We start from the raw sequence: 288,358 nt of genomic DNA on the forward strand, positions 1-288,358 counted from the left end.
AGTCCTTTGTGGAGCCATTGTCGCTGTCAACTCCATTAACCCTGGAGCCTGCTGAGCGTCCCTCGTGGCAGCACTCTCAGCAACAAATAGTTTTTCCTCAGTTTGTGACCATCTAAACATTCTTTCAGCTTCTGAAGATCAACTTCCTGCCCTTGAAGTGCAGACATTAATAGCCAACACAAATAGATACAATGACTACCTGTTTTTCTCATACTGTTCTTCTCTTATCTTAGAAGACGTCTTCCACAGTGATACTATATTGGACCTATCAGATCTTCATCCCAAGGAAGAGGACTATGGATTTCTACAGCCAATTCTTTCTATGGTCTGAACCAGCTGGGTACCATAAAGATATTTTGTGAGTCAGGGGCATCCACCTCCTTCCTGTCCCCACCATCCTTGTGGTCAAGCACAAGAAGTCTTTAAAGCCACACAACCCCTTTTTTTTGCTAAACTACTGATCCAGAAACAGCTACAAATTTCAAAACACCCTTGTATAATTAATCCAAGAAGTTCTAATCACATAGACACTCACACACACACACACAGAGGTAGGTGTGTATTTATCAGTTGTTGTTATTGGGGTCATTTTACAAAGGTTGGGCTATGCAGACAGACCACACAAAAGAAATCTATTCTGAATTAGGGATGGCATTTGAAAAGTAACATAAAAAATCAATGAGACCTCTTATAGAAGGAAAGGTAATTTATTTTATTTTTTTTTTTAAATCTCTAAGATAATTTTAGCCCTTCATGCTCTCACACCCCATACGGAAAGCGTCAAGATATATGTGTGAAAGTGTTCTGGCCAGGATCAAAACAGAGGATGCTGTGTGCAGTCTCGTTTGTATGAAAAACAAGATGAGGCAAGCTACCTGTTAAGACCTCATTAGATATCTGGAGTTCATCTTCATTGGTGACAACAAACTGATTTTCAACTTCCTCTTCAATCTTGCTTGAGTGGATGCTGCTTAGGATCACTTGCATTGTTGTTTTGTTTCACTGTTTCTAGGTTTCAAGCAAATTTCCCGAGCTTCACAATTCTTAATTCCCTTATAGAATTATAGAATCACAGAATGGTTTGGATCAGAAGGGACCTTTAAAGACCATCTAGTCCAGCTCCCGTGCTGTGGCTGATTCTGGCTTTTTTGCCACTTCCATCCCATTCTTCATCACCTTGATACCTCATTTTTATGTCAGTTTGCTCCTCCTCTTCATTTGAATGAAATCACGGATATGATGCTAATATATACTTTCTGGTTTTTCTTTCCTTGTTTCTTCTGGTGCTTCAGTTTACACATGCACAATTCTACATCAACTTGATAATTCATAGCAATCAATATTTGTTTTACAAATCTCTACAGTGGGATATTCTGGGAGACTTCAGCCAGCACTGGGCACCTAAAGGTTTAGGCAGCTAAATCACAGAATCACAGAATGATTGAGGTTGGAAGGGACCTTTGGAGCACTTGCGGTCCAACCCTCCTGCTCAACCAAGGCCACCTAGACGATTACACAGGAGAAAGTCTGCATAGCTTTTGAATATCTCCAAGGAGGGAGACTCTACAACCTCTCTCGGCAGCCTGTGCCAGGGCTCTGGCACCCTCACTTCAAAAAAAGATGTTTGCAGATGTTCAGAGGGAACTAGCCACGTTTCAGTTTGGGCCATTTGCCTCTTGTCCCGTCACTGGGCACCACTGAAAAGAGCCTCTCCCTGTTCTCCACACCCTCCCTCCAGGTATTTCTACACATTGAAAAGATCCCCCTGAGGCTTCTTTTCTTCAAGCTGAACAGTCCCAGCTTTCTCAGCCTTTCCTCATAGGAGAGAAGTTCCAGTCCCTTATCAAGCCTTTGCTATCCACAAAGCATGAAGCATTTGGAAAACAGGAAATAAAGCATTTAAACTGGAAGACTAAAAGGTTAGGAATTCATGTTGCTACATGGAATTCTTAAATAATTTGTTCTATCTAATTTATTAATATATAGTAATAGTGTAATTTGGTCACAGCTTCTTAACAAGAATATGTTAAATAGTTTTCTCAGTCTACCACACAACAAGTTAATTAAAACCATTGGCTAGAATTAAAGTCATTTGCCAAAAATTTAGCTATATATTAGAACAGATCATGAAGAATTCTCCGTCGCTTGACTAATATTTACTGAATGTTACATAAATGACAATTTTATTTTTGTTTTTAAGTATATACCCTAGTTAAAGCACAGCTCTTGAGTGTGGAGCATGATGTACTATAAAGACATACTATAGTAATTACACATTCTGATCATAAAATCCAAAGGGACACATTCAAGGGGTGAAACCATTAATGTTTACATGATATGGCCCTATGTCTCAATGGGAGCAAAGAACTGAAACTGATATCTTTGAAGTATTTGTAGGAATCAGCTCCCCTCTTTTCTTGCTTGCACCGGACCCAAATGCCTCGTCCCTCATACTAACCCAGTTCCATTCCTTGTTCTGTTTAGTCTTTATAATATCCTTTTTTAGCTGTTTTGAGACTCCTTATTTGCTCCTTGTCTGCCATCCATGCCTTATCTTGGAGAGGAATCAGGAGCCCTTGACTTAAAAAAAAGCAAAGATATATTTGGCTTTTCTTCTTAAAGCAACATTCCCATTTCTGTAGTTCCAGTGGAATTTAATTAAAACTGTTGCATTTCTCTGAATCTTTCAACTCAACCAGTACAAACAACCTGATAAAGGAAAAATGCCCTCTAGAAGAGAGCTCTCACCAGAAGATAATAGTTAGCATGTTGGGGCAAGGTTTTATTTCTCACAGAAGAACTCAGGAAGGTACTACATCTTCTATAACACTCTATGATATTCAGGATGTGCTATCTGATTCCAGCTCTTGATTTGCAGTAGCAGTAGCAGCAGCAGCAGAGGTAAAGGGCATTATGTTATGAAGTTTTTCCATACCCTCAACATAGTGGCATGAAATTCAGCAAAGATGCACAGAAGGTCTGTTGCAAATGAAAACAGAAAAATCTGGCTAGATGATATGGTTCCAAAAATGTCTCAGCAGAGATTCACTGAGCTGCAACAAAAAATGCCCTGAGGCTCTGTCTCATTGAACATAATCTATTCCAGGACTACAAGAACCCTTTTTGTATTAATCATTGAGAAATGAAGGGTCTCTGCAAGACCCAGGACATTAATATAGAAACGAAGACTGGGAGTGAGAGACAAAAAGGGGCACTATATATTTAATTTAGAAGAACAGAGCTAGAAAAAAGGGTCAGATCTGGGAAAGGTAATAGGAATGAAAAGCCACAGAAAAGAAGTGGAGAATGAGGTCCTTGAGATACTGCAGAGAAATCTGAGAGGTAACTTTCTGGTTGGATATCCTCTGTATCAACACTGGGAGAATTTTTGCTCATCTAACATCAGGACTAGCGTTCTTTTGCATTTTTTATTTTTTTTAAGATTAGCTTTGCATTCTTTTTTGATGTCATCAAGTTATATTCTTTTTCCATTATGTCTGCATAGAATGGACATTATGTCAAGCGTTATAAATACTAAGATCTTCAGCTCTGTGAATTGTTTACATTTTTGTACTTCTTGATGTTTTACCTTTGCTGTATTTATACCACTTCACATAATCAGATTTAATGAATTTGATCTTGTTAGTGGGATCCTAAATAATTTCACAAAGAACTTGTTTCCCAAATTCATCTTAAATTGAGCCAATATTCTTCTTTAGAACCATTTTAAGCTAAGCTCTATAACTTGTTGTTACTTGTTGTTGTAATTAAGCTTTTATCCATAGCTATTCTGAAGTCTTATTTCAAGAGCTGCTACATGGATTTCATCAGGCCAAGACAGTAGCTAGCAATTTGTTTTAACTGTGCAAATACCAGCCTTAAACATACCTTTCACTTTCACTTTTGACATTTCTCACCTGTCTGTTTTAAAGCTTTTTGAGACACCAGCAATAACCTGTAAAACCAATTTCTTACTTCAAAGCTACTTGAACTTTCTGGTTTGTACTTCATGGCTACACATGGCACACCTGGCACTTAGAGAAAACAGCAAAAATAGGAACTCTAGGGATGAGATACCTCATGAAAACCCCTAAAACCCAACACTGCCAAAAAAACCCTACAACTGTACTCTGTCCTGGCTATGATTTTTCATTTTGCACTGAGAAACTCTGTTTTCCTGTTTACTAGGGTGACTGGTGGACTTTAAAAGTATTCTGGTTTTGAGAGTATTAACACCAGAAAGACTTTTCTGTTCATGAATGCTGTCATATATGTAAAGTACAAAATGTTTACCTGCTTTACACAGAGTAGAAAAAGTTTACAAATGGTTGAGTTCTGGAGGTTTTAGGTAGCTGTTTGTGTGAGGGCTTTTTGGTCTAGCTCTAGATTTCTAAAGAGATCTAACTCTTTGAAAAATACATTGATTTCTTTTTTAATAGTAGTTATCATAAGTTTTTCTCTGCATAATTTTATATCCTTTTCCCATAACGAGGGTATGTCCATACAAAAAAAAAAAAAAATTCCTTGTATATAGAGAACCACATGCTTATTGAAATTGGTTTTACATTTTTAGCACCTGAAAAGTTTTTTTGAAGAATGGAACAGTTAAACTGGAGGAGGAATGAGCTGAGATCTTAAAGATAAAATCTGAATATGCATCATGGAATTATGCAATACTAAGCAGACATAATAACAGAGAAGAGCAAAGCAAAAGCAAACACCAATAAAATAAACAAGCAGTGTCCCAGTTGTGCCACTATTACCCTTTGCTATTGAAAACCTGTGAGACTATGGGAGCAGTGTGAATAAAAATAGTTTCTACTACTAGAATGCCTAACAAATGATGATATCTTGTTAGAAAATCTGTCCTGATACATGATGAATGATACATGAGTAAGATACCAGTAACTAGCTTTAACAGGTATAATCTACTCACTAAGGATACATCTTGTCAGAGAAGTGGAATTTAAAATAGAACTAAAGAGTGTTGAAGATATCACATATTCCAGTAAAAAGATTATATAGTCAAATTTGTATTCCTACAAGTCAAACTGTAAAAGAACACAAAGTATTATAACATGGGTTTCTTTGACAGGAAGTGAAAATTTTGTGACAAAAATTACTATACAGTTAGAACTTTTCTCTGAGCAGGGACCAGATCAAACTGCAAAAAAATTAAGTTTATAAAGAAAAAGATTAAAAGGGACTTGAGCAGTTCTACTTATACTGTCTTAAATAAAGAATACCCAATATATTTCAGAAGGCAGCACACTTTAAAATGGGGAAAGGACATACTTTTTGCCTCTTCCAAAAATATTTTGTAGAACTCTGATTCTCTTAAATGTCATTCAGGCAGTAACTTGGCATAAATCAAAAAGGAATCAGACCTCCATCAACTTTCCAGACGTGAGGGATCAGATAGCCATCAGCTTTCTGGACACAAGGGTTTATCTCTTGGGAAGGAGGAGGAAGTTGGAGAGGGTTGTTTTGCTTCCTTTGCGTGTGTGTGTCAGGGGTGGGGTAGGGTTGGTGTGTGTTATTGGATTGTTTTTTTTTTCACAGAAGACACCTAAACTTTATAATTTAGGAGAGTTAAGAAATGCCTATACCATCCTTTAGAGCATTATTGCAAGAACAGACAAGTTACATCTATCCTCTTGCAACCATATATTTTACTGCAGCACAATTCATAGTTTGGATCCCAAAAGATGCGTAGGTTGAGCTCAAAACCTTGTTTATGGGCAAAGAAGCACACCTTGTATCTATGTAAAACCAAGAATTTATTATTACTATAATTGAAATAGTATAATTCAAGAATCATTATTAGTCCGTATCCAACTGTTATACAAAAAAAAAAAATAAAAAACAGTTAAAATTGTTATACACACACTTAGTTTCTACTCTTTTCCTGGTGTTATGTTCTAACTTTTTGTGCTTCTTTGGGTCCTAAGGCTGTTAGTTTCATTCAGCCGTTGGTGGTGGGTGTTGCAGTGAAAGTACTCCCAAAATACCAGGCAGGACGGAAAATGAGACAGAAGTACTGATTACTGAATCCCCTTTACAGTGCAACACTGCGGGGGTGGGTAAAGCTTACAAAACTCAGGACATATCTTGTAATAGTGAATGGGAGGTTTACATGTAACTGCTACTATCAGGACTTCATCTGTTAATACCACTCTGTGCACAACTCCAAGCAGACATACTAAAGACAATACGTCTCAAAATTGAATAAGCACAAAGAAGAGTTACTGCAACCAATGGCAAATGAAGAAGCTTTCACAGGAGAAATTATATCTTATGAACTAGGCTTATACAGACAGGCTAATAGAGAGACAATAGGCTTCCATGGCAGAATATTTTGGTTTGCCACATGACCAGAATAAAACTTTCCTGTTCGAGATAACTGTGTCAGAGAATTACTAACAATTTGATTTTTTTGGTTCGCTTTGGTTTTGGGGTTTTTTTTGGGGCAGGTTGTGGTTTTGGTTTTTTTTTTCTGTCCCAGATAAAGTCATGCCCCTTGTTGCCATGATGCAAACAATATTCTGCCTTTCAAACAAAATGATAGGTCTTGGCAGTCTGTTGATCATAAGAAAATGATGCCATGCCTTTGAGAGTTATGAAAGGGATTTTCAGCTAGCTACTGCACACCAGCATTGTTGCAGGATCTTTGTGATTCCTAACTGCACTGTCCCCTCAAAGTCTCATTAACATAACTAAAAGTAGAATTTATTCAGTTCTCAAGTTGTTTCAAAGGGGCTTATTATGTGCTTTTCCCCTTGGAGCACTAATTCACCCATTCAGTTCATCAGAACTGCAACACTGAGAGGGAGCACAATTGCATACCACCACAAATTGCTTAAGTATTTCTAGAAAAGAGGATGCCCTTTCGATTTCTTTAAAATAACATGGATTGATTAGTGTCTCAGATAAGTTTTTAAATATTTATGACTCTTTCTGTTTTGTTATATTATCAAAATGTAAATAATGAGTTTATTAAGAGCTACTATGGTTTAGTTGCAGGCATGTGGGTAGCAAACAGCTGAAGTGTCTTGCTTTACTGCTGTTCATTTTTTGGTTTATAACTGCATGAAGTAAGTTGAAGCAACCTGTTGTGCACTCATAATTAAAAAGCCTTATGCCAATTGCTTCCGTTAAATAATAACTTTCTTCTTAGAAAAGTGCTTTCTCATCATTAAGGACTCTGTTGCCCTTTTGGCTAATACAAGTAATTTTCCTTGATATTGGTAGGATTTTATCCACAGGGATCAATTCATTCACCTATATGAAGGATTGTCCTTTACTTATGTGCTCAAAGCTGTCCTCAGGTGCCCCTCAAGCGATGCCCAGACCTTTAACTAGCAGTACAGTAGGAAGGTGTGTGCTGCTAAATATATGAGGACCAAACTCAAATCTTGGGTGCCAAGCTGACCATATTGTTCAGTTGTTGGGGCACTCCTCAGCTTTGCTGTGAAACTTGGTTTCTCCAAAACAAGTCTGATATTGGAAGTACAAGCTTAATACAGTGTCACCATGAATTCACTAGTGCCACTTGGCCTCAGAGCTCGGCATCTTTTAGGCCTTTTATTTAGCAATGTGAATATGCATAGTGGGGCTTGTAGGTGTACTTGTGTCCCAATACACAGACTAAACATTTGCTGGTTGGTTGATGCAGAAGCTGCGCTTCTGTTTTTGATGTGTCTATGGACAACATGGTTATGGTATTTACATGCACTGAATGCCATATGTATTAGTAAGTTTCAGGGTTGTTTTTTCCCCTCTTAGGATACACAATCCACTGAAATATTGTTAAAAATTAATTATAAGTAATTCATAATTATTAATTAATAAGTAATTATAAGTAATAGGAAAAAATATGTAGAATCTGAAAGAGAAAATAAGAGAGAGAGAGGAAAGGAAGGGAGGGAGGGAGGGAGGGAGGGAGGGAGGGAGGGAGGGAGGAAGGAAGGAAGGAAGGAAGGAAGGAAGGAAGGAAGGGAAATATTTTCTTAGGTGTGTTTAACCTGTGATGCCATTCGGAGCAGAGAAAGTGATCGAAACTTCTGACAATGAATAGATTCTGAAGTATATCCTCTTTAGATTTGCAAAACAATACATGACACTTTGCTTTGTCTTATGGCTTTTGATACAGTGAGAAAGTGGTGTTTCTTTAAGCCAGTTGGCTAGCTATCAGCCATCATTTTTCCACAGCAAATAATTCAAATGTGAGACAGATCTATGGACTGCCTGAAAGAGCAGTTTTATATGGCTTATTTATGCTTTTTCCATGTTTCTGTTTAAAGCAGACGGGGATAAGGTAAGGAAAATATATTGTATAATTCTTTCTTCCAAACTCAGAGGAAGGACTATACTCTTTTGTTACAATGCTTCTCAGAGTTTCATTTTTCACTAACATATTTATTCCCATCTTCATTTAGTAACAAATGTGTTAGGTTATTTACTGTAGGTCCGGAGTGCTTTGCCTTTTTATGATAGAGGTTTGTTAAATTGCAAGTCCATTTAAAAATCTTTCCAAAGAAAGATATTTTTTTTGCCTTTTTTTTTCTCCCCTAGTTCTTCTGTTTATATCTAGACTTGTTACAAATCTTTTACACAGCTTAATCTTTAATTTATTTTCTGATGGTTCTTGCCAAATACTTTGTATTGTAGCCTAAAATTAATCTAATTGTTTCAAAAACTTATGGTTAAACTGTGTCAAAAGTTTGATTGCAATTCTCAAATATTTTTTGCATTATTTTAAATGCTTATGTTTTTCTTTAATTTCTTTCCTTTTTAGTGTCTTTAGTATTTCCCTTTTTTACAGGGTGACTTGCGATAGATTTTGTTGTTTGGTTTTTTTCAAAGTTTCACAAAAATATTAGGGACAAGGGATGTAACACCAGGTAAATACCACAACCACCTCCAGACTCCTGGTCTCTACATATTCTTTACCTCCTGGTTTCTGGGTATGCATGTTGTGTATGCATCTAAGAAGATTACAAAGTGCCTGTGAACCAAGAACTGAATCTCAGCAATCAGTACAACACAGACTGTAGGACATAACGTAGCATGTTTTCAATTTAGATCAGTTTATGCATGCCTTTTAAAGGAATTTTCAGTTGGATTTGATTACTGAAGACCATCATCTAATGTTCTGCTTCTCAAAAGCAGGAAGGTTCATCAAGTTGTTATTAAGAAAATAACTTCTTTCTGCATACTATTTAATGATCAGAAGCATACAAAGCCCTCAAGCTACACTCATCTCAGAAATATATTAGGAATTTCATAATGAAAGCACTAGAATTTGCTGCCGTTGTTCCTTCCTCCTGTATGCCCCCCTTTTAGTCATAAGCAGTAGTTTGGTTATAATACCTTTATTTTCACTTTAAAATAGATATTTCATTGGAAAAACAGATAGATCTGATATTTATAACAATTTTATTGTATATTTTTACTCGTTCTCTAGACATAAAAATGATGTCTTAAAAAAAAGAAAACAGATTTCAGTGGGAGATTGAGAAACAACTTTTCTATTGCACTGGCGTGTCAAGTAATAATTGCATTTTGCACAATTAATTGTAGCTCAGAAACAGAGTTCAGCACTTAATAGTGTCTTCACTTACAGTCTGGTACAGCTGGAAATCAAAAAAACTAATGATAATCATTTAAGGTTTTGTTTTTCTTTTCTTTTTGTTTTTCTTTTTTTTCTCAGATGAGTTCTGTTTAATGTCTTCCTGAATAAGCCTGACTGACATGGTTTTACTAACAGTTCTAAAATTACACTGGACTAAAGTGGACAAGAAGTGTAAGTGCTTAGAATAAATAATGCACATCTTACACAATATATTGCTGCAAGCAAACAATTTAGGTGGTAACATAACTCAGCTTCTAGCTCAAGACTTGTTTTTCTCTGTTGTCAGGAAATCTTAATGAAAGAAGAGTAGAAAAAAAACCTGTGCATGTGAATTTGGAGTGCAGACAAGACAATGCATACAATCCCCCTCCATTTGAACAGAGTCATTTATTACTATGGTGCCAAGAAATACTAAAGAAATCAGACTGGCTGGGGTTGCTTTCCATTATTTCTTCTTCCTATCAGACATCTTCTATTAGATTACATAGAATCTTCCCCAACAACCAATTTACAATCCAGAGAATGGTGTTACAATTTAGTAAGTGTTGCTTTTCCTCTGTTAACTCATTTTGAACCCTTCTTTGTCCATTATTTTAAAGGTCTTAATCACACTTGCATGAAGCCTAGAAGAGTGAATAAATGAAAAAGAATTTTTTCCTTTATTCCTATCATCGACTGAAGCCAACCCACTAGCAAGTTAGACCTCTGTGCAAAAACTACCACTTAGCGCTGGTGTGGCTTTTTATTAAGTCATAGATTAACATTGCACTGTTTTTTCCAGCTGGCTTCTACACCACCATACAGAACCTCCAATTTTGTCACTACACACAATGTCAAAATGTCCCCATGAAAAGAATCACCCACTCTGCCACAGGTGTTCATGACAAAATGAGGTTGACTATTTCAGGACCTGCATATGGCTCTTGTTTCTCTCAGTATCCCTCTAGGGGGAACCAGGCTGTCAGAAGGATCTTTAAAATTATTTTTCTACATGTCTCTTACTCAAAAAGAAGTATTCAAATAGCAGGGGGAAATTAATGTAAATAAGCACTGGCAATATTAATTTACCTACCCCAAGGGAGGGTTGTCATACATTGTCTTTAGCAGTTTCACTAGTGTTAAGCATGATGATGCTCCTTTCAGCCCCTTGGGGGATTCAGTGGGTCTAAGAGGAGGTAAAGATGGTAAAGAATGAAGTACTGTCCGTGCCAATTTGCAAGCCAGAATTCATTTAATCCTACTTTCTTTACTCTGTGAAGGCAGGGCAGAAAGCTGGCACTAAGAAGGTAGGGTCCTGATGGCAACTCCCACTGGTGTACCTGGAAAATGCTGATCACGTGTTCTAGTATGTGCCAATGTCCGAAGTATAAAATTGGACTGAAAATGCAGGAAAAAAGGAATTTCCTCCATCCTCTTTATTTACTTGTCATTTAATTTTATTTCTTTAATTTGTTTAACAGGATTAATGAAGTATTTGGTTACAGGAGTTCATGATCTGGCAGTAGAGCTGGAAGGGATAAATAATTAGATTTGAGAAACAGGTAATTCTAAATGCAAAAGCAAGATGCCCATGTAACTTCGTCATTATTTGGCACTCATGACTCCTGGCAAAGAACTTGTTAACTTGCCAGCAGGCTTCAAGCCCTCCCTTTTGTCGTTCATAAGTGTGAAGAGACAAGAGAATGTATCTGGACCGGAAATAATTTCAGAAAGTTCCATTATATACATTGTCCTCTGTGCTCTGGTGGTCTGCCCAAAGAATCTGTGGACCAGCTAATCCAGCTCAGAGCTGGATTAATTCTAACACTGAACATAATACTCCTCTGTCACTAAAAGGCTCATTTTTGATCCAACACAGTCAAGGAAAATGCTCCATGGCAATGGAGATGCTCATTATAGGGAAGTATTCCTCACTTGTTGGTTTGATGAAATGGAAACTGAACCTCATACAAACAGACCATATTCTTGTTAAATTATTCCTTTTGATAGCACAAGTTTGGTCTCCTAATTTCTTATTGCCTTTTTTTTTCGTATTGGTAAATACACCTACATTAGCACTAACTGCAGCACTATAATTTTTACAGTCAAGTTTTTTGTTTTCATAGGTCCTCTACGTAGTCTATCTGCAGAAGGAGAGGATGAATATATCTTCAAGTAGATGAGCAGCTGTGATGCAATTCCACTTGGTTTCAGTAACAGTTTAAAAAGCAGTGTAATAGCACCTGTCAGTATAATTAGATTCTGTCAAGTACTATCATACATTTCAAGCCTAATACATTGATAGGTGATTTTTAGTGTGTGTATTTTATTTATCAAGAATTATTAAATGTTACCTTTAAAGTAGTAGGGAACCAGTGAAGGTGTCATATAAATATGCATATCAAAGCTGCCATATAAATATATATATATATAGAATGAGAAATCTTTTTTTTTTTTTTTTAACTGCTAAAGATGCTAATAAAAATAAAGCAGAACTCCCAATGATGTGGTTTTACAGTCATTATAAAACATGATCCGGGAAATGAGAATGTAGCAGCATTCTGAGGATGTTTGTCTGGAGCTGAGGCATCTAGAAACATTAAGTAGTGCTTTTCGTTTCAGCAAAGGGCAAGGACTAATTTGCATTCTTCTATGGTTCTTCCTACGAGCAGATCAACAAAGCAGTGTTGGCTTCAGTCCTGACAATTCTGGCTGATAGCCTCACTTCCCTGGCTGCATGGTGTGTGACTCATGCTTTTACAAAGTGTATGAGGGATAAAGGGATTCATCCTGCACCCATTGACTTCAGTGGGACAGTATCAAACACAAAGACTCATTGAAACTCAATGGGACTTAGAATCCTAAGCAGAGCTGTACAAGAAACTGATTATTTAGTTGTGGTACTGATTTTTTTAATTAGGTTTAAAAGATAAAAAAGAGGGATGATTAGAAAAATATCTGTGTTAATTTATACAGAACTATCAAAGGTCAAACAAAGCATTACATTTGCCCTAGATAAAACTCTCCTTGTATAGGGGGAAAGGAAAACATTTTTTTTTATTATTTTAAAAAGTTTCAAAACTTAGCAAATGTTGATATGAAATTTTCAATTTAAATAAAATCTTTGTTGACTGAATCTGTTCACAAATAGTTTCAGTCTCTCAAGATTTTTTCTTTTTAAAATAAGTAATTTACTGAAGAGTATATTACTCAAACTTGTCATACTAGATTACTTTATCAAGTTGAGATGTACAGGTTTGTTTCCTTAGTGAAGATGACTTGCTTTGAGGAAGGGGTTTGTCCTTCCTCCAGTATAGTCCCTTCCCTCAGAGTCTCCTCTCCTTACCACATAGCTGACTTCTGAAGACATTACCTAATCATCATCCTGCCTTTTTAAAAAGAAACATGCACATTAATACATTGTGTAGGAAAAAATCAGGGCTTGCAACTCTTCATCAGAGTGGAAGGGTTAATTTATGAGAGTAAAGCTTTTTTATGACTTAAAGTCTCCTCTGCCACTTTTTGCTTGGTAGCTGCACTCATATATTACTCCTTTGAAAGATGAAAGAACAGAGAGCTTGTATCTGGATGCCTGGGACCTTACCACAATCTCCTTGTAAAATTAAAATCAGTCAACTACGAAGTAAAAACTCTAAAAGAAGAAGACAAAACACTGTCTGTAATTTGTTATACAGACTTAGGTTAGACATTTGACAAGTCTTTTCCCAGGGGATATAAAAAAAGATACTGCCTAGTTTATGAATTGACTTGGAACATGCTTATAGAGATTTTCCCTTTTCAAGCTAAGACTCTGATAGATAGCTATGATTTCAGAGTGATGAAGACATAAAATGTTAAGGGACCTCTGGTGTATTACTAGTTTTACCCAAAGCTTTGATGAAAACAAGTGCAAATATACATAATTTAACTCCTTTATTTCAAACTCACTTCAAAACAGTGTAAGAACAATTAGTAAAAAAAAATAAAAATGTTTAATTCTTTCATACTGTAATCTTCATATGAAATTTTTAAAGGTTAAAGACCGCTTACTATGTATGAATTTCTATGTAATGGCAAATTAACTACTCAGATAATTAAGCAATCTGCTCGAAGTTCTCACTCTGATTTTTGAAGTGCTAATAAGACTAAATTGCTCAAATCCAGGAAAGGAATTAAGATATGTGAAATGTTAATTAGATGAAGAAACAGAACTAAAAAGAGAAGCAATGTGAAATAGGGATTAAACAAGAATAAATAAATATTTCAGCTGGGAATTAAAATAAAAGAGAAATGAAATAGAGACAAAATAACAATATATAAATTGATGGCCCCCATGATACAGTAGAGTATAAGATCTCATTTTAAGGTATGTTGCTGAGATAGCACTATGGCTTCCTACTTACTATGTATGTTGGAAATACTTGGGATGTTCTGAGCTGCTTGAGTGTGGCTCCACATCGTCATGGATATCACAGATGAGACTCAGAGCCAGGCTGTTGGAACCTGAATTTACAGGTAAAATGGCTCTGTAAAGTGTCGTTATAATCAAAGGTCTAGGCAATACTATAAGGCTAAATACGGAAGGCTAAACAACTACTCAGCTGACTAGTAAGCTTCTACTTTAGGATGAATATGGTAGTTCTGTAAATTCAGCTGACTATGGACTAGACAATAGAGTAGACACACAATCTAAAGTGTACTGTAGACCCCTATATACTACATTTAAGCATCTGAATCTGAAGGAGAATTTGTCTCCCGTTTACCAATTCTTCTCAATAGATGTGTGCAGAAGAACATGCAATACTGTTAACAGTAACCTTGACTTAACAGATCACAGAAATACATGATTAGATTCTATTTGCGGAACATTCCTGCTTAATGCCTGTTGACGCATAATATACCTCTGTGTCCTTGAGGCTGGCGTACATAAGACAAGAAATATTGGAAACCTTCACACTTCCAGAATGGAGAATACCCAACATGGTTGAAAAATACACTGGCTTTTTGCTGAAACTTTGTTTAGTGGGAGATAAGGAGGCATGGCTGTTTGCTGTCCCCAGAGGAGCACATAACTCATCTTTCTAGGGCTCTTCACTGGGATCCGGAAGGAACATGTTCTGCTGTGATTTGGCCATTTTCCCTATGTGTGACTCCTAGCTGTCCCTTCCATACAAAACCAGTCCAGCTAACGCTGTTTCCATTTTCTCCTCCAAACCATGGTAAAATCCATTTTTCTTCCCTCATATAGGCTTTTTTTACATTTTGTCCCTGTTCCAACTGTAGGTGCATGACCTGCAATAATCACAAAGCAAAATGGAAGCTTAAACTGTTTTCTGCATGAAAAACTTAAAATATAATTTAAAGGGGAACATGGTTTTGGGAATAGGAAGATAAAGGAGAAGAAATCAGTGTAAGACAAGTACAAGGAAAATTTTGACAGGAAAATGTCTGTTTTCAAATAGTTTCGGTTTGGCAAAAATACATTCAAAAAGTCAAAGCTCCATTCCAGAGCTCCATTCCCTGAATTTATAAAAAAAAGTGCTTTAAAACAGCTTGTTATCATCCTTACCTACAGTACATCCGAATGCTCATATCATCCATACAGAGCAGTTTTCTGCTCGTTGTTCAGAATTTTTACTGAAGACGCAGGTTTTCCCTGTGCTCTGCTCTCAAGGTTAATAGTCATGTTGCTATTGACTCTCTGGTGATGACTTCATCTTACTACCTGTCTTCTGGAGGATAAAGAATGTTGCACAGAAATTAATGTTCCTGCAAGCATGACTAGCCAAATGTAGCAGGAACAGTTTGCTGGAGTGGAAACAGGTTGGAAAGATTGCCAGTCCTTTCCTTGTGTTGCTCATCCAATGCCTGATCACCTTTACATTATGAAAAAATAGCAAGTATGAATATGAAAAAATAGGAGACCTGGTTTGGGGCACATTTTAGGGGTACATGACAGATTGATCCCTAACATACATGACAGTTTGAAACATAAAAATAAGAAAAATGAATGTCAAGTAAATACAATTTAAAACTAATACTTCATTAGGAGAAGTTGCATGTTTTCAACATGCAGCTGATATCCAAGCAATTTTATTCTTACACAAAGACTAGGAACAAGAACAGTACATAGCATGATTAAATATTAAACAAAAAACAAACTGCTGTGTCAGGAAAATTGCTATGAAAGTATATATTTAATAGGACAAAAAAAAATGCAAGCAACTAAAAAAATACAATGTTGGGGTGTTATAAAACTATGCTACATAGCACTGAATCAATGCTGTATGAGCAGTTAATATTTTTGGGTTCTGTTGAACAAAAATGCATCAAAATACTTTCGATTTACACAGGAATAGTAATAAAGCCCCATTGAATGCTGTTTCTGAAGCAGAAATACTGTAAGTTACAAGATGCTGTCTTCTATTTGGAAGATCTTTCTTTTTTAATAAGAAATATATTATGTTAATAGTTTCTACATGTTGATTCAAAAATAGAAAAAAATCAATCAAACAAACAAAAAAATAAATCCTATACTTTGAAACAGTTGCTTTCTATTTTTTATCTTTCCATCCCAACAATTGGAAAAATATCGGTCAGTTCAGAATGAGATGAGGGGGAAGATGAGGGGAATGAGTTTATCTATTTCATTCAGGACATTTGAAAAATTTTAATTATAACAAACTCAGTCCCAAAGATAACTTTTCATAGAAAGAAATAGGTTGAGTGATTTGTATCGTTACTCAGGAGAAGATATCTACTTTATTTGTTTCAGTGAAGTTTCTTCTGATTTCTTTACCCCAAGCAGCAGTAGTGGAGTTTATATTATATAATGCTAGTACCTTGCAATATAAAGTGGCACAATTCAGCAGCAGAAACCCAGGACAGTTTTGGATTGCTTTTTCAGAAGCATATTAAACACTTTAACACAGACACCTACAGAGAGGTATTCATCACTGAATAAGGACAAATTATGAGAAACTGCAGTGACAAGTAAAATGATGAAATGTAATTTTGTGCATTATATGATGGAGAAAGACATCCTATTGATAAGATCTATTGTTAATCTTTGAATTCCCAAGGGAAGTGACTAAAGTCCCATTGATCAAGACATGATGTTCAATTTGACAACATGCTAGTAAATAATCTATGAGAAATAATGTAGGATGGATTCCTTAGAGGATCTAATCAGATGACTTTTGTTTTTGTTTTCCCTTGAATAGTTTGATGTTTTGCATATGGGACACTCGTTATAAATTGTTTGACTAGCAGAATAATGGGAGAGCATTTCCTCCTTACAATCTGTGGAAGTTCCTCTCCTTTTAAAAGGGCTCTTCCTCACTCAAAGGACAGAAGCAGAAATGACAAGTTTGGCAGTGTCATTGAGGATTTTCCTTATCTTTGTGTTGCTTTTGCCTATCAAATCTTTAAAACATATAAAATCAGAGGGAGAAACAACTAGAATATTTTGACTTTCTGCAAAAGCTGAAACATTGGGATTGCTTACTTCTTTTCATTTCACTTGAAGACTACAATAAACAGGAAGAGAGGAAAATCCTTCTAATTGCTCAATTTACATTTGATTTTTTAATAGTATCTTGTATGGCTGTATAGTCCATGGATCTGTGAATGTATATTATAATTCTGGGGCCATCACTAGCTAGTTTCACGGGAGCAAGGTTCATGTCCAGACTATTTAAATTCAAAGCCTCAATTCAGATTATATAGAATAACTTGTATTACTGCAAAACAAAGATAGTTTGCATTTTCAAATTATGAAAGCTGTTTGCTTTAACCTCTGACATTGTTTCAGAGAACAACAAATATCAAGAAAAAAATAAGGATATCTGAGATAAATGCTTAGATGAGTTTATAATACCTGTAAAATTCATCAAATGTTTCAGTTACAGACCTGTAACATCAATATACTTCCAAAATTGTTACTTGATTTTTACATATTTTAGGTTTTCAGCAGTACTGACAAGTGAGATTACTTCAGAGATCTGATTGAGACTAATCAGGCATTATTTTTGTCGAGGTAAACCAACATCACTTGTAGACATGGATATCTGATATAAAAAGTTTAACTTAAAATCTTTAGAGAAAGCTAAGTTGATGAGGGACATGGTGGTGCAGAAGAAAAAGAAAATAGCAGTTTCCAAAATGACTGGTTTTCATCTATGGGTAAATGATGACATTAAGGTTTTGAAGATATTTTTGTCTTGTTCAAATATAATGAATGATGAGTCACAAGATTAATAGCATTAGTCGGTTGAAGGCAAGAAGCTGTTATTGCTGTTCTTACTATTACCATCACAACTGATCTGCCAAGCTGTTATTGTCAGCGTATTGCATCAATTTAGCAAATTTCATTAATGCAACATTGCATGTGAGGCCAGAAGTATGTAGATGATGGTAGTGTTAATTTGAATTATTTTGGGGAAAAAAAAATTAAAATAATCAAGTATATACAGTAATCCTTTTATTTGCCTCTTTCCCAATTATTATAACTTAATTTTTGTCCTTTAACAATGGGGTTTTTTTCTGGGATTACAAAAATATACACTTTAATATCATGATGGTCATGTTACATTGCATGGCTTTGCTTGTTTCTTAAGTCAAGTCTTTGCTTCATTCATAAGATCCTTAAGCTACAAATTTTAATGGTCCAAGAAAACTCCATTCCTTACTAGTAATTAGAGCTAATAGATCTCTGACTTGTAGTAGACTCTAGTAGTAACATAAAAATAAGTCACAGAAAATTCTTAAGTAAAAGAGCAAGAGAAAATTTGGGAACTATGGGTTAAGGCATTGCTTTCCCAAATTCAATCTGCCAATGAAGCTGACCTTAGTGAAAACTAGCAGCAGTGTAACATAGCACAGACTTTATTTATTCAGGTTCTTGAAAGCTCTTTGAGCGAAAGGTCGGTCATCAGCTTTGTTCAGAAACTGCAAAACAAGCTCTGGAGAGGAAAGGGATAGAACTTTTATATGTAATGGACTGAATCCAGAAAAATTCCGTAGTGGATGACTGAGAATGGTGATGGATCAAGGAAATCAAATCAAGGAGGATACCATGAAATTCATGTTCTTCCTTACATTCTTTTTTCAATCTTTTTGTTATTCTTTTCGCTCATGCATAGGGTAGTATCTGTGTTAAAGTACAGTGTAGAAACACAGTTATTTAGCAGTAAGGAAGTAAAGTAGGTTGGTCTTTTTTCTTCTGGAGAATACGAAGTAAAAATCTGGGTGAAGAAAACCAAAAGGGTTTGTATAGAAACAATTTTTTCTACCTGCTGTTCATTCATACACTTTTTCTGGATTCAGCTACAAAGTATTAAGAGCCCAAAGGCAAGTCGGGCAGTATTCTCTCTCCTTTCAAAAGCATCCAGGAGAGGTGATATTTTCAAAACACCTGGTAGGTCCCATATGGAAATTTTTCTGTTTGGCCTCTAAAGAAAAACTTCTTGGTAGAGACGGGAAAGGGGAAACATTTCCACGAAGCTTTGGGTTTTATAAAAAAATGAAAGTTCCAGGTTAAACAAGTCAAATTACCCTCAACCATTCTGTGATCCTGTGATTCTGTGAAGTCCACGGCAACAGTCTGTAGCAAAGAGTAGAATATACTCTTACCTAAAAAGTGGAGTAGGAGGATTTTATTAGGGAACAGTTTTCTGCTTTGAGCATTGTCAGTAAGAGCAGGTTCAAGACCTGAATCATAGATGTGGAGAAGGACTAGAGAACAAGCAGAGCAATTACTTCCATCCAGATACAAATATTTCATCTCCTTCCAAATTCAAACCAGGTTGCTCGAAGAATGGATGTGTATTAGCGATGTTTTCTGCATTTTTTCTATAGGTTGATATGGCAGAAATCATGATCATTTGTTTGTTTCCTGCTGTGATTTTATATTGCTGAGATATTATATTTGCTGGCAACATAATTCGAAGGCAAACACCAAGAAAATTGAAGGGTTCAGGGAAGAGATGATGTGTTTCACTCCTGCCAGAATCTGAATTTAAAGAGTGAAAAATCACTGAAAACTTGCTGAAATAGCACTAAGATCACAGAATGTAAAATAGACCCCTTAAGAAAAACAAACAAACAAGCAAAAAAACGAAACAAAACCCAGACAACAACCAAACAAACAAAACCCCTCACAGAAAAATACTGTACCTTACATGTGTCAATGACAGTATAGAGGAATAGCCATGTCATGGTGAAAAGGTTAATAAAAGCAGAGAAAAAAAATAATACCAGTGCTGCTGCCAAATTGAAGAGAAAAATATGTGGCAAACATAGCCCTTATGTGTCTGGTCAGGCTGACTTTGTACCACCAAAAAAAAAAGCAAGAAAAAAAAATTCTTGTTGAAAACTATGCAAGTTTTCAATTGAGTTTCATGTTACTTTTATAGATTAATATGCATCAGTAAACTATACATTTCTTGGAAAGCAGCCTAGCTAAAATTCTCCCTATCCTAAGTTATCTTCAGATTAAGACAAATATGGGGGCAGTGATGACACAGGGGCAAAAACTGATCTGAGAACTGCAGTACTATGGGAACTAACATTTTCAATTGTTTGTTTATACTTCTTTCAAAGCACAGAGTAGAGTACAAGAAATTCTAGCATCTTCATTAGCAGTAAGTAGATAACAACAGCAACAAAAGATATCTGTAGGAAAAATATACAAGGAAGACTTGCTGTGACAAACCTTCGTCTGCTATAAGTAGATAAAGGTCCACTCAATTCAATAGAGTGATTTATTTTATTTCAATATTATTAATAGGAAAACTACTGTTGCTCTTGCTTGCACAAACTGGTTTTACTTTGCTCCTTTTATTCTGCTTCTATATTAAGTGCTATTGTGGCATAAATGTCTATATCAAATCAAACCCACGTTTCAACATTGTCTGTGAAATAAGAAGCATAAAGTGAAAATGTACTCTAATGAGGTCTAGACATGTCACCTGTGTCACATAGGAAACACTCAAATTCTTGTTTCATTGACAATTATTTGTTTATTGCAGGTGTAAATAATAATAAAAAATCTCACCTTGCTCACTTTGAAGCAAACATACAATTCAGATTAATATCATGTCATATGTGATTTTTCTTCTTTTGTCCATTTTGAAGCTTAAATTGATTTATTTTCAACTACAGTTTGATGAGATATGCCAACTACTGCATGTCTCTTTCCCTTTATACTTCTGTGAGTTGTACTGAAGTTTTTAAGAATGCGCTTGCGTGTAAGTCATGGCACGATGTAGGTTTGTTAATATCGTGTTATGAGTGTGATTGTGTTTCTTTGGTACAACATTTCACTCTTTTATTTATGTCACTTAATTCTTTGGGACAAATGAGCGTGATTTACTGATTGTGTATAATACACAGGGTAAATTGAGTAAATTGCTCGTTCATTTATCTTGGCCTTCTTTATGCCTTATGCTGTTTAAAAATAGAAAACTGATTTTACAAAATATAAAAAATCAAAGTCACTCTGATTTCATATTTTTCAAAGATAACCAAGTTTTATTATTTCTGAAAAAATATACTGAAAATTTCAATATGAATACAGTTCAATTAAAAATTTCTAGTGTAATAAAAAATCAATCATTTTATCATTCCCCCTTCCCTCATATTTTTAAATAGAATAAGAATAGGAAATTCTTACAGATAACTATATGTAATTTATATGTGAACTGAATCTAAATGTTGAAATGTACGCACTGACAGAAGCAGGCATAAAGTGGCATTTAATTTGTATTTTGTCTAATATTGTGATTTTTGTTATTTCCCTCATATGAGTCACTCCATTTTACTATGAATTAGAAAAAAGTTAGAATTATGAATATGTATCCAACTAAGAGACTTCCTATATAAATAGGAAATCTTTCCTATATATATATATATATAGGAAATATTTGATGAATTAACCAAAACAATAAGTTTTCCTAACACTGGAATAAATTGTTCTTTGATGTCAGTGAAGTAATCTGAACAGCTCTTTGAGAAATAAATCTTTTCCTGGGGCTCCATTTTCTTCTCTGAATGTGGTATTTCGATAGTACTTTATGCAGCAATGTGCTCATAAAAGCATGTGTTGTTTTATGATAATCAATAATGTTCCCAATCTTCAATGACAAATTATGACTCAAACTATTACATGACGTAAAATTGGAGACTTAGTATGTGAGTACCAGTTCTAGTGGTATTTTTAATAAAAGCTTGATTGACGAATGTTTTCTAGACAGATGCAACTAAATCCCGTAAATACATGATAAATACTGTCTTAACTGTAACTTCCTTGCTATAGATAAGCTAAAAAATTCCAATGTTTTATGAATATGGCACCAGCGGTTATTTTTTCAGCTTCTAACAGAGAGGAAAAACACACTGAAAAGTCCTCAGTTTACAAATGACAAAGAAACTGCCACGCATATATCTGATTTTTAAGAGAGCATGGGTATTGTTCTTGGTTCAGCAGTGTTGAATTCAGTGGAAATGTTGCTAATGGTTATAGAGGGAAGAGATTTAGACAAATATGCACATGTGTGATTAAAGAACTAGTGGAATTAAAGCTTTGCATAAGAATGCACAGTGCTTTCCAGAGTCACGAATGGGGCCCTAACACTTGCAGTCTTTATGTCTAAACGTTATTTGCTCATTTAACCTTGTAGGAGAAAACCAGTTATGATAGCTGAGTAAACAAAGGGAAATGCTTTCCACAACATTTAATTGTCTTCAAGAGTGAGTTTTGATGTGAATTCTTGAAGTCTTTTCATGTTAATAAACTCTAATTCTGAAGTAAATATTTAAATGTAAAGTAAAAAAAAAGGGGGGGGGGGAGTAAGGTACTTAGAAAAACAGTCCAATTTCAGGAATTATGGCTTTCAACCTCTTAGGGAGCTAGGGGGGAATTTTCTCAACTACAGATAGTGTCCAAGAAAACCCTTGACAGATCACCACAAGGTTATTGGTATGTCTTCATAGCATGAGGTACCTCTTCATACTTGAGGTTGTTATTCTTCATTCAGTCCATTCTCACTGGTACAGTGTTTCACTATTCTACCATCTGTTAGAACTTCTACTGCTTGAGAATGCTTGTTCAGGTGACTGGAATAAGAGCTGTGATTGCAGGTGTACAAGTCAATGAATTCTTCTCCCAGAAATGGTAAAGACAGGAAGTGCTTGCTGGTCATGGCCTGGCACTGGGACAAGTAACACCTGAAGACCCATCTAGTAGGTCCCTTGAGGCAGTGGTTGGAAGACAGTGAGCAAGCCAGGACAAACCAAGTCACATACATTATGTCCAAACTGCCTTTAGATGTATTACTAAATCTACATTCCTGCTCTATCTGTCTCCCTCCAGGCTCAGGCTAAAATGTGTACCTCCATGTGTGTGCAAGGAGGAGGAATAAGACGGGCAGGACAGTTGAATAATAGTTACATAGTCTTAGCATAGCCTAGTGGGTGAAGCACTTCACGAGTCCTCATAAGTGTTCTCAGAAGAGTGACAAAATGAAATACAGTACAGGGAGCAGGAACTCAGTATTTCCTCTTCCACTTAAACATTCCACATTTAAGTATTAGAAAGGAAAAAAAATATATATATATTTGAAATGGGAATGTTGATTTTATTATTCACAAAGTGTGTGCTGGAATAGCTGTCTTTCAGTTGTGAATAATGTAGAAGATATTATAATGTTCTACAGCATTCAATGTATTCTTCTGTATGCTTAGAAGAAAAAATCTGGACAGAAAATTGTACCTTGTTTTCTAGAATGAACAAAAATTACTTTTTCATGTGGTTGCAGTCACTCACCTTTTTCATGGAAAACTCACCAACCTTACCTATATGCCACTACAGCCCACGTTACCAGAAGAGATAAGAAGAAAGAATCAAAACAGCCTGAATACTCTAGAAAATGCCAGAACTGACATGACTATATAATTTATAATGTGAGAATTAATGCACGTTGCACAATATTTTTACATTTGCACCTTCTCATAATATCTACATTTCACCATCATTTGCTGCCCATTACTGCTGTAGCTATTATGTACACACTACACAGATTTATAACAGACATTACACACTCCTACATAATATTTCTCCGACAGATACCTAAACGTAAGAGAAAGAATGCAAGAACCTTGTTCAGCCCCATAGTTTATCTGTGGCCATTTTATTTATTTCTAGTCTTCTGTTCTTATTTTAATTGTGTATAGTATTTTCTAATAGTTATCTTCTTCATGATATCACTCATTCACTGTATTTCATTCTTCTGCTTTGTTATGCATGGTCTTTATGGCACCCATGTAAATATAAACCCTGTTTTCACCTGTTCTGAGTTTTTATGTCATAGCTCTTTTGTATCTTTACCTCTTGTCACAACAGCAGTTTCTTTGTCATGAAATCTCAGTGCAAATATTGAGCTCACAGAATGCTGTTTCAGAGATATTCAATACAGGCAGTCCATGATTGTAGCTTCCATTTTCAATTCCTCTTCCAAAAATCCTTGTGGTCATTTCAATTACTCTTGGTGGAACCGGCCGCTAGAAAACTGATTCACTGAGTATGAAAATCTTAGAGAAAGGCTTCTGGCCTGCCTAGTGTGCTCTGCTGAAGACCATGCACAGTCAGATTTTTCTGCTAGATGAAGTCTGTGCATTGCTGTATCACTCTTTTTCTTGATGCCAGGGAGAACCACTACACCTGTTACGCCATTAAATGATCCAGATGTTGGTGTGGTTCTTGTCCCATTCTGCATAAACTTATGTCTTAAACCCTCCAGGCTTCAATGATGCAACTTACTGTTGCAATCAGGGCTGGGCATAAATATGATTTTTTTTTTTTTAACCTTCTGCAAGTACACATATATTTGTGCTTACAGTAGTCTGAAAAAAATATTAAACATCTACATTACCAATTCAGTTTTAATTATTGAAAATTAATTCTTTACCTGAACACCAAGTCAGTCTTTCCCTCTCACTTTCTCCATCAGTTTTATCTCTGGCTCTACAAACTTGAGACCATAGCCCTTCATCTTTTCTGCTCCAGCATCTCTTTCTCCAAGCACAGTGCCATATCTATTCTGCTCCTACCTCCTCTGTAGGTGCCGCTTCTCCCTGGGTTTAAGTCCTTTTATGTCTTTCTGTTGTTCCTTTTCTTCTTGATAGCTGAATGACTGCAGAGTGACAGAACTACAGTGACACTCTCCATTCTCTATCCTATTACCCTTTATTTTTAGGTTAGGTATTAGTAGGGTGCATAGAGCAGAAATTGGAAAACTGTTTCTTCATTCACAGGTGTGGATAGCTTGAAGGGTGGTTGCAACAGGATGGAGCAGTCCCGAGCTGCTGAATGCTTTCTAGTCTTCCTCCTTATTCCCAGCCTAAGCAGCTGAACGGGAAGAAGGAGCTCCACTTGCCTGGTACAATAATCTTTTTTATATATAAACAAGGAAGCAGTCAGTAAGAGGCGATTTCCTAAATCACTAAGGCTATCATACTCGTATCTCTATTTCCTAAATCTGCAAATCACTGTGCTCTGAAGTATTTAAGTATCGTCTATTTGAGTGTGCAGATCATCCGATATGTTGATATTAAATGTCATGAAAAAAAGCTATTAATAAAGAGAGAGAATTAAAGAATATCTGTGTTTTCCAAATGCTTCAACAGCAATAAAAGCATTTTCTTTTGGGGGAATGGGGAAATACATTTCTGAACATTTGTTGAGAATGCTTTTTCATTTCATGTTTACAAACTCCAGTTTCAGTTTACAAGTTCTTTTTTCATGGCCTCCTTTAAAACAATGTTATTATCTGCTTCCCCTTCATAATGATTGAAAGATAAGGAGCTTTGATCCTTACAGATTATTTTATTGTGATAAGGCATCAGGTTATGAAAAGCAGATTTAACAACCATGTTGACATCTAGATACAGAAGTTCTGATTTTCTTGGAATGTCTTATAATAACTAAATAGGTTTGCTTTTTTTCTAATTAAGTAAATATTACTGTTTTATTAGAGGGGTTTTTTTTTATACATATAGATGCAATATAAATATTTTTGTTTCTTATTCTACTTTGGCTAAAGTGTTTGCAGGGGTTACAAATAAGATAGCTTACAAATGTTTAAAGAACCTCCGAAAATGAAAGATCTCCACAGCAGAACTTTGCCTTTTGAGGCTCAAATCTTCTTTGCCAATATATAATACTTTCAATAATTTACAATAAGTTTTCATGCCACACTTTTATGTGAGGCATTACAATACTTCACACTTTTCACATACACCCAGGATTAAAACCATCAAGTATTTCTTACTTTTACTAACCACATTGCTCAGTTCTTATTTTGCTGCCTTTTTTGATTACCATTTCCAATTATTTTATTCAATATACCTCAAAATCAGTTTAGAGAAAATTAGTCTGATTAAGACCTTGCAATAAACAATTTTATGCATACATGTGAGATTCAGATATTCAGAACAAAATAATTATCAAGTTGACATGATTCAACTGTTCAATAAGGAAAAGAAAATATTTTCCTCAGGTTTGAGGACATCCCTGTTTAATTTTGTTTCTCTATTTGAAATTACTTTATGCAAATTTCACTTTTAGCCCCTCTAATCCTAAAATTTTGCATATAGATATGTTATGCATATATATGTTCTATTTTGCAATAGAACATTTTATTTAAGATCATTGGATGTTCTGTCTCTCTCATTCACAAATGCATTAAAAACTCAATGCAGCTATATCACTTTAGGTTAAAATTCCCTTTTCTACTAAATGTCAATAGATTTTTTGTGTTGTTTTTTTTTTTTTAATTCATGCAATGTCACCAAGAGTATAAAACATGATAACTTTATGTAAATACATGTTTTACTTTGATTCTTTAGTTCTAGTGGGTGATTTTATATAAATTCTTTCTTCTAAAAATTTCACATTTACAGGAAGTCTTAAGAGCCTTTAAAACTTTAAGCTAATGATTATTCAGTAAATAAAAAGGAAGAAAAGAGAAATTAAATGAGATTTAAAGTACCATCTTTAAAAACTTTTAGTTTAAACAAACTTAATCTCTATCTTACTCATCGTGGAGAGTGTATTGTAAAAATGGTTTTATTAATTTGTACTTCTGAAGACCATAGAAGACCTGTCTTTAGACTAGTAGCTACCACAAGTGATGTGGATCAGATTCAGTATTGGATGCAAGTTTTATTTTCTCCAAGGGTAGGATACCTTCTGTAGTTTTGTCTTTCATAAATATGTAAATATTTTGTGTTGGGTTTTTGTTTTGTTTTGTTTTGATTTGGTTTGTTTTGGTTTTGCAAAAAGAGGCTGTTTCAAGTTAACTTGTGGATCGAAAGAGGTATGTTCCTACATGCCTTCAAACTGAGAAAATCTCAAAGTTTAAGCTTTGAAGTACATGATGAGATATCCTAGAAGTTCTCTTATTTGATCCGATATCAGAATTTTCCTGGAAGTATGGAAAGCATGTGCTGTTGTGCGTCCCTTTCTTAGTTAACACAGGGGCTTGTAACTGGAATAGCCAAGACTAAAATGGTAAGAAGCCCAGCTTCGGCATGTAAAGCTTTGCTATATCTGATACAGAAAAGAAACCAGAAAACATACTTATCTGTTTATTTTGCAAAGTGGAGTGACAAATCTGTTGTTCATGGCTGTAATATTTACTTAGAAGATGCAAGCAGGGAAGAACTGTGCAACCTAACACTGAAATTTATAATTCATTCCCCCCAGATCTTGTAATGAAAATAATTACCAAAGTAAGTAAAATAATGCCTATAAAAAAAATAAAAATATGCTAGGCATTGCCTAGATTTGATAATGCAAAATGGTTAAACTAAAAGGAGTTCTTCAAAAATAAAAAAGCTTTAAAGTTGTGAAGCTTTTTTTTTTTTTTTTTAAATTTTGTTGTATATGTCCACTCCCAACATCCACAGGTGCCTGGCATTTTAGGTCAGCGTTAGGAACGTATAGCATAGTACAAAGGGTGCATATTTTTCCCACTAAAATATATAACAAAAGATTTCAGGCTCTGAAGTGGACAACAAGTAAATTGCAGTGGACTGCTGAATTGTTAAACCACCAGGAGCAGAATTAGATTTACTATTAAATGTGTGCCTGCTTTATTTGAAAGAAAAGAGAAAAAAAAATATCCTTTTGTCACTATAATCTGCTTTGCAAAGTCAATGGTGGGATGTGCCCTTTCCCTTTTTAACAGTGTTGAGCAGAATTTAAAAATGAGTAAGTGTTTTGTAAATTGTTTTAGGACTTGGCAGTGTAGGATGCATTTTGGGACTGAAATCAAAGGCACTGCACCATGAACTGAACTTAGACAGCAGGATGAATTAGCCTTGATGCGGTGGGAAAACTCTATCATTTTATATTTACAGGCCGTATTGCTAAATTGCTAGCCTGTTAAAAACAAGAGGGACAAGGACTAGTGCCAGGACTGTGGGGAAGTGTCAGAGAATGGCTTGCATCCACAGATCTCAGTGGTTTGCTTGGAGGCATGGGGTGCACTCCTAGATCGTATCTTTCAGTATATACCTTCATGCAAAAGGAATCCAGCTCATCTGTTCCAAGACTGCTTGTAATGCTCACGAAAGTTTAGTTTGTGAGGAAAGTTTGATAAATGGGGATTGTGAGATTTTTCTTTAACAGTATATTCCTCATCCAAACAAAAATACTAATGCAAACACACCTTGGCAGTCCAGTATTACTTCCTTGTCCTGTGCACTATTTTCTGAACTTTTATTCTCAGTATTAGGTGCTTTCTGGTTCTTTTCTCTTCCTGGTTTCTGGTTTATACCTTTCTTCTTCTCAGTTCCCTCTGAGTTCAGTCAATCCAGACTCAGATCACTTCCCAGCTCCTCCTCATCTGTCCTTGGTTTACAGCCACGTTTCCTCTGTAGCTCCTGCCATCCTCCTGACTTGGCTTTGTCCATTCTGCATCACTTCCTTTTACCCACATTTCCATAACCTCATTTTTCACAGATCAATGGGATTCATTCTTTTTCTCCGAGGAAAAACTGGGGACTAGGTTCTGCAACAGAACTGCTGCAGCTGAAGAGTTAGTTTTACCAAGTAAATGAAAATAGACAAGATAAGTTATCTTCTCACCTTTCCTTCAGTTACATTTTTGTGTGCATCTTCTGAGCAAAAGCTGGAAAAAAATAAGTGTTTAAAAGGACCAGTTCCAAAATACCTGTGAAATGCATTGGTATTTTTCATACTGTGACTCGTAAATAATTGAAAATAGCTGAAACCTGGCAGCGAGGAAGCAGATAATAACTGTATATATATATGTCATAATTATATCTGCACATATAGGTAGGTGTAGAAATACATCCCAGATACCTAAATATGTAGCCTTCTAGATCCAAAAAGCCTCGGTTACCAGGAGTTCCTACAAAGGTTCTTTATTTGCACATAAATTGTCATATTGCCTATCAAAATATTTGAAGTGGTATATCTACCAAAAACTTTCTTTGCCCAAATTAAATATCCCATAAAATTATATTGTTTCAATGTTTTCACAACATTTCAAATCTTGCAATGCCGAAACTGGTCTGAAATCAATTGTTAAAGTTGTGGGAGCATATAATAATCCCAGAACTCAAAGCAATACAGTTTGGCTTTTTTTGTTCATAAAAAAAAAAAAAGATAAACGTTCTCATTTACCTCTTTGAATCAGTTTGCGTTTGTTTTATAAGTTTCTTATTTCTTCCTGAAGAAAAAATTAGCCTTAAGAAATGCTAACTTAGATGAGACTCCACCCCATCAAGAAGGAAAAGAATCCTATTATACCTTAATTTTGTTTTCTTAACAGCTGAAAAAGAAAACAATAGAGAAAGTAATAATTAGTCATCTGCTTCATCCCAAAAGCAACCGTTCCTGTGAAATTAAAAGGGACAGTACCATTTTATCTAGTCATAAAGGTATCATCAGGACAACGTGAAAGAAGACTAACAATGATAAGATCAGTAAGAATTTGACAGTTGTAAAAAGCTGTATGCTCAAGCATGTTGTCTCTTAAAACATCTTTACTGTCTCCTTCAGGCAATCACTGAGATGGCTAAAATGTGTTAATTTTCATGGGTTAATTACTCTATTTTTAAGGAAAGCAGAGATGATAGTGAAACCCTACAAGTTCAGAATGTGTAAACCCCACCAACTATGCAAAAAAGCATAAATCCAAATAATTCCAGGTGACAAATAAAGATGAGGTCAGATCTTGAGTTCAAAATAGAGAATTATGATCAGTTTAGAATAATAGAATCATTTTGTTTGAAAGAGACCTTTAAGATCATCAAGCCCAAACATTAACCTAGCACTGCCAAGTTACCACTAAACCATGTCCCTAAGCACCAAATCTACACATCTTTTAAATACCTTCAGAGTTGGTGACTCAACCACGGCCCTGGGTAGCCTGTTCCAATACTTGATAACCCTCTCAGTGAAGAAATTTTTCAGAATATCCAATCTAAACCTCCCCTGGCGCAATTTGAGGCCATTTCCTCATGTCCTATCGCTTGCTACTTGGGAAAAGAGACCTACCCCACCTCGCTATAACCTCCTCTCAGGTAGTTGTAAAGAGCGACAAGGTCTCCCCTCAGCCTCCTTTTCTCCACGCTAAACAACCCCAGTTTCCTCAGCCACTCCTCATAAGACTTGTGCTCTAGACACTTCACCAGATTCATTGCCTTTCTTTGGATTCGCTCCAGAATCCCAATGTCCCTCCAGTAGTGAGGGGCCCAAAACTGGACACAGTATTCGAGGTGCAGCCTCACCAGTGCCAAGTACAGGGGGACAATCACTTCCCTGGTCCTCCTGGACACATTATTTCTAATACAAGCCAGGATGCTATTGGCCTTCTTGGCCACCTGGGCACACTGCTGGCTCATATACAGTCAGCTGTCAACCAACACCCCCAGGTCCTTTTTTGCCAGGCAGCTTTCCAGCCACTCTTCCCCAAGCCTATAACGCTGCATGGGGTTGTTGTGACCCAAGTGCAGGACCTGACTCTTGGCCTTGTTGAAGCTCATGCCATTGGCCTTGGTCTGTTCAGATCACTCTACAGAGCCTTCTTACCCTCAGGCAGACCAACACTCTCACCCAACTTGGTGTCATCTGCAAATTTACTGAGGGTGCACACTCGATCCCCTCGTCCGAACAGAACTGGCCTCAGTACTAAACCCTGGGGAACACCACTTGTGACCAGCCGCCAACTGGATTTAACTCCATTCACCAGAACTCTTTGGGCCCAGCCATCCAGCCAGTTTTTAATCCACTGAAGCATACGCCCATCCAAGTCATGAGCAGCCAGTTTCTCCAGGAGAATCCTGTGGAAACGGTGTCAAAAGCTATAGTAAAGTCTAGGTAGACAGCATCCACAGCCTTTCCCTACTACAAATGTGTACATTAATACAAATGCACACATCTGTGCTTTTTGGTGTATACCTATTCCTCCAGGATTACCTGCAGTCTCCAGATTTTTAAGTGTTATTTGCCAGATTCATAAGAATTTTTGGAAATTGCTGAAGTGTTTCTGAACCACAGTGATCATATTAATAGAAATTATTAGCATTTCTGTTTTGTGGTTGGCATTCTCTCTCACATGGTATTTACTGAATAGGTTTTTCCATTTCTTATTGTTCATCTATTAGTAAAGTCCTGAGTACCAACGAAGCTTGTCAACCTGCTCTGCAGAGGTCAGTGCAGTCACTGAGATATTATCACTACCCTGAGGAGATATTGTTTTCAGTTCATGTTAGCCCCTAGTTGCATGGCAGCCTTCTGGAGGATGAAACAGTTCTCCAGAGGAAAATTCTTTACACGTAAGGTCTGGATGGTGTGTTCATAGCAGGAGCTGAAGACCAGGTTCCTAATATAGGTCCCAGCTGTCCAAAGTTCCCGCAGGTCTGAGAGCTGTTGGCAGTTGTTCCACGTGTCCTTGACATATGTTATTTCACATCACACAGACTCAGCAAGAAAAGGTAAGTAACTTCATACTTACTATTTACTGAAGCAGCAATTTACAGAGCTGTTGCAAATAAAACACCGTATCCTAGCTATGTGCATATAAACCTAATGATTTACCTTATGCCTCCATCAAAAATCTTTTGTTGTAAGTGATTGTTTTGGGAATATGATGACACATCTGCAATTAGATCACAAGATTCAGGCAACACTGAGTATTACTTTTCTTACATATGCTGGAGCTTTAATTTTTGGTAGTGAAAATTTTATTTGATTAACTTTTAATCACATTCTTACTCTTACTGGCTTTCTGCTAAATTAATGGTGCAGAATCTACAGTCTGGGGAGCAGCATAAAAATTTTTCAATAAGCTCATTACAATGAGGGAGAGAGTAGCATTAACCAATGCTCCTTGAGTGCTGTCATTTACTTTTTTGCAGCTGATAGCCCTACAGGAAACTGAGTAAAGAGCTTGGCTGGTCCTCCCTGAGTACTGGGAAAAGCTGGCAGCACATTGCTCTTTTTGTCCTTCACTGAGAAAAGAAAAAAAATTTATCAACCACCAAACAGTTCCTATTCCTTGTTTCTTGGTCCCACCTCCAGCTTAGAGGGACCTCTAACATATACCAGTTGTCAGTGATTTCTGAGGGCTCAAAGGCCAGGGGTTATTGGGGAACTTCCCTCCCCATGTCCCCCTACCCTGCAACAGGAAAGTGAGGAAAAAGCAGATTTGGAGAATAATCCCTCTGTTGGCCTCTACGTGCAAGGTGCTTCTTCAGGCAGGACCTGTGGCTGATTTGTACTGTCATTATTCCCTATTTATTGAGTCTGGCACTTTGTCTTTCTTGGAATAAAATTATTAGAGTGTTTCTTTTGTTATTCCCTGACAGAAGCGCACACTTTACTTTCCTGTATTATCTACCATGGCAGCGCTATTATCTGGCTAAAGTAGGGCATCTTGGGATCTAATTTTATAGTTCTCAATACCCAGATGAACACTGTAGATTACGTTCAACATATCTAAATCCATATGGTATAGCATTATGACACAAAGTTTCTGTTCGAAGTCCCATTATAATCTCATTATCTGTACTGATTTCATTTGACTAGTCGCTGTAAAAATGTATCCTTTGAGATACCTTTTTCTGTTGGCCTTTCACACAGAAGAAATCCATCACATTATTTTAAGGTTGTATCATATCACAATCGTATCATATTTCTTCCTGTCAAATTAATTTAGAAACAATTTGCATTTGATGCCTATTTATTTTAAACCCTTCTTCCTGCAGTTTCTTTGCTGTTGCTTATAGGCATTCTTGAAAGCACAAATCCCATTAAAACTACTTTTGCAATATCATCTTCATTTCCTGAGATCCACAAACTCCACTCTAGGTTCTGAAGTGATATACCTAGTGACTGAAGTGTACTAAGCAATCATGCAGCTGCTCTCTATTAATCTGCACATCGTTGCCTTTAAAAAATAACCACCAGTGCAGGATACTGGAACATGATCCTCAGTATCTGCAGGTTCTATGAATTTTACCTTGGGTCTTGTTTACATGATGTAGTGAAATTTTAATGCATGAAAATGGTAATTGTATTTATTTCCCCAGACATGTGAAACAAGTCCCCACCAAGTGAAAAGCAGTATACCATGAATTCTTGTCATACAAGGCTAACTATGCCAGCACCCTATTAGTGTGTTCTGATAGGAGAATCAGGAAATATGAATGGCTTAGAAAGGTTTTTGTGTTTTGGTGATACAGTGTCTTTAACTGTATCTAAACAAGAATTAAGAACAATGACCTTTTAGGGTTTGAGAAATCTTTCTGTGGGATACCATGACAGACTAATTTAATTTATCTTTGATTAAAGATCAATATAGAGAAGAAATGAATGCCAACACTGAATAATAACAATATTATAAACTGCAGAGTAACAGAAGAGCCTGGCTCCAAGCTGACACTTCCCTCTAAGGCAAACACTATGCCAAACCAAAGCTGTTGGTCTGGCACGAAGTGCAGACAGCCATAGAGATTGATGTATGTCAAGGATGATGAATATTGTTATGTAAATACTTCTTCAGTGGAACTTTTTTAACACTAAAAGCAGCAAGGAAAATAACAGATGAAAAATGCTTTCTCACAGTCATACAGCATAGGATGGAACAAATCTAGGACTAAACTTAACTGTTGTGACAGCAATAAAACCCACGTGGTAATATATTAGTACCTCTCAAGGAAGTATTTGATGAAATAGTGACAAAAAATATGAGATTACATGAAATGAGTGAGGGTTGTGAGTTAGGTACAGCAAAAAACATGACATCAGACACCAAAAGCTGAGAAAAGAGGAAGTGGTCTCTGGAGATGCAATACTTTTAAAACAAAACAGAGATAAAGTTCACTATATTTTTGTGCCATATCTTTGAATGTTGGAGAGAAACATAACTCTGCTGTCTAATCTAAGTCAAAGTCAGTATATGCCAGTTCTGTGTCTGGCTCTTCATTTAAACCTGGACTCTTGGGAATAGGACTACACTGAAGCATCCTGGTAACCCATAATCCCTGATAAAAGGCAGTAGAGGAAGAACTTTTTATGCTTTCAGCACTTGAGGGTCTTCATGGAGGAGGGAAAATAGAAGGATGTCAACTATTTCATTTCTCATCTACATAAGTGGATATTCCAGAAATTACTAGAACTTCCTGGAAAAGTTTTGCTATTCTTTGTGGGAAAGGGGTGGAAAATGAAGTTGGGAAAATGTAGGTATTGCAAAAATTTGTCACATTTCCATTGAAAAAAATGGAATGTACCTAATTTATTACATGCTTATTTTACGTTTGATTAGTTGGAATATTAATGCATATTCTCCTTAATAACCACTGTGTCTCAGAGGAGCTGCAGTTCACTTGTTTTATGACAACATTCTTTCTCTGGTCTGGACTTTGTGACTGGATTGTCATCTGTGAGTTATCTGTGTTTCTTTACCACAGTAAAATTTGAATGAAGTAGACTGGGTGGGCTACAAAAAACTGAGAAAGCATAACTTCCTTAAAACATAACTTTTAGAAGACACAGTGAGGAAGGACCTTGGTGGCCACAGTGGAACACCAAACAAAATAGTTTGAATCAAAACTTCATCCCAAAGTGAAATGTTATTTATTATGCTACAGCTCAAACAAGATGTTTAGACATTTCCAAACCCCTTCCTTATTTTTCATTTGCATTAATAAAAGGTTGCTTTTCAGTCTAATTTGAGGTGCTGAGAAGCATTTTAACATATTATGATATTAAATACATAATATCATAATTTCTAGTGGGATGGAAATCCCAGATTTTACCAGCTGCTAATGGTCTCTGGAGGGATTCAGGCTGATGAGGTTTGTGATGTCAAACAGCTGTAGATGAAAATACGAGAAACAGTTGACAATAATTAAATAATACAAATGTAAAACTACAAATCTGAGACAAGCACATAATCGTGATGGTATTATTTCATATGATTCTTACGTGATATTAAATACCATTAAGTTGTCATACTCTTAGCAAAGTCAAAATAGAAACATTCTAATCTGCAGATTTATATTTCAGACAGTTAAGAAATAAAACAACACAATATTTAGTTAGCATGAACAAACTTCTGAAGCTTTTCTTTTTTTTTTTTTAATGTGAAATTGATTAACTGAAAAAAGGTGATTTATTGAGTTCACCCAGCAATTTAAGGTGAATGATTCACAGAAATGACACAATTGTAACCCCTTTTCTTGTGTATGAATTATCTCAGAGCAAGCCGTGGAATTTCAAAGTGTACCTGTAATTAAACATATTTGCTGAACAATTCTAAATCTGCAGTTTATTTGCAAAAGCTTTATATACAAATTTCATATTCAAAATTCAAGCTGCTTGATTAGGTCAGTAGGCACATAATGTTTCTATCTCAGAAGCTTGATTCTTCATATCAAAAATCCGATATGAATCATTCAGAATTTGCTTTTTGCAAATACTCTTCAATAATATGCTCAAAATTCATCAAACATTATTGTTAGTACCTCTATTCAGCAGAATAGTTACAGAAAGCAAACAATACCCATCCCAAATTGCTAAAATGTCTATGTACCTTTCCAGTGAAAGGAAACCTTGCTGATAAATGGAATTTAACAGTGTAAAAGAACAAACTGTATTTACTTACTCGGCTTTTGAAGGAAGAATGATATTAATGTACCTGCAATATATGTAAATCCCTTAAATATATATGAGTAACTTATATTGCTACTCCTACATATTTTTTTCTAACAAAACTCATTGTTTATCTAAATTTTAAGTATAAAATAAAAGTATTTTTACTTCTGGAGCCTGGATTTATTAGGTTTATCTGAATTATTTTGATCCCTAATTTGGAAGATACATTTTTCAGCTGCTAAGCCACACACTAATATGGGAAGCTGCTTTCTTAAGCTTTTTTTCAGTGCTACAGAAAATACTAACAGAACAATTAAACCATTGCTTCAATGGGAGTTGCAGTGCTTACAGGTAAAAAATATATGGAACTTATTCTCTTATATCTTCATTGTCTTGAGTTTCTTTCCTTTTACTGGCAGGCTTATAGAACTACAAAAGCCATGAAAATTCAATGCTAACTTAAAAGTGCAACCTCTGTTATTTTAATATTTTTGTACTGTGTATCAAGGCATTGTTTACATTAGATAATGAAATGGAGATGGGGCAGAAAACACACCTCTGAAAGACTTTCTACACAAAAGGATGAACACGTAGTTCTTTGCACAAAGCATTAGAAAATACTGTGATATTTTATTATTAAAAATGCTGCTGAAAAGTTTATACATATGTGTCCAGCCATATATATCTTCTATCATTACTTAAGGCAAAAAACAAAAAATTGCAAAACAATAACAGAAGAAACCATTAAACCCTGCGTGCCTCTTAAGGTCAAGAATATAAGCCTGGGAAAGTAACTTTTGTTTTTCTTTTACAGTTTGCAAAGTATATTTTGATATCATTATATAGAATTCTATGAAGACCCTATAAATCTGTTCCCTCTATAAATCATACATCAGTCCAGATGTATCAAATTATTAAATCAACTTGATTGTAATTACTTTTAAAAGCTAAAATCATTCACTTACAGGAACTTTTTTTTTTTTACCCAAATGTCACAAGCCTGACACAGTACTGTACATATTGCTAGCAGAAGACAATTGGAAGTACTAAACAAATACTTTAATTCACATTACAAACATACCCAACTGATTATGATGCCAAGCATCATTACCTTTTTTTATTTTTTTCTTTTTTTTCTTTTTTTTTCTTTTTTTTTTAACCTTTTTTTAAAGAGTTATGAACTGCTGCATCTCAGCTGAGGCATTACATAGGTGGTGGAAATGGCCTGGTATAGAGTCAGCGTTACTCAACATTATGTGATGGATCAGTGAAAAAAAAAATCAACAGTTTTCCGTTTGCTACTAGTTGTACTTTGGGGTTCTTTCTTCATCACATTCCAACCTGAGCATCCAGGTCAGGTTTATAGCACATTTATTACAGGTAAAGGATTATATCAGCCACATGTTGCATTTTTATCATGTCATTAACTTTCTTTTTATTTCTTTCCTTCAGAATCTGTTTTACTGCCTGCTACAACAAGGAATTGTGCAGATGAATAGACCTCAGTGAATCACCTTGTCTTTGATTTTATTTGTAGGGGTGACTATTCCAAGACATTTTATTAGAAAACAAAAAGCATAGAAAATAAGAAGAGGTACAAGGCATCTTGTGTTAGATACTTATGGGACGTATGATATTGATGCAGCTTAGTCGTGAGTTAATAATAGAAAATACATCTGGGATAATCATGTTCAAGTGCAGACCAATTTGTTCAAATATCTTTGGTTACTATCTCTCGATGATGGAGTAACTTTCAAAGACAAAATATAAAGCAATCTTCATCTGCGAGAACTTATTTCTAGCTTTTCACATTCAAATCAGTTGTTTGAATCAAACCGCTAAGTTGCTTTGTTTGGTAGCTCTGCTTGGCACCTTGTTTTCTAGTTAAGGAAAGGCAGAAGGGAATAATCAGCTACGAATTTTGCCCTTCCCGAGAGTGATGCTCTCTGGGATTTTCCCTTTTATTCAGACGCAGAACAGCTGATGACATCTCTGCTTCTCTCTCCCCAGTGTTAACTGACTATGGGACTGCTGCGTAATAAATCAGCAAAAAAAGTATTTTCTGACAGGTACGCTCTCACAAAACAGGATACTGGGCAGAGAAGTTCTTTACACACTGATCATTTTGAACATTTTAAAAAACAGCCAGCCAACCAACCCACCATTTCCCCACTTTCAGATTGTGGGTTTATTTCATTTAGCAAAGCTAAGAAGGTGCTTTCTCAACTGAGATTCCGCTGCAACGCTGGTGAATATAGAGCTAGGTTTCCTCAGAAAAGGCTGACCAAAACACAGGCTTTCTTTGCTTTTCTCAGGGCACAAAACTCTTCCTAATGTATCACAATAACCAAGAACTACAAACTGGACTTTGAATATATATTATCGGATGTTTCTTGGTTCAGTTCAACAAGCTTAAAATAGTAATTATTTTCTTTTGAGGTTTTTTTTCCTCCATTTTCCAATCCATTGCTGAAAGGCTAACACAAAATTAAATTATAGAAAAAAAAGTTTCAGAAAAGAACAACAATCTCCTATGAATACTTTAACATGCACTAGTGTAACCTGTAAGAGAAAATATGCAGGTCACACAGACAACTGTATCCTCTGCATGACACCATGGCCTCATATAAATGAAATATGTTAGAAAAAACTCATGTTTTTTGTTTACCACTAGTAATTAAGAAGAAATTCCTCCTTTGGGCTTGGAGGAAACAGAGGTGATATGACTAATGTATATACACATAGGTCACAACAGAATGCACAATCTTTCTAAAAGCTCTTTTCAAACTGAAAACATCAATAAAAGCTTCTTTTTTTTGTTTGTTTTTAAACTCACAGCTATGTACATTTTTACAAAGTATCTTTAAATATAGTTCAGGCTGGCAAGTCATCTCTTTGCACAGAACTATACGTATTTTACTGCATAGTCAGTCCTCCTCTTTTTTTTTCATTTTTGTTTTTAATAATAAAATTCTATTTCCCCCGTCTGGATTACAGCTTCATATGCTGGGTAAAAGCCCGTGGTGATGTCTTTGTTTTAACAAGGGCCATTCATGGTATGGCACATAAAGAATTTTTTTAATTATTTTATTTATTAAAAAAAAAAACAAACAAAACCAAAACACCTGTACAGTCACTGTCTCTGTGTTCCAGAAGACTCTGCTTTGCTTCCTACACTCAAAACACCATTTTAAGTGACTTCTTCTGGCCTCAACTCTCAATCAAAGTGGCTGAGATCTTAAAGCAGTATCGTAACAGCAATGTACACTTTTCACATTTCACAGGGTTTGTAGTTGATCTTTAACATCAGAGAGAGTTTCTGTGGGAAGGATCAGTAAGAAAATAATGACTGTCCTTCTCTTTTACTTGTTTTTACTTTAGATTTTGACAAGGTGTTCAATTGATGGTATTATAACTTTTTCCTCTTCTTTTTTTCTTTTTTTTTTCTTTTTTTTTTCTTTCTTCCAAGTGGCTTGTGAGGGTACAGGGGGAAGGGCTGAGCTATACCCTAGTGGTCGAATGTCCATGGGGCAAATTTGTACTGTTTTGTCCTCCACTGAAGGTGTTGAAAGTATGCAAAGGCTGCATTCCTGTTAATGTATTTGGAATCATGGTTATGGTGTTGGGTGTCATTAACGGGATGTCGTCTGGGGACCTTCTCAAAGTAAGCGTGTAGTCAGGCGGACAGGTTAGTCTCAGTGTGTCATGGGCCTGCAGCGATTCACACTCGTGGTCATGTTCTAGCTGTTTCATCTGCAATGACATAATCTCTTCATTTTGTATGTGCGCGATATCATTGGTTGTGTTCCTCTGGGGGCTAGGCCGCCTGTGAGTCTCGTGACGCCGCTTGTCCTTCTTGTAATATAAAGCAGCAAAAGCTAAAATATTGAGGAACAGCAAGGATGCCCCCACAGCAATAGTGACGCTCAGCTCTGTGGAGTAATCTCGCTTGTTTTCTATCAGAACTGTCGTATCCTCTGGAGCTGTTTTATGGGTGTCTTTTGAATGTTTGGGATTGTTGGCAGGTGTCATTGCTGGACGCTTGGTGGCTGGCCACAATTTACCAGGAGAACGTCGCGTCACATAAGGAAATGATGTCATGTCAGGAGGGGGAACTTTAGTTGTTGTGGAAACGTACTGAAATATTTCATTCAGGTTGTGAAGGTGCGGTACTAGCTCCAACCAGAAAGCAACTTTTGTTGCTCGGTAGTGGTCACGAACTCGGGGTTTCAGGCCAATATGCAGATAAAGCTGGTCTTTAGGATTGTATTTGGACCAGGCCACTTCTTCAAAGCGGTTGGGTTTTGTGTGGATGAACTTTGTGTCCTGTGGAACAGGCTGGTTTGGATCTCTACAAAAATAAAAACAAGCAATATTATAGTCAGTAAAAAGAACAAAACCAAAAACAAACACCAAAACCCCCTCTATCCTTTAGTTAACCGTTTATCTGATAATTAACATAACCTAAAAGCAGAAGCTAAAAAAACCTCCCGAACTTAACAACAGAATAAAGAAACAAAAGAAAAATTACTTACTGTACAGTGATTCTCAGACACTATAATACTTTTTGACATGAAAACAAAGAAAGGGTTGTGTTTCAGGTCCCAAAAGCTCATCTGAAGTTCAGTATCATATTCCAATGCTATTTTAGATAGGTAACAACTACCTTTCCCCATAGTAAAGGTGTAGGTTCAGCTCTTCTCAGTGTTTGATATTAACTTTACCACTTAAGATACCACTAGTTCCACTGCTGTAAGTAGTAAATATGGATATCTAATCCCTATGGCAATGTTGGAAGTCCATGTGACCATAAGAATTTATACTAGCTGTGTATATTACATAAAAAACTTTAAAACACAAAGTAGCAGGGCTAATACATGTAATTGGGAACTATTTCTCTTTGTGTTCCTTTACTGAACTATTAGTCCCCTTTCATTCAAGTATCTACTTTAGGGAGAAGCCTTTGAAGTATTTGTATATTACAAATCTTAATTTGCATTAGGAGATTACTATTTGAAAGTTCTGTGTGCTCATTGCTACTAAATAACTACATTTACTGGCCGTAAAACAGTGAGCCTTAATTCTGTCCTGGTTTGTAGGGATGAGAAATATATTAGCTGAGATCAATGTGTTTTATAGTAGTTAAGTAGTAGTAGAACTAAGAGTAGTATGTTACTCAGAGATAATTTCAAAACTGGTAAGCCAAATATTTAAATGAAATTATACTTTTCCCATCTTTTCTTTTTTCTTTTCTTATAGGTTCAGAATAAAGACAAACCAATGGCACAAAAAGCATTTAAATGTGTCTATGTACCCTTATAATTTCAGTAAACCTTACACAGATATGTTTTCCTCTTGGCATGAAAACATATAGAAATGCAAAATTAATAATACTTAATTTAATATTCTGTTGGGCATGAGTTTGAATCTTCTTTTACAGCAAAGCACATTTTCTGGGACTTTGTGATATATTATACTGAGAGCACATGATTCATTTTCTCCGAGAACTTTCCATTCTCCTTTCCATTCCCATATGCATTATTTTATTTCCTGTGAAAATGATTCTAATATTTTCCTTTTCTTCCAATATACTGTTATGCATGTTACGGGAATACAAAGACCCATTGCTACAGATTTTAAAGCATCTTAATTTTTTTCTTTTTCCATTTTCAAAAGTTCATGAACATGATTGCCTCTCTTAGCATTCCTTTTCTGTTTGTAAAGAGCTACTCTTTAGTTCATAAACCAGACTGCCAATTTAACTTTAATAATCTCATTATTTTTGTTTTCATCTGTTTGCCTGAAAAAAAAATTATCTTACCTTTTTTTGAGTGAAAGGAAGATTTTTTTTTTTCTATATAATTTTGGTACTGTGTTTTACTTATGCTTGGGGGTTTAGGTGTCCAGGGTTTTTTTATATGGTTGGTTTGTTTTTTTAATATTGTACTGTATCAAATCTTTCCCATCTCAATAAGATATAAACTAGGGGTTCCAGAACTGCAAAGCATTTTTCTTGTCAGCAACTTAAAATCCTGCAAGAGTTACAGCACAAAATACATCTTGTGTTCTCTCCACTTGCTGTTTTGATTCACACCACAAAAGACTCTGGGAAGAGTCCTACAGAAGATGTATAAATTAAGCTAGCTCGTGTAAATGAGTTTGCACTTGATACACAGTACTCAAGATGAAGAAGCTGAGCGCTCATTTCAACAAACAAAGCTGGACATGCACTTTTTTTTAGTTCTTTTTTTTTTCTAATGGCCCTATAGAAATGACAGCAAATACCTCCATCTACCTCCATCTCTTCTTTTTAACTATACCTATTAGGAATAGACAATTATGCCGCCACCTCCTCCAAACACAAGAGACGAAATTAAATTACATGAGGGTAGTCTTGTATTTCAGGATTTGTTTACATGGCAGTGTGTGGGCATGAAGCTGTCCATTGAAACAAGGAACAGAAAAAAAAATCAGCCAACCCTACAAGTAATTTCTTTGCTGAGGGTATCAGAACCCTACCATTGGCATCAGTTCTAGGGTTGATTACTTAATAACTGAATAAATGGTCTGAATATTCTCTCTGAATTTGGAGCAAAGGCATTTAAATGATTTTTTTTTTTTCCCCACAAGAAAATGGAATAACTATGTCCAGGCATAAATAGAGGATCTAATAATGCATCTTGGTTTTACAGGCTAATGATAATTTACCAAAAATATTCAGTGGATATAAATAAGAAGAATTTTACTTTCTTGGTCCCTCCTCCTATGTACACTATTCATAAAATCATAAGGATGCAACTTATGACATGTTAAATTTTTTTCTTGAGAAGTTGGGCAGCTTACCCTATTATGAACACTTTTCCAGTATTATATATAGGCATGAAATATAGATGTACATAAAATCATTTCTCCTACCGAATCAGATGTTTGACAAAACTTTTGATCTCTTACTTTAACTTCACATTTCCTTTTGCTTTTTCTAGCCTCTCACATCACCTTTGTGTTTCTGGACACTCTTGAGGCTCAAGTGTGTAATCTCAGAACAAAAGGCTGCTAGGAGACCTTCCTTTAAAAACACATTGCAATCCTGTTGGCAAAAATATACTCTGAAAAATATATTTTCAGTTCTGTACTTCTTCCAGTAATGGCTCTCATAGGGACTAGATAACTTGTTTCCCAATCCTACTAGTTGGCAGGGAGCCTTTTGTTTTTTCTTCATCCTATTGCTAGATCAAAGTTGATGATGGTTGTTATTCATTTTGCATTCCAATTATTTATTTTCACCACCTAATTTAAACAGCTACTCCATCAAAAATGCCCCCGTAATGAAATGACTGAACTCCTCTTCCATGTGATAGAAGACCATATGAGGGTGTTCCTTGTCCTATCTAAGGTATTTTTTTATTAATGTGCAGAATCATCTGATTTCATCTGTCACTTTTTTTCCACACGTTTTACTTAATTTAACGTGTTGGTGTTCATTGATTTTTTCTCAGGTGATATAAAGCAAATGTGTCTGCAATGAATGCTGCCTGGAGAGCAACACACGTTCCTGTTCAGAAGGTGATTTGGTAGCTGACCTGGAGGGCAAATGAGGGAACTGAGTATTTCATATCTGGGGATATTGGCATGGGAAGAATGATGGGAAATCCTAGAAGCAAAGAATTTTTTTGTTTGGAAGAGACCTTTAAGATCATCAAGCCCAAACATTAACCTAGCACTGCCAAGTTACCACTAAACCATGTCCCTAAGCACCAAATCTACACATCTTTTAAATACCTTCAGAGTTGGTGACTCAACCACGGCCCTGGGTAGCCTGTTCCAATACTTGATAACCCTCTCAGTGAAGAAATTTTTCAGAATATCCAATCTAAACCTCCCCTGGCGCAATTTGAGGCCATTTCCTCATGTCCTATCGCTTGCTACTTGGGAAAAGAGACCTACCCCACCTCGCTATAACCTCCTCTCAGGTAGTTGTAAAGAGCGACAAGGTCTCCCCTCAGCCTCCTTTTCTCCACGCTAAACAACCCCAGTTTCCTCAGCCACTCCTCATAAGACTTGTGCTCTAGACACTTCACCAGATTCATTGCCTTTCTTTGGATTCGCTCCAGAATCCCAATGTCCCTCCAGTAGTGAGGGGCCCAAAACTGGACACAGTATTCGAGGTGCAGCCTCACCAGTGCCAAGTACAGGGGGACAATCACTTCCCTGGTCCTCCTGGACACATTATTTCTAATACAAGCCAGGATGCTATTGGCCTTCTTGGCCACCTGGGCACACTGCTGGCTCATATACAGTCAGCTGTCAACCAACACCCCCAGGTCCTTTTTTGCCAGGCAGCTTTCCAGCCACTCTTCCCCAAGCCTATAACGCTGCATGGGGTTGTTGTGACCCAAGTGCAGGACCTGACTCTTGGCCTTGTTGAAGCTCATGCCATTGGCCTTGGTCTGTTCAGATCACTCTACAGAGCCTTCTTACCCTCAGGCAGACCAACACTCTCACCCAACTTGGTGTCATCTGCAAATTTACTGAGGGTGCAGACTCGATCCCTTTGTCCAGATCATTGATAAAGATATTGAACAGAACTGGCCTCAGTACTAAACCCTGGGGAACACCACTTGTGACCAGCCGCCAACTGGATTTAACTCCATTCACCAGAACTCTTTGGGCCCAGCCATCCAGCCAGTTTTTAATCCACTGAAGCATACGCCCATCCAAGTCATGAGCAGCCAGTTTGTCCAGAGGAATGCTGTTGGAAGCGGTGTCAAAAGCTTTACTTCTTTAGAAGTTTTCTATTATCGTGAATTCCATATAACATGCTGAAATACCATTCATCTTTTAACTACTTCTGCGAGAGCATTAACGATCAGTAAGGACAATGGAACTGTTACTTTAATGCTCTTAAATTGTTTTATTCTTCTTGTGTCATTCTCTAACTTCACTGGAGAGCAAAATGTCAACAGTTACATACTAAGTCATTCTCCAAAACACTGAAAGGCCCCTTGATCATTTATTTTCTTTCAGCAGTCCTCTTTTCTCCATATGGAAAAAAAAAATATATATATAAAAAAACTGTGTGACATTTCTTCATGCTTCCACTGATTTTTCATATTGTCACAGTATCAATAATGGTACAGCCATTACCACCTGAAGCACTGTTACGCAGGCATATTTTCCCTTGCCTCCTTTCCTCACTTATCACCAGGTCCCACTGTTGCCACGCTCCCAGTCAGCTATTACAACTACTAAGGAAGCAAACCGTAAGTACACTGTTTTATTTGACTAACACAGATTGGCCATTGGAGACAGTTATTTCTTCAGACGAAAACATCAAAAAGAAATGCAACAGCCTCATAAAGGAGTTCACAGAGAATTGATTTGAAAACACACTTTAATCATTGTAGGTTTAATTGTGTCTTTCATTCGAAAGCCAAAATAAATATAAAACACAGACATCCTTAATAACTGAGGTTTTTTCTTCAGAATCAATGGTAGTAAAATAATTCAGGAGTGCTTATCCGAATTACAAAGAAAACAAGGATACATCCTTTAGGCTTTTATCTTTCCCATCACCAACCTCAGTAGAGTTGGATAGATGGGAGCAAAAATAGAGTATTGTAACTCCTCAAAAGATGGTAATTTTTAGAAAACCAATAGGCGCCTCCAATGAGAGCATGGCTTTATATATACTCTATTAAACTTCAAATCCTTCACAAGAGTGTAGCTGGCAGCCTATCTGTGAAGTATTAGCACACATCTCCTCATGTCATTCACTGTCCCCCTGCTGATGTGTCTGTGAAGGATGTAACATGGCTTTAATTAAGAGAATATTTGAGCATATAAAATTACCATTACAGTTAGGATAGTACTACTGGCAGCAGACTGAATCTTTAAGTGTACCTCTTAATGAAGCTCTCACATATAGTTTTGCACGTAGAGGAATCAAAAGCCATATTTTCATGTCATTTTTGTAGCCCAAATGTAGTTTCTCACACCTACTCTGTGACAAATTGCTTTTCTATTTCTAAGGCATGTTAGAAACATAGTTTTGAAAAGCCAAAATGACTGTTAATGAAAAAAAAGTTATAGCAAGGCAGAAAATGGAGGATCAGCAAAACACAGCTTCCAAGTATTAATTTCAAGCGTGATCCATATGCCATTAAACAGTCACTTTATTGTCACCTCCTATTTGCTTGCTTCAGTAACTGACTTCAAAGTAAAACACAATAAAAGCACTGTGCCTTATGCTGTGTCTTTGACACCTAGTGATTTTACAGGACTGACCTGCCCTTCAAACCCAGTCTTGGCAGCAGGCCCATTAAGCAATGTGTGTTTTTTAGCAGCAGGTGGCATGTCAGTTAAAAGCCCAGCACAGTCCATCAGAATGATGCACCACCTGAGCTGTAATTATACAATAAGTACCTGGATGCAGCCTCTGTAGGAGAGTCATCAAGATGGAAAAGTGTCAGAGACATTAAAATTAAATAAATAAATCTGCAGTTTTAATGTTCAAGGGTCACCTACAGGGAAACGTGGAATAATAAACTCTCGCAGTCAACAGATTTTTCATAGGTGTTGCCATGGGTACAAACACAAAGAAAACCAAGGTCTATCAGAATAAGGATGGGAAACAATCAATTGAAAAAAAAGGTGGGAAAAACACAAAACAAAGACCCAAACAGCACAGTCTTGAACCATATACATTTTTTTGAGAGTTGGAGACCTGAGTGGGCACATGGATTTCAGATCGCATGTGCGAGGGTAGAGAGGAGAACGGTTACCCTAGGTATGTCCCCTGTTGCCCTAGGTTTGGGGTGCTACAACATTCCCTTTTCCCTTGGAGGGACCAGAGGTGCAAAGAAAATGTAATCTTAAAATATTATTTTCCTCCAAGTATTCTCTTGTACTATCCAGAAAAATTAATCATTGTTCATGTAAACAAAGAAAAAAAACAGCAAGGTAATGCATCTTGGGTTGCACTTTTCCTTTCCTTGTGAAAACTGATATTTTACAGCTAGAGGTCATTTTTAATGACACATCTTTCAGACCGTCTATAAAGGGGCAAGTTTGTAACAGAAGATACATCCCACTCCTGCCTCATCAACAATGGTGAAGTTTCAGAAATGACTAATGGCTCTCCCAAAACACTTGTTGTGCCTTTAGGTGTAGTATGACAATGGGTTCATAACCAGAGAACTTGGTGATGGCACGTACAGCCTGCTGAAATTAGGTTTCAAGTAGCAACAGCTGGAAAGTGCTTGCAATTCCGATTAATGGTGGCAGCTGGGGCTGTGAGAAGCTCCTGTCAGCCTCAAAAATTGTTTAAATATGACTACAGGGAATAGTCATAAAGTAATTTTAAATAATAGTGAGACGGTGGAGATCTTGCATCTCCATAATAATTTCCATGATGTATATACATGAGGATCTGAAGTCCTCTATGTATATGTGTCACTTCATCTACACAAATAAAGGCAGACTGAGGGCATAATCATCTTTCTGAGTGTGCAGTACAGCCAGCATGTGGCATTCTGTGTCCATAAACCAAGCTTTCGTCCTGAAGTTTGTCCATCCCGGTCCTGATGACTTCTTGTTGCCAAGTACATCTAAATATTCCACAGTTCATTCACTATTGTTGCAGTACTGTGGGATTTCTGCGCGCAAAAGTGCCTGTTTGCCTAAAACGCAGTGCAACAAAAGCTTTCCTTTTGCCTTGTAAATTGACCTGAAGCAGTTGGTTTTTACTCAATTCATGCTCAAGGTTTTTGTTAAGGCTGCAAAATCTCTCTCCCTCAAACGTCATTTGGCTTCATTAAAAGCTGCAAGAGCTGCTGAAGCCCCTGAGAATTTCACACTAGGCATCTCTGAATTTTTCTTCTATAGCTGCATACCATTCACTGCAGTGCAGCAGAGCTGCAGTTTCCAGAGCCCAATCCTGCCATTAAACATTCATTGGAAAGATTTATAGCCCCTTTGTGCCACAAGTATCTTTGTTTTAATTCAGTACCAAAGACTCAAGGTTAACAAAAGAGCTCTTGCTGCTCAAGTAAAACACTGCAATACTCTTTAAAGGAATGCTATAGGAAGAGAATAGAAATTATTAATAGCGCTCACAGATTAAGCTGCTTTGAGGGTTCTTTACTTGGTATTTACAACTCCATTTCAGCAAAACACTGATGTCTTTGTTTTGTTTTATAAGCAGAATTAATTTAAATTTTTAACCTTCTCAAAGCAAAATTTATATCTGAGTCTCTTCTTCATTCCAGTCAAGTACTTATTATTGCCATTATAGGCCTCAGAGGGAAAAAATCTTTCCAGTGCAGCGTCTTCCTTTCTGTTCCAATCCCTCCCTGAGTTCCCATCCCTGTGAAGGTCGCTAAAAACACAAACTTCCTTTCTTTTGTAGCAGATAAGTGCTATCTGCCTGACAGTTCCTTCTTCAAGTAGCAGACATGTTGCCTCTGATTTTTCCGTATCTTAGTGTGATGCTTTTTCTCTAAGACATGCTTTGTCTTAATAATTGCCCTACTTTTTGAATCAAAAATAAAATGCATTATTATTCTCACTGAGCTACTGGAAGAAAAGAGTTTGAGGGAACACATTAATTAAAAATCTATTAAATATGAATAAGCCCCAGTTACCTTCTCTCTTACGCAAATAGTGCTATAATACTGTTGCAAGATCAGGGTTTGAAGCCACTGCTATAGGATACAGACTATTTTAGGAGTATGTTATCAACAAAAAGGAATGCTGGAGGTCAAACTTACCCAGTTTTGGCGAAGTTAGTCCAGTATGTCATAACTACTGCACTGAGCATGACATCATTCTTGGAAAAGTTGCAGTTGAACAGTTCTGTCGGGCCAATCATAGGAATCCCAAACACATAAGGAACTTCATCACCATGAGCTGAATCAGCCCAGCTGGGTTTCATTTCACTTTGGCAATGGTGATAAAATGCATAGAAATATGTTGGAGACCCATACTGAGCATGCAGGTCAGCGGTAGCAACGGCCGGAGCAACCCACTGATGGTCTGTAAAAAGAGCAACCAGGGTCTTCCGTCTTGTTTCGGGGTTTTCTTTGTCTGCCCAGTCGGTGTACATGAATTTAATGGTCTCTCGCAGTGTATCTTTCCCTTCTGGATAACCATATAGATTGTCCACAAAATTGGAGACAGAAAAGTCAAAATCATTGGGGGATACACCATCTTCATTATCTACAATGCCATCCACAAATTTTAAACCTTCCCCTTGATTTACACCCAGCATTATATCGTAGTTAAGGAATTCCCCTTGCTCCATGAGAATCTGAGGGTCATCTGGAATCACGTCTCCATCTATGACAGGCCCAAAGGCAATGTGGTACGTGGCTGGAGTAATGGTCTGTTGAATGAGTTCTTTGTAATTCTTATTCCGAAGACATTCAACCAAATCAGTGGTATCCAGCATGTCGCAGCCCACTTTATCTGCCAATATCCGAGTGTACTTGGCAGGCTGGTAGTTCACTGCCCAGCTGGACAGGGCTGTTCCACTCTGTATGATTGCCTTTTGGAACAAACCTGCAGGTGCAAATTGTTTAAATGCAAATCCGATTATATATTAAAAACTATATAAATAAATTAAAAGCAGCTTTCACTAAGCAAAGAAAGCTTTGATTGTACAGTAACTAAAAGATGCATATACCTAAATTTCAATTCAATTTCCATATATTCTACCGACTCCTCCCTTTTTACAGTATCTCTAACAGGCTACTAATTAAAATCTCTCTTTTCTTGATGCTCACACATCTAAAGCATGAAGGTTTTCTGCTTCGAGAACAAAACTCATGCTTGTACTGCAGTTTTCTTGCATCTTTAATGGAAGTCCCTGGCTTTAGCACAGTAGTAGTCTGTAAAAAATTCTTTAAAGTAGTGGCAGCTACAAGCAATCATACCCTCTTTGCCATGTAAATGACTCTTATAAATGCGCTCTTCAGTAGTTTAAAGGTCAAATGAAAATTACACACTCTCATTTCCCTCACAGAAGCAATGCATCATAATTTGAAAAAATCTGCTCTGCTAAAATCAATTTAATAGGCTTGAGTATTCTACTCTGACATAATTTTTTCTTTACCATGTGAATTTTGTGTGTGTGTGTGTGTGTGTGTTAGTACTGCCTATATGTTGCATTAAGATATATTTACATTGGAAGAGAGTAAGACATGATCCAATATTTTTTTTTCTGGTTGTTTTATATGTATTAATATAAAGACAGATGAAAGACCCAGACTGAAGAGCTTCTTTATATCACCAGAACACTGAAAAGCAACTGGAGCTTGCTGGTGAATCCACCCGATCTGTTTTTTCCTGGTAAGATCACTAAAATGGCCTATTTTAAACTAAAATACCTGAGCCTCTTCTGCAGATGGTTTCTACTGTCAAGCTCTTGAAAAGTCAAATACAGCAACAGCTACAAAAACATTTAAAGACCTTGAAGCATTTATGGGAAAAACTGGCTGTGGTCAATATACCTTTGTGATGATTACTTACTGCACCCGTTACAAAATTTCAATTACATGATTAGTTAAGTTTTTTATAGTTCCATCTGCTTGATTTTGTCATGGCTTACTCAACAGTTATTCAATGGACCCTATTTGTATCAATAGACTAAATTGTCAGGCATAATTCTGTGCATTTCCAAATAGGGTATGTTTACCAGCAGCGCTGCTACAATTGCTTGATAGGGCTTAGTCTTCTGCCATAGATCATACATATCTGTCTGTTTTAATGTGATAAAAGTAGCATTGACCTATAAATACAATCGATATTTTGGTCTTGTCTTCTTTTATAAATTCTTTGTAGATTTCGTCTTACCACTGGGAATTTTTATGTTTCGGTACTGGTGCTGTACATCCTTGGGTTGGTTTCTTTGGAAGGTGAAGTGTTGAGGGTAGAAATCCCACAGCTCAAACACTTACCAAAATCTTAAGAATTCCGTGTGGGATCACACAGTACTTGTGGGGACTTGAACACATTTTTTTTAATAAGGTTAAGTTATGTTATTATTAAGTAAGGAAGCATCTAAATACACGTTAGGAGTATAGACAAGAGTGTGTGAAAATGAAAAAGGTCACTGCCCCTTTCCATTTTAATTAAGGCATATTCTTTGATAGAAGAGCCAGTGGAGACTGTTGATAAAGTTAGAAAAAGTATATTGCCCATGGCGTTCGTTGCATGAAATTTCTGCTATAATAGCATTTAAATTTTCATATAAAAATATTTGACTAACAAAAATACAGAATACTAACTAGTAGGTAATTTTAAAAAATTACAGACCAGTAATTCTAATTCAGCCTACCTGATATATCCATTTTTGTTACACTATAATGTTCAAAAAAAAAAAAAAAAGTGCTTTGCTCAGAAGATTAAGATTATTACCTTCTGAATAGTGAGAGAGTGTCAGGAGACTGACACAGGAAGCTCCCGCCCCAGATCCAAAAATAGTAACTCTTTTTGGGTCTCCTCCAAAAGATCCAATATTTTCTTCAATCCATCGTAAAGCTTGTATTTGGTCAAGCAATCCATAATTGCCTTTTGCAGCTTGGTCTCCAGTACTTAAAAAACCTATAAGGCAAAAAAAGATAATTTTAGTTCACCAGATACAGAATTAGCTACAGGGTATTCACATATTCACAACACATCTTCCCATCTTTTCATCTTCTGGGCTTTTTTTTTCCCTTCTTTTTTTTAAAGGTCACAGTCCTAGTTAAATGTCTCCAGTGCAGGCTGGGGAACTCATTCTGTACACTGTTTGGTTTTGCTTTGTTTTTCCCTACTGCAGAGGTCACATTTGCGAAAGATCATTATTTCCTTTTTGAAATAATTCTATATCATTGCAACAATACGGACTGAAGATTTTAAACATTTGATAACTATATGTGAGAAAGTACAGAAACTTACAAAATCATTTTTGTGCAAAGAAGTGAGATACCCAGACTTCCACTGAGAACAAGGCTCTCAAACACATTAATTTAAATGCTCCTTACCACGGCCCAAAGTTGGCCTCATCTAAATAGCTCTTTAAATTATTGTACTTGTGATATAAATATACATACTCGGAAACAGAAAAAGAAGGATGAAGAGAGTAGTAAAAGGAACAGGAAAAAGGCCTAGGAAAAAAACACACTCCAATTTCACAGAGGATATTTATTAGGAAGATAGCAGGCAAATCCTTGAAAATTCAGCCTCTGGTTGGGAGATTTTATCTGAACAAATCGGGTTTTGTCTCTTTTCTTGGAAATTGCTGGGAAAGCTGTGCTGCTATTTTTTGTTCCTGTACTGTGGTTATCAGATTTCAGAAACAAAGCATGACACTTCTGCTGCTCATCTTGCAACTGAGAACAGAATGACCAAAAGACTAGGACAGATTAATTTTGTTTTTCTGAAACCAGCTAAGGTGAAACATTGCAGTTATCCGCACTGCCTGTCATTCACAGTTAAGACCTTGTGCTACATCCAAATTACCACATTGAGCGATGTACTCTATCTTCTCTTTTTAACTCCCACAGACCTTTTTCTGTCAGACAACTGCAAGTCAGAAGTGTATTAGAAATACCTTACAGTGTATGGAAATTTTCAGATGGACATCACCGATTTAGGCATCAATGACAGCTGCTTATCAAGACAAAACAAAGAAATCACTTGGCTGGTGTTTCCAAGCTAATTATCAGTTCAGACAAATTTGCCAGAAGAGGGCTCCAGGACTCAGGAGATCTGTAGTCCTGGAGCAGTTTGAGATGAGACAGTGTAATCTTGAGCCAGTTTAGCCTGCTGTGACAAGACCTTCATGCTCCTGCAAGGGAAGCCTGAGGTCCCTAGGGAAAAAAAGGCCTTGCAGCACATTTTACCTGCTTTGACACAGGGGAATAGATCTCTCTGCACTGGCTGTAGCTATTTTTTCAGTGATAGGAAGAATGAAAATTCACAAGGTGGAAGGGGTTCACAATATGGAGGAAGCAGAAGAGAAGGAAAGTGGAGAAAAGAAGAAGAAATTAGATGTCTCGGACATTTGCACATGTATTTCCATAATGTTTTCCATTGTAAAATTCCTACCGTGAGATGCAAAATCCAGCCTCGAGGTTTAAAGGCAAGATTGCATAAGAACTGAACTCTAAATACAGAATGCTATATGGCCTACGTTATTGTGGCATAAATTTCTGCATGCAAGGTTAGGCATGATTGAATGGAATGTATTACCTTGCACCCAAAATAATCCTTTTCATATTTAATTAGTAATTATTAATAGACATTTAATGTCAGTGAGTGCCTGATGAGTCCCTGTATTTTTCACAAAACAGTTGCTTCAATTGCAGTAATACGCATCATATCCTTATTGCTAAATAGCATTCGATACGGCTTTCTCATAAAAAAGTCTCTAATAATGGCAAGCACAGTAGTTACAACAGTAGTGACATCTTTTTTCTCTCCTATACCAATGGGGAAAAAACAAACAAACTATTAATCCATAATTGCCTCAATTTTTTTCACAGATGTGTTTTTCTCTCTTTCGCATGCCTTTATTATCTTTTTAGGACTGTCAAAGAAAGAATAACCCACTTGCTGGCTTTGTTGCTGCAGCTTACCGCAATGTTCTATAATATTCTATAATTAAGCCTTTATTCAATCAGAACTATGACCTCCCTGGGAGAAACTGACTGTTGTAACCTTTAAAGCAGCATGGTAATTAATATTCAGAGCCTAAACACATTTTAGCTCTTCTAGCACCATCAAGCTGAAGCTGGTTGATCTTTGTGATTTTGAATTCTTTCCAAATGTACAAAAAGGTGACTGAGTAAAACTGCAGTCAGTGAATATCTGATGTTAGACAAATGACGATTCTTTGTTTCCTCAGTTCTCTGCTGATTCTCATTAATTGCAAGAACAAATTTTCTTAAGTTAAAAACTAATCATCATGGCAAAGTGTCAGCCCCACATGACACAAACTGAATTCATAAATCTGTCTTCTCTTGATGAGGATATATTTTCTTTCATGCTATGAATACCAGATCAAAATGTTTGTTCAAAGCCGTTTCAAGAAATTCAGGCAAGGAGTAACTATTTGTCCAGTAATATATGACACTAAGAGATTTTATTATTTTTTTTCTGTGATCACTGTGAAGATTTAAGAACACTATCTTCATGTGTTTCTCTAAAATCCTGAAATCCTGAACAAACAGGAATGCAACTTTTTTTTTTTTTCCTGAGACGGGAACTTTTACTCTATGCCTTTTATGTATATGTTTTTAAGTACAGTTAAGAATATTTCCCATTTTACGGTTTGGCATGATTTGAAGGGTATTCTGTGATCTGAAAATCCTTAGGTTGGGGTTTTGATAGAACCTGGAGGTTCTTCTTACTAGCCTAATGCAACAGAGGAAGGAATGGCAACAGCTGAATGTGCAAAACAAAGAGGTTTGAGGGTTGGGTTGTTTGTTGTTTGGTTTTTTTCCACATAACGACGCAGAAAGGAATTCACAGAAATATTCAGTTCTTGACTTTCCTTAAAAAATTATTTGGAAAAGTGACGACGTGGCTCCCCCAGTACAAAATGCCATGGATACAAACAGCTGAAAAAGAGGAATGTGAGTGCATCCCATCTGTGTTGAGTGAAATATCCTAAGTTGTCTTAGGGGACATTAGTTCCAAACTTATTTTGCCAGAGGGAAAGATGACCACCAGCCAGACTGAATAGTAACCAGGGAATGAGAGTCTTCTGAAGCAAAGGGCAGCTTGAAAAGAGGGGAAAAAGCAGCATGGCTATTTGCAAAAGTACAGAGGGGGATGTGGGAAGAAGGCAGCATCTGGATAGTGCAAGAAGTGGTCGCTGACATCGCAAACTCCCTCCAGTCTGGACAGAGCACCCTCCCCTGGGGCGCCTGCACCCAGCCAGGGTTTGTCCATGTGGTCTGACACACAGGGACCCCCTTGGTGTGTGTGAAGCCTCCTGGGGCGTTTTTTTTCCCTGTGGGGGCCGATGAGTGGTCAGGAGTGGCAGGAGCTCACCTGACGCTGGGGCAGCCATATGTCCCACACGGAAAATGGGGGAACTTCTGCTCCCTGCTGGTAACCCACATAGCCTGGGGGTGGCTCAGTGCACATCTAGCTCTGTGCATCTGTGTGTGTGAATTAGAACTTTTGGGGGTTTAGTTATAGAAGGGTGTTTAGAAATTTGCAATTGTTTACTAACCTTTCTTAAGTGTCTAGTGTTGTCGTTTACCTTTTGTATTGCTGATATATGATCCTGAAAGTATAGATCACTGCCTGCTGGTTAGTTATATGTCATTAATAAATTAATAAACTGCTTTGATACCAATGTGATTTAAACCCATCAATTGAGAAGCTTTTCCCTATGACAGTTTATTCTTGAAAAATAAATAAAAATGCATAATTTTATAAGAGGAAGCATAAAGTATTCTTGATTTGTTTTGCTGTATTATTTGTAATTAATGTTGCATTCTATTTTTTCCACATTCTTTCATGTAGAAAAAGTAATGCTGCTTTAAATTGAGGTTTCTGAAATAACGGTTGTATTTATTTTTCTCTAATTCTATTAACGGAAGCGTTGTAGATGAATGCTTTAGTTCTAACCAACTAGATTAGCTACTGCCAAGGAAGAAGAAGACTACAAATGGAAATTACTGGGATTTTTTCTTTTCCACAGCCTTTAAAACTGAATGGACTCCTAAACTACATGCTGTCACTTGCACTGTTTTGATAATGCAGTGAAGACACAAGGTTACACACAGAGCTCCTTTCGATCCCACTTACATGAGAGGAAATCCCTAGGTATGTCTTTATACTTGGTTTTCGCACTATGTCACAGAAATCTTACTAAGAGTTACTAAGAGACAAAACAAACCCCAACAAACCAGTGGTGATATTTCCCCTTTACTACTAAAAATTTCTGGGGACCCGCAGTGACAAATAGCAGGGGCCAATATCTATGAAATCCACCCAGACAGTTTACTTCTGTCCAGCTCCAGCCTTACCTCGTGGCTGGAGACCATCCCTATGTTAGCATGCCGTGCAGACCTGCAAAAGAAAGTCTATAACAGGTAGTTGGGCTTCATGTCCACACTGTACACAATTCACATACTATTTTTTACTAAGGCCTAACTGTTGCCTGGTCCCATAGGCTGAAAGAATGACCACTGGTGGACATCGTGCATAAGGGGGAGCACGTCTTCCAGCTGAGGTTCACCTGGAAGGGTCCAGGCTGTACTTTACAGAATCTCTCTGCAATGTGAAACAATGCGCAAGGAGGTGGTGACAATACTGAGGTTTTCTGTGGAAATGCACTCTTGATCTGAATTAAAACGCTAGTGTGAACATGCTCAGGATCAAAATTATATTCTTCCAACCACAGAATTTCAATTTGCAAGGAGCAGGCTCAGGTGCACCCTCATTTCAGCTGTGGACCTTGTCCAGATAGGCAAGTAACTAAGTAGGCTGCCTAACGACTATAAAGTATTTAACTTGCAGTAAATATGATATTGGAATGTAATCTATCCTAGTATTTAGACAAAAGTATTTTCAACTGAAAGTTATGTGATGATTTATGGATAGTTTATATAGATAGTGTGAGAACAGGATGAGCATGTCAAGAAGAAACATCATTCATAACTGACACCTTTGTGTCACATAGAGCTCCAGACAAAAGGAGATATGGAAGGATATTTGGATCACTGTAAACTTTAGCCACTAAGAACTCTGTGTCTAATCTATTATTTTTGGTAGTAACCTGAAAACTACTGTCGAGACAGAAAAAACCCTCCAAAAGTAGCTTCAGCTTTTAGACGTCTAGCTTTGGATTCGTTGAATTCCCATGAAAGTAATTTTCTTCCTCGGTACAAAACAGACAAATGTATATGACAAGCTTAGACCTGACACCTACCTTTTAGGCAAGTTTAGGCGAAATCAGTCCCTATCTAGAGCATAAATCATCTCTAGTACTCGCAGCTCCTGTTGCTTGGGACAGACGGACTGGCAAAAGGGCAGATTCTGCTCTATCTGCTATTGAGATGGAAATATTTAATGACTCCCCTGACTTCACTCCAGTTTTCCTGGATTTAACCAATAAAAAGTGAAGAGGAATTTGTTTCCATTTGAGGACATGTTTCATTGCTCTTTTTTACTCTGAAGTAGCTGTGCAGGAAAAGGGAGGGTTCATCTTTCAGGAATTACTATCTAGCCGTTGACACGAATAATAAATTCACTTTAAAAATAACAGAAAAAATAATTAAAATACATACACTTAGGAAAAAAAAAAACAAAGAAAAATGGGGGGAAAGAAAGCACAAGCCACCATTAAGTTAAATGCACTAAATTATGACCTAAGAACTATGGCTTCAGCTTTAGAGACCAATACAATCACGAAGATAACTGCAATCTTGTAGCATTTTGCATTTATTTTATTCCTATGTAATGATTTTTTATTCTATTTAAATTATTCAAAAAATAAAATGCTGTGACAACTTTCCTTTTCCAGTTCCCACACAGTAATACCCAATATTACATCACTGCAGAAAAAGGCCAGTCTTTATCTTCATATTTTGGCCCCAGGGCCTAATCCATATCAAATCAATTTGATGTCTGGCTCAAAGGCTAAATTTCAACTGTGAGTGTTCCTCTATTGCTTTGTGTCTTGTCTTCTTTTTTCTTCTTTTTTCTTCTTTTTTTCTTCTTTTCTTTTCTTTCTTTTCCTTTCCTTCCTTTTCCTTTCCTTTTCCTTTCCTTTCCTTTTCCTTTCCTTTCCTTTCCTTTCCTTTCCTTTCCTTCCCTTTCCTTCCCTTTCCTTCCCTTTCCTTCCCTTTCCTTCCCCTTTCCTTCCCTTTCTTTCTTTCCTTCCCTCTTTCCTTCTTTCTTTCTTTCCTTCCCTCTTTCCTTCTTTCTTTCTTTCCCTCTTTCTGTCTCACTCTCTGTTTCTTTGTCTTCCTTCCTTCCTTCCTTAAGATTTAAATAATACAACAAAGCAGAAGGCTAACCAGTTGTATTTTATTTTTTTTTCCCATTTAAGGGGGAAAAATAAAAATAATGAAAGAATAAAGCTCATATATTTTAGTAGCTACTACAATCAATTTTAAAAGAGCACCTTGAAATGAGGTACACTCTTCATTGAAAATGAAGTACTTCTACTTCTCTTCTGCCATTCACAGGTTTTCTTAAAAATGAAATGTTTAATTTCTGAGACATAACCATTACATAAAGACTAATGCCAAACTTAATAAGACACATTGAACAGCCAAGATATCACAAGAACTTAATAATCAGGAAATCTGTGCAAAATCAACAAGCGTTTTGATCTATTTGTGTCCTTTTTAAACCTCTGCTATATTGTCTGGCTTCACATTTCTTTTGTCTTTGTGCCTCTTCACAACTGCTGCCCAGACCTGTATGATCTGCTATAATTTATTTTTCAGACAAAAGTCTCACAAATAAGATTGATTTGTCCAGCATCTGATCAGAAACATTACAGAAGAAATATAAATAAGATACAAGACACTACACTTCAAAGCATAATCATGTCTTTTTTGTTTTTATTTGTGAAGTGCCAGAGTAGGACCTTTTTAAAGCAAAGAGCAAATGGCAAGCATACAGCAGAGTCTTCATGTTTTTTAATAGCTTTTGTCTGTACACATCACATTTATCACTGTAAAAGTGTACCTGCTGAACTCAAATATTATAGTGTTCAAATGTGAAGTGAAATCCATTGGGGATATCTGAGTACATAGAGACCACAGCTGGTTCAGGAAGTCCCTGAGATATAAATAGTTGGAGGACAGAGGAATATTAGAGGGAATTATCATATAAGTTTGTCCTATGCTTACCCTTCCCTAACCGTTCCCAAACAGCCCCAACAGTGTTTGGAGACAGGATGTTTGACTAGATGATGTTTTGGTTGGAATCAATATAACTGTATATTCCTTTTTGGGTTGACTCTATGCAAAACTTTAACAGTAGCGTTTAAACTTTACTGCAAAGACAGTAGGATGCAAGACAGAGTGATGGTGTCCTTCGTGCATATTTAGCAGGAAGAAAAACATTGCTGAATTTTTCCTTCAGTATGAAAGGCCAATGCAAAACTGAGCAAGCACCACTTCTGCACAGACTCACTATATGCAGAATGAGTCAGAGGCAGTTATACAGTAACTAAGGCAAATGGGAGGACTGTGGAGCAGCTATGTATGGGTCTGTGCAGAAATAATGTTACACAGATACTTCTTCATCCTGAAAATAAAACATCAATGGTTTTCCTTTATCTGCAAAATAGTTTAAAATTTGCAGGTGCCACTGTCAAAGCAAATTTCTTAATACTCGGCAATCCAAGCAGTAGTACAGTTAAATTTTAACTCAAGGTATTATAATTGAAGAGAAATGTGTAGTGAAGGCAACTCAACTTACAGTTTTCATATGAATTAATAGATTATGTTAAAATATAAATGATAAAGATGTCTTTAATTTGATTATCCAACTCAGGCTTACACAAGAAAAAAGTCTCTTCTGATCCTACCTAGATGGATTCTTTCAAATTACTTCTGTTCTGAAGACAAAACCTAAATATTCTTCTCTAGAAAGAACATCTCATTACCACATGCAGTACAAGAGAATAGATCAGAGAGAGGGTGAAGTGAGAATATTATTATTTGTTTTATATTGCTTCAGTACTGAAATCTGAAGTGTATTCTTTATAATTCAGGAGACTAGTCTTAAATGCATAGAAGCCTTTTGAAAATGTCCTGGATAGCATATGTTTATAAGAACACTTAGGGGGTAAGGAAAGAGAAAAGACAATAGGATGCATTTTAACAAGATCGTAAACCTATTTTTATACACATTTCTAAGCAGTGAAAAGTTTCTTAGAGAGCATAAATTTATCAGAGCACTAGGGAAGTCAACAAGTTTCCTTCAGTTAAGCCATTATTTTATTTCTACAATGAAATAGTGTTAAAGAATCCAATCGAAATTTGTACATGACACCTTAACTGCTTTTAAATTTGCCTCGTTCATTGTAAAATGCTCTGAAACTATTGTGTAACGAGGTTAGGCCAATGAATGTTATCTAAAGCATTAGAGATCAAAGACATTCTCAACATTGAATTCTATTGTCATTATTCATGATGAGTAGCACATAACTCATATGAAGTGTCACTGAAGAATTGTTATAAATGTAGATATTTTTAAAAATAGTAAATAAAGATGACAGTAACAAACATTGCAGAACACATTCATTGATCTATTGTCTTCTTACTTACTATTTATCCCAATATTCACCAGTTAAACCTGTCTCTACACAAAATACAATCAATAAAACAGTAGGTCCAATAAAAAGATTGCTGTTGAATGCATTATAAACAGCCTGATTAAAACCAAACCAACACGAGCTAAAATCAATCAATTGCTCTGAGTGTCATTGACAGGAAAAAAAAGTATAAAAAGAGTATAAAAAAGGTATAAAAAAAGTATAAAAAAAGTTCTATGCGGTGGAGAAGCTTATGCTTTGAAAATATTCTCGAGTCACTGATCTAGATGGTCAAATACAAAGGCATTTAACAAGTGAAATGCACTATGAGTACAGAAAAACAATTGAATGAGCTGCTACTACTTTTTTGTGCTGTGTTGACCCTGGCCAGCAGCTAAGCACCCACAAAGTTGCTCATGCAGTCACACCCCCCACCAGAAATACACTAGGAGAAAATGGAAAGAACAAACACAAGAAAAGTTGTGGACTGAGATAAAGACAGTGTAATAGGTGAAAGAAAGAGGGGAAAAAAAAAAACAGCTGAAGGAAAGGACATCACTCTCCACCTCCTACATGCAGATCAATGCCTTGCCAGTCTCTGAAAAACAGATACTTGGAAGCCAAACCCACCCCACTTCTTCCTCTGATGTTATGTCCTCTAAGCATGATGTTATATGGCATGGGATATCCCCTTGGCCAATTTGGGTCAGCTGTCCCGACTCTGCTCACCCTCCCAACCTCTTGCCCATCTCCAGCCTATTGGGTCTGGGGTAGAGTGGGAAAAATAAAAAGCCTTGGCCCTGCACAAGCACTCTTCAGCAATAGCCCGAACATTGGTGTGTTATCAACACTGTTTCAGCCATTAAACCAAAACACGGCACCAAATGGCCTGCTCTGAAGAAATTTAACTCCATCCCAGCTAGACCCAGTACATTATTTCACAGTTGTGGCACAGATCTTCATTTCTAAAGCATCTGGTTGCTTTTTAGAAGCGCCTATTTCATCAAGAAGAGGTGTGTTGTGTTGTAAGTCTATGAAAACTGGAGATTTTTTTTATCATTATTATTATTATAAAATATAGATGAAACCTACATGAAACTAAGACTAAATTAATATACTTTCAATTTTTTTCAATCAGATGATCAATATTATGATGAAGAAACAACACCTTTAGCTGGTTATCTGTAATAAAGAAAACATAATAGGACACAGGAAAAAAGTTACGTATTTTAAAGACAAGTGAAGATATTAGGTTTACCCCTACAAATTACAGGAAAGTTAACCTAAATGGTAACCAGCTGTAAAAACAGCAAAGAGATTTTTATCTTTAATTATCAGCTTCAAAAGATTGGAATCTTTCAAATAAAGGTGTTATAGGACATTAGGCATAATTTTTTCTTGCTAGGAAAAACACTAAGTGACCAAGAAGACAATATTATTTCATTAATATACTGGTGTCAAAACCCCAGTGCCTACAAGTCTCTGTGAAAAAGAGAAATAAGAGCTCACAATGTTAAGAACTTAATTGGGTTATTTTTTGTTTGGTATTTAAAACAAAGTTACCCAACAGTTTTTGTTAATTGCACTATAAACCCATATATTTCCATTGAACTGCAAAGCTCACCTAAACACAAATTTCTCTACTCATCAATAGGTTGTTAGTATAATGGTACTATTAGGTCTGCAAAAGGCAGGTGTCCTCTTAAGACAAATATTTAGTTTAGCATTTAACCAAATTAAAAGTCACCCCAAGTAGCCCTCCAGTGAATCCTGTTGGCAGTTTAGGAAGTAGTCACCAGCACTGATACATATCTGCTGACTTCCAGTTTTATTTTCTTATGCCATAGCTACCTTTTCTCCAGTAAGAACACTGCTCTTTGCTGTCTTATGTACTAGCAAGCACCGAAACTAATCACTTTGTCTTGAGTGAAATTATTAGAAAATTAAGTTTTGCTTAGAATTAGCATTTTGTACATATTAGATAAAGGCCATTAGGAGGTCAAACTGAGTGCATTATTCCCATTGCCTTTTCACTCAACTTGTTTGATCTGAAACATTAATTAGATACATGCCCACTACACACAATGGAAAGACACTGGAATTGCATGTTTCTGTAAATAAACTAACTAATTAAGCAACTAAATAACTAAAATAATACTGCTATGTTATCTAATAAACATAGCAGAGCATCTTTGATTCTATAAATTCGGTGCAGTCAAGGCAGATGCATATTGATGCAGCAGATACCTTACAGGTAACATCGAGCTCATAGGGCTTCTTGCAGGAAGATGAGTTGAGTGTAAGGATTCCATAAATGGCAAAGAAATGGAAGTAAAATAATGCTCATTCTCTGCATTGGCCCTATAGTGGGAAGAGTCATGCAGCCCAAAAAAAAATGTGGCAAGGGTCACTCCAGTTTGGGATTAATTATAGTCTCTTTCAGCTGTGTCTGTAACACTCTTAACACTGTCTTAGGCATTTACATATTCATCCTCCTTGGAACACACAGAACAGATGATCTGGAAAAAATCTTTAGTGATCAAAAAAGCCTCAAAAATGTCTCAAAGACATGCATGTAGCTGGCACAAATTGCAGTGAGCTGATGTGATACGAGAGTGGCCCCACTATCAACAAAAAAACAAAGGTCAGTTATGAACTTGTCCCAAACCTTCAATGCATGTCCCTCAAAGGAAAATGAATTTTTGTGCCTCTGTTCACATTTTTCTTGCGTGTCTCATTTTTAGCTTAGGACTGCATATGTAGTTGGAAAAATGAATGCACAAAAATATCAGAAAGCAGAGGAGTAACACATATTGAACAACTAATATACCACAGAAGACACATAATTAAAAAAAAAAAAAGAAGAAAAAGAAAATATTTAAAGTTCTTTAGTTCAAATGGACTACTTGCAGAGGTAAGCACTTTTACAAGCAAAAAGTAGGACAATGCAAGGAAGACGATGCAGCATCTAATACAAAATATGTTCCCAGTAGGTAGCCTGACATCATTAATCTATTATAGAAGGCTATGTGGTTTCAAATGAGGTTTGACCACTTGGAAGAGGGTGATGGTTAAGAAGTGATCACTAGCAGTGGTTTCACTTGTCTTCTGCTCCATGGACAACTGTCTTATCCTCTTAAAGACCATTCTCAGCTGCAAGAAGCAGACATAATGGTTTCCCTCATTGGGCTGTGCTGCTTCCAGTTCTCAAGTATAAACTCCATTCCCCTAAACTTGCAAGCACTGCATAACATTTAGACATCTTAGACTATAAAACTGAAAATGAACTGTGCTTTTTTTCTTCTTTTTTTTTTAGTTCGTAATATTTAAAGGCAGCAAAATATCATACATATGGAATGCAGAATACTAGCTTCGGAATTAAAAGCCTATTAAAATTAATGTTATCCTTTTTTAGTTAGAATGGAAATAGCTATGTAACTAAGCAGATGAAAAGAACAGACTCCTAATTTTCCAGTTAGAAATTATTTTTTTCATAATATTTTGTTTCAGAGTTTAAGGCTTTAAGGGAGAATAGCTGTATTGCCATCTATAACAATAGCAAATATATATACTTAATGCGCAAGCTCTTTTTAATTGTTAACATGAGAGAAATACTTTGGTCACAAACAAAGCATCTCATTATATGTCCATAAATTTCAGTTCAGTAATTTGTGGCTGCTGCACCATCCTTTCTTATGCTTACAGAAGAAGAGCATGCTTACAAGCACAGAACGAGAACACAACAGCTGTACCTGGCCCAGTGCACCAGCTATTATTCACTCCACAGCATTTTAAAGGCAGAAGCTACTGCGTCAATGCCAGTTAATCTATGATGAAGAAAGCATCCAAGTTAACCCTTCTTCTCTTAGGAAAGATTTTTTGTGTTGGTAATATTCGGCTGGCTTGAAGCCTGTACACTCATCAGCGCCCTGTGTGGAAGCTGTCTGTTGGTTATGGATCAATTCTAGACATTGCATTCAAAAACATACTTTGAACACTGGTGAAGCAGAATGCTCGTTCTTGACAAGCACAGAAAACAAGCACATATGGTACTGAGAGAAAAGAGAAATTGATTGTGCAGAAATAAATCATGTGCACTATTTCTCTACCTTCCATTGTGATTTTAATTTCCCAAAAACATCTACTAGTAAGTAAAACAAAAATTCATAAACATTTATTTTGCATCATAAACAATGCTATGTTTAGGCTCGCATAAGAGTTGACCTTTTCATGATGTAGGCTGCGGTGGATTTTTAAATCATCAGACTATGAGTACACAATTTTAACTTAATAGTTAGTTGTTAAAAATGAGCAGGAATGTTGCATTATTTCAATCTTAACAAGTGGTTGTTCTGAGAAGCTAATTACATTCTGACTTGAATTGAATTTCTGAATTGAAAAAAAGATGATAAAGCCCTTGCCTTATTTATTTGTGGTGCATACCATTATGAAGTATGGTGTCAATAACCTGTAAACCAGGTAGCATGCTGTTCTGAAAGCTCATGTAAAATGCATTAGCTTTTTCTGAGAAATTAGACAAAACAGCTCTGTTGGTAATATTTGACTAGAATTTGTAATATCCTTAATAATCTGAAAAATGCTCAGCTTCTTGACAAAGCAGTAAGGAAAGGGACTGAGGAGAAATGAACCTTACCATTTGCTAGTCTGACAGTGACTAATCACTGACAAAACTTTTAATAAAATACCTGGAAGCCAAAATAAAGTGAGAGTATTATTAATTTTTTTTAATGCTACATACTCTGTATATATCTTCTAAAAATGATTAATAATTATACTATATAGACCTCTTTGAGAAAAGCATAGCAGAAATGATATTCAACCAAAGTAAATGATTCATAATTATCAATCTTGTTCCACAAGCTTTTTTGTACTAAATGCTCCCTTAAAATGAAATTTCCTATGCAACATCTAAAATGCCTGCTGAAGAACCCTGTCAGTGGATGCGAGTAAAGTATCCCACTTAAACAAAACCATGATGTATTGAAGCAGCAGATTACATACATAGAACATGTATTATTTTTTTTTATGCTGGAGGATATTGGCATATGCCAATATCAAATTTCCCTTGGCATCTGTTTTTAAGAAAGGCTTGAAGAAAAATAAGGTATCTTCTGTAAGGATGTCTTAGATGTCTGTATCCCAAAGTTTGACCCTATAACCCTGCAACTGGGTGGGCTAACTAGGCTGTGATAAAGCTTAAACTTCATTCAATGCCAGAATCCACAGACGAGAGCAACATTGCCACTGCGTCTCCCAGCCCTCGCATGTAACTTACATGTGGCCTGTGCTGAGCGGTCTGCTAAGCAGCTTCGTCAATTGCTAAAATAAAATTTTTCGAAAAAAATTTTTAGTGTTCATGCACTTCTGTCTCCATCTACTATTCAAAATAGAGCTTTAGCAGACTTGAATAAGATAAAGTAATATTTCAGGTTTTACATGAACAGATTTCTAGAACTCCTAGTAATACACTCAATTATTTATTTATATTTTGGGGGGTGACTTCTGCTGAATTTACTTTTTTTTTTTTAAAAAAGAAGTTTTTGACAAAACTATCTTTTCTAAGACTTTGACACTGAAGTCTACAGAATATATTAAAATAGATTGTCTCAGATTGGTTTTGCACATCATGAATCCCCTGTGAGAAATAAATGGATTTAAATAATGTGCCTCAGCATTCACAGTTCTAACAGAGTGAACTAAATCAATTCTGCTGCACATTCAAACACACGGAATATTCTGAATTAGTATTTCTAAGGATGAGTTTACCACCACAGTAGAACTATTATGTGCCACAATTACTCTTCTTAAAAAGGAAAAAACAAGTATAAATCCCTTCTTATCACTTCGATAGCCTCAGTTTACTGAGGCTATCACTTTACTGAGGCTTATCACTTCCATAGCTCTCATTTACGCACAGAGAACCTAAATATTTTATAGTTTGGCAATTCTAAGTTAGAGCATTCCTAGAGAAATATCAAGCTAAATCAGTGAAAACTTGGAGTTGCTTCTTTGCTTTAACACATTATTTCATAATTTCTATCAGTTTTCTATAAAGTTATGAATAAATTTGGAAGGTCATGATTAGTCTTGCCCTAACACATTATCATAATTGGTGACATTTTTTGCTTTTTGTATCAGCCTTGACCTACATCTGTTGATTTGAAAGACAGATATGTATATATTCCTCATTCAACTTCATGGTTGTTAGTTTTAAATTAAGTATGGCTTTGAAGATTTCACATGGCATTCAGTTAGGCTTACTCTCAATCATACTATATATAAGCATAAATCACAAATATATTATCATAAAAATACAATATATAAATAACAATGTAACCATAAAAATAAATTAGGGAAGGGAATGTACTTGTTAAGTCAACTATTCCATTATGTGGTCCTGATGTGAGATTGTTCTACTCATGGTTCACTATTTACTTATCTGATAGTATTTTTATCTTTGTATCTAATTATTAATTTCTTTGGTGCTATTCTTTGATTTTTTCATCCTTATTAAAATTGTAATAACAGGTGAGGTAAAGCTTATCATTAAAAATAAGATGAAATAATGAAATGTAAATTTTGGACGTTTTAATATAAAAGTCACCTGTTGGTAGCTGATTTCATGTTACAATAGCCATTATTTCATAAGCATAGCAAAAACTTCCTTTTTTTAAGTGGTATATAATGGCTTACTGATAGAATTACTCTGGGCCTTAGGGAGGAATTAGACTTTCAATTATTACATTCACAATTTAGAAAAGGAAATGACAATTAGATTTGTTTAATTTAATCTTCCAGGTAATGTGAGATTTTGTCCACTAGTATATTTATACTTGATTGGGGTTTTGGTGCTTTTTATATTCTTGCTTCTCTAATTAATAATATATTTTTTATAGCACTAAATCATTATAAAGGCGAGCAATAATGAATTATTATTCTTTAGTTTTAAAAATCTTTTTTTATGAATCTCAGGATAAACTTACTTTTTTCAGCCTGATGGCTTTAGTTATTGCATTCTTTATGTTTACATATTCACGTAGTGATTTCAATACCCTATCAGAAAGCTAGAAATACTGGAATGAAGAAATTGAACAAGAATTGACTTTACAACACATTCTGGTGTTTCTAAATATCTCCAAATTATGCTCTAGCTCCTAATTTCTTCTTCAGGATGGATTTCAGTTTTTTTTAACTTCTGAGAGATAGATGGAGATCATGCAGTGACAATCCCCTACTCTCAGGGGTGAACTATAGGAAGTCTCCCCTTAGAGACCTAGAGAGAAAAAAACCCCCACACTTTTTCTAGGGGGCAAATTAAAACATTGACTTGCACTTCCACTCTGAACTGACACTGAAGGAATCACTCTTCACACCAACAAAGGAGTTTAATGGGATTAATCCCTAAAGGGCACAGCAAGCGGAACCTCAACACCTCCTGATTCTTGCCACCAGGGGCAAGGAAGGGAAGTGCTCACAGAACTGTATTAGAGGGGACTCATCTTCTAATCCAACAAAGAGCTGTTGAAAGAGCAGGGAAGGAAGTGATCATTTACTGCTCTCTAAAGAAACTAGGAGGAAGATGAAAATTACAGAGATTCCTCTTGGTAAACAGCGCAGGTCAGGGGGATGGCTGGAAAGACTGCTGCTGCCTATCAGGGCTAGGCAAGGTTGTGACAGCAGTCAACATGCTTCTCAAATCTACGATATTTCACATCCTAATTTGTACTAACACATCTTTTACAAAAAAATGAAACATGCTATCAAAATCTCACACATGAATTTTATTTCTGCGGAATCAATCCAGCTATCCTTCTGGCATTAACTGGCATGCATTAAAGCAGCAAACACTCTTGATACACCCACACTCAATATATCACCAGTAAAAGATGAGAGTCTACTAATTTCTACAGGAAATGATCCTCAATGCATTGAAACTAACTCAGATCCTTCACAAAACAAAAAATCTAAGAGGTTGTAGGGCTCAAAATCTAGCAAACCAGAATAAAATAAAATAGAATAGAATAGAATAGAATAGAATAGCGTAGCATCATCTAGGTTGGAAGAGACCTTCAAGATCATCGAGTCCAACCATCAACTTAACACTGCCACGTCCACCGCTAAACCATGTCCCTAAGTGACACATCTACACGTCTTTTAAATACCTCCAGGGATGGATAACCCTCTCAGTGAAGAAATTTTTCAGAATATCCAATCTAAACCTCCCCTGGCACAACTTGAGGCCATTTCCTCTTGTCCTAACGCTTGCTACTTGGGCAAAGGGACTGACCCCCACCTTGCTACAACCTCCTTTCAGGTAATTGTAGAGTGATAAGGTCTCTCCTTAGCCTCCTTGTCTCCAGACTAAACAACCCCAGTCCCCTCCACCCCTCCTCATAAGACTTGTTCTCTAGACCCCTCACCAGCTTTGTGTTCTTCTTTGGACTCGCTCCAGCACCTCAGTGTCTTTCTCGTACTGAAGGCCCCAAAACTGAACACAATATTCGAGGTGCAGCCTCACCAGTGCCAAGTACAGGGGGACAATCACTTCCCTAGTCCTCCTGGACACACTATTTCTAATACAAGCCAGGATGTTATTGGCCTTCTTGGCCACCTGGGCACACTGCTGGCTCATATACGGTCAGCTGTCAACCAACACCCCCAGGTCCTTTTTTGCCAGGCAGCTTTTGAGCCACTCTTCCCCAAGCCTGTTGCATTGCATGGGGTTGTTGTAACCCAAGTGCAAGATCTGACTATTGGCCTTGTTGAACCTCATACCATTGGCCTTGGTCCATCAATCCAGTCTGTTCAGATCCCTCAGGCAGATCAACACTCCCACCCGACTTGGTGTCGTCTGCAAATTTACTGAGGGTGAACTCCAGAAAATTGATAAACACATTAAAGAGAACTGGCCCCAGTACTAAACCCTGGGGAACACCCCTTGTGACTGTCTGACAACTGGATTTAACTCCATTCACCACCACCCTTTGGGTCCAGCCATTCAGCCAGTTTTTTACCCAGCATAGAGTTCACCTGTCCAGGCCATGAGCAGCCAATTTCTCCAGAAGAATGCTGTGGGAAATGGTTTCAAAGGCTTTACTAAAGTTGTGAGGATATGGTAATTATGACCCATCAGTACCAGGCATAAATGATAAAAAAAGAAATCTATATTTGCAGCAAAAGAAAAGAAGTATTTTATAAAGGGTGGTATGATCATTGCCAGACTTTAGGTTGGTTACTCAGGTGAGATAGTCAGATCTTCTGAAATGATTCTCCATAGCTGAAAATGTATCTGAGAAGCCTGAAAAGCTTTGATCAAATTTGGTTATAAAAACAAATTTATTTCCTGGAACCATTCCTTCAGATTGTTAAAGAGTAGAAGATTAAGAGAGAAAGTCCTAAAAAGGGTATTAAATATACAGAAAAGCTGAAACTGCTTCTGGACTTAAAAATGTACATGTTATTTTATGCAATGTAAATGTTGAGTACATGGACTTTGTTGTTTCCATCCTGTATCCTTCTGGTTATGTAACAGATGTTATTTTGGAGACAAAAAAAAGGGGTAGAAACTGTTCAGTATTCATGTTTGGGTATTTCAAAATAGGATTACAAAAATGATTTTCTATTTGTTATTTTCAAATAAAGAATGTAGCAGAAATAATAGTTTCTTTAGAAACCAGTTCTGAAGACTAGGAGTTCACATTTTGCAGTTTTGGCTAAGATCTTTGTGCTGGTTTCTGCAGAAAGCCAGAGATGATCAGTTGATGCTATCCTTTGATTCCAGGAATTCATAAGCTTGAAGAAAAGAGAAGAAAAGTGCTTGGACAAAATTAAATAATCTTCACACTTCATATTTCTCTCTACTCTCACGTATTCAAGAACATAATCCTAAAACTAAGAGACTTGCAGTCCACTGAAATTTAACAAAAGAAGTTACTATAAACCACACTAAAAGCACTTTCATTGCATGTTATCTGTCCGTAAATTATTGCTCAGCAGAAGGAATAATATCCAGGAATGACTAGACAGAACATTTTTTTTTCCCCTCCACTCTATCCTGTTTATAAAGAATACTAACAATAAAGTGTTAAGTATTAAATAATATGGGGGAAAAAAAAAGTTGTGAATTTGTTTTCGTATTTGGATCCCCAGAAATAGCTATTTCTCATCTGTCTATATACAGCATTAATAGGAATGAAATTATTCTTCCCAGTGAAGAGAAGCAAAAGTGAGGGTAACTGTAGAAAAGTCTCTTCATGTTATGTTACATGAGACAAAATTAAAGGGCATTTTCATATTTATGCTTGTAATATGTTGAAAGTTTTTAATATATTTAATTGATTTTGACCTTTTATTCAAAAATATATTTTTTGTTTCTCTTTAGCCTTAACAGAAGGGTAAACCAGTCATTCATTTCTTTTGCAGTATGTGCCTATTAAAATTATTATTTACTCTCATACTTTACTACTAAAATGGAACAATTTTGTGTTGCCTAGATACAGAACAGATGGCTACTTCATGTGACCAATATACATGAACAAACAAAGCAATCACAGATGAAAATTACTTATTCTTTATTCTACTATTTTCTTTACCCTTCTTTGCCCTTTTTTGTTACCATTGCTTTATATATTGTGACATGCTGAAGATACCTACAATTCTAGCAGGATTTTATGGTCTTTATTTTACATTCAAAGCGTTTCACCAGCTAATTTTGTAAATGCGTTATTGTGCCCATTCACTGCATTGCTGGCACAAAGAGGCAACACAGCAAAGCTGTGGCATTCAACATTCCTAGCTTGACTTACTGCTCTAGTTTTACTTGGATGTAAATATGATGCAAAGTGTCTTTCTTGAAAAACCCAGAGGATTATATTAAGTTGTATTTTCCAACTTACATCATGCCAGAATTGTAAAGAAATACTGTTTCTCTAAGTCTCATCCAAAAACGGACATCATAAAATTAAAAAAAAAAAAGAATAATACATTATTTCAAATATGTGTTTGCAGAACTGCATAACCTCTTACAGTTATTATGCAGAAATTTTAATACCCTTTCTTGATTTTAATTTGAACAGTACTTTTTTGCCCTTTGCACGTTTTCTGTACATATTGATCTCTAGTGGAATTTTTATATATATATACGTGTGTGTGTGTTTAGTTAGTGTTCATTAAGTAACAATTTAAAAAAAATTCTGTCTTTTGTCAAACACTTCAACCCTTTGAGTGGTCTTTATTTCTAGAAAAGGAATGTAAGAAAAACAAACTGCTAAACTGGGAGAAGGCTGCAGAACCTACTCTTTGGACTGTGGTTGCCTTGTTTTGGTTTTGTTACTTGTTTTTTTCCCATGGGAATTTAAATACTAATACATATGAAATAAAAAAAAAAAAAAGAATTTACTCAGATCCCACCATATTCCCGTCTCTAAATGTTTTCATCATTCATGCACACAGATTCCTTTTGCCTCTTCATCTTATGGCCCATGATTTTTCTAGCCCGTCTGAATAGTTACCCAGTTTACCAGAAAGATTAGATCATTACTTGGAATATCTCCTTTGGGGATGAGTAAGTCTACAAAATAGGTTTCCTACATCTTGGGTGAATACTACAAGAAAATTAGATAAGAAATATCTATTTCTATACACTGCCTGCTCCTGAATGCAAGTCAGACTGGTTCCTAAGGGGAAGGCTCCCACTGGTGTCTCCTTTCAGTAGAATGATTGCTTTGTCTTAACTTAGGAGAAACCTACATTAGAAAAAGTCAATCTTTCCTAACGTCTTCAGAGCTACCTATCTTTCTCCATAGACTGCAGTACTCAATTAAATATTTTATTTTTGTAGAATAGACCCTAACTATGGAGTCAGGCATCTCCAAGGTCCATGGAGATAGTGTCTGAGTTGAGCATCTAATCAAGCACAAGTAACTAAAAGGCAGGGCTGCCAAACAAACATCTCTACAAACATATAAAAAATCTCTTGTGGTAAATTTTCCAGCACTGCTTACTATAGAATATTCCAAAGAAAATGAACTTGCTGAATACATATGGAACCCTCACACCTGTAAGACAGAGAGGGTTTTGCTTTTGCATTGCAGATGTATACAGAACACACGAGTAGTGGTAAAACAGCTAGTGCTAATTGGAATTTGCCTAACAATTAGTGGAACTTTTAAAGCAGCCTGCATATTATGAGAATTCTTTTATGTGACTTGGTGAGTTGTTTGTCATCATTGGTTGAATTTGTTGCATTATGTAAAGAGATAATTTTGCTTGCATGCTACTTTGGGATGAAAGCGATGACTCACAAGCACTATTTGTCTGTTTGCGACAACCAGTCTTTGTACCACTATTCTTATTGAAGATATCAGAGTTCCTAACAGGATGCAGAATTTTTATGGTGCTTTCTTCATTCTCTAACTATTTCATGGCAGGTCACCAAATATTTTTGTAAGTGGGTCATTGAGCCCATTCACAGTTTTTCTTTTTTCCCTATTTTTATCCAAGATTTTTCATCTCATTAGTAGCCCCCTGAAACAGAGCTGCAGAGGCGTATCAGTGCATGGATATATTTATCTGTGTTGTCTAATACCAGAGCACAGTGTCTGAGAATGAAAATTAGAATAAGAAAATATGCAACCTCCTGGACATAAGCTCCGTGTATTTTTAATAAGTTTGCTTAATATGAAATATTTAATATACACACATGTTAAAAACAAAAACATAAATCTAAATATACATAATTTCCTTTCCAGTGAGAAGATTGATGTATACAAGTATTTTAAGTTTCATAGGCTGACATTGCTTCCAGGGTCTTAAACATTAGATTATACCCATTCCATTTGGCAGAAATTTTCAGCTACACAGAGAGATTAAAATCTGAAAGTGTCAGGTTCCCTTGTATTTCCAGTTTCCCAGCTCCTTCACTTCATAACTCCCAGCTCCCAACACCCTCAGTTCCCAACCCCCCACTTCAAGTTGGACAGGGCTCTGAGCAACCTGATCTAGTTAAAGATGTACCTGCTTATTGCAGGGAAGGTTGGGCTAGATGACCTTTAAAGGTCCCCTCCAACCCAAACTATTTTATGATTCTCTGCTGTGATTCTATGGTAATTGGTATTTTTTAAAAAATCCTGTTTACACAGAATTTTGAAGAACCTAAGACTCTTCTCAAATCAAGTGAAATAAATGGTGTGAATTGAGGTTAAAAAAACAGATCTTTTTTGACAGTTTAGTACCGAGGCATTTTATCTGAAATTACCACAAGTCGATGTCAATGTTTCTTCTGGTATCACACGGACAATTAATATTGCAATAAATAGAATAAGTGCACAAATCCCTACTGCTTTGCTATTCTGGAAAACAGTCTAATGGAAAAGGTGGCTATGGGAGAGACATACAAACATGTATGAGCACTCTCTAGCCACACCGTAACTACCCTCTGATGAGTATAGGCCTACATAGTAATTTCTGTGGTAGGATTAGTTTTATCTCACTCCCACCTGCCTTCTCTTCACCTCTTCTCTCTTTTGAAAGGTTGGTGATTTTTTTCTTTTGCTTTTGGTGGGGTTTTTTTGGTGCCAAGTCACGGTAGCATGCCTTTGAGAGTTAGAAAGTAGAATTATCCTTATTTTACGAATGAAGAAACTGGAACAGAGAAACTGAAAGCCCAAGACACAGAGAAAACCACTTTTAGAATTAAAAATAGAATAAAGAAGTACATGTTTCCCAGTTCTAAGCTCAGCATGCTGTAACGTGAATGTTTTCATTAATGATCTGAAAGTAAACAGAAAATCACTGATAATAAATCTTACAGAGGACTGATCCAATGAGGATAAAACACCCAGGCAGTATGATACAAATCCATTTAGTATTCTGTTCTTTTTCTTCAAACAAAAATTCTTTATCCAAAGTGAAGCACAGATTTATACAGGAACAAGGAATGGAAGCCATAGCTACAGAATGCATGTGAATGTGAGAGAAGCAATGGCCAGTACCCTTCAAATCAATGACTAAAAAAGCCCTAGGGGTTTGGGAGTTTTTTTAGAGCAACTGAAGAGAAGACTCCAGTGTGATAGACTGATGCTATCTTTGGAAACATAAGGAGGAAGCAGTTTGTAAGAAAAGGGGGATGACTTCATCCCTACTAAGAACACTGCAATCCATTCTGAGGTTTTTATTTTAAAATATTATCAGTGCTAATGAGGGATACGCCAAAAGCAACTCAGGAAAATGATAGAGAAAAAAACAATAGGATCCATCTCTTCTACTTTCAAATGTTGCCAGTGTAGACAGCTGAGTTAGTCCTCTAGGTCTCCCTTTAAAGTCAATGGTAATAAATATCAACTATGTTTTAAGTATGCGCATTTAAAGAAAGTAATCCTATTCTTTAGACTTTGGAGCCCCAGTCTGCTGAGGTTTTGCAAAAAGAAGATAGAGAAATGACTAATTGCAATGTAAAAATACCCTTCTAATCACAAAATCTCACTTATTTAGCAAGGAAAAGTCATAAAAACAACAATAACAAAAAGTCTATATGCTAAAGTGAGACAAATTCAAATGAGATATTAATCATGCAGGTTTTTTTTAAAAAAAAGAGGAAGTAATGATGATACTTTAATCTAATGGTTAGTGCATACATACAATGCCACTAAGAAGTAGGTTTGGTAGTTTAAAATTTAAGTGAGGAAGTATTTTATTTCACAAAACATACATTTGCCTACTGAAAGACAACTTTGAAGATGTTGTGTGACTATATTATTACAATTTCAAGGGACACATATTATCTTTCAGTCTGCCCATAAAGAAAGGAATTGAAGGTTATATTCTAATCTAGGACCAAGAGATGACTCATTTTAAATTTCTGCATACCTGTTAAAAATGACATATAAGTTCCTATGTACAACGAGTGAATGGTGTAGCTAACTATGAACCTACTTGTAGCAGTTACTGGGGAATGTAACGCCCTTATAGAGCGAGAAATAGACTAGCAGCACTAAGCAGAAGAAACCACTCGTCAGATTTGACCCTTTGATTTGATTAAATATTTCAGTTTTGTAGATTGGTGGAAGCTCCTTTTCTTACAAGGAAGGAGCAATTCTTATTTCCATGTAATTTTTCTATTAATATGCAATTCATTTATTTTGTAGCTGTGGTTTTTTTCTGTCCAAATTTTCCTTCCCTTATATCATTAATTATACTAGAGGCCAGGCATTGGAATGTATTCAGTTCAGCTTCCTGAATTGCACATCCCAAACAGAGGCAGGTGATCACAATGTTGTGAATGTATATTGCTGCTACTGTGTGATAACAGAGTGATCTTCATGTGGTAACTTCTGATCACCTATACAACAATCAGGGAACAATTTGTCCCTTCGTCTTGTCCTGCACAGTTTGTTTAGGATGGCAGTCCAGCTGCTTTCTGCCATGACATTAAATCAACAGTTCTATAAGAAATTGTGCTTCCTCAGAATCTCTGAGAAATGTTGCCTTTTCATTACAGCAACATAAACCAGTAATTCTATTTAAAATGAAAAGTGTTAAGTTGCATTACAAAGTGGATATTAGCTTTGCCTATGATTTCCTCTGAATGCATGCTACAGCTAACCCAGTTTTTCTGGTGTCTTTTGTAGGGATTTTGTGTTACTTACTACAACTGTAGTTGAGGATTATTGTCTTCTAATGGTGAGTCAATTTTTTATATAAATCTAGTCAATGTTCTGGGAAATAAAGAGAAAAATTAATCGACTAAGTTTGTAACATAATTCAGGAAGACTGAGGGCAAGGGGAGGAATTCAGGGTTTTACTTTATGCCTGGTATAGAATCCCATATTCCTTAAAAATTATTAATTATTAATAATATAGAAAATGTAAGAATCTAACTGTGTTAGTACTGTGCCATGAATATAAGAAAACATAATTGTATTGTTGCTGTACCATGAAGAGTCACATTTATATGTTCTTCCTGTCACTGAAGTAAACAAAAAATATAAAAAGATTTTACACAGAAATCAGCCCTTTCCTAAAAGATGATTTGAGAAAGACAAATGAAAAAGTAAAAATAATTATTACATTTAAATATAAGACACAATTACAAAGACAGTAACTGGTTGGACCACAGGTGTAAATCACTGAAAAAATATGTTTCAAATCTGCATCTTAAATTGGATTTTTACTAATCTGTTACAAGGAACCAAAGGATGCAGAGAAATGTCATGGAATGAACAACAGAGAAAAATGAATGAATTTGTAGCCAGCATTTTCAGTGTCTGGTTATTTAATTTTAAGACAACAGCACAGACAAATCTATTGTATCTTTTAAGCTGAGCAATTCATTGTGGAACTTATGTACATTTGTCTACTTATTAAATGCCTCACAATGTTTGTAAAAAGGACATTGCCATGAGAATGCACAGAAATGAAATTAAAACAGCCCAAAACAAACAACAGATTCACTGGTGACTTAATAGGCCTTCTGTGTGAAGCAAAATAAAATGCTGAAATGGAGAATTACCCTAACCTTTCTAGCCTCACACAGCGATGATAATATGTTTTTGTTTTCGTTTGTTGTTTTTTTGGGGGGGGTTGTTTGTTTGGTTTTATTTTATTTTTTTTTAAGGCAGAAAACTTGCTTAAATCCCAGTCTTACAAATACTTATGGACAAGGATAGCTTTGCACACATGATTAGGTCTTCTGAAATCAATGGACCCGCTCACATTCTTAACTGTTTGAAAAACCAGACTGCATATCCTGTAAGAACCATTTCCAAAATGCAAAATCCAGTAGCCGCAAATTTAATGTTTACCATCTGCCAGCAAACTAGGCTTTATCTAAAAATAGCAGACTGTGATGCACTTTCCACTAGAGAAGAGGTTTTTCTATTACTTATTTCCCTGATTAGTCTAAAGCTAACTGATGTGAAACTGTCTTCTCCAGTAGCAATCACATCTATATTACAGGAGGAACAACTCCCCCAAACGGCAGCCTGTTTGCCAAACTGAAAGGCAGACATAAGAAGCATGGCTCCTCTAGCAGTAACCAAATCTTCTTTGACTTCAGGAGAAGTACCATCACACAACAACCCTTTCACAGTAAACTTCACTAGTATAAAAAGTTTCACAGGTAAGTCAATGAGATCACCGGACTTAAAGAATGAAAAACATTGCTAAGAAAATGACCCAAACTTGAAACTTTATAAAAAAAGCATAAGTTAGTATTAAATGAGCATTCCAAAGAAATATTGGAATCATGATATAATGATGTTATCATTATATAATTAGAATATAGTTAGAACTATATGTATTTTATTATCTCATATAAGATGTATTTTACATTTGATATAAAGACATTTGTGATATTATTAAGTTGCAATAGCATGAAGGAAGAAGTTATGCTCAGCCCTAGACAGAGGAGAATCAAGGGGAAAGGTTAATTTAAAAGCAACAATTTGGAAGAAAACTGTGAGACAGAGAAATCATAGCATAGAGAAATCATAGCATAAAGAAATCATGCAGAAATATTGTTGACAACACATTGAGGGATTTGTACAGATCCCATTACAGATAAGGACTATATCCTTCTAAATTCCAAAGAAAAAAACCTCATAAAATTACTACATATGTATGTGAAAAAGCAATAAATTATTAAGCTTTCAGAACAAGGAGTTATGGACAAAGGGGAGAACTGTGGGAACTTCCTTTTATCCATAGTAGTAGTAAAACATCACCTAGTACACATAATTCATAATATTAACTATTATGATTTCATTTTAGTCCTTGTTGTTGCTCTCAAAACAATGCAGAAGCAAAGAACAGTTGGAATATACATACTGAGCTTTGAGGTAATAGGTACTGTCATTGGACAGCTTTTAGTGTTCTTTCATGTGTCTTTTGCTTATCTCTCTCCGTTTCCTTATAGTTATTACCATGATAGGCTGGCGATTAGTAAGAACTGGATGACAATTCAAAAATATGTACTTTACCAATTGTCTACAGTGACAAAGGAAGAAAAAATATTAGGGAGAGCTTTTCCCTCTGTCCTTATAACACTTAATTGCAAACAATGCTGCCTACTGCTATTAGGGAAGACGAGAAACAGTTTTCACCTCAAGCGAGAATGACCATTGCTGCTTCGGGTGTTTCTCTAGAAACTTTTGAATACAATTTAGTCAATTCACACAGATTTTCTTTCATGTCATTTTATGTTAGGACCGATAGTTAGGGGTACCTGGGAACGGGTAGTCCCAAGTTTTTCTCCCTTCTCCAAATTAGGCTAAGCAGGGATTTAAAACTGGCTCTCTTATGTAATTTTCCCACTTCTTCCATCTCCAAGAAAAATGATACCTTGGTATGCGTGTTTTAGCTGCGCTGTTGAATGACTGTCTCCCAAACAGTCATTCTGTCCTTGATTTGCTAGTGAATTGTATTCTAAATAAATGGATTTTAATGAAAACTTTTACTTTTGACAGACCAGAACTTCCCAACGTGGCTATCTGCAAATCAGGAAACAAGATAACAAGAAATATTTATGGTATATTGAATTCTGCTCTTGATTTTCTTTCCCACTCACCTCTATATTTTTGCATTTTATTTTGTCTTCATATTCTTTTTGATACCTTATAAAAAATTTTGATTCTTTCAACAAAACAAATAATACAGAAGTTGAACGGCATAACAGTCCAAAGCAAAAGATAATTTCTGATTTATGGTCAAGTTATACACTCATGAAGAGCAGTTTTGGATCTTTCTAGCATATGATCAGATATAGACGTATTCATGATCATCAGCTAAAGACTTTCATGTTACTGCTTTGAAATGACAGCATTTATGACAGATTGGAATACTGTAGGTTATGTGTTTATGTGTAACTGAGGGCTTTGAATAATTTCAGTTCTTATGTTTAAATATTTTAATTTCTTTTCACATCTCAAAATAGGTTCCATATCATAGAATCATAGAATTATAGAATCATAGGGTTGGAAGGGACTTCTGGAGATCATCTAGTCCAACCCCCCTGCCAGAGCAGGGTCACCTAGAGCAGGCTGCACAATGTTCTGTGTCTGTGTGTTTTACTCAGCTTTCAAAGCCATGTTTAGATAGTTCTGACACTATAATGTACTGTGGTAGACATGAGAATCAGACCATAGCTATTTTAAGAATATTTCTTTACTATTATATGGTCACCATGAAGCCAGCTTGATAGCTGTTATTAAAAAAAAAAAAAGCATGTTATTTCAATAATAATACATTCAGCAATAAGCAGACTAAATTAATGAAGTAAAATACTTGTTTATGCCGCTATCCTCACTGTCTTTTAAGACTCCTTAAAGAAAGAGTTGAGAAAAGGGAATGTAAGAGGGAAATATGGAGAAAATGTTTCTAAATACTACTAAGAAGATCTAAGAAAGTCTTTTTGTGAATAACTTTAGATTGAGAACCTAAAGAGATCTTACTTCTTAAAGGATTAGGCAGTATCTGAATAAGAGTTTCAAAAATATCAGTTAGCTGTTAACATCAGTACTTGCCTGCTTTAAATTGTATCCCTAGACTTTAGATAGGTAAATTGAACAACTGGTGAGAGAAAGTGTAATCATCTATAACAGAAAGGGCATTGAGACAGTTTGAGGATGAGGGGTAATGGCTTCAAGCTGGCAGAGGGTAGATTTAGATTAGATATCAGGAAGAAATTTTTCACTATGAGGGTGGTGAGACACTGGAACAGGTTGCCCAGAGAGGTGGTGGAGGCCCCATCTCTAGAGACATTCAAGGCCAGGCTGGATGGGGCTTTGAGTAACCTGGTCTAGTGGGAGGTGTCTCTGCCCATGGCAGAGGGGTTGGAACTAGATGATTTTTAAGGTCACTTCAACTATTTTATGATTCTATGATTTGTGTAATACACAACAAAACTGAATGTTGGGTGCTTATATTCTTTTGACAATAAATCCAAGCACAGGCATGAAGTCTGCAAATCTTTGGAAGTGAGCCCCATTCTCTCAGGCTTACCTGAAAGGGCAGTCTTCCTTTTCAACAGCATAAATCCCAAATCCATGCAAGTCCATAGGAAGATGCCCATTGGCTCAAGAAGATTTGGATTAAAAAAACATAATAACAGATGCAGCAGTTTTCATTCATGATAAACTTCCTTAAAATCAATGAGTGTTTCATTTAAAACTCTGAATAAAAAATTTAATAATAATCAGTAATCTGAACTATGCGCAGGGACTAAAGGTGTTATCTGTTTATAGAGTTACAATACAATTAGCACAACAGTAGTCTTTTAAAATAGAGCCTTAACAGACTCTGTTCTGTGGTGTTATGTAGAACGTTAAATATATTAAATGTCTGTTCAGCCGTCGACAGTAGACATAGGAGTGAAAATAAGCTAAATTTTATACATTAAAATGTCAATGTCAGTTTGAAGCCCCATTAGGACTGGAAAAGTCATTTTTTGCCTTTAATACTGAAAAACATGAGTCAGTTCAAACTGTCAACACATTTTCGATATGTTCGCAGTCATTTTCGGAAGCCCTTTTTCTTTTAATTCAAATATTTTTTAACATAACAATTGAAATTCAAATTGGAAATGTTATGTCTTAGATTGTTGCCTTCCTTTCAGATTTTTACCATCCTGCCCTGCTTATGAGACTTTGCTTGCCCATATAGTCTGAACAGATACACTGCAGAGAGCAAAGACGATACAGAGCTGAATTCTCTGCACTCCAGTGGGTCTCAAAATACTCACTGAGGTAGTAATGAGAATGACATGTCTACCTAAGTTCAACCGAAGATATTAAGGCATTACAACCTTAAACAAACTTAGAGACTTCAGGGAAGCTGTCAAGAGTAGGATTCCTCTTCATCTAATTCTATCAAAGTTAAGGACCTTGCTAAATCTTATCATCTGGGTTCTTCTTTTAGTCAGTCAATGGAAACTGCCTAACGGCAACTCTGCCCATTTTTTACGAAGGCTAAGAGTTATGAGCTTTTTTTTGAGTCCTTCTGTACAACAGTTAATAGTAAGGGATTACTACCGAACTCTCGGGATTTCTGAAATGTATGGTTAAGTAAAACACAGCTAAATTCTACAGCAGCTACATACGCATGAATGCTATATGAGCATCTACACAGTTATAGATGCAGAATTTATGAGACAGGTTTTATACAGGATCGTCAGAGCTCTCACATAATCTTGCACTGGACAGTGCAGCCAAAGGATAGGCATTTGTAGTTGATTTCAATATGTTTTGAGTGATCTACCCTTTCATATTCTTGTCCTATTACCCAAGAGAACTCAGTGGCAGAGTGACATGCAGTATAATCAGTGCTATAAAAAGATACAATTTTCTTATCATCATGACCAGGTATCAAGGAATTCCAGTGTCTTCAGTATCTGTTTCTATATAGCTCCCTCTGCAGACACATTTACACTGAGATGGGAGTGGGACTGTTCCTTTCCAGTTGTGGGTTCTTGTTTTTTTCCTTCACTACAGCTATACTCTTCTCAAATCAACACAAGCTGTCTCACTTATGAAGATGAGAATATAAACTTATCAAAAAAATCGTTCATGCCTTTTAAACCCAGAAATAAATTTTACTGCAAGAAAAAGATGATTTTGTGAGATTACCAATAAATCTGCTGTGCTCAAGGCTAGACAAATATTTGTACTACGTACAGACCTCATTATCAGCCACATTTCTAGTTCAAGTCTAAACTGACACTACAGAAGAATAATATATAGGCTTAACAATAATGACATATTTGGATGTCTATTCCATTTCCACTATTAGTGGTCTTTAAGCTCAGAAGTCATTTTGTTCTTGCTCAACTTATTTTCTGTGGTAAAAATGCTTATTTCAATTCCAATTGTATTTGCTACCTAATCCCTTGTAAGGACTCATAATCAGTTTATTTCTATGTTTCACCTACTCTTCACAGAAAAGAAAGTGATACCAATGCCTTCTGATTCATGTTAGTACTGTGGCTTTCACAGTGAAGCTGTTAAGCAAATCTAGATTATTTCAATGATTAAATAAATGTAAAATAGGCATGACTTTTAAAAAAACAATATGTAGTGGAAGAGGTATTGTTTTATTCTTACAATATCTTTCTAAAACATCTTTTTCATAGGAGACTTAAAAGCCTCCTATAAACTATAGGCTTTGTCTTTTATTGTTCAATAACTCTTCCAAATTTCCAGAAACAGCACCAAACTGCTTTGGAAAATCAATCCTTCTGACAGTTAAGTATTATCAATGGATGTTACAGTGGCTGAATACCCAAACACTGAAGCAAAATCCTAACTTATAATAAAATATTCATTGCAGATTACAAATGAAAGCATCATTTCCATTTTTATTATTCCCATAAAATGAAAGATTACTGTAATTTTTTCAACAGACATAAGAACAGCAAGAGATCAAATCAGTTCCCTCAATACTGTTCTGATAGGAAAGGATTAATTAAAAGATCCCTATGAAATTAAGGATAAAATTCAGTATGCTGTTTGATAGTAGGTTATGAAAAACTGCAATTGATGGAATGACACCATTTTGTTATGGGAAGAGATTAAAGTAATATGTGATCAGTTTGATGTAACTTATTTGTCTTATTTTTATTCTTTGATAGGAACCATTTTCATACAGATGACAATTGAGTTATAAGTGAATATGAAAACAATACTATCAGACCTGCTAGTGAGAGAGATTTTGGTCAGCAAATCAGTTCTTCAGATCAAACTTTTACATGTTTCATTGCATAAAATAAACTGTATTTCCTTTATGGCTTTCTTTCCAGTTTCAGTTCTGTAGAATACAGAATTTGTGAATATTTGTCTGAATAAATGTATGCAAATGAAGGAAACAGCAGTCTTTCAGCCTCTTTTACTATGGACTTCTTGTCAAACTTGAATTACTTGTAACTCTAAAAAGAAACAAAGTATCTTTTCAACAGAGAAGAAAAATTACAAAATGAGAAAAACGGAAATGTGTTTAAATCATTCATAAGTGAAAAAAACCCAGCTCTTACTGTTATAAGTACAGATAACAAATGGTATCCTCCCTTTGCCTTCTTTGTCATCTGATTTATCTTTCTTTACCTCTTGGGGTTTGTTTAGTTTTGTTTTGTTTTTTGTAGTGTGTTTTCAGAACAGTATCTCCTTGTTCTTTGTTACTTTTTCAAGTACTGTTATGTGCAAGAAGCACTGAGTCAGTTTTACTGGAAGCAATATTTTGGAAACAACTACATAGCAAAGATTTATTATAACATTGAAAATAAATTGATAAACCATTTGAATCAAAACAGAAAAAAATCCTTTTTTTGTTGTTGTTGTTTTGGTAACATATGGTAGCTAGGTCACTTTTCCCTGTTATACTATTTCATTATATTCCTATGCTATTTAGGAATGATAATCATTGTGTAGGTTAACAAATAAAGCAAAGCAGACACAAAAAGGATGCAGACAAGAACCATCTGAAACTGGTAAGAGTCCAAGCAACCAAACCAAAGGCTGCACTGCCTGGAGACTCTCCTCCCATTTGACATTCTCTTGACGCAAGCTACTAGAGGAAGCTGTCCCCAGATGTAAAGACATTAAATGGCTCATTTCTCCTCAGTCTTATGCTTGGTACAAGACAGCAGAGACAAGCCAGCAAGGAAATCAGACTACTAGAAGCAGCTATGTAGAAGCCAAATTTGGGCATGTAAATAATTATCAGTTCTTGAATGACATTTCTTTGTCTTCATTATTCTAAATCTTCTACCCCATTTTCGTTTTTCTTAACTATCCTTTCTTCAGCATATTCACCTCGTCTTATCATTGTTCATCTCTGCCTATTTTCTATTTATTTGCACTATATTATCGTCCTAAGAATGCCTTCTCTTCAAATAAATTATCATCCATTACTTCTCCCACCACCATATTCTTTATGTGCCTCTGTTTTCTTCCTTTCATTAGCCTGTGACCGCCTGTCTAAAGTAAGATTTCAGGAGAGAGACTGTCTACTGCTCTGTGTTGGTGCATTCTTTAGCAGGGACAGATATCGTTCTTGTGAGACCCACAGAAAGAAAACATGATTAATCCTAAGGGCGTGTGCCGCCTAAAGGAAGCACAAATATCTCCCCTGACACCACCAAAGGTTACTCATATTTCATGGCATATATTCAGCCTACATACCAGGATTACAAAAAAACCAAAACAAAACGAAAAAAAAAAAAAACAAACCAAAACCGAAACTAAAACAAAACAAAACAAAAAAACCCACCCCAATCAAAGCCAAAGCCAAAAACCTACATCAATCCCTTGTTAGTGAAATTGAAGAGGGAAAAATCAGTTGCTCTCCATTTTTTCAAAAGATCCCTAAATCAGTACTGTCACAGCTATAAAACATGGTATTGGCAGTCATCCCTAAGAATATTGTGGGTCAAAGGCTTAAATAGAAGGATACAAACACAAAGCAGAAGAAAATAGTATTTTCGGTCTTTGGAAAATAAATTATATAAAGGATGAATCTCTCACAGGATTATTAGGGAAATAAATGCATACAGAATTGTTTATCAAGTTCATAGGCAATCACAAAGGACAGAATTGAACTTGCAAATTTTATAAAAATATATGTGAAAATAGCATTTACAGCAAGGCATAATCCTTGAAAATCAGTAGAGCTTCGTGATATTTATTGTCTGTGAGAAATAGCAACATGTATTCCTGCCTATAGCTAGAAGGTATCATGCATGAATCTTGCATCTATAAGAAATCAGACTTAATTTTCAGATATTAGCAATGTAAATCCATGTACCTAGCACCAAAATATTGCATAGCAAATAATACTGATACCATTGGCAGTAAGAGCAATAGTCATAGCAACAGCAACGGCAATAGCGATGGTAATAGTAAACTTCAACAGATTTTAAGTAGGCTTTATTTAATTCAGGAAAACATTTTGTTACTGTTTTCTGTTAGGTCAGGATTTTACCCATAATGTTTACACAAAATGCACAAAATTTATTTGACTTAGACACTCAGATTATTTTAATAAAATTAGGAAAGCATTTTATGCACTAGAACACTCAAAAGGAGTGTTTCACTGTTTATGTGAAGTGCAAAAAAAAAAAAAGCAATATCAGTTTTAGATGTTACTCTAACCCTGCAATTCTTTCCTGCCGCAGCACGGAAAGTCCTTTAGACTGAAAGAGCCAATTTTCAGTTTCAAAATGAAGTATTTGATCATCTTAATATATGGTGTCATTTCTTCTCCTCAATTAATCACGGAAGTAAAATATTCAAAACTGTTGTGAGTAGGTACATTGTCCAAAAGCTCTGCAGAATAATAAACATGGAGAAATCAAACTCTAAGGCCACACTTGAAAGTTCAACAATTTTGTGCAATAAAAATGGAATATAAATGCGTTGAACATTCCTTCTTCATAGCTCTTAATGTCTTTGTTTTAAGGAAGAAGAAACATTTTCTCTACAACTGAATATACATACACTTCAAGTTTAAGGGGAGTTTAAAGTTTAAATGCTGACTTATTTCAATGGATATATTTCATATGATTTTATGTAAGAAATTTCCTAGTATTTTTTAATAAAATAGAAATCCTTAGCAATTCTTCACATGTTCATAAAGAATTTATGGAAGGCATAAAGACTTTGTTGATGTGCAGTGTTGTCTCTGAGGGAGAGAACCATACATTTCCTTTTATGTGAAAGATTGTGGCAATAGAGTAGCTGACTGTACATAATGATGAACAGTCGCACTGAGAAACTACTCTGGTGGGAAATACTTCTATTAGGAAATACCATTTTGCTGAATATTGCCAGCAGTTATTTTTTATGGATTCAAGGGATCAGACTAACACTCTCTGTAGGTAAATTTGTGACTAATGTAATTATTAAGTATATTGGGGTTTTAGTTTAGCATTCTAATAAAGTAAAAGAAGCAATAACCTTGCATTCCTTAATAAATCTTCTGATACAAATGGCTAAAGATTTGGCCAAATTGCTGATGCAAATGGGCGATACTTCAGCTACATAAGTGTAGCCGTGTTATTTTACATTGTCAGAGAACGTTGCTCTTTTTGCAATATCATAAGGCAAAATCCAAAGACAAACCCAGTATACCGGTGCCAACGTAATGCAGTACTAATGCAGAAAATAAAGCTACTGTGTACGGGTCAATTGGGGTAGAGCCTGGTGGCAATAGTTGAGTCAGAGATCTTTTCAAAGCAAAATAAATAATATGTGGATTGTGAAACGACATAATGAGACTTCTATACTCACGTAAAGTGGAGTTAAAAATAATCTTTTAAAAAACAAACAAACAAAAAAACCCACAAACAAACAAACCAACCCAAATCAAACACCAAAACCTAGGTAGATAGAGAGGGATGTCTCTAGCATGCAAAGAGAATGTTTTATAAGGATTGAATTTCTGTATTTTTTCCCAGATTGCCTTTCTGGGACAAGACAAAGAAAATTTAAAGGAAACTACCTCTGCTAGGTAGACTGAATTCTATCCTTCTAATCGATCCTCTATAATCCACTGGATGAACCTCTGTCATCTTTAGGGTATCAATGGAAGCTGAGATGGATGTCAGAAAATGAAGACAATTTCTCTCTCTGATTCTTGGTTCTGCTCAACCACATAGGAACTGAAATCACATTTCCTGCACTTCAGAAGAGTGCTCCAAACATTAAGCCAAAGAGTATCCTAGGCAAAATCCTTCTTACAGAATTTGTTTTCCTACTGACACCAAGCTGAACAAACAGGAATTCAAGAGCCATGAGGCAGCAAAGGAGACTCACTAGAGCTAAAGGGAATAAACAGAAAATGTTCTAAGGAGCTCAGGTGTCTAATCCATTGGATTATATTTCTAGCTAGGAATTAAAGTACTTAAAACCCACTGATGAACATTTTTAGCTGTGAAACAGACATACTTATTCACATCACTGTGGCTGGTACATTTCCCATAAATAAGATTTGGACTCTAAGTAGACCAGTCAACAGAAGGCTCGAAATTATTCTTAGAAAATAATACATATGATCAAAAAGAAAATAAAAAGTCACTCCTAATGCTAGGAGGCCTAATGTTAGAGGCCAATTCTGAGAATTTTTGAAAGTTATTGCTATATGATTTTTAAATAAAATATTAAAAATAAATAATGTTTATGAAGGTTATCTGAATCTTTATTATACCTGAATCCTTTTGCTGTCTAGACTGCATATTTGCATTTTGGTGGGAAAAGAATGATCTGGACAGAGAGTAAGAAAAAGTCTCAGGACTGAATTTCTTTGCTATACAGTGATTCTCTTTCCATTTATTTTAGATTGTTGTTGCAAGGCTCAAATCAGTTATTTAAGTTGATGTCATTAGAATGGTCAGTATCCTATCCCTGGATAATAATAATGTTCACATGAATCTGTTCACTCCAGTAATATCATAGAGTCTTTACATCTTCAGTACTTTATTCTTTTCATATAAAAAAAAAATCAAAATTCAGATGTGTTCAGTGTCGAGGTTAACAGCTAAGATAGGTGTCTACACTCCAATTTTAAACAACAGAGCTCTAAACAATGCAGCTAATGGAATTGAGTGTATCAGTTGGTTGGTTCAAATGTAGGCATCTACTTTAGTGAGAGATTAATGGGTCCCTTGACTTCACTGATTTGACCTAACTCTCATTCAAAACCCACAGTGAAGACATCTAAATTTCGCTCTCACAATCTAGCCCTGAATTCCCCCTTCTCCTAAGTAACTGTAGGCTGTCTGCTACAATGATTTTTAGCTTTTCCCTAATTAAGGACTATTCAATATTTTTGCATCTTTATATGTAATTTGTCCACGTAAAAGAAGTTTCACTGTGCACGAAATATTAATTGATTCAAAGATGGTAAAATAATTCAGCTTAAGAAGTTATATATGTCATTGCTTAAAACAAAAGCTCAGCCAAGACGTGAAGAAGTTATCATGTTTTTGTTCTCTTTTCTTTCAGGGTCCTTCTTTCCTTTCTAATTGGAATATAAATTTCAAATGGAAATTTGAAAAATTAGGCAATTTCTACCTATAATATGTAATAGAAAAGGCACAGAACACAGTTCACAACTATTTATATCAACAAACTATCCTGTGCGTATGAGAAATACATATAAACACATGCTGCCCTCTCCTTACTACATAACTTTTTTTATACAATTTTTTGTACAATCTGGAAGATAAATGACACCTTTCACCTTACAACCTTTTGTCATTGTTTTTAAGCACAGATGAAAGTTTCAAAACCTGCCCAAATGAACTACCTTGAAAATATACATAGCAAACCCTGTAAACTCCACCTATATTGCTAAGGTACCCTCATCATAAAATAGTTGCACACAAAAACATAGCTTTAAACCTTATATATGTATTTGAGTATTGCGTTGTATAAACTGTGGCTACGTATACAGAGACACTTAACCCACAGCCAAAATTCCCAAAGCACCTTAAAATGGCTTGTCCCTACAATTAAAGGTTTACTCATAAATTTTCCCCTCATCGACCTCTGATTCTCCAGGATTACTGTTGGGCTAGTGCTCAGGGAGAGGATCATAGCCCAATACCATGCATGCTGGGTTTAAGCCCAGAGCAGGACCATCTCCTGATCTCGTTGATCCTGTGTGAAAGTCAGGTGCCCATGCCAACTGTACATAAGTAAAACAAGGCGATAAGGAGATTGCAGAGAGAGATAAGAGTATAAAAAGTTGTGAATAATATACATTCTTTCCCCCAGCCCAAGCTAATACCAGTATAGGCCATATCTTGTACAGGCATGGACTGAAAACCTTTTAACAACGATAAGAAGGCCTGCTGATATTTTGGTGTAAAAACAAAAGAGGCAAGTGAGGTGTATTGTCAGAGTATTGCTACAAATTGGGCAGGCTACATGCATAAACAAGTGGAAGATATGAAGAAAGATAATAATAATGCAAAGTAGAGCTTGAGTTCAGTCTTTAAAGGTTTGTTCATTAAGACATCACATTCAGCATGCTCATATCCTTTATAAGCAGTTGTTGAGCTCTTGTTCATCATGTTGTCTGCTTACAGTGTTAATAAAAGTTATTCCTGCAGACAAGGACTAATGGTGCAGATGGTTTTCTCTGCCATATGTCCTGGACTTGTAGACAAAGATGAGGATGTCTTCTAAATCAGGAATATTCAAAAACTCATTAATATTCCATTTACGTAAGTAGCTGATGGGTACACTGATGCTTTTTTCCATTTCTTTCGCATTTGTTGACTGTCTCTAGAGTATCTTTGTGCATTAAATACTTTGCATAGCAATGCTGTTTCTAGTTTGAGCAAATTAAGTGTCAGTGAGGCTGTAAATCTCATTGTTCTGGAAACGCAGCATGTCACCCATTTTCTCCAACAGTATCATGCACTTACATAACGTTCCTCCCGGAATCTTATGGGTAAAAAAATAATTGCTTTGCAACAGTAGATACAGTTCAATTAATTAGGTGATTTTCCACCTTTATATAGAAAAACACACAGAAATTTATCAATTGAAATAGTTTTTAATTTCAGCCCAAACTATATGTTTGGGTTTTTTTAAGCCAATTGTTGTGATTGTGGTCAATAGCTTTATTCCCTTTTAAAGGACAGTTGTCTTGATCCGCATGTTTGTTAGAATACAAAATAACTTAGAGAAAGGAGACAGTGTATGGGTAGAGTTTGAGATCAGTCTATAGTAGGTAAAGTGGGGGATCTGGAGAATGGGATCAAAATTCAAGCATATTAAATGTCATGACAGTATCACAGTAGCTTTTCTGGAAGAAACTGTTTTATGTGTCTAGGTATTTGATAACGGAAACAATTGAAAAATTCTGTGAAAACTAAAATTATGTCTGTTAGAGAAATTTCAGATTATTTCCATACTGCTATATCCTATAGATTCTACATCTATTTATATGAAACACTGCCTTGCACTTGCAGACCAAAAAGGAAGGCAAAATGGTCTTTTTCATGACTGTCAGTCGATATATTCACCAGTAACTCCATTTTTTTTCCTCACTGGGCCAGTAGTAGATAAATCACTTTTAGCAGCTTCAGTAATTAAAAGCTGTACTTAAGTGCCCAAAGTAATTTCATATGTTTATTACAAAGAAAGTGACAAGCTAGAAGACTGTTCCTCTATGAAAGATATTTATTCATTTTTTTAATGAAACAACAGCTGCAAGTACAACGTGCCATATATAGAATGCAGGTCGTTGAACAAGCCAAGGGACAGAGAAATAAATGTTCAGATTCCTTTTTTGTCTGTGTTTCATTTTTCAATTTGGTTCTCTGTTCCTTTCTCCTTTCTTGAGCTGCTCCAATATCTTATGCATGTCATAGTTGAACTACTTTTTACACAAAACCATTTTTTGAGGTGGCTTACACTAGAATATCTAATGTAATCTGAAAGTCATGCATGTAACATCTCAATTACAAACTGAAAATTGCTACACATTCATGGCAAAAAAGGAAAATGATGTCTTATGCATATAATTTTATTAATTTGTCTTATTGCCCTTAGATATCTTTTCAGGACCTTTTGGTTACAATGAAGATATTCTCCTCAGTCATACAAAGAGTTCTCTTATTCATTGGTTTTATAGCCATGAATCCAACTGTCTACAAGACCATTATGTGAGTAAGACATAGCTGCTAGTGGGGTCACACAAAAAATAAACTCATTTCAATTTGTTGTTTTCAAAGTATATAAATTTTTACAATATTTTTCAATGTTCTGTTCCTCTGGTATAATGTTTATTTGCCATGTAATAATGTAATTTGCCAACTGTGGAAGGAAGAAGATGAAAACCCAGTATATGCACATATTTGCGTCCTGTTCTGTCCTGGATTTAGTCATGCTGAAGGAAATGGTGACTCAGTCACCCCATTCTGACAAATCCTTTTATTCTTTGCATTTAATAACTAGGGAGACAGATTTTTTCTTAAAGGTCAGATGCCATACAGTGGAGCTACATCTTCTGCTGTCAAAGCTGTTAGCACTGTCAGGTCTTCTCCATGTTTCTGAATTGAGGTGTAGTGTTCCCATTATGTATTGTGTACATTGTCCCCTCTGGGAATTGTGTCAGAATTCCTTTCATTCAGCATGTCTTGCATTGTAACTGACACCAGTGTGTGTGTCACTATGCCACTTCTATTTGGTGTTTCACACATATAATGTCATTTTTATCTCCAAAGTTTACACATCTTGTTGCAGTGTTTCTTCAACCAACTCTGGGAAGAATATATAGTTGAGAAGGCTGGCTAAGGATATTTGATAAGGTTCTATATTCTTGGGAATCCCATTTAATTAGTGCTTACCAGATTGCCAAGCGTAGAAAGCTCTAAAATAACTTACAAAGTTTGGTTTATATGTTAGCATATTTTGCTGGTTTGGTTTTGTTTTGTTTTGCTTTTTTTTTGTTTTCTTATTTGTGAATGACAGATTCTTTCCCAGGAACAAAAATTACTTACCAAGATAATGAACAACTCATTCCAGAGACTGCCTCTAAATGCACCAGAAGTGAATGTAAGTTTTGGTTCTACCTTTGTTGTTGAACAGTTATCTGATAAATGAGACCAAACCAAATCCTTTTTTACAGAGCTCCAAAAGTTAAGAAAGACGACATTTCCAGGTTTCTTATTCAAGCAAGTTCTAAGCAGTTCCACTTAAAAAATAAACATACAGTATAAAGAAAGAATGCAAAAGGTATTCTCTGAGTTATAAAATTACCTCATAACAAAAATTTAACAGGAAAAATGATGCCTGTACACGCACTATAGTGTCAAGTAGTAAAATGGCTCGGTTCATATCATTGAAAAAACAAAAATTCCATAAGGCCAATTATGTTTTTTTCACAAAGTTCTCATATTCTAGTATCTAGCAAAATCTGAATGTTACAGGGGTAAAAAAACCCCACAACAACTAAAACCAAAAGGATGCCTAAAACTGTCAAGTAATAGATAACTCCAGCCTGAAATACTATTTGAATAGTGCAAGAAACAGCACCTCCTTCCTGTACCCCGAAGAAACTATTTCTTTTCAGAACCATCACCTCAACAGGTGATTATGAATCATCTGGAGTCCTTACCATTGTCTTGCTGGTCACCCCATACAAAGAACCGGAAAAGAGCTATCCTCTCCAGTGACACACCTGTGTTTTGAATTCCATTACACACAAATTGTAATCCCCTAAACATTTCAGGTCTTCTGGAGTCTTACCGAGTAAGGTTTTTCATAGTTCAAATAGTTGTTACCGTTACTTGAATATTGAGTCAAATTGGTGATTGCCATTACTTGAAAATGAAAGCACTGAAAAAGGGATTTTTTACTCTATTTCACCAGCTGGAGCTTGCAAACTTGTTATGTTCATATTCCATTTAGCACATGAAAAATATCCTATTTCTTTTTTTTTAATAGAATTTCTGACTACTCTCTTAATATAATCAGCTTTATCTGCTGTAATTATCAATTTCTTAATAAGTTTCTGTAAGAACATTATTCTCCTTGAAAGTCAGTTGGTATAATTTTAACTGCCTTTGACTTCCTTCAGATTAAAAAGGTCAGGGTATTTTCTGTTTTGTTTTTTTTTTTTTTAATTTGTTTTTTTTTAAATGGTACTTTTCATTCCTATTAATTTTTTAAAACCCTTCAGGAAACAAACATTAGAACTTAAATCATGTTTTGAATTCATGACAGACAAGGTTCAAATATTTTTTTTTCTTAAACTATTATCTAATTGTGAAAGGTCACTCTTTAGATCACCATCTCTTGTAAAAAATATAGCCAGAAACTTTGAGGACTGGTTTTGTTTTGGTTTATTTGTTTATTTGTTTTTTCTCTTGCACTCTGAAGATGGTAGAGTTACTCTAAGGAGATGTTTGTACATGTGGCAGGAGTATAGAGGACATTGTTTTAGAAATCCCATTGGCTATAAAGCATTCTTTTTTCATAACCAACAGTAAAGGAATATCTCTTTCACTACAAATTTTATGATACTATGTACATCTCACTGTTTTTTAGAATGTATTTGACTGTATTAAAGCAATTAAAATAATTATATTGTTAAAATTAATTCATGTAGGAATGACAGGACTGCAAAGGAATAAACAAGCTTCTGGTATATTAGCATTATTAAAGTTTCAATTATTAAAAAGCATGCACAAAAAAAGCGAAAGTAGCTTCAAAACACCACAACTGTTGCAACTAGACGCTAGATTAGACTCAGCAGAACATTTTGTGAACAGTTCCCACCATCAATAGAAGACTTCAACGTTTCCTGATACTACAACATGTTGAAATAATTTTTTATGGCCAAAACAGAAGGAAAAATGTGATTCAGAATAATGTCACCCTATCTCAGTGGAATATTTTTTGCGAATATTAGGTATATTTTACCTAAAAATAAAGACTTTTATATCTATCTGAGCTACTGTGACATTTTTTGCAGTAATTTCAGAGAAGGCAGCAATTCTAAGACTTTATTTCCTAATTCATTACCCAAAATTAATCAGATTAATTTTGCCTATGTCTACTATGTGGAGAGGATACATCACATACAGATAGACTTACAAGTTGCAGATTTTTCCAGTCTACCTAATGAGCTGAGCTCCCAATTAGACTTCACCTCCTAAGTCCTCAAGACATGATATTGTTGCCTCATGTAGAACATATTCCAAGTCCATAAATCCAAGCTTGTAGATACAGTTAGCATCATTAAACATTCAAATAAAAAAATATTTCTAAATAGGAACACTTAAAAAACCAGCTTGATATTTTGCCATTTTGAGAATCATGTAGGGCAGTATAAATGACCAGATCTTCTGTTAGGATTAGATGACTTTGAGAATTTATTTTCCATTCCACTTTCATGCTTCAGTATTAAAATTTTGCACAGGCAGTCCATAGTCATATAATTGAACAACCAATTTCTATTCATTCTGGTTGAAATTCAGTTTCCAAGACAAGAAGTGTACTCTGCTTTCTTTTATTTAGTATTTAAGTTAGGCCCTTTTCATAGACACAAAAAGGTGATCTAGTCTACCCATGTCAAATATGAGCCTTATCCACCGAGGATGGGAAATACCATGCGATGTTATTTACTGGAATTTCAGGCTAAGGTGTCCTCTTCTGAATACAACAAGTAAATTAAGTAAAACAAAGTGGTGATTTCAGACAATGCAAAGAAATACCTTGTTTCCAGAAGCGTCCTACCCACCAAGACATATTGAATCCTTGCATACTACTCTCTACTGTTCCTTTTCATCAAGCTGAGAGAATATGTGGCTGAGAATGCAAGATTTCAGGAACAGCAGAGAAAAAGAGCAAGATGAAATTTAGGGTAGAAAAGGGCAGAAGTCAGATTCAAATCCACCTGAGCACAGAATTACTGGTTACATTTTCCACAACGTTCAGCACTGGTTAGGACCCCATTTTCATTCTTCTGAAGTGAGTACTGTAACCACCAGACAATTATCCACCACAACCACCAGGTCAAAAGAAGCTGGTTATAGTCCTGACCTTATCTATCTTCTAAGGTTTCTCCAAGAGTTTTAGGTCCTCAGGTCCTTATCTGAAACCTACCTGTATTGGATCTCAACTGTGTAGCAAGTAGGTAAGGAAGTGACATCCCCACCACCACCCAATTAATCTTAGGTTTTGCCATGATTCATTCTTTCTGTTCTTTCTCAAAAACAGTCTGTCTTGTTTACAGTCAGAAAAACAGCTGCTGTGAGTTGAAGCTCGCTCCGGGTGGGTGGTGGTTGCTTATTATTTGCTGTTTTGTTTGGTCAGTTTATTTTTCAGCTTGTTTTTCCTATAACCTCTCACATTCCCCAGCACTGAAAATATACAAATACTATTATATTCAGTGCTGCTTGACCTTTAGATACTTAGTTATTCCTTTTCAGACCCTTTTCTAACTTGAGTCTAGACAGACTCAAACCAGCTAGATATTCCAAATCAGATAATACCTCATTAAAGATTTTACATATCATGTTAACATGTTTCAATAAAATAATGATGATAACATATATACACTGTATATCTTTTTAATAGAGTGATCTTCCTGCGATCTCTCAAAAACATTTGGTAAGATCAGGCTTATCCCCGATAATACCAACTGGAAAAAAAAAAAAAAAAAAGGCGTGCAAGGAGAGAAAATACATTATTACATACCTTAAAAAAAACTGCCTAATAATAATGGAGGAAAGAAAAATTAATGCTTTCCCAATAAACAAAATGTAATTCAAATCAAATTTCCAGCAAGCCTTTGCAGGTTTAAACAAAACACTAAAATGCCTCACTGGATCAATGAATTTGTTATAATTGCATCCTTGGGTTTAGAGGTTGCTTGTTTTTTTCCCCCTTTTTCTAACAGTGAATTTCCAGTGCATTTTAAATGAACAGAGATATTTGTAGGATTGAAGTAGAAGTGAAATGTTTTGCTGGATCTGAGCCAACTGCTCAGCACCTTACAGAATCAAGTGTCAAATTAATTTATTTGGTGATTGAGTCTGCCATTCTGAAAAGAAAATCTTTATATATATCTTTATGTGTAGATCATCTGGTAATATGCTCTGACACAGCTGACTGAAAACAGCCTTGTAGAGAACAAGGTGGCTAATGTAATCCTACTCTTTACATATTAATACATTTTTTCTCTATTTGTTACTCTGCTGTTTTATATTGAAATTTGCCTTTGTCAGGCCCATGAGGGCACCACCAGCTCTACCTGTCCCTGACCAGCCACGCAGGGCTCCCCGCACCCCGCCCAGGGCCCAGACCCCATGTCAGCACCCCCAAGGCCATCAACCCTGGCCCCAGCAGGGCCCGTCTGCAGCTCCCGACAGCTCTGCCATTCCCGGCCCACCTGAGCTGGGCCCTTCTCCCGGCCTTGGCCCATCCCCAGGGAGGTGCCCGATGCCCAGGGCTGGGGCTGCCCCGGTGCCCCTGGCTGCCCTGTGCCTGGATGGGGGTGGGACGGGCCCTGGCTGCCAGGCCCTGCCATCACCCACCATGGGGAACCCCCAACACTTCTGGACCCTGCAGCCCCCAGACAATGCTTTCCATCAGTTCTTCTTCTGTATATTTTTGTATCTACAATACCAAACATTTCTTGGGCCCCGCCAAACCTAACAGTTACTTCCAGTTTCTGTGTGGCACCGATCTTTAATTGATCTTGTTGATTTTTGCCCATTCTGTTAACTTCTTACAGCATTGTTGGTATTTTTCAGAATTTAAAAGAAATAAATAAAAATCTGAATACAACCTTAAAAGTTCTGTGTATTTTAGACTAATCATCATTGTTTGGAAAGTAGTTTTCCTTTCAGTTGCTAACTTAAAATAGCTTTCTGTAATCATCTCACTACATTCTGCCCATTTTCTCCATTCTCTTTTTTTGTGGTTTGTGCCCACCATAACTTCAAGAGAAATATGTAAGCCTATATAAATATTGTCCGTATCTCTCACTGTGTTGTTTATAGCCTATAATCTTTTTCCCCCACTCTCTTTTAAAAGTTCTCAGCTCTTACAAAAAAAAAAATAATAAAACCACAAATGAAGATTTCTTTTATAGCAATTATGAAAAGCAGAAGGGTGGAATTTTTTTTTTTATTTTTTTTTTCCCAGTAGGAAGGCATTTAACTTATTTTAAGTGAAGGAACTGAATTCAAGTACTTACACAAGGAACATAGTCTTTCCTGTTTTCCTAATAGTCACTGAGATTTGAACGATCTTCTAGAGAGTGATTCAACTGAATCAGGCTCCTGTTCTGGAGCATTCCGTGAAGGAGACGCTTTCCCTTGCTGAGTGTGTCTGGAGGCTGCTGAGACATGGCTTCTGCTTACTCTCACTGTTTCACCGTTTTCGAGTCAGCCCCTGGCTATAAAGTTACTGAAAGCCATAAAGGGGGATTTCAATATGAATTGCGACGGTCTATCAGTCATGCTTGTAATATAAATATGTTCATGGAAAGACCAAGATCTCTGATTTTATGAGGGTACTGCTTTTTACACTTTAACTCTTTAGGAGCCATAAAAAAAACCCAAAGACTTTGCAGAGGAACCTTAGATATATCCACAGAGAAAGTAAAAAGAAAAATGTGTCTGCCAGAGCTTTTCTATATAATCAGTATCCATTTGAAGGCCCAGAATTCACCTATAATGCATACGTCCTTTGTCCTGGCAGCAAAGTCTCCCTTTTATGCAGAACCCCTTCCATGTAGTCTTGTTCCTGGCTTCCGCTGTGAGACCTCAGGCCTCAACCAGACTTCATTCATGCCCATGGTCTCTTTTCTTTTAAAGGACAAGGTGCCATTAAGTATTTTTAGCATGGCAATTCTCTTTGGATTTGGTTAGATTAGTTTCTGCGGTTAGTTCCACCCAGTATATGACATGTGCTTCCCTCTTCTTGGCTAGTGTGCAGATCAGCTCATGTGGTGATCTATGTGAACACAACACCTTGTATACACAACTGAGTACATTCTTCAGGGCAAGATAAAAGGATAAATTATATTTTCTAACTAAATGAACGGAAATCATAAGAAACATATATGTCATATCACTTTTTGTTATTATGCTATAATATACTAACAAAACACAGTCAGTATTCATAACACTGAAGAAGACTCCAAAAAAAACATTTCCCTTGATGTTTATAAAGCATGTGTTCTCACTGGTAATTATTTAGTGTAGTCTTTTCTGCTCTATTTGAAGGCTGGGATTAAATTTTAGGACATAATCTCCAGTAAGTAATTAACGATCAATAAACATTAGACAGAAATTTAATAACACTATTCAACACACAAATTAAGTATATATTGATTGTGAAAAGGTCATTTCTTCAAGATATTCAAATGCAATTCACTTTAATTTGATCACAAAGACATTCATGAACAAATGAACATGTATTCAAGTTCTTATTCATGCTTAAGGAACCACTACTTTGAATAGCCAGAGCTTGGTATAGACACAGCTGTGATAGTTTTTGTTTGTCTGTTTCATGGCCATAAAAAGTTCTGTCTTCTAAAGCTACCGGTGAAATCCCTACTTCTTCGCTGAAAATATTACATGGGAAAACTTAAATTGCAGAATTTGATCCTTCAACTTTGTGCTAACATCTACGTGTGAAAAAACAAAATTCAGAAGAGAAAAGATAGTATATGGCAAAAATACAGAATAGTTCAGAATGTGCCCAGAATGCATTTTAGAATGATTACATTGTGTTAGTGCACCGACCTTTTGTACACCATGCTAAGACCAATATATAGAACTGTTTTTCATTAAAAAGGCTACCTGTTAATATCGGGGGGGATTGTCAAACAGACTCAAACAGATGCTGCTCCTCAGAAACACATCATTGATTTTGTTCTATTTGTGACAAGGTCTTTAATAAGATTTTTCTCTCCATGAGGAAATAAATGTATGTTATTTCAACCTATTCCACAAAAAATGATCATGGCTTTTGAAAAAAGTTACATACCTATCTGTTTACAGAAGACAAGCAGAGAGATAAACAAGTGAAATTTGAGCCAAACAAACTGGGTAGATGAAGATTAGAATCACAAAAAAAACAAAATATTACTGATGAGAAATATACATAAAAAATAAAATATACATAAAAATATATATAAAAATACTACACCTGTTCTATTTTCCATACAAAGTCTAGAACTTGCTTACATGAAATCTAGATTTTCACTATCACAAATTAAGTTTGAATATCCTTATCCAAAAAATTTTCAGCAGATTTCAAAATAGCTCATTTAAAGAAAAAGTTAATTACAATTTATAACACAATGTAATTAGAATACAGAAAATAAACAAAGCTCTCAAACATAATTGAGCACTACTAAAGGCATGACTTCAGAAAATACAGATCTTTCATGTATCTTTAATACAGATGAAAAAATATGCATGTATAGTGTGTTGTTATTTATTTACGCTTTCTTTTAGGAAAGCTATTTTGAAAGTATATAGTATTTATGTGCTTTTAATTGGTTCTTTGTTCTTGGATCAAGCTAGGTTTTCCAGATCAGATTATTTTCTAACTACATGAGCCTGCCAATCAAAGCACCAGGGCTTTTACGGGCAAGTTCGTAGCCAGCTTAGTTATAGCCACAGAACACAGTATTTCTGTATTATACTTATCTGATGATAAGCCTTCCCTTCAGTGTAGACTTATAGCATTCATTCAGTTGTTCTTGCTGTTTAGCCTCTGTCATATAAAAGCACTGAATCTTTAGCTAACGTTACAAAAAATGCAGTAGGAGGCAATCTGCATAGTAACTAAAAGGGCGTAATATTAAAACAACACATTTAAAAATATATAAATACTTAAAAACTACTCTAATAATTGGAAGTCCTTTTGTCTTAAGCCTCATCACCAAATCCAGCCTGAAATCAACAGGATAATTATCTAGTTCTGATTTGGTTGTATCTGCCTTTTCTTTCACCTGGCATCTGAGTATTTTCTCTGCTCCTGGCATTCAGTTTGCTCTCTTTCACTTTTGATTTTTAATTTTTCTTTTTTTAGAAGGCAATCATGCCCTTGAACATAACTGTCCAGGCAGTCCATGTGCAAAATACACAGCATCCTTCAGAAAATGATTATGGCACAATGTGCAATCAGACCTTGAAACCATGTCAAAGGTAACATTCAGCCCTACCATCCTTAGGCAGTATGCAAGAAATGGTCTGATGCTTGTACTTACGAAAAAGAGTCAGCTCTGACTAAGAGGATTTGAATGTGACTCCTGGGTTACCAGGAAGAACAAAGAGGCACAGTATAAATGGGAGGAATACATGAAAGCAGTCAGCTTAAGGAAATACGACATTTTATGTCCCTGCATCAATGGGTCAAAGATTACTGCTTTATGTGGCATAGCTGATAGAATACACTGAGAAGAGCTAAAGAATAAAAATATCAGGGGCTTGAAGCAGAAAGTTTTTGTTTTCTTTTTTTTGCATTGCAACTGGTCTTTCACCATTTTACATGGCCTGAGTACTACCCAAAAACCACTTCACACAGCATAAACATGTAATGAGGCAGACCAAAGCACAGACAACTCAACAGAAAAAAACATTACAGTTTCAAAAATGTCTTTTCACTTTTTAAGAGCTCTACATTTATGATCACTTTGATTGCATTTGAGTAACCATCTTTTGAGGGATGTTATGTACAACGTACTTGGTACCACAAGAAGACAATGAGCTGTATAAGGAATATGGCAAAGTTAAAGTAGTATCTTTGAGAAAAAAGAGATAGAAGAAGCAGGTGATAAAGGAGTCTGCTGAACACATCTCACCCCAGTTCTGTATCAAAGGGCTACCATTTCACAAACCTGTGTGGTAGAGTTTCTGACACAGCCATCATTATTTTTAGAGATACTGCAGATTTATATTTATTGTATTGAAAACATGTGAGAATGGAACTCTAATCTATTACTTTCATGATTGTTTTAAATTTTCAGATGAAATAATGACAAAGCTAAAACTTTTAATTAAAGTTGCATATAACAAAAAATAAAATGCAGAATAAAAAAGCAACTAGTGTATGCTAAAAGAATCTAGAATCAGGAGGTATGGCTTTACACAAGATCTCACTCTTACAGTTCAGGGTGGGGAAATCAGACTGTTTTTCCCATAAGTTGAACAGTAAATAGTGTTAAAAACATTCCTGGAGTACTCATATTTTGGTAGATTACAAATAGGGAATACTTGCTGTCACTCAGTAGGTTTAATCAGGAAATCTCCTTTTTTATAGGACACAGAAAAGTGTCAATGCCCTAGGGAAATGTCCATGTAAGAAGAAATTTCTTTCAACACCTGCTATTAGAAAAGTTTGACCTTATTTCCACTGTACCCAAAATTAGGGAACTATGTAAAACCAGAAAAAAAAAAAAAGAAATGTAAAAGGAGTATAGGAAGAAGTTAACACTCTAGTCAATAGGTTTGTCACTACTTTGCTGTTATTTTGGCTATTAAGATCCTCATATTTTAAAATGGTCAGTATTTTAATAATCACTGTATCTGCAAACCATACTTTCTTCTTGGCAACATTATCCTAGTCTGAAAAATAAAAATGTAAAAGTTGTTACAACTCAGGCCCAGAAGATATATGCCAAATGTTGGTGTTTCTTTAGCCAGTCAATATTTTCAGAAGCAATGTGCTCTTTATATATTAGTGGATATTTGTTAAGAAATTATATAATAGTCACACCTGCAATGTCTCCAAAACTGTGGATTTTCTTGTCTGTAATTGTTTAAAGCAATGAAGGCTCATTATTTAAAAATGTGTCAATACTTACATGTTTTTTATTAATTTTGTAAATAGTTTTCTCAGATTCAAATAACCACCAGTACTGTGCATAACACTTTGAAAAATAAGCTGGGTAGGTTCAAGCAAATACTTAATTTTCTATTCAGTAACCAAACAGGAAGGGGGAAAGGCAGAGAAAGATTAGAAAAAATCCATTTGTGTTAAATAAAAGAGTATATTTTCTTGTCTTGACATGAGTTAAAAACCTCTTAAACTTGTTTCCTATGGAATTAAATAATCCCATATGGCACAAAAGCTCACCTGGGGATCCTTTTAATAAAAACAAAATAAGCATACTGAAATCTATTTTGGTCGAATTCACTCTGTCTGTAGCTGATGTGTTGACCATGTTGAAGGTTTCTATAGCAGGTGCTTCTAAATAGTCATTACCTATTACAGAACATACTACCTTAGGATTCAAAAAATGGGACTTGAATTCATTACTGATCTTCTGAATGTCTTTATGAAGCTATTGCCTCTTTTATGTTCTCACTACTCCCGGTTACTTTCAATTTGAGTATATATATTTCTCTTTGTGGATACTCAGTAAGTGAACAGTTTTATCTGAGATGATGTATGTCTTAATGTACAAAGTTCACCAAGTTTGGCCTAAATAAACTTCTTTGAACACTTTTTTTGTCTTGAAGAGTAAATTTTACTTGAAGTTATTTAATAATATTCCACCGTTTAATCACTGTAAACCAACAGAAGTAAATATGTGATTGTCTGAGTGTCTAATACTCAGAATTCTGGGTTATGCCCTAAACTGTAACTCACAAGACATTAAAGAAAACTAAAAAGTAAAATTTATCTGCAAGCACTGCTTCCCTGATCATCTTCAGCTTGAAAAAAAATTCTGATAGCCCTTCTAGTACATATCCCACATATTTTGTAAATATTCTCGTCTATTGCCTCACATGCCTAGACATGAAGGGAACTGTGCTATTTCCTGCCCTTTAAAAGAATCCATGTATTCAGGATTCAAGTTACATGGACAAAAATTGTACCTTAAACCAATATATTTTGGAATATTTTGCAAGATTTTGTAAAATGTTGCAGTTGCTAAAGTATGAGTAGTCACTTACAGACAACTTAACCAAATTTGTTTAACATCTGCAGGTCAGCCTTTCCACTTGCAGGATGTCATCATTGCCAATTATTTTTGATTTATTATTCTATTTCTTGGAACTATCAAGGAAAAAAGAAACAGGAAACATGCAAAACAATTATTTAGAATACAAACTTACACTGAATTGGATGTAGTTCTTTGAATATTGGTATAGTTCAAGCAGATCCTGCAGTTGTCCTTACATATTAAAAAAAAAGAAGACAGAAAATCCCAACTTGCTTACCAGCGTGCTGAGTAGGGTTTAACTTTGTTATCGTACTCTTGAGTACAGAAACTTTCTGCTGAACCAGCCTGCTTCAACCAATGCCATGTGGTGGTGATCAGGGAGACTAACCAAAGACCCTGCTTAGAAATTTTTTATGCAGTCTTGATTTTCCTGTAAACAGTGAGCATGGTCATTTTACCACTAAAGGGAAGATGCTCAGTTGTTTCCTAAGTCAAATATATTATATTGTATGCATATTAACTATACTAATATCTGACCAACACGGCTATTTCTTATTTTTCTGATCTTGTCGTCTATTTACTTCCTTTTATAAACAGCAAATTGCAGAGATGATTCATTAGAATTTCCAAGGCGGTATCTCTATATATGTTATTTCCCTAAGCCATCAATTCAATTTCCCTTAGGCATGATATATCAAAGTCAAACACACAGAAAAAAAAAAAAAAAAAGAAAAAAAAAGTGTAAAGAGTAAAATGTTACCTGTTTAGAACTTCTGAGGTAACTTGTCTTTTTATGTTTCTAAAAGTAAATTTTCCTCATTGAGATGACAGAGAAGATGTTTCCAGATCTGGGAATTTTAATATGTTCTTCTTTTAGGTACCATCTTTTGACAGATACCAAGATGCAGGCAATTTGTCCTTGATGAGTCAGCTGTACAGGTAACTGATTATCAGACTGAGATACTTCTTTGTCTGAGTGATTTGCTTCCTGTTATTATCTTTGTAAATGAGAGAGTCAAGTTATTAAAATGAAAAGAAGACCTTCTCTGCAGTAAGAGAAGATGTTGCCTTTTCAGGAAAGCAATCTGAAGGTGAAAACTGGATGCCTTAAACTGAAAGGTAAAAGTCCTATTGATTTAAACAGCAGGAGGATTTCATCTGAATGTGAGAAAAATTTGTCCCACGGGTTATTGAATATATTGAATGGAGTGATGAAGAAGAAATAATAATTCAAGCTCTGTGTTATTTTAGCAGGCGTGCACAATGGATTTTTTCTTCTCTATAAATTTTCTCTTTCAGAAGACTGTATTTGAAGTAAATCTCTACAATATATTCTCATAAATGTTGTCCATGTACACATCCTCCATGAAGGTCATAAGAGGGAGGACGGGGCAAACTATTGAATTTTAATAAAAATATCCTTTATGAGGATAGATTTTTATTAAATAATGTCATAAAGGGGCCTAAGAGATAAAAGAAATCAACAACACTCGTAGAAAAGTAGAAGGCTAGCTAGGCTTGATTCTGTCTTATCAGACACAGGCATGGCTAGCTGGCTTCCGCAGGCACTATAAAGTTGTCAGTAAAATTAGCTTGCATTTCAGCTGAGCCTTGACTACAATCACATGAAAAATCAAATAAATGAGAGTCCATAGGTTTTTCACAAAGCCCCAATTTTTCTTTCCTGATAAAATAACCAAGCAATTTAAACTCCGCACTTCTGACAAGCAGCAGAAACTTCCATACACCAAGATAAGTGATTCAAATGTCTTTCCTTTAAAAATGGATTTTTAGCATTTGTAAATGAAGATGAGACCATTTCTGAAAGAAAACAATGGTGAAATGGGCATCGTCGAGGCCAAGCAAATGCAAACTGTCATGAGCTCTGAGCAGGCAGTTTGCAGGCTGGGAGCTGTATTGTATTTTCATTAGAAGGTGTGAGAGCAAGCCCATGGATCTGTTGGTGCCAATCTGACTGAGGATACTCTGGCCGCTCTTAGTCTCATGCAGAACAGAAGGGAAGCTCTTATTTCTTCACGCTTTAATAATTTCTATGCCATTAACAGTCAGGAGCTGCAGTCATGGACAAGGACAGCCATTGCATTGGATAAACTAAGCATCAGAAAGATGGTTTCTTCCCCAGAGACTTTAAGATGTAAATTGGATAATCACGCCCAGAAATCCTGGCTATGGCTGTATGGAGAAAAGCAATTATCCTCCTATCATTCTACTACGACGAACAAACAGGTTTGCCCCATTTATCAACCTGTAATCCAGGTTAGAAGAAAATAGAAATCCTCCGCTTCTTTGAGAAGTCATCAAATGAAGCAATGTAATTCCTCCCAAAAGCAAGGGAAAAGGAGAGATGAAATTAGGGCCTTATGAGTCATAGCTTGTTCTCTCTTCTATTTTAGGAGCACAACATGTGTAAGCTACCCTTTATTCAAGGATATTCAGAATTGAATTCCTTGTATTTTTGTCAAGGACTAGTTCAAGTCATTGATGAAAAATTGAGAGCCAAGGGCAGAATATGTGTTTGATTCCTCATATTTCCCACAGTAAAATAAAAAATATAAGTAGAGAGTGTGGGGTGGGTTTGTTTGGTTGATTGTGGGCTGTTTTTCCCTTTGTCCAAGAAACAGGAATTCTGGTGACATTTCTTTGGCAAAAGGAAAATTATACAAATGTTAAGAAGCTTCACAATCACATCTCACAAAAGTTTACAGCAACTAAGTACTAAAGGCATCAAGCTTTAAAAGACTCTCAACAGAACAAAAGTTTCACTGATTATGTCTTGCTAGGACAAACACAATCCCAGTGAAAGCATACGGGCATGAAATTTTTGTCATGATTAATTAGTCTCAATCTGGTAGTGTCTGTGGGCTAGACAATCTTCTGTGTAAATCAATGTATTATTTGATACTTTTCTACTGTTTTGAAGTACATTTTGATAGACTCAATTAGTTATGGATGAGATTGTAACAGAAACATGAGGGAGTTAGCTACTTGCTATTCAAACGTAAAAATATTTTCATAGAGCACAAATATTTGCAATCAGACATTATTTCTTATACATGGAACACAAATGAAATGTGAAAAAGCATACTTATGATATTGTTTAAAAAATAGAGTCACATACCTGAGTAAATATTAAACATTGGTTTAACACTTCTAGCAGAAACGAAAACACAAACTTATGCAGCATATTACAGAGATTGGTTTTGCTTTTCTTTACATGTCTAAGATGTGATTTTATGCAAATTAACATTGTCTCAGTGAAGAAACCTATGTTCCTTCTGGTTTTATTCTCTTAAACTCTGATAAAAACTGTAAGCTTTTATTTTACCCTTTCACAGACCCCAAAGAGGGTACTTAGTTTTAAGCAAAATACATAATACATTCCATAGATGGCATGGGAAATGGGAAAAAAAAAAAAAAGGAAAATTCTGAAACCATTTTTTTTGCCTGTTATAATCCTTCCCACTTTTTCAACAGTAATTTTATTACATTTTACATCGCTATACATTCTGCTAATCGATGTAAGCTCTAAATGAACCAGTGCTATCGCAGGAGACCTGGCACTAATGAATGCCAAAAGAACACATTATTTTGATTCCCTAAATGGAAGTAATCATTTTCAATTAGAAAGCAGAAGTGAAAAGATGAAAACTGATGTCCTGTCCCAGCTGCTAACCTCTACCTGCAGATACCTATGGGAGAACGTGCTTAACATCCACCACCAGGAAAAGCTTTATTCACTCAATACCAGCACCTTATACAGGCTTTTGGAGCTATTAAAGCAAAAAATTCATTGTCTGTTCATCCTCAAAAACACCCAGGGAGCATATTCTTAGCCCTGTATACTGTATATTCATACAGTGGCTAGTGCAATAGAGTGGAGGCTTGACAAGGTATTGTAAAGCAGTAAACTTATTTTGATCCTTCAGAGCCAGTCAGCCTGTGATGTCAAGGAATGACATGGAAGTCTGAAATAATTCAGAAAAAAAATGCTTATGTTTTGTGCTGTCCTTGCAAGAGTACATCTCATTGCCTGGTGCAATCATGCAACTTTAACTCTTTGAAACATTGCACAGTGCTCCCCTGGTTCCTCACGAGCAGCATACTGACATTACCAGCTACCTCACACACACTTTTGCCATTCCGCTTTTGTTATCAGGCTCATTTCCAAAGGATGGTTAGACTGAGTACACTTTAATTATTTTTTTTCCTACTAATTTCTGTATAAAATATTGCAACCCCCTGCAGTTATGGAAGATTTAATACAAAATGAAAGATTTAACATGTATTTCTTTTAGTCACCCAGAATCTTCATAATAATATTAAAAGCATGCATTTACAATTTTGAAGAAACTATAAAAAACTCTGTTTAAAAACACAGATATCATGTTGGTGTCTTCCTATGAAATAAAGGAATTAAATACATTAAAATCTTGACCCATTTAAGTTGACTAGTAAATTTCTTATTTACTTCAATTCACTTAGAATTTCATTTAGAGTTCTTTTTCTATAGTAAGCTGCAACATAAGCAATGTATGTATTATCACTATATTATCATTGCATTTCAGCTTGATGCTCTAAATTAGAGTTGCTAAAGTCTGAAAATCTACAAAATATTGTGAAAACATTTTCCATCTGCATTAAGAAAATTACCCTATACTTGTTCTATTACATAAAAGTATTCCAAAGCTTTCAATTTCTTTTCACTGACATGAAGTCAAGTGTAAAGTTTCAGGTTTAAATGAATAAAATCCTTACGATCCACTCTGACAAGAGAACTTACGCATGTTGCATAACAAAATTTAAAAAGTAAAAAGTGAGAAATGCATATTATGGGCAATATCCAATAGACTCCTTATGATTTATCCACGACAGGTTCTAGCCCATAGATATGAACAGCATTATAAATGAAATCCAATGTTCTGACTGACTTGGTTCTCCAGAACTTGAAGAAAAACAAAAGCAAACAATGAAAACATCCTGCCTTTTCACTCAAAAATTTCTTGCACAGATTCAAGAGCGTTTCCAATTTCCCACAGTCTCTTTCCACCATTTTTTCATTTTTCTTGTGGACAATATAATTCCTTAACTGCTAAAAAATAGATATCATTTATGCTTTTGTAAGGGTTTTTATAACTGCTCACAAGGTATAGGCAAATGGAAATACCAAGCAAACCTAAGCAGTATCTGATTTCAATAAGAGCCTTAATAAAAAACTTGACCGCCATCAGTAAGTCTTTACAAAACGTATCTGGAAATGGGCTTTCATGCAAGTTGCTAAAAGCAACTTGTCCCTTTCAAATGCAAGCTCAGCTCTACATGCCTTATGATATGCACTCCAGTTGGTGCTCTGTTATGGCTTCCAACCTGTTTTAGAATTCCCAAAACTGTGAACTTTAATCAGATTAACTCGTCAAAAAAAGAATACTAGTTGCATGGGGAAGAAAAAGAACATCTGTGGTCAGTAAGTTCTAAGTCCCTGACACAAATTGTCCTGCACAACTGCCTGCTGGCCACCACAGGCTTAGATAAGCGTGAAAGAAAAAACAACTGGATAATTTATTAGAGTCGTTCATTTCTGCAAAATTAGATTTTTGAGAGAAACTGCAGAGCAGGCCAGCACATACTTTGAAGCATGAACAACTGGTAGGTTGTTTCACTTTCTCCCCTTAGAATTTATACTGAAATACTGTACTTTTGAGAACAGTAGCTGTATCTCCAAATTTAAATACATTTGCCAGTAACAAAGATGAAACGGAAGGTTTTATAGCAAGAGTTGTTGTTTTTTTTTCCCTGAATCAGTACATACCGTATTAGTTGTTGCAGGAAATTTGAACTTCACTTGAACAGTAAAATCACTTTCTTTTTTTACCAACTGTCATTTTATAGTGACTGTTGCTTAATCTCAGGCTATTACAATAGCTTGTTACTCTTCTTTTATCATCGATTAAGATCATGACAGGAAGGCAATACTTTAAGGTTTATACCAGGTTATCACTATCATTGAGTTAATTTCTGAATTTTGTAATAGTAACATAAAATCCACAGATTAAATACAAAAAAAATGAACAATAGGTACCAAGCTATACTCCAAGCTCTTAATTCACTCAGCCTACTTTACAGGTATATGTGAGGATGGAATTTGACCCTAACTTTGATCTCCCCTTGCAAATTTTCAGGTAAAAGCTCCACTCAGTACTAATAAATTAAAACTACACTTAAAGTGTAGTTCCAGTCTAAAAAAAAGATGAAGTACTAATACAGTCAAGATTTGCTACTTTTAAAGTACAGTTTCACTCCAGTCTGTCTTCAAATTCTGAAATAATAATTCCTGTTTGTTTTTCTTCAAGTCTTTTTTAAGAGATGTATTACTAATATGGAATTGTTACTACCCAAATAAGTATAAAAACACAGTTTCAAAGAAGGAATTAGAAATGCACAGAAAAGTATAGATAAATCAGATAAAAGCATATTTGAAAAATAAATGACACTCCAGGAAATTCTTACTTGTCAGTGTTATTACAAAGGGGAAAAAAAAGGAAATTACTGAATTAACAGTGAAATTAATATATACTATGAAAAAATAGTCAGATTTCCATAGTCAGATTTCAATTCATAATATTGTTCCAAATTAATCTAGATAAAGTCACACTTACCTTGATGTTGCCAGAAATGTTCAAGTGATGATTGCCATGCTTCCACATGTATGCTATACTAGGAAATGTAAACTAAGTAAACTAGAACTACCTCATAGCATGTTAAGTTTTAGTGCAAATAGGTCACTGATTAATATAAATATTTCAGAGTATCAATAATGATATTAGGAATTCAAAATATCAAAGGAAAAAATAGGGAATACAGATTCAACATTTCTTCACATAAGATTTAGAAAAAATGTCCTTTACATTTAAAAAAAACCACATTACTTTTGCATAAGCTGATTAATTATGGAATCTCCACAAAATTTTCATGGATACATAAAAACACCAACAACTTAATACTAAAATATATCATGAAAACACAGTTTTGTCCATCAATCAATGTGACAACAATTCACTGATACATATACATTTTATCATGTTCAGAAATCTTACCAAATAAGCTTTCAATGAAATAAAAACAAACCTTACAAAAATCTGCCTACATGTTTGTGGATTTCAAATTAGTTCTGATGCTATAAAAGTAAGCTATATGAAAGCAGAACAATCATTTGTGGTTGTAAGACACACCCACAGTGCTACCATGTACTCACTCTATGAAAAGAACATATCTAATGTTTGAAACTCCGTGAATGTACATAGAGCTTCTGATGACACTGTAACTTATGTACTTGTTGCTTCTGATGTTTGAAACAGAAGATGTAGTGATATGACAGTCCAAAACCAATGGGATATAAATGGAGTTTATCAGCTGCATTTGCACAAATACAATTTCTGTGACTTGACGATAGATGTAAAATAGGAGAAAAAGATAAGATTTACAAAAAATAATTAATGAATGGCATAATTCTGATGTCTACAAAAACATGTTGATAGCAACAGAATTAACACTTATGTGTTATTGCTGAGAATTTAGGATTTCCACTGAAGTAGAAAATCAGCTATGGCAACTGACATTAGCTGACAACTTTTGGCCAACTAAGAAAACAGGACAGGCACCAAACTGGCCAGGAAATCTTCTGCATCAAGCTTAGAGATGTAGGTGAGGCGATGTATTGAAGTTTGCACTGGCTTCAGCAGTGCAAACAGTCATTATAAACTAAATTGAGCTTAAATAAATCTCCTTTCTTGTGTAAGCATGAAACTGTGATTTACTTAGTGCTTTCCAGCTCCTGGGTCATTCTCTGTGTACTAATCTAACCCCGGACTTTTCTACCAGCAGATCACCTTTAAGTTTCCTGCACTTGTGGAGACACACGCACTGGAGATAGAGGAGGGCTGTCTGGAGGCACAGAGGGAACAGATATCTGCATGTCTGAATACAAAATACCTACAAAGGAGTCACTGTACAACAATTGCACTAGTGAAGATAAAATCTGACGTATTGTAGACTATTGTACAGTGCCAACATGAAAGAATCTGTCTCAAGAGGTCATATACTACTTACTTGCTTTCACTACTGCTGAATAGAATAGAATAGAATAGAATAGAATAGAATAGAATAGAATAGAACAGAACAGAACAGAACAGAACAGAACATAGTTCAGTTGGAAGGGACCTACATAGTCAGTCAAACCCTAAGCAGTTAATTTACAACATACGCTGTTTCAGTGCGTTGATGCTTTAACCTGCAAACCAGGCACCCAGTGAAGTAAAGAAAGCTAAAAGTTCTCAGTAACTTGCAGAAGTACTGAGCCTCCTTGTAAACTGAACTATGATTTATATTACATTGCCTAATATGATCATTTATAGAGAGCTATAATTGCATGTGCATATAATTTCTAAGAGGAAGTCCAGCCTTTTATGACAGAGTACTTAAAATGGATGTTTATTGCCAAAAAGGGATATAGATAAGAGATGGACTATTCTTATCTGCATGATTTGGAATTCTAAGGGGAAGAAAATGTTAAATTGAAAGTGGTCTCGGAAATGCTAAGTGAATTTTACAATTTTGAACTCTGAGTGCGTCTCATTTACTGCAGTAGATGTTTCATTTAACTCTGGCTTCCAAAATACCTGATTCATATTTCTAGGATTCATCTCAGGTTTTCCCTTTTCCTTTTTTTCTGTAATAACACTCTGGCTTCCAAAATGTCCGATTCATATTTCTAGAATTCATCTCTGGTTTTGCCTTTAATAACTCACACAAGAACACCACATTCGTATTCGAGTATAACTTTTTGAAGATTGCTTAAGATTTTTTTCTTCAAAGTGTGTAACACCGTGACTGAATTTAACCACGTTCAAAAATTATACCAGGGCTTTGGGGCTTTGGTTTTACTGTTTTGGGTTGGGTTCTTTTGGAGGGGGAGATTTGTCAGATTTCATTTTTACTGTTACACAAGCTAAACAGGGATTCAGCATATTGAAGTCTCAATATGAGACAGACAATTCAGGTCATGTCACTGTAAAACAATAATAATCATAAATCCCTCTTCTGTATTTTTCCTGTCGATATAATCCTGAGAAGGGCAGGTGTTTATAGGTAGGTTGAAAAGATGTTACTTCTTCCTAAAGTATATCTATGAAGACTAAGAATGTAGTTAATGAAGAGGAATTGACCAGTATTTACACTGAGTGAGTCAGGCCATTCAAACCATTCCATTTTCTAACGGGATGTTTCTAATACTAGAACATTCCTTGAATTAGGATATCTATATTGCCTAATCCTCCCACTCTGCTGAATTTCCATTATTTCAGTTAAATAATTCCCTAAATAATTTGGGAATCTTGATAACTCAACTCAATTGTTGAATAAGTTAAACTTATTATAAAAAACACTATCATCCTACACAGTGCTCAAAGCATGGTGTGGGAGTGGGGAGACAGCAGGATTTAAGACTTCTGTGTGTTACAGTATTGAATTTATCAAGATACGGGAGCACTGCCTGGCACTGGGACAAGTTAGCAATTTCCTCTAGCTCCAGCAGTGTCTTCAGTAGTCACCGTGGTAAGGTAAGAGTAGGAACAGTAACTGCTGAACCGGGCAGAGGCAGGATCCTCCCAAACCCTAAAGTACACAAGAAATTAAACACAGCACTGCAGACATCCACTTCTAATAGGGTCCACTGAAATAAATAAAAGGAAAAGGTAAATCTTTCTATTCTACTGACCCAAAAAGATCCTATCCAGGCAATATATTTTGGTAAACGTAAACTTATATTCAAAGGGAAAATATGGCCTTCTAAATAACATCAACAATTGTTACACACATGCTTGGGAATCTAAAAATCTCAGGAAGAATAATTCCAGAAGTATTTTTATCCAAAGGATAGACAGGGATAATTAAAAAGCTGGAAAGTCTTGGGCCCAGCTGTCTGCTATTTTGCCACTTGAACCCACAGAGAGAGAGCGAGCAACCTATTCACAGGGCAGCTCTGCAGTCCTCCAAGAGAGAGAGGGAACGTGGTTCTTCTGTACTCTGGAGTTACAGATAAATATTGTTCAGTGCACAATCTAAAGGCTTATATTTTAGCCAGATGCAAGAAGAAAAGATGGGGATGAAGATATTTGTCTCTATCATCCAGTGAAAATGTTTTATAGCCTTGAAGGTCACCACATAACAGCTACTGCAAGTAAAGCTTTTTTTCTGTCTGGTATGCCTCCTTTCTGGTTAACTTGAGACTAGAAGTTTCAGTATCTCAGTTATAGCCAAGAGGCAACCAGACTTCTGCCTATAAAAGATGGAGAAACCTTGTCTTTATGGTGCCTGATAAAACCTGGTTTTAAAATTCAAAGGGTGCAGTGTTGTGTGTTAAAACCAGGTCTTTTCAAATCACAAGACTTTTACTAAGTTATAGGATGATCACAAACTCCATTAAATATAATTAAAATTATATTATACCCGAAGACAGTAAAAGACACTCATATGATTTATATTTCATTAACTTCACAAATATTCCATGGCTGTATAGATATTTCTTGAGGCCAAACTCAGTGAAAGATAATGAGGTAAAGTAACTTTTCTCTATCAATTTCATTTTCCCTCATCTATAAAGACATATTTCCAAAACCTAGGCTTTCTTAAACAAATGTAATCACTATTATCGATTCATTCCCTGGATGTCAAACTGGGATTTGTCCCCACAGCTTAAACCTCAGGAAACTAATGTTAGCAGTGGCAGCAGCAGCAGCAGTCGTCTTCTGCTGAGAGCAGTGTGAGGCTTGCGAGGTCCCCAGGGGTGTCTGGGCCCCCAGCACCCTTGGCCTGCTGGTGGGGGAGGTTCAAGCCAGCAGGAGACGGTCTCATGAGAGGGGTGGGCAAGAGTGGGATGGTGCCGGCTGTCCCTGTGACCAGTTCAAACCACGGGAAGCTCCCCAGCCCCTGGGGAGCGCCAGCCACAGGGAGCATCGCAAAGAGGCTGGTGCAAACAGGGATGGCGCCGGTTGGGAGCAGTGTCAGCAGTTTGTGAGGCAGTTCGTGTGGCAGGGCACATGGGAAGACCTGCCAGCTCTGCCAAGTGACCGGGCTGCTGCCTGCTCTGCTGGCCTGCAGGCTTAGGCTGCAACCCCAATGGTCACCCCAACTAGCTGATGGCTGTGCAAGCCTATCCAGAAGCTTGAGGTCTCCAGGGAATTAGAAGAACAACATCTTTCAAAGGAATGATCATTTTATAAGTGGGCTATTTTTTTCTGAGGACTATAAGGAGACTGTGACCTGCTGAACAAAAGTAGTGTCCACCAACCATATCTGCAAGGCTGTGGCTGAAGCCTGAATGGAAGCAGTACAGCCTACGTATGCTGACATCTCCACTCAAACAGACCCCCCAAGGACTGAAATAGCTGTCCACATGTTAGGTTGCATGGAGCTTCTGTATATGGAATTCCCTCTAGCAGCTAAAGGTGGTGGTGGATGTTATAGCTGCAAGTATGCCCAGCTGGAGGAAATCCTCAGAGAAGTAGCTATGTTACCAGAGGAGCTCAACAGGCCACACAGTACCCAGGAATGTGAGCAGAAGATCAAAACATGGTATTGTGCACTGTCCCAGCCTAAGCAACAGTCCTGCCTTAAGGCTGTGCAAGAAGAAGGTAAGCCTGAATCCATCCTTGAGCTGTCTGACACAAGTCATTCACAAGATGGAGGACCCTTGTGTCTGCTCAGGGCAGAAGAACTTTTTCCCATCCCCTGAAGTGCTCCTAAATAACAGACACAATGCTTTGGGGTTGGAGAATGAAGAACATGTGCGTAACAGACAGGATCCAGGAAAAGCCAACCATGCAAACTTGATCTAACCATCCACCTACACTAGAACCACTGCCACCAGAAAAGTAAATAAGGTATTAGGAATTGGAGATTCCCTACTGGGAGCCAAAGCACCCATTTGCCATTGAGACAATTTCTCTAGATAAGTTTGCTTCCTACCAGGAGCTCACATTCATGACACCTCTGAGAGGCTGCCAAGCCTGATGAACCCTACGGAGTATCATCTGTTCCTACTGTTCCACGTAGGGTCCGATGATACTGCAACAAGGCAACTTAGACTATATGCCCCTCAGAGCAATAGTAAAAGGATCAGGAGCACAGGTGGTCTCCTCTGTCCTCCTAGTCACAGGAAGGGGTTCAAAAAGCTGGAGGTAAATCGAACAGGTGAATGCTTGGCAGTGTAGCTGGTGCCATACCAACCTCTATGATCATGTCTTTGGCTTCTCTGATCATGGATCCCCCTTTGAGAAGCCAGGTCTCTTGGAAGCTGATGGGATTCATCTGAACAAGTGAGGGAAGAGCCTCTTCGCCAACAAGCTGGCCAGACTTATAAGGAGAGCTTTAAAGGAGATTTAGCAGGGGAAGGGAATGGAGTTTTGCGTAACAGAGAAGAGATGGGGGCTGCTGATATATTAGGAACCCACAGGGAAACACCTATGAAATAACCCACAGGAATTAGGGCATTTTCCTCTAAAAATGTGACATGGCCAATAGCCCAACTAAACCAGTGCACACAGCATGGGTAACAAACAAAAGGAGCTGGAAGGCACTGTGCAGCTAGAAATCTATGATCTAATTGCTGTCAGGGAAACATGGTGAGATGAATCACACAACTAGACTGCTACAATAAATGGCTTTAAACTGGTGGGGTGTCATTACCCTCTATATCAAAATATGGATTGACTATACACAGCTGTGTTTGAAAAACTGCAATGAACAGGTTGAGAGTTTATGGGTGAAAATTAGAGGCCAAGACAACAAAGGAAACCTCATGGTTGGTGTTTACTATAGACTGCCCGATGAAGGGGAGGATGTCGATGTAGCGTTCAACTACAGGAAGCATCACACTCACAGGCTCTGATCCTCCTGGGGAGCTTCAAGCACTGTGACATCTGCTGGGAGAGCAGCACAGCAAGCTGTAAGCAGTCCAGGAGACTCTTAGAGTTCGTCAAGGATAATTTCTTAACCCAGGTGATAGACAGCCCAGCCATAGCAGAAGCATTACTGGACTTGTTGCTTACCAACACAGAAAACTAATCAGAGTGGTCAAGACTAGTGGAAGTCTAGGCCTCAGTGATCATGCCCTGGTGGAATTCACAATCTTGAGGGATATGGGCCAGGTGAAGAGTAGAGTCAGGATCCTGAATTTTAGGAGAGCAAACTTTCAGTTGTTTAAGGAATTAGTAGATGGGAGATCCTCGGAAACTGCCCTCAGGGATAAAGGAGCAGAACTGGCTGGAAGCTCTTTAAGGTTCATATATTTCAGAGCGCAAGAGCTCTTGATTCCCACCTGTAAGAAATCAAGTAAGGAAAGCAGGAGACCGGCTAGTCTCAGTAAGGATCTTCTGGTCAAACTAAAGAGTAAGAAGTAAATGCATAGGCCAGGGACATGTATGCTGGGAAGAACATAGGGATGCTGACTTGGTGTGCAGGGATGGGATTAGGAAAGGTAAGGCACAGTTGGAGCTGAATCTTTCAAGGACTATAAAGAATTATAAGATGGACTTCTACGGGTACATTGCTCAGAGCAATTGTATCCTGGGATGCATAAAAAGAAGCAAGTCTAGCAGGTTGAAAGGTGATGCTCCCCCTCTACTCCACTCTCATGGGACCCCACCAGGACTACTGCATCCAGTTCTGGGGTCCCCAGTACAAGGAAGACATGGACCTGTTTGAGCAGTTCCAGAGGAGGGCCACAAAAATAGAAGGCTGGAACACCTTTATTGTGAAGAAAGGCTGAGTTCTCCAGTTCAGCCTGAAGAAGAGAAGGCTCTCAGGAGACCTTATTGGGGCCTTTCAATATACAAAAAGGGCTTATAAGAAATATGGAGAGAGACTTTTTACCAAGGCCTGTAGTGACAGGACAAGGGGCAGTAGTTTTAAACAGAAAGAAGGCAAATTTAGACTGAACATAAGGAAGATGTTGGTTATGATGAGGGTGCTGAGACACTGGAACAGGTTGCACAGAGGAGTTGTGGGTGCCTCATCCCTGGAAGTGTTCAAGGTCAGGTTGGATAGAGTTTGAGCAACCTGGTTTAGTGAAAGGTGTCCCTGCCCATGGCAGGGGATTGGAACTGGATGATCTTTAAGGTCCCTTCCAATCCAAGCCATTCTATGATTCTATGATTTGTCTGGCTGATTTCATCCAGTGATTATCTATGCAGTCCTAATATATTTTCTATCTACTGCTTTTAATGACACAATATAGACTGAAAGGAAAATAATTATGTGCCTGAAGAACAGAACCAACATTTATGGTAAGTATAATAACATCCAGTATTCAGGTCCATTCAAGTGATAATTTTTCAGAGGAAGGAAAAAAATATATATAAAGCGTCTTCAGGAACTCATCATTGTGGTCAATTCAATGCATATTCCTCCATCACAGGATGTGATAATAGTGATAGAATTAGACATCTCTGACATTAAAGTCAGGTTTGTATGTGTAGTCTTATGTACAAATCAAACGCAATTGAAACAGAGTAGATTTACAGAAATAAGTGTATTTTTCAAAAAGAAGATAATCCAGACTAGAAGAAATGGATACAAATATTGTCGATCCTTAAATTTTGTCATAATAATTATGCTATTTTTTTAACTTTTATGAATAATCATATTTCTTCTCCATATGGTTATTTACCTGAAAAACAGTTTTGTTTTCTTTTTCTGTTTTTTACTTAGGAAGCAAGTGAAAAATACATGGAATTCACCTAGCTTATTCCAATGTCCAGGGAGAACATAATGCATTCTCGACGATCACATTTACATTTCACCAACTAAGAAAAAACCAGAAATATGCTCATAAAACATAATTTGTCTAATTTTTTAAGTGCTAAATGCATAATCTGAAGATTTTCTGTTGTTCTAATTCAAGCATAGACCTCCTATAACAAAGAATAAATCCCATAGTGCCTCAAAAGTTACATTTGCCACTGTTGAGAAGCAGTATTTAATGCCAAATATAAAACTGTATTTTTCGTAATCCATTTAAAATCTTCACAGTTATTACATTTCAGTTTTTTCTATTAATGTCTCTGTATTCTGCTTTTTTTCATGCGACGATGTAAAAATATAGCATTCTGTCTTTTTTGTTTGTTTTCAATATAAATACATAAAATACCAGTTCATCAATGCAAATATTGCATTTTGTCCTTTAGATTGATATAAAGCATGGACAATAACTTTTTAAACTACTTATAATTATCTGTATCCTTCAACGATTTCAGTTTTAAGACACTGAAAGAAAGCCTTTTAAGAGATCCATTAAATAACCTTTTTTACAGATAAATAACTTTTGCCAAGCTTCTGGGTATACACTTTATTTAACAATAACAACACTCACTTTATTTTTTTTTAAGAGTCTTCAGTTCTTCACTTGTATTTTTACTTTCCTTTTTTTTTTTCCTCTGTGTGTGCTTCTGAGTACCAAGATTGCATACATAAGTATACTGAAATATCTTTTTTTTATTCCTGGCTTTATGTTTAAATCTGACTCTAACATAGAAAAAATATTCTTTTGTATTTAAACAAGAGTCAAAATCAGGGACATGAAGAAAAATTCTCAGCACTCTAATGAGGTAGAATATTATTGAAAGAAATTAACCACATTAATACACAACTGAGCAAAAGAAGTTTCCTGTGTCCCAAAATAGCGCATGCCAAGAATATAGATCAGATTTGCTATCAAGAAAAGCAAGATTAAAAATCTTTGTAAAAGCCATGCTAAATCAAAAAAACACCCACAAAAAATTACTGTACTTTACCTCGTGTATCTAAAATCCTGGAAATATGAGCATTCTAATAGTCTATATGCTATTCTGCACTGACTATATGTTTTTTTCATTAAGATAAAATGTATTTCTAGTGTCTGCTGTTATAAGTAAATTTTTAGCTTAATTTTCTATGGAAAAGTAGAATAATAGACCTTCACTTGGGGAGAAACCTGGTACATGCAAACATCCAGGAGTCAGAATCACAGAAAAGGCAGAAAAGATTTTTGGCCTGTTGTCATGGATCTAAGTTTATTCAGTTATTCAATCTAACGCTGACAGAAGAATATTTATAATGTCAAGAAGATGCAAATTTTTTTTCTGTTTGAAAGACAGAAGTATTAATTTTTCTCATTATTATAATTCATGGTTATGGAGTTCCGTATATTTAGGAAGTTAATTTTACACCACTCCTTGAAACCCCTTAACTCCATATTACCTGCAACATAAATTCCATCAGTGTTTATAGCCTGTTTTGTCTGTATTACCTCGACATATTCTACCCTAAAAAAACAATTTGCACACAATAATAATAAATACAGGTAAACAGTCATATTTTCCCTCTTCATATTGCCAATTGTTTTGAAATTGGAGAGTACTCTTTCTTGATAAATTTTCTACCTTTTTTTTTTTACATGGAATCAAAAGATTTTAATGAGAAATAGGTACTAGTTTTCAAAAATTGTGAAATCACTGAGACGGGAGCAAATAGGATATGATGACAAATTTAACGTAAATCAGTACTAACATAAATATAAATATCCAGTCATTGTTGTCTAAGGTGAAGGCAGCTGTCAAAAACAAGGGGACATGTAGCCTAGCTCAGTTTCCATAAAATATTGAACAGAATTCAAAATTAACATAATACAGTCAATCTACCCACCACCAAGAATGTTCTGTTTAAAAAAAAATTAAAACGGCCCAAGGATCTTTGATCGATTGTTAGATAAATTAAGCAATAAAACATTTCTGTGCAATTGGTGATGAAGAAAAGAGTCACTTACCTAAAACCCCCAGTCTGTAATTGAGAGTGACAACAATGACATTTCCGTAACTTGCGAGAATGCTGCCATCAATCATATTTCCAGTACCCTCCATGTAAGATCCACCATGGATGTAGACCATAACGGGTTTCTTGCTGTTCTGATCATGAATGTCTGAAAAAATTCAAGTAAGGAAAACATAATAAAGTAATAAAAATAATGAAATACAGCATTAGTAATTTATGACAGAGCTAAAAATATTCTTAGTTGTTTCCTATGTTTTCGGTGTCATCACCACCACTTTAATCAGCTAGCTTACACAGTTCAGGATCATCCTACAGGCTTAATATTTATAGGTTGAATATCTTTCTTGGTTACTTCACATACTATTTCCTCTGAACATGTATTTCTCAGAACACTTAAAATGCCTTCAGTATTACAAGGAATTTACTATGAATATAAATGTCTAAAAACTTGAAGAGAAAAATAAATTATGGAATAATCTTGTCTTTTTTTTAGAATATTCTGATTCAAGTATATGCCAATTTAGAAGTGTCTGTACATTTAATGATAAAATTACAATAATGATCCATACTTTCCCATTCCTCACTGAGACATAATTGCTGAAATTATATTCCAAATAGTTCAGTAAGAGATAATATCACAAAATTAAATTGTTCTGATAGAATTAAACACAGTAAACTGTTCCTCCTTTCAAATATCCTAGAAGTTAACAAACAAAGAGAATTTATGTGAATTCACAGCCCAGATTTTTTGTATTTAAAGCAAACGATGTCTTCTGTGTTGTATTTCTCCTTTCCATGGTAGCTAAGCCTTAAAGAACAGCCTTGAATTAATGCTCCTTAATAGTATGGCTGATCTTTTGTATACACAGAAAAGCTCTTGACTTATCAAGCAGATAAGCAGCTGGGTCTTTATTTCTAAATGAAAGTTAAATGAAATTGATAGCAATATTTTCATACTTCAGAGTGAGTTATAAAGATTTGGGGTATATTTAGGACTGGATTCATATCTCTTCCTCTAATAACTTCTGATCCCAGGGATGGTTCAGACTACCTAAATTAGGAACTTACTTTTCCCTTTTCTCAGGTTTGTTAAGAAATACTCTAAGATACCGAAAACATGATCAGCAATGAGGCACGACATATATAATACTTTGTACTTGTAGGACTAATTTGAGCATATATAAAGGTAAGTTATGGCTGCTCATATTCCTATGGCCCACTTTTACCTTATTCATGTGTATGCACTACCCTAAATAGAAAAAATTGTCAGCTGAGTGCAAGGAATGTATGTTCAGGCTCCAGTGTACACTTGTCTAGTTGTCAGAGTTTAAGGCTTCTCATAGAATCTGCCTTCTTTTCATAAAAAAAGATACATACTTTATATGTTGTATTTTATGTGTTGTATTTGAGCAGCAGAACAAAAGATTTTGTGATAAGATCTTTTTAATTGTTGTGACTATAAGAGTAATGCAACTATTAAACAGATCATATAAAGCAATGAGGTACATTCTAGTGGACGCATTTTTTTTATTCTCAGCGTTTTCAACAAAGTACATGAAAGTGTGTTATCTGTGAAGTCTCAGCTAAGTCCTCAAAAAATTAAAGCAACAATTATTTAACACTTCCCCCTTCTCTCTCCAAAGTCTCATGTCATGATTTGTTGTATTTAATCCTTTCTCAGTGATTTTTTCACTGCTGAAGTCAATGGGAGTTTTTCTCTTCCCCTTCAATGGGAACATGGTTAGCTTCCACACAAAGGAAATGAGCTCCATACTTCATGTGCTTAGGTCTAAAGTGGATGCCTTTGTTAATGATGAAACCCTAATGTTTTATAATGTTTTAAGAAGTCTAAATAATAATGTATTCATAATCCAATATCTATCCTACATTTTTAAAAGAATTTTGCTTTTGCCTGTTACTTATCTTTTGCTTTAAAATTAACTACAGAATTTGGTATATCAAATGATGATACCATAATTTAAAAAAAAAATCATACGTTGCACAGAAATAGGAAAGTGAAATTCTGAAAATAACAGTAATTTTGGAGTATTCTGCACAGCATTTTTGTGTTATAAGAAATAGTGTAATTCAGCAATGGAGGTGGTGCAGTAGAGGGCAATCAGTGTGAATCAAAGACCAGAGATTTTTATTACAGTATTTTATATATGGATAGAGTAGCCACAATTGAGCTGAACTCCCAGGAAAAGAGGAGACGGTGTCCTCACTGCAGCATGCATGATTGTAAGGGGAACAGAGAGGACAAATGTTTCAGTTATGAGAACTGACGTCAGATAGAAGAAAACAAGAAAAAAGACATTGAATAACACTTCGGATTGGCCAAGCATGAAAGGAATGAGAAACACATTGCTCCAATAAGCTACTTAAGTCTGTTATCTTCTCAATTAATTTGAAAATATTTTTCTGAATTTGGTACATATATAAAGTGAAATAAACTGTCAGTGTAACTTTAATGAAAAGGAAGGGTGAGAATAGAGGAAGATTTCATAACTTCTTTCTATTTCAGTGCATCCTAAATAGCTTTGCTGTGCCAAGGCAAGAAAAATGTATTTCCTTGTAAAACTTTTTTGGGGTGTTTCACTCTGAACTTTAACATTTCCTTTCAGGGAATCCAATCCAACTCTGAAAGAAGTCAATGAAAATGATTGTCATTGATTTCAGTGGGAATGTGGTCAGAATCAGAATGAATGTATCATCTCAGAGGCTAGCTGATTACAGGAAAAAACAATAAAGCAACATCAATAGCTTCTTTTTGTGTGTGTGTCCTGAAATAAACCACATCCTGTGAGAAAAAAATAAATAAGTAAATAAAAACAGCAAAGACAAAGCACAATTCAAGTGCATCAATGTACAGCATGTGCACTGGGGAAACAGTGGAAGTGAAAGGAAGGATATATGTGAGTTTCTTATATGAATTTCAAACAGGTGAATTTACAAAATGTGGGAAAAGAGCACATGCATGTTTTTAACTTCCATTTTCTCAACCTAAGAAAGAATGGGGGGCAGGAGGGAGGTATGTGGTTTCAGATAATATTTATGTTACTCACTTCACACATACTTAGGAATAACCTTTACACCTATGTCAAAGGGAAGTGCAGTCATCTATGCTAATTTGGATTTTAAAAAGAAAAACAATGGAAGTAATTTCTAAAGAAGAAAATAAAGAAGCACACTGAAATGTGCTTCTGCAAATAAGGGACTAAAAATCATGTTGAAATAACAGCAATAACAATAACAATAGTAATTATTATTATAATAAAAATTAAAAAGTTTATGTTCATGCATCAGGGTCGAGCTTTGAAAAAACAAAAAATACCTTCATCTTCACCACGATCATTACTGGTTATATCATCTGCGCTTTTCTTTGTGTTGGCTCCTGGGATCATAGTGAGGAGGAGAATAAAGGGAAAAAAGAGAATTCAAAAACAGCAGATTCTCAAAAATAAAAAAAACACTAGTACAAAAAAAAAGAAAAATGTAACAAAAATGTCAAAATCTGTTACATTTGAAATTGAAAAACAAAAAAATGCAAACTGCACATAAACATAAAATGTCAAGAAGAACAAATTGAAAATATTTGAAAAAATGTATCGTATTCTGTGACAATGCAGTTACTTCAGCTAAAAGTGATTTCTGCAAAAACAAAATTAATGTGCTATTAAAAAAGAATAATACAAACCAAAAAAGTGTATTAAAAGTTTAGTAAATTATGGTTTCTATATAAGAAATGCAATTTATTTCATTTTGTTTTGTAGCCTTGAAGAAATAATTCCTTCAGTCACTATCTTCAATGGCTTAATATCTTATTCATCCTCATTAAGATTTATTAAAAATTACCTACAACCTAAATTTTGGATGGAACCAATGCAAATAAAATTGTCATTGTCTCACACAATTTGAATGGACCAAGACAAACCATAAAGACCTCCTTAAAATTCAATCTTGTTTCCCATATAAGCAAAAAGATATTTAAAATAACAGACCGTAAACAAAGGTGAAACAGAGTTGAGTCAATCCCAGACATGAAATTGGTCCAAAAGTAGCCTTGGTTCATATTATACCACATTTCATGCTCTTTAGAAAAACCTAGAAATTAACTGAAGTTACTTACCATGATAAAGAACTTGCACTTATTTATTAGAAGATTTAGTAAAGAATACATTTTAATTTGTATTCACTATGCTTTTTCAAAATACTTTTGAGGCATATACTCGCACACACACACACATACATACACATGTCCATACGTGCCATAGTTGTACTTATGGGAGCAAGAGAAAATAAACATAGTTTTCCCCACCCCTCTCCTTGGGTAATACCTCTGTTTTCTGACTAAAAAAAAATAAAAAGACCTTACACCCAACATTTCATTAGACTGAACTTACTCCTGTAGCAAGTATCCCTCTGTAACGTAAAAGGTTACTTGATAAAGAGTGAAATACGAAAAGGAATCTCAATTTCTAATTTAGTTTAGAAATAAAGAATGGCTAGGAAACAAATAAAATGGTCTAAGTTACCACTCTAACCCTTTTTTTCCTGAATTGCCTTTATTTAGAAGTGTGTTTTCGAGCCATATTGAAACAGAACAGTATACTTCACTAACTTGTGTATGTATGAGTTTGTGTATGAAGCCTGAATATGTCACAGACATCATATTTAGCTAAAAAATTAATTTGTTACTTCCTTTTATTCTACTATTTAAAATGCCCCTATATCCTTCAAAATTCAAGTTTTCAACTAAATCTGAATCCATGATCGTAAGTAAGACAGAATGCGGCTAAGCGTCACCAAAGTACTTAAGATTTGTTAATACATACAGTTTTGGGTTCTGTGCACTGGTTTGCTTGTCTTCTTGATACAGACAGAATACAGATTTTCAATAGAAATTTTGGAAACACTGCCGTTATATATGCGGTGATTGTGATTAGTGAGTCAAAATGTAGTACACGAGTGCATTCGATTATATGTATTCAGTATATAATTAACTCCGAAAAATATCACTGTCGATGAAATATAGATGTTCTCTAATCTATCAATTTCTTTGAGAAATGTTATATATAGGCTCTAAATCTCAGTCACCATCCAAGTTTTGTCCTTTTTTTTAATATTTTTCCAATTTAGTTTTAGCCCAATGAAGGTTGAATCTCTTCTCAAGTGCTACCCAAATAAAATTAATTTTGTATTTAGATAAAACAAGTACTCCACCTGTAAAGTGCCCTTAAACTATTTCAGATTCATGTAAAAAATTAATGAGAAGTAATTATTCAAATCCACCTAGATATAAGTTTGAAAGCAGATAACAGAAGAAATTTTGATCTTAGTTGCCCCAGTGAGGTAGTCTTCTAATTGTTTGATAAAAAAATATGATAATCACAAGCCAAATATAAAATCAACTAGCACATATAATTTCTATGAATTTAAAAATAACAAAATCAATTTGATCATATATATAGAGAGAGCCTGTAGACAAAAACTGTATGTGTAATTATTTAGACTGTAATCCACATTTAAAGTAATTTGAGTGCAATAAGTAGATGTGTCCCAAAACATTTTAGTTCAGCTACTACCAAATCATATATATATACACACATACATACATATATATATATGTATGAGTAACATATTGCAAGGATTTTCTCTTTAATGTGCTTCCAAAAGTGACTCCAGTTCGGTATACTTCAGAAAGGACAACGCAAGTCTAATGGGAATTCAGAAAATGTCACCACACCATGCTACTAGATGTGATGAGACGCAAATACCACATAGCACTGGTATGTGACATAAGGTTATCTGTAATATTTGAAACATTCTTTATTTCTTTTGTTTTGTTCTTCGCAGCTTGAAGAAATCATGGAGCAATCAATTTTCAGAACAACTTAATATAATTCTAAAATGTATTTAATTACAATGTGAGTGGGAATGCTGTTTCTCCTATGTGTTGTGGAACAATCTTCCACTTGTCTATTAATAACTGAAGTATATTTTTATAACTAAGTTCTTGGGTTTGAGGGGTTTCTAAATTAATTTTGAGATCTGATACAATGGATTACATCAAATAGTTCTCAAACTGGGTTTCTGTGTTCCTACCACATTGGATTTTTTTCATACTGTGGGTATTAGCCATAGAATGACATAATCATTGAATCGCTCAATTGTTGAATCATTAATTTTTTTAGGTTGAAAAAAACCCTATTAGATCATCAAGTCCAATCATTATCCTAACACTAACAAAACTACCAGTAAACCATGTCCCTAAGTGTCACATCTACACGTCTTTTAAATATCTCCAGGGATGGTGACTCAACCACTTCCCTGGGCAGGCTGTTCCAATGCTTGACAACCCTCTCAGTGAAAAACTGTTTACAGATATCCAATCTAAACCTCCCCTGGCATAATTTGAGGCCATTTCCTCTCATCCTATCACTTGCTACCTGGGAAAAGAGACCGACCCTCTCACTATAACCTCCTTTCAGGTAGTTGTAGAGAGTGATAAGGTCTCCCCTCAGCCTCCTTGTCTCCAAGTAAACAACCCTAGTTCCCTCAGCCCCTCCTTATAAGAGCTGTTCTCTAGACCCTTCACCAGCTTCATTGATCTTTGAACATGTTCCAGCACCTCAGTGTCTTTCGTGTAGTGAGGGACCCAAAACTGAACACAGTATTTGAGGTGTGGCCTCACCAGTGCTGAGTACAGGATAATCACTACCTTAGTCCTCCTGCCCACACTATTCCTGATACAAGCCATGTGGGTAATAAAGTTCGTATGGAACTGTTTGAGGAGAACAGAATTTTTATTGTTGGAATTATTTCAGTAGCACCAAAACCATTTAAGATACTCAGGAGCATTTTTTAGAAAAATTATATTGATCTTTTGAAAATATAAGCTTCCAGAAACATATTATCTCATACAGAGAGGAGAAATTTTGATCTTCCAACCACATTGTCTGTTTTTTTGTTAAAAATGTTGATTCATTTGTCCTGAAACTTCTATAAGAAGATGGTCATAAGAAAAAAAAAAAAAAAAAAAAAAAAGACTAGCTATCCCTGTAAGGTTAACTTGAGGTTGCATATCAAGTCATTAATCTAGGAGACAGGACTGGAACGTGACTTGGAATCTCCCATGGCTCAGGAGAATTCCCTGTCTGCACCAACTGCTTGTCCCACAATCAAGCTTTGTCCCCCCAAGCTTCCCTCTGCTTGAGGGCTTCTTTTATGGTTGAGGCATTTTTCTTCCCCATATACAAAAAATCAACAGATTACCAATTTTAGCCTTGGATTCCCATACGAACATTATCACTGCTTTATAGGATTGGCCCTTCTGCAGTCTAAAAAGTGTTTACTCATTCATCTCACATGAAACATAGATGCTAAATCTTAACAGGAATCCTGGAACTGTCAGTAGAGCAGAGAGCAGGGCAGAGAGCAGTGATCTAGTGCATTAAAAACTGAATTCCGGTTTGCTCTATTGACGAACCTAGTGTTTGACTGGAGTTCTTGTTTTGCAAGCTTTGTGTTTCACTTTTCATGCCGATGAAAAGTAACAATGGAAAATATTTCAAAATGTAAATAAGATGGGAAATTATTTTCCAAATGTTCAAGGTCAGGAACCATTTAATTACGTATATTAAATATGTTGTAGATATTGTAGCTCTGCTGAAAATTACATTTGTATAAAAGTTCATGTTTTAGAAAGTTCTGAGAGGCCTCAATGTTTATGACAACTAGAAAAAGATGTGACATCATAACATATCTATTAAATGCCAGGTGATCTCTTTTCCTAAAATTCCATTCATTGCTGAGTGAAAAATGCATGGTGTAATTCCTTACTGAACTGTGTCAAACTTCTTTTGTAAAGGATTTTTGCTTTACAAAAAATGTTTCTTTTATTTATTTTTTTCTTTTATTTATTTTTTCAGGTTATAGTGTGATAGTAAAGATACAGAATAATGTAGGCATATATGAGCCAGTTCCGAACTACTGCGAGTCAACGTAGCCATAATAAAGCAGAGTTTCACGTGGGCGACTTTTTTCCTTCCTAAGTAGCTCTATGAGTCATGCAGTCGTAAACTTCAATTTAGTAAGTATCTCTCCTTAAAAGTTTTTCATGCTGAAACACTAACCCATGTGCTTTAAAAAAATACTTGATTTCATTTATGTATGGATGTAAAGTCACCTTGTATTCTCAGATTTATTCTCAATGCCATGCATACATCTATCAAAACGAAGTCACCCTGCTGTAAGCACACCCTCTGGCTCACATATCCTTTGATAATGAATAAAATTCTCATTCAGAAACAGATTTTCTGGGTTTACAAGTCTTCCCAGATGTATTCACAACTTATCCTACATCTTCCTCCATTCAGATAATATGTATAATCTATATATAATGTAGTCAGGTCCCATGCATGCAGTTTACCAGTGCTTGCATTTTAGGTATCCATTCTGAAGCCTCTAATGGCAGCAAAAAATTATCGACTACTGCTTAAGCTGATGCCATTCCTTTGCATTTTATATGTAATTGCTCCATCTGTCACACAGTATACCTTTAGACTCCATTTAATTTTGGGAAAGCGCTCAGTTTTCAGAAATCACACAGCACATTATTACTTGTATGACCTCCCAGTTTCACATAGAGCATGCTCAACCTTCTGGAAACTTCCAGCTCAAACTAGATTAATACAGGATTTAATAGTCATTTTCTCAATGATATGTCTTATTTATGCAGCCATTTCAATAGATGTCAAAAGCTCTTGGTTTCCCATCCCATGAGAACTATTATAATTTTACAATCAGCTTGAGCCAACACTTCATTGCAGGCTTGAGGGAGCAATAGAAAAGCAGAACTGTACTTTCCTTTCTGCACTTCTCCCAAGGCTGGTGAGTTAGCTTTACTTTGAGTCTCACTTAATACGCAAACCTTAAGCCATTTCACGTCCAAAAAGAGGGGTCTACCAGTGGGGTAGTTTAGCGGTCATAACACGGTCCCTGGCTCAAGACTATGGCCAAGGCTCTCCAGCTACCTGTATAGCCGCACCAAGAAGTTCTCATTTGGCAGATAAAGATCAAAACAGACATTTGGCATTTCAAATAAAAACAGAGGAAAATTATTATTGAGAATTACAGCTTGTGAAATTGTCTTAGAATTTGACTGTGGATCACCTAAATTAGGATAGATCACAGAGAAAGACAACATATCTATCTATATACCTGTGTGTTGATTTGAATTGTAGAAAGAGAAATATATACGTATTGTCTTGATTTAAATAACCATTATTTCTTAATTATTTACTGAATACTGGCAGCTTGTGTGTGCAATTGTGTGGGGGTGCATACAGATGTGCAAATATATACAAATACATGTACATGAAAATGATCTATATAGTTAATAGTCTTCCAGAAAGAACACAGGTTTATTCCCTGGCACTCCCTTCCCGTAAGGGTGTTAAAATGAAGTTATAATCTGTCCAAAATGTGCATAACTACAGCAAACAGCCACATTCAATGATTTCAAAGCAGTCCTTACTCATAAATTAGATGCTTTCCATCCATCTCCTAAATAATATAAAGACTTAAATTCCTACTGTTCTAGATAGTTTTTGATGTGGAAGCCAATGAAAGCTCAGAATTTTACTTAAATTTACCTGAATTAAATTTGTTTGGTTTTGTTTTAATTCCTATATTATCACTGGATAGCAGAAGACACACAATTACAGTGGCCATTATTCTGATACCATTAACGTTAACAACAGCACCACCAAAACCATTTGGGTTGCAACTGCTAGCTCTATATCACAGCAACATTTAATTAAGGAACATGTAACATAATTGAATTTGTACTCTTAATGACTCCAGCTGCAACACACGCAAAACAAAAATCTCCCAAATTCCAGACCACAGCAAATGTGTAGGTGCTGCTATATAGACAGGAAATGTTTCTTTTCAAGAAAAGATAATTAAATGACGATTTTGTGTCATATTTGAAATTGGATGGACTGTAGGAAAATACAGAAAAAATCCCTATAGAGTTTTGTGTTCCATGCATTAGCAAGGATTAAAACAAAAAGAAAATGTTATTTCACAGGCTTCTTTCAAATAGTTTTAGAGAAACAATAAAAAAATCTACATAGATACTTCTATTGCAAAAGAAATATTCTAAGGTTGAAAAAGGGGTTGTATGAAAAATATTATATTCTAATATTTCCTCAGCTCTGTACTCTACAGTGTCTATAGTTTTCAATTACATGACTGCACATACCTTTGTTTTCAGAAAAATTGTTTGCATCTCTTAGTGCATTAACTTTTCCATGTACAGAGAATGAAAGGACAAATCCTTAATATTTTACAAAATGTCAGTACTGTGTATACTGTTCCTACCAAATAAAGACCAAAATAATGACTAACCCATGCCCTAAATTATGTGCTTCCCACAAGCTGGTTTCCTGGACAACAATAAGTGCATTAAATCAGTGCATCCCTCAGTTTCACATGCTTTAAATGAGGCTATATATTCCTACAAGTTAATACAGGGCAATGGAATATATTAATTGTTTTAATATTAATTGTATTCCATTAACTAATATAGTTAATAGAATATATTAATTTATCCTGAAAAAATTATAAATCTAATAAATTTTATCTTTCATCCTGTCTTAATCTATTTTGGTACGTTTTTTACTAAAAAAAAAAATTTGCTTTGAATAAAAATTACTGAGACTAATACCTTTTAAACCTATTAAATTAAGGTTCAAGAGATTGCTTTTATTGATAGTTATTAATAGAGAAATCATTATTTTATAAGATTAATAACTAATCTAGAAATGAGGTAGCTACATAAATTCAGTAATATTTTTAATACGGATTTTTTGTTACGCAAGTTACACCGTATCTAGAACTTAAAGTCTTCTAAATACAGTACATTGCTTTGACATAACCGTCTATAATGGCTCAAAAGAAAGAAGGCATTGTGCAGTCTATCCTTTCAGTGACCTCCAACAGATAAGGGGAGTGTTTCTTGCACTTCCAGTGTAAGTCTGGAATCTGCTCTATTTGACGGAGGAATGGACTGAGCCTGCAATGCTTACTGATTGAATAATGAAAGACTCGTTAAAAAGCATAAATCTACCGTATAGTTATTTAAATTAATTCAGAGAGAAGCGCATATTTTTCTGCACAAGCACCAGGAGGAACACTGTCAGTATGAAAGTGTGGCAGTGACCTCAAATAGCTTACATTTCTCTGCTAAATTGGTGCACTTGATGAGGTGTGAATGTAAAAATGCTAACATGTCTGAGTGCACAATACTGCTATGCAGAAGCACAGAATTTGCCTTCACCCATCTCACCTCCCTCATCAGCTAAGCCATTTTGAAATTTGCAAAATATACCTACAATCTACTTTCTTAAATTACAACATTCTAAATACAGCAATCAGTTCAAAATACTGAAATGTTTAAAAATACTCTTTCCCTTTGTGTTACATATGCTGGCTCTGTGCTGGTAAAGCTCTTGGGTGCATAGTTTTAAGCATATGAGAAGTCACGTTGACTTCAATGAAAATAGCACTATGCATAAGCTTAAGCACTGTGATGAAGCTTCAGTCCTGTCCAAGGGACCAAGAACATGAGTAAGTCTACAGTAAACACTACGGTAAAGACCCAAGAACATGAGAGCCCCTTTAGGATATATAAATTGCAGTGTAATTTTCTTCAGAAGAATGTGTAATATACTGCACTGGCAAGTCAGCAGGTGTAAAATATGGGTAGAGAACATTTAGCTGCAGAGGGTCCTAAGGCTGCTAGCATAATGATTATACTACAGCTAAGTTTCCAAGAATGCGTAGGACTTTTAAGTTAGATGGCACAAATCAACATTTGTTATTACTCAAAACTCCCAAGACTAGATGTCACTACACTCTAGGTAATCTAGGTAACTAGTCTTTGCAGAAAGACTTCAGTAATGTTGATCTAACACTACATATAACTAAAGGGTAAGCACTTTCAAATAAGCTTAATAGAGTGCCTATGTCCCGTTTAAAATGAATGTGAATGAATGTCTAAAAACTGAATTAACAGACAGTTTTAATAACTAAAGGTAACTGTTATACCCTCTCTGCAGACAGGTGAACAATGCAAGACTATGCTCTGCATTTAACAACTGCTGCTGAAGTTGGTTGTGCAAAGTCTCCCTTTGAGTATCTGTAGGCACCACTGGAAGCTGTGAGCTGAATAATCAGCTCTTAAGAATGCCTCTAATTATTTGATGCAGCTATTTTAATTCTTCATTTTGAACACAAGCTCAATTTGCAGTTGCCTTTGGAGAATTCAGGAAACAATTGCGTTTGTTAATTCAGTGGATCCTGTGAGAATCTAATTTTATTCCATTGTAATAGATAATATAATACTTTGGCACCATATTCACTTCTAATTTTGATGTTTACTGGATCTCTGACATTTTGGTTTTTATCTGGGAATCACGGAAGTGTTAGTTACTGATAAGTAGGAGGTCTGTATAAGACATCCAAAGGAGATACATGCAAAAATTAATTCAGGGGTTTTTTTTAGTATTTTTGTTTGGCTTTGTTTTTTTTTAGCACATAATCCAGTGTTTTCCGTTTTTTCTCTGCTAGATTTCAGTGATATCTTCATCTACATGCAATAATGTATTAATTCCTACTAGAATTAACAATATCAAACCAGCAAAACAATTAGACTATCAAACAACTAAAATATTAATAAAAGGAGTTAAAAATTAAAAATTAAAAATTAAAAGAAAAGATGGGATAGAACGTACTATAGCTATTTTAGGCAAAACCAGATCTACGGTGGATATGATTAAGAGCTTTATAATCTGAAATATGAATATTTAATTATTCTAATACTTCTAAAAATAGTATGTGCAAGAAAAGATTTTCCCTACGATTGGATAGCAGATGCCTAGGAAATAAGGTAGAAGCTGGAAAGTAACATTCATTTAAGCATTTTATTCATTATTACTTAGTACTGAACACATATATGACTTTGCTAAACAAAAAATAGCATCCTTGTTCCAAAGATCTTACGCTGTGAGAAGACACCAAGGGAAATACTGATTTGGTAAAATTTTTGGATGGTTTCACAGAAAAATATTAGGGAAGAGGGATGAGGAAGGGGAAAGCACAGACCAAAATTGCAGCGTTCCATATTATTTATATTCTGACTGCTTCAAAGCATAAGTTCTGAGCATATTATGAAGATGTGAGATTTTATCTACAAATGTTAAAGCGGAACAAGGATCATTTTGATTCATACATGCTACATAATTATTAATTATATTAAACTAGCATCAAAACAGCTGGTCAGAATCATGATTTAAACTTTCAAACTTCAACACCACAGCATTGATCTCACTAGTATCTGATACATCTAATCTCCATTACTTGATAATATCAGTTAGCTGGTTTTGATGCATACTATGTTTGTGGATTATGTATTTTTCTGGTGGAATAATCTTATCTTTATTGACCAAAATTAATGAGAATTCATGTCTCATTTTGTTTTTTCCATTTTGTAATATTCCAAGCATAATTTAAGCTTAGTATTTTCAATGTTGGGGTTCACACCTTACTCAAAATTTAGAAAGGAACAGCAGTAACTTGTAAATTATCATTATGTGACAGAAGTAGGAAATTAGAAGGAAATAGTGCAAGTCCTGTATGGTACAGTTACTGCATTGCATGTGTCATTTGGTACCATACAGTTTTATATAATGCTATAATATCAGTATAATATAATATGATTTTACTATTCCACCTGAAGAAAGACAAGTTGAATTTTGCATTTAAAGGGAATCATATATGAACTATATAGAATCGTATGTGAAATGATACAGTTTATGTATGCAGTAACTTCTGAGAAATTAAATTCCAGTCTTCTTTGGCTAAATATAAGCAGTTCTTGTGAAAAGGAACAGGGCAAGCTTTTATTCTTTTTGTTTATTTAAGCAATATTATTGTATGTGTGCTGATGTTATCTGTTGTCATATGTACTTCAGTTCCTACAGGAAAAAAAAACAAAACAGAACTTAGTACCGCATTTGTATTCAGCTGTAAAAGAGATACGAATATTTCCTTGTCTCAATCAGTGCAATTTACAATTTAAAACACCTACCACCTATTTGAGGAAATTAACTATAATTGGCAGTTTTGCTTAGGAAAATAAGCCACGGAGCTTAAGTGTGTTGAAGGTCACTGACAAAGTGAGTTAGTGAGGTTGTCTGAAGGTAGAACTGGCACACCATCAGTCCAAATTATACCTGCCTGCATGTTGTCGTTACTCTGTCAGTCATATCACTACTGAAATACACTTACAGGAACAAAATGGAAATTCTGGCACCACAGGCAAATTTCCTACCACTAATAGCAACAACAAGAAGGTATCAGACTTAAAAACACAGCAAAAAAAGACTCCTGTGATCAAATCTCTCAGGGTATTATTTCAGTTTTCTCTGGCATTGACAAAACCTCCTGTCCAGGCTCAAAGCCTCCTGACAAAGACTATGCGGTGTAGCAGACTGAGCTTACTCTGTGCCCTTGAGATCTCCCTTCCAGTCTAAAGAACACACAATTTCTGCCAAGGCAAAATTTGAAAGGAAAAAAAGCACTATGTGAATGGTGAATTTTGTAAATTTATCCTCTGCTGGGAAAGTGATAAAAGGCAAATATCATTAGTTTAACTGTGTGTGCATGTGGTTACATATGTGTGTCTGTGACACTTGCCATGTTCTCATGCACTTTTTAACCTTCCACACCCGGATCTTTTAGCAACAAAGGAAAATGCTGAGAGTGTCCATTGCATTGTGTTTTGCTTTTCAGGTATCACAGTGGGTAATTTCATACTTCTTACCAGCAAACCTTGATAAAATTGGCCATAGAAAGTGGAGGAAAGAAAAGAAAGAAAATGAAATGAGGCAAATCATGCCCAACTAATCCAATGGCCTTCTATGATGGAGTAACTGCATCATGGGAAGAGGGAAAAACTATGGATTTCATCTACCTGGAATTCTGTAAGGTCTTTCATATGGTTCCCCGCAACATGCTTGCTGCTAAATTGGAGAGATATGCATTTCATGGATGGATTATTAGATGGATAAGAAATTGGCTGCATGGCTGCTATCCAAAGGGTTACAGGCAGCAGCTCAATGTCCAAGTGGAAACCAGCAACCAGTGGTGTCCCTCAAGGGTCCATACTAGGACCAATGTTATTTAACATCTTCATCAATGACATTGTGGAATTGAGTGCACCCTCATTGAGTTTGCAGATGGCACCAACCTGAGTGGTGCAGTTGATTCATTAGAGGGAAGAACCTTGACAGGCTTGAAAAGTGAGCCCGTGTGAACCTCATGAAGTTCAACATGGCCAAGTGCAAGGTCCTGCATCTGGGTTGGGGCAATCCCTGGTATCAATACGGGCTGGGGTATAAAGGGATTGAGAGTGGCCATGCAGAGAAGGACTTGGGAGTGCTGGTGGATGATAAAAATTGGACATAAGATGGCAATGTGCTCTCACAGCCCAGAAAGCTGATTATACCCTTGGCTGCATAAAAAGAAGCATGACCAGCATTACTGAGGGGTGTGGGGATTTTTTGTACATTTTCTAACACCTAGGACGCATTAGTTTTGGCATATGTTTAATAATTCTTGCAACAAAACTATGATGGGACATTCTGCAAAATTTACATCTAAAGTTCAGAGCAAACATCTTTCTACATTTTAGCATTTAAATAAACCTTTGCTGTCACCCACATTTTAACTCTGATGATATAATTTTCCTAGTGATCAAAGTGCATTGCCCTTATCTGTCCCATATTAACTTTACCACATTTCATTTTACTATCTCATTTCACAGGTCTCTACATAGCTTCTCTCTTCCCTTCATTATGAATTTCTGTTGTAAAAGGCAGCAATTCCAGTAACAACCCTTAATTTGTGATTCAGACTCTTGCCTTTGAAAATAGGTTCCAAATCCATTAATATCAGCAGCACAGTACAAAACAGACCATTAAAATAATTGATAGTGTTCCCTCTCTCAAGAGTAGCTCACAGATTTCCACATCAAGAAACTGACATCATCCAATAAGTTATTTTCTTCCAACTCTTTCTTCATTCCTTTACATGTTATTACATCCTTTTCTCCGCAGTGGTTAGCTGTCTAAAATGATGCTCTTACTTCTTCCTTACTAGTCTTTGCTCCTTCTTTTCCCTCATTCTTTTATTTCATGATGTTCTATTTTTTCAGTTAACTTTACCCTAAGGTCACACTCAACCACCCATAATACATACTCTACTACCCTAGACTATCATAATTAATTCAACCCCATGCTGTCTTCAGTTATTGCCCATCGTCAGCATTCAGTAATAATTGAATGCTATTTCTGTTACTCTGAATTCATATTTGTTGATCTTGCTTTGTTCTACATTTACTCTCTTTCTCTTCTCTAGGTAGCTAGTTTTACGAGAAGCAACAAGATAGTATGCATTTCTCTTGGAGTACCCAGGAATTAGATATGTAAAAGATAGTTACAATAACCCATATTTTGATAAACTGAAGTGTCAGAAGAATAAACAGTAGCACCTATATCCTTAGATGCATTAAGGATAAACCAGTATTTTATTCTCAAAAAGGGTTTGATGGTAAAATTATTGATCTTCCAGTGAAATACTTCAGTTTGTAATTAAAATAAGCTACTATAATAGAAGATTAGTAGGAACAGATAATGTGCGTATTAAAATAAAGAAAATAATTACTATAAAGAAAAAAATTACTATAGCCTAAGGAAAAGAGCAATTAAAAGCATCATAAAGCATTTAGATACATTGACAGAAAATAACCCACAGCTGTCTTTAAAGAAAAAAGCATCAGTCTTTGATCTGTTAGAAATCTTTAGGCGTCTTCATAGAATATTTTATGAAAGAAACTTGTTGATAACATTTATTTGGTTTTCAAAAAGTACTCAATAAACCTTTTTCTGTGGGAAGATGTTGAGAACATGATTATTCAAAGAGAAAGAGGTGAAGTAATGTCATGGATTAAAAACAAGCTACAGAGAGTATGTTAAATTGTAACAAGAGGTCAATTTTCAATGTAGCAAAAGATTAATGGTGTAGTGAAATATTCTCTACATTAATCTGATATTGTTTAGCATTCTGTTAATGATCTGGAAAAAGGGATGAATTATGATATTGTACAATTTTTGGTAACAGAAACTACATGAGCCAAGGCCAGAGAGAATATGAATATCTTCAAAGAGAGTTTATAAAGCTAGATAAATGATGGATGATGCTTAAGGTGATACTTTTTGAACTGAAGTCAAACACACATCTAAATGCCTACGAAATTCTACTCTACAGTCAATGGAGATAAAGAATGTCTGCCCCAGGCTAAGATGAATTGCAAAGAAGGTGTGCTTTTTTCTCTCTTTTCTCTCTGAATAAAAAAAATATGCTTAGCACAGAGATGGAGGTACCCATACAGTAGTATGTTTAAAAAATAATGGTCATATATAGTGGAAATAATAACTTGAGCCAGACACACAATTGTTAGACTCCAAGTTATCCATAACTTCCAAAGAAAAAGACTTGCACATTACCCTAATCATAGTAATGAGAACCTTAAAAAAATAGCCAAATACGACGCTCAGAATGTCACAGCATAGCACGAATTCTGAAAGTACTGTAATTTTGTACATTAATGTATAATAATTAGGTATGGCAGGTCTTATTCGGAATGATACATTCACAGTTTCATTTTCACACAGAACACAGCAAAAATAGAAAGTCTTCCATCAGTACTCTGTATTGCTGGAAGATAAAATTGGTTTTGTATGAAAAGAGATTCAATTAGAACCCTCAGTTACATCTAAGGAACAGAAAAATAAAAGGGATACCATTATTGTATTGTTCACTTATAGCATGTATGAAGTGAGACTTAACTTTTCTGTGAACACAAGGAGTGCCGAATTCTTCTAAATAATTGAATATATTTAAAAGCTATTAATCTTCAACAGCTCTACAATAGTAGATGCTTAAAAAAAGCAGTGAAGTCATAATGTACAGAAGTACCATACATTTATTAGGATTTTGTATTAACTTTTAAGCGTGTTATACCATAAAACACCAACAACTCAACAAAAGACAAAACAGACAGTTATGTCTAATTTTACTGAGCTAAGCAGGACTGCTTTATGTTCTATATTGAGCTTACAGGACAGCGATCATGAATTGTATTTCGCAGCACAGATCAGCTACAAGACTATCTGGGAACAAAATTCCAGTGAAGTTTAGTTGAGACTGAAGTCTTTTGCACCATCAGGATTCCTTACCCTGATGCACGAGACAGATGCCAATTTGAGAGAAAAGAACAGGATAAAAATTTTTGGTGTGTTCTCATACACTTTCAACTTCAGTTTTTGACGGTCTCATGGAGTAAATTGACTTTCATAACAACGTAGTTTTTCAAGATGTGACAGCAGTGAAATCAACAGCAGGTGCTCAAGTGATATTAGGATCAAAGATTGGACTTGTTACTGTCCCTTGTCCTCACCTGGAATCATTGAATCATAGAATAAAGTTTTCTGAAAGGTTTTTTTGTTTTGGTTTGGTTTTATTCCACTTTTAAAACTTACTCTGCTATTTGAACATATTCTCTTCCAACTTTAGCATCATAAAAAAAAAATACTATTTTGTTAGGGGATAAAATGTGGGCCTCTGTTCATCTTTAGAAAATTGTGCATGCTTCACAGTTGTCTTAAAAGAGACTTTCTCAAGACATAAGTGCCAAGCACACGACTACTTGTACACAAGTAGACAAAAGAAGTGCATCTTTCTTAGTTTCTAAGGTTAATTCAAATTTGCAGAGTATGTATGTGCCTGCTAACTTACTTTCAGAGTGAACATATTAATAAAAGGAATACACAAAGATCTGTCGTGAAAGAAGCGATGGGAATAGGAAGCACAAGGTAAAGCACCCTAACATCTATACAGAAGACAGGCTGCGTGCCTGCAGTGGTGTTGAGAAAAATCTATCAAGTTGCAATACGAAAAAAAAAAAAACAAACCAAAGAAAAGCTGTGAGCCTGGCACTCCTTCCCACATGCAACTGGCAACGTAAATCAAAAGTATTTCAACTCTCTGGGTTTAGATACACAATTAAAAAATTGGAATAAGGTATTGGTACCCTTCATATCTGTGAAACATAGCGTGATTATTATTTTTAAATTATCATCAGAAGTCTACGATAACTGACAAAGAACAACTGTATCTATATGTACATAGAAAAAAACCCCAAAACACATCTATCTTTCAAGGACTGAGGCTGCGCTGACAATAATTAGAATGGAGAATAAAAGTAAGACATGAGCATTCACTGACTGGCAACAGGGGTGGGTCATTAATTACTAGACAAAGAATGACAGCACATTCCTGGAAAGGGGAAGAGGGACACAAGGGAAGGCTGGTGTTTCTTTATATCTCCAATGTATCACGACGCTTACATCATGCTGCGTTGGGTTACATCATGTTACGACTAGTGATGTAACCCGTCGCAATGCAATGCACACATCGCATTCAGTCAGCACTTTTTCAGCTTGTCCACATGATCACCATGGCCAAGAGAGGTTTGGTTGTGTTGACTAACAGGTTACTGTCAGGTGTTTCACACTTACTATAAGTGTGTTTCCTCTTTAAGGGTAAAATATATCATTCTGTTCAATCAGAGTTTCTTATTTTTTTTTTTATGGAATGCGTTAAATAGGTCTTTAAGGTAGGCTTTAGGGAAAGGTTTTACTATATGGCATGGGTGTAATGCTCTTTTACTACCAAGTCAGACTTCAGGTGTAGGTGAAGAAATTATTTCCATGCAGCAGCAGGCTGCTGAAGGTATCAAAACAGCCCCATCACCAGTGTGTCCAATGCAAATGCTGGAGTCTGTAGCAGCTAAACTGTGACTGGCGGTGGAGCTGGTGCCCAGCAGAGTACTCAGCGAGCTGGGGCAGCAGCAGCAACTCTGATTAGAGCCAAATATTGCACACCACCTATAATAATTTGCCTAATTGATAAGACTAAAACCAAGCAAGCCTAAACTTTGTCTCAGCTTAACTCTTCTTTTATTTTCTTTGCCTAGCCTTGATGCCAGTCCCTAGTGCTTGAGCAGAAGCATTTGGATTTAGCTATGGGCAAGTTTCCCAGATATGTTCTATTTGAAAATGTGATATTTTTCACTGTTGTTTTCACTGTTATAGACCACGTAAAGTTCGTTACTTCCCAATTTTTTTTTTCCATGCTACCCCTTGGGAAGTACTCTTTTTTCTAAATGTTTAAACATAGGAGAGATGAATGGCATATTCACAAAACCATTAACTTTTTTATTAATCACATGGTCCTTAATACTCAAGTTTAGATGGAGAAATGGCCATTAGCATAGGATGCAAAAAAAATGGCATCTGATGTCATATGACAGTATGCTCTTGCTTTTTCTACTGCAAGATTTGAGAATAAATTATGTCTAATCTACTGAACACACTGCATTTTCACTGTTGTTTTTGTTTACATTCTGCTTAACTTTGCAAAAGGTGTATACAGAGGGTGTTTAGAGTCTTGCCAATCTTCTACTCTGCTCTCCACCTTGCACACTTTGCTCATAGCTTGCACAAACACACACACACAATACCAGATAATATCAGTTTCTCTTGAAGAATTGGTTGTAAATGAAATATCTTTTAACGTTGGGCTTTAATTTAGATGTGAATATTCATCCTGTTCCATTGGCAGTTATAGTCATGAAAGCATTTACAATTTCTTGACTAAATCCCACCCTTTCTGCATCTTCTGTCATCTGCTTATTACTGTCTTCTTGCTAGAAGCTAATTCAACTATACATGTGATCTCTCCAGAGCTCATCTCAGACAAAAATATGTCAAGTTAACAGAGAACAACTCTTTAAACTGATTAAGCTAAAACACTCTGACTGAAATGGGTTATGAGACAATCATCTCAGTAGCTTCACTAGCAAAGGCAGCAATTGCTGTCTTGGAGGGTGACAAGCAGTGACTTTGTTTGCTGGTACAGCTGCAGTAGGAAAAGAATGTATCCGCTTCTCTGAAATATTTAAGCAGGTGAGAAGTCATTAGCAGAGAAGGAAGGATTAAGAATTTGCTAGAACACTAATTCAATCTCTAAGAAAGGAGTTGGAAAGCAGAGTGCTTTTATGAATATACATAAAAGAGTGCTTTTATGTCATCAGGAAGCAGGAGCTACAATTAACAGTAGAGTAGATCCTAACGAGAGACAAGCCTCACGACACTCACTACCGTTGATTCTCAAAAATATGTGACTAGAAGTTGCAAAAGAAATATTTCATCTGATTTCTGTTCATATTCTTCCCAGTTTTTCTCTTTTAATGACAAGAAATGCTATATGTAAGTCAAATCAAATACCCTGTCTAAAAAAAAACAACTAATGAAATGCCTAGAATCAGATCACAACACAGTGAAAGTGACTAACTATGATAACAAAAGAAAGACAAGCACATTTCAGGAATGGTGTCTTGATTCTGGTACTTCAGAAAAGTCTATATACATATCAGGCATATATCCCCTCTGAAATCAAGACAATTTGGAGTCAGTTTTACTGAAAGTAGAATAAGAATAAAGGGTTACATCTTAAATGACCCATGCTAAAAGGAAAAAAAAAAAGTAATGTAAATACAGTGGCGTGGGCAGAGTAATTGTATTAATATGGGTAGTTTTATGTGCCGAATACAATCTTTAGATGCTGTGTTTGAACAGCAATCAATTTTTAACTCTGCTGTGTTAAAATAACAGAATCCCTGAAGCAGGAAGGGAAGAAAAAGGGGACTGAGCTTGAAGGTTGTCCCTAAGGCACTACACCTTCCAGGGCTACTTCTGGGACAGTGCTAATTATGCATTAGCTTTCACTCAAGGCTTTGCCTAAAGGCACAATGTAGCCATAAATAATTATTCTTATCATCGACTCAAGCAAAGACTCATTCTTTTCTAAAGCAAGAATGTTAAACTCTGAATCAGGTCCGAATCCCATAAAGATTAAGTAAGCTGAAAAGTCTTCCTTTGTAGTTTATCTAAAGCCTTTAAAGGAAAAATGTAGGTTTATGGATGAACTTCCTCTAAGGCTTGCGCTAAAACATCTACATTTCCTTAAAATTAATAGGACAATTCATTCTGAAATCTTCTGTCACCTTAGTGAAAAGTACTATGCCCTTCCTGCATCCAAGCAGGAAGGACTCATGACAGGAAAAGCCAGTCATAATAATCAGGCTTCTACTAATGAGAAATACATAGAATCTAGCAGAATGAAAACTTCAGTTGTTCAGGAGTTACCCACAAGAGAAGTCATTGGCAAAACGACGTCTTGCTTAATGAAGTTTCTAGTATCATATTTCACCTTTGAAATGGAAAAAAACAGGTGGAATATACAGTCTGAGACTAGACTCTATGATGCAGAAGTTGCAAAATTGCACCCTGCCATAAGAAAATCAATTCTGAGTAGATAAGTGTATTCTTCTTTTTATCGATGACTATTTTTTCACAGATATTTGTTCATAGTCACATTCACATATTTGCAAACTAACCGTGATGTCAAATGTATTTGAAATTTAAAACGAAGTACATCAATAGCTGAGGTACAGAAGGGCCACGTGGAACCTAATAATGCCTTTAAAAATTCCAGGCTTATGAATTTTTGACCCCACCACAAATTTTTTTGTGTAATGTGATTTACTACCTTGAATGCTGTAGATATACTCTTTTCACTTCATGTACTCTGAATAGAACACTGAAAATTGTTTATCCTAAATTATTACATTGTCATTATTTTCACTGCTCCAATACTGAAGTCCTAATCCCTATTTTAAACACGACAGTCTTCCTGTTTGTTGCACTTGTAGAAATGCATTTTCATGTAAGTTTCAAAAACAACTACTGGCTTTAGGATAGGCATAGATTGCATTCATTAACATTATGAAACAATATGTCTGTTTCCACATGAAGTATCATCATTATTTTTTTGTAGATGTAGAGAGATGAGGACTATTTTATCATATCCATTTGCTGTAATAAGACAATATCGGACAAAAAGTAGGCCTTCAACAGCTTGGGAAAAATGAACTATCAAAGGTCAGTTAGTACATTAAAATCCTGCCTCCTCAGTCCTCATTAAATTTAGCATCTTCTCTTTTCTATTGTATGCACCACATGAGTGTGTGCTTGGGGATCCTAAAAGTTCTAAGAGGGTTAACAGGTAGTGGAGAGGCAAATAGGTTATTTATTTTTTGGTCCTTGCTTACCGTCAGTACAACCAGGCATAATGGGAGCTTTTCCATAAGACCTGTTAGGGTGACTGTCATATTTACTCTAAAAACATTGTTAGAATGAGAAACCATAAGTATGTCCAGGGACTGCTTGTTCCATTGCTTATACATACTGCAAATGGAGACCTTGAAATGATACAAAGGAAAGCATGAGTTTAACAAAGAACTGTCATTTCAATTCCACCTGCACTTTAAAAAAGAAATAAAAATATTAAATTACTATAAGAAGAAACTGCACATCTTGTGGTGCTTACTCCTTACTTCTGGTAGTCCATTAAAATAAATGGGATACCTATAGATAAATAGAAATTATTTTCTAGGGACTGATTCTTGAAGAAGCTATTTTAACAGCAGAACATGGTCCCAAAAATCCCTAACAATATACCATGTTGCTCATGTAAGTTACCCTTAATTAGCAGCACTGAAGTCCCTTTCCGAAGTTGCTATACATGACTGGAAGAGAACGTGTAGAAAGCAGACAGCAAGTCCTACCAATAGGAGCTTAATTCACAGTTCAGGTAATAAAAAAAAAATAACCATTTTCACATGAAACCTCTGATGAGACATCCCTGATGTGGTGTACAAAGAAAGAAATGCTTGTTCTTCTTGACTACCTTCCTTTATCGCCTGGTTGCCTCCGATCACGCTGCAAGACACTAGCTTCAGGCCTGTTCCCTTGGGAATTCATTCCAGAAATAGCGTGATGGCCAAAAGCTGCTGTCATGTTTATTTTTTAAAATCCGGGACAACTTAATCAAAGTCCATATGTGGCACACATGATAGAAAAACCTGGCTACATCTAATGTTACATAAAGTAGTTCTATTGCCTGGGGGACAGGAATTGAACAGGAAACCAATGACCTGTCAGAAACACTTCAGAAACACTAGGTAAGCATTCAAGCAAACTTCAGAATAAATGGTCATAGCAGACTATTTTCATGCTTTATTCTATGTTCAAAGGCACAAGAAAGAGTCAGAGAGCAACAAAAGTCAGAAATCCATGCACAACTACATAAACTACTCATTCAAATGAACTGGAAACCTGCAAAATATTAATTTAAAGAGAAGAAATAAAGAATATCAGTAAAGAAATAGCTTAATTAAAATAACAAAAAGAGCACACATAATGACACTTTCATTATTTTTTCAAAACATCCTGAACAGCTATAGAGCTTCTGACCAAAATTTGCTCAGAAAAAGTAAACTGCATATCATTAGATCTTGTGGCTCTTGTGATTCATGTGAATCCTCAGTTAAGGAAGTTATGTTTGGTTTCTCCAGTGTATGGCTGATGTAATAAGTGTGACAACTGGGAGTAGCCTCAAGTCCAGGCTCCAGATTTCACGTCCTTAACTGTTTTGTATTTTGTTCCTACAAATACCAATGACTCTGTCTTTGTGAAGATGGTTTAATACCTAATTAAACTCAAAGTGAGACTTCTGCTCTCTTGGCATATACTACATATTTAGTTACTAGGAATAGCCTGAAATCAATATAATTCCTCACAGAAGTAAATAGTTACTGTGCAATGCTAGAAAAAAAACCAAAAGGACTAAGGAGCAGAGAACTAAGACCTAGTTATCTATGTATACTTACAGGCTTCAAAATTTTGAATTTCAAAACCCAATTTAGGCCCCTAAAAAAACCCCAAAAAACTGAGCCTCAGTGGGCACTAGAGAGGGGAAGCCTCTCCAGGAAACAATTTATGCAATACGTGATAGGCAGGATTTATGAGCCCTCATTAAGTAGTTTAGTCCTAAACCATGTACCTACAATTCTTTTCTAAACATAGTTTCTAATGTCCAGCCTGTTACTTAAAGAAAAAAACACCAGCAATGGTTTACCAGCAAATGGTAAACCATTGACTAGATAGAAACTGAAAAAAACAACTTTGAAATATAATGCTAAAATGCAGATTAGCTTTCGGAAGAGTAACATAACTTGTAAATAAAAAGGTTACATTGATAAATATATAATCCAGGCAACACACAAAAGTTTTAAATGTGGGGAAAAATAAAATGGCTTTGAGTCCAAACAGGCTAGCACCAAACAGGCTTATTGGCGACTAGAAGCAGAAAAACTAGATCACGTTCTTCCTACCCAAGCCAATTAGCTCTGCTAAGTGGCAAGAACATTAAGTTTAGGTAGAGCAACTCATTATGATCCCCACACAGCACTGCACACTGTAGATATAGAGGTTTATTTGAGGTAAGCTTGGGGTAAGCTTAGGGTAAGCATAGGAATATTTAAAACAGTATTGTATTTTATAATGACAACATTCTCTCAAGGTTTTGCCTCTAGTAGCTCAACCTTATTTGTATTATATTCATTCTCTGAAACACCTTATATTTCTGAGGGTAGCTTTTATATATATGTGTGTGTATAATTTCATGTGATTATTAAAGTAGCCTCTTTAAACAAAATGAAGACATTTAAACTCTCCAACTAACAAACAGATTCTTTTCTTTTTGATGGCATCTGCTTTGAATAATTACCAGGAATTTGCCAGTATCAAATATGCAAAAAAAAAAAAAGAAACCAAAAAAAAAAACACTGCAGGAGAAAAGAAAAAAATCCATTTTATTACAATATTACAGATGTACATTTTTTGTTACAATTTAATGAAACAATACAGTGGTACAACAATGGCTTTCTTTACCAGGTACAACCGAGGTAAATGTAGTATTAGTTTAAATGTATACCTGCATACAGAGTAACACATTTCTAATGACTCTCTAATACTGCCAAAGTGAATTACCAACTGGTAATTAACTCAACTGGTTTATTTCATGAAATGAATTATTATTTTTTCTACTTATTGTGAACAAGAAAAAAAAAAAATTAAAGCAGATTGGTTCCTCTCTTTCCTTTGTAAAAACAAGCTGCAATATTACAAAAATTTAGTCATAGAAAAATATGGTTCAAAGCCTAAACTTGCACTACAATTTAGATTTCCAAATAAAAATTCATTAAGTCTACCTTAGGTAGCTTTTTACTTGGTCTTCAGACGTAATAAATAAATAAATAAATAAAATAAAATATATACAGTTGTGCAAACTCAGCTAAAATAGTTCAACATGACTGAAAATGCACCGCCAAAATATAAGCTAATGAATTTGAATTCACCTCATCCGTATCGGTCTATTCCTATTCCTCAGAGTAAACACACCATTTATTTATCTGTATTATTTTCAGACAGCTTCAGACCAATGAAGTCTCAAATGCCATGCCCTTTTGGTAATTCTCAGTGACAATCAACCTGGCCTCACAATCCCCTGCACTAATTATAACCTCACACACCACTGACACTGAGCTGTACTTAGGAAATGAATCTGCAAGGCGGTCTGCGGTGAAAAACTCATGCCTGGGGTGCACGTCCACTGACCCCTGCCCGGAACTACACATCTATGCTAATCATGCCGTGAGCCTTTCCACCACAGCTGACTGTATTTAGGACTTCATGTGCAGGCTTCATGCAGGGTCTCACATTTCTTTTTAATTTTTAATGTTGAGAAGTCTGAGGAAATCTCAGACTTTCTGATATAAGTTCTTGTGTAACAATCAAAAGATAAATTCTACGTCCAGTCAGAGAGATACGATTAAACAGCAGAGAAGGGTGCCACATAGGCATGAAGGACACACCTTCAGAATATCCTCTTAAATCTACAGTGTCCTGCTTCACCCAGTTTTGGCTAGCGTTCATTTTTGCAGAAACACCTGCAACATTTGAGTTGAACATTTGTACAAAGTTACCATCCTGACAATCTTTCAAGGAAGCTGATATTCCCACAATGGTTCAGGTGTCTTTTTGTAATACTGGGTACTTGCTACAAAAAGAACTATCTCTGAAAATGCGATGTAGCTAAAATGAATTTTCCAAAACATCTGACATATAGTTACATCATTAGCATTATCACTGTGTTCAGTTTGGTCAAGGACAATGTAATAACAAGCAAACTCTCGTTATGTCATACCTTTGCTTTTCAAAATAGGTAATGGTAAGCAAACTTTCGGTCCAAAATTTAACAAGGATTTATCCTTAGATCTCAGTAGATTTATCATTGAGAAAGTAATGAACTATTTTCTTATTCTAATTACGCCATTAAAACTCTTTTCTATGCAAAATGCATAGAAAATGCTGTTACTCTGCTATTTTACTTAAGGTTCTAGAATAGAAAGAAAGAGTCCTTTTGGGACTATTCTACATCGAATGTTGTTATTTATATGATACTGCTCTTCTTACTTCACAGGCAAACAGTAAACGTGGTCACGGGGAGTTTTGCTGCTCTCTGTTAGTTATTAGTGCTAACCGATACTACCCTGTATTCCATGTGTGTTGAAAATTTCCTGGTATTTTTTTTTATACTAGAGTACATATGTTATTCTTTACAAATAACAACTCTTTTATCAAGCTTACTAGTTACACAAATTGGTTGGAAATGTCTAGAACTCAACAGTGTGAATGACAGTGTTGAGTGTGTATGGATAAAAATCAAGGGGAAGGCCAACAAGGCAGATATCATGATGGGAGTTTGTTATAGACCCCCTAATCAGGATGTAGAAACCGATGAAGTATTCTATAAGCGGCTGGCAGAGGTCTCGCGATCATCTGCCCTTGTTCTTGTGGGGGATTTCAACTTCCCGGATGTCCGCTGGGAATACTACACAGCAGAGAGGGAACAGTCCCGGAGGTTCCTGGAGTGTGTGGAAGACAACTTCCTAACACAGCTGGTGAAGGAACCTACTAGGGGAAGTGCCCTACTGGACCTACTGTTTGTTAACAGAGAAGGTCTTGTGGGGGATGTAAAGGTTGGAGGTCGTCTTGGGCAGAGTGACCATGAAATGAGAGAGTTTTCAATTCTTGGTGAAGGGAGGCGGGGAGCCAGCAAAACTGCCACCTTGGATTTCCGAAGGGCAGACTTTAGCCTGTTTAGGAGCATGGTTGAGAGTGTCCCTTGGGAGGCAGTTTTGAAGAGCAAAGGTGCCCAGGAAAGCTGGTCATACCTCAAGCAGGTGCTCTTAGAAGCACAGGAGAAGGCCATCCCCATGTCCCGAAAGACGAGCCGACGGGGAAGAAGGCCAGCCTGGCTAAATAGAGAGCTTTGGCTGGACCTCAGGAAAAAAAGGAAGGCTTACATTCTCTGGAAAAGGGGCTTAGCAACTTATGAGGATTATCAAGATATAACAAAGGTATGCAGGGGGAAGATTAGAAGGGCCAAAGCTCAATCAGAACTCAGCTTGGCCACTGCAGTTAAAGACAACAAGAAGAGATTTTTCCAGTATATCAACAGAAAAAGGAAAACTAGGGAAAATATAGGTCCACTGATGAATGAGACGGGTGCCCTAGTGGTGGAAGACACAGAGAAGGCAGAGTTACTGAATGCCTTCTTTTCTTCGGTCTTCACTGATAAAGCCGTCCCTCACGCATCCCATACCCTGGAGGCAAGGGGGAAGGTCTGGAGAGAGGAAGATTTTCCCTTAGTTGAGGAGGACCGGGTCAGAGACCACTTGGCCAAGCTGGACATTCATAAATCCATGGGCCCTGACGGGATGCACCCGCGAGTGCTGAGAGAGCTGGCAGATGTTATCGCTAGACCACTCTCCATTGTCTTTGCAAGGTCATGGGGAACAGGAGAGGTGCCTGAGGACTGGAGGAAGGCTGACATCACTCCAATCTTCAAAAAAGGCAAGAAGGAGGACCCAGGGAACTACAGGCCGGTTAGTCTCACCTCTGTCCCTGGGAAGGTAATGGAGCGACTCATTCTGGATGTCGTCTCCAAACACATAGAGGAACAGGAAGTTATTGGAAGTGGTCAGCATGGATTTACCAAGGGCAAATCATGCCTGACCAATCTGATAGCTTTCTATGATGTTATAACGGGTTGGCTGGATGAGGGGAGAGCCGTAGATGTCATCTACCTTGACCTTAGCAAGGCTTTTGACACTGTCTCCCATAACATCCTCATTAGGAAGCTGAGGAAGTATGGGCTAGACGAGGTGACAGTGAGGTGGATCAAGAGCTGGCTGAGTGACAGAACCCAGAGGGTTGTGATCAGCAGCACAGAGTCCAGTTGGAGGCCTGTAACGAGTGGTGTCCCTCAGGGGTCAATACTTGGACCAATTTTGTTCAATATATTCATTAATGACCTAGATGAGGGGACAGAGTGTATCCTCAGCAAGTTTGCTGATGATACCAAGCTGGGAGGGGTGGCCGACACTCCAGAGGGCCGTGCTGCCATCCAGCGTGACCTGGACAGGCTGGAGAGCTGGGCAGAGAAGAACCTAATGAGGTTCAACAAAAGCAAGTGTAGGGTCCTGCACCTGGGAAGGAAGAATGCCAAACACCAGTATATGTTAGGGGCGGACCTGCTGGGAAGCAGCTCTGAGGAGAAGGACCTGGGGGTCCTGGTAGACAGCAAATTATCCATGAGCCAGCAGTGTGCCCTTGTCGCCAAGAAGGCCAATGGAATCCTGGGCTGCATAGGGAAGACTGTGGCCAGTAGGTCGAGGGAGGTCATTCTCCCCCTCTACTCTGCACTGGTGAGGCCACAACTGGAATACTGTGTCCAGTTTTGGGCTCCCCAGTTCAAGAGGGACAGGGAACTACTGGAGCGAGTCCAGCGTAGGGCAACCAAGATGATTATGGGATTGGAGCATCTCCCTTATGAGGAAAGGCTGAGAGAGCTGGGACTCTTTAGCCTGGAGAAGAGAAGGTTGAGGGGGGACCTGATTAATGTTTACAAGTATCTAAAGGGTGGGTTGAAGGAGGACGGAGCCAGGCTCTTTTCAATGGTTCCCAGCGACAGGACAAGGGGCAATGGGCACAAGCTAGAACATAGGAAGTTCCGTTCAAATACACGGAAAAACTTCTTTACAGTGAGGGTGACAGAGCACTGGAACAGGCTGCCCCGGGAGGTTGTGGAGTCCCCTTCTCTGGAGACTTTCAAGACCCGCCTGGATGCAGCCCTGAGGGATGTGCTTTAGGCAATCCTGCTCTAGCAGGGGAGTTGGACTAGATGATCTCTAGAGGTCCCTTCCAACTCTGAAGATTCCGTGATTCCGTGATTCCGTGAAACATCCCATGACAACCAGGATGGAAGGTCTTCATTCTTGTGACTGCCATATGCATAGCTGGTCTAGAATTTTTCTGAGAAAGGCTGTAATATTTACTTCACAATCACATATTTCACTTGGTTTCATAGGCCAAAAAGCCTCCTGGAATGATGCCTCTCCTCTACAAATAATTGTGCTGTTAATTAATTTCAGTTCCAATTTCGATGCCTTGTGTTGATAAAAGTTTCGCAAAAAACATCTGCAGTCTGAATAGCAGAGATCCAAGCTAATGTTGCCTCTGAGTAAAGCAAGGACTGACTCAGGAACTCTTCTTTCTCTACTTCAACAATTGGCAGTGCAACCAGCGTGACAATATTAACCAGTCCAGCCCAGCTGGTGTGTAAGTCAGGTCTACCCAGAATGATGCCTTCTCTTGCTGCCTTGAATTGCAGGGATGTGGAAAGATCTGGGAATACTGTGAAAGGCAGGGAGTTGACTAGCAGACCAAAAGTACAAATGCCTAAGAAACAAGTATTATTTTTTTTGTATCCAAATGATTATTATTTATTATTACTATGTAAGAGCTCTCATAACACTAAATACTAGAGACGGCAGGGGCAGCGAAAAGGCACAGTTCTCTGTTCTCACAAATTTCATCTGTTAACATACACAAATTAAGACATGGTGATTCCACAAACCATATTAAAAGCTCATTCCAACTTGTGTTATGAAACCCTTTTTTCTGATTTTCTTTTGCTTTTATGTTTTTCTTATTATACACAATGGTAGTAGTGTTTCACTCACACAGTTTAGCATTGGTGGCCCACACAAAATCTGTTGGCAGCAAAGAAACAATACTATCCACACAATGGAAGGGTGAAAATGCATTAAATATTTGTACTGCATTGGACTAAAGCATAAAAATTGTACAATTAAAATTGCCAGGGAAGAAAGAAAGTCTTATTTATATAGTATTTAAAAAAAAAAGAAGAAGAAAACAAGATTTAATGAGAAATAGAGTGAGAACCGAGTGCAATGAAGTTTACCTATATTCTAACAAATACGTCAAGAAAAGGAGTCAATTTTAAAAGTGGCAAGACAGAAAAAACCTGAAGACTTGAGGTAGAATTTGATAGTGTCAAAGGAGGTTTAAAAGAAAAAGAAATTTATCTTAGCTGCTTTTGTAATTGATATGGCTTATATTGAAGTATTTACTTCTTCAAAACTTTAAACTTTCTTGCTGAGGTAATTTCATTTCCCACACTTAGAGCTAACAATAGGTAAGTATTACAGAACAAGAAATTAGAAACTAGATATCTTCCTCCCCCAAAAGCACCTGAACAACACTTTCTATGATGCTGTCTAGATCAACAAACATTCAACAATCTGATGCCCTTGAAATGGAAATGACTAAGAAAAGCCACTCTGGAATACTCCATTGTAATGTGGTTGAAGCACTTTCCTCGTGTGAGGAACATGTGGATTCATTATCCCTTAGCAGAGGAAACAGACGGATTGCCTGCCATATTCCAGATGTATGCCTTAAATGTTGATAGTGAACAAAGAGAATCCACTGCTTTTCTGTTCTCCTCTTACCTGAATCCACCCCAGAAATAAAGTGTTAAAGGTTGAGAATATTTGCTTTTAAACCTAATATTAGCCTAAAGGCTACAACATAGTTCATACCATAAACATGTGCAATGCAACAAAGGGACTTTGCCCCTTGGTGGCAAAGCTGTAAATAAAATACAAATCAAAAACTATTTCTCCCATTTTAGGCAACCACTATTTAACTCCTAAAATTCAGGTTTGCTAAGGCAAACCCACACCATTGGCATTAATACCTCTGTAGTCTGCATATGCACCAATAATAGCACAATGAAATCACCATTTATAGGATTCATTACACTTAGGATTTATTTGACATACTTTGAAATAATATAATCTTAACACAGAATAAAACTTTACTCTGTACAACAATGCTTTTTCTTCTACTTTGATATTATTAATTCCAATTTATTCCACACATGCTGCTTTGACCCTGTCAGTAGAAGAAATACATCAAATTTCCAAGAAATGAAGCTGAGTAGACATGGCAACAACAACTATAATCTATGGTCACAGGTACATTTCTCCTCTGACACTCGCCTCTAAGCCTGCTGAATATCCCCTGTGCCGTCTCACACACGCTTCCCATAGGATGACTGAAATTTTTTCTGTTAGGAATGTTATTGTCTAGCCACACTGGGAATGGGAAGGTTATCATCTAGCCACCCAACAAGCATTTTCTGAATCACTGAAAGAAAAGATACTAAAACTGTGTTTTAAAGTTTTTCAAAAAATAATCTAACTCATAAAGCCTCTACTATTATATTTTATATCATGAAACCCTGTGAGCCCAATGACTTGAATTACCCTAATGCATACCATACAAGGACATATTCCTGATATGACTAATACCCTTTCACTTTCAGTAAGATATTGTTACAAGATTGAGTTGCTCTTACTGATAAAAAATACAAAATAAAATAAAATAAATTATAAAATAATAAAATAACAAAATTGGGATGCTTGAAGTATTCAAAGTAGTCTCACTTCAAAGTCTCACCCCTTCGTTCTTCTTATGCCTTTTCTGTTACATTAAGGGGTCTCTTACTGCTTATTATTTTCTCCCCGTGAAGGACTTAAACACTGTAATCAAGTCACTTGCAATCTTCTTTTTGGTAAACTAAACAGATCGAGTCCTTTAAGTCTTTTGCTGTGAGGCATTGTCCCTGTCTCTTAAGTCGCCCTTTTCTGAATTCTTCAGTCTTACATATTTTTTAAAAATGCAAGCCCTATAAGTGTCCTAAAGAATACTGAGATTTAAAATACCGACTGAAATAATTGTTGTTGTATTTCACGATAATAAAATACTAAAATAATGACTAGAAAAAGAAAAAAATGCAATAGCTTCCAAGTATATCAAATTGGAGCATAAATCTGACAAGTCACATGGCTACTAATATACTAGTTATTGGAATATACTAATTATTGGCAATAACACAAGGACTTCCTACCTGGCATTCATTCTGCTTATTGTGAAGCTAAATTTAGATCTACCTTTGTCAACAAAAAAGATCAGTACCAGCATTATACGCTCTGTGGTTGTTTAAGCAGAAAACAATTGGGGGAGGGGGAAGGAGTAAAAAGAGAAATTTTATTTATATCCAAATACAGTAAATTGAAGATTTCATTAAAAAATGACAGAATTAATTAAATTAAAGAAAAGCCTTCCTAAAAGCCAGCTAAACTGCCATACAACTTGGATACTGCTCTGCAGGCTTTGAGCCTGTTAGTCTGCTAATTTAAAAGGTTTAAACCTATTTGTTGCTAATGACTGTGCTATGCTGACAGCTCTAAAGACAGAAATATTCCATTTATCTGCAGGATGGGTAGCCGAAGAACATAAGTACGACTGTAGTGAGACAGATCAAAGGATAGAGTTTCTTTCTTACAGTGATACTTGAAGCAGTAAAATGACACTTGCATTTTATTTTCAAATACTTATTTCCAGTTACTTATAGGCTTGTGCTTGAAGAAACTGAGGTAAAAAAAATAAACAAAGAACTACTAAGCTAATTAATATTAACTAAGGAAGTACTGAGTTTCGTAAGAGCATAAATTTGTATACCTTTATCAATCCAGTGAAATCTCAAGCATACAAGCTGATACCAAAACCTCCAGTGAATGCAGTGCTGTAATTGTGCAATAAGTAAGCAAGCAACTACAAGTGATGATGCAAAAATCTTGATAACTTGCTGTTGGTTTTTTGTTTTATCTTTAAACAGGAACTTCCATCTGGAGAGTTACAAACAGTGAAGAGAAGGATGAAGGAACTCTTTACGAGGGAGTGTAGTGGTAGGACAAGGGGTAATGGTTTTAAACTGAAAGATAATAGATTTACATTAGATATTAGTAAGGAATTCTTTACTGTGAGGGTGGTGAGACACTGGAACAGGTTGCCCAGGGAAGTTATGGATGCCCCATCCCTGGAAGTGTTCAAGGGCAGGCTGGATGGGGCTTTGAGCAGCCTGGTCTGGTGGGAGGTGTCCCTGCCCAGGGCAGGGAGGTTGAAACTGGGTGATCTTTAAGGTCCCTTCCAATCCAAACCATTCTAGGATTCTATATGATTCTATGAATAGGTGGCTACAGATGTGCAACAGATAGGCAGGCAGCCATTGTGTGCAAGAAAGTACAGCACTATTATTTTCAAATGCTCCAACCAGAAATACTGGAAATGAAACTAATGAATTGAGGAAAAAGAAGTCCACAATATAGCAAAGGTGTAACAAAAAGCTTTTTAAAGCTCCAGGAACTACTGATGTTTCTATAATAAAGTTCATATGATGTACCAATGAAGGAAAACAATCAAACAAAAGAAATGGCTAGAGTACATCCTGGGTAGTATCACAACTGAAGAAGAACGAGAATGAAAAATTCAAGTGGCAGAATATGCAAGACGCTTAAGACTGCAGAACATGAGAAGTTTCTAATCACCCAGGCAATACATGTTCATTAATAACTGCAAAATTAATACATTCAAATGCATATGTAAATAGATTCCCTTGAATTACTCAGATTTCACGAATCAAAGTAATTATGATGTTCTCTGAGATGGAAATCTCTCATCAGCCCTCAGAAGGGATCAGGTCGCACCTTCAACTAAAACATTTTGTCTCAGATTACTAAAGAATGGGTTAGATAAGAATAAATTTAGCAAAAGTAATAAATTTTATTTATATGTGTGTGTGTGTATACAAACACACATATGTATATATACACACTTGGGATATATTAGATACTCAGAATTTGTTTATGTAAAAACCCATTTTACCTTTTCTTGAAACTAATACATTTAACCTAATATAAAAATATGCCTGGACCTCATTTCCACTTATTGCAGGATAATTAAACTTTTAAAGTATGACGCAAATTCTTTACAAGTCAATGTTGTCCTATCATACAGCTGGCTCCAAAACTAGTCTCTGTGCAGGTAAAACCCTGAGAAGACATCTCAACACAACCATACAATACATTAGGACTTTTCTAGAAAACATAAATACACCTGTGACTAAACAAAGAACGGCTTTTGGCCTACACTAAAAGATGAAAGAACTACCAAACATGCCTATTCAGACCTGTGAATAGAAGTCCAAAAGGAGAAAATAAAAAGCTAAGGGGTTGTTGTAGAAATGTACCTTATTTGCAAAGGAAGTATAGATATACTAAAGGGAGCATAGCCAAGAAATAGTGAAGATGTTCTGCTATTTAGGGAAAAAAAAAAAAAGAAAAAAAAAAGAAAAAAGTGGGAAAGGTCATAATGAATTGTCTGTATCCCATCATAACATTTTTTAACTATTTATCCTTTGGTACCTTTACTATTATTTCTGGAAAAATGCAGGTTTTCTTTACCACTTCAGATCTACTTTGCCATGGCCCAGTCTCACCAGAAAGGAAGAATAATGCCCTCTTTGTACTCTTTGGTTGGTAGAAATTTGGGCCAGGCCTTCCCAGTGACTGTAATAATTACTGCCTTTTTTGGTGGTTGCTGTTGCTTCCTCCTTCAGCAGCCTTGTCTAGCAAGTCAGTCAGTCGTGCTCAGTGAGGTCCAAACTAGGGAAATGTATTGTCATGGTCATTTGCTAACTGTTCACAGTTCCCCAATTTGCTAGAGCTTTGTATTGCTCTCCAAAGGTACTCGACTTTCTCCACCGTTAAGCCCGAGTATTTAACTTGGGCACACTGAGTGACTCAGCTGCTATCAGATATTCCTTTAATGGGTGTTCTGACAGCATGCTGGGCAAGATACAACCTATCGCCTGCTGAACTTCAGAAAACAAATACAGTGCTTATATGTTATCCAAAAGAGCATACAGCTCCCCTGTAAAATCCTAAGGGCTGTGCTCACTAGAAGTTCTCCTTTGAGGGGAGAAATGAGAGGTCTACCATCTTCCTTAATCTAATTTCCTTCAAGCTAAAGACCTTACAGACCACTTCAGAGAATAAAGGAACACTTTAGTTTTCTTTACTCATTTCTGTGGCCAGCAACTTTACTTATGAAGTGTAACTTCTCATTAAAAGTGTAGAGTTTGTCCTTAGCTCTCTTATTTGAGAGCTATGCCATGCTCTTACGCAGTAGGGAGTACTGAAGTGTAATGTAAATTGCCAGAGTATACAGGTAATTTTGCAGGAAATATCAATCAAATATGGAAGTAATTTTCAGTAATTATCAGGCAAATAGTTTAGTGTTTTTTCATTGTTCATGAAAAATCCACAAGAGTGTATGTACTTTCTGGGCTATAGGCAAGCCAACATATTTTTGGAAAACAATACATAAGGCTCTTAAAACTATTTCTTCATAAGCTTCAGTAACTATCATAGGCTATATATGAGTGGCATTGAGGCTGCAGAAGTATGTCACTCTCTGTGTTGTTAAAAAAATTGCTAAGAAATGCTGGTCTCAAAATTTCCACAAAGAATATGGCAAATCACAGGTACAACCTATCTGTGATTTCCAAATGACCAAATTATTATTACTGACAAGAAAACAGAAAAATTTGTTAATTCACTTAATTAATACATCATATGAGGATGGGAGGAATCACCCTTGTTTTATGCTGATGAACATACAGGGTGCTAGCCCTTGCTGTTTTATTCTGTTTCAACTGAACCCATTACCTTCAGATATGACTAGGATAAAGTTGCCAATTACATATTCATATGTCATCTTGATTACTAGAGCTGACACATGTTTAAATTCTCAGGGTATGAATCATTACCATTATAACACATTAGATAAACTGTGGCTGTTCATAGTATGTGTACCTTAAACTCACAATAAACATATGACGAAATGTTTAAGTATCCTTCATTAATGCTTTTTGCATATAGGTTAAAAGTCAAGGCATTTATAATACATTAAAAATGTGCACGTAGTCAACTCATGTAGCTATCTCTTATAGTGCAACAGCCCAACTGTGTCTGAACTCTTTTCAGTCATTCTTAGTTGTGGGGAGACAGAACAACGCGCCTACCAGTAAAGAGGGAAAAATCCACCATGGAACCATTCAGACTTGGAAATCAAACTATGGTTAGCTAACTGATCAGACAAAGCGAGATAGGGCATATACAATCAAATGCTGTACTAAGGAAGTGGGAACTAGGGAAAGGTATGATACTTTCTAGTAATAACGACGTCTTGGGTTATGTAAAAAACCACTGTTTTCTAGTTCTACACAAAGTAAGTGTGTTGCGTGCAAAAAGAATACAGTGTCTTTGAAGAATTAAGCTCTAAAACCAAAAGTAGTTGGTTCCTCCCTGTAAGGGTTGTTTAACGGCCAGAAGAAAGTGAAAATAGTCAGCATGGGTTAGGGTCTTTGGACTACAGTCTTAGCTGACTGAAAAGGGCATTAAACAAGGTCCATGCATAAATAACATATCTGGTGGTCCCAAAGTGCTGCACCCAGCATACATGTACATATCACATTAGGTCCAGTCTCAGGAGCGTGTTTATAGGTCACGCGAAGTATTCATTTCAAAATGATCTACCAGGGTTATGCCAACTAGGTCGTAGCCAGCTGGCAGATCTGCTAGAGCAAACACTTTATATTTTACTCAGGAGTAATTTCTTTATTAGTTGAGAGATAATGAAGAAAATTAAAGGACTCACAGAACCATTCCAAGCTATTACGTTGCATCTGCAAACAGCATACTTTCTTCCAAAATCCATTTCTGACTTCATGCTTTTGGTAAGCTTTATGAGAGAAACCTATGCGTCACATAATAGTAACAGCTTTTTTTCATTCATCAGTAATTTACCTGATTCCTTCTGAGTTTAAATACATTATACTGGCAGTTTATATGCCTTATCCGGCCACAAAGTTTTTCCCATCTTTCAGTATTTGAATGCCTTAGGATCCTCTTCTGGCATAAGTCTTATTTACTGTATGTCTTCTATCTCTTGGAAGAATTATATCTGCCATCTCATTTCTGACTCTGCTTTCTGGAGATTGAGAGTAAAGAATTAAATGTAAACTTTGATAGCGAGGCTTCACTCTTCAATCAGTAAATACGTCAGATCATCTTTTAGATGCCCTAGTTTTAAACCTCTTTACTGAATTCTTTAAAATCTTCATGGTACAATGGCTCCACAATCTATTGCCCTTTTGACCTTCCAGAGTTTTGCGTAGAGGTTACAATACAATGGAATGATATGCAAAGTGTTGCCAATAAACGTGTCACAGAGGGGAATAAGTAGAAAAAAATTACGCACACAAATAAAAGTAAGAATGTAGTCTTTTAGGTTGTAAGTATATAGGAAGTAACTTGAGCCTCTTGTCACCCAGAGGCATTTCCTTCTTGCAGTTGTTTCTAACCCCAAACAGAGAAAATCAATATGATCCTCATTTTCTAAATGGACAACCATAGCACAACAGCAGCAGATAGTTTCTTTCTGTTAGAAATGCCCTCAGACCACTTCAGTCCCAAAGGACCTAAGCAATACAATTCTTTTGGTAGATCAAAAAAAAAAAAAAAAAGGAACAAAAACCCAAGCAATTTTGCTTCACATCTCTGTATTAAACAAGAAATCTGTAAAAAATCTCTACAAGAAGTTGAGAAACTGGAAGGTAAATTATTAGGCATTTGTGGTTCCAACTAATGCCCACAAAAGAAACAGAAAAGTTACAAAACAAAACAAAACAAAAAGGTTATTTGTGGTAAAACAACATGTTCCATGTTCACTATGTACCTCATGAAAACAAACACACTTTAAACTAGCTCCACTTATAATGGAGAAATAACTGTTTTATCAACAGGTTTTAGGAAATAACGGTGACTATCTTATCATTTCTGTTGAGGCAAAGCAGGAAAAAGATCACAAGAGAAAAAAAACTAATACAGACAAGCAAATCCAAAAGCTATTAATTTGGATTTTGAAAGAAGTCAGTTAATAATCCCAACACTAAGCCATCCTGGTTTACTGTATTAGATATGCAGAACAAGCATGGTAAAATAGCATGCATTTAGAAGTTTGATACAATATTAAGAAATAACACATCCAGAAGCAGCACTCACAAAATGGCTTAAACTATTAATTTCATAATATTTTTAAAACCTGATACATGCTTGTACCTTCTAAACTTATCATTGTTTACTAAGTACTTCAATTATTTAAGAATAATAGAAAATTATCTTCAGTATTACAGGCCACACTTTCAAAGGTGCTAAAAGATGAAAAAATTTTTTTCACTGGCTCCCTAGATGCTCAGCCATTTAGGCCACTATATGCATTTAGAGAATGGACACTTTCAATAACTGAACGTTATCCCCTCTCTTGAATCTTGCTATCCCAAATACTTGCTGGGCATATTTATACAATGGGGTGTGGGATGAGCATTTCATGATGACAACCAAAATGCAAGCAAGAGCTGTTCAGCTAAAAATGAAAAATGAAAACAACAACAACAAACAGCAACAACCAAATTAAAGAAAACCCTAATGCACCACCGTAGAGTACATTAGGATCCTCATGTACTACCCTACACTAGCTATGCTTGCCAGGCATATCTGAGTGGCCCACTGAAGGAATTTCATACACAAGGGCTAAGACATGAGAGAGAAACAGGCTTTCTCTCTTCACCTGATCCGTTCACACCCACTGCACAGCTAATTTTCTGGTCCACATATCTGATAGCTGTCTCCCTTCCAAAATTTATTTGAGAGCAGTAGTTGATGTTTCCTCACCTTTTGCTACTTCTTGTGTGTAACTTTCATTAAAAAAAAAAAAATAATATAAGGATATCGGGATAACACCTTTTGTGGAAATAGAAACAGAGGCTCCAACTATTTTATGGTATACACTTTTCAAGTGAGCAAAGGTACTCACTTATAATGTGCGCAAAGAGACAGTGACAAAAGCCAGTGGCAACAAGCAGTTGCAAGGAATAGTAATACTGAATAAAGAGAAAAGAAATATGGCTGGAACATCCCTCAGCGGTTTGTTATGAAAATGGCTACAGTTAAGAATAAAAGTTTACCTATTGTTCCATGTACTATGGTTTAGTTCCAGGAATAATACTGAAGATTTTATAGATAATCCTTTGATAATGCAAATAAAGAATAAATGATGCAGTGTGGTTTTTAGAAACTTTTCCCATTTTTTAAATTCACCTTACTGCATTTATTTGTATTCAGTTCTTTCTTCAACCTGTTTTCATTAAAATATTCGCACTGAGAGACTGTCATACTATGCTGCTCTCTTCTGTACAATGTCTGTGTCATTTTTTTGACTTAAATACATTTTGAGGTAATTGTTAGTGACAAATCATAGCATTTATTCCATACGGATGGTTTTACACACTATCACCGTAAACATCTGATTTGATCCGACTCCCAAGGCCCCACCCTAGTCATCAATTGCAACTCAGCCTATTGCACCTATTCCCTGAAGGCAGCACAAGGTCTATTGTTTAAGTACAGTGAGTCCTGATGATAAGAGGATCTCAAAGCAGCAAGATCACAAACATACTAGTCCTTTTGAATCAGATAGGTTATGCCTGCAAGCAAGATATTTTGGAGGGGAGACCCTCCAAAATTTGATTAATTTGGCATTTTGGTTGACTTAATATAGTTGAGTTGTACTGTTAGTTCCAATGTGATGATAACAAAAACTCTGTACTGTCAGTGAGGATGAAACTTCAGCATGCTTAACATTTTTTTCTCAGTGAAATAAGAGCATGCAAAATGCATTTGGCATTTTCCATGATTCAGCTGTTTAACTGTAATACAGAAAATGGACAGTCAATGGCGTAATTGAAAAAAAAAAATCTGCCTCTGTCTAAGTTGAGGTTATAAATTAGAAGAAAAAAATTATTCCTTTTTATGTAGGAATGTTTCCACTAACTCGCCATAACTGAACAGATCAGATTCTCTACTTTGGAATCAATTCTGCCACCAAATGCCTTGCAAGAATTTCAAACCAGGTATTATTATTTGTTACTCAATTACAAATTGGGGCATTCTCACTATGCTTCTCATCTAAACCTTTATTATTCTATAATAATTTAGTTTCATGTAAGTTTGCCAGTGTAAGTGCATATTTTGCTTGGTTAGGTTTTATTCCATATACAAATTCCTCAACCCACAAAAATAGAACCAAAACTTGAAATGTTATTAATTTTCAGCTTGGGAAAGATAGGTAGGATCCTTTCCTATCTGTTTAAAGGGCATAAACCAGCTCCTGTTTGTATGTTTTACTACTGTATTCACCAGCATCATTTGCGGCGCTCTCGATGTCGAGAGATAGAAAAAATTAGTTTGCTGGTAACTTGTGCTCCCTCTTCTGGCTGAATAAAGCATGAAGAGCAAGCGAAGGCATGTCTATTGGGGCAGTGTTACAAATGCAGAATTATTATTTGAAATTTCCTAGCCACACTAAAAATACCACATAAAAGATAATTTGATTCTAATTTATTTGTAAGAGGTTGAAATGCATATATTTGGACTGGGTTTTCATTTGTCCTACTGCATATTTACTAAATCTGACAATGTATCCATGATTTCCAGCTATGATTACTTGTAAACATTACCAGTGATTAATCGGATAGTCATTTGAGTCAGCACAAAGTAATTTCTCTCCATTAGATTAAATATGTCACACCCTGTCAATTAAAAACCCATTTAACACCAACCCAGCAATAATAAGCATTTTGGAACGAGGCACCAGAAATACTATTTGTGACTAAAATTCCCTATATAGAGAGTAGAAATTTGGCTTAACATTGCAAGTAAATTTATTCTTCACTATAAGTTTGCCTACAGCAAGAACTGTAAAAGACAAATTTTCCTTTTATTACAACATTTCTGTAATGGATTTTTAACACATCAGCACCAGATAGCTGTAAGCATTACTTCATTTTACGGTTTTGTAATAATTATTTCTTATTTTTTGTCTCTTTGGGTACCAGGAGCAACGTCCAGATTAAAAAAGCCCTGAACCCTAACAATATAAGTTCGTTCATATTCCTTCAGATGATGATAATATCACAAACACAAATGAAATATGCTATCATTAACATTCTCTTTTTTAATTCTTTTTTCTATTTGGATAACAACTAATACATTCAACTAATACTACCACAAAATGTAAGCATATGTAATCGATTATATGCCATTCTGAGAATTTTATCTGGCATCATAAGCAAGAAGCACTGATGTAAAGATTTGAATGCTGGAGATATTCTTTCACTTTAAAAAGGATGACAAACCAAAGTACTGTGCAAAAAGCTATTATGTTCAGAAGAAATTTCTGTCTTCATTTCAGTTGCAAACAATTTTTTCAGGAATTCTGAGGAGCAAATGATGAGCATTTGCTTTATTTCAAATTTGTGTTAATTTATTTTGTAAATACCTAAACATTTCTAGAACAAAATTGCAAATTTGCCTGATTCATACACTACCTATGACTATCACATTGATGTGGGAACAATTCCTTTAAGTATTTCCACAGATGTGGACTGATTTATGAGCCTTGTGAGTTAGTTGAGCTACTCAGCAAGTGGCGGTTTTGTCTGAAGCTGCGATTAATGTACTAAGTGAGGGAAACTGAACCAAATTTGAAAGAAAAGTTAACTTCCAAAACTTTCTGAGCTTTGCAAAAAATACATGAAGGAAGATCAATGAGATCACAAAGCCTTAATAGGAAATCAAAGCTGATAAAAATGGTACAGCAATGACGCTGCTGAGATCTAAGCAGATTCCACATTATTCGCTACTCAGAAGTCTGCCAAGGACCCACCGTGCTGCCCTAGGACAGAGACATTGCATCAGTGCTACTAAGTGTCATGTTGATTTGTGTTTTGTCAGAAAGCAAGACGACACATAGTACAAAGCAGTAGCATGCAAAGACATGATTTACAGGAGTGCAGAGGAAAACTACATTTAAAAACAAACAAACAAACAAACAAAAAACACCAAAAAAGCACCAAAAACCAAAACACACCAAAAAAACCCCCAAAACACCCTGAAGAGACAAGCAGGGCAGAATGAAGTAAAATTGCGTATCTGATCTGTCTCATGACCCACATGACTAAAGACTGTTTCTTTTGTGTCACTGAGCCAAATGGCACAGCCTCTGCAACTCCAAAGGCATTGTTCTTTGACGAAAAGGATGATAAAATTTGTCTTTGAGGAAGAAACATTAATTAATTATGTTTTAAAGAACATTCTCCCCCTCTTCTAGCAGGTTTTTCAATGATGAGACTCTAGGAAATCTGTGCCAAAAATCCTATTCAGATTAGACAATGTCATATTGAATGCTGAGTCTTCTTCCTAGGCTCCACTGCATAGACATTCCTGAAAAGGCCATTTGGGTGCAATCCTGTAAAGTGCCTGTGGAATAGGCAACTCCCGGAGGGAAGAGCAGCATTTTGAAATCAGCAACTAAATCTGAATTTAGCTCTAAGGATTTAAGAACTTTATTTCATCTAGATTAGAGTCCTGTGCTTTGGTGTCAGAAGGTATTTGTGACTGTTAAAAGCAAGAATGTGAAATAAGGGCCTGGATTATCCACAGCTTTATCCTGGTAGGCAGAGGATAGTCAGACATATGCCTTCTTCTTTCTCACAGATGCTGCAATGTTTCTAGATTAGGAGGAGGGGATATATTGGACCCCAACAGTGAAAGAATTGGCTTGAGGTGCTCTGACACAGTGGGGAGTTTACCTTTCACAATGGAGAGCGATTTTGTCTCTGATGCTAAAAATCTTATGTTTATGTTCAACTGGGATTATAAGCAATAATTCCAATGTTATCATTTCATATTGTAATTGTTATGTACTATTAATCCCTTTCACTTTGGAAAGCAATACAAGCTTTTTACAAAAGGATATGTCTCATTGTGTATAATTTTTGTACAGTATAAGCTGAAATGCATTTAAATAACAAGAGAAATTTAATAATGAATTTTTATTTTTCCAAAGAAAACAAAGAATTGACTGAAAGGGTGGAGGTTAAAAATAAACCAGTCGTTGACAAAAACTGTGACAATCTTGAAACTGAGAACAAACTCTTGTTATTTTCTGTTTTGTCTCAGAAAAACATTACTTGTGATATGAAACTGTTCAAACATTATCATCTATTAAAAAAACCCCACTCCTAAATGTTTTTTTAAAACAGATTTAAAATATTTTTTAAAAAATATAACTAAATTTAATTAATTTGCTTTTAAAAATACTTCAGAAAACAGAAGTAAAACTCTATGTTTCTATACCAATTACACATATTGTAATTGACTTTAAGAAACACATAATAAGGATTTTGAGGAAGAATCAGCACTATAAATATGTAAACAAGAGATACTGGATTCTTAATTTCTTGAAACTATATATTTAAATCCTGGATTTGATTTCTTAAGTAGCTACTTAAATTTACAAAAGCAGTGAAGAAATGGTAGAACAATTGCAATTTTGAGATTACCTGATAAATACGAGATATGCATCTACTGACACTTGAAACTATATACAGCTTAGGAGAATTGACTGTACAGAATTTCAGTTTATTTGGAAAATAACAGTTACTATTACTATTATCACCTACTAATAATTCAACAAAAATAATTTTGTACAATATTGTACTTATCTTGTACACTATGTCACTATTTTGATGTATGGACCCTTATTTCTCATAATAATAAAGAATCCATTGAATAGCTTACATATTTTTAATTCCATGCCATCAAATAATTGTAAAGATGGCACTCACCTTTCTACTATCTTTTTCTCCCCCCCCCAAAAAAAAATAAAATTATCAGTTAAGTTTTATCAGTATAATTTTGATGAAAAGACTTTTTTCAAGTTAAACAGATGCTGCAATTCAACTGCCATGTCAAAGAGAAAGCTGCAAACACGGAGTTATATCCTAAACAGATATTTGACTAATCTGAAAAAGTGGCACAGTATGCAAGCCATAGAAATCACCTAAGGCACATCTTCTTTATCAGCTTTGTTCAAGTTTTTCATTTGTTCATTTCTTAGTCAAATAGACACAGAGTCTAAAGATAAAGTTACCTCTCTTTCTCATCACTGCCCCAAGAATAAACACTGTTGAATCTCTTTGCTCTTGCCCAAGACTTTTGTCTTCCTGGTAGCCCACAGTTAAATATACCACTAATGCTGGAGAATGTTCTCAGTTTCCCTAATCTAATGAAAAAATTATGACCTACCTGTTCAGCCTTAGTAAGTTTTACAGCCTACCACCTTTGGTTGTCACATCAGCTGTATTTATTGTGATGTAAATGACACAAGAGGTCACAGAGCACTTTTAGTGAGCAAACCTCTGAAGATGCTAAAAACTTCGTTAGTTAATCCCTAACTGATATCTAGTGGTTGAGTAGCTACCCACTTGTGTAAAATGTACCCTTTATCCATGCTCCAAAATAAGTCAAGTGTATATGCTTACTATTGATCATGCAAAGACAACAAAAAGTCATCTTTTTTATTTTACTTTCTGTTTTGATCTGAACAGAGCAGGTTTTAAACAAACAAAAAAAGATTTGTTCATGGTGTGGTTTTTTTTTGTTGTTGTTTGCTTGTTTTATCTTGCCTTGCTATTAATACAGTTTTGAAGTTTATCATGAAAGAAATCCAAATTAATGGTCTTTTCTGTTTGTTTTTTATTATATTTTTTTTCCCAGTTATGATAGGAGTTAGCAATCTCCTTCAGCATCCACAGATTCAAACGATAAAGGCCAGGGATTAAGAACAGCCGATTAACAGTCTGTGTCCTCTTCAATCTAGCATTTCCACTGTAGATAAACCCATATTCAGACTGAAGTTATAATAAACAGACTGTCCTCAATATCATTTCCCTAGATGACCTCCTCAAAACTGACATTCAAGTATTCTTGTGGAAAATTACAGTTTACAGTAACTGGAAAAGCAGACAAGACAATATATACCCACACAAGTGATTCTGAAGATCAAGCCAAATGTTTAGAAAGCAATTTGGATAAAATGATAATTTTACTATAAATATTTTGTTTCAGTTCTGAGTAATTTCTTATGATTATAGGTTTGACATATAAAATAAAAACAGTTTGCTAAATTTTATCTTTATTGCTTGTACTTTGTATCTTTAAAATAACTGCATTATTATTTACTCTTCTTATGACCACAAAAAAAACCCTCAATGGATTTTAGTGGTTGCAATTCTTTCCCTTCCAAAGGAAAAGGAAAACAAATATTGAAATTCTCCAGTTACCCTAGATTCTCTTAAACATAAGTGTTACTCTAAGGAATGTGTCAGTAGAAACCATTTGTCCAGCGATCAACAGCAAAAGAATAAAAATCCACGTGGACGGAGTTGCAGAAATATTCTGTTAGGTATGTATTTTGCTTTCTATCACGAATAATATTTTCACCTAAAATAAAAAAAAAAAGGCTCCTAAACTCAAAGATACTTTTTGCTTTGTAAGAATATTTTAACATGGAAAATTCTGTCAGGATTCTGCTGCTATTTTACATTTACAAAATCCATTTACATTTACAAATCCAGAATCTTATGGGTCAAAAGAAACACTATGATTAATACGGTTATAAACTGTGTAATGGGGCATTTAATTTCTTTACTTAGACGCTCCGACTAAGGAACTATGTAATTTCATGATATTTAATTTCAGTGTACTTCTTCAGACAAAAGCAGCAACACTTCAAACTTTTTTATTTTAAATAACTAATCTTATCTACCCAGTTAAAGTGACTGTATTCCACTCTTATTTCCATTAGTTTATACCGGCAGAACTCCAGTGAAGCAATTCTGAAATCAGATGAATGCATGTGTGCATTTATTATTCAATTCTTTATTCAAGGTACATCATCAAAATTTGGTTGCCTTTGACCAACCCATGCAAGTGATAAGAAACAGATCATGCTATATAGTAGAAAAAAAAAACAAAACCAAACCAAAACAAAAACCCACAACAAAATAAAAAACCCCAAACATGAATTGCATTTTGATTAGTTATTCTCTAAAATTGGTTTGATGTCAGCACTGCATGTGAACACAGTTATTTCACTAGAGTTGTTCATCAATTCATTTCACCAAAGTTTAAAAAAAAAAAAAAAAGGCATAAAATGATTCAGATTAAGTTTCATAGTCAGAACATTAATTAGGTTTGGATGATTCCGTGCACATTTTTTCCAGACACAAAACAGTTTCAAAGCTCTTTTAAATAAATATGTACTTGAGAAAGAACTGAAAATGTGAATTTAACTCAAAGTAACTCACTCTGAGATCTTGCTTCAAAAACTAATTTCACGGTTCGTCTCCATAACAACGTAGCTTATTTTTGCCAACTAAGACTCATATAATGAAACATAATGTCTTTAATCAGATTGTATGGACTACTATTTAAGGCTATTTATGTTTAGTATGATTTGGAAACACACTAATTCTTAGGACATGTGATTTGTAGGTCAGTTCTCTTTAACCATCTTTATGAGCAGAAGGTTGCATACTTTCCTCACAAAAAAAAGCCACACTAAGTTATATTTAACTAGTGATGAGATATACAGCATACAATTAAAACATCATGTACTGCATTGATTCATTTTTAAGTTTCTCATTCCCCCTTAGAACCTATTAAAAATGCTTGTCATATTGTAAGGGAACAATCTTGCCTTCAGCTCATCACTGACACCAAACCTTGTCTCTCATTATTCAGCTACATACTCTTTTATGCATGGGTTTATATTTTGAAGAGGATATGTAAAAGAAAATAGATTCCATTTACAAACTGTTTAGTGTAAAAAAAGTAATCTAAAACCAGGAGGAAGAGTAAGATACACTTTTTGCAGAATTAAGTGGACAAAAAGGTCTACAACAGGTAAAATTAAATTTATCAGTATTTTCTATTTTTAATCTAACAGTAAATGCCATTAGCTATTACATGCAAGATGAGGAATTTTGCAGGTTATTAGTCATTCATCACACGGTATTTTATTATTATCCATTTGATAACAAATATTCTTTTCCTATACATTTGTATATATTTTTTCATGTCTAATCTCCTGTCTTCCTTAATTGATGGATGAAACTTCCTATTACTAAATTGGAGGAATATATGAATTTATCAACACTGGGCATTAAAATAAGACTGACTTAGCAGAACTGATATTCCTTCAGTGAGAACAAATAAAATCTTAACCTGAAATGCTTTCTTAGGGCAAGTTTACCCTAGTGACTAATTAAAAGCTGCAGGATAAAATCCAGAACATAAACAAATTTGGGAAAAAAATATCTATGTTATTATCCAAGGAGTGAGATGCAGTGCAATGAGTCTGGAAGAGGGAAAAAACTGAGCGGAAAGATCCGCTCCTTCATTTACGTGCATGTGCACGCACACATGCATGCACGCGCACACACACACACACACACACGCATGCGAGCACACAGAGCCCCCATATGCACAGCTTTTCTTTTTACTTAAGCAGCTTGGTAGTATTTATGTTTGCAAAGCTCCCAGTATTCCCAAACCTTACCCCTTTATTTTTAGCTTTCAAGTTTTTGCTTCAGCTGATGAGAACAGGAAAAGAAGGTGGTATGTTTATTGCTGGCAAACAGCTTGGAAATTCTGAGTAAAGAAGCCAATCAAGGCAGAAGGATTATAATAATCAAAGTACAAAATTTGCATATTTAGAGTATGGTTACTGAGAAATAACAATGCCTTGGTTATGCAAATCAAACCCTCAGCTTAAGCAAAGGGATTTGCATATCTGGGAGAAATCCGTCACGTTATGCATCGGTAACTACATTCTAAGTGGTTGAAAGAACTGGCTTTTAGCAGAATATTAAATATAATTGCCAGTAGAATTTTTTATTTCCTTGTGATAGAGAATAAACTTAACTCATTTGGGGCCTGATGAAAACAGGTCGTCTTGTCTGTAGGAAGCAATACCATTGAGAACAAAAAAAGATACACTCAGCATGCCAGAAAGCTAGAATCTTTAAGACTGAGGTCATGAAAATGTTCAGAGTTGTGTGCTACCAATTGTGTTCATCCTTTTTGTTTATAGAAGGTAATTTAAAGTAGCTCTCTTGAGAAAGGGTTGCAGAAAACAGATGAAAGTTTAAGGCCACCTGTTCAGCTCTGTGTGATAAAGTCATGTTTAAAATCATTTTAAATTTAGCAAATGAAGAAAAATAACTTGGACTGCAAAGTTTCATAGGTAAAAAGCCTGGGAAAAAAATGCAGACTGAACTTCCATAACAATTTTCCATTCTCTATTAAAATCAAGCACAGTTAGCAGCAGGCTCAGAGGTATTATAATAAAACTAAAGAAAAAAATAATTGGGGAAATGTTCCTTTAAAAACTAGTATGTGGCAGTATTTGTACCATTCATGCATGGGAAAATAAATGCGTGGCTTCCGGTTAATCTTTATTTCCCCCCTCCTCTCTTGTGAATGATGCTCAGCTGTAGTTCAGATAAAAACTTAAGATTGGCTTACACACCTTGACCACTGCCTGCAAAGAAAATTGTGGTTTGGTGTTACACTGAAACATGAGAGAGAATTCATGCAAGCGTGTTCAATCTACAAAGTACTACTTATAATGTGTGTTCAGAGGCATGATCCGTTTCCAAAGATAAAACCTGGAGGAAACTGAGCAAGTTGCTTTAAAGACCTGGCTACTACTCCTGTGCAGAACTGGTGAGTGCACTGCAGTGTGGTCCTTAGAGTACTTACCATCCTCTGTGGGCACATAGATATTCAAATACAGACAGTCTTCATTTTGATCTTGAACATATGTCACCACAGTATCCAGATTGGCTGTAAACCAGACTGGCAGCATGTCGTTGAGCAGTGACCTCTCATCCAGGTACTGCGGGCAGACGGCGGCAAACTGTGTGGCGTTGCGGACACCCGTCCAAGAAGACGGTGGCTCTGGGGGCTGAAATCGCCTTTCTCCAGTTGGAGGAGAGGCATAAGGAACACCCAGGTACTGCTCCACTGGACCAAGGATCTCATTAGGCAAAGGTGTTCTTAAGCCACGTATTTTGCCATAATTTGTGGTAACAACTGGATATTGTGCTTGGCCATCGATGAGAGTAAATCTTATAGCCAGTGCAGTTATCCACAGGAGGAAGTTAGAATTCAACATGACACACACTGGGGTGAAGATCAAAGGCAGCCATAGGAGTCCCATTGGTTTCGACATTATTTAAATCAACATCAGCAGGGCTCTTTTTTCCACAGCCAGGAGAAAATTAATAAGTCAAGGAAAACAAAAACTAGTAAAGTAAAAAAGTAGTCAAAGAGAGATGAAGTGAGGGAAACGTCACCTTGTTCAGGCAGCGAAAAACCAAAAGCTGATGTGTGGTAGGTGCCTCAGCTGACTGGCCGTAGACAAATCCCAATGTCAGAAGAAACAAGGCAGTGTTTGCCCCTAAGGCCCATCCCAGATTTCAGTGTTGGCTTAATCCTGGCAATGCACAGCACTTCCCAGCAAATAGTGTGGGGACAGATCCGCAGTTATTCCACTTTCCCAGTGAAATGGCTCCTTCCAGTGAAGTCCAGCCCACTCAGTCAGCCTGTGGCCGAGAGAAAACAAGCAATTCAAATCAACAGACACATTCATATTGGCATAAATCTAAAAAAAACCAAAAACAAAACAAAACAAAAAAAAACCCAACAACAAGCCAAAGAAGACCCACAAATGTTTTATAACTTCAGACACCATGGTTAGTTATGTTTCCAAAGACATAAGGTAAGAGAGCAGAGATTTGAAGCCACAAGCTTGTCAGAGGTTATACCGCAAACCAAATATTTCTGCTTCTGTATATGCTTCCAAACCACAGCCTAAATATTGCTGCTTTCAGGAAACTATCATATTTAAGTGCTGCTCCAGGGAATTTTCTGCCCCAAATAAACAGCCTCTCCTTCTTAAGCATATTTGCATTCCCATAGGAAACATTCATTAAATGTTTTGCTGCATGGGATAATCTCTCTTTGTTGTGATATGACTTCTATACAGTATTTTTCACAGGTATGCTTACTCTTCTGTATGACAACCTAATCTACCTCCATCTAATTCAGAAATTCCAGTTAATGTAATAGCATCACATTAGTTCAAATCAAGTGTGAGAAGTTAGTCAAAATTAGATACAAAGTTATTAGTTTTCATATCTGTTTTCTTCATTCTATGTCTGACAAACAGAAGCAATGGAAAATTAAAAGAAAAAAAAAAGCATGATACAGTCTCTCAAAAGTCAGATTTTGATCTACATAGTGTTACAACTATGCAACGTTACCTTCTTGCATGCTCCTACTTTTAATTTATAGACAGAAGGCAATGCATACAATAATTCTGTTACTATTTAATGAAATACAAGTCATATATATGTGCAACCATTACAAGTAGTATAAATAAATTCAAATTACAAATAACCCCAACCAAAACAAGCCATCAAAAAAACCCACCAAAAAACCCCAAAATAACCACAGGAGACACCTATGCTGATTCTTTTAGACAAGAAAAGTATTCGAAAGAAAGATATTTTATTCTTTCAAAACCCCTGGAATTCTTCAATGACTTAATCTCAGCACTCGTACCACAAACTTTTAGAAACACCTGAACACCAGAGGTCAGAAAAATATCAGATACATATTATCTATGGTGAACCAAAATTTATATGGACATTTTCACTGGTAGATAATAGGCTCAGATGCTGCCTCTGAAGGACTTGCAATCTAAGCATAATTTCTGAAGGATGAATCAGTAACAGCTCTAAGTGTCGTGTCCCCAAAGGCACCACCATGGCCATCAGTCCCTGCCTGAGCTATGCCGCAGGAAGCCGCGTGCCCAGACCAATCTCCAGCCTGGATCCTGCACTGACTGGGTCCCCAGGTTGACCTTGGACCTGACTCCTCATCCTGCCTGGCCTGACAATTGTTGGGTGATGGCAGGGTCCTGTCCTTGTCCCCAGCCCAGCCTTGATGGGCTGCTTTAGGAGAATGCCCCATCAGCATCAGCAATGCAGTGCCCACAGCTCCTGGCTCATCCTCCCTCTTGGGAAGCCCCACTGGCTTCTCCCTACTACTCAGAGTGGTCAGCCAGCTACCGGTCATCCGAAATTCCTTCTCAAGCCCTGCCTTCCCTTCTGATTTCTGCTACTGTCTTTAACAATGTAAGTCAGCAGCAGGCAACTGATTTTGGGTAGTGGTCCCTCATGCTTTCTCCCATCCTGACTTTGGTACACCTTTCTGACTAAGCAGCACAAAGCAGATTTTCCGGTCGTACCCAACGCAGGATTTAGTCTGTTGCCAGGGAGGAGCAACAGATCCTGTTCCCTTGATATCCACACTCCACAAGTTTGTAATAACATTATGAGAAAAAGAAATGTGGAATAAAGCACTGAGAAAATTGACAAGGTGGAAGGAATGACAGTGATCCAGACGATGAAAAACAGATAGAGAAAAAAAAACTTGTCTGGGCAAACAGCAAATGAAAACAAGAGGAAACAAAACAAGAAAAGAAAATGGGAAGGACAAATAAACAAGAGTGAACATATTACGAGCATGGATAGAATGAAAAATGACAACATGAAGGAAAGTGGAAATCCTCAACTGATACATATCCTAGAGACAATAGACAACTGTAGAAAATGTGACTTAATAAATAATATTTATCCATACTAATTACAGGGTGTCTTTGGATCAAATATCTGGTTATATGCTGTTATTTTGAGCAGGGTGAAAGGACAGGAAAAGGGAAACATTAATTATTGACCTGGAACTGAATTTGCTATCTGATTCCTTATCTGAAACCCAACAAAAGTTAGCTTTGTGGGTATTAAATACACTCATACAACTTGTTTTATTTTCTCCTGTACCTTAACAGGAGCATACACAGAATTTGCATTTCTGATTCATGCACATATAAACATTTAGATTTTAAGGAACTTAAATCCATAAGGAAACAAAGCGTTGGCTAACACACAGAATATAGCCAGCTCGCTCAGCCCCACTGTCTGACCTATAACAGACCTGCAGCCTTTGCCAACCAGTGTGAAAACATAAACAGCAGAGAGTGGCAAATGCATTAACATCGGCAAGGCAGATATCATAAAAGAGCAATTCTAAAATGATAAGTTAGAATAAAACCACTATTTATTGTAACATGGTTATTAAAAGTCATTGTTGTTAGCCAGTTAAAAGGAAACAGAAGCAATCAAAGCTTTTACTAATTTCTTATTAAACAGATCTCTTCAAAAAGTTTACATGAGTAATAAATTATGTATACAATACATTATGTATACGATAAGCCTATAAACAGAAGTCTCACGAAGAAAATTATTTTGCAAAGACAATATTAGGCAGAAAATACACCATTTCTCAGTTTATTGGCTTATTACTAGAGAAATTACCATTTTCATAATGTTAGTTTCACACATGAAATATATACACATTCATACACAGAGAAAGAATTTTCAGTAAGAAAATCAAGAGATAAGGAAGAATGCACGCTAGCTATACATTCATGAACTAGTTGATTTTGCTGTGTGCATCATCAAAAAGCCTGGAAGATGTAAACAGTCACAGATTGCGAGATTAATCTTAAATAGAAAACTGTATGCATTTTAGAATGTTTTTAGATATTATACCAAAACCAGTTTGATGCACATCTATATGTATCCAGTCAGCTATTTAATACACCTTTGCGTACTGAGCCTACAGAAAGAAATGCACTTATCATGTCTTTGTTACCACTAAGAGTGTCATATTTTTCCATACTTTTTTTTTTCTCCTTCAAGCGTTAGAAAAATGTGTACAAACTCGCTTGCAAAAAGTTTCTAGTTGGATGCATCACCCACTCAAACAATCAAAACCAATCAATCCAAATCAAAATATTCAGTTTAAAATTGCAACTTCTGGCAACACAACACGGAAAGAGAAGTCGAAGATCCAAAATGACATACATTCATACACGACTTCTTTATTGGCAGAGGAGTATAATTTGAGGCTAACAAGACATTTATGGCCTTTGAAGTAAATGCAGATTGAAGTTAACATGGATGTGCATCTACTAGAAACGCTGCTTGTACTCAATTATAAATCTGTGCCCCAAGCCACACTTAGAGATGCTTAAGTAGCCTATGAATCAGGCCTTCAGGGCTAACCTGATGGTTTCCAGGATCTGCAATTAGCACTTTTTTAACTTGAGACAATAAGTATGTCAGTAGCTCTGTACCTACTTGGGAAATGTGAAACATGACTCTTTGCTCCAGGGTAGAAAAGCAAACTCTAAAGTGATTTCAAGTTTTTTTTGACGTGCTTGTCCAGGTCAGGGGCAGTCACAAGAAAACCAAACACAAATATAAATTCTATGAGCACTGGAGAATGAGATCTGCGCACATTTCCTAGGGTTTCTCAGGCTTTATCTAAACTAACTGGTGCAGTGCTTTCAGTCGCTGACCACCTTCAGTCTTTCTTCCTCCCTTCTGCCAAATTCCCTGAGGCACGGTTTTTCATATGTACATAGGTCGCATCTCAATACAGAATCAGGGTTAAACACCCAGACTCCCCTCTTTAGACATGTGCTCTGAAAGCATACAGTCGGCTTGATTAGCTGAACCCTAAGAGTCATTGGCTAGTCACCAGAACAAAAATAACAAATAATGTAATCCGTAGAATTTCAGATTCTCCTCATAGTGATATCTTGTACATTATTTAATGCATTTCACAGAATATGGGGATTTCATAAGTATTTCCTTTACCAAGAACACGAATTGTGGCTTTTCTTCTTTGCTTTCACTCCCTCCCCTTGAAAGATATAATTTTGAAAGTTATGAAATAAAGTGGGTTTATGGTGGTTTGTATTTGTTTCGGGGTTTTTTTGCGTGTGTGTGTGGTGAATTTTTTGGGGAGGATTGTTGTTTTTTTTTTTAAATAAAAGTAGTTTAAAAATATCCTATTTCAAACATACATAAAACTCTATAATAGACAAATGTGGTGGGAGGATACTGTAAATGAGAACTACCCAAGGCATTTGGGTACCCAAGGCATATTTGTGAATATGCCTACAGTATTAAATTTAGCAATACATTTATATAATTTGGAATTTTAGCAGAAAACTAATAACAGCTGTTTTCTGTAACTCTACCTCAAATTCAGCACTGCAACCTCTTAATCGTCACTGTATTCAAAGTATCTGCTCAATAACAAAAGAACAGTTCTTCCAAATACCAGTAAATGCATACTGGTTCTGTCTACCATCTTTCAAATAATAATAATTAAAAAAAAGAAGTTATAATTTCTTTAGGGTTTTTTTTTCCCCTAGTTTCTAGGACTATTTTCTTGATACATTGAAATGAGCAAAGCTTCATTCTTCCTCATGCGACATAAAGTTATTCCGAAAAGCCAAACAAAGTCATAGTGAACAACACAAAGCCACATCAATCATGAACTAGTGTGCAGTTTCTGGACTGGATTACTTAGAAGGTTTATGGGAAGATTATTAACTGAAATTGGCCAATCATATATATTTTTAAATCTCAGAACTGTAACTATAGCAATTTCTGACTTCAAATTAACATGCAGCAGAGTCTTATGAGAAATTATTTTTCCTAATAGAAGCTATATGTTTATTTTTTGGGGGGTTTGTATGCATTTTCCCACTAAGGATAGATTTTAACAATGAATTATTAATTATTAAACAAACAAACAAACAAAACCACTGCAAAACCCAACCAAATCCAGATTTACAATAACCCTAACTTAGCATTATAAAATTCACTAGTGATGAGTATCTGAACTAAATATCTACATTAGTAATGAATTAACCAAGTTATATGCCAGTATGATTCCTGTGGTAGTACATCGCTGTTCAGTCACAACAATTCAGTGGGTAATAGAGATCAGAGGGGCTTTTAGGGATTCAGAATACTATCATTTCTCTTTTATATAACAATCTACTGTATCTCCTATTAATTCGCAGTTAATATGATCTTGAAGATTTAAAGATTAGAAATGAAAATAAAATATCAGTGGTACAAAGTTAAGAATTATGATGTACCCCTTCTTAAAGTGAAAATAAATGCCAACTATACAAACATCACTATGGACCTTGAAGCTGGTCTTAGATCTATGCTTAGAAATAACTGGAAGACACAGGTAGATCACTTATTTTTTTTTTTTTCCAATATGGAAATAAAGGCTGAAAAACAATACAAATTATATACAAGCATTAAATTAACCAGTTGTTTTTTGTTTTTTTGTTATTTTTTTTCAAATAACACCCTCCTATGAATTTCTACAGCAAGTCTCTCAGATAGGCTTGGACAATGTCAGGAAATCCCTCAGGTTAGAAACTACAATTACTATTTACTTTTCAGAAAATGGACAAACATCTATTTCATATCATTGTTCCTTGCCTGCAGCTACCACTCTTATTCTGAATTTCTAAGTCTCATACACTATGAAAAAGAAAGATGGGATTATAAGAAAAGGCTGTGTGATCCCTACATTGTTTTAAAAACTGCAATTCTCTCAATAATGAAAACAGTTTGAAAAGCAAGCAGAGGGAAAGAAAAAACATGATCATTACTCCTTTTCAAAAAAAAAAAAAAAACACAAAGAAATACACTTAAGCATTCCATAAAAAGTCAGGTGTTTGGATCTAATTATAAAAAGCTGTTGTTGAAAAATCATAGATATGATTTCCCTTATTTTTTTTCCTGTATTTAAAATGATAAAAAACCATTATGGCTAGAAGGACCCAAGACTCATTGGAAGTACTCAGTTAAGACAGTTGCACTTCTATCACTGACTTTCGAACTCTAACTTCAACTGGTATTGCATGTAAGAAACATGGAAAAAATTCAGTGTTTAGACAATTTTCATGACACTTCCTGCTTCTTGAGATAAATTGAAGACTGCAAATAAATATGAGGTGTCAATATTAGGAGGGGAAAAAATGGCATAAACTGTTTACAAACATAAACTTTAAATTACTAATTATCCCAAAAATCCAAGTGTGTTCCACACATATCAAAATTTGACCATTCGTGGTATGAATTTAAGCATCCTACAACTGAAGGGACACTGTAGCCATTCAAATGTCAGAACCTCGAATGCAAGGGGGGTCATGACATACTCTCAGATAATAAAGCAACAGTTAAGTTTAATTGCAAGGTAGTGTGCCAGGGCACTAAGTTGTTTTGTTCAGAAAGAGCCCAATGCCTAAAATATGACCATGGACGACGATCACAAGACACATTTATTTGTTTGATAGTCTTTGTCTAATTGTGGCTGCAAAGTCTTAAGAAAATATTGTTCTTCAAGTACATATTTTAGGGAAGTGTACAAAAAATAGCACCGGTACAGTCTAGCACAACTGCTGACTTAATTTCCAGCTTTTACTTCTGATATGACCTTGTAAAAGAAATGTAACACACTCTGGGTCTCTCTTTATTTCTTTTCTGCACCTTTGTTTTCTTGAATTCAGATGTGTTACTCCAAAGGAAAAGGTTATGATCTGAAAGAGGATGTTCAGCCCAGAGTTTCTGTAAGGCGAAAGCTCCTGTAGAGTAAAATTTCTTCTGCCTGGTGTTAAAAAATCATTTATGGATATAAAAATAAGAAAACACGCATACAAAGATCACCTGTTTATACATTTTTTTTAGGTTTGCAGAATAGACCTTTATAATTTGAATAAACCTACAAAATATCAAAGTTCATTACCTATTACCACTGCAAGATATAAAAATAAACATTTCTAACATGGAATGGGTCTAACTGCTCTCCAGTAAGAAATGTCAATTGACTAAAAAGCAAAATTCTTAAGGGACTCTATCAGGTCTTGTCTAAATATTAAACAGGGAAACTCACAGGTCTCATTCCTCTCTTTCTCTCTTCACCATTAAGCCTATGTGTGTGCCCTCCTCAAGGATGGAAGAAACTGAAACTCTTGTCTGAACCAACTGAGAAACTGTCTTAGGGACTGATTGTTAGGCAATTCGATCTCTTGAGGCTATTTAATGACTAGAATTTGATATCTTCCTGTTGTCATTCCAGTCTAAGAAGAGGAAACATTACAAATGTTACAATAACTAAAGACAGGGTGGGAAAAGCAATTTGAATTATCTGGGCATGTAGTCTCCCCACGCCAATATATTATATGGCTAAAAAAAACCCAGTTGCTGCTCTATTATACAAATTCCCAGAACTGAATTACACACCAGACACAGGCAGGACATTTTCATTGCATTATCTAGTTCAGTTATCAGGTGGCAATACTGCCTTCATTCACATGATAATGTCACAATTATGCACTCATCCTGGAAATGGGAGAGTTGAGTGACTACCCTCATTAACCTGAAGAAGTCTAAACCCACATCTCCCATCTTTCAAGTTACAAACATTAGATTTCAAATAAGGCTGGGATGGTTATGAAGACTGTGTGAAGCATTGTCAATCCTAAACCGAAACACTTTTTCTCTGAGATTCTCACCCCCGACTATGAGAAAACTGTAACATTGCAGCCACATAAAGTTAAAACTCCCCTGGGCAGGTATTCTCACTTTCAAGCAAGCCTCATGCAGTTTGTAGGAGAATCATTTCATGAAGTACCATTTGGGACTGTGGATTATCTTTACTACGCTATCACATCATCAAACTTTTTACAATTTACTCTTCGCCTTAAATTTTCTTTCTTTGCTAGAAAGTGGAGAACGTCACCAACAGAAGGGAAGAATGCCCTCCAACTTCTGTTCCTGTGCTGTTCTCCTCCTAACTCAGTGGGCTTTCTCCTGCTAAATGCTGGCTTGAGCCCCCTATATTTAAGAGAAGAGAGAGCTTGTCTCAGCAAGACAAGTCTCCACAAAATGTTATGAAGGATGACATCACCAGAATCACTCACTAGATCTTAGCAGACAATAACAAGGCAACACTACTATGTGGCCTGCTGCCTACTGCCTTCATCTTTCCTGACCAAACACTGCCTAGAAGACAGACCACGTCATATACTCTGCTTACTGTCCTGTCTGTGCTGAATTCATAATGAAGTGTGAAATTCTTAACTTTCTAGTTGACATAAGCACTGAGAGTTGTGACTTATATACTGTGGATCCTTAAAAGCTAAGCAGAATATTACTATACAGAAGTCTCATTATGCATCCAGATCTTAGTCTGTTTATAGGCCAGTGCAGTAAGCACTGGAATTTAGGTCGAAGCAGTAAACTAAATAGGACTAGAGCATGGGCTCCAGCACTGTCCTGACACAGTATTCATACCTTCCAGCCAATGTACAGGCATGACGAGGGAACAGGACAGGCTGGAGGTTCTCCTCAACAGACTGTACAAATAAGGCAAATTTTTTTTTTTTTTTTTTTTTTTTAGGTAAGAAAGACTTTCACTATAGACGTGCAATCTATGCTATGCTATGTGGTCTTAGGGACAGAGAGCAGGGCCTGGAACACTTTATTTACTTAGAAACATAGCCTCATGTGCAGAACTAGACATGTATTTCCTTCCCACTGACAAATGCCTCAAGTCCAAAGTTGACTGTACCTGCTTTAATACAGTATACATTCTTTGCTTAAATATGGAAAATTAGGAAAAAAATAGAGGTTATATTCCCACAGAAAATTAATTAAATACAGCTGTCATTTTACATCCAATATGTTGACAAACCTGTAATATGAGAGGATGTACACCACAATAAGAACAACAGCAAAAGTGGGATTAATTTGTAAAACAACAATAAAAACTGAGTAAATATTAAGCAGAATCCAGTAACAAAATCTAGAAACCTAAGAAACAGACTTCTGAAATGCCATTCCTTTGGAAATGCAAAATCTAAATTTTTTTTTTTACACAAAGTAGCAAGAAGATACAATTTTTTACACAAAGTAGCAAGAAGTAACAAAGAATAATTCCATACACACACAAGCTTGAAAAAGATGTCTCTATATCAGTTACTTTAGTTTTGGGCTGGTTTTTTTAATCATTATTTTTTCATCTTTATCTATTTGTTGCCAAAATGAGCAGGAGGAAAAGAACAGAAAGCTAGGCTGGGATGGGAAAAGAAAAGGTGATTCACAGGTGATTTTCTATTCAGTCAAAAACTTCTTCCATTTCCAACCCTACTCTCCCCAAATGATAAAAATCAGATCATCTTTCATGGTCTTTTAACAATTGCAAAAGAAATCTCAGAATTACTAAGTGAATGCTTTTCTCTTAAGTAAAAAAATAAAATAAATTTCTCAAAATGATCTGCATGACAGCCCCTATCATTCTACTACATGCATAAGTTCAAAGCCATCTCACATTTAGTTAATTATATTTTCTGGCATCGAAGGCTTTTCAGAACCCTAACATAATATATCATATTTGCTTTGCAGTGTGTAGAACCAGTATCCAAGTAGAAAAGGAAAGCCAACAACAAAGTAGAAATTGTCATTTCTCCTCCTGCTCATCCTTCCACTCCCATTATTGGAAAGTTTCCATCTTTGCCTAGCATAATGAAAAGGCACCTCCTCTACTTTGGACGCAACACTAAAGCTTATCATTATCTCACTAACTTTGTGTGAAAAAGTTAGGTATTCTATCTAAACCAGAAGTGTACACTTCAGGCAGCAATTCTTCCTATTGTAATATAGGTATTTGATATTAAATATCAGTTGAAGCCAACCACTATGAAAACATCCTTAATATTATGTTTAAGGAGCTCAAGTCATTAGTCTAGATTAGACAGCTAACTGTCCCATAGCTGAAGTACAGTAAGATGATTCCTTCTCTCACCTCTTATCAATATATACAGAATTAACTCTGTAATCATGATGGATACACAAAGTTAAGAAACTCATAATTTTCCTGTTAGTTTGTCATGGTTTCAGTTGGGATGGATTTAACTTTCTTGCTAGTAGTTGTTGTGGGGCTATGTTTTGGATTCGGGATGAGAGCGGTGTTGATAGTGCACTGGTGGTTTTGGTTGTTGCTAAGCAATCAAGGCCTTTTCTGCTCCTCACACTGCCCCACCGGCGAGTAGGCTGGGAGTACATAAAACACTGGGAGGAGACACAGCTGGGACAGCTGATCCCAACTGACCAAAGGGGTACTCTGTACCATATGATGTCATGCTCAGTATAGACAGCTGGGGAAAGAAGAAGGAAGGGAGGGACATTCGTAGTTATGGCATTTGTCTTCCCAAGAAACCGTTAGGCATGATGGAGCCCTGCTTTGCTGGTGATGGCTGAACACCTGCCTGCCGATGGGAAGCAGTGAATTAATTTCTTGTTTAGTCTTGCTTGCATGCACAGTTTTTGCTTTACTTATTAAACATTCTTTAACTCAACCCACTAGTTTTCTCACTTTTACTCTTCTGATTCTCTCCCTCATCCCACTGAGGGGAGTGTAAGCAAGCAGCTGTGTGGTCCGAGTTGTTTGCTGGGGTTAAACCACACCAACTTTCATATGTGAACCAAGTTCTCATGGCTAAAATCAGGAAGAACATATTCTGCTATGAGTTTCTAATAGATTTTGTCTGTTCTTTCACTAGTTCTGCTGATGGTTGGTTAAAGATAATGCAGATGACTGGTAAAAAAATCAATATACAGGATTTAGGATAAAGTTCAGGTATTTTCTTGCCTACAGTTAAATTCCTTTTTTCCTGCATTTATTATTATTATTATTATTCCCATAGCCTGTGTTATTTTGAAAACTCTGCTGCATGCTGTCTTCCTTGAACCAAAATCATATCTCAGTGAACACGTTTATCCATTTTCACCTAACATTATTCTTTACTAACATAGAGCTGATAGGTTTGAGGAAAAAGAGTATTATGTTAGAAATGTATGGTTGTTTTCCTTCTGTCTCTCAACTTGATAGAAAATAAATTTCCTATGACTTTTTTGATGCAACGAGTACTATTTATGAATGACTTTCTAACAGGACCCATGCAACACTATGATTACTGTATTATTTAGCACACTCTACCTGTTTTCGCAAGACTGCAAAACTACATGGGCACTTTAAAAATTGCAAACAGATAGAGAAATGGACCATATGATTTTTCACAGATTTCTTTTACCATTTAACACATACATACAGCAATACTCTAACTGCAGTGTAGATTCATACATGGTATAAATTTCTTGTCATAGTTGAAAAAAGAGAACAGCAGAAGGTAAGCAAATCCACTAGCACCTTTCATAATGAGGAGAAATAACTTTAAACATATGATTTTGTGACAGAACATCATGCCCCAGTACCTTTCCAAGACCTGCCTTATTCTTGTTCTCTCCTGCTTGAAAATGTGTCATCTTATAAAACTGTCTTCCATCCTTTTCCTCTTTTGCACGTGACCTTCTCAGTCCCCTGTCTAATTCTAAAATCTTTCTCAGAGACTGTACACCACTAGCTTGTGCTTTTCTATAAAACATAATTCTTTCCTATGGATCTTTTTTTCTCCCTAGTCATTTGTTTCTAACTTCCCTTTGTCTTTTTGTACATATATGTAAGATATATAGAGAAAGATACATGCCTATCAATTCAGTCATTGTCAAATCAATTTTTATTTTGTAAAGGGAATTTATTTCATTTATTTTGTAAAGGATTTCTGGTTTTCTTTTTCTTTTTTTTACCCTTTTTTTCTTTTATCTTATCCATATGGGATGATATTGCAGAAAAAATAGAGTACAAGATAATTTGCAGATGCCAAGTTAACTAGGAAGTTAACTAGGATCTATTTTTTCCTGCCCTTGGTCAACAGATTTAGGTCAAGATTCAAAAAAGTATACCTTGTCACATGTAAGGAGCTATGCCTTCCTGCGTGCTTCTACTATATCATCTTAAGAAATCTCACTAATAAAACATAATACCAACCAAAAATATCTATGACAAACTAATGCAGTCAATTAATAGAACAGATGGAGGTCAGGGCAAACAATTAAATCCCTTTGACAGTGGAGAAGATTATTCTACCTCATATTGGAGATATGTCAGTAATTCCCGTCTGATCTGACTTACACTTTTATTCTTCAAAATAATTCCTTCCATAATGCCTTATTTGGCATGAGAGAGAAAGATTCGTCATCTAAAGGTCTTGCTGACTGCTGTGTATAATTTTTTTTTTTTAAAGTGGTGGGAAAGTGCACATACGTTTTATCAGCAGTATTTTTACTGATTCCTAGAACAAGAAAATAAAATATCCTTTTTGGTTTTGTTTAGACAGCTGCTACTCTCCTTGAAGTCTGTTCCTAAAAAGGATGATATAACTATCACCTTGGCAAGTTGCTAACCACTTTCTTTTTGGAATTTAATATTGTTTCCCATATGCATGGGAGATAACCATCCAGGAGTCCTGATTCATTATTTCTCTGGCTCTGATTTCCTGGCATATTGAAATCTTATAACAATTACAGTATATTTGTAACAATTATCTTCCCTAAATTCTTGCACCAAGATAGTTGTATTTCTGGATGTCAGATTTGCACTGATAATACTAAAAACTGTAAGTGCTGTTGTCATATTCTGACAATATCGATTACATACTTCATATTTCAAACAAAAAGGTTTGCACAACCAGAAACTTTGAGTTATTTCTTTGCTTCTTTTTTTTTCCCCCTGATTTCGATGATTTCCTGCCTTTACATTTTAAACGCTAAACCATAAACAACCTTAGGTAAAAATTGTTCAGCTAAGGATTTAAGTGAAATTATCAGATAATTTTTCACAAAAAAAACCTCTGCATCAAACTAACACCATTTTGTTTTTAACTACAGATCATTTGGGAAAAAAAAGTCTGATGTTTCATTCCAGAACACCATAATCATAAGAAGCACAAATCTTTTGATAACTCTTCAACTCTTTTTAAAAAAATTAACTCATAACATACTATGGTAATATTTCAAAGGTAACAAGCTCAGAACCCTGTTGCACTAATACTATGCTAATATTTAAAAGAACTGAAAAGTCTACAAGACACTGAAGCTGCCAAGATAGTTCACTATGTAACACTTTTGTCCAAATAAACTGCTATTTTCTTTAAAAGTAGATATATGTTCACATGCAATAAATAGTATGTTTTACTCACGATTAGGTTATTATAGTAACTAGAAACAATAGTCACATGAATATTGTTGTTAACAAACAATAGCCTTCCAATTGGTTTGTTGAATACCTATGTTATCTTACAATAATTCAGTATCAGACAGTTCTTAAAATAAAATGTCATTGAAACAAGCCAATAAACTACAATTCCAATGAAAAAAAAAAAAAAAGAGCTTCCCCAAGGATAGCTTGCATTTTCAAAGCAAATTGACATGGAAATAGAGCATTTAAAATAAATCTTTTGGAAACTAAATTACAGCTAAATCAAAGTTCATTTGTGATCAGTTTATGCTGTGATATGATTTTAATTAACATGCATTGCAGAATAGAAAAATTTCTTTATAAGTTTTATTGTATTTATAAGATTCCCAATTTTAATAATTTTCCTAACAGATCTTCATAATTCTGTCGAGTCCTGAATTTGAGATTTGGGTTTTGGTTTGGTTGTTGGGTTTTGTTTTTTTTTTTTTAAATTCTCTAAAATCAACAGAACTAAGGTACTCGGAGCAGAATAACATTAATTTCATATGTACAGATAACTTAACTTCCTTCCAATTAAATTGCCCTAATCTTGGCAATGTGCATGCACTCACTTTGCAAAAAGCATCCCAGTGTAAAAGGACAGGAAAGCCATTACATGAGTTTTGATAGCTATCAGATCACCTTCAGAAAAGCAAACCTGGACATGGAGATAACTAGATAACTTTTGATTTTTAAAAAACCCTCTTTTTTGTTCCTTGAATTAAGAATCTATAATACAGTGCAAATGTTTTTCTATGCAGTGAAAATTAACTGGTAACTTTAATTGGAAATTAGCTACAGTAATAGTTATTTTCTGTTATACCACTCATTACAAAGTAGGTGTGCTTCATTTGCCTACTCATGTGTTACATCTGGGAGCTCTTTCTATTGTTTTCTTGGATTTACATTTCAGTTCCTTCTATGTGTATGTGTATCTTTTTTGGAGGGATGCATGCAAAATGGAAAAATAGTTTTTAGAGCTTTACGCAAAGCTTTCTGTATTTTATATTGAAAAATATTAATAAATTAGAACTATCTACAATGAAAGAAGGGAATTCAGATTATTGAAACACTTTAGTAATATTTCATAATTAAGAAAAAGTTATGCTCTTTGCAAGGGTTCTTGCTCTGTAACTTTACATGCAAAAGCTATTAATCTTAAAGGCTATATACAAGAAGTCCAAATACACTTCTTTTAGTCTAACATCCTATTTTGGTAACATTATTCAAGTAACAGTAGACTGCAACTCAGTGTAACAGTTAGATTATTCATTATTCATAGATAATTTTCAAGGATTTGCATTTCATCTTTACGAACCAAATTCATGACATGTGTCTACCCATAAGTAGTTACAGTGATATGACACAGCATAGGAAATATCACCTATGTACCTTTAAAGTAAAGCACAAATGATAGAAGCAACACAATTTTTCAGTACAATTAACTCCACTGACTGCAAACTACATTAGAATTAAATGGGTGGTTTAGTTCCAGATAAAAGAGCTTTGTTTCCACCATGGAGAGCAAAAACACAATTTTAATACATATTTAGTTGCTGATTATTAATTTCTTACACCAAAAAAAAGTTGCAGATCTTTAAGATTATAACTAAGCACCAAATTCTGTCAGTTATTTGCTAAAGTCATATTAAAACATAAAAATTTATGCTGGTTTTGCTAATATTGTGTGAATAGTTGTGTAAGCTTTAAATCCATGCTCATGCTGTGAGCACAGATGGGCAAATCTCCATCACTATTGATGCAGCTGCAACCAGGTGAAAAAACAAACAGTATTAGTTCATACCTGTTCAGGAGTAGTAGAGTCTACAATGCCTGAAAACAGATGGAATCTGAATTTTACTTGACCTGAATAGTTTCCACTACATACAAATAATTCTGAACTTTTATATCAAGCAGTGGATAACAATATTACCATACTTCTGTTGTGTTCCCTTTCTTTGGCTTTTTCCTTGGGAAAGAACAACGGAATGCAAAGCAGTATATATGAAATAAAATGTATTTTTTTGATAATGAATCTTGTAGAAAGAGTATTTTAGATAATTTTGGCTCCCATATTTAAGATTCAATAGAAAAATATGGTATATATTTGTTTTGTACATAATTTCAATAAAAAATCAAAACAAAATACTGCTGTAAAATGTACAATACCAGATATCTGGGTTTAAATTGGCATGCAATTAAAGCTAAATGTAATTTATATTCACATACACAAACAAACATATTTACCTTCAGAATCAAATAGTGGTTTACAGTTCTAAGATATTTCTACAAGCAGTTAGGCTTCCTGATGGCAAAAGCATTTTATCTTTTTCTTTTGAAAAAGAAAGAAATATGCCATCATCTTCCCTAGTCACTCAACAGCTGTGTCAATTTTGTTTTCAGGGCAGTGATTAGCGTAATTGTGGTGGATTACTTTCATTTGGCACAGAATAGAAATAATTCAGTATTTCTCATCATTAAAGAACTATGCTACATTGTTTCCCCAAGCTATGCAATACTAGGATTTTTTAAAGATACTTAATCAAATGAAGTACCCAGTACTTGTCAAAAACAAAACCCAGACTATTTTGCTCTCCTCCAGCCTTCTTTGCAACACCCACATTCCCAAATTCATTCCTAGCAGCATGGAACAAATCTGTCTCATTTTGTCAGCATTCACTTCACCTAGAAGACTAAGAAAACCTCAGAAGATCTCTTCAGTCCTCTGCTTCCCATGAAATGCACTTCCATGGGGCTGAGGTCACATCCAAAATATCCTGGGTATCGAACACAAGATTTATATTCCAAATGGTATCCAAATAGTCTTCATGTGACTTACTAGTTAACCTCAGAAGTGCACAAACTCACAGAGACCCTCTCTCTTGCATTGTAATACTCTCTGAGGTCCAGAGCCACAGAAAGTTCCAGGTAAATTTTTAGATGTAACACTCAAAATATCAGTAAATATTCTAGGCACCTGAAAAGCCCACTGAAACCACAATTTTATCTAGACACACAAAAATACACTTCTGTACCTGCCCAGATGTCCACCACCTCACACGTTTGTTCTCAGTTCAAAAACTAGGGGCAACTTTCCGTTTTTCAGTTCTAGATAGTAGGCACCTGTCTTTTTTCGCAAAATGAAGTAGTCTACCTGTGAGCTAGGGATTTAGAAATTTTAGTTAATGCAACCTAGATACATATCCAGAACATGGAAATACAGGTGTATAAGACAGAGTACGCAGCCCTTCTACACAGAGCTAGCAGATATGACACAGGACTTAAAGGACCCTCTGGAGGGGTGCTGGAAGTTTTATTCCTAAAACTGCACTAGAAGACCGTTTTTAAGAACCCAAACCTCTGCCAAAGAACCAAAAGCCTTAATTCTCATGATTTGTTTATCCTGTTTGATAAACAACCTTGAACCATGCCTAGCACACACATCCATGAAATTAGCTGAAAATAGCAATGAAAGTATTATTCAAGAGGTTTCAGCTTTATATAATTTCTTAAAAATTCAGAAATAAAAAAAACACCTTTGCGATTCTGTCATTACTGATTTTCCACCTATTTTATCCCAGTTCCAGTTAAAATGCTGAGCTGCCTATAGTGCTACCTGTAGTGCTATATGTGTGTTAAAACTAATCAGTTATGTATGTACTAGGCCATTTACTTTAATATTTTACTTTTTTCATAACCATGCATAGATAATTACTGTTTGTTATTATACAGACAAATCATAAAATCATAGACTGGTTTGTGTTGGAAGGGACCTTAAAGATCATCTAGTTCCAACCCCACTGCCATGGGCAGGGACACCTCCCACTAGACCAGGTTGCTCAAAGCCCCATCCAGCCTGGCCTTGAACACCTCCAGGGACGGGGCATCCGCAACTGCTCTGGGCAACCTGTTCCCGTGTGGTTGTGGTTTAACTCCAGCCAGCAGCTAAGCACCACGCAGCTGCTAGCTCACCACTCCCCTCCAGTGGGATGGGGAGGAGAATGGAAAGAAAAAAAAGTAAAACCTGTGGGCTTGTGGGTTGAGCTAAAAACACTTTAAGAGTACATCAAAGGAAGAGATTAATAATAATAATAATAATAGTAATAATAATAATATACAAAACAAGTGATACACAATACAATTGTTCAACACCTGCTGACCGATGCCCAGCCCATCCCTGAGCAGTGATCACCCTTCCCTGGCCAACTACCGCCAGTTTATATACTAAGCATGATGTCATATGGTATGGAATATCCCTTCGGCAAGTTTGGGTCAGCTGTCCTGGTTATGCTCCCTCCCAGCTTCTTGTGCACCTCCTCGCTGGCAGAGCATGGAAAGCTGAAAAGTCCTGGACTTTGTATAAGAACTACTTAGCAACTTGCTACTTAGCAAGTAAAACATCAGAGTGTTATCGTTATTCTCATACTAAATCCAAAACACAGCACTATACCAACTACTAGGAGAAAAATTACTTCTATTCCAGCTGAAACCAGGACACACAGTCTCACCACCATCATTGTATAAAACTTCTTCCTTATGTCCAATCTAAACCTACCCTCTTTCAGTTTAAAACCATTGCCCCTTGTCCTGTCAGTAGGCCCTGGTAAAAAGTCTCTGCACATTCTTATGAGCTTCCTTTAGGAAAGGCCACAGTGAGGTCTCCCTGAAGCCTTCTCTTCTCTAGTGTGAACAACCTCAAGTCTCTCAGCCTTTCTTTACAGGGGAGTTGTTCCACCCTCTGATCACCTTTGTGGCCATCCTCTGGACCCACTCAAGAAGGTTCATGCCTTTCTTGTGCTAGAGACACCAGAGTTGGATACAGTAATCCAGGTGGGGTCTCATGAAAGCAGAGTAGAGGCAGGGGAAACTACCCCCCTCGACCTGCTGGAAATGCTTCTTTTCATGTGTCCCAGGATATGACTGGCTTCCTGGACTGCAAGTGCACATCACTGGCACATATTCATTTTTTCATCCACTAGTATTGGCAAGTCCTTGTATGCAAGGCTGCTCTCAATCCATTCATCCTCCAGTCTGTACTGATAGCGAGGATTGCCACAACACAGATGCAGGACCTTGCACTTGGCCTTGTTGTACTTCATGAGGTTCTCATGGTCCCACTTCTCAAGCCTGTCAAGGTCTCCCTGGATGGCATCTCTTCATTGAAGCGAATCAATTACACCATTATCTTGGTGTCATTCACAGGCTTGCTGAGGGTGTACTCATTCCCCCATCCATGTCATTGAAGAAGACAATAAACAGTACTGTTTCAGTATGAACCCTTGAAGGACACCACTCATTACTGGTTTCCACCAGTAACCAATGTAACCCTTGGTTTCACAGCCTACATTATAGCCAGTATATGTAACAGATGATCTAGATGATCACAGAGATCATCTTCTGTCAGTTGTTTCTAAAAGCAACTTAAACTGCAGTGTGCAGAGCTCAAATTAAGTCATAGGGCTCCAGGAGCACACAAAATCTTCCTGTTACACTGAGCTATTCCTTTTATATAAATACTGAGGAAAGTCATTGCTGAATGGCTACTGGGAAGGTAGAGAGATATTTAGTAAAAGATGCAGATCATCTTCCCTTGCCATACTACTGAGTCATTCAAACAAACATAATATATCGTGGTCTTTTAGTTAATAATGAGGATGCAGTGTGTTTTGAACCTTGACAGGATGAGGACAATGGCTTACAGGTAATTGATTTACACTGAAACCTTATATTCAAAAGCCTTACTGTTCTTCGAAAAAAACCAACACTGATGTACTGATGTTTTCTGAAATCCTTTTTTTTTAAGAATTCAAAGTTCCCTGTAGAAACTGATGTAACACCGCTACTTGTTCTTCCGTACAATAGATTTAAATTATGAGTCACAGCGATAAAACATTTTCAAGTTCAAGCATTGCAGATAGTAGTAAAATTTGCACCCCGCTTCTTTGAGTTGAACATGACTCAACTTTAAAAATCACCGCTAATCAAATAAATGAGCTGCCTATGCAAAGCACAGTGGATTATTTTCTATTTCACAGAATCACAGAATCACACAGAATCACAGAATGGTTTGGGTTGGAAGGGACCTTAAAGATCATCTAGTTCCAACCCCCCTGCCATGGGCAGGGACACCTCCCACCAGACCAGGTTGCTCAAAGCGCCATCCAGCCTGGCCTTGAACACTTCCAGGGATGGGACACTGACAACTTCCCTGGGCAACCTGTTCCAGTGCCTCACCACCCTCACAGTAAAAAATTTCCTCCTGACATCTAATTCAAATCTCCCCTCTTTCAGTTTGAGGCTGTTACCCTGTGTCCTATCACTACACTCCCTGATAAAGAGTCCCTCCCCATCCTTCCTGTAGGCACCCTTTAGGTACTGGAAGGCCACTATAAGGTCTCCTTGGAGCCTTCTCTTCTCCAGGCTGAACAACCCCAACTCTCTCAGCTTGTCCTCATGGGAGAGGTGCTCCAGCCCTCTGATCATCTTCATGGCCCTCCACTGGACCCGCTCCAACAAGTCCATGTCCTTCTTGTGCTGAGGACTCCAGAGCTGGACACAGTACTCCAGGTGGGGTCTCACCAGAGCAGAGTAGGGGTGCAGAATCACCTCCCTCAACCTGCTGGCTACGCTTCTTTTGATGCAGCCCAGGATGCGGTTGGCTTTTTGGGCTGCAAGTGCACAGCTTACTTGCTTACTCATGATTCAGTGAACTCCCATTAGCCGTCCAGTCTGTATAACATGAAATTTCACAATTTTAACAGTTCTTCTTTGTTGTTGTACAGTGCTTTACACAATGTAATGTTCAAATTAATTTTCTGCAAAATCAATTGTATTTATGCAATTGTTACTTAGATAAGAATACTTCTTAAATATGTAAGGCAATCATGACTCATACTTTTATTTTCCAATGGACCTCACCACTGAAATTGCATTTTAACAAAAAAAAAAAAGTCATTAAAAAATTGTCAAACTATCTCCCGAATCTCCCGAAAACTTTTAGTAAAACTAATGATATTAGGTAAAAGTGTTAAAATTATTCAATTGCGTTGCCGCTTGAAAGTAAATTTAACGAACTGCGATATTTAGGTGTTTGTTATTTTATATTTGAATAATATTTGCAAATATTTCATATTCACATTTCTTATTTGGGTTCTGCAGAAATCCACATATTGGTGGAGATCATCAGAGTTTACCTACATTGAAGTACTTTCAGTCAGTCATACTGAAACACATAACCAAATATTGCAATAAAAAATGAATGGATACATCACTTACTTAGAATTCAAATGGAGGTAAGGAATCCTCTATATTCATTAAAGAATCTGAATATCTCTACTTTTAATGGCAAACACACCACAATATCAGTGATGCAATGAATTTGCTAAGGTTAGATTTACCAGTATCATTTCGAAGCAAAGCAACTGATGCAACTTAATTTAGATCAAATGAGCCACAGTTAACTACATCAGATTTAGGATTTCAGAATAGTCTTCCTGAATACAAATTTATCATAGAATCATAGAATTTCCTAGGTTGGAAGGGACCTTTCAGATCACCTAGTCCAACCATCAACATAACTCTTGACAAAAACCATCACTAAACCACATCTCTAAGCACTATGTCTACCCGTCTTCTAAATACCTCCAGGGATGGTGCTTCAACCACTTCCCTGGGCAGCCTGTTCCAATGTTTGATAACCCTTTCAGTGAAAAATTTTTTCCTAATATCCAGTCTAAACCTCCCCTGGCGCAACTTGAGGCCATTTCCTCTTGTCCTATCTCATGTTACTTGGGAGAAGACACCAACCCCCACCTCTCTACAGCCTCCTTTCAGGTAGTTGTAGAGAGCGATAAGGTCTCCCCTCAGCCTCCTTTTCTCCAGGATAAACAAACCCAGTTCTCTCAGCCGCTCCTCATAAGACTTATTCTCCAGACCCCTCACCAGCTTCATAGAAAGATATGGAACATCCTGCAGATGGAACATCCACATCTAGACAGACTCTGGTTAAATCCTGGTTAAATTCCCAGACAGTAGGTAATAACTCAATTTATACTATTTAAATATCTTGAAGAGGATGCAGTTTCCAATTTGGAAAGCTACTGAAATGTTGAGTATCAGCCTCAATTAATTCACATCACCAGAACATTAGTTCTGGGATGTTCAGCTGATAACTTCATTAGTTGATCCTGTTTATCAATTATGTTTCAATATGGAAAACACACCTGCTATCTTTCTAAAAGCAACAACTTAAAATTGAGTTCTTTCCTTCTTTCTGTTTCAAAACTGAGACAATTAGTGGGAAGAGTGTACATAGTGACACATAGACAATGTCAGCACAGCCTCTACATCATAGTATAGGTCTTAGGAGCCTACTTAATTCATAGATTTCAGTCCATGCTAATACTTCACCAAGAGAGAAAAAATGTGGGCAATATTTTTATTCCATCTAAGAGTGTAAAATACAGTGAGATTCTGAAAAGAAAACTAGAAATAAGAGTTGAAGGCCCTGCTTAACCGGAGGTTGGACTGCTCAGCTGAGCGCACTGCCATTTACAGCCATAAACCCTGAGAAGAGGAAGCAAACCAAAAATTCTGATCAACAGCACTGAATCACGAAAGCTGAAAAGTAGGCTGAGAAGAACTGACAGCTCTATGAATGAGAGTTATATTGTGCCCTGATTTTCCTCAGAGAATTAAGAACTGATCCATTTCCTAAAACTCCCAAGACTAGAGTTGGAACAATTTATTTCTGCCTTCTAATATGAAGGCTTTATTATTCCTTCACATTTGTTATCATAAATGATACAAGACAGAAGGCTTGATCAGAGTCTGAGAACATGATCAAGAATCTGACAGTATGTGGCTACATCAAAGAAACTACACAGCACCCCACAGACTACCACAGGGCTCCATCTGCACTCTCAGCTGTCAGGTCGGGATTTTAGAACAAAATTCCACCATTTAAACTAGCTTATATATGTGATGGAAGATCAAATTCTGAGGACGAAGCATAGGCCATTTGTTTGCTTTCATTTTTATTGCTATACTATTCACTGCCAACAAGCACTTTTTGCATACTCTAAACATAAATTGTCATTTTCTCTTCTTGAGAAAGATCATTCTGATCATTGGATTATGTGGAAGAATTTTAAATGGAGTTCTGGATGAGAATCACAGCAAGAAAAAAGTCAAAGTGATCAAAGCATGAGAATTTCTTTCTGCACTTCTCTTAAAGATAAGAGTACAATATACCAAAACTCACAGTTACAATCTGCCTGAGCTACTGTATCTAATTATATTTTTGAACCAACACTGACAAATGACACACACCATTCTCAGAGTTCTTCTGTTCATCCAAATGGATCCCTATTGTCTGCTGAAAATGCATCTTCGAAGTTAAGTTTGGCTTGGATGCTACACTTCCCTAAAAGCCTTCAGATCCATTTCAATTTGTCTCTTGAAAAAATTCTCATAGGAATATAACCTTCTTCCAGACAAAATAACAAATTCCTTAACATGTATTGCCATATTTCTGTTGTGTATTTTTTGAGAATCTTGGGGTTGGCACTTGAACATACATGTTTGTGGCTACATATAATTCAGAAAATTGTCAAGCAGAGAAGCTGAAATAAATTGGACGCAAATTTACAACTTCACTTTCTACTCTCCTTGGTTTTTTTATGCATAGTCCAATTATTGTTTCATGTGAACAAGGAAATTTTCAAAAGGCACAGCTGGCTTCTGATGTCCACTAACTTGCAGTGGGAGCTAAAAACCAGACATCAATAGGCTCTGTCTCACTTTTCTATTTAAATTTTGCTTGCTTCCCTTTCTTCTCCTTCTCCCTGACTTTCCCTCTGTGCATTGTGAAAAAGAACAAAATAAAATGCCGATAAAACAGTGAAAATTAAATCACACCATCCCTCAGTTTCCCCTCCAGACTCTCCCCAGCTTCTGTGGTTTATGTCAGTGTACAGTGATAGATCTTGAGACGAGACTTTCTCTCCCTTCTTGGAACGTGACTGTGGCTAATTCTACTGCAATACAACATAAATCTACCACAAATTGTTAGTTTCAAAGACATTAAGTGGTTATTTCAACTCTGAATACAGCTTTGTTTTCTTTATATCATCCTTGTATTCCTTGTATCAGTTACTTGCCTTTTTCCTGAAAAAATGTCACGACTTGTCTGAGGAGAGTAAGTAATTGAATCCTATGCATAGTATTCATGCATATGTGTACTATTCACTATAGTTACCATTAAGAGTTCAGCTATGATCATGATCAGCATGGATGCTAAACTATTAAACAGGCTTCTGTTCATAAAATGTTTTTCATTCAATTACATTTAAATTGCTACAAAATGGAATAAACATGATTCAATGATGCAAAAATCACAGGAGTTTTCAAAGCTGTTATTTTCTTTGTCTGATTTTTACACTTCACATAGTGGTACCCTCAGATCTCATAACTAACCTGTCATACTTTGAATTTTTTCTTATTCACAACTTTATTATCACATCACATATATTACTATTCCTTCTCCTTGAATTTAGGACCCAATGATAACACTGAAATTGAAACATCATTGTACCGCATCTAGCACAGTGATTACAGAAAGTCACATCTGCTTCAAAGTTCATAGAGCATATAAAGTGAGAAAGAAGAACTACGCGTCAGAGATACTTTTCTGGTCATTTGTACATGTCTTTCCCTTCTCATTAATCAATGCGTTAGGCACAGTATGAAGGAACGGTAATTAGTTTATTCTAAGATTTTTTTATAAATGGGATATATATTCTCACACAGATTTTTAAACTAAACCCTTGTCACATATTTCATATTGATATCATACAAATGTTTATATATGTGTATATATATACACATATATCTATATATATGTGTGTCTGTGTGTACGCTATGTATTAAAGTATGTTCTCTCATATTTTCCTAATAAAACGAGAGGAAAAGATTTTTATGGTCACAATATGAAATAGTAACCAAGCCCCTTTATTTATATGGCCCCATAAGAACTTTGGAACCCAACCTTGTTTTGCAAACTGAAGACTGTCAGCTCTATCTGGTACAGTGTGTCCGGGAAAACCCAAACCTTACTCAGTAGCAGTGCCACATTAGCCAGGTTTAATCGCGTATCTTTTAACTACAAACTGATTGGTATCAGTCCATATTTACAGAACTGAAAAATAGTAAAAATTCATGCTTATCATGAATAAGCACATAAACAGCATTAATGTTTAGAATGGATTTTATTCTATGTCTCATTGTATGAACACATGGCAAACAAGCATTGTAATCGGACGTATACATTGCAAAGATATATTTCAAACACATTTAAGAACACCAGCAATAGAGATTTGCTCTCATTTCTTTTATATATTTTTGCAGAAAACAGAATTGTTCTGAAGATACTTTTAGTACTTACCACTGTGTCGTATTTTTGAGAACGCTTCAGAATTCCCCCATAGGAGGCAGCATGATTTCATTTCAGATATAGCAGAAGTTTTTCCTGTTAGGAGGAAATATATAGTGCTCTTATTTTAAAAGTTATTTAAAAGTTATTTATTAAATCATAATAAATAATCATAATACTAATCATAATACTAATACCCAGAGAATAAATACATACATTAATCATAGTGTATTGGCTTCTGTTATAAAAAATATTAGTAATATTTTTTCTTTGCAGATTGATCACTGCTACAAAAATATGATTTTTTTTATAACTATACACCACAAAAGTATATATTTTGTGGAAAAAAAGCTAAGGCAAGCACTTAAAAATAAAAAATAAAAAAAAATCACCACAAAATCTTGGGGTTTAGTATTTTTTTGTTATTCCTATACCAATTATTTCTCTAAATATATATTATACATATTAAAATATAAAATATAAAAAATATAATATGAAAATATATTAAAATATAAATATTCACATATTTTTAAAAAGCTATTTGACTATTATTTTTCTTTCCTATGTGTAATTCAAAACTGTAGCTTATACTTCAAATGACATTTCAATGGACAGACTGTTTAGCAATAGTCTATCCATTTTAGATAGACTATGCAGATAGACTAAATACCAATATTTACCAACAGTCTTCTCTGTCAGGACTATCTTGAGACACTGCAATTTAAAACTCAAACCTTAATAGTGTTAAGAAAGCTATTTCAGGTAATTTGCATAGGTTCCAAGACTGTATTAGCTGAAATACTTCTCTTCCCTCAAAGGCCAGCAAAGTTGATTTTATGGCATTTATAGCTGCACACATTTTGCAGGGGTAATTCGTGCACTTTTTTTTGTTGTTTTTTTGTATCTCTCAAAGTACCAAGGCACTTCATATCATTTTTTATTTTTTTCATTAAATTGGTCAACACAGAGGAGCATTTTGTGTGAAAAATACCATTTCAAAACAAATTACAGGAGCAAGAGTGAGGCCATCAAGTATTCCTATTAGCTTGCTAATACATCAGGCAAACTTATCATTTCTGAAAAATTACACAATTCGTTTGGCCACAGCATAGTGCCTATTAACACTGTAGAAACACTTCTGCAATAAGCTGACAAATATGTTCCACAAACTTATACGGCTTTCATGGTCCACCTGCATCAGTAGAAACAGGCACGATTTCCAGATAACAGATAAAGTGTGGGCTATCATCACAAGCAATGTATCTATACATACACATGCATACAAACACATTCTTTCTGTGTATTCATTTATACAGTAATTTAAGAAATAAATTAGCTTTTAGCAATAAAGATCCTAAGGTTCATGACACTGAGTTTTCATCTTGTATTTCAGAAAATATTCCCATACTACTTGAAAAAAAAAAAAATCAGATTTCAGACTTCACTTTTGAACAAAATCAATGGTGTAAATAAAATCAGGCTTTAACCCTTACTTGCTACTGGCAGGTTCCACAGGCTTAATCACACTGAATAACTTTTTCTCATGAATAGTTTTGCCTCACTACAGCCAAAGCACTCCCTATAACTGCAATTCATTTTAACACCTGCAAACACAGGCCTTGATTCCATGTAAAGAAGGTGATTACCTTGAGAAACTGGAAATAAATACCAGCGGATGGATATCTGAATAAATGGCTGAAAGGGAGAAATTTAGGAATATGGAAGCAAAGCGAAATTCCTTATGAATAAGCAACGTGTGAAACACTCCAGCTAAACTGTGAAAGTGTCCATCTGGACACTTGCTGCAGGGGAAGCCTGGCAACACCGCAACTTTTCATACACACCCGTTGAGGAATCAGAAGTTGAAGTTTAGGGCAATCTTTATTCCGAGCTACAGTAATGTCTTAAATCTCTCCACATGACAGTGGCTCTTTTACTGGAGATTGCACTGCTCACGTAGACTTTGACAGTCATTCCAATTATCCAACAGTAGTAGGTGATTAAACCTAGGATATAAGAAATAAGGAAGGATTTAAGGAATGGCTGGAGAGTGAAACTGTACTAAGGCTGACAGAGCTTCCCTTCTCAATTGTTTTAAACTTGCATTTCCTTATTTCAGCAGCCTTTATAGTTTAATTCCTGCTACTAGTCATGTCAGCTTTGCTGGTAAACATGGGGATTGTATTTACTGTATGTCCATAGCACCTAAATAGTCTCCAGCTTTGAAGCATAAAAATGAATGAAGAAAGTGTTTCTTGTGAACTAGGTTTTCCAATTTTATCTTTGTACATATGTGCTTATCCTTTTCACCTTTAGTTTGTCTTACAGATCTTCTAATTCTCCATGGTAGATTGATTTTAATTGTAGATGACTAGATTACAGTTTAGACTTTACATATTCTAGTAAACCACACTGTTCTCTCTTGACCATTTACAGGTCATGTTTAGACTTTATCTCTGTAATAGTCAATTGCTCTCAAAAAAACAACTGCAAATACTGCACTTCCTTTGTATCCATATGCTTTTGGGGCACATGGACACACGTGAGACAAAATAGAGACGCCATGTAAATATATTTTTCTTTTTTAAAGTGTCATTTTATCTCCATATTTGTGACAATTGATCTCCTCATAATTATAAAAATTTAAGAAAAATATTCAGGAAAATTGTCAGTCCTTCTAAGCACATTTTCCAGAAGTCTAAAACAGGTTTTCTCACCAGTCCACAGACTCAAAGGTGACAAATCTGATAGTGCTATAACGACCCATTTTAATGCTACTCAGTTTAAGCTTACTTAATTGACTCATTTCTCAGAATTATCACAACGGTCTCTGATTTTATAGGTGACACAACAACGAGTAACTAAGGCTGATGTTCTGTCATCATATTTACACAGTTGTCTTAGTCTTTGCCTAGAGAAATAAAATCTCTGTCTCATAAAAATTTTGTTTGTTTTGTTTTGTTTTAAACATGATGATCCACTCTCTCCAGCTAGCCCAAAAACTTCTGACAGCTGTTGTCAATACCCAGATATAGGCTAAAAATATTTGTTTAGTCTTCAATGCTCTGTTTTATTCATCACGATGACTGGACTACTGTAATTAACTTCGGTTTGAGCAGACAGGTTCATGAAGTCTCTATAAGAAAATGTACCATTTGAAATGCAGTCTAGCATCTTTAAATACATCTTTAAATCTGTATCCCTTTTTCCCCATTGATACAGTTTCATATCAAGTTCTTTCTTTTGAACACTTTGATAATAAGGTCTCTCCACTGCTAAATTCAAGAATTTCATACGTAGTGACACATTCTACAGCAATTAAATTTTAAAATTTTTTGAACTGTAAGTAGAAAATCACTGAATAAAGAATGGGTAAATGCATCTGGGCAGTTCTGTGATGTTCTCCCAGCACCAACAGCCCAGAAATCACAATATCAGATAAGCAGATGACGCTATTATTTTAACTGTTTTTTGCCTGGACAGTTTGGGAGGAGGAGGGTGTTCAGAAGAGGAAAGCCAGCTAGAGGTAGATCTCACAGCAGGAATAGGATGCAGACCAGCTAAAGGAGTATCAGAGATATGCAAATGAAATCAGCTTTCTCCCTAATTTAGGCATTTGAAAGCTAAATAACTAAATCTGACCTCAGGCTTCCTTTTATTTTGTGAGAAAAAATAGGCATCCTGAATGGTATGTCTTATTTATCTCCATGAGTCAAAGAGTGTGGGCTTTAAGTAAAAAAACAAACAACCCACTTGTCACATATACCAACTGAGGTAATGTTGACTTACAGATATCTAAGAAATAAGTGATGGCATCTTATCTTCTTTAGTTAAACCAAATGTAAGTAAGCATCAAATAATGCAAAGTCAAATGTAACTTCTCCTTTGCTAAATGTGCAGTAACTCTCTCTTTGCCTAGGGAGAGGAAACTTCCAACAAGAAAAAGCTCCCATTTTGGGGATCCCTTTTTCCACTTTAATCAAAATCAGCGGACCAGAACAAGACAGGAAGCCACTCATGCACACACTCCCCCTTAAATGAACATATTCCAAGTTCTATTCCTTGTCTTCAAGCAGATCAGAAAGATATGGTGGATACTGTGTTGTTTCTTTCACCCTCTGACATAGTAGTTTCCTCACAATTCTCTGCTCATCTCTTTCTGCTCTAAATAGTTAAACCTATGAACCTACCTGTGTCTCTGATCTTGATTCCTGCCTGTCCCATAAGGATCACCATGTGGTAGTACGCTCAGAGAAATCAGGAAAAAGAGACTGACACTCCTCTGAAGTCAGAGGTAAGGGACGGTATCCTCAGCCACAAGCAACTAGAATATCCCACAGAACAGATGGGTGGCTTCAGGGAGAAATGACAAAAAAAAGAAAGAATAGGAACGTATGAATCTGTGGCAAGGTCTACAAGGTCAAGAAAAATACTAGCAGAGACCAGAGATGAACAGAGAAAGCAGGCAGAACAGTCTAACACAAACAACAACCAGAGACCGCTCTTAGAGAACATGAGCTACTACTAAATATACAACCGCAGCAGCAGAGGAACGATAACACAGAAACAGAAAGGCTGAGGCCGTCTCCACAGGATGCAGACCAGGAAGGAGGAATGAAGCTGTTCATAAGGCACATGTTCATAATGTTCATAAGGCACTACAAACAAGTGATATGAATTTGCAGAGGTCCCTATTTTTTCAAAAAGTACTAACATTTCTTGAAAAATCTTCTTGACTTCAGAAATACGTAGATATGGGTCTTTGCTAATAAGACTGGCAAAACACAGGTTCATTTCTCATGTGGGCTACATCAGTATCACCATGAACTACCTATCAAAATAAAGACATTCTGTGATACAGCAGATAAAGCAGATTAAAAAGTCCTTAACAGAAAAATGAATGAGGGTAAATATTTGAATAGCATATAATACACATTTCATTAGAAAATTTGAATATTTTTGCAACACCAACAAGTGGAAATCTAAAGGATGAAAGGATGACAATATCAGTACAATGAGATTCCAAACAAACCTAATAATTAATACTACAGGTCAAAAACCTGAAAAGCTCCAGAATAAAAAATATGCTGAAGGAGAAAAAAAGAAAACCAATAAAAAACCAAAACAAACCAAAACCAAAACACAACAAGCAGGCTGGAAACAAAGACTTCAGACTCAGTTTGAATCAGAACAAAACAAAAGAAATCTGAAGAATTTGCAAACTGCTATGAGAAGTCAGGAAGAATTAAACTCATGAACCCTGGGCCCAAAACAGCAACACATGCAAGAGAAATGCTGATGATGCAGAAGGATTTGCCATGTTAAGAAATTCTGAATGGTAAATGGAACGATAAATCCCCTTAGGGGAACTCGAGGCCAGAAAGTAGCAATGCCAAGAAAGCATGTAGAATAAGACACGGTAAAAACGAAGGACATAAGAAAGGCTAAATCTAAGGTCAAACAGAAGGGGAGAAAGTGCCAGTCCTGTGTCAAAAGAAAAGGTTGATTCTCAAGTCAGGGATAAGAGAAAGGCCAAGCCTGAGATTAAGGAGGAGGAGGAAAAGGAGAATAAGATACAGCTAAAGAAGACAGCAGAAAGGGGAGTGGAAAAGACCTAGCCGAATAAAAATAAAAGATTAAGGACAAACCCAAAGTCAAAGGAACAGAATCCAAAGAGTGCTTCAAGACCATGCTGAGATATGCTGAAATTAAAGATCAGTTGGAACAGCAAAAGCTCCACATAATAATCCTCAAGCCTGTCACGGTACAGCTTTCAGAGACTGTAGACAGGGAATCAGATGAATAGAAGACAGTATAATCCACCCAGTGTCATGAAGTTCAGATCATATATTCAGTCCTCACTTCAAGTATATATTTAAGTCTCCTTGGGCCTTTTAATATTATTTCTGTGTTTCTGAAACTAACAGCAAGAAATGTGCCAAAAGGCACTTAAACATTTATTACAGCAAGGCTCTCGCTATGCTCGAGGTAACGTTGACTATCTGTGTCACTTCCAAATTATGACTAGTAAAGCAATTACCCTTGATGAAATCACATATATATCTCTGTGCATGAGCAAGCTCTTATAAATATATCTGCCTTTCCCCCATATGAGATGGGAGGTAATTCAGGAAGAAATTCTCTTAAAATTTTCATAGTCAGAAAGACTGGAATGACTGAAAATTCATTCAATGAAGATTCGTAAGTGAAAAAGTTCTTATCTTTACACAAATGATGTGTCAGATACTACCATTGTTGGTTAATGCACAGTCAAAATATAAGCCACTGAGCTGTTTTTCACACACCCTCCCCAAAAAAATGCAGTGTAAAGTGAGAGAAATTACAATCCCAGCTATCAAACTGAAATCAGCGCAACAAAATCTGTTTGCACTTAGGTCTCTGTCTATCTAGCTGCATAAATTTCCATTCCTATACTATCTAAGCATCTTTCCGATGGATAGGACATTCCAGTTCAGTGTTGGTATAACTGAGAAGTTGCCAGAGATACAAGGCAGATGTCCCCAACGGGCCACATCGCCAGAAGTTCCGAGACTTCCGTCTCTTGAAAACTGAGCTCTTATAATTTTCATCTTCACGGTGCTTTCCAGTTGTCCAGAATGAAATTAAAATGTTTGTAAACCAAATCATAGAATGTGACCCACCTATATTGCATCTCCAAAACAAATATTCACAGAACACCTTTCAGTCTAGCATGTCCCCGAGGGCACCACCAGCCCTGACTGTCCTTGCCCAGGCAAGATGCCCAGGCAGGTGCACCCCTCACCCTGCCCAGGCCCCAGGACCCCATGTCAGCCGCCTCGGGGCCGTCAGCCCCTGCCCCAGCGATGCTGCAGCAGGGCCGGTCTACAGCTCCCCACAGCCCTGCCCTGACCAGCCTCCTGAGCTGGGCCCACCAGCAGGCCCACATCCCAGCCTTGGCCTGTCCCCAGGGAGGTCCTCAATGCCCAGGCCTGGGGCTGTCCCAGTGACCCCGTCTGCCCTGCGCCTGGCTGGGGGTGGGACAGGACCTGGCTGCCAGGCCCTGCCGTCACCCACCATGGGGAACCCCCAGTACTCCTGGCCCCTGTGATGCCACGGTACAACGTTACCAAGTTCAAAAGTGAAGTGAACTGCTCATGCAGCATAAAATTCTAACTTTAACCAGGCACATGATGAGAAACAAATAAGGAGGATTTCCTTGCGGCAGACTTAATTCCACCCATAACAGAATCACCAAAATCCACATCTCCTAAGCCTGTGATAAGTTTTTTCCCCAGCCATCTTCATGGAAACTATGTGGATTAAAAGCAAACAAACATACAAACAAACAAAAACACACACCGAGCACTGCAGCAGAGTAAACTCATACAATCAGTCAAGAATAGAAACAACTATTTACCACTGTTTTTTTTATAACATTCCTCTATTGCTGAAACTTCCATTTCTCCACACAGACTAACTAAAACCTCCGAGATAAACCTAAGCACTAAATTCCTTAACTCCAATGAGTACTCAAAATTACAGACTCCACAGAGACATGAATCTTACTATAGTCTCTATGTTTCTTCTCTGGAGAAGCCCTCATTTTTTGTTATATCCTATCTTTACGTTTTTTTACCTGACTGAGCCACCTACTTAGCACCTATACCGGATACAGAGGTGCTGCCTCTCAAATAGTGTACCTGATAGATTAATCATGTTGTGAAAGGGGTTGTATTTACATTTCCTTGGGAGGTAACACTCAGAACATTTGTTGCTAGCATGTATTCAGTGTAAAGTTTCCTGCTTTTGTTTCAGCCCCTTAGTCTTCTGCATCCAGAACCTCATCATTTTTTTGAGTTATATCTGTTGGTATAATGAGTGATGATAACTCTCTTTACAAACCTTGCTAAACTTTGAGATTACCTAACTGAAATTTTAACACAACAAATTGTCTTAAAATTGAGCAATCAAAAATGAAATAAAATAAGAATGGCTTTCATCCTAGTAGAAAGCATTATATAAAGAAGGGGCAATGAGGTTACTGGTTCCATCTCTCTGCATTTTGCATTAAATCATCAGGTGAAAATAAATGTCTTGATCTGTAATAAATATATAAAGGTGGTCATCACTGAACTACAGCCTCAGACCATTTAGATGTAATTCGCATTCTTTTACCTTGACATTGGACCTCCTTCCCTATCACTTGCCCTTTCTCCTTGAAAAAGGTATTTCATAATTTATTTCTTCTAAGTAGTTTTTACCTGTGTAGAGATTATCATCACAAGCTAGGGGCAGACATAACCACATCCTTCATAGACCTATGGACTAAAACCCACACAAGTTAAACTGGAAGGAATGTGTTTTTCCAGCCTCCTTCCTCATCTCAAAAAGGTTGGCAACAAAGAATGAACAATGTTAACTTGTTCAATAACTTGTGATTGGGTTCGGGAGTAGACAGTAACAAACCCAAAGTACAACAGCAATGTGATAGGATCATCTTAGCAGTCTTTAAAAACAAACAGTGTAGCTAGAATCATTCAAGTATTGATTAAATAGATTTCTCTAGATATATTTTCTTAATTAAAAACTTTATGTGATGAAGCAACTAATCCCAGAATCCATTTCCAGGGACATGGAGGACAAGGTAGTCATCAGGAGCAGTCAGCATGGATTCACCAAGAGCAAGTCATGCTTTATTAGATTGATAAACTATGATGGAACACCTGGCTTTTAGATGAGAGGAGAGCAGTGGATATTGTCCACCTGAACTTCATTAAGGTTTTCCACACTGTTTCCCATAAGATCCTCCTAGAGAACCTGATGGAGTCTGGACTAGACGAGCAGACAAAGGCTCAGGGGGATCTTATTAATGTTTACAGATAACTGAAGGGAGGGTGCAAAGAGGATGGGGACAGGTTCTTTTCAGTGACACCCAGCGACAGGACTGGAGGCAATGGGTACTAACATAAACACAAGAGGTTCCCTCTGAACATCAGGAACCATTTTTTTACTATGAGGGTAAATGAGCACTGGCACAGCTTGCACTGAGAGGCTGTAGGGTCTCCCTCCTTGGAGATATTCAAACACTGTCTGGACATAGTTCTGGACAACCTGCTGTAGGTGTCCCTGCTTCAGCAGAGGCATTGGACAAGATGATCTCCAGAGGTCCCTTCCAACCTCAACTAGTCAGTCATTTTGTGCTTCTGTGATATGTAAATGTGCCTTTTTTGAGAAAGACTGAATATGCCATCAAAATGAGAGTCTTGCCTGACTCAAAGAAGCCAGACTCCTGTTGCAAAGGTTATAGCAGATGTTCAGTGTTTGGTTATGTCTAATTCATGCCAGTGAATCACTTCATCAATTACTCAGATCCTTATTTCTCCTTATGGAGCAGTGTCATTTGGTATTAGCAACTGAAGACCAGCTTAAACTATAATCTCCCACATCTCAAGTGAGTATCTTTGTGCAGAACTGAGCAACAGCCTCATTCAAGTCAAGTAGAAAAAGGATTGCTAGTCCTGTATCTCCAGGGGTTGTTCTGTCCTCAAATGAGACAAGGGAAGAAACATATTTTAATTCTTTCCCACTTGATTTAAATCATGATACAGAATCATCTGCCTATCAATGGAAAGTCACAGAGTCAGAATAAGGGGAAAGAAACAGCTCCATCCTTTTCCAGCACTACAAAGAATTCAGTGACACGAAACAGGACATAGGTACACTTACACCTCTTTCGAGCCTCCCTGCCAAGAAGAGAAAAGCACTTAAGTCTCTATCTGGCAACCATAGCCTTGTGTGCAAATACAAACACATTTGAAACCCGCAAGACTGTGTTTCACATGACTGTTATGAGAGCACCTCCAAGTTTGACGCTTAATGGCTCTGTCTCCACTGGCTTCCCCTAAGCCTCGTCCCCACAGTTGTCTACATCACAAGGCCTTCTAGTAAAATCACAATTCCCTTCCTTTTTACACATGTGGGGTTTCCTTCCAACAGATAAAATAACTGTATGTAGGAATAAACAGGAAGAAAGAAGTAAAAGGGACTAAAGAGCAGTTCCGGATCATGGCTCAACCTGCCCATAGCCCAGTCTGCACCAACTGTTCCAAATCCTACCCCAGCTTGCAGTCTGAATACGGACAGAATTTACTTTGGTAACAAAGACCAATGACAGAAAATTACAGAGAATTTATACCTAAGGTTCATATTTCTCTTCCTTCAAATTCAGTGAGGAGAAAATTCTTTTTTCTGGAAACCTTTCTTCCTCTAATTAAATTCCATTCTGGCTTATCTGGGCTCTACTTGAAACTATCAGTTTTCCCTTCTCTCACTATCTGTTTTCAGGAAAGTTTTGGCAGTTTACCAAAATCACAGTATATAAAAAAGCAAATATTTTAAAATGTGTATCCTTTTTTACAAGCAAAACATGACATAACAGCAATGATGGCAGCTGCTACCAGCATTACTATTATATTGGGAGCGCATGAAGAGACTAAAAGAGAAGGGATCCTGTCTTGATCAGAATCTAATGACCAACCTCATTCCCTGATCTCAGGAAGCAAATGAGGCAGGGACAGGGGGTGAGATGGCATTTTTGGGGCAGAAAACTAAACTAGGTTCCCTCTACAACTGGGACTTGGCACCTGCAGCCCAACCTCCTTCTTCACTACCAGATTACTGTCAGCTGAGCAATGTGAAGTCCTCAAGTGGCAACAGGCCATGTTGAGTGTTGAAAGTATGACTTTAAGGTGTTTTGCAGAAGGTGTGGTAAATGTTGTACTTAGCATCTTATGGCTTTTGGTTTTCTTTTCTTTTCCTATAACTTACAATATTCTGTGAAGACCATACAAAAAAAGCAACAGAAAACAACAAAGTTATAAACTTGAAAGAACATTATTGATTTTTGCAAAATTTTGAATTCGAAAGCTGAACTGAATTTACGAAGGCAATCTTAATTTGATCCCCTTATGATTTGACATTACTAAAGGATATAATTTGAAAATAAATTACCTGGGTTTTTTTGACTTAACATTCTGGATGCACAATCTGGAAGAATTTGTGATTTTCCCAAGAAACCTTAAGCATGCTGCTTTTTAACTTATGATTGTTGTATCTTTTTCATCTGAATTATACTTGCAGACTAATATAATGCATATATAACAAAACATATCACCATTCAACTTGTTATTGCCATTTGCTATACATCTTCTACAGTGTAAATTATTTTGATTATTTCTCTCTCACCTCATCTTCTTAATTTGCTGGGTGCGCTAGAGGAAAAAACAAACAAACAAACTAACAAAAAAACCCAAACAAACCCAACCAAAGGCATTACTATATGCCTATCAACATTCTGAACATATCTAATGGTGTAATAGCTTTCCCTTCATGCCTCTCCTGGTTTTGATTATCTTCTCTTTTAAAACTAATGGCTCCCTATCTATACGTACATATACCCACTTATATATTCTTATTGTAGCAAACTGATTCACAAATTCCTTAAACAAATCTCAGACAAGTAAACACTGAGCCAAGAATTTAGCAGAGAACTCCATGTGCCTTCCTCACACTTGATGACTTGAGGCTGTCTTCAAGCCATATATAATAGGTGAGAATGTGGCCCTAAATCCTTTTGATAAATTTGAGGTATTCAAAAGATATTTGTGCAATAAATGCATTTTTTAATGTTTCTACTAAGAATTAAGTCAAATGCAGAAAGTTAAACTCATTAATTATAACTTAATCATTCATTATAGTTTGATTGTGTTGAATGAACCATGTAGCAAATGTTAGATAAAGGTTAAGAGGGATGATAGATTCCTGGAACACCCACAAGAGATGCATGAGCCCCTGACACTGGATTATCTCAATCCTCAGCTAATCAACCACTCCGTGTACTAACTGAATCTATTAGATTTAGAATTCTCCAAAATTAGCACCAGACAGTGTAAAATAATTAATTAAACAAGCTAATAATAAACACAGTAATAATAAAAGCCCTTAAATTTCCCCAGAGCAGGAAATCAATATGTTGGTAAATTTATTTAAACTCCATTATATGAACTGAGTAAGTTGCCTAAAATGTTTCCAGTGTCTTGGAATATTTGCTGAAGATTGTAAACCTTCCCAAAAGACTAATAAATCTTCTCTTGTCTCCCATCAGGGTGAGAAATGAAAAGATGTCTCTCACTGTAAGGCTATATATAAAGTCATTGTTCTATATTTAGAACATTCTGTTTTCGGCTAGACCTTGCTTGCTCAAGGCTGTCAGTCATCTTTAGATCTCCTGCCTGCAATAGCAACAGGCTATATCATACAATGTTGATTACAGGTCATAACAAAAACAAATTTATGATTGTCAGGAGTCCAATATCTCCACTCTCTTTCCACTTATCTGGTTGAGAAGTCAATTGCTTTCCTCTGCCCTGCTGTTACTTGGAAGAATACAGATATTCAGGAGTGAATGAGTTATGAATACTACCCTTTTAGTATTTTAGTTCCCAAAATTGAAGAAAGGCTACAGTTGCTCTGAGCAGAAACTAAAAGATTGATCCAGAGCCCTTTGAAGTCAATAAAAGTCCTCATGAGATCAGTAGACTGCAGAAGTCGGTACAAGTATTCATGTCTCATATTTGCTGTCTCATACTTGGCTGCAGCCTATTGGATACACAATTTTGGGAGAAAATTCTAACAGGACATAGGTAACTATACTCAGCGGTAGTTGCTACTGGAAAATTAAAAATCACACCTAAGAGCACGGTTGTGACAGCAACAACGATCACAAGGTCTCAAGTACAGCATTAAAGAGAAACATATTTTAAAAGTCTCTTGCACAAAAGCAAAACTGCTGCCATTTTGCAAACCACAAGGCAAACTTTACCCCAAAAAGCTTTAAGAACTGAACATATACCCTGAGTCATAAAGAGAAACAAAGCTAATTCTGAACAAACTGGTATATCACGTGCTACATTGTAGTGCTGTGGGAAGACAACAGTTCAGGTCCCAGAAGCTGAATGTCAGAGAACTTTATGCCTCAGCAAAGCACCCAGCATCTGGAGGACCGAAGAGCACCGTTGTGTCCCTGTGCTGACATGTGTACTGAGTCCGGCTCTCCAAGTAACTTGGAGTTACACCTTGAACAGTGCTGCAAAATATTTGTAGAAGTACTACTCTGAGTACACACAGGCTCCAGAAACATGCATGTGTGGTCAATATTAACATGGAGGATAATGATGAAGTAAAAGCTCACACCAGGCAGCTAAGTGGCCTGATTTTCAAAAGCTTCGAAAAACTAATACCTCAAAAGACCCCTCTGGTGTCAAACCACTGCAGCAATAAAATCCTTGTCTTTCTTGAGCACTGCAAACTCCAAATGTTGTGTACGTTATTTTTCAAAAAGTAATTGCCTATTTGTAGAAAATTTTCTCACCATAGGTAACTATGCTAACAAAGATATTCTGCATGTGAGTAACCATTTGAAGTTTTTACAAATACACTTGATTTTCCGCTAATACATAACCTGTATTATAAACACATAAAACCATTGCAGTTTGCAGTTCTTTTTCATTCTTTTTTTCTATTAACCCAAGATGCAATTGAGACTCATAGATGGACAAGTGACAAATGTTTTTGTTGTAGTCATCAGCTGGTTTTAGTTAATAATTCAGTTATTAAATCTCATAAGTAAACAATAGGACATCATGGAAAATGCTTGTTGTTATTTTTTAATAGAGCTCTTAACTTTGCATTATGTTAGGGAAGGCCTTCAATTTTATTGCTTTTTTTTATTATTCTCAGAAGTTAAAACTGAACTTGAGATATTGAGAAAAAATCCTACCTATAGAAAAGACAGATCATATTCTTTTGAAATTAGATTCTTGTTATGTAATTGCTTCCAAACATGTAAACAGAAATTATCATTATCTGATTATCTATGCACAAAGAAATGCTACTGTTTCACTCAAGAATCCAACTGGAATATATGCTCTCACAAAACCAAACCTCCCTAGCTGGTATTCAAGAGGCAGATGTTCACAGTAAACAAACCACTACAGATGGTCATTTTTTATCCTTTTTTAGAATTTGAGTTTGAATTTGTTGCAATTTACTTTTTTTTTTTAAATCACTCATTTAAAAAATGAAAAAAAAAAAGCTATTCATAGAACCCATTCAAGATTATCAAGTTGATCCATGCAATCTTTTGTTTGGCGATAAAAAACATCAAAATATTAAAAGAGCAGAAGAATACATAGACATAGGAATAGACATAGACGTACTATTTTTTTTATTAGAACTTGAAATTGCTTTATTTGAAAAATAATATTTTACTGTGAGTTTCAACTAAAAAAAAATCCATAATCCAAACGTATCTAATCCTTTAGCTCTTTTCATGTGAGAAATAGTAACTGTTGCTGTTGAATTGAGAAACCTGTGCTGCAACAACCACTATATTAGCTGTTCCCTTGATTGCTATCCTTTGGTAAAATTTTAAAATGGAATTGAAATATTTGTCATTAATTAGGGTTATATAACGTGCTCAACCATGATTATAAATAATGAAGCTAGTCTTCTGCTTCCAAATTTTCATATTGCAATTAATTCATAACACCAAAAAAAAAAAAAGTTAGAGGTTTAGAACATTCAGGGTTGGCTAAAAACGGAAACTGCTGGTTTTATTGCTGCTTTTGGAAGTTTAAATTTTATGTCTTGAGTTAAATACATTTAGGCAGGCAACCCACGTGGAGATTTTCCCTATGAAATACCTATGAAATTTCCAGTGACTATATCGTGAACTTAGTCCTCTAAATGTAACTGCTCTACATTGCACTTCACTACATTCGCACATTCAGCCATCTCCACTGTTTTCTGCTTAGCAAAACTTGCAAAAGAATAAGAGATCGTAGTCTGAATCCATAAACCTCAGCCATAGTAAAATATATCCATTATAATTATTTCCAATAATGATGGAATACTATGCCTACTGTATTTACTTTTTTTTTTTCACACATTTTAAACTCAGAATAATTGAAAACCCTATGAAACACCTCCATACATTTTTTCAGGAGTGTGCCTCACACAGAATTTACTTGTAGATAACCGTCATACAAAATGATCTCTTTCTTTCATGCATAATGATATGCATCTGATAGTCATCTGATCAGATATGCATATAACTGAGTAGCTTCTATTTTTCATATATGACTAAACCCACTGAATGAAAATGTTGGATGGAAGAAAGAAGCTTCTTGACCCCAATAACCCACAACAAACTGTGAAAAACCTGCTAGCATGCAAAAGTTCAAAAAGGACAATAGTCTTGATGATTCAGGCCTCTGATAGGTGCAGCAATAACCTCAGATTAAAGCTAGAGCCTAGACTATCAATGGCATTCAAGCATATCAGACATGCAACAATCCCACACCTTCATAAGAAGAATGGGTTTGAAAATGACACAAATGGTCAAATGTCAATAACTATATTGCCATGAAAAGCGCAGTCCTTTATGCTAAAAGGCGATCTGTAACTTTATATAACAGAAATAACAATAAAACACAATTGTAAAGGATCTTTGCTCTAGAAATAACACGAGTGTCTCAGAGAAGGCCTTAGAATAGAAAAGGCAACAGCATATAGTCTGCGGAATACTGTAAACTGACCAAGATCATATTTACATTTATTGATCATGTTTCACCTGATGAATTTATTGCTTACAAACATTAATCACAAGTGCTAATGTCATTCTAAAGAAGACCTTAAAAAAGGTAAATTGCATCCCAAAGTCCTTACTTCTTCCCAGAAATTGCAATGAGAGTCTAGAATAACTAGTTGCACACAACTGTCTACAGTTTGAAAGCAGACTTCTGTCGTATGCAAAAAGCACCATCCCACAGGGAACTCAAGCAAGTACTTTCCTTAAAAACTTTAGAAAAATCTTACCAATCATCTGCATTTACTTTTAATGATCCTACTAGACAGTTAATCTAGTCACCATCCGATAGTATCTAGACTGAAGGATGAGTAATAAATATTAAGTTTAGTTGTAGTTTTTCTTAGATACAACCAAAACTCACTGCATTTCAAAGAGATTCGGAACTATAGTACTGGGTTTCCGTGGCATCTGAGCTAAACCAGCGGTATAAAAGCCTTATTTAGAAAATAAAGGGCACTGGCAAACAGATACTGAGTTCTCATTGATCTCACAGAGAAATCTTTGAGATGCTCATTCACCAGTAGAGAAATCACTGAAATCCAGAGGCTGTTGGTGTCTCACGCCAAAGTCATATTTACTGAACCAAGTGTAGGGGAAAAAAAAAAAAAGTCAGCACGAAATTTTTGTCATACTGCTCAGCACATGAGAGAATGAATTGATTATCTATAATGTGTGGCCCTAAAAATATAATGCATTCCTTCCTAGCTCTCCCAGTTTGTTTAATATATTCAATAGGTATTTGATAAAAAAATTTAGACACAGTCTCATTTAACACATACACAGTTCACAGTAGGAAACAGAGTAGCAGCCCTTCAAGGATCTTTCATCAACTGCTAAAGAGTGAAGCATATGGTAAAATAAAGGTGGGGGTTTTTTCGTTCGGGTTTTGGGTTCTTTTTTTCAGTTCATTCTTTTTTTGAGGGGCGTGGTGGTTGTTTTTTCCCCAGTTCTTCTATCAGAATAGTCCAGAATCTACACAGTCACAATTTCTCAGCTTCTTTAGTTTGCATCAGCCAACCTCTAAGAATAATTAGTCTGAGGCATCCAGCCACTGGACAACTGATCTTATGATCTAAAGCAGTTACTTGGACTATTAAGAAACTTTTGTATACTTTCAACGCACAGATTTTTCGGGAAAGAAAACTACTGCTAGGCTTAAAGATGTGATGAAAAAAGATATGCTACTGTTGGGATTAGTTTGGAAGACTGAATCAGTTGGTATCCAGCTCAAGAAATTCTGTGGGCACTGCTGCTTGCAACTACAAAAGCCAAGATCATCAAGGATAACTCTTTACTGCCTGTTGTGATATCTCAGCTTCTAGTGAATTTAGCCATCTGATCCTGCAACATCATTCCTCAAAGCACAGCTTTCTGAATGTGGCATTTCTGGGAACAGCACCAAGATATGACAGCAATCACTGTATGTGTTGTTAATGCCTGTGGCTAGATTTTGTATTTTGGAATACCTTGAGGAATCGGGTAATGTGAATATCAGGCAATTCTTGTGGTGATTTACAACGTCATAGTGCACCTAAATGTACCATGGCAGTTACTGTTTGATAAATGCTATAGTCTTATGGGAAGAGAGGTCACCCTTCCTTGCAAAGGATACATTATGAAATGCTAGAAGATATCAGGGGATACAAAGTCACCTTATACTTTGAAACAGTGTGCAAAAAAGTACTGGTTGTAATTATATAAATATAGCAAAACATAAGGTAAATTCAGGTGGGTTATGTCTTAAAAGATCACTAAATCATTTAAAAATAAAGGTATTCTACTGATATGCTATGACTTTGCCTAGACCAAGCTAGACAAACAAAACCCTTGGAATTGTCTCTACTCTCCCTTTTTGAGGAAAAGGCAATATTCAGGAGAAAGTTCTAGTGATCCTAATTTTCATATCTCTGCTCTTAAGCTTAAGTGACCTAATAGAAGTTTTGATTCCTGAATGCTGTTAAGGCATGTTTTGCTAGCACCTCAGCCTTAGTAATGCCAAGGCTCTGCAGTTCACAGCTCTGTAAGCTTTCCCCTAAGCCATTGAAGCAGTGTTTTCCAGATCCTCCATAACAGTATTTTTCTGTTTCCCTTGATGTTCTCAAACTCTAGCTCTTGTGTTGTTATTCTCACAGTCTTGCAACTGCAAATCCCAATAGTTTTGTTATGGTAGGCACTCGTGGAAACAACTACCCTCCTTTGCCCACCCTACCGCACCAGCTTCCCTTACCTTCTGTTTTGTAGACCATAGTTTATAGTAGAGAAAACCAAAATATAGTGCACAGCAGATAATAATCATTTAAATATTTAGTAAAAATTATCCAATAATAAATTTTAATAATCAATGTGTAACACTTGAATCTAAAAATTACCTTCCTCCAATTGGCACTAATAGCATCAAGAATTGAAACAACCAGTGGGAATTTTCACATGGTCTTGAGTATGGAGTGTGAGGGGAGAAGGATGTAAAAAAAAAAAAAAAAATCATCAGCGTTGCCATCTTCATTGTTTCTACCTGCTGCAACAGAGGAAATCTGCAGAGAAAGGTGTTCGTCAGGGACTCCCCATCATTGACACTGCTTTTCCTGAACAGCCCCTGGGAAGAGTGGTCTTTTCTTTCCTCTCTCCCATTTGGTTCCTATTTTTCTTGTATTTTCTGCCTAAGGTAACATTCATCATTAGACCACACTAATAAAATTCTGTGTATGTAAGCCTGTCCCAACATCCTTTGTGTAAAAATACTTATGAAAATCTAGAATGAGCTTTCTTTCCTATAGCTCTAGACTGCCAACCCAGGAAAAAGAAAAGAGCTGAAGTCAATTTGTTACCTTCAAAATCATGGCGGATAGGCCAGAGTGACTCCTGGCATGTCTTTAGTTACATACATACCAGAGAACCCAGAAGCATTTCCCAGTCTGAGTGCTTGAGGTATATCCTGATTCTGTATTTGGGCAAGGCTCACATTCTCCTCTACTCCTTCACAAAGTGGCTGTCATGTGCATTTCTGAAGCAGCATTAAGTAGTGTTGCAGGTTTGGAGTTTTCTTAGTCTAGATACCTGAAAGCCATTTCCTCTCCTACAGAACATAAGCCAAATCAAAACTACAAACAAACAAAAAGAAATTCATTCCTTTGCTCCTCTCCACCCCTTCCCCACACGCACAAAAAAAAACCAACAAACAAACAAATACAAAAGCACAAACTCAAACACAAAAAACCCACAACAACAAACAAACAAACAAATAAAAACAAAAACCAACAATCCAAACCCCAAAACTACTCTCAAAGATAGATGAAAGACTCTGGAAAGCACACAACATTATAGACAAAGTCTAGATTCTTTATCTTTTTCTGATCTATTCTATGTATTTTTTTTGTGGAAAAAATGTTTATTTTATTTCAAATAAGGACAAAATATTGTTCTACGAAAAAAATGAGCTCTTCAGCCAAACTTTTTTTCAGTCTTCCCTAGAAAAGTACTTCTGGGCTGAGATATCTTCTTATATAAAATCCAGTGCTTATTTATTCATGGAAAGTATGTACTATAAATAATCAATCCTGGTGCATGTCAGAGCAGAAAAATAAGTTGGTATAAGGTAATAAAGTAGGTTGTAGAGGATTTTTTTTCCTCCTCTATTTCATTTTTCATCCTCTGTACATGAAACTTCTACCTGTCTAAACACAAAATCTGAGCACATACCGGAAATTAGCAGGGAGTCAGAATTTAAAACATTTCCACCTGACTTTAAATTCTGATAAAACAAAATCTTCCTGTTTAACATCAATCATCTAAAGAGAACAAATAAATTTAAAAGATAATTTTATCTCTAAAAGTCATTTGCTTAAGTTCTAAGGCTATTTACACATAGTAAAATGTGTGTCATGTTCAAGAATCTCATTTTCACCACCTCCTGTCATTCGCCTCTCTCCTTGTCTTAACTTTTCAGAGTCACAGTGTCAAGAAGGTTAATGCAGTTACATGAATTTGTGATGGACCATTTCACTCACATTCACTAGGGCAAACACATACGGCTGGCTGGTAAACAATTTACTCCGCAGAGAACAAGTTCTTCTTAGCTGAAAAGAGACTCCTGCCAAATTAATACATTAAATGATGAGATGTTAGCTGCAAAAGGAGAAGAAAAATCCTGGAACCTGACTATCTTTTTTTAAGCACTAAATTAATACTTCTAGACACTCAAATATTAGGCACAGTGCCACTGAAGACAATGGTATAAACCAACGTAAAAACAGTGTTAATGGGTTCTTAGTCATGCTTGTAATCTTTTAAATATACAGCTCACAGCAAGTGAAGAAAAATGCCTCTTTAAACTGATGATGTATGCAGTACGTCCATTTATGTGTAGAGGGGAAGCTCGTTTATTAAGGACATGAAAGGAAGGCTAGTATTATTCTGAGGAAAAACTGAATTCTTCTGGCTGCTTTATGTCCCACCAAAGATCTACTATTTTAAAAGATGACATTTTGGGCTAGGCAGAGGTATGTGAATTCTGTTTTGGTTTTACAAGTGATCAAAGAAAAGATTTGTAACTATGGAGTATGACTAGATGTGAGGTAATAGTGCAGCAGCCCCTGCACAGACTCTTCATCAACTATTACATTAACATCTTTGAGAGACGTATATGAGCAGGATGAAGATACATTTTACTCTAATTTCTTCCTCCCCCTCCATGTACCAGTGACAGAGGCATCAAAACCCACATAGTTTGTTAAACCTGCCTTTATATAATCCCAGGTAAATTTCTCCACATTTTGCATGCACTTCTCTGCAAGACTAATTTCTCTTAGGAACTGCAGGTTAATAGTAAAACTTGCCATACTGGGAAAAAAACAAAACAAAACAAAACAAAATAAACCCAACAAATCAAAAAAGAAAAAAAAAACACACCCAAAACCCCCATGTGTTTGAAATTAAACAGAAGAGATGACCTATTATAATTCTTGGGGAAAATGGGATAAAAACAAAAAAAGAAACAATCCTAAATAGAAATATATTCCGTGATGATACCGCTGGATATGGATTCCTTAAAAAGCAATGGGGATATTTTAATAAATGCCTTATTTGGACAAAAAAATATTTTAAAAGATTATTCAGAAGAAAACAAACTCAATTTCAAAGAGTACAATCTAGATACCTACGGAGCAATGATGATACTAAAAATCATATTTTTACCCTGATACATACAGTGAACTTACTTCTAATATATTGCAGCCCCTCAGACTAAACCAAACTTTTACACCCAAAAGCATCACCTCCTTTTGTAAGTCTGCCTTGACTCATCTCTCGCTATCAGAAGCTCTCCAGAATCCAGTATTTGAACTGTCATTCTTCTTACTAGCCTACGCCCTATGCTCTAGTATGTCTGCTGTCCCTATGTGTCATCCCCACATTCCTATCCTCTTCTTACATTCTCATATTGTTTCTTTAGTGAGCACCCTGTATTTGTTTTGAGACTCTGTCCCAACTGCAACTGACTTCTTACTTCATCCCACTCACTCTTCCCCGTTAATATTCTTTTTCTGTGAAAGATAATCCTATTAACCTTCCTTTGAAACTGGTAATCTGCCTGCAACTCACTGCCTATTTACAGTCTCTGACTAGGATGGGCATCTTGAGGCGATGAGAAGTAAGACAAGGAAAACACCACACCAAGTTAGGGATGAGTCATTTAAGAAGCATCTTCATCTTGCACAAACGAAAAGGTAAGAACTGGAATATTGCAGTCTCCTCATCTTAGACATAATTATGCTCAGTGCTTAGCTTTCAGGCCTTAAGAGGTAGAAGTTGTGTTACACATGCCATCATTGTTGTTAAGAAACCCATGAATTTTCTTCCAAAATGGAACTGGACCATTTCTCCATCATTCTTACTGACATCTCTAGCTCCAGACAGTATGTTCTTCAACTTTACAAGTTCTGGTTCCTCTTGAACATGCCACTGGTTTCAGAAAGCAGTGAAGTGTCAAGCCTAACCAAATGGCCACCCTCCAGGGGCAAACAAAAGCCCAAACATCAAACCAATATAAACACTAATCATTTCTCCTCAAAAGCCATAATTCAAATAGTTCACCTACAAGATCTTGAGGAAAAAAAAAAGACATAATAAATGCAAGATTAAACAAAGTAATGCATTTTCTTAACTGTTAACCTGTTCAGATTAGAGGAGTAAGCCCACCTATCCTGCACTATAACTCGTGCACCTGAACTAAAGCAAATATTATTACAATAAGCATGAAATATGCTAGTTCTTCCCCAAGGAGATCTCCTCCAGCTCCAAGATTAATTTCCAGTTATGCCAATTGCTATTATTTAATCTGTCAAAACCAGTGAATCTGCATCATCTGTCCCCCCAATTCACCACCTGCACATCAGAAACTACACACATGGAACATTTCTAATTTGGGCAGCAGACCTACTGCTGGCTGTGTTAATACAAATTCACAGCCACAGGCGCCACAGCTCATCTGCCCAGCTGTGCATAATTTGCAGAAAGTTCTACCTCCCCTCACACCATTGTGTACTGAGAACTTATCTTTGCTTTCATGTAGATGATGTAAAATTGGTATGCAGACATTATAATAATTACATTAGTGATACATCTTTGTCTTGGGAGACTCCAACCACCAAATCAGTGACTATGTACCTGACTGAGAAGCAAAACTTTGATTGACGAATATTGTCTTGAAGTAATGCATTGAACTGTCTGCTCTGAAATTTGGGTGAAGGGAACAATTCATACAGCAATACCTCACTAGCTGTTTCCTCTGTTTGTTGCTGGAATTTTTTTCTTTATTTGCCTGAGACTTCACGTGAAATCCAGATACCGTCCTACTACTTTGGTAATGGTAGATGTACCAAAGATTCACATTGGCTTCACCTCTTCTTCCACAATTCCTCTGGAGTCCAGGAGAGGATTTTTGTCCCTTTTTTGTCACAATTGCCTATAAAATAATATTAAAATCTATGACCTAAAACCAGTACAACTGAACATCCAGGGAGATAACATAACAGTATTACAAAGCTAGCTTGGAGTGAAGGCAAAAGCTATCTCTTCAGCATAACCACAGCTAACAAGATGACCACATGGAAAGGTGTACAAACTGGATGTGTGTACTCCAACAGTTTGGTTACTAACACGTATCCAGCTTCTGTTGAAAAGCAAATCCAAGGAACTTAATGAAGAAATCAATTGTATAGAAGGCTGTACAACCATTTGTCTTCATAAACACAGTCATCAAGAGAACATGAGTTGAGACAGTACATGTTCCTACATCATCTAGGATACTTTTCTAGTGTGCATGATCACCCACACATACAACAAGCTCTTCAAGGAAGGGTTGAAGATGCATTATTTTTTAGAGCTTTCTGCTTGCTTTCTTACTTTTCAAAGGTTTGAAGGCAATTTCATTTGCAGAACTTAATGTGAAGTTGGCAGAAAACTTTTAAGCTGTATGACATTGCCAGTTCTATGCAAATACTCCATATAATTCTATGCTAATACCACTGATTCATAGGACCTGACAAAAAGGCTTTTGTCAGAATCTGTAGACTGAATCCAACAAGACCTGGTCCCATGACACTAATCTGTCAATGGTCTGCTAATCTCAGTCCTATTACACAATTAATATTAATGTTAATACTAATGATCTATGCTACACCCAATAAGAAAATGAGTAAAAATTCATTGTACATATGGCTTATCTCTTATATGGTCCCATAGGAATAATATGCTGATTTTGTTTATTTGAAAAGACAGATCTGGAAATCTTTATCATCATATCAGAGAAGGAAGGATCATATCTCAAAGCATAAACATAATCCCTATATAATTTTTTAGGTAATTTGCAATATGTTCTGTATATACCCAAGTGCTCGAAAGAGGTATTTCATGGATAAGTAATATAGATTGGTGGAGTAAAGTATAGTAGTAGAAAGAAAGGACAAAACATTTTATTTATTTTCAGAAAAAGAATTTTCAGATGTGTAATTATAATACTGGTAAATTTTGAGTGATTCCTATCTCTTTTTAATAGCAGAATTCTGCATAGTGTCTGCAAACAACTTTATTTAACAGATGAAAAACTGCCTAGAACATCTACTTTGCAAGCTTAAGATTTACGGAAATATTAAAATTTAAGTCTAGAATCAGGACTACAAAAGTCAGCATGAAATGAAGATATAGAAATAGACACAAAGAATTTGGTTCCATTCCAAATTCTTTATTTCAAAATGAGGCTAGCAGCTTTGTCCTTGTTTTATTACATTTGGATGGATAGGAAGTAGAGCTTTTATATATCAGAAGTCAAAAGTACTACATGTAACATAGTATTTGTTTATTGGAATAGAACAAATAGGTATTTGGAGATGATTACTGCACAGTCTGTTTCGGAATAAAAAAACACCAAACAGAAGAGCTATTGAAGTGCGTCCACTTACTTTCCACCAGAGTTCAAAAGCATAAAAGAAATCCTGTTACAGAAAATCTAACTAATTTATTTGAGCCCCTTCCATAGCATGCCTTAACAGTTTGGGGATTTTTTTGAAAGAAGACTTGTTGCCATTAAAGTGACTATGTTTTCACTAAGGGTCCAAACTGACTTTAAAACATAAAGAAGCTTGATCCGCCAACCCAGAGACGTCTGGCAACATTATCTCAAGATCACCACATGATGGCACTGATCAACATGGCTGGTCAGTCTTACTTGGAAAGACCATTAACTTGATAGCAAGACTACAGAGTATGGTCCCAAGAGTTTGAAAATCTGTTCCTTCCAGTCTGTACTGGTCCTGTAACCGACCCAGACACTACAGCAACAGGCAATTTGAAAATAATCAAGCCATTAGACCACTTCAAGCAACACTTTGGGACAGAAATCCTATTCATTCTTGTCCTATTCCATTTCTGGCTGTACTAGACCTCTTCTAAACAACAGTGATTACCTCCACTTGGAGGACAAAGGAAAGGTCTTACCTCTGGACTCATGTGCTCTGAGAAGCAGTAGGCTACATATTTTTGTCTACTGCATTCAGTAGATGCAAATATGAAAGATACTGTTAGATGGAGTTTGCTATCATCAAGTCATGCCACTACTACTTCATCTGTCATCTATTATGGGGAAATATTGAACTGGCTTAGTCTCAATAATTTGTGTAACTAAATCACAGAATTATTTTTTTATTTATTTAAAAATAAATTCATATACAAATAAAAATGAGCTAATTCATTCTACACATGAAATCATAACAGCCACTGCAGAATAAGCTATAATTGACTGCTGGCTAATCTGGGAAGAAAGTCAAACATTTTATTCTACAAATCTTTTATATAGTTAGATTATTATGAAATTATTACATTTTATCTACTAAAAGAATCAGTCTTTAGTACGATTCTGTCTCAATCTGTGCAATATTTAAAAATAGTCCTTCTATAAGCAATGAAAAAGAATTCTTTCAAAGGAAGTTATTTGAATACCACTAAATTATGACAGCTATGTATTCCTCTAGTTTTCAGAGTGAACCGAATCAGTCCACTATGATACTGTCTCAAATATTTTTTTTCTAGTAAAAGTGCCATTCATTTTCAAAGCTTACCTCTCTTGAAAGGCTCAGCCTCCCCATCAAGTTGCAAATCTCAGTGAGCACATAAATAACAGAAGACAGACAAGCATGGAAAATCCTAACCCTCTCCTGAAGCTAGTCGGTGGCATACACTTACCAAGATACGTCTTATGACACTGAGTGGTGTGTGGGCTCAGCACAGAAGACAGCCAAATGAAAGAATCATACATTATGACATGAATAACTACAATTTATTTTTAGATTATTACAGTACAAATCTGAGCATTCCTAGCTAGGGATCTTTCCGGCATGTGGTTATGCATTCGGTTTCAATTAGCCATGCCACTGGTAAAGCCCCACTGCAGATCTCACAAGAAAAGCCAGTGTTCTACAAGGGCTGCTTCTATTCCGATCCTCATGCGAGCTATGCGTGCAAGCCACAAAGTAACCCTCTTTCACATACAGCTTATTTTTAATGTCAAAATTCATCCCCATGAGTTTACATGAGTTAAAGAGGGATGAGTTTGCCTGTAACGTCTCCAAAATAATTTCTGACCTTTTAAATTCAACCACTGCAAACTGTCTATGAATTATATTTTTCAATTTTCTCTTATATCCATTTTCAAGTTGTGAAAATTTGTTTAGCATTAGGATTGTGCCCTATCTCGTTGCAAATAATTTTCCAAGAGTATTGTCAATAAAACTTGTTTTTCCTCCACTAGACAGCAAGGCGTTTTTTTTCTTTGGTGTTTGGAGGGAGGTTTACTGATGCTTTTTTTTTTTTTTTTTTCTTTCAAATCCAATCTGGGGAACTACTAAAACAAATACAATGAGAAGTAGAGAACTGTTAAAAGGTGACAGAGTTGAGTACATAACCCTGTCAGGTGTGAGGACTGAAATGGCTCACAGCATAAATGCTTTACAAACATTGCTAGAGAGCACCTGAGTCGAACTGTGACAGAGGATAGCTGCAGTCAGACATGAAAGCCTTGTATTGATTTGTGCAGCTCATGTTTATGTTTTGGTTTTATTAGGGGGTTTTTTATTATATTTTTAAAGACCTCGCAGCCTTATAATTCAGCGCACATAACTAACCAATCTTACTCATGCAGAAGAGATCTTGAATCTCGATGACAAGTCTTCAAGTGACAGAATGACTAAATTATATGCTGGTTATAGCATGACGCTTATTCCTGTCCTACCCAGGTGGAGCTGTTCTTTACACTATGTGATTCAGCCATCAAATAGCAGCATGCATGTTTGAAAGGCCAAGAGGAGGCTGTATTGAGAACCTGTCAAAAACAAATGTGCAAACCTCTATGCAGCAGCCAGTAAATGTTCCTTGAATCACTCTTTTGTTAAAAAAAAAAAAGCCAAACAAATCCTTGTTTCTAGATGATATCTTAAATACAAAGCTTCAGTTAAACAGCTTCTCTTTCTGCCTCTTGCCTTCATCTCTACGTGACATGTCCTCAGCTGAAGGATGCCTATTAAGATTGACATTTTTATCAAATGTAAAAATTGTCAGGTGAATGATCTGCCCAAGAACATGGGATCAGCTAAAGTCTTTGTAAGAATAAAAAATATATAGGATAGCACAGTGTCTCCAGTAAACCCACCCGTTTTGACACTCGTCCTAATTTAACCCAGTTGGCCTCTTCCATTCATGCTATGAGGCTTGCTTTTGTTTGCTTGCATTGTGATGCCCTTAAAAGAATTGACACTTCATCACTGACTTCATCACTGCACTTTGCTGATCAAGAAAAAACATCGGGAATTTTTGAATTTACAGTCTACGTGTTTATGATACAGTGCTGCATTAAAAAAAAACAAAACAACAAAACTGTGCAAGTAATGACTCCCTCCAGAAATGCAGTATTTTCTTGTCTACACGAATGTTTTCCAGTAGAGACTAAACCTAACAGCTATTAAATTCAATGAAAAAAAAAAAGGAAAAAAATAAAAAAGGATTTAAAATAGCTTTGAATTAGAATCCTCTTGAGGACCAAGGCATTTTGGATGCCAAGCTGAATTTCAGTTTTAGTACCTGGTACAACTTAATAGGCTGTAGGTGCACACAGCATACCAACAATAATTGCATCTATATGATATATGGGCATATGAATAGAGAAGAGAGAGAGAGCAATAACAACTGTATTTATACGCAAGGGGGTAATAATTGCAAAATGATAAAAATGAGAAGGTCAAAATTAAATTTCATTTTATATTATTCTTAGAAAATTACATGCCATCATAGATCTTGCTGTTTCGAGTTACCAGAAACTGCATGGCATGTTTTCATGTTCCCAGTCTTTAATGATTCATTGGAATATGATTCATAAAACAATGCATGCAACCCCCCCTACTCAGTAGTGTAAGCAAAAAATATTTGAAATGTCCTGCCTTCATGCACATCTATATAGGTGCTACCTATTTACAAGCCTACATAGGGGATAATAATAGATAGAATATCAAATGCGTATTTTTTAAGTAAAATGAAAATGAAATGCAGCGTTCATTTGACATACCGAACCAGCTCCCTGTTACAAAGCAAAGTTGTGTTCTTGTCTAGGTATTAAGATTAGTGGAAATAATTACTTCTTTTCTTAGGGTGACAGAAAAATAGAAAATAGTGTATTTCTTCAGTGCAAACAGAGGGTATATACCCCTAATAACTAATAAACTTAATCTGTGTCCCATGGCATGTGGACAATTGCCTTTCCGTTTATATGAGATATCTAAATTAGCAGTTACATTTACGTTTTAGGAGGAGAAAAATACCAGAGATTTCCATTTTGGGGTTGCTGCTTGTAAATTCATCCGGCTAAGCTTTGCTTTCTGACCGCCCGCTTCTAAACATACGCACGTATGCCCTGAACAGTATTAATCAGTTAAAAAAAACAAAAATCGGTCGCGAATTTTATAGGTGTTTGCTTCCAACGCTGTTCAAACATGGCTCAAGAGCTTTTTTTTTTTTGCTTTTTTTTTTTTTTTCTTTTCCTTTTTTTCCTTCTGCTTCTTCTTCTTTTTTGGTGGCGGCTTGTCTTTAAGCACCGACCACCTCACCTCGCCCGTGCCTCCCTGCCATCCGTGTGACACGCGGAACCCCGGCGAAGCCCCCAGCGGCGCGGAGCACCTTGCGCCGACCGCGCTCCCCAGGGCCGCGCCGCACCGCCCGCCGCCGCTCACCGCATCGCCGCCGCCACGGCTCACAGCCCGGGCCTGGCCCCCGACACCGGCCCGACCGCGCACTGCCGGGGGGGGGGGGTGTCCTCCGCCTCTCAGCCTGCCTTTGACGGACTTTTGCCCTCCCCTCCCCCCACCCCCAACCTCCGGTCCCGCACCTTTTCCCGCCTTCCCGCTCTCCCCCCCCCCATCCGGATATAAAAAAAAAAAAAAACAAAAAACAAAAAAAACAACCAACCAACCAACCAACAAAAACACCAATAAACTTCCCGTTGAAGCTCCCCGGCTGTTGTCCCCCCGGGGCTCCGGCGGGCCCCGCTCGGCGCTGCGGTGCGGGGCGGGGGGGGGGTGCGCGGGCGGGCGGCGCGGCTGGAAGGGTCCGCAGCGCCACCTGGCGGCCGCGCCCCGCCTCTGCCGCCCCCCGCCTCTGCCGCCCCCCGCGGCCCCCGCAAACTTCGCTCCCACCCCCCTCCCCCCCAACCCCCCCGCGCCACGCCGAGCGGCCAAACCGGCCAAGTTTCCCGGCCGCGCCGCCATCTTAGCCCCGCTCAAGACACGACGGCGGGACACCCCCCCGCACCCCCCCTCGCTTCCCACCGCCCTGCCCGCTCCGCGACCCTGCGCGCCCGCGGAAACGTGTGCGGGGGCGGGCGTATTGAACGGCGGCTCCCCTCACGGACCACCACCGCCCCCCCCCCCTTCGCCCCCCGCTGTCTGACAGGCGTCCATCAGGGCCGCTGCGGCGGGGCCGCCCCCGCTCCCTGGGGCGGCGGGGAGGGGGGGCTGGTGTCGGCCTTTCCCCTTGGGGAAGGGGCGAAGCCACGGCGGCCGCGGAGGAGCCTCAGGCCGCCTCGCCCCCGCCCCAGCTTTGCAGAGAAGGCGATTTACTGTCGAGCCGCGGGAGGGGGAGTGGTGGTGGTGTCTTTTTTTTTTTTTTTTTTCTCCTTTCTTTTCTTCCCCCCCACCCCCGCCCGCCACCGCTCCGCGCACGCTGGCTCTCCCCGGTGCCAGTCCCCGCTCCATCACGTGCGGAAACCCATGCCCATCACAAAAGCGGGCATTTTACCCGAGACCAGAAAGAAAGAAAAAGAAGAAAAAAGAAGGGAGGAAAAAAAAAAGGGGAAGAAGGAAAACCCACCACGGAAGAGCTAAAGCCAAAGCGGGTGAACCGCTTAATCCAAGAAGAGCCAAGATTTCCTCTGAACAGCCGCCTCCCTTGTTCTCCCGCCCACCCCCGTCCCCTTTTGCTTTTTTGTGGTTGTGGTGGTGGCGAGGGAAGTGGTTAACCAAAAACCTACGTGTTGGTTTTGTGTTTCCCTGAAAACCACAGGCGCACACAGAGCATGAGGTACCGCTCCTGCCCCTCTCCGCGCTTGCAGGAAACTGTGGCTTCGCTCTTTCTCGCTCTCTGCCTGTACTGCAGATATTTTTCCCTCCTCTCCTCCACACTCTTCTGTTTATTTGGCTGTAAGGCAGAGCTACTTTGTAAACATCTCACACAGAACCCCAGAGCCTTTCCAAATAGCTGATTGCAGCAAAATGCCTTCAAACAAATTATGGTGCAAGGGGGATATAGGGGACGAGACCGGAGCGGATAAAAAAGAAATAAATTTGCATAAATATGCATATGTGACAACGAGATCGCGTATGATGGTGGAGATGGCAGAAAGAAAGTATCGCTTTATAATGATGGGAAAAGTAAAAGCACAGACGACTGCAGCAAACTGCTCGCCCTTTGCCAGAGTACCAACTGCAACACCTCTCCCTCTCTCCCCCACCCTCGCCGAAAAAAAAAGGGGGGGGAAAGCAACAGAAAAAAATGAAAATGAAGACTCAAAAGGCAAATCCATTACTCCTACCTTAACACTGGAACAGCTGCAGAAGCATAGGGGTCTTTTTTACAGAGCCAGATTCTTTCAGGAAATCCTCTCGGGCTATCATGCAGCCGGGATTATTCACACACGGTTCCTGCTCTCCTTTTTGGAATCCAACGCGATTCGCTTCTCCAAAGGAATGCAACGACCACGAAGGGGGGGGGGGGGAATTAAAAATAACAACAAGAAAGACAACAACACTGGATTTGAAGGAAACTCGTGTTCTCGGTTGTAAGCGACCTACATTCAAGCAGAAAATTCATTGCAATCAGTGCGAGAGTTGGGTCTGCGAGTAGGAGCTGTGACTGCCTATTGCAGAGAGACCAAGCCGGGGAGAGACTGATCTGCAAGGCAAGGCGAGCTGGGAGAGAGCGGGGGGGGGGGGGGGCAAGAGAGAGCGAGGGAGAGGGGGGGAGAGAGGTCCAGGCTGTACCAGGCGCTCTCCTCCTGCTATTGGCCCAAACTGAATGAAATTTACAAAGCCGGCAGCCAATAGCTCGCCGCAGTCGGCCCCATCGCTACAGAAACCGCATCTCCATCCACGGCCTCTTGCGAGGAGCCGGCGCATCCCCGCGCGGAGCGGCGGTGGCGGAGCCCGGCCTGTGGGGCTGAACAGGTGGGCACACGGAGAACTAAACGCGTCTGTGTGTGTCGTGTCTGTGTGTGTCTGTCTTGGGGGCGGGGGGGGGGGGGGGGAGGGTCGTCACACAATTCAGACTGTCGCTCTCCCCGCTCCGCCGCCGTATACAGCAAGTGCGGTCTTTGTTAACCCTTTAAAGCTGCAGTTTCTACAGGACCAGCCTGTTGTCGCCGTATTCACCCATGTGCAATTACGTGGAGCTAAGAGTGTAACTGCGTACCAAACACTGAAGCATTTTGTTCCTGTTCCCCTTCCTCCCACGCAAAACTAACAAAGTAGATATTTGCCCAATGCCCAATCGTTTTAAACAGATTTTTTTTTTCATAAGCAGACCAGTTATTTAATGTCCACATTTTAGTTAACTATATCACTGTTGTAAAGGTCAAGTGTAAGGGCTGAAGAGGGGTCCCTGTGGTTATTGCTAAGTACTACAACACAGCGTCTCTGCTTCACTTCCTGTGTGTAATTCAGTCTGAAGTCTGGTGTAGCAAATGTGTGCTCAGGCCTCCAACAGATACGCCTTGTTTCACTCCACAGCATGTTCCTTTGATCAGTTTAATAACAGCACTTAACATTACCCAGGGCACGAGACACTATACTGAGACCAGGTGAGGACTGGCCGAGTTCTCCGAGAACAAAGCAGAGAACAAAATAAAAGGGTCTTGAAGATCGTTCCATAATTTGAAACAAAGGTCATATCCATGCCTTGATGAGACTTCCTGCCCCAAGACTTAGGTTAGACTTCATAAACTGAGTCTTTGACATTTTAAAATGTTGGAAAAAAAAAAATAAGCAGCTTTGCTTTTCTAGATGCTTTGTTTCTACCACCATGTCCAATCCTCAGAAGAGAGCAGATAGGGCTTTGTTTTCTCATATGTGAATTCTGGCTGTGATATTGGGCTTATCAATCACTTCTATGCTCTCCTATTTCAAGTGGTAAAGGGATATATACTATCTGATTTAAAGATACCATCTAGCAGACAACAGTAGGCCTGTTGTCTGTCTGTTCTTATATAGTGTTCTGTTATATGGTGTGAAGGATACTTCCTTCAGTATTACTTAGGAAGGCATGCTTTGGTTTTGAATGTCATACATCTAAGTACAGGTGCAATTCATTGACTTAAAATGTCGTAAGCAATGCAATGGCTACATTAAACTGTTAACTTATTTTTCAGTGAAATAATTATTTTTATACTACTTAATTATATGTTTTGCCTTATTTATTTTAAGTGACTCTAGCAACAGGTGTTCATGCAAGTGGATTTTACTGCTTTTGTTATTTTAATAACGTACCCAGAATGTGCAACCAATCATATTGCTTGACTAAGTGAACATTTTGACACATTTAGAAAAGATGTCATCTTGCACTGCCATCTGTCCCAAATTTTGCAGGACACTCTTATTTTGATGAGTATGTCATGCATTTTACAAGATAAATTTGGAGGCTATTAAAGTATGCGCTAGTAAATCTGAATATGATCTCCCACCTGTGTTGTAATATTAGGAGGCAATTTATTACAGGTTACCAAAGGATCATCTCTAATGTTTGCAACTAATGTTTGCAATGATGACCCAAATATTCTCAAATACAGCAGTAAAGCTAAACTTTCCATAGACTCTACACAAGTATACGATTGAAGGATTTAAGTAAAGGGCGTTTGGTCAGAACAGTGGAATGCACTTTTCTCCTCTTGTAACTTTCAAAAATCTGAATTGGAAGCCATGGCTTATTTGGGAGGGTATCTGTAGCAATCCACTGCATATTTATAACAGCAAGCAGGAGTCCAGGAGCAATCATTCAGAGAGAAGAATGCCACTTGCTAAGTAACACCATCTCTTCTTACAAAGAGGCATTGTATTCTAGTATTAACCCAACTTGACTCTACTTGTAAACAGTGAAATCTAAAGAAATCACAGTACATGACAGTCTGACTGAAGACAGGCCAAACTCTGCTGGGTTCCATCCCATGCAACCTCTTTTTGTGTCAGTCATACTGAGGCATGACTTGGTCTCCCATGTCCAATCACTGTAAAATTTCCATGAGTTCATTTCTAAATCAAATATAGTGTGTTGCATACTGATACTCGAATTAATAGTGATAAAGTATAACCGTTTAAAAAAAGAAAGGAAAAGAAAAGAAAAATTGCCTCTCAAATTTTATCAGTTTGGTTCTTATTCATTCCAAACAATTCATAGTCAAAATGCAAACTTGAAGCAGGAAAAGAAGGGTTTTCTACAATTGCATAAATAGCAACTGACTCTGTACCCCTCCCTGTTGTCTGCCTGGTCTTCTTACTCAACTATTCATAATGCCAGTAGACTTTCATTCCCTTTTATGCAAGGGTGAGCCACAATGGTCCTAGTACACTTTATGTGGTTGAAATGGGATATTTCACTAACTTCATGGTGCAAAAGGCCTATCTTCAGTGGACCGAAATCCACAATGAATCTCCTACTCAGGTCACTGGTTGAGCTCCCTTGCTGGACACAAGGGTGATAATACAGAGCAGGCATAGTCCTTCCTAAGTAAATGAGAATTGCAGAGGAAATTCATGCCAAACTGCAGAACAGAAAGTAATTAAAAGGAAATACAAGTCTACCAAGTAAATGGGAAAAATACAGAGATGATTTTGAAATGAACATGCAGAAAACTAAGATTTAAGGGAAATAGTAAATGTTTCCCAGTCCCAAAATACTGTTTACTATATTTCAAGAACGAAACTTGTTTCCTATGTGGCTTATCTTCTTACAGTTTGCTGATAAAAGAAAAAGGTGATTCGTAACTATTTTCATATTTTTGCAGAAAATTACACAGATTAACAAAAAAACCCCCAAAACACAAAACCAAAACACAACTAGAAAAGTCGCATATATATTTTCAAATTCAAAATCTTTCATTTATAGTAAAATTAAATGCTCACTGTACTGCTGTTTATGCTACATGCCAGATAAATCAGATATATACTGTAGAGTCCCACCTGCATGGCCATTATGACAGTTTCAGGGTAGTGTACTGTGAGAAGGAATATTCACTAGACCTTCCTAAAGATACAGTTTCTCATGATATGCGCTTGAGTTTTTAGTTCCATTCTAATTGCATTCTTTTTAGCATTTTTTATTATAACTTCTAGTTTTCTCCTTCTGAGAAAGGTCTAAACCTAAAATATTGTAGACATAAATAATAGCACAGAAAGATCACTTCACCTGTTTAGGTCTTTTTTAGAGAGCAAAATAGAGGAATTTGTAGCTATGCAACTTATGAGATGCAACCTGAAACTTCATGAGCTGGGTACAGACATTGACTTTTAACCGAGCCAATGTTTCAATCCTGGAAGAGTGGAAGCAGTTGCTGGGCTTTGGACTTCCTTGTGTAAAGTCAACGCTAGAAGAGACTATTATAATTATCTACAGAGATCTTTCATGTAATTTAGGCTGTTTCATCAGTTCGTTTTTATTGTTGTTTTGTTTTGATTTTCTATAAAGCTGTCTAGTTACTGTTGAAATAAAGTATGTGAGCTCTTCTTTTTTTTTAAAAAAGGGTAAATATTTCATCTTTGCAGATACTACAACATCTGAGTATATTTTACTAATACATAATTACGCTCACTGTCAAAATCATGTTCCTGATTTGTAGTCATCCAAAACTGAACTTCACTTTGGCTTTGTCTATTAAATTAAAGAGCCTTTTAATATTAACTTCTTTTTTAAACTTGCATACTGTACAGATCATGATTAGTCAACCTTCTAACCTTCTTATTGTTGACATAATTAGATTCTGTTTCGTTAGTCTCTTACTACAAAGCAGCCTTTCCAGACTATGATTCATCCTTACAAGGCTTCTCTCAACCTTCACCATTTATCAATATCCTTTTAGAAGTGTAAATTCTGGAACAGATATGGAATTCTCACTTGAGTCCTATTAATGCAGTATTTTACTCCAAAGTCTCATTTTTATTTTTACAGGGATCACATTTGGTCTTGGCCTCTATGCGAGCTGGGAACTCGTGGTACTGATTACTAGTCATGATTTCAATTTTTTTTTTCCCTGATTTACAAAAATACATTCTTTCGTCTATGGAAAACTGTTTGCTTGTCATTGATATTTTTCACTATAGATAGCATTTGATAAGTTTTCCTGCAATTGTTTAATGTTTTCGTTGAGGTCCTTACTAAGATCTTACATGCTTAGCTGTTGTTCTTTTTTTTTTTTTTTCCCCACAAGAAAAAGAGAATGACAACGAAAAAAAGGTAATACTTGTTGTGTGAAGACCCTACCTCAGTTATCAATGTGCTTGTCTGAACTGGAAACTAACTGCTGCTCTTGCATACCCTCTCTTTGCATTCGTGATCATTCAAAACAAGGTTCTTCCTTTTATCTGAAACCAGACCTAATTAAGGATTCAAAGTCCAGATCAGTATCTGACAACACAATAGCAACATTTCTATAGCATAGTGTCTTTAATCTTCAAAATATCTGTCAGACACAAATAAGTTGATCATGAGATAATTTGAACGTTATTTTCATTTTGCATGTTTGGAAACACGCAAAAAAAAGATATACAGCCTATTTCTGTGCAATATATTCTGGACAGTTGAAAACTTGCTCTACCCACGCAGTTTGCCCAGAAACCACAGCATCTAATCAACACAGCAGAAGGCCTGAGGTGATACTTATAACGATAGTGAGTCAAAACAATCCCTATGCATACCCACAGCCTCCATCCTTACTGCCATTTAAGTCTGCATCTTTGGAGGACAGACCCTTATATCTTCTGTATTATGCACTACACAGGCACAGTGCAATCAGGCTACATGAGTGCTACAGTAATTAATATGATTAATAGCCTTAAAAAAGCTCTTACCACACTCAAATAGACAAAACCATGTCTTCTTCGATAATAAGAAGCCAAATTATTCCCTGAGCTATATAATCAGCCAATTTTTAAAGAGTTTATATGGTTACATTTTGATTCAAATTAATACTTTTTGGGGAATTCCATGTATCATTCACATAAACGCTGAAAGTGCAGTTTGCCCTACATACGGATAGAAATCTTGATTTGATCTTGACAAATGTGATCTGTAACTTCCATTGATATGAAAGACTGAGCTAACCAGAGGCTAGTTATCCACCCCTGCTTCCATTCACTTCTAGATTAGAAACAGACACAAAGTGCCTTGGAGTCAGACCTTACAAGCTCTGTGTAACCTTTTTCGTTCTAAAGTGCTACGCAGACTGATAAGTTATTAATATTAGAAAGAATTATTTATAGCATAATTTAAGGATTACAGACAAGCATATGCCTGACACCATATAAGAAACAAAAAAAAACCTGGATTACTAGTATATGTATTCATGTTAAACTTTAACTGCACTCAAACAGCACAGGGAGAGCAGAAATATCATTAAATGAAAGCAAAGAGAAATGAATTGCAGTCCCTAAATACCAAATGCTAATGTCACAGCTCACATTCATTCAGAAGTCAGCTCTCTTCAGCAACTTAGGTTTCATCTGCAGCCGCAATGTTAAGGATCTGAATGTTCAAAACCAAACATAATAGCTCTGCAGGTAACTTCTTTGACAGCTGGTGGTCTGTAAGACATTGCTCACAGACTTGTGGGCTTCAAAACAAGACTCAAGCTGCAAGCTTCAAATGACAAGTAAGTTTTCTGCAAAAATCATTCTTGGAAGTTGTTAGAAAATCTCCTGCTTTTAGACTACAAAGAGAGACAATTAGAAGATCAGAAGTGTTGGAATTATTTTCCTTTTTGCAAAATAATTACGTAAAAGATGGTCTCAGTAGTAGGTAGTGATATCTATTCCCAAATGCCTTTTTCACTGGCTTATATCATTCATGTTTTTCCTGGCCAAAATAATCCTGTTTCTTTTGCTACCCAAAGTACAGTTTCAACAGGAATGTGGAGAGTGCTTTCTATCTATCTAAACTAACCTCTATTGTACTGAAGTCTTTTAAGAATATATATTTAAAACTCCTCAGACTGATGAAGGCATTGAATCCAAGTCTTCTAACTTCTCTCACTGAATGCTTGAGCAAAAAGAGTTGTTATATAGTGACCAGGCAATTCTGGAAACATTAATGTCTCTGACAGTGACTTTCATGAGAATATCTGGGTATGCATAAATATGCTTTGAAGTGCCTCTATCAAGCCACTTACCAGCCCTGGGTGCGAGATTCCCAAGCTATAAGAACACTGTCAATTTCTGCCTGTCAGCTGAGCCACCTGTTTGTCAGCATGTTGCTAGCCCATCCCAAATGTGGGGCATTTTCCTTCCACAGATTCCAAGTAATGTGTTTTACTTTGTAATTAAAAGAGCTAAAGGCATTTATAGACAAACACAAATGAAACTAGCTCCAGCTTTAGCGCCATACCTCTGCCAGAGATCATCATTCCTTGAAATTAAATCAGCAGAAGAGAAGCTTGCATATCTTAACCACTTAGTGTAAGGCAACAGACTAGATTAAATGAGCAGTGAATAGGCGTTTAAACTAACCTGTAAGAGAAAAGGAATATTTGTTCTGCCATGCTGGCTGGAAGGATGGTCTTCCACAGCAGAACAAGAGCAAACAACTTGGCATGGGGGAATAATGTCTCTAACTGTGGATGTTGCAATTGTTTGCTAAGTGAAAGAAAATCGGAGTGCTAACAGAGCACACAAGCTCAGCCAATGCGAGGTAGCTCATTAAGTCCCATCAATTTGGTGACATTTGTTTGTATGCCCACAGTTAGTGCTCTGGGGTTCTGGCTGGGTTTAGGAAGAGTTAGGTACAAGCTGGTCATGCTGAGCGGGTCTGGGAAGACCAGAAAGAAACTCCCAAATCTAAACGGGAAGTACCTCATGAATTTAAGTACTTACAGCACAGGCAATCACTTCTGAGTAACAACTTTACAGGAGTCTGATCTCCTCAGAAACACTACTTCAGTTTGTGAGCCATTTAAAAAACAAATTATCTTAATTTCAGATATGAAAAGACATAAGATCCATTTGCTTAAGAAGAACAGTTTGAACAAATAACTGAGATAAATAAACAGATGAAAGCCACTGAATGGGTTAAATTTGTTATGTCCAAGTCGCTGCCAAATCTTCAGCTAAGAACAGGAAGTTTATTGGCAATTTTCTGAAAGAGGAGGAATCCAATGATAAAATGTGAGCCATTTGTCTTCCAGCCATTAAAGGAAATTCACTTTAAGGATGTTTCTGGAGTGGCTGCTGCTGCTGCTGTGCCCATTATAATTTATCAGTGTGTCTGCTGCTAGTATTATCATCAGTAGGGGCTCAGGTGGACTTCCATTAGTGCTATCAAAGTCTTCATTGGCAAAATATTCCACTGACCTAGACAGGATCTATCAAAAGCTTTCAAAGCCTCATCTGCCGCAGATATTTTTTTCTGCTAATTATTTTCAGCAAGTTTGTAAGATAATTTCTCAGGATGAGTTATCTAGGGAAAAGCAGCAACAACAAACATATTTACTAAATAAAACTGTGTCAGTCATCATCATGTTCATTTATTTATAGGTTGTATCCTTCTCAGCCTTCATCTTCTTGTGTGATGTTTAGAATATAAACTGGCTGGGAGAGATATTTTCTTATCTGTCTCCACTCAGGTCCTAACTTTGATAGGGGTCTTTGGACACCATCACAGTAGGCATGTTTAAATCTGATATGACTATATGTAACAAATGTAACTAGGGACACTTGTTTAACCATATGCTGCATTAGTTTTATGGCTCTGCTGCTTGCTTTGACTTAACTCTGTGTTAAATTCATGCCAAGTAATGAAAATTCAAGCTTGCGTAGTTTCTTTGTCTTGTATGTCTACATGCGTGACAGCCTGGGAAAGGGAGGGGGAAGGATACATCTAAGACTAGACAATCTAAAAAAATCTCCTAATTCTTTGTCAAACAGCAACACAGACAGTGTGCTCTACAGGACTGTAAAAGAAGATGCATTGTATTACCCTGTTAAAAAAGGTGACCTGCGCAAAATCCCTAATAACAAGCTTAACTGGTCATCACCTGCCCTTCTTGACCTCATATTATTAATTTAATTGTAATATTAATTGATATCTTATTTGAATTAACAATTATATTTATTGCAGTTTCATCTCATGAGTCTTAGTACAACCACATAAAAAAGACAGTGTCTACCCTGAAGCCCTTATTACATATATTTAACATGAGAGGCAACAGGTGGGCGTAGCAGGCAGGAGGGGAGTTGCCTAAGATTACAGCAAAATCACTTTGGAAAGATGGTAAGCAACTATCACAACCATCACCTACAAATTTATTTTTTACAAAAGAGTGATTTATGGCTCTCTGTTTTCCTTTCTCCCAACATATCATTGCCCCTTTTAGCACTTATTATTTCCTCGTATGGCTGTCAGTCATTCCATGCAGCTGGCAGGGTGAGTGAAAACAATCTGCTGTGATCAAATGCAGTTACTGTCTCTCCCTACCCCTTGATCACTCACTGGACTCAAGACAGCGAGGTGAAGGCGGTGGATTTCTATCACTGTTTGACATGACTCACAAAACACTTTGTAACCCACGTCTAAAAGTGCACTTGTCAAGACCAAAGGTGGAAAAAATTGCAGTTTGCTTCTTCGCTTCAACTAAGTCACTTATGTGAGCAAGCTGGGAAAGAAATGCTGTATTCTGGCAAATGTTACCAGAGCGTGCATATAATTTTCCAACACATTTTGAATAATTGATGGTTCAATACTTTAAAAAATCCTTGTCTCCTGCTTTTTTTGGATGGCTATTTTTAAAGACAATAACTTACATAAATGATTTCTTAAACTTGGATTCCTTGAAATGTAAAGAAACAGCTAGCATTGACACTGTTGCTGATGTGTCTCCACATGGGTTGACCTTTGCAGTTTGGGAGATCATAGTGAATATGGTAATACTGTAGTGGCACTCTATGTTAGCAATGGGCATTATCATCAAATAAATTGAGAGGACTCCAAAGAAAGCCATGGCTTATATCTCAATAGACTACATTTTTACTCCTACTCAACTTGCAGAGCGAAGTCAGTGTAGCGGGATTTCTAGGTATCTACAGGAGTAATAGATAAATAAATAAGCAAAACCAATCAAGTTGAAGCCCTAAGGTTACACGAAGTGAGGGGTGACTTGATAAGGTCACAGAAAATTGAAGACAATGTGTGTTTGCTTGCAAGTTCGGTTTGGAGGAAGCACGTCTTCAAATAGCAACTGATGCATTTGAACAATACAAGCAGCTGTTTATGTCTATTCAGAAGGTGGTTTCTAAGTGTTCTGGCTTACAAGATACTATTCAGGTGGTTATTACATACATCTGGCTGTCCTGCCACTCTGTGAGGTGCTGCTGTGTCATAACAAGGTCAACAGAATGGGTAGCAGGTCTGCTCCTCAGTTTTCAAACATTACCATTTTTCTGTTAACCAGGACTAGCATTCACTATTATAAGTGGCAAATTTTGTTGTAACACTAATTTACAACAGTTTACCTTTATACATTGGGCTGTGAGTGAATGAGGCAAAAATCTCCCATTTGTGGATCCCTTTGGACTTGACTCGATTAGCTGTGGGAGCATTACACTCTTACTACAAACATGTTTTAAATTATTTGGCATCCAGGCTTTGCCCCTCATGAGTACAACTTGCGTCAGTTTGACAATGTAAAGGAATTGAATGACATCTTCACATCTTCAGGCAGGAGTATCTTGATGCGAGGAAACATTGTCTTTTTGCCAACTCCAGACATCATGATGGTATGTCAGAGGTGGAAGGGGCTTGAGCTGTGGGCACTGAAGGATTCTTTCTGGCAGAGCAGCTCCTTGGGCATTTCTGTCTGTCAGTGCAGATAATGTAAACCCTAAGGCTGTGCTAGAGGCCAGCTGGACCCAGCTATCACCCAAAATCCAATTTGTATGTTGAACATTGTGCATGGTATGGACATGCCATGTGTGTCTACTGTTTGTCTCTACTGAGTAATTTCAGCCATAGGCAACATTTCTGTTCAAAACACAGACAAGATAACCAAAGATGATAACAGATTTGCTGGTTTGCCACAAGCTAACATATCTTTGTGATTTTTTTTTTAATGGTTTGTGCTTTCTGATCTCCCTAATCCCAGCTGAGAACTCAGATTTGTAAACAGTGATACAAAAATAATCTTATTTGGAATCTGTGTTACATTTGTCAGTAGATGACTAACCAAATAACACACAGTAAGCAATAGATGGGAATCAATTGACCTAAAAATATTTAGACTTCCAGGCAAAAGGCATATTCTTTTGATAGGTTATACTTCTTCTGAGTATGGGGGAAAAAAAAAGAAAACTAACTATATACCTTAAGTAAACATTTGATGCTAGCCAGTAAACAAGCTCCAGCCTATAGGAATCCTACGGATTATTTGCAAGTCGGAAGTATTATAAAATGCTTTATCTAATTTTATTTACCTTTCAGTATTTAACATTTATTTTACTGTGTTTTGGTCAAATATTTGTTAGAAAGTAACCAATGGGAAATAATGCAAAGAATGAAGAATGTTAGAGTATTAAATTAACTTAAATAAAATAATATAGGAATATCTGTTAAACTGATTAGGAAAAATCTTGGCACTAATAAAGCCAGTACCAAAGGCAAGTTAGTGTAAAGGAGGCTGGGATTTCACCTAGCACTGAAAAGTGGAAGAAAAAATGGGAAATATTTTAAAGGATTACTATTTCTTTTTTTTTTTTCCTCACATAGGCCACACATTGACAATATTGGATTGAAAACCCACTACTATTTTCTGTGATGACTGTGTCTGTACTAAGTAATCAAGAATAAGATCATATTTTCTTTGCATGGTTTGTGCCTAATGAAAAGACAATCCCTATCGTAAAAACTCTATGATCTAACAAGCTAATGCAAAGAGTAGTGGAAAGATTCCCATTGACTTTAGCACACATTAAATTGTTCCCTAAGTATGACTGGAATGTTTGATCATTTAACGGTGCATGCTTTGGGGGGCCTGCGAATGTGGAGAGAGAAAGAGGGCTTTCTTCCTCCCAAGTCATGAATAATTATAACACTTCAAATATTGTCACTTGTTCTTTTGTTGTGATTGTCAAAAAATATAATAGTTCTTTACAGGGAAAAAAAAAAAAGGAGAGAATATACAAATGAGTATCTGTAATGAACTATCATTCATTCGGGATATAATAAATTATTTTCCCTCAGGCATATTTTCGTACCTTTTGAAAAAAAAAATTATTATGGGAATCACTCACTTTATAAAAATTAAAAGCAATAATGATCAACTGATATTCATGATAGGGATTTGGTGATACTGAAACTAAATACATCCCCAGATCCATAGGTCTTTTCTCTGGGATGCTCGCCTAATTGGTCTGAGGTAATTCTATAATTATTACTCATGTAAAGCAAGTTTAGTATTTTAGTTTTCATCTGTACTCTTTTCCTTTCTGAGAAGTTTCCAAAAATTTAGATAAAGTATTAACAAAGGAAAATAAATTGTAGGAAAACAAATGGTCAGATCCATTCAGTAGGTCCTGGCTGTGGCTAATGATTGTCACAAATTGAATATCAAAAATCAGAAAGTACCGTCTTTCACTGACCTCTGCTGTAGAAACTTTTTTTTTTCCCCCTTTCTTTAATATAGGGGATTGGTCTCTGCTAATTGGCCATCATACTTAAAATTGAGGTAATTATAGAGAAAGATTCATGACTGTTACTAGTATTCAACATACATTTCCGATACCACAGGCTTTCATTGCCAAAATATACCCATGGGAAATTTCGTGATGTCCTTCCCTAAATGCTCCTTGAGTTCAGATTTAACCAATAAACATATTTCATCATCTAATCTTAGAGTCTTGAAAGAAATAAAAATAACCTTTTTAGATGAGTAGATAATTGAGAATTTTGATCTGTGTAGTACTCTTGACATTCCAAATGAAAGCACAGTGCATGTCACTAAAATGCTGAGATAAAATACAATTCCAGTTATTTGGCCTGTTCGTTATCAGAGTTGTACAGTTTAAAATTAAAACATCACACTGTTTGTGTATGATCATCCAGCATCATATATAGGTATACAATTGTGTGTGTGTAAAAATATTTACACTATATTAAAAGTAAAATCCTCTGAAATATTTGCATTTCTAATCATAACACTTAAAAGCTTCCAGAAGTTGTTTGACAAATATAGATATTTTTCACTGATGAAAGATTCTCATTTACTGCAATACTTCCCTATTACATAGAGTGTACAGGACGTTGTTAATGTTTAGAATATACAGAAATTAAAAGCAAACACAAGACAGTTTCCATTCTCTCTCTTTTACAGCTCTATCAGAAGATAAAATGCTGACCTTTCAATTTGCCAAATGGAGTAGAGAACCTGTAGTATGTTTCTGATTCCTAATTCAGAAGTATCAACCTAAAGTTGCCAGCAGCCTCCTGTCAGTGTGAATCCTACACTCTGGCACATCAGCTTAAGTGCATGGAAATGGCTTTGTGAAGTCAAATGACTTCTTTAAGGTCATGGCTCTGAAATAGATACTAAGGTTGTGAGTCATTGCATTATTTGATAATAGAACATGTTCTTTGTTTCTCTATTTACGTTATAAGCTAGCTCTTTAGAGCAGACTCTTCTCTCTTAGTCATGATTGTTCAGCACAGGCTAGCTTGATATTGCCCAGCCCTCAAAATAATGAACAGAATATTGTGAAAAGTAAAGGAAAACATTATTTGGAATAAGACTGAAACTACTTGTACTACATTATCACAAGGAGTCCTCAGACCAAAAATGAGGTCCTTCATACGCTAGGTTAAGAACCAGCAAATTGTGCCTGTAAAGATGTTCTATCTGTTACTGAATTGAATAAGCAAAAGTGTAGACAAATATGCATTTATATAAACATACACGCATATACTTGTTGATGTATCTTAGGTGTCAGTAATATTATTGACACTCATGGTCCCTGTTCTTACTGTTCTATCTCATATGAAGAAAAGATCTAACATTTCAGTAATATTAAGGTAGGAAATTCAAATGAAAAGAATATTTTAAAGTTTTTCTTTGTGACATATTTCCCTATAATTAAAAGCAATTATGTATACATGTTACAAATATGCAAAAGTGTGTGTAGACATCTACGCAAATTCACAGTCACACCAAATTTTGTTTTAGTTTTTGAATGTAAAATAACCTACTACTCTGAATCAGTTCACAGTGTTGTGTCTGTGTCACTTAATTCGATTACCCAGTGTTCAAGGGTAAGAAATCGCTGCAGAAAATCAACCAGACAAAAAACCAATTAATGCTTATTGGCTGAGAATTGGCTGAGCAGAGAGAGGGTCTAGGAGGTGGACTAATAATTTTACCCTGAACAGTGGGTTTATTGATCACTTAAGTTTACATTGATCACTTAAGTTTACATTTCTCAGGCCAAAAATAAAAAAAAAAAAGAAAAAAAGAAAAAAAGAACAGAGTAGCTATAGCAAAGGTAGTGTTTTTCTTTCAGTTTTAAAATATCTTCTCTTTTGAATACTAATTTTGCACACAATGTGTATTGGGTTTCATTCTGAAATTATATTTTATATCTAGTAAGGAATTTCAGGGGCTCAAAAATCTGCCATCCCAGTTGTACAATACAGCATTTTTTCTTAAGGACATGACACTTCTGTTCATGGATGCATTTGAGTGGGGGAGAAGAGTAATCTGATTTCAGAAACCTTAAGAAGGAGTTCAGAATCTGACATTAGAAATCTTTGAAATATATTATAGATTCTTGTATGACATGGCATGTATCCAAATAAATCTCTGCTCATGCCTTACTCTATCACAACCACAGTGTGCAACTGGTGGTCCAATCTATATGGAAAGAGCTGGTTGGGGATGCATTATTAGCAGGATTTATAATCCTCTCCTAATTTTGCAGAACCAGAGTTGTGTAACTAGCAGCAGCTGTTAAGAAAATTTTGCAATTAGTTTCTGAAACTTCCCTTCAGTAAAATTTCCATGGTGCTACACTAATGGATTTATATGCTATAAACATAAATTACAAGACACCACAAAGAAAAAGTATAACTGAAAATGTGGCTGAAGTCTCTAAAAGCCTTTAAAAAAAGATCACATTTCCACAGTTTTTTTACATTGTGTGATATTTATTGCAGCAGAAGCCTTAGTCAGACATGATCTCATTCCAGAAGGATTCTCTGCAAACTCAGAACAAGGGTTGTGTATTTGAAAAATGTGGCAAAGGTAGTTATGCACAAGAATGGTGGTTCTTAGGCACTATCTCTTCTTTGGTCATCATAGAGAACTACATCCCAAATCTCACAATTGCACTGAGCGGAGCTCAAACGGACCCATCAGCTTAAATTCCACATGCTGCTGGGTGTAAAATTGTATTTCATGTGAAAAATGGCACTAGAATTTGGCTGGAATTTAAGAGAGCAAGTCAGACAACACATCAAGACAAACTTTATTGTCTGTAGCACAAAAACCCCCAGTCACATAAAACACCTGGACAAGTCCCTATTCTTACACTGTTAAAGTCAAATATCTAAAGCCAATGATGAAATTAGTATAGCTGTATCTATCATACATGTAGAAAAGCTTTCAACCCCTGCAGGCAAAGTTTGACTTAAAGTATGAACTCTTCTCAAGCTAGTTCTACTACAATATTTGTAAAGTTCAACCAAAATCATGTCATACTATTGTTTTTGACACAGGAAAACCGACTTTTTACACTTTTTTATTACTTTAGGCATTTATTAAATAAGATATTGCCTTTGAACTAACACAGCTTCTTCTGATGGAGCTACTATCAAGATATCTTCTCAATATATTAATAATCTTTTATGTCAGTTAGAATTGACACTGCAGGTCTTAATAACATAGTAAATATTCTTGGTTGTATCGGAAGACTGAGGAATATCAGTACAAGATGCTGCTTTTTTATACACTATTTATTTCATCATGGAGTTACAAGGGCACATAACACCCTGCATGTGTTTTCTGATAAATTATAAACCAATACATAGATATGGTAGTCAAATACAGTAAATAATCAACAAAATAAAGAGCAACAAGAAAGATCTAATAATGTGGACATGAGTAAAGGCTGAATTATAGAAGAGTATGCTAATAATCAATAGTAGTTACTGCTTTTTTGAAACTCCATGGGAGGACAAAGAGGATATTACAGTTTGAAGAACAAGTAAAAAATGGCTCAAAGGGAGTCTCCACTTTTTTTAAAGGTTTGCTTCTCTTCAGTATTAGAAGACTGTAATTAACTGTGAATGTTTATAATATTCTTTAAAGAGAGGAGGGTGCAAAAGTGAGGTGCGGAGTGAAAAGAATGTAGACCAGCACAAGAGATCAGTGGAAGGAAAGACTCACTAGCCACATCTGTATGAGCAGAAAATAATTTTTAGCCATGATGAGGCATTTCTTTAAAAAATAGAATCAGTTTTCAGTTTAAAGCTTGGAATTTTCTTTCAGTTGAAGACCTTCAGAAGAAGTTTTTAGTTTAAAAACAAACAAACAAAAAACCACAACAAAAAAGCCAACAAAAAACAAGACCAAAAGAAAACCTGTAAGCCTTTACTGAATTTTTCTTTGAACGCTTCTCACAGTTTCATTAAAAACAAAATTCAAATTAGAATATTTGGTAAGTTTAAGTGACAAGCCTATGGGATACATTATTGAAAGGAGAAGGAAAAAAAATCCTTTAATATGTTTTGTAAGAAAATTCCTTTAATATTTTTTGTAATACCTGAGTCAGATTTTTGACTTAGAATAGTAGGACTGATGCTGGGCATACCAACAGGAAGCAACTATACATAAAAGCAGAGGAAATGCCTTACTGGGTCAGCCCAATAGTCCTTGCAGCCAAATATTGTGTCTGGCATTAACAATAGAAAACCTTATTTAAGCACATGAGCTTGGTCACTTTGTACTCACCAAACATCTGTACTTTTTATATTAGAAAAGATAGACAGGACACCCCAGACTGGTCCTTTAAATGTCCATTTATTGATCTGTTGCATGCAAATTTTTCTAGCCTCTTTATGATCCTACTGATAACATCTACTGCCACAGTAGTGGTAAAATAAAATGCATGTTTGATTATAGTCAGAAAATGCATAACAAAAAAGTCTGTTTTAAATATATCCCAGCACAGAAATCTCAGCCTTGGGAATATACAACATACGTAAATTATTTGGTAATGATATGAATTAACCTTACCTATAGCTCTCCTGCAGATGATGGGATAAGTTATTCCTTCGCCATATTTTTACTTCCTTGAGATTTGAATATTCACCCCCTACAATGCAGAAGGCTTAATGCAGTCAAACTTTGTGAAGTGTTTTGGGATGTTAGAGAAGAAGAATCCATACAAGTGAAAAGTATTATTTCCCATGATCTCCTGTTTGATCAACACCACCCCTTTGCTTTGGAAAAGGTTAGTGAAGTGTATTCAAGTTAATTTACAAACTAATTTAACTTAACAAGGCAAGAAAGAACAAATGGAAAATGGAGCTAAGACCTCCATTTTTGGTTTAAGATTTGCTCTAGAGAAGTAGACCAGAGACTGAGATTAAAATTGGAACACAGCAGCAAAGCTATTATTAAAACCATTTGTTGTTAGATGATGGAGAAAGGGAAATGAAATAAAGTGTTGCTAACAGGGACACATTCAACAAATTTGTGACCTTTTTGTTAGCAAAATGCAAAGTTCTTTCACATAAAGCATCAGTATAGTGCTACCACTGTTTTCAGTGTATGTTGACTGAACTGTGGAGCTTGGAATGTACACCTAAAGCAAAAATTCATCATATTCACAAAGCAGCATGGATTAGAGGAAAGAGGTGGGACAAATCATTAAATCCTTACTTGAGCAAAGCTCCTGTTTGTCTCAGTGGTATTGTGCTCAGATAATTGTTGCATGCAGAGATTTTAATCTGATTAACAAGGTATGGAAATATACACCAGAACAGGGCAGATACACTGTCATCCACTTTCTGATTTCAACACTGAAAATCAGATTAGATAAGAGTTTCTGTCACTCTGTGTTATGCTTTTACATTTTCCTATAATTACAGGTGTAAATGGCAAGAGCTTCAGGAGAGTTTCTTTAAATGTAAAAAGTTTTCCTCCTCTGCCAATATTTGAGCAATGCCTCAGTAACCAATTAAGACTGAATGACTTCACTTCAGTCAGACAGTAAGTGAATTAACCTGAACCTGTGGTCAAGTTCACAAATCCCAGCCTAGACAGCAGCCAGTTTCTGTGTTCCACGAATACTCACGCTTGTCACAAGCTGTCTGCATCCAGTTTCTAAAGGAAATTGGTGTGCAGACTGGCTCACTCCATATTTAACGCTAGCTTCAGCAGTAATTAAAAATTAGAAGTGATCTTCAGGAAATCAATTAATTATGCATGCAAAATGCACCATCTAAATTTGGACGCACAATTAGATGACTAATCATAGTTTGAAAAGGTTGAGAATTGCAGTTGCACACTTATAAGTATGCTGGTGACCTATCCTATCCCTGATGCCTGTACTTTCCTGTTTAGAATCTTCCTAATTTGTTTGCTACTAAGATTTGTTAGTCAGATATTTGACACACCTGTTACACAAGAAAATGCCTGACAAACTGTTTACACGAGCAATACTAGCAAGTGTCAACATCAAGAGTCCAGAAACTTCAATATCTGAATTTCTTTGCTCGCTAATGGGGATATCCTTATCCCCATTTTTTTTGAGTTTCATAGAGTCATAGAATCATAGGGTTGGAAGGGACCTCTGGAGATCATCTAGTCCAACCCGTGCCAGAGCAGGGTCACCTAGAGCAGGTTACACAGGAACGCGTCCAGGTGGGTTTTGAATGTCTGTAGAGAAGGAGACTCCACCACCTCTCTGGGCAGCCTGTTCCAGTGCTCTGCCACCCTCAAAGCAAAGAACTTCCTCCTCATGTTTAGGTGGAACTTCCTATGCTCAAGTTTGTGCCCATTACCTCTTGTCCTGTCCCCGGGCACCACTGAAAAGAGCCTGGCCCCATCCTCCTGACACCCACCTTTGAAGTATTTATAAGTGTTGATGAGATCCCCCCTCAGTCTTCTTTTTTCCACACTGAAGAGACCCAAATCCCTCAGCCTTTCTTCATAAGAGAGGTGTTCCAGTCCCCTAATCGTCTTGGGTAGCTCTCTGCTGCACCCTTTCCAGCAGTTCCCTGTCCCTCTTGAACTGAGGAGCCCAGAACTGGACACCAGGTGCGGCCTCACCAAGGCAGAGTAGAGGGGGAGGATGACCTCCCTCGAGCTGCTGGCCACACTCTTCTTGATGCACCCCAGGATGCCATTGGCCTTTTTGGCCACAAGGGCACATTGCTGGCTCATGGTCATCCCATTGTCCACCAGGACTCCCAGGTCTCTTTCCACCAAGCTGTTCTCCAGCAGGTCAGCCCCCAACCTGTCCTGGTGCATGGGGTTATTCCTCCCCAGGTGCAGCACCCTACACTTGCCCTTATTGAATTTCATAAGGTTCCTCTCTGCTCAACTCTCCAACCTGTCCAGGTCTCTCTGTATGGCGGCACAGCCTTCTGGTGTGTCAGCCACCCCCCCACCCCCCAGCTTTGTGTCATCAGCAAACTTGCTGAGGGTGCTCTCTATCCCCTCATCCAGGTCATTGATGACTATATTGAAGAGGACAGGGCCCGGTACTGACCCCTGGGGAGCACCACTCGTCACTGACCTCCAAGTAGACTCTGTGCCCCTAATCACGACCCTCTGAGCTCTGTCTTTCAACCAGTTCTCTATCCACCTTACTGTCCATTCATCAAGCCCACTCTTCCTAAGCTTCCCTATGAGGATGCTGTGGGAGACTGTGTCGAATGCCTTGCTTAAGTCAAGGTAGACCACATCTACCGCCCTCCCCTCATCTATCCATCCAGTCATGCCGTCATAGAAGGCTATCAGATTAGTTAGACATGATTTCCCCTTGGTGAATCCATGTTGAGTACTTCTGATAGCTTTCTTTTCCTCCACGTGCCTTGAGATGACACCCAGAACGAGCTGTTCCATCATCTTTCCAGGGATGGAGGTGAGGCTGACTGGCCTGTAGTTCCCCGGCTCCTCCTTCTTGCCTTTTTTGAAGACTGGAGTGACATTGGCTTTCCTCCAGTCCTCAGGCACCTCATCTGTTCTCCAGGACCTTTCAAAGATGATGGAGAGCGGCCCAGCAATGACTTCTGCCAGCTCCCTCAGCACTCTCGGGTGCATCCCATCGGGGCCCATGGACTTGTGAATATCTAATTGACCTAATTGATCCCTCACTTGATCCTCCTCAACCCAAGGGAAGTCTTCTTCTTTCCCCGTTACTTCCCCCAATGCCTGGGACTCCTGAGGGCTGGGTCGAGCAGTAAAGACCGAAGCAAAGAAGGCATTCAGTAACTCCGCCTTCTCCGCATCCTCCATCACCATGGCTCCTGTTTCATTCAACAGCGGGCCCACAACTTCTCTGGTCTTCCTTTTCCTTCCAATATACTTGAAGAAGCCCTTCCTGTTGAGCTTGACATCCCTAGCCAGGTTTAATTCCAAGGAGGCCTTGGCTTTCCTCGTTTCATCCCTGCACGCTCTGGTGGCATTCTTGTAATCATCCCAAGGGGTCAGTCCCTTCTTCCACTTATTGTAAACTTCCTTCTTCCACTTGAGCTTTTTCTGAAGCTCCCTGCTCAACCATGCAGGTCTCCTACATCCCTTGGCCGATTTCTTGCTCTTAGGGATGCACCTATCCTGAGCTTGGAGGAAATAGTGTTTGAATATCAACCAGCTCTCTTGAGCCCCCCCACCTTCCAGAGTCCTAGACGATGGGATCTTTCCAAGCAGTTTCTTGAAGAGGTCAAAGTTAGCCCTCCTGAAATCCAAGGTTGTAATTCTACTTCTTGTTCTTGTACTTGTAATTTTACCTCTTGTACTAGTAATTTTACTTCTTTCAATGCAAGTCTCTCTAGAAACTTGTATTTGCAACAAATCAGTGTTATTAAAAATGAACCTCCATTTGGGCTGGCATGTGGGGTAGTATTTATCAGGCCAGATTTGCATATTAAGCTCTGGGGGAAATGATAAGTTACATCTGTCCTGAAGCTACTATGCCACTTCAAAACCAATGTTATCTAAAGGCAAATATCAACAAATTTGGGAATAAATCGTTACTTCCAATGCTGCATGTTCTGATATATTTCCCAGTGTGGCATCACAACGGGTTGATCTCTAGCCATTTTGCAACTTTAATAAGCTACTGCCTAACCATCTGACTAGCTCACCCCAGATTAATTCCAGTTTTATCTTTTCAGGGATCACTTAATCTTCTGATGGAAGTTCCCAGTACAGTTAAATTTGATTTGCAGGAAAACTTCAATTTTACAATATAATCAGTTCTCACCACTTCACTCAAAGGCCTTTTAATCTTTTTGGTTTGGTTTGGTTTGCTTTGCTTTGTTTTGTTTTGTTTGATACACTTATATCCAGAACATACAACCATGATGGAAGTGTTGCATTTCTCACTGTTTAAGTGCAAGCATGAAGGGCACAACAGCTGTCATCAGCTTTGAAAGGGTTTTCATTCAGCAGATTAAAAGTACAGAACGGGGTCAGGTTACAGAGCAAGGAAGTGATAAGAGTGGATGACGAGCACTCACTTCTCCCAGTGTGTACTTCAGCTTCCACTGCTTTTCTATGGAAGCAATAGGTCTCTTGTATATCTGACTACAAAAAAAAGATTTAGTGCATGATTATAAAAAAAGCAGAGGAAGAGACTAGCTTTCTGCTTTTTTCTGGTACGTTTTATTTCACTGCTTCTGGAATCACCTGACATAACACCTGATGTGAGTGAAATACAGCCCTGAAGGCAGACTATGTATCTATTTAAGAGTGTAATAAGTCACATTATATAACAAAATATGACAAACAGCATCATATGTCACTCAAATGCTGAAAAGTTTGGGTAGGAAAAATGAATTTTTTTTAGATTCACCATTTCAACATTAGTATCTGTAGAAAGTATTTCCCATAAGAAATATCACAGTGGTGTGGTCAGGTTTGCAGTTTTTATGGCCTTTACCTCCCTCCCATCAAAGGGGAGAAATATTAAGAATATAGGCCAAATTCCCATGCTGTAATCTACAATGAGTTATATTTTACTCTGAAAGTTATCTTTGGTAATCACATTCTTTTGAAGGGAACAATTTGGAAATAAAATATCAGTCAAGTTGGAACCTTTTCCCCTCTTTATATGGAATAATATTTCTACAAGATCAGAGTTAACAAAAGCAGAAAATTCCTTGGAGATGACTCTCCAACTAATGTCCTATCTGAAATCCGACAATTTAAACTGTGCCGTCTCCACCAAGATAATTTCATGACCCTCTCAAGTGTGTAGGACAACAGAAAGTAGAAGTAAATTGAATAGGAACATGAAGCTGATATTTGAAGTTATTATAGACAGGATATCCTAAATCCAAATACAAAGGATATGTTACGATACACTGACTCGGACCGGATGGTGCCTCCTTTGGTAAGTATTCCTATTTCTCTCACACTACTAAACATATCAAATAGCAGCAAACCCTGTCCAATTCATCTTCCATCTAGAAACTGAGCACGGCGACTATGGTCACAACATTGTGTTAATCAAAGCCATTTCTATACCTTCTGTGAGTCATACTTGTATTGTGATGACCTGCGAATATGACTGAAGGCCCAAATCTGTCTCATGTACATGATGTGGTATGCTGCTCTCTAAGTATTTCTATGTAATACAGTTCTATACAATAAGGCAGATAAAGATTACTCATGATATCAATACCTCTGATGCTTTCTTTAAGGATTTTATATGCACTGGAAAATGTATTTTCAAACATTTTTAGAAACTGAAAAATGTTTTTAACAACTTTGAGTTTGTTATTCAGTCTGCTACTATCACTTTGGTTTTACTAGTAACCAGAAAGATACCACCCTGATATCTACATCTGCAAAAAGTAGACCTCACTATTTCCTTCTCCTATGTTGTATGTGGCTGGAGAATTCCAGTCTACACAGTCTTGGCAATGCTACTTAAGCACTGGTTTAAGCTGCAGAACAAGAGTTTCACCAGTGAGTGACAAATGAGCTCATCTTGCACTCTTCTGAGATATACGTGTTTTTAATGTACTTATACACCTCAGTTGCACTACTAGTAAAAAAGAAAGTCAGCTTATACTTCTGACAAGGTTTCAGAACAAAGTAGTGTTAGACCATAAGAGGTAGAGATACAGTGAAAACTACTTCTAATAGGGATCAGAGTGCTTTAAGTGTTTTATTACACTTCCATTCTTCAGAAAAGCATATTTTACAATCCTTTCTCAAAAACGTAACATCTGTCTTGTGTAACTATCATTAAAGGCCACTACTGCAAACATATTTATCATTTTATTGGGAGATAATATTCAGGACATGAATGATGAAAGGAGTAGGATATCAGGTAACACCTCAAAATGTTGTGGTTGTATAACACAAATAAAAGACAAATATTAGCATAATGCGTACTTAAAAAAGCCATTTCAAAACCCTTGGGTTTTCTTGAGTGGTTCTAAAGAAGAATATGTCCAACCCTTTTTCCTGGAATAGACAAGCAATTTATACAGTGTCTTAATGTTGTAAATGAAATCTTTGTGCACCACTATCAGTACCACCACTGGCTGTCCCTGACACGTTATTCCTTGTAAATGAAGTTGTTTTTACAGCACACTATCCAATAATAAATGAACAACAGTGCTAGACAGCCCCAGTGCAGCCCAGAAACCATTGTGCTAACAGCACACATATAGCTAGCTTCTTCATATGTGCTAGCTTTTATATATATATATATGTGTCTATGTCTATATATATAGTCTTTTCGGTGTTTAAAACTGTTCAGATTTTGGTGACTGGAAAGTATACAACATCCGAAGAGAAGGGAAAAAAAAAGAAGAATAAAAAAAAAGAAAAAAGAAAAAAAAGAGATAAAACTGAAAAAGCAGGGTACCAGGTGGCAGCCTTGTTGTTGCATTTATCTTATAAGTAATGTGTCAATTTTTTCCATAACAAGCACATCCTGTATTGTGTGTGTCCTCTCAGTCATTGATGGAATTTCTGTGCTTTTCCAATTTCTCACAATGACACTTTTCGATGCCGTGATCACGGCTGAGAGCAGAGGTCACCACACTGCCTCCTGGTCAGCAATTTCAGGCATAGCAAAATAAAAGATGTGTCAATTTGTGTTTGGTTGTTTTGGGAACTGGGGGTTTCTTTTTTATTTGTTGTAGTCTAAATGGCAGGTTTTCTGGATGAAGCCATTCACCACTCATTCTTCCTTCTTTCAAAAAATTAGTGATACAATTATATTTAGGTTTCTGATCTTACCTTTATATGCTCAACAGTTTCTTTTTCATGTTTAGTTCTAAAGGCACAATGACACACATAACACACTGTTTTAATTTGTTATTTGCAGCATTAAGAAAGAAGATACTCCTTTCTGTTACACCTTACCTAAGATTGTGTAATGAATCCTTGAAATACAATTGAAGAGAGAAAAGAAAAAAAATAATTTGGAGGTTCCCTTATGTTCAACGTTGCTTCTCTGCTCTTAGCAGTAGCAGTTAAGAGAAAAATCACAGCATAAACATGTTATGTCCATGGAGATATTTTCCATATATAAATAACAAAAGCTACCTCTGATATGCATTCTTTTTTCTTTCCCTATTCCTTCTAGGTTTACAGCACTTTGCCTCCAGTTAGCAAAATGAACTAATTCTGTCTCCTAATTGAGACCGTCAGCTTCCTCATCTAAACAGAAACAAAGTGAGACCTTACAGAGCCTCTGCTACTTCATTTCATAGTCCTGAGATGACAATAAACATCTAGAAAAGTGCGTTTTTATGACTAAAATACTGTTTAATCCAGATCGTTTCTACAACCCACTCCTAGATCCTAAAATTTAAGAGTTTATAGTGACAATGGATGCTCTGAGATTCGTAATTTGTTTTACTTTAGAGTCATCTTTCCTATTCACCAACTGTTAATGGAAACAAAATCCAGAAACAACTCAATGTTATCCAGGCAGGGTTTTCTAAACTGTTGCTAGAGCTGGTCCATGTGTTGATAAGGCAAATTCAGAAAACTCTAACTGACAAGTAATTCTCATGGAAGTCCTCCAACCTTGTTAATATCTTAATATCCTTGAAACTCATTACATGGAGTATAAAATCAATTTGCCTTAAAGCACATTTTATTTATTGAGATATGCTAAACACTGATTACAAAACTTTCATTACTGACTTTCTGTGTAACAACTGTACAGGTACAAGGAGCTTGGCTATTTAAACAGACACATTGGGTATCAATATAGTACTGCCAAAGGAAATCAATACAGTTTTTACCATATGCTACTCCTTCCTTTGTTTCAAACAAAGGTTATCCCCTAAATGTGTGAAATGAATAATATAATTTTACCATGCTTTTTTGCCTTCCTACTCTGGCTTAGGCAGAGAAAATGAAGTTTAAAAATATGCCCACGCAAGACAGTATTTTATACATACTTCTGTCTCCTTTCAATACAAAATGTCTACCTAAACTTCCTCTTTAGCAGCCAAAAAGCCTGGGTTTTTTTAGTTTTTTTTTTTTTTTTTTTCCTCTTAAGGAAGAGAGAGGATAAAATATTTTCCCATGACAGTTTTATTCATCAACAGGTACATGAAATACCATTAAGCTCCTATGGCAGTATCTCTTTTCATTTCCCTTGCATATGAAAGCCCAACAAATACATAGAAATAGCAACTCTGAGTTATTTCCACTTCAAGTCTTTCCATGCCAGCCTAAGTGGGATGAAACAAACCCCTCAGAATGGCTATTAATATTTGGTGGATCTATTGCTCTTCATTCAAGGAGTGTTCATGAGTGAAGTGTGAAATAGAAAGATCTTCTTCAAGGCCAAACTTTTTTCTTTCCACAGCGAATTCTTCTTTTGCCTCCCCCTCCACTTACCAGTACAAATACAAAATGCAAGACTCGTCCTGAATGTAGGGGAGGTTCTTGCTGCTCATGGCAAAATAAATAAATAATTTGATAAATAAGTAAGTAAATAAATAAATCACATTCTTACTGGAATGCAAGAAATACAAAAAACTAGACGAGAGAGATTGGAGACAGCCTGAGACTTCTGTAGAAAACAGCAAAAAGCAAGGCAAGTCCCTGACCTCTCACCAGCTGTGGTAACACAGGGAAAGCATCTTTTAGGCTATTAAAGTATCAATATCAGCAGAGAGCTATGCCAAGGCAATTCATTCAGCTCTTTTAGGAGAGTAGTCTCTTACGAGAACTGAATCAAAAAAGTGCAAAGAAAATTAAGTGACATACCACATTAGAGCAAGGAATAGTGCTTACAAACACTTAAACATATAGACCAGTGCCTCCATTGAAGAAACATAAGAAATATATCCGATTTTTCTTTAACAATAGACCTGAATTTCTCTGCTAGAAAACACTATAGCAATTTATTACTTTAAAAAGTTTTAAGTTATATCTGCCCTAAATACTATTCATTGATCTTGCCAGGCCAAATATTTTTTTGGCCAGATATGGCAATATTACAAGCAGTGTGGGATTACCAGTGTCTGTTCAGTGAATCCAGAGTGGTTTCCTTGCTGATATAGATTTACATAAACAAGTATAAGAGTAATTGCATGAGAATGAGAATGAGTAGAGTCTCCCCTGGGGATAAGGCTATAACTTTTTTAATATAGTGAGGGAACGCATTTAAGGTCACGTAACTTTTACTCCAAAATCTAAAGCGATCAGGATGCTTAACACTAGTGGTATTTCTTCAGAAAATAGAACAGATTTCTGAAAATTCATCTCAAAAATGTCTTTGAAGATCTTTCTCCGGATAACCACGTTGTTAAAACTGGAATGATTTTCCTTGGTATATTAAACCTTCTTTTATTTAATCTTTTAGCTAGATGTAGCAAAACAGGGCAGGGGGGCGGGGGAAGTCAGGAGAATAAACAGGGCAACTCCATTTTCTTCCTCTCAGGGGCATGCTACTGTAAGCTTTGTTTAGGTGTTCGTAGAGCTACAAAGAAGCTCCTCTGTTGTCACCTGGTTCTAAGCCTGCCAAATCAAGTACTTCCAGGCAAACTCTGGCCAAAAGCTGTTTTGTTTTGTTTTGTTTTGTTTTTAAGACTATTTTTCCTTACTGTTTGGAGTCAGACACAGGAACAGAATGAAACTCACATTCAAGTTAATAAACTCCAAAGTGTGCTCACAGTAGGTGATTTCGGTGGCTTGCTGTGGCATGATTTATGCCATTTCACTACTTCTTCATTCTTCCAGGCTCAGAATGCATATTATTTTTCATACCAATTACATTAGGGACGCCATAGATCCACCTAAGCATTACACTGCATTATTAGCAGGTATGTTTTCAAAGCACTGACCACAGTCACTTAGTTGTAACAGCTTTGAAAACTTGCACTGTCTATCACACCCACCACTGCCCACCCCCCCCAAGAAAAATAACCTTCATCTTCCCCCCCCGTGCAGTGTTATGCTTCCTGAGGAACATCTATGGACAGATGCTTTGGCCTTTAATATTGTAACTTAAGCCTTTACATCCTCATGGTCAGAGAGTGAATGTCGAAGTACTCTGTATGCATGTACTTCCTTGTAGCTTATTAATGACAGCTTTTTTTCTTCTTAATATTCTGCCCATGTTCCTGTTCACAGGAAGGCTGAATGATGTAGACTGTTTCTTGAAATCTTTGCCTTGATGATTTTTGCTTCCTTTATCCACATCAGCATGAGGTACAATCAAGAAATAAAAGCCTATTTTTGAGATACTGATAGGAATAGCAGAGTGCTTCCCTCCTCACCCCTCCCCTGCACTCTCTCCCTTTTCTTTTTCGAGTAAATGATAATTTTTATGTAGGGCTTTCTTTGGGAATCAGATTGATTTTGTCTTCCTGTTCAGTGCTCATCTCTACATCCTGCCAAAGGGAAGTCTGCATACAAGTCAGCTTCTTCCAAAAGTTCATTCCCATTCTGAAAACTCATTCCCAATCTTCGTGCTTTTTGCAGTAATTTGCTCTACAGCTTCAATTCCCCCTCCCTCCCCCCCTTCAATTCTAAACTTTTTTATGTTTCTATAATGTGCAGCTAGCAGAATACTTGGTAATAATGCCAAATGCATTAAACTTTCTGCAGTGACCCACTGAGGTAAGCAGAGAGTTATTAATTTTTTCTCTATTACTATTTTGGGATGAGGTTTATAACATATTATAAAGCATTTGGTAAGTTACCAAGCATTGCTCAAAGAGTTTGCTACTCTGTGATACAGCATGTGAGTTTCCTTTTATCCTACAATTTATATTAAATCATATAAAATCCTTGAAGAAAGGGTAAATAAACCTCTAGATTTTCTTCAGCAAAAATCAGCTAGTTTATCTGACTTAAGTCTAAGATGACAACTGTGCTTAAAGAAAGTAATGATTTATTTTCCCTTAATTTTTTGCTGGAGGTAACCAGATTCACAAGCCCAGGAACAGTATTCCTATACAAGTTTATTATTAATGCCATACAGTGTATTTTTGATCAGCCACACATAAAGAGGCTTTGCTCTGAATGAATATCTTACGATGTGTCAGCAGCCCTAGTTTTAAAGGAGAACATGGAGACAATGGTCCAACTATGCCCCTAAGCATACCCAGGAGGCCTTAAATCTGCCTGTTTGCCTAAAACACAACATTTTAAATATTTTCCTTTCTTTCCTACATAGTATACGAAATAGATAAAGCCAATATCTGAGAAGATTTAAATGTTACCTGTATCAAGGGTTGAAAATGCAAGAAGAACCTTGGATCCCCCATTCACACGGATACAGAAGCTGGCAGCCTCCATTGGACACAAGAGTTCTGGATTAAGCTCATGAACACCCAGCCATCCAGGTCAGCTACAGATTGACAATAGTTGTTCTTTTCACGGAATTGCTTAATAGTGCTTTTAAGGACTCTATTCCACTAGAAGCTATATACATAGAGGGATAAGGAAACCAATATCTGTCTAATGGCAGATTACAGTACAAATATATCATGTTTGCTGTTGTAACAGATAAACGTCACTGCTAGCATGGCAAAGTGGGCAGTAAAAGGCATCCACTATCAATGCCTATTTTAACTTTGCATATGACTGTTCCTTTGTCCATAATGGTTAGTAATATTTGGCATCTAGCAGGATTGTTCTAATACGAGAAACTGATAAAGTAAATCATGCAAAGACCATACGCATAAACCCCGTTTCCCTAGATATACAATTATCACTTCCTTCATTCATTCTTTTGAGTCTATCTCTCCAGAATATTCTGTACCCAAGAAATTCTGCTGCACACCTTCTTTACCCAGTTTACCGAACAATCCCTAACTCCTATTTTAGCAATGAGCAGACTTCGCAGCCCCCAGGAATTCTCTTCTGATCAGGCCTTGCTGGGCAGTGCAAAGCTATGGGTGTTAGCCACTGCTATTTTTATTTGTTATTGTCTCCAGTTGTTTCAATACATAAAAGGAGTTAAAATTGCTCTTTCAATTTAGAATAAAACAACTCACCCATTTCCAATTGTTTTTGCAGCAAAGATAACTTTGAACATGCAATATCAATACAATTTCTTCATGCCTGTTTTCTATAAATCTTCAAATGGTTTGGAGTTGTGCTTGAGGTTGCAGCGCTTTCAAGAAAACAGTGTTTTTTCAAATAGACCTATGGAGTCATTTCAGTATGCCTTATACTGTGTATACCTTGTGGAAATTAACTCAAAGTACATACCTTCCTTTCTTACACAAAGAATTCAAAACAGGCACGCTGTTATATTTTTTATCTTACAACACGAAGAGTTTATTATGTGTTTAAACAGTAACTTAAATTAAAATTTTATGCAAACACAAATCTGACGTCAAGCAACCAGGGAATATTCTCTTTTGGGATGTTAAGCCAATAACACAATAAAAGCATGACAGAGAACCCAGATAAGCAATTCTAGACAACAGTGTCATGAAAGTGAATAACCCTATATCTTCTTTCTTTTTTTACTTATATGTATATAGCAAGAAAAGAGAGAAGTGTGTATTAGTATAATATAAATTTTGGGTTATTTTTTATGCACATAAATATGCATATCAAAAATAGTGTATGATATAGAGGGAAGGAAGCCAACTTATACTCACCAGCTATAGTAGCCTTCCTGAGAAATCTGAGCTAGAAAAGCAAAGTGTGAGAGACAAAATTACAGAACACACATGAACAGAATTCTGTCCTCATAACAAGAGCTTTCAAAAACTCTCCTTAGAGGTTCCTGATAGTTAATCTTACTGAAAACTTGCTCTTCAAGAAATAAAACACCAACCCACAAATTTTCAGGGGTCTGTGAATAGCACTGGTAGAAATTGCAATCACAGTACTAGACTTTTTGAGACAATTTGAAGAAACACTAGGAATGGTATCAGCAGCTTTTAGAACTTTTCTTTAGTATATTGGGTAGCAGAAGCTGATGGCTTATATAGGAAAGCAATCCCGGAATACTCTTAAGCCCTTTTAACTTCCAGAATATGATCCTGTAAATAGAATAGGTTTTTACTGTAAATAATATGCAAATTGAAGTGCTATTCTCCCCTCCCTGCTTCCCCCTGCCCCAAATTTTGAGAGCACATCCCTGCTCTTTTTGACTGCATGGGGACAATTTATAGTGAAGACACCAATTAAGTGTGATTTTCCCTTTTGATGTGGACAGTTTAATTATTCTGTGAAAACAACAGAAATGGAGATCTATCTTTGTTCACAATCAGGCAAATGAACACAAGCTTAAACAATCATTAACATCAAGGAAAACTTTTAGTGGATTGAAGAGGGATATACTAACCATGGTAAAGGATGGATGGATGGATGGATGGATGAATGGATGGATGGATGGATGGATGGATGGATGGATGGATGGATGGATGGATTTCACAGTTGTCTACTGTGAGGGTGTTACATGTCACACAGAAATATAGAAAGGACATTTCTATGGCAGGATTCATTTCATGTTAAAGTTCTTGCCTCAGATAGATGAAAAATTTGGTTTCAGGAAAGCAAATGGAGTATTGTGATCAATCAGAGCAGTCACTGAAGCTGAAGTTTGTCACAAGCTAAACCTGTCTATATTTAGTTAGGTACTAGAAAAAAAAGCCAAAAAAAAAAGGGAGGATAACTGTAGAACTACACAATGCAATTCTTTCTTCACAGTCTTGATTCCATTATCCACTTTGGTATTCTTTCAGAAACTAGCTCCCTGCTGTGAGGAATTTGCAAGAAATCTGCATTATAGTAATTGTTCACTGTAATTTTCTGCAAAGACTGATCTCACAGAAAAATTTCTTCTTTTCCTTCTTTTTCTTTTTTTTTTTTTTTGTGTCCAGTTGCCATTGTATAATTAATGTTGCACGCTAAGATACAGGACTCAGAATTACCCATATTTAATAAAACATTACAAAAGTCAAACTGTGTAACTGTTTTATCATTTAATCAAATATTCCCTCTGGGTGGTTGTCACTGGAAAACTTCCATGACAGCCAAGGAAGACTTCTGCTATATTTATACACCTTCAGTCTTTGATTGGTGTTTGAAGCATGTCCAGAGCATAGCCATTATAAATTATTTACATTTATAATAAATTAGGATATCTTTATTTTTTTCCTCTTGAAATATCAGTATTTCTTCTAAATTATTTACATTCAGCCAGTTCCACACGACAAGAAATTTAATCTTGTTTTGTTTTCCCACCGGGCTTCCCCCGCACTCTTAAATTTGATTGTCTCATAAAGCTGAGCATGTAAGTTAACTTCAATGCTATTTCTGTATAAAGTTTCTAAACATGATTGCACTTGATTCAATGAAGAGAACTCATTACTTCTAGTGTCAGCAGGATTGGTCTTAGAAATTTATAAACTGAATGCACCTCTAGTATTACTTCACTGACCTGACACCTTTTTATTTAGGGCCAAATATACACTTGCATATTTACACATGGATTTGTTAACACTTTGGATCACACTTTTATTAAGTGTCCAGGAGCTTTTACTGACCTAATCCAGTATACCCATAATTCCACCTAATTATTATAAACCTCTTCATGGTTTCTCTAGGTAGCATTTATTAGATCAAGTCAAGCACTGTCTGAAAGTGGCCATTCTATTTCCAGACCTAAGGCAAGGCAAGCTCAGAAGTCTGTGCCATCTTCCCGTCTTGCAGTTCTAGAAGAAGCATGAGATTTTGGCAACTTTGTCTCAACACGATAGGCAGGCTAGGTTTCTGAAGCTTCCATGTAAGAAACAGAGTAAAATCTTGTATATTCATTAGTATTAGAACTATAGAATTACTTTAGGAAATTCTATTTATATGTCATCTTTTGGTACATATTTTCATGGCATCTCCTTTGGTTTAAAATCTAGTATGAAACAAATTTTATGTATACAGTATCAATATAAATTTATAAATAAAATATAAATACAAATGATAATAAGTCAATAATAAAATAAATTAACCATATCTTTTTTTAAAAAAAGTTAAGACAATATATTATAGTTATACATTACTGCAACATTTTCTTTTTTAACTTCAAATGTTATTATAAAGATAATGAAATAAAGTTTTCCTTCCTTGGGCCCAGAAGCTGCACGAGCAAGTAGGAAGGGAGAATCACGCTCTGCCAAGAAGTTCAGCTTGTAAATAATAAGAAAATGGGGTAAAAAAAGGCTGTGTAGGAATCTTTCTGCTTGTTGCAGTAGAGATGGCTTTGCTAGAGATCATGCTGTGCTCCAGGATTTCTGTATGCTTCACGGACAACTTATCTGACAGTGAGAAAAAATACTATACTCTGCACTCTACGCACAGTGCTAACAGCTAAAAACCCTAACTTCTATCCAATTGTGCTCTAATTTACATTAGAAAAATTCTGTTGACTTCCTTACAGGTGATTCTAAACTAGTGGGGGAAGTAAATGAAATGAGGCACAGAATTGCTTGCTACAAGAATCTTTTCCAGTTCTAGTGAGCATGGTCATCTCCTGCTTGCTTTGGCCATTTTTCTCCCTGTGAAAAGTACTGTAAGACCCCAGATAAAACTTTAGGATAGGCTAAAAACTCAGTTAACTCATGTAAATAAATTAATTAAATGAAATTAACCATAAGATTTAGACATTTAATTCTACAGCATTCCAGGGGTTTTCCTAATAATATACTTACAGAGTATACTCATGAAAAGACATAATTACTTGCTTTAAAATAAATACATGCACAGAAACATTGCAAAGCTGATAAGAGCAGACTTTTTTTTTAATTTCCTCATATTACATCGCTTTATTAGAGACACAAATGATTACTCAAGATAGAAGCCAAAGAGGAATCATAGGTTTTCCCTCTAGACAGCTTTATTGGAAGAACGCAATACACAGTATGATCATGAGCATTTCCTTAAGGCAATGTGCAAACACTGAAAAAGATTTGGGATAAGCATAAGAAAGCAGTGAATACAGTGAGTCCTCAAGATGCTTCACTAATGTCATTTTAACTACAAGTTAGATCTATAAGAGAGATCTGACTATTCCCACCTCTATTTGGATAAATTCACTTAATGATGCCTTGTTGTTATTTAGTTTTTAAGTCTTTATCTGTGTCAAGTCTTTGAAGTGACACTTGGTGTTGAAGTGAAAATGTTTCTTTTCATTTTCATGATAGATATGCCAGATTAATTTTGTCAAGTTCTAATACCTTTCACTTCATCCAGTACCAAAAGAAAGAGCCCCTTTTTTGCCTTCGAAGTATATTTTTTTGTTTTTATTTTTTAAAAATATAGATTCCAAAGGGCACTTAACTCCCAGATGAACAGACTCAGTAAAAAATTATTTTTGAAACTGAAGAGTGATATAAGCATTTCTGCACAATCATCCTGAAGTGTTCTGATTCAGAAAGTATCTAAATATGAGAAATCCCCATGAAACTGAAGCAAAGCCAGAGCTGTGATTATGTACTTTTTAACTTGTGGTCTGTATTTGCATTCATTTTTACTGTAAATGCAAGCTGTAGAAAGAAAAATACTAAGTTATTTTGAAACTGAAAACGTGCAATGCAAAAACTGGGGCAAAAATGTGTTTTGGAAGCTGGTAACAGCAGTATGTTGCATCCAGTAGTAGAACTAACAGGGACAGAGTCACAGGACCAAACTAGAGATATCCTCTGACATGTCCCAGAAGGTGAAAGCAATCTTAATAATTGATGTAACATTAATCAAGTGACATATGATTCCTGCAATGTAATAATATATGCTGGTTCATAAATGGGCACATAATTGGGAACTACAGACACTTGTATTCTTGAAAGGGGAATGTCAGGAGGTAAGGAGGAGGGGCAGATGAGGCGTTTTAATGGATGCATGCAGCTGTGATATGTGGTGTGGCTGCTACCCCTGCTGTGAGAGCAGCCACCATTGATAATGGTACCCACATACCCTGATTTCAGTTCCTTCTTATGTGTGCGCAGCCTTATCTAACAACACTTATGTGAGACATGTGACAAAACTAAAGGTATTGTGAAGCTCTTTTGAATTTGAGCATAATAACTGTGCAATAATTACTAAAATGGCCAAAAATACAGCATTGTTCACACATTAAGGAGAGTTATAAAATCAAAAGGCTTCTAAGGTAGAATAGAGCCTTCTAAGGTAGAATAGGCATGCAAAGAATGCAACATCTGCGATTCCCTGTACAAGATTTCTTGTGAAGCTACACGAGGGACAGGATGGAATGTGACCATTTCGTGGCCTTGCCTTGTGATGAATAGCAAATATGGGAACGAGAATGTACTATGGAACAGATAAGCTGCCTACTCGCTATCCTGAGCCAACATTTTGTCAAATTTTGATGAAATGCTGTCCTCTGTGTGAACTTTGCTCATTATAATGTACCAAAACACACCTCCATCCCAAAGGCTACCTGCCTCCAAGGTGCGACCACTCCTTCTTGAGTACACCAATCATAATAAAAGTATTTATGACTAAAGTCACTCAAACTCCACCTTGAAGATAAAAATTAGTATAAAAATAGCCCGAGAGAGGGGGGATGTCAGGGAAGACACCATCGCAAACAAGTCGAGAACTCCATCACTGACTTCTGGGATCAGGCGACGGGCTGAGCCTTTCTTCCCCTCCATAGGGACGCTTTTGGGTAAGACTTAGACTATACCAAGTGCTTCCTCAGGAAACTTAGAAATCTCTCCAGAGAATTTCTCTCCTACATTTATAGCCAGGCTGTATTGTTTATAACTTTGTCGCATGCTTTGTATATTTAATAATACTGTTATTTGCATGTGCTTTGCAGACAGTGTATTTATCACTGGCAATCATAAGAACCTGTATATCTGTTGTTAAAATAAACTGCACTGTTTAAGCAGCTAGTCATCTCGGTTTCTCACTGAATGCGACCAAAGACTCAAGAATGGCCGTGTTAGTTCATGAGCACGACTAGACTGAAGGTGCAGTCCACTATTAGTGTATCCAAATCATAACAGTTTAGTACATATTAAACACGACTGGACTGATGGTGGTGAATTGGGCATCACTCAGAACTTAAACCTAGCTGCACCTAGCCTCCCACCTCGGTGAGGAGTGTTAGAAAGCAAGGGGGCTTATTTTCTGCCAAAACCGCTTTGCCCCTTTCAAGCAACAATAACTCCAAAGAAAAAAACAGACTAGGAAATACTTATTACAACAGACAAGGACATGAGTGTTTTTGGGGTGGTGGTGTCAGCAAAGAGGAAAATTTCTGGTAATTTCTTTGATAATTGCCTATTTTTGCTCCCAACGTCTTTATAAATCAGCAACAGCAAGGGGGAGCTCTGACCTGCCTCCATCTGAACTCATGCGTTCTACCATCAAAGTTTCCTGATTCACTATCATTTTCTGTGGAAAATGAAGATATTATCTTTCAGCCTCCATTGTATTAAGCTACAGATCCCAAACTTGTTTTCTCTCACAAAGCAGATTTCTTCTTCTTCACAGTTATCCAGATTATATTACCTTTTGATTCCTTCCCAACTGTGTGCCATTAGCAAATTTCACCAACATGTTCCTAGCTATGGCATTAGATAAAAAATTTAAATGTGATCAACTCTAAAGCGATCTTTGAGGAAACTCTTTCCAACACAAGATTAATCACAAGCCTTTATCACTCTAAACACTCTCTTTATCAAAACCTGTTTTGAATCTTCTCCCCTAGTCAATGAATGCATGAATAAAAACTTCCTACTACCTCATAAGATACTCTTTTCAAGATGAACTAGTAAATTCTGTGTCCCTCCATACCATATATCCTGGTTCAGGATTAATGTCTCTGTGTTAACTTCATCTAGAAAACCAGTCATTTTAAAGAAAGATATCATGTTACAGCAATATAATTTGCCACTGGTAAAACATCTGGATAGTAGAATATTTACATGTGTCCATTTACATCTGTAATTCTTTCTGAAAAAAATGTTCTAAATTCAGCTATGTTAACAAGCTCAGAACAGTCTGCATATTCAAGTACCACCTCTTTCAAAATCCTGACAGGATATTGTCCATGTAACCTAGTTTGAGCACAAGGCATTCTTTTCATTCTACTTCACATGTAATCATCAGTCTTTTTTTCCCTGCATTTTTTCACATTATCTATAGTGCTTGCATCCTCAAACTCTTCAATATTATTTTCAAATCATACCTAGATTATCTTTCTCATTTCATAATGCCATGCTCATTCTTCTTTTTACTTAAGTGGCTGAAGAACTTATTACTATTTATTTTTATTCAGTTTGAAAGTCATAAGACTTCTAACTGTCTTTTTGTCTCCTCTCTGCATTACAATCTTATGCATTAAATGAACTTCAGTATATATAGAAAAATAACTTTATTAAACATATAGTTGGAAGACTTAGGGGAAACTAAAGCACCAGACAAAACAAATACATATTTTGGCAGCTCACCATTACAAAATTAATATCTTCTATATACTGTAGAAGACTGAGTGAACTATTATTTTCCATCTGACCCTGACTGATGTAGTCAGTGGTTCTGAAAAGTATTTGTTGTATGTCAAGTGCACCTTGTCTCTGAGAAAGCATGAGCTAGTCTTTGCAGAAAAGAAGAACATGTAACTTTAGCTTCATTCAGAATTCAGATATTAGAAGTCCGTAGATTTATTTGGTTTAGGGTTTTTTCTGTTTGCTTGTTTGTTTTTAAAATCAAAAGCAGTCTTGTAATCTCTTAGTTCCATTTGTAAAAAAGGATGAATGATACCTGCCTGTCTTCCTCAACAAGTCTTCTCACAGTGATGGCTGAAAAAAATCAAAGAAACATGAAACAATGGAGAAGTTAAAACTTGTAATTTTATTCCGTCTTTAAGTCAAGATCAATCTTTCTTATACTAAAGCTCTGTTCCTTCCCTCTGCTCTGCTCTCATTTGGAAGTCAGTTACTCCAGTTAGTCTTTCCTGAACACAAAAGGTAATATATGAGCAAGCACAAAGTTTTAGAGCCTTTTATTGTGATAAGATATTAAGAGACAAAACACCCCAAATTTCTAAAGGGAAAAATCCGTTGAAAAAATACAAAACCCTGCTCCAAAATTCAGGGGCAATTTAGAGAAAGCAGTTAACACCAGCGACAGATCCACAAACTAATTATTTTTAGTAGGACTTTTCAAAAGAAAATTTGAACCTGAGGTAGAAGTTTGCTATGGAAAATATCCATCTAAATGGTTAAAATTCAGAATTTCAGTGTGTTGTGGAACATTATTTCATCATCTGACATTTTCTAACACAAATTGAAAATTCAGCGGATCTTCTAAAAAACTTCAACAAAAAATAGTTAATATAGTAGTACTCTACCTTTTAAGATTTGTATCAGATAAGTGAATCACCAGAGATGCTGGGGATTCACCATACCTTTTAAGATTTGTATCAGATAAGTGAATCACCAGAGATGCTGGGGATTCACCATCCACAGTGATGATGTGAAAGTTGCAAAGAGCTAACTCTTGGAAGCCAAAACGTCCTCCTTGCAAAGACATTTTTCAAAAGAGTAGCCAATGACAGTTGTAACATATACCTGTCTTGGGCAAAAATATGCACCCATCAAATCTGTGACTTACAAGTTCATTGCATGACCTTATTATTATCTCAATATTTTCCCTACAAACCTACAAGAAATACATATAAAAAAAAACCAAAAAAACAAACAAACAGAAGAACGCTGGCTGGTTTTCTTTTCTTGTAAAAGGCTGCTATAATCACTGAATCAAACCAAGTATTATAAACAGATGATTATGTTAATTTCAAATGGCTTGGTTGATGTTTATGCCGCATTTATGCCTGTACTTATTTTATTATGAATGCTTTGTTAAACAGCTATAACTGGTCAACCACCAGTAAAAGTAAATTCATTTTAAGGTTTATTGCCCAATAAATAATTTGCTGAGGCTTATCTAAGTCATATTAAATAAATTCCTAACCCTTAAAATAGAGAAAATTCATTTGCAGCAATTACTGAGGGTTTTATAACTGTCATGTGCTGTGTGTTTTACCATATACTTTACAGAGGGCAATCAGATTCCTACAGATAGGTAGCCATTAAAATTAAGCATTTTTATTGTGCTGTTAGGTTATTTCCAAAATGATGCATTTACTACCTGTAGAAAATTAAAGCTGTGAATAATGCACCAGGCTGCCTCACCCAGCCTGGCCTTGAACACTTCCAGAGATGGGGCATTGACAGCTTCCCTGGGCAACCTGTTCCGGTGCCTCACCACCCTCACAGTAAAGAATTTTTTCCTGATATCCAATCTAAATCTACCCTCTTTCAGTTTGAGGCAGTTACCCCATGTCCTATCATAACACTCCCTGATAAAGAGTCCCTCCTCATCCTTCCTGTAGGCACCCTTTAGGTACTGGAAGGCCGCTATAAGGTCTCCTTGGAGCCTTCTCTTCTCCAGGCTGAACAACCCCAACTCTCTCAGCCTGTCCTCATAGCATAGGTGATCCAGCCCTCTGATCATCTTCATGGCCCTCCTCTGGACCCGCTTCAACAGGTCCATGTCCTTCTTGTGCTGAGGACTCCAGAGCTGGACACAGTACTCCAGGTGGGGTCTCACCAGAGCAGAGTAGAGGGGCAGAATCAGAATCACCTCCCTCGACCTGCTGGCCACACTTCTTTTAATGCAGCCCAGGATGCAGTCAGCTTTCTGGGCTGGAAGTGCACATTGCCTGCTCATGTTGAGCTTCTCATCCACCAGCACTCCCAAGTCCTTCTCCTCAGGGCTGCTCTCAAGCCATTCTCCACCCAACCTGTATTTGTGCCTGGGCTACTTTTATATGCTACTTTTTTTCTTCTGGAAGAGAAGAAACAGAAAATTCAGCAACAGCTAAAATATTGACCAGCAAGAGGAGAGAGAGAGAAACAGTTCCACCTGTGACTCCTAAAGACAAAATGGCCCTTAGAGTCATGGCAGCAGTCTTTTCTCCTAGATGTAAAAGAATAGGTAATAAAAATATAGCAAAAAAAAAATTGTCTATGGAAAAGTTGACAAGGTATTCACAGAAGATAACAATAGGCTAAGGGAGAAATATCTTTCCTTCTTAGAGCAGAAATAGAAGACTAGCTTTGCAGTTATCGAAGTAAAGTTTCTGATTGAATTCCTGGATATAACAGAGAATACTAAAGTAATTTGGGACAATCCCTTTGAACTTTCTGTGCCCCTGCTTTTTAAACTTCAAAGTAGAGTTATTAATAGAGACAGTTCTCTGTTTCAGAGAGATGGATAAGAGAGTAACTTTTGTTTGTGAAAAGCCTGGCCACATCCATTTTGGCTAAAGGTACACTTCTAATCGATGGAATTGACTAGATTTTTTGAGATGGGCCTTTACTTTGTTGGTTTCCGAACATACTAACTATGTAATATCTTGCAATATCAAAACAATATTGTCTGGCCTGCTTCCACCACAGTCTTGCTGGATTCATGAACAGGTGCAAACACCTAAAGTTGTGGTAGATTACTTTTGTGATGTTTGGAATAAAACCTTCCCGAAATTGTGCTGTGTCAGCTGAATAAAAGGTCATTTAGCTGCTTTCTCCTCACTCCCCCCACTCCCACTAAGAAGCCTATGATGTTCAAAATTCAGTTTGTATGGACAGTAACAAAGGTTCCTGCAATTACAAGGTGAACACTCTAACGAGTCTTATCTGTTTTGGGGATAAAATCAGAATATCTGTTAAGAAATTATAATGAAGGGTAGATATATCTGTTTTCTTTGAAAGAAAAGTACAACAGAATTACAACTACAGTTGAAAAAAGGAAACTAAATTAGTTCTACATACATTGTTAGACTCTCCTGAATATTTCTCATGATTGCTGCCTTAAGCTGAGTTTCATAAAATCATATATCATATTTAACATAATGAGATGTAAATGCAATACCAGTTTGTGAACTGCCCCACTTTGTTAATTGAAGTGATACATTGATTTTCATATTCAATTATTATAATTGTAAATATAAATTAATTGCAGTTGTCCTACCTGGAGGCTGGTATTGATTAATAAGATTTTTAGTCATTAACAAAATACCATCTTTTTTTTTTTTTTTTCTTTCTCAAGAGAAACTCCTATCAGTTAAAATCTAAAGACTTTTCAACTTTTAACATCTTTTCCATTCTGGAAAGTCTTATTGATAACTAAACTCATTTCGTACAGAGAAAATGAAAGTAATACTATATGTTTTTTGAAAGGTTAATAATATCTTTTGCAATAAAATGAAGTCAGAGATCTTAGGTCATTGCTGAGAAGTTAAAGATTTTGAGGCAACTTAAAATTTTGTAAGCCCTTATGGTTCTACAGTGCATCATTCCAATACCCAAGAACTAAGTAGGTAGGCATAAGCTGCTTTTTTCTCATAATAGTGCAACTTAAATAGAAGCATTTGGTTTTCAGATTTATAGAAGAAATTTGTCTTTTTTTATCACCTTCTTGGTAGATAACGTATTGCAAATGGAAACTTTAAAAATATGCTAAAAATATCTGCAGGGAAAGAGCCACTAGTCACCCTACTTTGACAGCGGTATAAAATGTGCGAAGGGACCAGAGCAGACCAAGTAAGCAGTTTTCAAAGTTAAATAATATTGTCACTATCATTAGGTTGACACTATTTTGGTAACTGCAAATTCTGGCATTTGCCTGTAAAATTATAACAAGTGTTCATACAAAACACTGTTAAATTTATATGTTTATTTTCACAAATTAGAAATAATTTTTATTATTTACCAAACAGATTGAAAAACAGATTTTTTCAGACTTAGAGATCGTGAAGCTTTTTTTTGTTTGTTTAGCTAACAGAAATCATAGCTGTAACAAAAAGCATCTTCTCTATAGATAATTCAGGGCAGAAATCTGACACTTGTTGCATTTCATCATGGAAACATCTTACCCCATGTAGGCTATATGATTTTATTTTTTCTTTGACTATTTTAAGAGGGAATATGTGCCTTTTTAAGCTTTGCAGCATCATAACCATATTATGATCTGCAACATCAGCACTCCATCTGTTAAATTACGTGGCTGTTCTATAGGAGGAAAAAAAAAATGAAAAAAACCCTGTGTGATGCCTGTTTGTAGTTTACAAGATCAGTTCAATTTTTCTTCTCCAAATAGACTTAAAGACAACCCTGATATAAGCAGTGAAATTCAGGCTCTCCACTGAAATTACAGTGTCATGAAAGTAAGGAATCTTAAGCAACTTTCACTGCTTTAGTTTTAGAGAGAAAACTGTACAGGTAGATCTCAGTTCCATAAATCTTTATAAAGCTTTAGCATTACATCGATGGTTAGCCTCGTTAAACACAAAGAGTGCAAGGCTTAGGAAATACATTAATAATTTCAAGACTAGAGACACACTTTTTAAATAATTCAGAGATCTTTAAAGATGAAAAATGTTTTATAGACATTTGTTATAGACAGGGTATTTTTCTTTCTTCCCATATGCATTTTTTCCTTCAGGAAAGTGCACAACAAAAATTTTCCTATAGAAATCAAACAGCAGAAGCTGATTACATTAACCTGTAGACAGAAATGGCTAGGAATTTTCCAAAATAATATTTTTGAAAACTAAGTATGGAGCAATCTAAGTCAAAACTTTGCTCAGAGAAATTTAATCAGGAGTATTTTCTTCCACTGAAAGTTTAATTGATGGAATAAAAAGATCTGGGGAGGAAGAGGAAAATCATAGAAACAGAATAGTTTGAGTGGGAAAGGACCTTAAAAATCATCTAATTCCAACCTCCCTGCCATGGGCAGGGACACCTTCCACTAGGCAAAGTTACTCAAAGACCCATCCAACCTGGCCTTGAACACTTCCAGGGACGGGGCATCCACAACTGCTCTGGGCAACCTGTTCCAGTGTCTCACCACCCTCACAATAAAGAATTTCTTCCTAATATCTAATCCAAATCTACCTTCATTCAGTTTAAAATCATTATCCCTTGTCCTATCGCTACACTCCCTGATAAAGTGTCCCTCTCCACCTTTTCTGTAGGCCCCCTTTAAGTGGAAGGCTGCAATAAGGTCTCCCCGGAGCCTTCTCTTCTTCAGGCGCAACAACCCCAACTCTCTCAGCCCGTCTTAATAGGAGAGATGCTCCAGCCCTCTGATAATATTTGTGGCCCTCCTTTGGACTCACTCCAACAGGTCCATGCTTTTCTTATGTTGGGGGCCCCAGACCTGGCTGTAGTACTCCAGGTGGGGTCTCATGAGAGCAGAGTAGAGGGGCAGAATCACCTCCCTCAGCCTGCTGGTCACACTTCTTTCGATGCAGCCCAGGATGCACTTGGCTTTCAGGGATGCAAGTGCGCATAGCCGGCTCAAGTTGAGCTTCTCATCTACCAACACCCCCAAGTCCTTCTCCTCTGGGCTGCTCTCAAGCCATTCTCCACCCAGCCTGTATTTGTGCTTGCAATTGCACTGACCCCTGTGCAGAACCTCGCACTTGACCTTGTTGAAATTCATGAGGTTCACACAAGCCCACCTTTGAAGCCTGTCAAGGTCCCTCTGCATGGCATCTCTTCCCTCCAGTGTGTTGACCACTCCACACAGCTTGATGTCATCGGTAAACTTGCTGAAGGGGCACTCAATCCCACTGTCTGTGTCAACAACAAAGATGTTGAACAGCACTGATCCCAGTACCAACCCCTGAGGAAAGCCATTTGTCACTGGTCGCTACTTGGACATCGATCCGTTGACCACAACACTTTGAGTGTGACCATCCAGTGAATTTCTTATCCACCATGTGGTCCACCCATGAGACAAGGATGTCATGCAGGACAGCGTCAAATGCCTTGCACAAGTCCAGGTAGATATTGTGAATTCCTCTACAAACTTGTCTAAAAATGCAGACAATAGGCTTCTTGACCGTATCAGTGTGGGATACAGGAGATTCAGTTCGGTTTGGCTCAGATATACCTAAGTGTCCCTGCTTGCATAGCTTAATGTAAATAACTCACTGTCTCACTGTAGGAATTCTGTAGATATACATCCCTAATTCAATACGTATTGGAATATCTAATTCAATATATAATATTGTCAGAACAGCTGGCTTCGTTGTTAGGTAATAGGGAAATGTAGAAACATAGGATACTAGGGCTGATATCAGAAGATCATCCACTTTGATCTTCTGCTTCTAGACATGATTTACATATCTATGTGATACCTCACAAAAGTTTATCCAGCCTCTTTGTAGATGATGACAACCTTTCCTTCCAGGCAGTCCACTCTAAAAATTCGCTGTTGTTCTTACTAGAAATATTTTCTCAAATATAAATCAATCTTCCTGACCATGAATTAAACCTCTCAGTCTTTCTTCTCATTACCTATGATTGTTCCCTTCCTTATGACAGTAGCCTTTCACATGTTTGCAGAGTCATCTCTTTTTTTTTCTGTCCTTCTGTGTCCATCTGTAAACTAAAGAAATAAGTCTTTCATTTTCTTTTCACAGGCAATCATTTGTAGCCCTATGATTATTCTCTCTGCTGTACTCTGGACCACAAATCAGCACCATCTTTATCTTTCGTGAAGTTTGATGCCCAGAACTGGACACTTAGGATGTTCTAAACTTTGGCCCCCAGGTTCCTAGTTCTCTATATTGACTAAATACGGAACCTAGAATCAGCTGTGCTTTGTCAGATGAACTCTAGATTTACTCTTTCTCCTTTATTCAAAAGATTTGTTAGAGGTCCTAATAAATCCATGTTGGCTTTCATTGATTGTATTGCTATGCTTACAAATCAATTGGTCATCATTCCAGTATTCCTGTTGGAACTAAAGTAAATCTATAGAAAATTTTCTTGTCTCACTTTTATACATATTCTCTCCGCTGTGACATAAATCTGGCCACACATTGTCTGCTCTGGATATTCATGGATAATATATGTGGATATTGAAACATAATTCTGTCTTTATTTGCCTCTCTGGCTATTATTACATGAGTAAATTGAATTCAATATTCTTTGCTAGTTAAATGGCAAGAGTTGTCTGTATTCACAGGATACCTTAAGAACAAACTATCATTACCTTATTTATCTCCTTCCCTAATAAGACTTTTCTAACTCTAGAAACCCACAAATGACAACTTCCCCTCCTCATATCACGTGGTCTTTAAGGAGATTTAAAAGGATCAAAAAGTATTCCGGTCAGCAGAAACACAGAAGTTTGAGAATTCTGGTTTTGTTTCCAACCCAGTGCCTTTTTAATATCATATTTCTAACAGAATTTTTGCTTCATGCCAAGGTGTAACTCCTTGTCATGTTCCTCTACCCTAGAATGTCCTTTTCCCTTTCCTTTCTATATGACTACACGCTTCCTAATTGATTCCCTACATCCCATAAATACTGAAAAAAAATAAAAATGGCCCAAACACAACATTGCTTCCATCAAACACTACAGTTCCTAATTGAGTATTATACCTCTGCCATATTTCAGTCTGTTCCGCCTATTCAACCTGTCATCTCTTTGAAACCATGGAATTATTTGTACAGTTTCTATCACAATGTGTACTCTTTCTTGGTTGGTATTTAGGATCTAGTTAGTGTGATAAATGCAATTAGAAATTAAACATGTTTTATTTTTCTAACTTGCTGTCACCTTTGCCAGTAGTGAAAATATCCAAGGGTGGAAAAAAAGAAAAAAAAAGTCAAAAAAAGGATCACTGAATGCCTGGAATTCTTCAAGTACTTTGGCATTTTAGGTTTTGTTTGTTTTTTGTTTTTTTTTTCTCCAGAATCATAACCTGTTCTAGTTTGCAAATAATATGGACAGCTTGGACAGAGGGCCCTTACTAGGACTAGGAGAAAATCAGGTTCAAGACCACCTGAGAAACCTGAACATACAGAAGTCCATGGGACCCAATGAGATGCATCTCAGAGTCCTGAGGGAATTTGCTGATGCAGCTGCTAAGCCACTCTCCTTCATATTTGAAAAGTCATGGCAGTCTGGCAAAGTACCCTGTGACTGAAGAAAAGGGAATATCACATTGATTTTTAAAAAGGATAAAAAATAGGACCCTAGGAACTACTGATCAGTCAGCCTCACCTCAGTGCCTGGTAAAGTCATGGAACAGATCTTCATGGAAGTTATATCAAAGCATATGGATGATAGAGAGATGATTAGGGATAGCCAACATGGCTTCACCAAGGGCAAGTCATGCTTGACTAATTGGTGGCCTTCTACGATGAAGTAGCTACATCAGTAGACAAGGAAAGAGGAACTGATGTTATCTACCTAGATGTTTTTAAGGCCTTTGGTATGGCCCCCCGTAATGTTCTTGCTGCTAAATTAGAGAGATATGTATTTGATGAATGCACTGTTTGATAGATAAGGAACTGGCTGGATGGCCACATTCCAAGAGTTAAAGTCAAAGACTCAATGCCCAGGTGTAAACCAGTTATCAGTGGTGTCCCTCAAACATCAATGCTGGGAACAAAACTATTTAATATCTTCATCAATTACATAGACAGTTGGATTGAGTGCACCTGCAGCAAGTCTGTGGATGACACCAAGCTGAGTGGCACAGTCGATACACTAGAGGGAAGGGATGCCATCCAGAAGGACCTTGACAAGCTTGAGGAGTGGGACCATGTGAACCTCATGAAGTTCAACAAGGCAACGTGCAAGGTCCTGCATCTCGTTCATGGCAATTCCCAATACCAGTACAGAGTGGGGGATGAATGGATTGAGGGCGGCCCTGCAGAGAAGGGCTTGATGTCTACCATGCTGGTGGATGAAAAATTGAATATGAGCCAGCAATGCGTGCTCGCAGCCCAGAAAGCCAACTGTATTTCAGGCTGCATCAAAAGAAGTATGGCCAGCAGGTCAAGGGAGGTGATTGTCCCACTCTAGTCCACTCTCATGAGACCCCGCCTGGACTACTGCATCTAGGTCTTGGGTCCCCAGCACAAGAAAGACATGGGCCTGTTAGAGCAGTTCCAGAGGAGGGCCACAAAGATGACCAGAGCACTGGAACATCTCTCCTCTGAAGAAATGCTGAGAGAGTTGGGGTTGTTCAGCCTGGAGAAGAGATGGCTCCAGAGACAATTCGTTGTGGCCTTTTGGTACATGAAGGGGGCTTACAAGAGAGAGACTTTTTAACAGGGCCTGTAGTGACAGAATAAGGTACAACAGTTTAAAACTGAAAGAGGGTAGATTTGGATTGGACAGAAAGAAGAAATTGTTTACAATGAGTGTCATGAGACACTGGAACAGGTTGCCTATAGAAGATGTGGATCACCCCATCCCTCGAAGTGTCCAAAGTTGTGTTGGACAAGGCTTTGAGCAACCTGATCTAGGGAAAAATGTCTTTGCCCATGGAACAGGGGTTGGACTAGGTAATCTTTGAAGGTCCCTTCCAACCCTGAAAATTCTGTGTTTCTATGAAACTATGGCTTACCATTTGGAATAAGTATAAGTTAAACCTAGAGGAATTCAGAAAACTTTGTAGAGACACAAAATCATAGTGCAAGACAGGTAAGAAATCCAAAGAACGAACAAGTGCTGAAATAGTTAATGACCTCTTCTGCTAATGTACCTGGGTTTACTATATACTAGTTATAGTTCTACAGTCCAGAAAAAAAACTCTTTTAATGCTGTTATTCAGATATCACACAGAAAGCAAGGACTACTGATTTGATCTGGGAATATTTAGTCATTAACTGCAACAATGATTTTTATTTTTTTTTAAATAAGATACAATATATATCTCATAAATTCATTCTGATACTACAGAGATTTAACAACTATATCATTATACAGTCCTATGCAAATATATTAAAGTAGAGGGAGATTTAAGTAGGACACAGCTTTATGCTGCTTTTCCATATATGTGGGAGTGTTGCTACGTGCATTTAAAAAATGTGAATTCTTAATGTGCCATTCAAGTTGTTGTGTAATCTTCTTAGAAAAATGTGGTTTCATCAGTCCTTTGTCATTGGTATCAGAAAGCAAAACAGAAATGTAACATCCCTGTATTCCTCAATTAAGATAAACTGAAAGCTGTCATTAAGAAAGCAACTTAACATTTTGTTAACTTTATTATTTAATTAGGATAGAAAGGCATACCATTTCAAAACAGAATTTGAATTTTTAATCTTTTTTTGGTTATTTTAGTTTTTTAGGCTGCTGAACAACAAAACTGGTGACCATGTGGATATCTTTAAAATATAGCTTTTATAAGATTGTCCTAAAGACCCTGATTCAGCCAGCCGTAACTTAGCCAGTGTTTGCAGAGCTAATTAGTTCTCATGTGAAAAATTTTAAAAGATATGGAAAAATACTCCCAGAAATTGGCCAGATACAGGGGGAAATGAACATCATAGACACTTGCATTTTTTTTTGTTTTTATACCCAAGGTAAACGCTTTAAAATGTGTGAATAATGTATTTTCCCTAGGTTTTATAAAAACCTTATGCTAAAACCCACAGTGGAATTTGATTTAGAAATTATTATTTTAAAAATAATCTCTAGTTAAAACCTGTCTCTATAAGTCAGTAAAATGCATTTTTGACTACACATTTTTAAATTATGCCAATAAATCCTAAATGCAAAGGATTTACAAATCTTCCTTGCACTTGGGATACAAATGACGTATTTATAGATTGGTACTTGAAAGCTGTTCATTTAAGATAATAATTAGAAATCCTTATTCTATTTGAGGTTGACATTCCAAAAAAAGTAGCCCTTCAATACTATATGTCAGGACTCACAGAGCAAGACACTTTAAGACAGACACTTTAAAAAAACACCTGTATTTCAGGTGAGCACTCTGACAACTCTGTACACATAAAATGAGGCATAAAAAAAATTAGAACACTGAATTATTCCTTTCAAACCTGCAGTGTTTTAGAAAGCCGAGGGCATGGAATCCTTCTTCATACACAATGAATTTTAAACAGCACTTCCCTAGCCCTCAGTGGATATTCACGTTGGAACAGAAATAGGTTTCACAGAATACGCGGCACAAGGGAGAAGCTGTGATGCTAGCTGTTGCTCAGGTACAGGAATTGCCTGTTGAACAATCCAGCTGCGGTAACCACCATATTCCCTGCCCTGAATTATATTATATGAGGCTGCACTTCATCCATTCTCTTCACTCTAAATCTGGGTTAATAGATCAAGGCTGCCAAAACTGTGTCACTTTAGGATCATTCATAGTCGGGGGGAAAGGCTGTGTCAGGTGCTATCCCTGTCATGTAATAAACAGTTATAAACTGAAACTTCTGTAAGTTAGTTAGTCACCCAATTTCTCTCTCATCATCGTTTCTGGGTTACTGGGAGTAGCTGCTCACCTGCTTTAGTCTCAGGTACTAGCGCTATCCAGGGACCACAGCAAGGACAGGAAAGGACAAAGGTAAAACTTGTGTCCTTTTCATACAGGTATTCGTGAATATGTTGACTGTTGTTGATCACCTGTACCTATGTCTGTGAACCTCACAAAATCTTTCCTGCCTCTGCGGTATTTTATGTGCTATGCAATACAATGAAATGCTATCAAAGGCAGAATTCTGTTACCACTTTAACATGAATGCTGGTGGCACTGCAAGTGATATTTTCAGAATAAGGTGCTTGTTCTTGCCTTATTAAATTCAATCTGCCAGGTGAATTTTCTGTCAGAAGAAGCGTTAGAATGGACTGCTGAAAACTGGGTTTATGTTCAGAAAAGTGGCTGTCAATGTGGAGCTCGTTATTTAACATGTTGGTTATTCTCCGTGTAAAACATGATTACTTTCCTGTCAAAAGTAGGCTTAATTCTGCTGTGAAGACACATTTTACTCATTCCACATAGATGTTATTTGTGTTGATATTTTATTTGATTCTGATTCAAGAATCCTTATTACAAATCATGAAATTCCAGAAAAAGGAGAGAGAATGGAGTGATTGTCTAATCTCAGATTTAATTCATTGATCAGACAAGATGGAAAAAAATCCAAACCAAACCGAAAAAAAGCTAAAACCTGATCACTTTGATACTGAGCAAACTTCAGCAGAAAATGCTGAGTGAGAGTCAGGGAAGAACCCTGCATTCTCACACACTGTAAAAACAGTCACTATCTAGAATACAGTCTTGTTTCAAGGTCAAAATAAAGTTAAGAATGTTTTATCTAAATTCCCCAATGCCGAATCCCTAATTTCTCCTATAGGTTACATCCACATTAGTAGAAATGAGCTAGAGTGACCTGTTTTCATAAAGTTGCACTACATTCTCCCTCTCACCGCGCTTCCTAACCGGGAAAAAGAAAGGTGGTATCATCCATACTACATAGTAAAAATGGTATTTGTCCCATAATAACCTCAAAACTATGTTCAGGTAATGCCTGGGAGAGAGTTCATTGGCATGAGCCAAAACTGTGCCAGAGGTTAGACTGTGAGGAGTGAGATGGGGATCTGTATCTCCAGCTTTATCAAATGTCAAATTAAATTAAATGGAAGTATTTTTGTCTGCAGATTAAATCTTATCAACATCAAAAGATTAAAATATTCTGAAAATTTTATTTAAAATTAAAGCAAACCCTCTTATTCAATAAAAAGTCCTCCAGATACCTGAAAGTATTGGGGATCAATGTCCAGATGTGAAAGGAATTAGGAAGCAAGGAAAAATAAAGATTTTCTGGCAAAATACTAAGCATTTTCTCATAAAAATTCACTCTGAATGGCTAAAGTAAAAATCCTAACCAACAACATCAAAAAAATTAAGATAACTACCTGAAACAAGTTTTCCTTCTGTGGATGACCTTCTAGGTGCAGTGACTATATTAGGAATAGCACTTTACTACTTCAGAAGTGCAAGATACTGTGTTTGTGGCATGGAGCAGGAACTGACATTGTATGTCCAGTGTTTGTATGTACTGGCTGGTGAGGGAAGATGATTTAGCTCAAGAACATTGAGAAGGTTACCTCCTCTGCCAGTTGTCTGCTCCATCCACTGGTTCATGGACAGCTGACTTGGTTGTAGATAAGTTCCTGACAACTAGAGTTCATTGCATGGACTAAAGACAAAGACAAAAAACCTAAGACAAATCAAAATCAAACTGACCTTTGAAAGGTTATAAGATAAGTTTAAATAGCTTAGCATTTGATTCAAATGAAGCTTAGCATGGGTGGAGGGCATAAACTTAGGGCATGACTGTCAGAAGCCACAAGATATGCCACTCAATTTTGTACAGCCTAGTTCTTACCTAAAAAGAGCTCCTATGACTTTCTAATAATTTCTTTTCAGTCATGACTAATAGCTGAAATAGTATGGCAAAAACCAGCATGGCCACCTTAATTATCTTCTTTTTGTGATACCAGTGAGGTAACACCTTCACCTAAAAATTTGTTAAAGTTATTTTCATTTTAATCCATTTTTTATGTTGTCAGAATTGTACCAAAGTGTTTTTGTGTAAAGAGCAATGGAGTCTGTTAGTGGTCATTACTGTAAAGCTCATGTCAAAAGCTCAGTCTCTGAAGTACATATCAAAATAATAATATAAGGTATTTGTTCTCAAAAGGAATTAGTTTTCTAAGCAGCAAACATGAATAGTTAATCAATGCTTAATTATATTTATCTGCATTTGAATACAATAAATAAATAATAGTAAAGTAGCATCTGAAATTCATGTGGTAAAACATTGTTCCAAATCCTTTATGAAGTGTCTTGAAAGCTCCTTGTGTGATGAAGTGACATTATATATCCATTGTTTTTCCTCTGAGATCAGTCAGGGTTCAAGCACTGTCAATAAAATAGCATTCACAGCCACTTACCCATCTTTCATGTAATAGCAGACATCATCAATCATTTCCACTTCAAGAAAAGTTCAGATCTGTCTACGTGAGTTCTATTCAAGCGAACATTGCTATCATATTTGAGTTCCTTATAAAAAGGATCTTTAATTTAAGATGTGGCTGAACAAGAGAACTGTATTTACCCCTACTCTCCAAAATATTATTGAGATGCATTTTCCTCTTTTTTCTTTTTCTTTTCTTTTAGTGTGTATTTGTGCTTTGAGCTTTTCCTTTTGCTGCTGTAGCTGTATTCTGGGAAGAATAAATAAGTATATCTTAGATTCTGTTCTAACAATCATGACTTCTGGGATTTGTCCTGTTTTTACTAAAATGTTACAGTTATTTTTTTTCATTTTTGTAAAATGCAACTCCTGAAGGAAATAAGGGCCACTAATCAATAGAAACTTTTAAGTAACTTTGTGCTCATACATAAGTACGACTTGCAACAGCTTAGCAAGGAAATCACTAACAAGCAGACACTCAGTCCTTAAACAACAAAAGGCTAAATAGCGTTGCCAGCAAACACCAGTGAAAGAAGGTAATTTTGAAATCCCATACTGTCCAAAAGCAGAGAACTTCAGAAGCTCTCTTTGATTACCAGTGTTCCTCAAAAAGTCCTGCAGATTAGTCATTAACAACAGATTTCAAGGTTTTTCCTACCACTAGGATCAATCACTGCTGTCCCCTTCTTCGGATTAAAACTTTCTCATTGCTTGTCTTCCATTTCTTGATTTCAGCCTCCATTGAAGATTAGTAGCCGATAGTGATATCCTGGCTACAGAACAATCTAGTGCTTGTTGCTTGCTTGTGAAGAGAGTTTGTTACAGCAGAAACTGATGAGTCTTCACTGAAAGGAGAAGAAATTACATTGAAGGGGAAGCAACTCATCCCTACTGTCATTGCAAAAGAAGTAATCAGATGAGATATTCATTCAACACATTAATTAAACAGTAGCCCTTACCACTTCTATGAAGAAATTTGTTCGTGATACCGACTACTGTTGACTACTTCAGAAATACTAATGTACTCATCCAGTTGATCATCTAAATGAGATCATTATCCAGTGTCACCAATACTCACTTTCTCTGACATAAACAGAAGCTTCCTTAGGACTCATATAGCACATGAGGGAAGGAAAAAAAAGAGATAGCTTAACAATTACTTTCTATTGTTTCTTTTCTCGAAAAATGTTTGGATGTTCGCTACTTTTAGACGCTCTAGTTGGTTTGTTAAGTGATTCTAAAACCACTGTAGTTTACTAGATGCTATTCTAAAAAATACCTTCACAATTTTTGTTGGAAAAACTCAAATATGTCACAGATTTCTTCTAATCACAAGGAACATGTTTCTGAATGATGCATGGTTTCTGTTGCTCTTGTCACTTTAATGGCCTTTTGTCTTGTAAAACTTAAGACTTATTCCTCACAGAATGATATTTGGTGACTGTTTTCCAAAAGGAGTAACTCAGATTTGTAGATTTTTTTCCAAGAAGCAGGAAGATAGTTTTTAACAATCTGAGGTACTGATTTTAGATCAGTGCATAAATATTTAGAGTTGATAGGATTTTCCTATGTTAATAGCGCACTTAAATTTTAGATCAGAGTTGTACTGGTCATAGTTTAATAACTGTATTTTTGAGGATAATTCTCTCTCTAAACTAGACTTAGTTTTGGACTAGGCTGAGATGAAGTTCTGGTCAACTGTGTCTGATTTGGTCTTTAATTTTCCTCATCATCTCAAATTTCCTTGTTTTCCCATTGACCTGCTACAAGCTATCAAAGTTTCCTAGCAGTTCAGGAGTCTAGTGACATTCAGCATTTGTACTAGTAACACTATACTATACCATACCATACCATACCACACCACACCATGCTACGCTACGCTACGCTGTATATTTATTTGATATGATTTTCATGTCCAACTCTCTTACCCATGCAATTTAGTAAGATTTGGGGTACTTTTCTTGTGAAAAGAAATGCCAGTAAAAAGTCCATTAAGAATATCATAGAATCATAGAATGGTTTGGGCTGGAAGGGACCTTAAAGATCATCTAGTTCCAATCACCCTGCCATGGGCAGGGACACCTTTCACTACACCAGGTTGCCCAAAGCCCCATCCAGCCTGGTCTTGAACACTTCCAGGGACGGGCCATCCACAGCTCCCCTGGGCAACCTGTTCCAGTGCCTCACCACCCTCACAGTAAAGAATTTCTTCCTAATATCTTATCTAAATTTCCACTCTTCCAGTTTGAAACTGTTACCCCTCATGCTGTCACTACACTCCCTGATAAAGAGTTCCTCCCCATCTCTCCTGTAGGCCCCCTTCAGGTACTGAAAGGCTGCTACAAGATCTCCCTGGAGCCTTCTCTTCTCCAGGCTGAACAATTCCAACTCTTTCGCCCTTTCTTCATAGGAGAGGTTCTCCAGCCCTCTGATCATCTTCATAGTCCTCCTCTGGACTTGTTCCAACAGTTCCATGTCCTTCCTGTGCTGATATGTCTCCTTACTGCCCATCTGCTCTTCCCCATTGAGACAAAGAAGATGAAGATTCTGGTCACACCCAGGTAGAGATGATTTCTTTATTTTGTATCCTAACTAGTACTGTATATAGTTTACAGAGGGGGACCAACTTATGGTGTAAAGGAAGAAATAGAAACACAACCCAATTCTTAGAGAACAAAGCTAATATTTATCAGATAAGTGGAAAGGAAGGTAGAAACCTTCTCAGGAAACAGAAAAGAAGAAAAATGAGATTAGTCTGTGACGACAGATCTCAGATCATGCTTCCAAAAACTACTTTAGTTTAGAACAGTTTTTGAAGTTTCTGAGTTTCATTGCTTTGTTTAGCAGGACCATCAGTACAGTAGAAGGTCTTGTCCAAGGTTGACTGTAATAAACTGAAAACGTTACATCAACTACAGCAATCTTTGGAACAAATTCAGAGTTTATGATATATGTTCATAATGCACAGAGTTGAATTTCCCTTTCAGTGATAATATCTCATGAGCCAGATCTTGTAGATAATTACATGGGTCTGAAACTCATAAGCAGTATTCATAAAACTTTTGAGCCCAACCTGTTCAATAAAAATCTCACAGCTGTTCTGGAACATTTCTGAGCTGCAACCAGAACCAAATCCTCCCAGTAGTTCTGAATCAGACACAACCACAGTGAGATGACTCCTTACCTAGTCACTGATGAGAGACTGTGTGATTAGGGCCATTAGGGCACATGTCTGTCTCTCATGAAATTTTATCTTTAGTATCAGAAATAGTAAAAATAAAGATGTATCATTGACTTAAGTGGAAAATGGACTGAAAGCAATTTTTCAAATGTACAAGTGGGAGCTGGCTACTATCACTAGTGTCTGATAAAAACTTTGCCTATGATTTTTTTTTATACGCCATGGTGGGTTGACCCTGCCTCAATGCCTGGTGCCCGCAAAAGCCACTCTATCACTCACCCTCCTCAACTGGATAGGGGGAGAGAAAATATAAAAAAAGGCTTGTGGTCAAGATAAGGACAGGGAGATCACTCAGCAATTAGCCTCATGGGCAAAACTGACTTGACTTGGGTAAAATTAATTTAATTTAATTTTTTACCAATCCAATCAGAGTTGGTAATGAGAAATGAAAAAACTAAATCTTAAAACACCTTTCCCATATCCGTCCCTTCTTCCAAGGCTCAACTTCACTCCCAGTTTTCTCTACCACCTGCCCCCGAGCAGCGCAGGGTGTCAGGGAATGGAGGTTGTGGTCAGTTCATCACACGTTGTCTCTGCTGCACCTTCCTCCTCAGGGGGAGAACTTGTCGTCCTCTTCCCCTGCTTCAGTGTGGGGTCTCTCCCATGGAAGACAGTTCTCCATGAACTTCTCCAAAGTGAGTCCTTCCATGTCCTTCAGGAACAGATTGCTCCAGTGTGGGTCCCTCACAGGGTCAGAAGTGGTCCCAGAAAACTTTCTGCAGTGTGGGGTCCTCTGTATTGGGTCACAGGTCCTGCTGCCCTCAGGGTCACAGCCTCCTTCAGGCATCCGCCTGCATTGGGTCCTTCACAGGCTGCAGGTGAATATCTGCTCCACCGTTAACCTCCATGGGCTCCAGGGGAACAGCCTGCCTTGCCACAGGTCTTCACCACAGGCTGCAGGGGAATCTCTGCTCCAGTCCCTGAAGCACCTCCTCTTTCTCCTCCTTCTTCACTCATCTTGGTGGCTGCGGAGTTGTTGGTTTCACATATTCTCACTTCTCTCTTACTGCTACTGCCGTGCAGGTTTTTTTCCCCTTCTGAAATGTTATCCCAGAGGCACCTACCATCATCACTGATGGGCTTGCCTTGGCCAGTGGTGGGTCCATCTTGGAGCCAGATGGCACTGGCTCTATTGGACATGGGGGAAACTTCTGGCATCTTCTCACAGAAGCCACCCCTGTAGCTCCCCCACGACCAAAACCTTGCCACTCACCCAATACATACTCTTAAATTACGTCCTGGCAGCAGAATATCTGTCAGTGAACTGTGGCAAGTAATAGGTTTTTACACTATCCTCCTTGTCAGAGGTCATTTATAAAATAAATTCTTTAAGGAGTTCTGAAAAAAGGAAAATCCCATTGATTACTTGCATTTAAAACAGGAAAACAAGTATCTGAATAACACAGCTTTTCCAGATACAGAATTATTTCTTTTCTAGTTCAAAGAATACACAGTTTTGCTGTACTGATATTTTTTGCACATGGTAATTAGCTTTGTCATATAAATTATGATTATATTTTTAAAATCTTAACATGCAATTTAGGATGTTCTTGCAATATAACTCATGCAGATTTTATTAAAGAGTCAGACTAATATGTTTCTAAAGATATGAAATAGTCAATTACACCATAATTTCTAATTACTTTGGGGAACTCTGAATACTCTATGCCTAAAATTATAACGATGTATTGCTGTAGTCATTATTTGAAGATTTGCACTTTGATACGGGTGCACCGACCCCATTTTTGTCATTGCTTTTCTTTTATTTAATGCCACCTTCCACTAGATATAACACACAGATGTTTTTATAAAAAGTTGGGGATAGGGAATTTATTTGTGTCAAAGAATGAGGTTTGTGGTTTTTTTTTCTTTTTCATTCACATATCTTTTGACTCACTTATATCAGTATGATAATTACAACTAAAACCTCTTTAAAAAAAAGTATCTATTTACTATATATATCTTGCACAAAGCCTTTTATTGACTCTAGCAATGAAATATGTACTGCATTCTGAGATAAAACTACATGCATTTTCTTATCTGTTGATATGTAACTCATCTGTGTTTACTGTGATCGTCTGTTTTATATAACAGAGGCAAAACGACTCCCTGAATTAAATCTCCCTTCAGTGAGAATATGTCAGAAAAATATTTATTCGTGATATTAAATTTACCATTGGTAGAGGATGCACCACAAAATCTGACAATGCAACATTGGCAATGTATACCTGCCATGGTTAATAGCTGTCATTTTTTAAAATCTTTGCTGTATTTCAAGTCTGAATCTGTCCTGTTTCAAAATTTCACGGAAGAGCAACATATTGATCTTCACAAAACAGTTCTGCCAGGATACAATTGTTGAAGGTTTTATTTCAATTGATTTGTTCCTTTATATATGTATTATAGAAAAACCACAAAATTTGCTTCTAGGAATCTGTAAAAAAGTTGATGGCATTGCACAATGCTTTATAGAGTTGCAAGAAAAAAAAAAGCATGCAAATAGCTTTAGATATTTTTACACTGTATATAGATATCAACAGCATTTCTAAATCTCATTTTTTTGGGGGATGAGCATGGTCTGTTTTTTTTCTTTTATTCTCTTTGTTGCATGGAATATTTGGGCTTTGTCCCACAAGATATGAATCTAGAGAGTTGCACACCAACACTTATTTCCTGAACATAAGCAGACTAATTATCTTTCGGTATAGAGTCCTTCACACCAAGGCACCAAGGCACCTTAACTGATATGTAATACCAGGACTCTGCAGTTTATTAGCATTTGGAAAGTGAAATTTACTGGAACATAGATTGGGGAAACCATGGGGAAAATTCATTGGCCATTTCAGTTTAGCACAGCATGAATTCTTAAGCATGGGTCCCGGTGTTTTACTAAATAAATATGTCTCCTGAATTCAGGTCCTTTCCAGACAGTGATTTCCCAGCCTGTGATCAGTGTATATAACCAAGTTTCAGTCCAATTCACCCTAGATCTTCTGATAGCTGGAAGAGTGAAAAATGCATTCATACTACCTGCAAACCATTATCTCCCAAAATTTAGCTTGTTCTTTTTAGGTTTTAAATAAAAACTAGAAATATACACCAGATGAAAGAAATTAATTTCACCAAACAGCAGCTTCATGAATTTTGACTGGAAGGCTTTTCTTTTATCCCCAATTATTATTTTTTGAGATGGGTAGCCATTTTCTCCAGATCATCAACCTGTTCCCGTAGGTACAGTGATGGTGAGCTATGATATATACAGCACTTTGTAGGTTTAAAGCCAATTGTAAATTTATTAATAATCCTTGCAGATTACTATTGCTGACCTTAAGAGAGGCATAAAAGTTAGTCTGTTTCCTGAGGGTGTGCTGATAGGCAGTCATGACATCTCTTTTTCCAAGAAATATAATTCAATACTGATATTTTGAAGGCTTTCTTTCTATCATGAGAGCAAGTGAAGTGTAAATCATGTGTGGTAAACCACATAAAGGAAAAGTAAAGTGACATCTTCCTAAGCAAATGATTTCAAATTCCAGTTAAATAATGAATCTGTGAGTAATAACTAAAGACAAGACAAAAAAAGTACTGTAAGCACAAACAGATTCAAAAGCGATTTAAACTATTTAAGATTAACATATTTGAGGCTCATTTCCCAGACTAGTAAATACTTTTTAAAAATACTTCAAACAAATAGGGATGCTACCAGTGTAAGAGACATGATGAAAGAATATTTTTTAAAAAAAACACAACACAAGATGTTTAGTTCCAAGGGAAAAAGCAGAAACAAACAAACAACATCCCCCCCAAAAAAAACAAAACACAACAAATAAACCTCCCACCTTTTACACTGTGTGTTTATAGAGAAACAGCTGTGGAGCTAGTTCTCCAGAGAATCCAGCACTTTGCTATAGAGCCACCAGTTCCTAAATGAACAAAAATAAAGGATAGATGTCAAGTGACATCAAGAGCTGAAGAAAAGAAACATGTAAGAGCAGCTCTTGGGGAAAATACAGAGAAACTAAAGTTGAAGGATGTGATCACAAAAGCTAAGACAGCTAAAAGCAAAGATTAGTAGCAATGGATAATGAATATTCTCAAAGGTTAGCCCTTTAGAGACTAATCATTAATTACTGGACATGTTTAATTGAAACAAATATCCTCTAGCAAATAAAAATTCCTTTCCATTTCAAAACTGAAAATCGAAACCCCTTTGTCTATAAGCAGATAAATCTTTGGATTCCCTAAACTTAAATTATGACCAAACCCACCATTATTATGCTAAAAATAAATAGAGCAATATGAGCAAATCATTTTAATTATCCTCTCATGTATTTTGGCATTCTCCATTTATTACATTAATAAGTAAGTATTTTGTTGTAAAAATGTGTTAATAGTGTGCAATAACATTTTTTAAGACTCAGAAACTGCTGAATGTAATAGGGATAAGCAATATGTTAAGATTTAAAAATGAAGGCATAATTTCCTAAAACAAAGGCATCGAATATTAAAGAATGAGGGCCCATCACTTTATAAATGGTTAGTCACCAAGCCTTCCTAAGACTCTAAAAGACATAAAGAGGGGTAAGAAGACCAAAATCTGGTTTTCCAGATACAACATGATACCCTTATTGATGGAACAAGCAAACCTGAAAACTAATGATCTTCTGTCAAATGGTTTAGCATACCAGGTTATTAAGAATATTCAGTCTTCCTCTGTTACCTTAATCAAAAAGACTTAATGATACCTGATTCAGCAAACATGACACTGAACAAAATGAGATGTAGTCAGTCATAGAAATTTATTTCCTCCCATATGAATATATCAGCTATATATGTGTATGTAGAATCATAGAATAAAAGAATGGTTTGCATTAGAAGGGATCTTAAAGATCATCTAGTTTCAAACGCCTTGCCATGGGCAGGGACACCTCCCACTAGACCAGGTTGCTCAAAGCCCCATCCAGCCTGGCCTTGAACACTTCCAGGGATGGGGCATCCACAACTTCCCAACGCCTCACTACCCTCACAGTAAAGAATTTCTTCCTAATATCTAATCTAGATCTCCCCTTTTTCAGTTTAAAACTCTTACCCCTCAACATTTCTCTGCATTCCCTGATAAAAAGTCCCTCCCCCTTTTTCCTCTAAGCCTCCATTAGATACTGGAAGGCTGCTATAAGGTCTCCCCAGAGTCTTTTCTTCTCCTGCTAAACAACTCCAACTCTCTCAGACATGTCTTCATAGGAAAGGTGCTGCAGCCCTCTGATCATCTTCGTGACCCTTCTCTGAATAAGGAAGCAAATAAAAATGTAAAAATCCCCGGTGGAGGAAGATGTGGATGAGGAGTCCTTAAGCAAATACAAGTCATACTTCACAAGCTATAAGCCATATAGAAGTTCATGTGACCTGTTGAAGGACACTGAAGATACTGGTCTGGATAATGACATGGACATTTGAAGGTTGGCAATCATGGCAATCAAGGAAAGTGCTTGGTGACTGGTCCCTTCCAACCTACCTTATTCTGTGATTTGGAGTTCAGGCATCTTGGCAAAGTCATTTCAGTCTTCAGTCACTGGAAAGTAATATAGATTGTGAAGGATTTCCCCAAATCGCTTTTTTTCATGTGAAAAGGGAGTTTTCTATTTTCATTTCCATTTCCATTTTCTGTTGGATGGAGGCTAAATATTTTCTAATCATCTCTGTTGTACAGAAAGAAGTACTAAATAAGTTATGAATAAAGATGACAGATCCTAAGAAATTTCTGTAAAAAGACTTAAAGGAAAAAAATAAAAATGCAACTGCTTGATCAATCAACACTGTCATGCCATTAAGGATAATTTGGTTTTTGTGTGGCAAGATCTCTTGCAGAGCTGAAGGAACAGCAAATATGGAGATGCTGGACTGAGCATGTAACTTACCAATAGCTCTAAAATATATCAAATTTTTCCTACCTTACAAACTTACAGAAAAGACAAGTCTTGTACAGGACTCCCTTGTAATTTATAGGTATGCCTATAAAAAAAATTCTCACTTAGACTCCTCTGGGAAACTTCTGATGACTACCATTGGTGGAAAAACCTTTGGTTTGTTTTTTGCCACTCTCAAGGTGAAGAAAAAATTGTAGAATGCTGGAATATACGTACAAAAACAATGGTGATGTATAAAAAAGTTTATTGTTCAGTTTCTGAAGTGTCATCTCAGTTACACATAGAGAGCCAGAAATACGAAGCTCTTCAAATCCATGCTGTTAAAGCAGTCCACATCTTCCTCAGTTTTAGCACACTTCCCTGAAGAAATAAGCTAAGAATAGTAGGAGTACTGCATAACATTTACATAGAAAGGATTATGTGTGCTTACAAAGACAGTATTTGTTTTCTTCTATGTACCCAAGTTTTACAATGAAACTGAGTAGGCACTGAATCACAAAGTTCAAGTAGAACGCATGGTAGAGGGTCAAGTGACCATCTTTTTACAAGTAGTCTAAATTATTTTATTATTGCTGCAGAGATTAACCACTTAAACACCAGAATCAGCAGACAGAAATCTGACTTACTTTCAGAAATTATGTTAAAAATGCATTGCTTAAAAGCGGTGTTTCTGTCATAAAAGTTTTCCAAATTGTGCTGAATTTTGTTTTTTTTTCATCTGTGACAGGCTAAAGCTATCAGTAAAACAAAGTTTATAAGGAGAGAGTTTTTGTTTGTTTGTTTGTTTCGTTATGGTTCCTAAAATTGTTGAAAGACAATCCTAAAAATGACGATATTCCCATCTCTGAACCCAGGCCAAAAATTCCACACAAATTTTCACCTGGAAAAGAAAAATGTCATAGATGCTACAAACACAGATAAGGATGTTGATTTTCCTTGGAAGATGCTTGTGCACAGGAGATATGGGAAATAATGCTAAAAACAATAAAAAAAATTAAAAAAAAAAGGAAAAGAGAGATAGGGCTTTCTCAGCAAAACTAAATAAAAAATTCAGGGGAAAAAGAATGTGGCTGTTAAATTGGTATCTGACTTTTCCTTTTTTGAGGGCATTAAAGAATTCCATATTTGTTACAGCCTTTGCTGCATGCATACTGGGTTAATTTGTTTGGCTGAAACCTCTTAATCCTAATTGTTGATTCAAAAAGCAGATCAAAATCAAAGCAAAACCCCAATATTGATCTACTACCTCCAGAGTCCTTATTTGGTACTGCTTCTAGACACAAACTATCCTGAGGTCTTCAGCCCAAACATTAGGCTAACTTCCCACATTTAAATATTCGTGATTACAACATGCCTTCTGTAGATGTAAGATGGTTCAACCAAATAACAAAGTGGAGGATGTCTATCCTGAGAATAGGAACACTATTAAAACAATCCTTATTCTTGGTATGACTAGATACAGATTAAACCCAAGGAGTCTACAACTGCATGGAAAAAAAATTGCCTCACTTTTCCAAGACTTTTAAATTTTTCTTCCTTTAGTGAATTGTTGATTTTTCATGAGGCTGAAGTGTTAACCTGACAATTAACTTCTCTTACTTTAAGACTGGAAAATGCAGTGAGAGTTACAAAGTCACTCTCTGTGTCTGATGACCTTGTCTCTTTTCATTCCTCTTTTTTCAGCAGTGTCCTCTGTTTTGCCTGGTAAACTTTTTATTAAAAACAAACCCCATTCCTTTTTTAAATTCCCTGTCCTTTTTATGTGGACATGTGGTCAGCTTTAAAGCCACAAGATGAAAATCCCACATCAGGAGATCAAGAACTTAGTTACTAGTCACCTTGAATCCAGGAGACAAAAAGACTCAAAACCAAAAAAAAAAATAACCCCAAAACAAAACAACCAACCAAACAGAAAAAGAACATGAGCAGTCTGGTAAATTCATCATCCTATTGCATTGTTAAGGAAAAAGTATCAAATCATAATGCCTCATGCTCAATATTTATTTTCTCTATGTACTTCTGTTATCAATAACATTGCTACTAAACAGCTGTACCTCCAAAAAAGTGATACTATAATAAAAGAAGGAAAATAAAAGGGAATATAGAAAAGCTTATTAAAATGCACATCAGGAGGTGTTTAAGGTTTTTGTGGGTGGATAAATCCACCAATATTTCAGCCTCCTAATGCATGTCCTTTACTTTATTGCTAGAATAGAAGATTAGCAGCCTACAGTGTGCTCCATGAAAATTAAATCAGTGTTTCTTTTTCTGACAGATTGTTTTGAGTGAGATT

At 36.5% G+C, this 288,358-nt stretch overlaps 1 protein-coding gene across 4 annotated transcripts; it reads right to left on the reverse strand.

Annotated features, from left to right (window-relative positions):
• Positions 1 to 36,391: 36,391 nt before the first annotated feature.
• On the reverse strand, positions 36,392 to 226,050 carry NLGN4X (neuroligin 4 X-linked). 4 transcript variants are annotated; one of them, XM_054188403.1, is made up of 9 exons: positions 225,740 to 226,050; positions 195,441 to 195,524; positions 185,802 to 185,830; positions 169,613 to 170,457; positions 122,723 to 122,782; positions 119,384 to 119,536; positions 51,216 to 51,401; positions 48,569 to 49,358; positions 36,392 to 40,152 (listed from the first exon to the last, which is right to left on the reverse strand). In XM_054188403.1, the coding sequence occupies exons 4-9, from the start codon at positions 170,082 to 170,084 to the stop codon at positions 39,303 to 39,305; spliced, it is 2,511 nt and encodes an 836-aa protein (XP_054044378.1). In that variant the 5' UTR covers positions 170,085 to 170,457; positions 185,802 to 185,830; positions 195,441 to 195,524; positions 225,740 to 226,050; the 3' UTR covers positions 36,392 to 39,302. The 4 variants fall into 4 exon arrangements, with proteins under 4 accessions (XP_054044378.1, XP_054044376.1, XP_054044377.1 ...); XM_054188401.1 differs by lacking the exon at positions 185,802 to 185,830; XM_054188402.1 differs by lacking the exons at positions 185,802 to 185,830; positions 225,740 to 226,050 and adding an exon at positions 224,127 to 224,209.
• Between the last annotated feature and the right edge of the window lie 62,308 nt (positions 226,051 to 288,358).

This window comes from Rissa tridactyla, chromosome 1 (assembly GCF_028500815.1).
Source record: "Rissa tridactyla isolate bRisTri1 chromosome 1, bRisTri1.patW.cur.20221130, whole genome shotgun sequence".
Classification (NCBI taxonomy): Eukaryota; Metazoa; Chordata; class Aves; order Charadriiformes; family Laridae; genus Rissa; species Rissa tridactyla.

Coding starts and splice junctions, on each gene's coding strand:
- NLGN4X (XM_054188401.1), bottom strand. CDS start 170,084: ATGTCGAAACCAATGGGACTCCTATGGCTGCCTTTGATCTTCACCCCA. Junction 51,402..119,383: donor TTACAGACTGGGGGTTTTAG/GTAAGTGACTCT, acceptor TTTGCCTTATAG/GTTTTTTAAGTACTGGAGAC. Junction 40,153..48,568: donor ACTAACTTCGCCAAAACTGG/GTAAGTTTGACC, acceptor TTATTTTTGTAG/AGATCCAAACCAGCCTGTTC.